Source organism: Chiloscyllium plagiosum, unplaced genomic scaffold (assembly GCF_037043375.1).
Source record: "Chiloscyllium plagiosum isolate Xiang-an unplaced genomic scaffold, Cpla_swu_hap1 HiC_scaffold_7, whole genome shotgun sequence".
NCBI lineage: Eukaryota > Metazoa > Chordata > Chondrichthyes > Orectolobiformes > Hemiscylliidae > Chiloscyllium > Chiloscyllium plagiosum.
Window position 1 is genome coordinate 32,008,320 of NW_028270145.1, and position 288,358 is coordinate 32,296,677.

Consider the following 288,358-nt stretch of genomic DNA (forward strand, 5'->3'; position numbering starts at 1 on the left):
GGGTTTCGCTTCGGCGGGTCGGTGTGGACTTGTTGGGCCGAAGGGCCTGTTTCCACACTGTAATGTAATCTAATATCAGTGCAAGGACCTAAAGGTATGGGACAAAAAGACAAAAATATTATTATACACTTTATGGCAACCAGATTTAGCCTTTCTATAATTTTATACACAGTGAGGACAGAAGGGTGATTATGGACAAAGACATAGTAAATGGATAATGACTGAATTTGAGGCATTGGTTAAGTTCCTGACTGACAATGTTGAGATTAGAGACAATTGAAAATGAGAACATTGTAGAAACAGACACTGCAGGTGAAATGTTTCAGCAATAGAGTCTGTGAAAGGAATCATGTATTGATTGATGATTAGTTGCAGAGAATCTTAGCAGATCAACCAAACTGCAAATTGACAACTGCACTGGCATATACTGTTCAGTTGGAATGCATAGTTTATAATCCCTACCACTGGTTTATTTGAGAAATCAAGTTGTCTTCTGTGATGGATGATAGTCCTGTTGCTCTAGAATTGGTTCCATTTTAGCTGAATGTTTGCAGGTTTTACACGAGCAGGGAGAAGGGCCTTTATCAAAGTTGACATTTCGGAAAAGTTCAGAAAACTCTATGGCATTATACAAAGTCATCTGAAGTAGACTTCTTCTCAGGAGACTTGGTGCCTTACAAAAGGAATGGTCAGGGGAAATGAAAAGGCCATGGATTGTGATGGTAAGACACTGATACACAACTCAACATGGAATCAAACCATAAAGTTTCATTCTGCATGAATGATTGGGATCAATTACAAAATCTTAGAAGCTCAGCTGACGGGAAGATGATGGCCTAGTGATATTATCACCGTACTGTTAATATAAAGACCCAGATAATGTTCTGGGGACCTGGGTTCGAATTCTGCCATGGCAGATGATGAAATGTGAATTCAATAAAAATCTGGAATTAGGAGTCTAAGGATAACCACAAAACCATTGTCAATTGTTGGAAAAAACCATCTGGTTCACTAATGCCCTTTAAGGAAGGAAATCTGCCAACATTACCTGGTCTGGCCTACATGTGACTCCAGACCCACAGTAATGTGTTTGACTCTTAACTGCCTTCTGGACAATTAGAGATGGGCAAGAAATGTTGGCCTAGCCAGTAATGCCCTCAACCTGTGAAGAAATTTAAAAATATATTAGAAGGTGACAGGACATTTTGTACCTGAGACATTCACAGGTATTTTGTAATCGCAGTGCTAGTGAACAGAATACTGACCAGAAGGTGGATTGTGGTAGGAGACTAATCATGAAATGCAGGTCTAGCACATCCAAAGGCTAATTGCACAGAGTAAGAACTTTGGTGATATAACATTCTAGAGGGGTATAGTGAATGGTGGGATTTTCAAGGCCAGTACGGTAGCTCAGTGGTTAGCATTGCAGCCTCACAGCACCAGAGTCCAAAGTTCGATTCCCACCTCAGGCGACTCTCTGTGTGGAGTTTGCACATTCTCCCCATGTCTGCGTGGGTTTCCTCTGGGTGTCCAGTTGCCTCACACGGTCCAAAGATGTACAGGTCAGGTGAATTGGCCATGCTAAATTGTCCATAGTGTTAAGTGCGTTAGTCAGAGGGAAATGGGTCTGGGTGGATTGCGTTTCGGCGGGTCGGTGTGGACTTGTTGGGCTGAAAGGTCTGTTTCCACACTGTAGGGAATCTAATCTAAGAAAAGACCCTGTTAAGTTTAAATATGGGTTGAATGCTCAGGATGAAGACCAAGAAATTAGGCCAGTGGGCTAGCAGATTGGGTAAAAGGATGGAAAATAAGAAAGTGCAATTTGCATTCTAATATTCTGAGGCTGAGTTTTACATTAGTAAGCAAGAACATACTGGAGAAAGAGTCTCTCATCATGTGAGAGGGAGACAGAGATCTTACTATTGTGGTCCCAAAGACAACATAGTGCTTGCAAAGATTCTGGATTGAATTGAGAGCGACAGAACAGTCACAAGGCAAGGCTTCTGCTTCTCATCTTCATGACCATAGCATTTGGAGGCTGCCAAAAACAAACACTTGAGGGCAATGAAATGAGAGGTAACACAGAAAGCATGTGATAATTGGAAGGAATTTGGAGTTTGTTCTGAAGTACCAGTAAGAAATCATCCAGCCTTGTCACACAGATGGATTTGAGCTGAAAATCCCTTGTAGGTGGGATTTAAAAGGCTAAGGTGAGGCTAGTAGATCAGGGATTTTCAATAAGCAACTGTGCAGTATAAATATTAAAATGGAATCTCTCATTGCAGGAACAGTAGTTTTGATTTCCTTAAATCTTTGGACCACATTTCTTTTGGGACCGTGGATCAAATGACAAAATAGCTTTGTTTCTGCAAGGTGAAACTTTCAGAAAGAAGTACTTCTGAAAAAAGGGAAACAATTGAAACTAAACTAATTACTGGATGGACTGAACATTGCCCTGTGGGTCTGGTATTTTTGGTTTCTGATTTTGTGAAAATAGGCTGTGTTCATCTGAAAGCAGATCTTGCGATTTAAAAAAAAATCACTGAAAGGATATGGGCATCTCTGGTTGGACCAGTATTTATTGCCTGTCCCTGGTTGCTCTTTATAAGGTGGTGGTGAGCTGCCTTATTGAACCGCTGCAGCCCATGTGCTATAGGTGGACCCACAATGCCCTTAGGGAGAGAATTCCAGGATGCTGACCCAGCGACAGTGAAGGAACGGCAATATATTTCCAAGTCAGGATGGTGAGTGCGGGGAGGGGAGCTTGTGGATGGTGGTGTTCCAATCTATCTGCTGCTCTTGTCCTTCTGGATGCAAGTCTTCGTGGGTTTGGGATGTACAATCAAAAGATCTCTGACGAATTTCTGCTGTGCATCTTGCAGATGGTGCACACTGCTTCTACTGAGTGCTAGTAATGAAGGGAATGGATGCTTGTGGATATGGTGCCAATTGAATGGGCTGCTTTGTCCTGGACAGTGTGACACAAGTAGGGAGTATTCTGTCACATTCCCGTCTTGTGCGTTATGCAAGATGGACAGGATTTTGCGAGTAGGAGTTGAGTTGCACGCTGCGGTACTCCCTGCTTCTGACCTACTCTTGTAGCTATTGTATTTATATGATGAGTGCACTTGAGTTTCTGGTCAATGGTAATGCCCAGGATGTTGACAAGAGTTTATTCAGTGATGATAACTCTATTGAATGCCAAAGAGTGGTGGTTAGATTGTTCCTTATTGGATATGGTCATTGCCTAGCATTTGTGTAGCACAAATGTTATTTGCTACGTTTCAGGCCAAGTTTGGATATATGTCCTTATGCTTTGCCATGCCATTAAATTTCAGTACGAGTGAGTCCCCATGGTCAATCTTCAAACATTGTTAGTGAAAGGAACAAACATTCCTCAATTTCTGACATTACTGCCACAAACCATTGCATGACTGGTTTCTGGCGTAACTAAATATGCATTCTTAGTGATGAAAATTTGACTTTTTTAAAAAAAAGTAAAGCAGAGACATTAATCTGCGTTAATCGTGTTCTTACTCTTCATTTAGTGATACAATCTTAATTGAGAAGACACCATTTTCGTGGCTCATCTCTTCTAAATTAGGCCGTGTTAGCTGCCACCTCAACCACAGGGGGCACACTCACAACCCCGGCAGTCTCAGGCCTGTGACATCACGGCCTACAGCAAACAGTAGGACCATCTGTAACACTGAACAATATAAAAGCTATTTTAACAAGCACAGCATCAATAAAATATGTGCTTTACAAATGTTTCCATGATGTACGCAGTCTTAAGTGCGTGTAATTCTGGTCGGCCTTCTATAGAAAGGTACTATCAAACTGCAAAGAGTGCTGAAAAGATTTCCTAGTGTGCTACCTGGACTGGAAGGTTTGAGTTATAAGGAAAGATTGGATAGGATGGGACATTTTTTTCCTGGAGTGTAGGAAACTGAGGGGTGACCTTATAGAGGTATCTAAAATAATGAGAGGCATAGATAAGGTTAATAGCCAATAATCTTACCCCATGGCAAGGGAGTCTAAAACTAGACAGCATAGGTTTAAGGTGAGAGATACAAAGGGTCCAGAGGGTGGTGAGTGTCTAGATCTGGCTTCCAGAGGAAGTGGTGGAAGCGAGTACAATTTTATCATTTAAGCAACATTTAGACATGGATGGATTTGATATGGAGGGATATGGACCGAACGAGGGCAAATGGGGCTCGTTTATTGGTGAAAACTGGGTGGCATGGACAAGTTGGGCTGAAGGACATGTTTCCATGCTGTAGACTTCTATGACTTGATGTGCTGTGTGATCCTACTCGGCCAGTTTAGGGACTTAATATTCAGAGAATTTTAAATCCGACAACATCTATCAAAAGTCCTGATGTTGCAATTTGCTCACTGACCCAATTCCACCTCTTGCCTGCTCCACTTGGCATATTTTTTGCTACCCCATGCTGCCCCCACCACCACCTCACTGGCCATTCAGCACGTGGCCCCTCACTGATTCTCCGCCACTTACTGCCCTCCTCCATGATGGCCACATCTACAGCCGGACCCTGAGAGGTCCTCAGCCAGGCTTCATTCAGGGAGTCCCAGCCCAGTAAGCCAAGAGCAATGCCCACTGTCAGCGCAAGGGCTAGGACAAAGCCAGTTGGCTGCTCAGGGTAGTCAAGTGAGGGGATCCCATACCTCTACAGACCGGGGTGTGGGCCATGGTCAGTCCTATATGTCCAATGTAGCCAGTTATGGGAAGGCAGTCAGGTCTGTCAGTCCAAGTGAGTCAGGGGGACAGACCACAATCATTGGGGTATTAGCTGGTAGGGAGTGTGAGGAAGTTAGTTCTGGAAATTGGAACCAGCATAGCAGGATACAGAATCATAGAGTCATGCAGCACAGAAACAGACCCTTCAGTCGAACCAGTCTATAAACCAAAACTAAACTAGTCCCATCTCCCTTCGTCCATATCCCTCCAAGCATTTCTTATTAATGTACTTAGGTAAATGTCTTTTAAACGTTGTAACTGTATCTGCATCCAACACCTCCTCTGGATGTTTATTCCACACACGAGCCACTGTGTCAAAAAACTGTCCCTCATGTCTTTTTAAAATCTTTCTTCTTGAAATTCCACACCCTAGGGAAAAGACACGTGCCATTCACCTTATCTACGCCCCTCATGATTTTATAAACCTCAACCTTCTACGCTCCTATGAAAAAAAGTTCCAGCCAAACTGGCCTCTCCTTATAAGTCAGGCTCTCCACTCCTGGCAATATTCAGGTAAATCTCTTTTGAATCCTCTCCGGCTTACTAATATCCTTCCTATAACAGGATGACCAGAATTAGACGCCGTTTTCCAGACGAGGCCTCACAAAAATGTTGTACAACCTCAACATGACATCCCAACTCCTGCACTCAAAGCTCTGAGCAACGAAGTCAAGTGTGCTAAACAAGGGGATAATAATTATGAAGAAACAAAATTCAACACATAAATGATATTGGGGATGAGGATGCTCAATAGGCTGTTCGATGACATAGATTATTGAGGGAGTGATGTCACAACCACCCTGGGTTGAACAGCAGGGCGATGGGGTGGGGATGGGTGGATTGTGCATGCACAATACAGTGTGAGGGTTGAGATGACTGACCCGTAAGCTAGTTGAGAGTGTGTTGCTGGAAAAGCACAGCAGGTCAGGCAGTATCCGAGGAGCAGGAAAATTGATGTTTTGGGCCAGAGCACATCATCAGCTCTGGCCTGAAACGTCGATTTTCCTTCCCCCCGGATACTGCCTGACCTGCTGTGCTTTTCCAGCAACACACTCTCAACTCTGATCTTCAGCATCTGCAGGCCTCACTGTCTCCTAACCTGGGAACTGGGTCAAGAGTGGCACTCTGATAGACAGGGTGCTGGGATGGGATGATGCTCAGGATGTTTAGTCTGTCTCTTAAATTGCAATGCATTTCTGAATGTGCACTTGCATTTGGAATGAAGTGTAAGCAGTGCCACCTTCGTGTTCTGGGAAACATGTCTCTTTAGTTCCCTTCCTACATAGGTGCAAGGTGATTGTAACGAGCTATGTTTTGAAGAATAGTGTGAGAAAGCCTCTGCCAAAATTGACAATTTGCCGAGTTCTGGTAAAATTCAGTCCAGTGTTTAAAATTAAGACTAACATCTGTGTGAAGTTTGCACATTCTCCCCCTGTCTGTGAGGGTTTCCTCCAGGTACTCTGGTTTCCTCCCACAGTCAGGTGGATTGGCCATGATAAATGTGGGGTTCCAAAAAAACAGGGTTGGGCTGGTTCTGGATGGGATGCTTTTTGAATGGCCGTTGCAGACTTAGCAGGCTGAATGGCCTCTTTCCACACTGTAGGGATTCTATATTCCTTTAGCCCTGTCTCACAGGAACAGGAGGAGACCAATCAGCCCTACAAGATTGTTTGCCTCTATTCAATTAGATCTGTGACTGAAGTCCATCTACCCACCTTAGTTCAAAATCTCTTAGAGTCATAGAGTCATAAAGATGTACAGCGTGGAAACAGACCCTTCGGTCCAACCCGTCCATGCTAACTAGATATCCCAACCCAATCTAGTCCCACCTGCACCCGGCACATATCCCTCCAAACCCTTCCTATTCATGTACCCATCCAGATGCCTCTTAAATGTTGTGATTGTACCAGCCTCCACCACTTCCTCTGGCAGCTCATTCCATCTCTTTTACATCTTTCCCCTCTCACCCTAAACCTATGCCCTCTAGTTCTGGACTCCCCGACCTCAGGGAAAAGAATTTGCCTATTTACCCTATCCATGCCCCTCATAATTTGTAAACCTCAATAAGTCATCCCTCAGCCTCCGACGCTCCAGGGAAAACAGCCCCAGCCTGTTCAGCCTCTCCCTATTGCTCAAATTCTCCAACCCTGGCAACATCCTTGTAAATCTTTTCTGAACCCTTTCAAGTTTCACAACATCTTTCCAGTAGGAAGGAGACCAGAATTGCAAGCAATATTCCAACAGTGGCCTACCAATGTCCTGTACAGCCGCAACATGACCTTCCAAGTCCTGTACTCAATGCTCTGACCAATAAAGGAAAGCATACCAAACGCCTTTTTCACTATCCTATCTACCTGTGACTCTACTTTCGAAGAGCTATGAACCTGCACTCCAAGGTCCCTTTATTTGTTGAACAATCTCCTTTTGTTCTGTCTATGATTCTCTATTTAAACAACACAATGGATCATTCTTTAGGCTTCGATAGGCAACAGAATGCACCTGACGGTCAGAACGACATATGTTTCAAATAAGTTTTTTTTGTTAAATTATTTATTCCCATTTGGTATTGAGAAATGTTCAATACCCCCTCCAGAGTATTCTAATTTGTAGTATATATGATTCAGCAGTTGGACACAGGGTTCAGGCAGTACAGCACAATCAATGGAGGCCTTGAGCTGTTGCCATGGAGATGACAAAATTGCCTGAAGATTTTCCTTGATTTCAAGACTCTGAAAGGTGATACGCTTTTTTCCCAAATTTTCAAAGTTCAAATTCCTTGAGGAGGATTTCATTAATGCCTATTTGCATTAAGATAGATTTTCTTGGATTATAGATGATATAATCTCTACAGTGTGGAAACAGGCCATTTGACCCGACAAGTCCATGCCGACCCTCTGAAGAGTAACCCACCCAGACCCATTCCCCTACCCTATTAGAGACATTTCCCTGATTAATGCACCTAACCTTCACATCCCTGAACACTCTCAGCAATTTAGCATGGCCTAACCTGCACATCTTTGGACTGTGGGAGGAAACCGGAGCACTCGGAGGAAATCCATGCAGACACGGGGAGAATGTACAAACTCTACACAGACAATCATCTGAGGTTGGAATCAAATGGGGTCCCTGGTGCTGTGAGGTAGTATGCTAACCACTGAGCCACTATGCCACCCCAAAGGGGAGAAAGATAATCAGTTAAAATCTTTGCTTTTCTTTGGCCAAGGCACTTCTTGCGGGTCCCCTATCTTGTGATTAATGCTCTTTTGCTGGAGACCATTGGTCTCTCTGATGAATATCAGGTCTCAGTTTGATTTGAAGGTTTTTTGGTATTGTTGAAGAAAGCCTGCTGAAGGAAAGGAACTTCCAGGTTCAGCTGTCCCGTTTACTAAAAATCCTTGATGTGAGAAGAGTATGGAACTCGATTGTTCTCTTGAAGAGTGATTGAAAGACTTCCAACCACTGGGGTCCAAGCAAGACCCCAGAGACCTCTATGACATCTTTACATAATTAGTAACTAAATATATAGAACAGCAGATTGATAGCTGTCTGCTCACTCCATACCTTGTCCATTTTGCCTTCAAAAACTAACTACTATTAGTCACAAGGAGTTTTATCAAAGTGAATGTCTGCAGAGAAATCTCCAACCTTAGTCATAACAGTGTGAGAAGCAAGACCCCAAGATGCAGGCTGATGAGAAATATAACTTCTTTGCAAACCTCAAATGCTGGACAGGTCAAAAGGTAGGAGTTTGGTTAAAGGCTGTATTTCAGGTTAAAGTTTGGTTATCGACTGTATTCACATTGTATGATTTTCTCTTCACAATGGCAAGGAGCATAAAGTACAGTCTCAAACCCCTCACATTGTACCCCAGCGGGGAGTTAATAGTTTGTTGATGGATTGTATCAGCTATGGCTCAGTTGACAGCACCTCTGAAACACAGGTTATGCATTTCTTGTGTCCCACTTCTGGACCTGAGCATAAAAACTGAAGACTGACTGACTCCCCTGTGGAGTACTGAGGGAATGCTGCACTGTAGGAGCTGTCAGTCTTTCAGTTGAATGTTAAACCAAAGCACCAACTGAACTGGTGGGTGGACTTGAACGATTCTGTGGTACAACTTTGAAGACCAGCAGGGGAGTGATTCCTGGCCAATATTTTTTCCTCAATCAATATCATGTAACCAGAATATCACAGAGCTGTCGGTGGGGGGGGGGGGGGGGGGGTTTGTTGAGTTCAAAATGTGCTGCTGCATTTCCTGCATCAACTACACTGCAAAAATACTGAAAAGTGTCTTGGGATATCTCGTAGTCAAGAAAGGAGCTACATGAATGCAAGTTATTCTTTTTTCAGGTGTTGAGGATGGATGGATAGTGGAAACAAGGTGAAATAGAAGGTAAGGAAAAATAACAGAAGAGCTGGAAGAGTTATGTACACCTTTACTGTTTCAGACACTAATCCTTTTGCTCACAGAAAAGGAATTGCTGAACACTTTTCATAAATTTGGCACCTCTTTCATCAAAACATCTTCAGGGTTTACGGCGAAATTCAAATTAATTTCCCTGATATCGTAAATATAAAATAACAGCTATCCAGCTTTAAATTGTATTTGCTATATCCACCACATTTATTTTATACACACAACTGAGAGTGTCTCCTCTTGAAGATGATAAATCCCCTGCTATAACCTCTTGATGTGCTCCAGTAATTGCATTGCATAAAACTGGATTTCTTTAACGTGGTTTCAAAAAAAAATCATGTCGTAAAAACCACAACCCGTGAACTTGAACTTTAACGTATTCCCTGTTGTTGTGCAAAAGATAATGGTTAGCAAAATGTCAATGCTGAGCTAAAATTGATGAATGCCAGACCGGTATGTCAAGCGAGCTTCTCCAATGAAAATTTCTGGTAGAACTCTGGAATTCTAAAACTGTACATGTGCAGATCCTTTGACCATGAAATAAACAGACAATCTGCAACTCTTTGACAACTGTGTCAAGCTTGCACATAATTCTTTAGATTTAAAACAACCTTCTTCCTGTCCTGTATATTAAGATACAAAATCAGTAGTTTCTTTGTCCTCCTGCAAATAGTCATTTAAACATGAAATTATCAACTGTTAATAATTATTAGAATAATATACCAATAGTATATATTAATTATTACTAATTGTTAGTTAATTACGCTACAGTGATTAAAAAGCAAAAAAACAAACATTTTGATCAGACCTATCCAAACTTCAGGGGGACCCATAGCATTTTATAATTTAATGAGGTACTATTGGAAGTGTTGTCGCTATGGTAATGTAAAAAATGCTGCAGCTAATTTCTCCACAGCAAGGCTGCCCACAAACAGTGATGTGATAATGACTTGATAATTATCTGTGGTGTTGATTTAAGGATAAATATTGGCCAGCAGCACATCTTCCAGCCTTTCTTAGAAATTCTATCACAGGATCTTTGCACTCACCTGATAAAACAGAAGGGCCTTAGTGTAATATCTTATTTGAGAATAAAAAGGCATATCCACCTGTCCTCCCACTGCCTTGCACTGGAATGTCAGCCTAGATTTTACACACAGATTTCTAAAGCTTGGAAACTGAATACACAATTTACAGGCAACAGTGTTACCTGTTGAATCACAGCTGACACCTATTAGTCAATGAATAAGTACAAACTGATGCACTGTTTTATTATTTTGGATCAGTAAAAATTCAATAAACTTAGTAAGACATTGAATATTCTTTTAAATATATTGCACATCAGCAGTTCTTCAGTGCGGTAAATAAAGATTGTAATGTGCTAATTAAAGTTTGTGGTGTGATACCATGTGTTCTAAGCATGGATGTGGAGCAAGGCAATCAATCCTTATTCCTTTAACAGGTTAAATGGTCCCGAAAGATGAATACATTCACCTGGAGCAGCAACATCATATTGCCAAATAAACTTTGAGTTTGAGAAAAGGGAATACAGAAAGTATCGACTGACTTCCTGTATCATTTTCTCTAACTGAGAAATGTCTACAGAAGAAATATTTCATGAGGTTGTATATCCTTACAGTTTTCATTTTTTGAAGATAAATATCAAGGACAATCTGAGATTTAAAAAATTGGACAGTAATGGCTACGCTTGAGTGCATTATAGTCCTGTCTCTGAACCTGAGCACTTCTCTTCTACTGACAATTCTGTGGAGTATTGAGTCTTATTATTGCATATTCCCAACTGTCATCTTTCAGATAATCCTGTCAACTGAGAAACCTTTAGATTGGTTTTGAATAACGAATGAAGCACTTTGAAAGAGATCAGTGGAGCTCTCCCAGTGGCCTAACTAAAGTCTCATCTCAATAATCAATACCAGTAAGAACAGACCACTCAGTCAATTATCTCATTGCTGTTTGTGACAAGTTACTGGGCGCAAAACAGCTACAAGCACTTCCTACATTCCAAAAGTGACTTCATTCACATGTTGGTCACAGATTTCTGGGTTTTGAAGCCACGGAGAGCTCCAGCTACACTTGGGATAGCACGCTGCCTCAGTGACAGTGCTGCTGCCTCACACCATCAGGGAATCGGGTTCAATTCCGCCCTCGGGCCACCATCTGTGTTGCATTTGCACATTCTCCTTGTGTCCGCATGGGTTTCCTGCAGGTGTTCCAGCTTCCCTCCATGGTCCAAAGATATACAGGCTAGGTGGATTGACCATGCTAAATTGCCCATAGTGTCCAGGGATGTGCAAGCTAGGTGGGTTATCCATGGGAAATGCAAGGTTACGAGGTAGGGTAGCGGTGGGTCTGGCTGGGATACTCTTTGGTCGGTTGGTGTGAACTCGATGGGCTGAATGGCTTGCTTCCACACTGTAGGGATTCTATAATTCACCTGTATGGGACAGATTCAACAACTTGGACATGAGTCATTGTATCAGGTGCTGATGGAGGGGTGTGGGAAAGGGTGCGAAGTACCATTCTAGGTGAGTGCCCACTACCTAGTCCCCTTTCACTATCACGCTTCTCATGGCCCAGCTGCTATCACTATGCCGGAGAACAGTTTGGCACAGCCCATTGCACTCTGTCGGGGCAAGCATGTCTTTCTATCTGTGGGGACAGAAATATTAGGATCTAGTCATGGTCAGAGCCTTGGTGGTCTCATTAGATTGGTGGGCTTGATGGGTCCATGGAATAGGGTCTCAGTTGTCATGAGAAGATATTATATCATTGGCCTGCATTATCATCTCACAAATGCTTAGTGCGATTTGAGGGAGTGTTAGGGCGTTCACTGCTACTCTTCCACGTTTCTCCTATCCATTGACAGCATCCCGTGCCCAGCTGGTGGTACATGGTGAGTGCTGTGCCTTCTGCTGTAAATCCTATACTGCTGTGCTCAGCTCTTTTGCTTTTACTCACTTGTGAATTGGAAGCGACCAAGCTGAAAAGCATGTCTACAAGGTCCCACTTGGTGTCTGAGCGTCGAGGTTGGGGCACAGTGAACACGAGCCCTGCATTCATATCAGAAGCACTCAGCTCCTGCAAGGCTTTGACATTTATGAGGTACATTGACCTCTGCTGCATGCCAGAAGATAAAAGGCGAATTAATACCTGCAAGGTAAGTCAGTTGTAACCATTAAGCTTGGAAGTGGCCAGAGTCCCAGCACGGAAACAGACCCTTCGGTCCAACCTACCCATAATCCCAAACTAAACTAGTCCCACCTGCCTGCTCCTGGCCCATTTGCCTCCAAACATTTCTTATTCATGTACTAATCTCAGTGTCTTTTCAACATTGTAACTGTACCCACATCCATCACTTCCTCTGGACCTTCATCCTACATATGAACTACACTCGTTGTAAAAACGTTATCCCTCATGTCATTTTCAAATCTTTGTCCTCTCATTGTAAAAACATGTCCGATAGACTTGAAACTCCCATCCTAGGAACAAGATACCTGACATTCATCTCATATACATTCCTCACCATTTTATAAACCTCAATAAGGTCACCCCTCAATCTCAAGTGAAAGTGGTCCCAGCCTATCCAGCCTCTCCCTATAACTCACACCCTCCATTCCCAGCAACATCCTGGTAAACCTTTTCTGAAACCTTTCCAGTTTATTAATATCATTCCTGAAACAGAACTGGACACAGTATTCCAGAAGAGGCCTCACCAATGTCGTGTTCAACCTCAACATGACATCCCAGTTAAGAGACTCAATGGCCTTCCTAACTACCCTGGTTACATGTTAAGTCAACCTGCGTGTTGTGAAGAAAGTGCGTATGCATTACACATCATGTCTGTAATATGGTGGCTGCGCTGTCCTCACCTCTCCACCCGCAATGGGCAGGATCATCTCTAGAGTCTTCTCCTCCTCCTTTTCTGCAGTTGGCGATTGTGAAAGTTGTGAAGGACTGCCTGCAGTTCTCAGCCTCACCATGGTGTTCTGTCCTGTCGACTGCTGCAACAGGCAGAAATACAAGTCTGTGTTCGCCTGATGGAGTCAGTACATCTGCTGAAGGTGAGTTTCAGCTATGAGTTAAAAATTGCTTGAGAATGAGGGTGAGTGGGAGTAGAAGCTAGATTGATCAGGGTAGGGAGGGTGTGCAGGGTGGGAGGAGAACAGGGGTCCTCTTGCAACGCAGATCCTTGTGTGGATTGGAGTTGGGTTGACAAGTCACAGTGAGATGAAGCACACGTAGGATATAAATCAATCTGCAGTACACTCACACTTCCTGATCCATTTAGGTCATGAAAGCAGTTCCTAAATCCAGGAATGTGGCATAATGCTCCTGCTGCTCACCTCTTGGGCACTTCAAGTTATATCTCCATTGTGGTGGGAAATTCCTCTTCCTCCCATTTCTTGTGAAGAGTATCTCTCTCTGCCAGCTTAAGGGAGTGGGGCCCCAGCCTTTGGCTATCCTGAATGCACTGCCATGTAATGCCTTCCCTTGCTTCCACCCCCTTCACATTCCATCTTTGGCCCATCCCTTTAAATAGAGAAGGAGGAACTGAGGACTGCAGATGCTGGAGATCAGAGCTGAAAATGTGTTGCTGGAAAAGCGCAGCAGGTCAGGCAGCATCCAAGGAACAGGAGAATCGACGTTTCAGGCCCTTCCTGAAGAAGGGCTTATGCCCGAAACCTCGATTCTCCTGTTCCTTGGATGCTGCCTGACCTGCTGCGCTTTTCCAGCAACACATTTTCAGCTTTAAGTAGAGAAGTCAGGATCACATAATGAGGGTCTTGATGAAGCCTGGGACAGTGCACATGCCAAACCAAGCAGTAGGGTGATCGTGTGGTGGCTGTGTCAAATGCCACTGATGTTAAATTTATCTCAGGGTTTCTCATCCAACAGAAACTATACTTCCAACGTGTGACTCAATATGGGAGCCACCGAGTCTGCTCCCTCTTCAACAGGAAGAGGGCACAGTGCAGACTCATCAGAGGGTGAGGTTATATTGACTGGACTTGGTACCTTGAACAGAGAAGGCCACAGGGGTGAGCAGAGACATTAAATATGAAGAAATAAAAGTGAAAATTACATGTATAAATATAAGTGTGAAAGGCATCAGTATTCTAGTCATAGCTGGAATCATCTCCCTCTGTTTTTCAGCTCGGATCTCACAGGCATTGCAGATTATGATCCTTCCACCAAATTTATGTTCACTGCCTTGAAAAACATATTTGAAATATTTATTGCCACCTGTATGACAGAGGACGGTTTTTAAAACAACGTTGGAGTTTTATTTTGTTTCTGTCTGTCCTAAACATACCCCTGCTCTTTTGCTAAATGAAAAGTACAGCCACTGGAAATTGGCAAAACACTGACAAGGGGAAAGTGAGGACTGCAGATGCTGGAGATCAGAGCTGAAAATGTGTTGCTGGAAAAGCGCAGCAGGTCAGGCAGCATCCAAGGAGCAGCAGAATCGACATTTCGGGCATGAGCCATTCTTCAGGAATGAGGAAAGTGTGTCCAGCAGGCTAAGATAAAAGGTAGGGAGGAGGGACTTGGGGGGAGGGGCATTGGAAATGCGATAGGTGGAAGGAGGTTAAGGTGAGGGTGATAGGCCGGAGTGGGGGTGGGCGCGGAGAGTTCAAGAAGAAGATTGCAGGTTAGGAAGGCGGTGCTGAGTTCGAGGGATTTGACTGAGACAAGGTGGGGGGAGGGGAAATGAGGAAACTGGAGAAATCTGAGTTCATCCCTTGTGGTTGGAGGGTTCCTAGGCGGAAGATGAGGCGTTCTTCCTCCAGCCGTCGTGTTGCTATGGTCTGGCGATGGAGGAGTCCAAGGACCTGCATGTCCTTGGTGGAGTGGGAGGGGGAGTTGAAGTGTTGAGCCACGGGGTGGTTGGGTTGGTTGGTCCGGGTGTCCCAGAGGTGTTCTCTGAAACGTTCCACAAGTAGGCGGTCTGTCTCCCCAATATAGAGGAGGCCACATCGGGTGCAGCGGATGCAGTAAATGATGTGTGTGGAGGTGCAGGTGAATTTGTGGCGGATATGGAAGGATCCCTTGGGGCCTTGGAGGGAAATAAGGGGGAGGTGTGGGCGCAAGTTTTGCATTTCTTATGGTTGCAGGGGAAGGTGCCGGGAGTGGAGGTTGGGTTGGTGGGGGGTGTGGACCTGACGAGGGAGTCACAGAGGGAGTGGTCTTTTTGGAACGCTGATAGGGGAGGGGAGGGAAATATATCCCTGGTGGTGGGGTCCGTTTGGAGGTGGCGGAAATTACGGCGGATGTACGTGGAGGTTGGTGGGGTGGTAGGTGAGGACCAGTGGGGTTCTGTCTTGGTGGCGATTGGCGGGGTGGGGCTCAAGGGCGGAGGAGTGGGAAGTGGAGGAGATGCGGTGGAGGGCATCGTTGATCACGTCTGGGGGGAAATTGTGGTCTTTGGAGAAGGAGGCCATCTGGGTTGTACGGTATTGGAACTGGTCCTCCTGGGAGCAGATGCTGCGGAGACAAAGGAATTGGGAATATGGGATGGTGTTTTTACAGGGGGCAGGGTGGGAGGTGGTGTAGTCTAGGTAGCTGTGGGAGTCGGTCAGTTTATAGTAAACGTCCGTGTTGATTCGGTCGCCCGAGATAGAAATGGAAAGGTCTAGGAAGGGGAGGGAGGAGTCTGAGACGGTCCAGGTGAATTTGAGGTCGGGGTGGAAGGTGTTGGTAAAGTGGATGAACTGTTCAACCTCCTCGTGGAAGCACGAGGCAGCGCCGATACAGTCATCGATGTAGCGGAGGAAAAGGTGGTGCCAGTGTAGCTGCAGAAGATGGACTGTTCCACATATCCTACGAAGAGGCAGGCATAGCTGGGGCCCATGCGGGTGCCCATGGCTACTCCTTTGGTTTGGAAGAAGTGGGAGGATTGGAAAGAGAAGTTGTTCAGGGTGAGGACCAGTTAGTCAGTCGAAGGAGGGTGTCAGTGGAAGGGTACTGGTTGGTATGGCGGGAAAGGAAGAAGCGGAGGGCTTTGAGTCCTTCGTGATGGGGGATGGAGGCGTACAGGGACTAGATGTCCATGGTGAAGATAAGACGTTGGGGACCGGGGAAGTGAAAATCATGGAGGAGGTGAAGGGCGTGGGTGGTGTCCCAAACATAGGTGGGAGTTCTTGGACTAAGGGGGACAGGACCATGTCGAAGTATGCAGAGATGAGTTTGGTGGGGCAGGAGCAGGCTGAGACAATGGGTCGGCTGGGGCAGTCAGGTTTGTGGATTTTGGGCAGGAGGTAGAAACGGGCGGTGCGGGGTTGTGGGACTATGAGATTGGAGGCAGTAGATGGGAGATCCCCTGAGGTGATGAGGTTATGGATGGTCTGGGAGATGATGGTTTGGTGGTGGGAGGTGGGGTCATGGTCAAGGGGGCAGTAGGAGGAGGTGTCCGCGAGCTGGCATTTAACCTCAGCGGTGTAAAGGTCGGTGCGCCAAACTTCCACCGCGCCTCCCTTGTCTGCCGGTTTGATAGTGAGGTTGGGGTTGGAATGGAGGGAGTGGAGGGCTGCACGTTCCGAGGATGAGAGGTTGGAGTGGGTGAGAGGGGTGGAGAGGTTGAGGTGGTTAATGTCGCGGCAGCAGTTGGCTATGAAGTGATCGAGGGCAGGTAAGAGGCCAGCACAGGGTGTCCAGGTGGATGGGGTGTGTTGGAGGCGGGAGAAAGGGTCGTCAGAGAGTGGGCGAGAGTCCTGGTTGAAGAAGTAGGCGCGGAGGCGAAGGCGGCAGAAAAATTGTTCGATGTCATGCCGCGTGTTGAACTCGTTAATCCGAGAGCGTAGGGGAATGAAGGTGAGGCCTCTGCGGAGGACTGATCTTGCATCCTCAGAGAGGGATAGTTCTGGAAGGATGGTGAAAACACGGCAGGGCTGGGAGCTAGGACCTGGTGTGGTGCTGGAGCTGGGAGTAAGGGGGGGGTTAGGTGTGGGGGTGGGGACGGAGATCGGCATGGGGGCAGGGTTGGGCATGGGGGCGGGGACGAGATCGGCGTGGGGGCGGGGTTAGGCGTGGTGACGGAGATTGGCGTGGGGGCGGGGTTAGGCATGGTGACAGAGATTGGCGTGGGGGCGGAGTTGGACGTGGTGACAGAGATCGACGTGGGGGCGGAGACGCATGCGGCGTGGTGGTTGTGCAGGTTAGTGATGTCACTGGGGGCGGAAGTGGCTGCGGCGACGGCAACCCAGGGGGTGGAAGTGGCTGTGGTGACGACAGAAATGGTGTTATTCCCGATAGCCGCGGAGGCCGCGAATCTGTCGGCGATGGTCTTCCTGGCGATCGTGGAGGCGGTTGTCTGGGCGGCGATCGCGGAGGCTGCGAGGTCGGTGGGGGCGGAAGTGACGTCATGGTTCGCGGCGGCGGTTGCTGCCGCGGGAGCTGTAGCGGCTGCGTGGTTAATGGTGCCGGAGTAATTTCGGAGGCCGATGGAAGATTCTGGAACAGTTGACAAGGACTTGAATTTTCACCGTAAGAACTGAGTAACAGGAGTAGGTCATTTGTCCCCTTGAGCCTGTTCTGCCATTCCATGAGACCATGGATAACCTTACTCCATTTAACTCCATAACACTGTTGCTCCAAAGCCCATAACACCGGCGGAAAAAGACCCGTTTATCTCAATTTCAAATTTACCCCATTTCTCAACCAGCAATTGCCTTTCATAGAAGAGAGAGCAAAAGTACTGCCACTCATTACAAGAACAAGTGTGGAACTGGAATAAGGCTTCAAGTAGCTCATGTCCGCATTGTAACCCTGTCTGTGATATATCTTTTATGTACACCAAACTGATTTTGATTTTAGGGTCATAGAGATGTACAGCATGGAAACAGACCCTTCAGTCCAACTCGTTAATGCTGACCAGATATCCTAAACTGGCCTCATCCCTGGTTGCCTGAATTTGGCCCATACTTCTCTGAACTCTTTCTATTCATGTACCGATCCCTATGCCTTTTAAATATTGTAATTGTATGCAAATCCACCACTTTCTTTGATGGTTCATTCCATACACACATCACCCTTTGACTGAAAACATTGCCCTTTAGATCCCTTTTAAATCTTTCCCTCTCACCTTAAACCTATGCCCTCTAATAGTTTAATTTCAGGGAGACTGGAATTGAATGCAGTAGTCCAAAAGGCACCTAACCAATCTCCTGTATAGCGCAACATGACATCCCAATGCCTATACACAATGCACTGAATAATAAAGGCAAGTGTACCAAATGCTGCCTTCTCCACCCTGTCTACCTGCAAGTCCACCTTCAAGGAACTATGAACCTGCACCCCAGGTCTCTGTGTTTGATTACCTGCCTAGTAAAGGAAAATAAGATGTCTAACCTGCAGCCAATCTTTTCCCACAAAATAAAACCCAGAATGATATCATCGTGGAACAGTACAGTTAAAAAGTTGAACACATGCTGTCCATCCGGCCTGTTCTAGTTTTCTCGAAGGACATTCTAATTAGTCCCGCTCCCCTGCTCCTTCTTCATGGATAGCACTTATCTGATTGGTGAGGTGTGGGAGGGGATTCCTGTTCAGCTATCAAAATTGGAGGGGTACACTTCCCCTGCAATGTCAGCTATTTGAAGGTACTGTGTCCCTCACTCACTCCTGCCAAACGACTGGCTGACAGCACTGTGGTACCTTTGGTGCTGGCTGGAGCAGTTGCTGCTACACAGACTTTCACTCCCCCTACCTCCACCCCTCTCCAATCCTCATTGTCAGGAGCCAGCCCAGGGCCAGGACGTGCAGCCGATTCATGGCAGCATCTGCATCCTAGGATATGGAGGATATGGGCCAAATGCTGGCAAACAGGACTGGATTAATTTAGCTTATCTAGTTGCAATGGATGAGTTGGATGGAAGGGTCTGTTTCTGTGCTGTACAGCTCTATGACTCTATGGCTCAAGAAGAGTCAGATGCCTCTCATAGAAGTAGACTTGACATTGCGGTGTTTAATGCCTTTAACAGGCAACAAAGACTGGTGTCACTGAGTGACCACATCTTACCATCATAATATGGACTCATACCCATAGCCACATCTTACAACATGGGAAATTGCCACATTAACAGAGGCTGAGTGTGTGCTGTAGCCAATCATTTTTCATCATTGGCTGATTTTCCTGTCCACTGATTTAGTCTGGTTCTGCAAAAGGCTATTCATCAAATTATGCATTTACCCAGCCCTCTCCCAAACAGACAGTGAAGATGAGAATCTACCCTATATGACCCAACACCTTGGAATGTCTTTACAGGAACATTTCTTTATGTTGTCAGTGACATGTAATGGACAATGAATGCTTGAGAATTTTAAATGTTGATCATGGTTCATGGTCCTAGTCAGTGTTTCTGTAAGAGACATGATCATGATATTGTTACAAATAAGAGGAGAAGAATACACTAGTAATCAAGCCTACTTTACCACCAGTTACCATCATGAATATTAATAAGTGTGTTGATTCAATCATCAACATGGTCAATTGTTTCCCTTTTGCACTACTATTCATAATAAAATAAACTTCACCATGTTTCTTTAATGAGCTTAAAATAATCCATTAATTATAACATAAAACGTTTGCTTAAACAGGAGGCAGAATCTAATAAACATCTGAGGAATAATCCCAAATTTGAATTACAATTTCCATTTAATCCCTGGCAGACACATTCACACAACGCATTCACATAACAGACTCTGCAGAGATTATTTTCAAAAATGAGGGGCGAAAGGAAAGAAATAACACCGTTGTTGGTCAAGGGGTGAAAAGAAAGCAAAAAACTTGATTAATTTTCAGGGTTGGCCAGGTTTCTTGTTGACAGATTTGAATTGACCACAGGTATACGAATGATTTCAACTCAGATTGAGATCATGCTGCATCTGATTTTTCAGAAAGTAGTCATGGTTCAGCCTTTCAGGTTTTGTAAGGTGGTCAGAAGTACAAATATTTGCTAACTTTACCAGGTTTTCAAGAACCTTGGCCAGGAGAAGGAGAGAGGCAGTCAGACTTGCCACCTTTGGGTCTTCTTCCATACTGACAACAAAGGGTTGCTCAGCAGCCATCAGTACAGGGGTGCATTTAATATATTCCAAAGCTAGGTTTGCCAGCAATTAAAGGACACAGACCCTCACTATTCTCTCCCTAAAAGCTTTGCTGGTCTTTTTCTCCAAAGTCTTTTGACTTTCTTTAAACAGTAGATAAACCATTGCACACTGAACTGTTGACTTAATTTCCAAGGAACTGTATGGTTAAAAACCTTTTTCAACCCAGAAAGTGTCCAAACTGTTCTGTCTCTTCCAGTTTTCAGGTACTCCATAAACATCAAAAAGAATGAGTGACAGCAACCACAGTAAGACAAGCAAGTTGTCAAACAAGTGCAACAGAATACAATACATACCTCTCCAATTTGGGTGGCACAGTGGCACAGTGGTTAGCACTGCTGCCTCACAGCGCCAGAGACCCGGGTTCAATTTCCGCCTCAGGCGACTGACTGTGTGGAGTTTGCACGTTCTCCCTGTGTCTGCGTGGGTTTCCTCCGGGTGCTCCGGTTTCCTCCCACAGTCCAAAGATGTGCAGGGTCAGGTGAATTGGCCATACTAAATTGCCCGTAGTGTTAGGTAAGGGGTAAATGTAGGGGTATGGGTGGGTTTCGCTTCGGCGGGTCGGTGTGGACTTGTTGGGCCGAAGGGCCTGTTTCCACACTGTAATCTAACCTAAATCTAATCTAAATAGGTATATGGTCACCAGGTCATGATAAGTTGTCAAACCTCCAAACTATCACATTGCAGTTTGAAAGGTTAGACTCAGCAAACTCTGTTTACAATATACAACATCTATGTATTTACCACTAGAATCTCCTTTAAGGTTCACAAAGATGGACTGAGAAGGACAGAACAGAAGAGGTCATCATCATATCCAAGTGGCTTATATTGGTGATACTGGAAACTTGGACAAACACCAATATATTTTTGAATAAAGCGAAAATAAAATTCAACTTTTTGTCAAGGTATTCACTGACATCCATGGGGTAAAGCGATGAATCAAAGTGAGTGGTTGTAGCTAACTTGTAGTTGTACTGAAAAAGTTCAGGTCAGTCCTCCAAACATTATCTGTGACACAATTTTAATAGTGGGAGTAAACAAGGGAGAATTCATCCTAACATTTCTGGAATTGATTCTGTTTGGGCTGATTTAAATTCAAAAGTGGGCTTTTGACAACAAAATATCTGAGCTTGACAGTAAATAGATACCATTTCTATTCAGCGCAGACAAAGCTGTAACTGGACAGCAGAAAATGTTGAAGGGCTTATCTGGATCTGTGAAACTCATAATGAATGTAAACATACTCCAGTGCAATCTTTAAGTAGCTCTTTTGGTTTCTCATCCATGGCAGAGTCTGTGACCATGGGTGAGACATGACAGATGATTGACTGATCCATAATCTTGTGCTTTCAGTACAAGCTGCACTGTTATTAATATGATATCTTCTTCACAGAACTCAGTAGATACTCAAAGTGGGATCTTGGGAGCAACCTCCCCTCCCGCTTCTGGACTTAAAGGGGTGCCACCAGTCTGCCTGATGCCTTTTTACATTGTTGGCTGCAGCCTTCTGCCAGCAGTCCCTCTCCCTTCTCTAGGCCTCCATTTCTTTCGGCCTCACCTTGACCTTTTAGTGTCAAGAGATCCTAAGAATTTGACGGGTCTCTCTCAAGATCATGAATGAAGCACAGTTTACTCAAAGGTTTCACTTTTGCCTACCAGTTTTCCAGAGGTAGCAAGTGTGTTTCTCTGGGAAAACACTGAAACACGATGCTTACATAGTAATTCATTCACGTCTTCTGCCTTCAGCGATAGAGCTCTGTGTTGCAGGTACTGCACATCTGAGAACTGCCCGTACATTATCAGAAAAACTTGAGACAATGCAGCGCTCCATCAGTGCCTCACTGGGAGGGTCACCCTGGAATACGTGGTCAGAATCCGAAGGGGAGGAAGTTACCTACAATCTTTTGAGTTTGGTTTGAGAACTGACATAGCAAAGGAGACCATTCAGCCCACCATGTTCTCTCTAAGAGATTTATCCAGAGAGCATGGTGGGCTGAATGGCCTCCTTCGCTATGTCAGTTCTCAAACCAAACTCAAAAGATTGTAGGTAACTTCCTCCCCTTCGGATTCTGACCACGTATTCCAGGGTGACCCTCCCAGTGAGGCACTGATGGAGCGCTGCATTGTCTCAAGTTTTTCTGATAATGTACCGGCAGTTCTCAGAGGTGCAGTACCTGCAACACAGAGCTCTATCGCTGAAGGCAGAAGACTTCTACTGGCTCTGCTTCCTTTATAGCGTGCAAAATTTTCCCTTTCAAGTTTCTGTTGTTACTACTGGACTCTGTTCTGGTTCCAGCTGGACTGTCCGAAACAGTTAATCTCATTGCTGACAAGGAATGAGTTTTTCGTTCATTGTGTACTGTTCTTTACTCTTTATCCTACTTTATTCATTTACCTCTTCCCCCTACGCTGGGTTTGTTGCAACAAGGTTAAATTAAAAAGAATCCTTTCCCTCGCGAATACCTTTCCTCCAGAAGCAAATGAACTTACGATTTAAACAGACATTCTGGAATTAATAAAAAAGTGTGAGCATATTAATTACTAAAAGCAAGATGATATGCTAACATAGGACTTGTACAGATTGCAAATAAGAGATGAATCCAAAAAAATTTAAGGTTTTTTTTCAAAATCCATGTATAGATCATCTCTGGAATTGTTTACGAAGAACGGATAGTTGAACATTGTGGACATGGTGGAGCATTCCAGTAGAGTTGATGTTGGCAGTTGAACAGGTGACTTTTTAAGACTTGGTTTTGCATGCTGATTCTTTGTCCTGGTTCCTCATTTTAAACTGGTTTCTAGCTAAGCTAGCTGACTTCTAGCACTCAGAGTAGGAGAAGGTCTTTCCCTGCAACACGGGGTAACTAGGGATAGTTCTTCAACTGTGAAGTTCACAGCATGCTTACGCTCAACCCCAGGTGGGTACACATGCTTTAGTGGAGTTGAAAGTACTTTTTAGATCCCTTTCCTTGTGTATTCCCGGACAGTAATCAGACATGTCTGCAAAAAGTGGATTTCTGAGTGCTACTTCTGAAGAAGGGTCACTGGACCTGAAACATTAACTCTGATTTCTCTCCACGGATGCAGCCAGAGCTGCTGAGATTTTCCAGCAATTTCTGTTTTTGTTTCAGATTTCCAGCATCTGCAATTCTTTTGTTTTGTTAACTTAAACCTGTGATGTTTTGATCATACCCTAACAAAACCCCTCAGGCCTTTCTGCTTAAAGTTTTTTTAAAATGGCTTCTTTTGTAATGTATGATTTGATGATTTGGTAAAGACAGGTCTTGCCATGTGTGAAACTACAATGTCAGTTTTTTTGGGGTCACAGGACTGTTTGCCTGCAGATAGTGAATATGTCAACATATGTTTTAGCACACTGGAGATACACAAGCCTCAGGTTCCTCTTAGGAAGTCGATAGGTGATACCACAAGAAGTCCCTTTGTTTCTTGAGAGTTCACTATCCCCATTCCTTTAGCATCCAGCCATTAAAGTAGGTTAGCTACCTTACCATGATGAAAGCACATTTGTGATACATTAAACTTGCATTGCACATCAACTGAGAATTGGTAAGCTTGTACCAAGAGACTGACAGGGGACATGATTGAGATGTATAAAATTCTGAGGGGCGTGGATATAGCAGAAAGAAAGAAACTTTCTTGGTGGAGGGATCGATGACCAAGGACCAGATGTTTCAAGTAAAGACAGAGGTTTAAAGGAAATTTGAGCAAAAACATTTTCATCCAGAGGGTGATGGGAATCTGGAACTCACTGCCTGTAAGAGTGATAGGGTCAGAAATCCCCATAACATTTGAGATGTATTTAGATATACACTTGTGATACCAAGACATACAAAGCTATGGGCCAAGTGTTGGAAAATGGTATTGGAATAGTTAAATGTTTGTTTTTGACCAGCTTGAATACGATAGGCTGAAGGGCATTTTTCAGTGCTGTCGGCCTCAATGGCTCAAAGTCCTGATTATTCGATTGCCCTGCACTCACTCATCTACACTGCCTCCAAGTTTGATAAAAGTCTCGAGTTTAAAATTCTCAATCTTGTTTTCATATCCCTCCAGGCCTAACCTTTCTCTATCTTCATCAGCTCCTCTAGCCCTTAGCAATTATCATTTTAACTCTCCACTGTCCAATGCCCCAAACATTCCTGCCTGGTGAACCGTTTGTACTCTTAACAACTATATATATTGCATTCACTGCTCAAGACATGATTTCCTCTATGCTGGGAACACTCAAAGCAATCTTGGCAATTGCTGTTCAGCCACAAGCTCAATCCTGAGCTTCCAGTTCCATTAAAACCCTTTGCCCCATTGGACATCATTATGTCCAATGATGCTGAACATAAAGTATGAGTAATGGCACCTGACCTTCAATGAGGTGCTTTACAGCTTTCTAACCTCAATGTTGAGTTCAACAATTTCAGGTCAGAACCATTTGCCTGCTTTCCCATTTATCCATCTCTAGAGCTATTTTTGTTTTTGATTTAAAAGGCGCGTCATCATCCCTTTTTGTCCCCTACATTGGTCATTTAACCTCCTTTGCCCTCCATACCTCTCACACACATTGCCTCCGATTTGTCGCAATCCTTGTCTCGCTGCTTGTTTTAAGTCGGTTAATACCTGCTTGTTTTCAGTATTGATGACAGGTCATTGACCTGAGATGTTAACTCGGTTTCCCTCATGACAGATGCCTCAGGTCTGCTATTTGCTGCATTCCCTGTTTTAATTTCATATTTTCTGCATCTACAGTATTTTGCATCTATAACCCCCTGAGATCTCTGCACCACTCCTCCATTCACTGCTATGCCTCCAGCTGCCAAAGCATAAAGCTCTTAGATTCCCCCCCACCAAACCTCTGCACCTCCTCAAATCTCTCTTCTTTTACAAGATCCCTTCAACCATATGCTTTGGAGAGGGTGCAGAGAAGGTTTACCAGGATGTTGCCTGGTCTGGAATATTTTAGGTATGAGCAGAGGTCGGATAAACTCGATTATTTTCACTGGAAAGGGGGCGGGGGGGTGGAGTAACCTAATAGAGGTCTACAAAATTATGAGAGGTATAGGTAGAGTGGATAGTCAGAGACTTTTCTCCAGGGTGGAAAGGTCAACTACAAGATGGCACAGGTTCAAGATGAGAGGGGGAAAGTTTAGGGGAGATGTGTGGGGAAAACCTTTCACACAAAGGGTTGCAGGTGCCTGAAACGCACTGCTGTTGGAGGTGGTGGAAGCAGGCATGTTAGCAACGTCTAAGGCGTATCTTGATAAACACATGAACGAGGTGAACAGAGAGATAGAAACGGCCTGCGGGCAATAAGTAGTGGATCTAAATAAGGATTAGGAATCAGTTTGGTGTGTTGAAGGGTCTGTTCCTGTGCTGAATAGTTCCTTGTTCTTATGTTGCTGTTTACCTGTCCTAATATCACCTCACATGGAAAATTCCAACTTCAGATTTTGTTTGATAACTCACCTGTGAACTACTTGGGATATCTGACTGTTAAAAATATGACCAAGGGAAGAGAGTAGTCCACTTGGCTATTTGAGCCTGCCCTGCCATTCTATAAGATCTTGGATGATCTAATTTTAATTTCAACTCTATATTTCTACATACTTACCCCTTCATCTCCTTGGCCGTCAAGAATCTATTTACATCTGCCTTAAAAATATTTTTAAGATTCTGCATCCACTGCTTCCTGAGGAAGGGAATTCCAAAGACACTCAACCCTGTGAGAGAAAAACAAGGTTCCTTCTCTTACCTCCGTATTAAATAGGTGACTCTTTATTTTTAAATTATAAACCCCTAATTCTAGACTCTCCCATGAGCTGAAACATCCCTTCCACATCCACCTGGAAAGGACGTTTCCCCTTGAAAGTTGCGATATAAATGCAAGCATTTGTTTTACAGTGTGGGTTAGATGGAATCCTGCATTTGGATGTGAGTCTAATTAATTGCATTAATCACAAAAGAAAACTTAATTACTGGAAATGATTGAACATAATTCTTGTTAACGTTACTGCATGTTGCACTGTGTCTAAGCTGATACATAAAATCATCCAGGTGAGTAGATATGCAAGCATCAGGTTTTTATGCTGATTCGGCATCTGAGTGAAGGTGACAGACTAAACCCTCTGACATCCCTCATAGATAGCTGGAAGAGGGCACTTGCATGGAATCTCAATGCTGTGAGAACCTGCAGTTCAGCAAATTGTTCTTTTGTTTTATTGACGTGATGATGAGTGGCTTCAGGCATGAGGAGAAATAAAGGTCAGGATCAGAAACCCTGGGTGGAATCTTCCAAGTCTGACAGGTCTCTCCTGTGCTGAAACATCCATGCTATTCCTTAGAAGGGAAGGGATCAGATCATGACCAGACACAAAATTATTTTCCTCCGCGATCTTCCAATGGAATATCCTCCAGCACTGACTCAGCGTAGGTATCCTTGGAGGCAGCAGCACAAAACATTTGCACAGAAAAGCATACAATTAACAAATTTCAATTATTTATTGGAGAGGCCACTTTTGGAGTACTGTGTACAGTTCTGTTCTCCCTGCTAGAGGAAGGATATTATTAAATTGGAGAGGGGTTCGGAATAGATTTGCCAGGATGTTGCTGGCACTCAAGGACTCGCTAGAACTTTTTTCACTGGAGCTTGGGAGGTTAACAAGTGACCTTATATCCACCACTTCCTCTGACAGTTCATTCCATACACCAACCATTCTTTGTGTAAAAAAAGTTGCCCTTCATGTCCATTTTCAATCTTTCGCCTCTCACCTTAAAACGTATGAACCCTAGTTTTGAATTCCCCACCGTAGGGAAGAGACATTTGCTATTTACCCTGTCCATGTCCCTCATGATTCTAATAAACCTCTATAAAGGTCACCCCTCAGCCTTCCACGCTACAGTGAGAAAAGTCTCAATGCCACAAGGATCTGTTCTGGGTCCACTGCTTTTTGTCATTTATATAAATGATTTGGGTGTGAACAGTTAGTACGTTTGTAGATGACACTTAAATTGGGGGTGTAGTGAACAGCGAAGATTACCTTAGAGTACAACAAGATCTTGATCAAATGGACCAATGGGCTGAGGTGTAGCAGATGGGGTTTAATTTAGATAAATGAGAGGTGCTGCATTTTGGAAAGGTAAATCAGGTTAGAATTTATATACTTAACGGTAAGGTCCTGGGAAGTGTTGCTGAACAAAGAGACCTTGGAGTGCAGGTTCATAGTTCCTTGAAAGTGGAGCTGCAGGTAGATAGGACAGTGAAGGTGGCATTTGGTATGCTTTCCTTTATTGGTCAGAGTACTGAGTACAGGAGTTGGGAGGTCATGTTGCAGCTGTACAGGACATTGGTTAGGTCACTTTTGGAATATTGTGTGCAATTCTGGTCTCCTTCTTATTGGAGAGATGTTGTGAAATTTGAAAGTGTTCCCTTGTGACCTAACTTTGCTAATTAGTCTACCATGTGGAACTTTATCAAAGGCTTTACTAAAGTCCAAGTAAACAACGTCTACCAGGCTACCCTCAACCTCAAAAAACTCCATCACATTTGTGAGACATGATTTTCCCTCACAAGACCAGGTTGACTATCTCTAATCATCCCTTGCCTCTCCAGATGCATATAAATCCTATCTTTCAGAATCAGTGCAAATAACTTACCCATCGCCAATGTCTGATTCACAGGTCTATAGCACAGATTTCAACTCAGTGACAGTCTGGCAAAGTCCTGTGTAAAGCCCATGGAACGTTACACATGTAACACCTAAAGATGTCAAAGAAATATAAAACAGATAGAACTGTAGCCTCCTGTGACTACACAGATAACAAGGGTCTGATGGCCTCGTGCTAAAGAAAAGCTAGCCCCCTGCAGATTCGGTCCCAAAAATGTTTTGTGTTTTTCTCTGTGAATAATACACAAAAACAGGGGTTCAAAAACCAAGTTCAACCCATGTGGACTAGTGAGACTGAACACTCTCAAGTGTTCCTACCTGTGTTTGAGTATTAGTGTGATTTGAAGGTCAAAGAGAAGACTGCGTTGCAAGTAAAAGAAGACGCTCTCTCACTCAGTGCTGAAAACCAGTTAAAACAGGAATCTGGATAAAGAAACTTTAGCTAACCTATAAAATCAAGAATGTCAAAAATTAACTGTTCAACTAGCAATGCCAATATTAGAAATTTTCACAACAATGGCCACAATGTTTAATTGTTCACTCTGCCCAAAAAAAATCAGACTGATCTGTGTATAAATACACATCTTTTAAATTTTCACTCTTTGGATTCACCTCATAGTTCAGATATATTTGTATGTTTACTGTGTTGCTAATTCTTTTCAGGTCTTGTAATCAATAAACTCTCACCCTTTTTATTAATTCAAGAAAACCTGGTTAAAACACAAGTTAACTTGGGTCTGGGAGAAAGATATCCATTAGAGAAGGAATCTTTTTTCAAATTAACTTTGCTGCAACAAACTAAGGGGGTAGGTGAATGAAGAAGGGAAGCCAGTTCATCCCTCCTTACCTGGACAGAATGGTGACTCAGTGTTAGCACTGCCAGGGACCTGGGTTCGATTCCTTCCTTGGATGACTGTATGGAGTTTGCATGTTCTCTCCGTGTCTGTGTTGGTTTCCCCCATGTGTTCTAGTTTCTTCCCATAATCCAAATGTGCGCAGGTTAGGTGGATTGGCCATACTAAATTGTTCATGGTGTCCAGGGGTGTGTAGGTTAGGTGGATTGGTGCATGGTAGATGCAGGGTTACAGTGATAAGGTAGGAGGGTGGGTTTGGGTGGGGTGTTCTTTTGGAGGGTTGGTGTGCACTTGATGGACCAAATGGGATACACTGTAAAGATTCTATAATTCTACCCAGGAGCTAAACAGTTTGGGGTATTTCATCTGGAGCCATAACAGATTGGGGAAGCTCACCTGGGGTCTGGGTATAATAATATCACAAGGATAAATTCATAGAATCATAAAATCCCTACATTGCAGAAAGAGACCATTAGGCCCATTGAGTCAGCACCCATCCTCCGAACAGCATCTCATCTAGGCCTTGGGCTTCTGCTCTATACAAACTATAACAACTGCAAATCAATTTTTAAAAAATCAAATTCAATTTAATAACTGGTGGAAACTAATTTCCGTTACATTATTGATTAAAAAATGACATGCAAATGAAATAACAAGAATCTAACTTTGATTAGTTATGGTTAAAGTTGTTCCAGCATATTGAATTAATCAGTCATTAAGCTGGTAAAAATAACAAAATTGACACGGAATGAGGATAGGAAAAGGCAAAAAGGGGGAAAAATTAATCCCGCCATAAGGTGCATATCATCATTCATTCATCAGCTCCTGTTGAAAGTTTTTCAACACAGAGGCTTGAACAAGTTGAAGAGCCAGTTTGTCCTACATCTAAGGGATCTTTCTCCCTCAACACATTGAAAAGTTATCCTGAGACAATGGGTGAGTCTCACTAATCACAATAATGATTATTTTTGAAAAGATTCTTCAAGAACAGATTTCAGCGAGAGTCATCTGCTCATCAAAATCCCTTCTTTCAACAATGTCTGTACACTTACAAACTCTCCTTTTCAAGTACAATAGCACCAGGGAGATATCTCAAAGAGTAACCCATAAGGAAATATTTCATTGGCAAAAATGGAAATTGCTAGAAAAGCTCAGCAGGTCTGCAGCATCTGTGGAGGAGAAATCAGAGTTAATATTTCATAATTATAGATCTACTTGGAAAAAATTTTAATTTCCTGAGATAGTATAATATGAGTATGTCCCTTTGCCACCATACCTCTTCCTCCCAATTCAACTTGGTATCTACTTTGAAGGTTAGATACCTGTAGCTGGTGGCTACTTCGGTGTGTACATTGATATGTATACCTATCACAGTGACATCGCAAATTAATTTTTATCCTAAAGGTTTATAACCAGTTCCATGGTCTTGTTGTCATTGCACTATTGAATAAACATCTCCACGGAGTTCTTATAGCTTACTTTGTCATTCCTGAATGATGCCCACAGATACATCAACGTACTTTGTTATGTCACCATACTCTGATCAATAATTATTAATACAGAAGATGAAAAGCAAAGGCGAAACTACCCAGTCCTGAGGTGATGCAATATTTATCAACATGAGATCTGAGTGGATCTCAGAGTCTAACATCTATTGGATCCTATTGCGAGAGTAATCACTAATCCAAAATAAGAGAGTAAGATTAACATCAATGTTTTTTAATTTCTCAATAATCTTGAATGGCTGTCTGGTATTAAAAGCTAAAAAGAAATCAACCGAGGCAGTGTGAGCATAACTACCTAATCCTTTCATGTATTATAGGATCAAATGGACCAAGATCAGAAGATCATCATCCACTGACTTATGAGGTTAATTGGCAAACTGGAACTGATTCATATGTGGAAGAGGATCTAAAAGACCCTTTGACACAATGCATTTGAAACACTGCATGACTATGGGTTACAGTAACATCACAGAGATTATCAATAAACAGAGAGGGGTAATTTCTCTTTAGCAATATAACCAGGTCATTTAATACGCAGACCTCAATGCACTTGGAAGAAAGAAATGAGGAATGGAGTGAAACATGGCTGCTTCCTAGCTCTTACTCAGTTGGCATCTTCTACTCTGTTGGCATCTTCTTCTCCATGCTGCTGAAATTGCCTTCCCTGCGGTTATGGAAGGGCAATACCTGCAAACTAGATCAGACTCCATCCAAACTACAAGCAAAGAGAAGCGCAGCAAATCTCAATCAGCGCACTCCTCGGCAGTAGTGATGCTTTGTAAGCCGCTCACCTGGAAACTCAGCTACAAAGACTGACGGATGGTCTCCCACATGACTCGAACTTGTTCACTCCTACCATAGGCAAAGTTTGGTCATAGGACAGGATGTCACGTCTTCATCCTTAATCTTTCTAAATAAAACCCTACTGGATGCAGTCAGCAAATTCTGTTCCCTGGAGTCCACGGTGATGAACCGCTTATTGCGGAACCTGGTGAACAATAAAGCTGTACAACCATAGGTCAATTCCTGAGTTATGGAATAATATCAATCTGACAGTTCGGACCAAGCTGATGATTTGGAAGGCCTCAGTTCTCAGCAACTTGCTGAATGGCTGTGAAACTTGGATGAATTTTTCATCTCTTGATAGCATTCTTAATTTTCATCTTCATTGGTGGTGGTACATTCTGGGCATCTTGTGGAAGCTCAAGATTGTGGTAGTAGGTATCCAGAGACAAAACCCACAAGTATGTTGTGTGAGATATTATATTCTAGGTCCCTTCACCAACCCAATCAACTGCTTTATATTCCCCACTCAAGTGCTTTATGTTTCTTCATTCATTACTCATTTACTAACCCACTCACAAGCAAACATCATATTCCAGTTTCATTCATTCATAAAACCCTGGTTCTGTAGTATGTTTTACTATTAAAAGATAGACCAAATTAAAATAACCCTTTCAACCATTACTGCTTTTCCACACGTTCAATTCTTATCAGCCCTTGCTACAACCAGTGTTTAGGCCTATTGAACTCTGAATAGGTGTAGCATATTCGGAACAATGCCATCCCCACCATCATGTCTCCAAGAAAGACTATTATATTAATCAGCCCTTACCAACCATGTCTTGGACCTGAATAGGTTACAGAACATCAAACATTTTCCTCAGTTAGTATGAACTTGTTAAATACCTTTTAAGTGGTTGGCTACCCCTTTAAAAAACTGTCTGTCAAAACAGCAATTGTACGAATGAATGAAACTCACACCGGCAAATAGTAAACAAATCTCACAACCGACCTGCGGTAATCAGTTTAATATCCTGTATTCTTTTATTAAGTACAGGTATCGTTTCTAACTTATTTAGAGTATATAGGCTATATTTTTACTAACTTAAAAGACAAAAGCACTAATAACTCTTAATTATACAAGCAGACTGGACAGACACTCTTAATCCTATCAAGAGTAACAACCAGCGCTTAGCGTGTTTTACCCCTCTCCTGTCTCCCAAGACAGAAGCCCCTCAAACCTTTGTATCCTATAGATAAAACAATGTTACACCATGGTAATGGAATTTTAATATGTGTAAGAACTGTGTATAAAAGAGCTCTTGTAAGAACTGTATTTCAGGATTCTATTGCCGCCTCGAACTTGTGCTATTGCAGTTGCTGAATAAAGAAGCTATTTTCACCACTCACTCAGTCATTGTTTGACCACGATCCCACAATTGATACTCATGAAGCACAGCAATTTCCCTGGCTCAGGCATGTTTGCATTCCCAAGGATTTTCTGTACGGGGACTAATCCGAGTGAGAAGAGCAGCAGTATGCTTCTAAATGCAACACAAGGGCCTGAAATATTGATTATGGCTCCTGTCCTGGGAGACACTAACAATGACAGAGGAAGGTGGGCTGGCATGTGCCACTGAGATGACCAGTGGTTAGGCAACTGGTGCCAGCAGTGAAAATAACAACCTGCAACCACACACTTAATAACCGCTTCAGATGTGGCATTTGTGGCAGATCTTGCCTCCCATGGCTCTCACCAAACCCACACAACATAGTCAACATGCTGCATGTTGACCATCTCAGGCAGGATGCCAAAATCCAACTTCAAGTTGTAACATTTTGACATTGACTGTGAGAACGCCAAGCCCTGATTTATAAAGATAATTGTCTATTGAATATTTCATTTAAAAAGTTAAAATTCAAACCACAAAGTGCTTGACATTGATTTTTTTTTGTAATCACTGGTTCTCTGTTTTGTATAATTTGGTCCACTGAATGTTAAGAGAATATGTTTCTCAACAAATCCTCCACTGCTACCTCACTTACACCTTTAGAAATCTGTTCCCAGCAGATTGTAAGCCTTCTGGCTCAGAGACTGTCTGCCATTATAAATACATGAGATTATTGCTATTTTATTACTAACTATAACTAAGCAGAAAGCACTCTTCATTCTAGCTTCACATTTAGTGGCCTTGTGTAACTCGCTATTTGGGAAATTGAGATGGGAAACGCATCCAAATTACCAGCACTTACATTAGAGCATTAATGTTAAGATGTAATTATAATTGGATAATATTGTTGATGCCAAGAAGTGAAAATTTAAACTGGTTTGAAGACAAATTTTAATTTATAGACTTTTAATGACTGCTTATTGAAATAACTCCACAGAGACTGGCAACTCACCCTTTATTTGCACACGGAGAATTCTTGACACTGATCCAGCTCCCTCACATCCAGCTCTCAGAGTAAACAGAACTTCTGACACTCCAATTTATTTTTATTTCATTAAACAGTACAAAATAACAGTTAACAATCAACAGAAAGCAGCAATTCACAAAAAACGACTATACTCAGAGGACTAACCTTCCCCAGTCTGCGTTCCTCCGGGACGGATGTTAGCCACTGGCTCCCGGTCACCCCCGTGCTAACCAAATCACTCCTAACCTGCTTTCCTACATTCAGGTAGTTGGCCTACCAGCACCCAGCTGCTCCGTGTACTGACTCACCCTTTCCCATGGCCAGCACTCCAACGGGCCGGCCATCAGCTGTCCGGCTCCCCAGTCACCTCCCCGCATACTGACCAGTCCTTCCCCAATCGGCCTTCCTACGGGCCACCGTTGGGCACCTGGAACAGCCTCCCCGCGTACTTACCAGCCTGCCCTACACTGGCTTTCCTGAGAGGACGCTGTCAGTTGCCTGGCCCTGCCTGCTCCATGTACTGACAGGCTTCTCCTGGCCTGCTTTCCCCCAAGCCGATGATCGACCCTCCAATTCCCAGTTGCCTTATGTACTGACTAGCCTACACTGGCCCGCACTCAAAACACAATTATTATAAAAACACACGTACATTAACGGAATTCACAAAATCCTCACAATACAGTTTCCTGCCCGAAGGCAGAGTCCACGCACGAAGGCAGAAAATTCACAGCCCGCAGCACACACACACAGGTCTCTGCAGAGGCCTGGTCCATCCAAACGACCAGGCCCACTCACAGGAACACAGTACATGGTAAAGGCGCAGTTAACTCGCAGGGATTTGGTTCACTCCTGAAGGCAGAGTCCACAGCACACACACAGGTCTCTGCAGAGGCCTGGTCCATCCAAAGGACCAGGCCCACTCTCATGATCACAGTACGTTGTAAAGGCGCAGTTAACTCACAGGGGTTTGCTCACCTCCCAGCCCACACACAGGTGTTCTGTCTTTACAGAGGTCTCGTCATCCACAAAGGGCCAGGCCTACCCACGGGAACAGCTCATCTGGAAAGATGTATTTTCTCACAAGTGCTCAGTCCAAACACCAAAAAAATGAAAACACATTCAAAAAACAAAGGAAACCAGAGTGTAAGGGTGCCAGAGTGCCTCAAAATCAACAATGTCCTTTTCTCAAATGATAAAAAAAAGAGTAACACACAGGCTGTAATGAGCCAGTGAAACAACAATCCCCTAATGAGAACTGAAACACATTAACTGTGTAGATCAGGCAGTTTAGAAATCAGACCTCAATAAACAAAAAGGGAATACCACTTAACAAAACTGGCTTTTAAACCAGCTAGTTTAGGAATCAGGTTCTCCCAAAAAACAAGCAGAAACCAACAGCAGCAGTAACACACTGACTGTGGCCCAGCTAGCACAGAGTCAGTCCCCTCCCTGACACAAACGGAGAGTCCTTGACACTGATCCAGCTGCCTCACATCCAGCTCTCAATGAACAGAACCTCTGACACTCCAAATTATTTATTTTTATTTTAGTAAACAAAACAAACCAATTTTACAAAACAATTAACATTAACAGCTGTATACAGAGAAACAGCAATTTACAAGGGAGAGGAACAGCAAAGCCAGGCCCCAAATCCTATCGTTCAACCAGTTTTCAGGGAAATGAGGACAAACCTCAAATCCCATTTTCTGTCATCACAAAACAGTAACAGTAACAAATACATACAAGACAGTCCAATTAGATTTTAAAAAGTGCATAGAATAGAGACCTCCCCACCAACCTAGTAAGGCACCCTGCTCCTACATCCCTTCCGACACTCCAATTTATATCTGCCAGCCAAGGTCCCTGACTGGACCAGATTAACAACCCCAATCAGGGAACTCATATTCTGAGGTCCACCTGGCTGACCTTAATACAGTCCCTAACTTAGCATTTCAGACTACAAATCTAAATTGGTGAGTTTACAAGGTGGAAATTAAAAAGCTCTCACTCAACAACAACTTGCATTTATAAAGTACCTTTCATATTGTAAAATTTTCTTAGGCTCTTCACTGGAAAGTTATCAGAACAAGATTGATGTCAAATCACATGAGGAGACATTTATGACAGAACATGGAATTATCCCAGGCTCTGAATAATGTGGGCAACGATGCAAGGAAAGACCATCTTTCCTTCTAAGCTTTGATCTGTTGGATGAGAATCTCGTTAGTGAGTAGCGAGAGGTCCGATTTGCAAACATTTAGATCTCACTAATTACCTATTCTCGCATCATTCATATGCAGTTTGCTGTTCTCCCTATGCCAGAAAGAAAATGGACAGTTTCCAACTTGGAAGTTAGAGTTGGTACCTGGCAGATCCAGCTTGCCGTTTGCTCCTCTGGACCACCATCTTATTTTTTTATATTCACTTGTGGGACCTGGGCATCGCTGTCTGAGCCAGCATTTATTGCCCGTCCCTAGTTGCCCTTGGGAAGGTGGTGAGCTGCCTTCTTGAACCGCTGGAGTCCACGTGGTGTAGGTTGACCCATAATGCCGAAAGAGAGGGCAATCATGGACAACTATCCTAATAACTCAGAGCATGCTCCTTGGACATGACAACTTGCATCCTTCCAGTCAGTGGAGGTTGGCATTGGACATGCACCTGTCTCATCATGACACACCTCCGACTCACTTACAATATAGATGTCCACCTCAATACTGCACTTTGGAGTACAACAGCACCCTTTCATAATAATGCTGCTGCCAGGGCACTTTGCATGCAGGGGCAAGCACACACCTCATGCTTTGGAGTAAGCAGCATCTCAGCTTACTCACTTTGCACCTACTTGGATGCTCACAGCCATCTTTGCCAATGCATTGCCATCTCTTGTTTTGTGCTTTGACACCACATGCACAGCAGCTCTGTCATGCCTTGTCTTCCAGTATGGGCACAAATCCAGGCAGCTTGACATTGCTGTCAAAAACGATCAATCAAAAGGGGGTGGACACGTTGCTGTATGGCACTGTGCTACATCAATCTCATGCCCACGCCATGTGCGTCAAATGCAGGAGGCTGATTTCTCTTGCTCAATGTCCTCATTTTCCTCCTTGGAACACTGCTGGCCAGTCTCCCAGCCCTTCAGCACCCAATGCATCCTCTCTTTGCCTGACTGAGGTGGAGCATAGGGACAGCACAGCCCATTCTTCCACAAGCGATAATGTGGAGTGAAAAATAGACCTCCTGAAGATGTGGTTCAGCATGATAGGGCACTGTAAGGAATCTACAATTCTAACAATCGTTTTGATATGCCTGTGCCAGGCAGTAAGGGGAGTGCGATGACCAGTCAGCCAGAGCCAGCATCAAATGAAACTAGCTGGACAGAATTCGATCAACATCCACCTTCAATTGATGTGAGTTGAGTGAAGCAAATGCAGCTATTTGGGTTTTGATGCATACTTAACAAGTTTTTATTTTGTACTGGGCGTCAAGGAAAGCATAACTTTCTGTCAGAGTTTTAATCTGGTATGGCACAAAGGACAGGTAGCCTGTGTCACTTGATTCTTGTAGCTGCAGTTACAATGAGAGTTCATCAGAGTGCTGATGATGTGGAATAGCAATACATTTACAAGTGTGAGTTTGTGTTTCCATAGAAATGTCACCTGTACCACCCATGTCTCCTTGGAAGCTGTCCTTCTTCATTTCCCTCCCTCTGTCATGTGCTATGACGGGCTCGTCGTGGCTGTCAGTGGTTTACCTGCAATGCATAGGATCCCTACGGTGTGGAAACAGGCTGTTTGGCTCAACAAGTCCAAACCGACCCTCCAAAAAGTAACCCACTCAGACCCACTCCCCTCCCCTATTATCCTACATTTATCCTTGACCAATACACCTAACCTACAAATCCCTGAACAATTAACCTAACCTGCATATCTTTGGACTGTGGGAGGAAACCAGAGGAAACCCACCCAGACACGGGGAGAATGTGCAAACTCCACACAGACAGTTGCCCAAGGCTGAAGTCGAACCTGGATCCCTGACACTGTGAGGCAGCACTTAGCCATCATGCCGCCAGTGGGATTTAAACATGGTACCAGCAATAGAAATCCCAGTAGGTAATTCCTTCCTGCTGAAGGCATGGTGACACAAGAGACGACATATGAAACATAATGCATACATAGTACTGCATGAGATAACACCTGGAGCTCACAGGGAGAAACCCAGTATGAAATTAACACCTGGTCGATTTCCGATACAATTCCGATTCCTACAAGCCTGGACGACAAAGGTAGTTCTTGGAGAGTGTCTTAAAGAAACATTGAGTGATAGAGAGGCAGAGAAGTAGAGAGGATGATCAGAGTCCCAGATCATAAGGGTTTCACAGGTGAAGGCACAGCTATCAATGTTGAGGCAAAGGGTAATGTACAGGGGACCAGAATTGGTGGAATGCAGAGTTTTTGGAAGACTTTAGAGCAGAAGGGCAGATAGTGTTAAGAAGAGCAATGTCCATGTAGGGACTTGAAAACAAGAATGAGAATGCTAGATTTCAGGAGTTGCTGGAGTGAAAGCCCAACAGAGGTCAGTTGGCAAAAGGTTACGAGTGAATGGAACCTTCTTTCTCAATCTCTCTTACAATATTGAGGTTCAATACACAGAGAACCTCATTCTAAATGATGCTACAAGATAAGGAAACTTTTTTTGAAACTGCTAATGAAAGGTCATTGACATGAAACATTCCCTCTGTTATTCTCTCCATCTGTTTCCCGCACTGTTGAGTGGTTCTAACTTCTCATCACGTTACTTCAGATTTCCATCATCTGCATTGTGTGCCAGCAAGAAACTGTACATAAGAATCTTTTAATTGATGTGGGGGTGTGGAGTGTGTGTGGGGGGAGGCTATCTGCTACAGTTACCACATGGTTCTGGCTGACTGGGCAACACCCTGCTCTTACTGCCTAGCATAGACAAATTGAACAGATTCATAGAATTTCTACAGTGCAGTTAGAGGCCATTCAACCCATCGAGTCTGCACCCACCTTTTGAAGAGCATTCCACCCTAATACAGTATTAACCATGGCTAACCAACCTTGCCTGCACATCCTAGGACACAACAGGGCAATTTTAAGCACGGCCAATCCACCTAACCTGCACAACCTTGGACTGTGGATGGATACCGAGCATCCATCAGAAACCCACCCAGACATGGGGAGCATGTGCAAACTCCATACAGACAGACAGTCACCTGAGGCTGGAATCAGACCCGGGTCGCTGGCACTGTGAGGAAGCAGTGCTAACCAATGTGCCACAATGCTGCCCAGTACAGAGAAAGAGAGTCAATTTGTTTGGCCGTGTTGGCATACTTTCCTTAGCCTTCAGGTTCTGAGGAGGGACTTGAAGTGAGAACTTCTCACCTGGAGGTAAGGGCGCTACTGTTACACATGCTGCCATCCATCTCATCAAAGTGTGTAGGTTCTTTAGGGACATATGTATGAGGGTACTAATAAGAATGAAGGGCTTTTGCCTGAAACGTCGATTTTCCTGCTCGTCAGATGCTGCCTGACCTGCTGTGCTTTTCCAGCACCACTCTAATCTTGACTGCTAACAGATGTAGTGTTATTTACAAGTTATAAGAATAGACTCAACATTAGCACAAAGACTATTGGGAAGGTGGAGCCTTAAATTTGTCTCTCATAAAATCCTACTTCACTCTGTGCTGTTACAACTCACTGAGGTAATATACTGCAAAGCAAGCCCCACTATTTCAAAAGGTATCCTAAAAGTTAAAGATTTTAATAAGTATGCAAAATTCCCCAACTTTCCCGATTTTCAGATTGATATTGTTGATGGAAAGCATGGGCCAGGTTTCTGTACTGAACTAAAATAATTATTACAAAAGAATTACATGCAACAGGTAAACAGATCAGAACTATTGATATACAACTCGATAAGTTAAAACTCTAATCCTCTCATAAACTTCCCCTTACACACAGAGATAGATGGAAAGACAGGAAATAAACATGGGTTACAGATCGAGTGGTTGCAGTTCACAAGGCGTGCTGAGATGACTGTTATGATTCTTGCGCTGATCAGAATGCTGCTTCTCAGTCATCTTTCTCCAGATCCTTCCACCGGTTTGGAAGAGGTACAGGTTGGCTAATTTACTTAAAAATGTCCTTCTAAAAGCTGACAGAAACTGCTGAACAAAAGATAAACTTTTTTCAGATATAAGGTGGCCTGCACTGCAGAGAACAGAGAGTGGGGTGTGGAGAGAGCTCCTGGCCAACAGGTACTAATAAAATAGTAGATGCTGTCCTCAGCATCAGCAGTATTTGTTTTCCTTGAAGTCTTCTGGGTTGCCTCACTGGGTTTGGTGGTCCATAGAATCCCTACAGTGTGGAAACAGGCCCTTCGGCCCAACAAATCCACACCGACCCTCCGAAGAGTGACTCACCCAAACCCATTCCCCTACATTTACCTCTGACTAATGCAACCTAAATTACATACTAGTTGATGTTAAGTTAAACCTTCAGAACCCACACTGATCACCATGTTGCTAACATCTGCATCTGCTAAATGTATGGGTTATATTGGGATTTAAGTGGTGTAATGTGTGTGAAGAGAGCTACTTTCTGCTCTAACAAGCAGAAACTTGTAGGATAAAGAAGATGAAGTATATTGCTTCTGTGTAACTATTCACATGTTATAAGAATATGCTCATGTTGCTTTAAACCTAGAGTGACTAGCACCATAGAGTCACAAAGTCATTAAAAAGGAGGTTATTCAGCCCAAAAAGCCCATGCTGGTTCTGTTTAATCTCTAAAGTGTGGAAACAGGCCATTTGGCCCAGTGACTCCAGACTGACCCTCTGAAGAGCATTCCATCCAGACCCATGCCCCTACCCTATCTCTATAACCATGCACTTCCCATGACTAATGCACCTAACTTACACATCCTTGAAGACAATATGTAATTTAGCATGGCCAATCCCACCTAACATGCATATCTTTGGGCTGTGGAAGGAAACTGGAGCACCTGGCGGACACCCGTCCCAATCAACCCCACCGCCCTGTGGCCCAACATTTCAACTCCCCCTCCCACTCTGCTGAGGACATGCAGGTCCTTGGCCTCCTCCACCGCCGCTCCCTCACCACCTGACGCCTGGAGGAAGAATGCCTCATCTTCCGCCTCGGAACACTTCAACCCCAGGGCATCAATGTGGACTTCACCAGTTTCCTCATTTCCCCTCCCCCCAACCTTACCCCAGTTCCAACCTTCCAGCTCAGCACCATCCTCATGACCTGTTCTACTTGCCAATCTCCCTTTCCACCTATCTGCTTCACCCTCACCTCTGACCTATCACCTCCATCCCCGCCCCCATTCACCTATTGTACTCTTTGCTACCTTCTCCCACCCTCCTCTCTGACCTAACACCTCCATTCCCACCCCAATTCACCTATTGTTAGTCTTTGCTACCTTCTCCCCATTCCCCCCCGGCACCCCCCCCCCCCCCCCCTCCCACAATTTATCTCTCCACCCTGGAGGCTTCCTGCTTCTATTCCTGATGAAGGGATTTTCATACTCCTTGGATGCTGCCTGACCTGCTGTGCTTTTCTAGCACCACTCTGATTTAAACACTGGTTTCCAGCATCTGCAGTCCTCACTTTTGCCTAGTTCCTTTCTCACATCAAATTTTGCACCCACCCTTCGAACAAAAGCTTTATGACCCCTAATCCTTGTACCATCAGGGAATGGGAATAACTTTCTCTACCTTAAGCAAACCTTCCCCAATCCTGTACCCATCCATCAGATTTCCTCCCAATCTCTGCTGCTCCAAAATGAAGAAAGAACACTATTTCCTTACTGAGGAGGATGAGAGAGTTGCAAGTTGAGTATTCATATTTACAAGCGATGCATTGAGTGAGATGTCAGAACACCTTGAAGAAGGGAATGTCGTTCAAGCAGAGCTTTAACATTCCAACCATACTGTGAGACATTTAGGCTTGAATGACACTCCAGCCAGCAGATTTCAAAGAAGACTTTAATCTAAGCAACCAGGGTGCGTCCATCAATACATCTCAATTTTTGACATTTTATTCAGTACACATTTCTGGTTATTTCTGAAGTAGATATTTTCTTTCAATAAGTAAATATTTTATGATATTATCCTCGTTCACAAGGCATGGGCCAATGTTGGAGGAAACACAACTTGCAAAGCAGGGAGGCAAGAGGTATAATAATGGACGATGTATTCTGTAGAAATGTATTATTAACAATAATGTACTTAAAAATTCCATTTCTCACACCTGTTTCTTTTCTTTTTCACTTCTTTTGGTTTGCTGGGACATTCAGTGGAATGTACTTTTATTTGAGCACATGCTTTCCTCTCAGGGAAATCTTTTTTTCCAAGTTTTGCCAAAGGGCTTCAAGCCGTCTGTTTTTTGTGGATGCCAACATTCAAATCTGCCAATGATTTCTCCTTTTTAACTAGATGGAGGAACCTCAAATCCTTCCAGTACGACATAGACACAGTCCTCAATAAATATTTAAAATCATAGAATCACTACAATCTTGACAATATAGGATCAGGGAGTGTGACAAGTCAGAAAAAAATAACATAGAGAGAGAGAGAAAGAGAGAGAAGGCATGTACTATCTGATTTAGCATCCTTAAAAGTGGATACATTTGCGGGCCCAGATGAAATGCATCTATATGTAGAGATGTTGAGGGAAACAAAGGAGGAGATATCAGGTACTTGGAAGTAACGTTTGCCCACAAAGCATTAGAGAACTGCTAATGTTGTTCTATTATTAAAAATGGAAAGAAGGGATAAACCTGGAAATTGCATAGCAGTTAGTTTAACCTTAGTGATGGGGAGAATTTGAGTGACAAAATATACCTGCACTTGGAGCGACACAGATTAATTAGGGATAGTTGACATGGACTGTTAAGGGAAGGTTGGGTTTGACAAATTTGATCAAATTTGTTGAGTTTGTATCCAGACGTATTGATGACAGCATTTGATGATGTCTACGTGGACTTCAGCAAGGTCCCATTGGAAGACTGGTCAAGCAAGTAAGAGCCCATGGGATCTAAGGCAAAGTGGCACTTTTGATCCAAAACTGGCTGAGAGGCAGGAAGCAGAGGATGATGGTAGGGGGGTGTTTCTGTGATTGGAAATCTGTTTCTGATGGGGTTCCACTGGGCCCAGTGCTGGGGGCCTTGCTATTTGTGGTATGCATTCATGACCTGGACTTAACTGTAGGGGGTATGATCAAGAAGTTCGCAGCTGAAATGACAATTAGTCAACTGGTAATTAACGAGGACAGCTTTAAACTGCAGGAGATATTAACAGGCTAATCAGCTGGGCAGAGCAGTGGCAAACCTGGAATTCAACCTGGAAAATTGTGAGGGAATGCGCTTGGGAAGGCAAAGGATTACACTATGAATGGCAGGACCTCGGGAATGATTGAAGATCAGAGGGACCTTGGTGCACATATCCCCCACTATCAATAACCTTGGGGGATTACCATTGGCCAGAAACTGGACTGGAGCAGCCATATAAACTGTGACTTCAAGAACAAGTCAGATGCTGGGATATCTGTGATGACTAACTCACCTTCTGATTCCAAATAACAATTTACCATGCACATGCCACACATCAGGAGTGTGACGGAATATTTCTCACTTGCCTAGATGAATACAGCTACACCAACACTTAAGAAGCTCAACACTATCTGGGAAAAAGCAGTTCATTTGATTGGCACCACATGCACTACCTTCGTCATTTACTCTTTTCATCACTGAATTACAGTGGCAACTGCATGTACCATCTATAAAAAACACTGTAGCCACTCAATAAAGTTCTTTCGACAGCACCTGCCAACACTGTGACCTCTACGATCCAGAAAAGCAAGGTACATGGGAACAGCACCACCTCCACCTGCAAGCTCCCCTCCAAACCACACACCATCCTGAATTGGAAATACATCGCTGAGTGTGTCACTCTGTCAAATTCCTGCATGTAGCCCCTAATGTGGAGGTGCCGGTTTTGGACTGAGGTGGACAAAGTCAAGCTTTCAGAGCCCCTGTTTCTTCCTCAGCTGCCTGAGGAAGGAGTGGGGGCTTCATTCAAAAGCTTGGGGTTTCAAATGAACCTGTTGGATGATAACCTGGTGTCATGTGATTTTGACTTAGCCGCTAATAGCATGGTGGGAGTACTTGCAAAAGATGGACTACAGCAGTTGCATCACCACTATCTTCTCAAGGGAAATTAGGGACGAGAATCAAAAGGTAGCCTTGTTATCGCTCATGCAATATTTCATGAAAGAATAATAACAAAAGTGAAAACTTAAAAACTACAAGAGTTGATGGTCAACATCATTGCTCTTTGCTGCCTAATACAAGGACTGTAAGATCCCTTCACTCAATGTAACTCAAACCCATACCCTGTCTGTCAATCACATTCAGGCCCCGCCCCCTTACTGAGCAGTCAATCACACTCAGGCGTCCCCGCCCCCCGCCAGAGCTATGAATCACATCTAAACCCTGCCCATGCCCGTCAATCACATGCAGGCCCCACCCCCTCTTCGGGCAGTTAATCACTCTCAGGCCGCCCCGCGCTGTCAATCACACCCAAACCCCACCCCCATATGTCAATCACATACAGGCCCCGCCTCAGTGTCTGATCCCTCACCCAGGCCCCGCCTCCGGATTTGATGTTTTGGCGCGAGTCGAGTGGATCTCGAGCGGGTTGGCGGCGGTTGGTCGGAGCGGGATGTCGGGGCCACATCGCGGACAGAGCTGGGCTCACACAGCGGGGGCCCTGGCCGCACTCGAGGGGCTGCTACAGTGCTCGGCCTGGTAACAGTCCGAGCTTGGCCTGGCTCGGGGTCCTGTGTTTGGGTCAAGGGATGGGGCAGGCTCGGAGGGAGGTAGAGAAGGTGCGCCGGGGGGTGTGGGAGTAATGGTCTGAGGGTCAGGGGGTGGGGGTCACGGACAGGTTCAGAGGTCAGGTCAGGGTTGGGTTGGGGTCAAGGGGAGGATCAGGCTTGTGTTTGGTGTGTCTGGGGATGAAGGGGAAAGGTCGGGTCAGGGGTGTGTTCTGTGTGTCAGTGGTCAAGGGGGTAAGGTCGGGGGTCAGGAATGTGCTCTGTGTCGGGGTCAAGGGGGAAGGTCAGGGGTTGGAGGTGTGGTTGGTGTGTCAGTGGGGTCAAGTGAAGGATCAGGGGTCAGGAGTGTGTTCTCTGTATCGGGGATCAGTGGGGAAAGTTGGGGATCAGGAGTGTGTTCTGTGTGACGGAGTTCAAGGAGGAAGGTCAGGAGTGTGTTCTGTGTGTCGGGAAGGTTGGGAGTCAGGTATGTTCGGTGTGTCAATGGGCTCAAGTGAAGATTTGGGGTGAGGGGTGTGTTCTGTATGTTGGGGGTCAGGAGTGTGTCTGTCGGGGTCAAGTGAAGTATCGGGGGTCAAGGGTGTGTTCTCTGTATCAGGGATCAGTGGGGAAAGTTGGGGGGTCAGGGGTGTGTTTTGTGTCGGGGTGAAGGGGAAGGTCGGGGGTCAGGGGTGTGTTCTGTATGTCGGGGAGTCAAGGGGGAAGGTTGGGGATCAGGGGTGTGTTCTGTGTATTGGGAAGGTCAGGAGTCGGGTGTGTTCAGTGTGTCAGTGGGATCAAGTGAAGGATTGGGGATCAGGAATGTGTTCGGTGTGTCAGTGGGGTCTTGTGAAGGGTCAGGGTGTGTTCTGTGTGTTGGAAAGGTCAAGGGGAAGGTCAGGGATGTGTTGTGTATGTCAGGGAGGTCAAGGTGGAAGTTTGAGGATCAGGGGTGTGTTCTGTGTGTCTGAGGGTCAAGTGGGAAGGTCCGGGGTCAGAGGTGTGTGCTGTGTTTTGGGTCAAGGAGAAAGTCGGGTTTGTTCTGTATGTTGAGGGCGTCGTGGGGTCAAAGGTGAAATGGACTGACACCTTGGCAGTGGCTTGCAGAATTATGAGATCGGGGCTGGGTTCAGGATGTTGGATTCTGAGAGTCTGGTGGAATGTGGGGAATGTCTGAGGTGAGGTGAAGTTTGAGGGCATGGTGTTTGAGGAATTGTGATTTGTTTGGGGCTGGGGCTGGGGCTGGAAGGGTGTGGCTTCTAGTGTTGTGATGGTTGAGTTTGGGGTATTAAGGATGATGTGAGGAATTAGAAGAGGTGGTGGCTGATGAAGTGGGGATTTGGATGGAGTGGGAACATGAGATTGGAGGATGTGGGCTTGGGATGCGGTTGTTTGATCTTGACAGATGGGGCCATTCTTTGTCAGTACAGTACAGACCCATGTTGCTGCCACCTTCGAGCACCCCATCAGCAGTGGGCTGACTAGCTGGTGACAAGTGGGTGATGTTCAGTGACATTGGAGTATAGCTATTTGTGCTGGCTTTCGTGCTTGTCAAGCTATCCAAATTGTCTTGCCTTTGGTGTTGCTGGATCAAAATTTTGAAGCTCCCTCCCTAATGGCTTTGTGGGGGTACTTAGAGCAAAAGCAGTTCAAGAAGGCAGCTCATCACCACCTTAAGACCAATAAAGTGAACAATAAACACTGGCTCAGTCAGCGAAGCCCACATCCCATAAACAAATAAAACAAAATTAGGGGTTATTGATGTGGTTTGAGGATGATTTACAGGGCTGAAAGTAAAGAAATAATCAGGCCATTTTCAGGATGGCATGAGGAAATTGGTGGAATACTGCAAGAGCTCAGTGCATTATTTCCAAGTTTACTGATAATACAAAGCTAATTAGCAAAATAAACTGTGACAAGTATGTCAAGAAACTAGAAAGGGATGTCAAAGAGATACAGCACGGAGACAGACCCTTTGGTCCAACCTGTCTATGCCGACCAGGTAGCCCAACCCAATCTAGTCCCACCTGCCAGCACTTGGCCCATATCCCTCCAACCCTTCCTATTCATATACCCATCCAAATGCCTTTTAAGTGTTGCAATTGTACTAACCTCCACCACTTCCTCTGGCAGCTCTTTCCATATATGTACCACCCTCTGCGTGAAAATGTTGCCCCTTGGGTCTCTTTTATATCTTTCCCCTCTCACCCTAAACCTATGCCCTCTAGTTCTGGACTCCCCCACCCCAGGGAAAAGACTTTGTCTATTTATCCTATCTATGCTCCTCATGATTTTGTAAACCTCTATAAGGTCACCCCATAGCCTCCAACACTCCAGGGAAAACAGCCCTAGCCTATTCAGCCTCTCCCTATAGCTCAAATCCTCCAACCCTGGCAACATCCTTGTTAATCTTTTCTGAATCCTTTTAAGTTTCACAACATCTTTCCAATAGGAAGGAGACCAGAATTACATGCAATATTCCAACAGTGGCCTAACTAATGTCCTGTACAGCTGCAACATGTCCACCCACCTCCTGTACTCAATACTCTGACCGATAAAGGAAAGCATACCAAACACCTCCTTCACTATCCTATCTACCTGCAACTCCACTTTCAAGGAACTATGAACCTGCACTCCAAGGTCTCTTTGTTCAGCAACACTCCCTAGGACCTTACCATTAAGTGTATAATTCCTGCTAAGATTCGTTTTCCCAAAATGCAGCACCTCACATTTATCTAAATTAAACTCCATCTGCCACTTCTCAGCCCACTAGCCCTCTGATTAAGATCCCGTTGTATTGAAGTTAAATGGGTGGGCAAGAAAGTGGCAGGTGCAGTATAAAGCTATCCAATTTGGTAGGGTGTATGGAAAAGCAGAACAGTTGTTAAAAGATAGGCTTGTGAATAATGATTCAGAAGAATTGGGCATTCTTGTTTAAGCGTGAGTGAAAATTCAGGTGCAGCAAAAGATTAGGAAAGATAGATTATGTCAGGTTTTATCATAAGTGATGGTAACAGTATGTTGCTGCAACTTTACAGAGTTTTGGTAATGTGACACTTTGTGTATGGTGCATAATTCTGGTTTCCATACTCCGGCAGGAATCTATATTTTCTAACCAACCTGTTCAGAGATGTTATTACACATTGGGTCTCCTGGGGTCACTGGACCACAAGAGTCCTCCCAGGGAGGAATATACTTGCTTAAGTGGGGTAGAATGAAAGTTCATTTTATTGACACTAGGGGTGAGACAGCTGCTGTATGAGTAAAAGTGGCATAAAGTGAGTCTGAATTCTGAGATTAGAAGAAGGAGAAGTGATTTAATTGAAATGTTAATCATTCTTTGAGGGTTTGATTGGGCACATCTGACAGCCTAACCCCTGATTAGAGAGTCCTAAATTTAGGTCAGAGGTAAGGAATTGACCATTTTGAACTGAGATGATGAGGAGAAAGTTCTTTACTCCAAGGATTGTGAAATTTTAAAATAACCTATTCAAGAGGGTTATTGATGATTAGTGATTAAGTGAACTTCCTTTGATTTTTAGGCAACGAGAAAACTAAGAGATAAGGGAATGGGATATTAATATGAAACTATATAAAAGTTAAGACATGGTTAAGGAAGGCTGAGCAGACTCGAAGTCTGCATGGATTATTCCTGCACCTGTTCCTCATTTTGTTACCACTGAGAACAACAACACAGATGATCTGGTCATTACTTGCTATGTTTGGGAGCTTGCTGAGCATACTGTAGCTTCCCTACTTGGTTTAGTGTCTTTTCCCTGAGCAGATAACTAAATAGAAAAACATAATTCATTGTAGTTTTTTTTATATCGGCTTCCTGTGGTGTCTTCTGTTTTCAATAGCTGTTTGAGCTCTTGCACATGGAGTGCAACAGATATATTGTTTATTATACAGTACCTGTCTGGATCATTTAGGACTGTTTTTCTCTTTCAGTTGCAAACTGCTGCAGGAGCCTGTCTGTCTTGGAGGCTGTGAGCATGTATTTTGCCGGTAAGAGTGCAGTGTAGGGCGGGTTGTCAAAGTCTGACTGCTGGCAATTAAAATCACTGCCAAGAATGCTGTTCATGTCACTGTAACACTGTGTGTGGGAGTTGCCATTCAGGATAAATTTCCAGAGAGCTAAGCGATCCCACAACAGGACAATCCTCTGCAATCCAACAGAAGAAGAAAGTTCAATGACTGTCCCCCGTGCTGAGTGATGGCAGAGTCCAGCATGTGAGTGCAGAAGACAAGGGTGAAGCATTTGGAACTATCCTGAGCCAGAATTTCTGAGTAGATGATCCTTCTCTGCCCTGCAACAATGCTTGAAATAATGAGGAGTGATAGGCAAATGTGCCCCTGAATCCCCAAAATTCAATAATTGGTCCCCAGTCAGAGAAGTTCCCTCCTCCCTCTCATGAGTAGATTTGACATGACTGATGACCCTCTAATCATTTACTGCTGAAGGTTTCGCTCAAAGTGAGACTAATTGGCAGCAAACATAGATAGAAGTGGCCTATGATTTGGGTGAGCATCAAGCGGTTGGGTAAAAAAGTGAGTGAGTTGCTGGAGAATCTTCTGGGCTTGGCTGCAGGGGTGATGTTTTTTATTAGGACTTGGAGAAAGAGGCTGCAAAAGGCACAAAGTTGCATTTGGTTGGGGGAGTGTGCTTTTATCGGACTGTGAGGGTAGCATGTGTTTTTGAGAGTTAGATGGAAACTTCAAAGGTAATTTAATCTGTTTATAAAGGAATACTCTGATACCTTGGTGCCAGAAAAACCTGAGATCACTGAGGTTATTAAATTTAAATCTGAGATTGCTATGAGATATTGTGAAGAACCAAACTAAAATCTTATTGGTTTGTGCATGTGCAATTGGCTTGATCTCACCACTCTGTGGAAGGTGTGTTGAGGGTGAAAGCCTTTGTGTCTTAAAATGTGTCAGTTATTTTGGTGAAGAAATGTTTTTTAGAAGTTAGACTGAGACTGACATTAAACATAGAAAATAGGTGCAGGAGTGGGCCATTTGGCCCTTCCAGCCTGTGCCACCACTTAATATGATCATGGCTGATTATGCAATCCCAATATCCCATTCCTGCTTTCTCTCCATACCCCCTGAACCCTTTAGCCTCAAGGGCCATATCCAGCTCCCTTTTGAATGTATCTACTTCTCTGGCTCCGACAGCTTCCCCTGGGAGAGAATTCCAGTTTCCCAACTCTGAGTAAAGAAATTCTTCCTCATCTTAGTCCTGAATGGCTTACCCCTTATTTCTAGACTGTGAGCTCTAGTTCTGAACTTCCTGAACATCGGCAACATGCTTTCTGCATCCAGCCTGAACTGTCCCATCAGGATTTCATATGTTTCCAAGAGATGTCCCTATCATTCTTCTAAATTCCATCAAATACAAGCCTAGTCAATCTAGTCTTTCCTCATACATCAGTCCTGCCATCCTGGGAATCAGTCTGACGAATCTTCTCTAGACTCCCTCAATAGCTCCCTCAACTGCAGCAAGACATCCTTACTATGTTACTCAAATCCTCAAAGCATGCCATTAGCTTTCCTCGTGACCTGCCGCACCTGCATGCCAACCTTCAGTGACGTCCACCATGTCACCCAGGTCTTGTGCACTTCACTTTTTCCTAAGTTGCCAGCATTCAGATAAGATTCTGCCTTCCTGTTTTTGTGGCCAAAGTAGATGACCTCATATTTATCCACATTGTATTGCATTTGCCAAGTATTTGCCTACTTAGCCAGTCTGTCCGAATCACCCTGGGACCCTCTTAGCGTCCTCCTTACTGCCACCCAGCTTAGCATCATTGGAGAAATGTATTCAAGTCCTTCTTCCAGAACATTAATGTATATTATTAAAGCAAAGTTATTCCAAGTGTAGCACAAAGGAGTGCTGGTAAAAATTGAAATTGGTGGAGATAAGGTGGGAAATTCTCTAACAGCCTTCAGCTAATTCAGTTCATTTCCTGTTGTCAGGAAGTGACTGAAAGCACTGGATATGAAAAGGCTATTGGCCCTGACAACATTCTAGCCTATTATTGAACATTTGTGCACCAGAACTACCTACACCCTTAGCCAGGCTGTTCCACTACAACTACAATCCTGGGCATTTACCTGACTGTGGAAAATTGTCCAGGTATGTTCTGTGCACAAAAGCAGAATAAATCCAGTTGGATCAGTTAACACCCCATGATTATCAGCGAAAGTTTGCAAGATTTATCTTCTGCTTTATTCTTTCATGGGATATGGATGTTGATAAGGGCAACATCTGTTTGCCATTCCTAATTGGCTTTGAAGTCAGTAGTTTGTGAGGGCCATTTTAAAGGGTAGTTAAAATTCATATACATTGCTGTGGGTCTGACTGGATAAGGATGGCAGATTCCCTTCCCTTAAGGGCATTAACAAACCAGTTGAATTTTTATGACAAGTTATAGTTTCATGGTCAGAACAGAAATAGAAATTGCTGAAGAAACTCAGCAGGTCTGGTAGCAGCTGTGGAGAGAAAACAGTTAATATTTTGAGTCCAATGACCCTTCTTTAAAACTGATTGTAGACAGGAAAATGTTGGTATAAGTGCTGAAGATGGGGAGGGGCTAGGAATAACTAATAGGTGGAGTTGGAGCGCAAAGAAAGAGAGAACAGAAATTAGGGCAGCACAATGGTTAGTACTGCTGCCTGTCGGTGACAGGAACCCAGGTTCGATTACAGTCTTGGGTGGCTGCTTGCATTTTCACCAGGATGATCTCCCACAGTCCAAAGATGTGCAGGTCTGGTGGATTAGCCATACTATATTGTCCCATAGTGCTGAGGGATGTGCGGACTAGGTGAATTAGCCATGGTAGATTAGATTAGATTCCCTACAGTGTGGAAACAGGCCCTTCAGCCCCACAAGTCCACACCGACCCTCCGAAGAGTAACCCACCCAGACCCATTTCCCTCTGACTAATGCACCTAACACAATGGGCAATTTAGCATAGCCAATTCATCTGACCTGTACATCTTTGGACTGTGGGAGGAAACCGAAGTACCCGGAGGAAACCCACGCAGAAACTGGGAGAATGAGCAAACTCCATACAGTCACCTGAGGCTGGAGTCGAACCTGGGATCCTGGTGCTGTAAGGCAGTGGAGCTAACCACTGAGCCACCGTGCTGCCCTCAAGCCACCGTGCCACCCTCAGGATTATTGGTTTAGGATAGGGGTTTGGGTGGGTTGCTGTTCGGAAGGTTGGTACAGATCCAATGGACTGAGTGGCTTCTATGTGCACTATGGGGAATTTAATTTCATGAATTGTATGCAGCCAAAGGAATGGGTAAAGATCAGCCTGGGAGATATAATAGCTCCTATTGGGGACCATTATTAGCTGAAAATGGATTGGCTGTTGCAGCAACCTGGTTGACAATACCTGATGTGTGAGAATTGGGGTAAGTACGTGGGACAAGGCGCTCAGGCCCTAAAAATATTGATATTAAGTTGTGAAAGCTTCAGGATCCTCAACCAGAAAATGAGATACTTCTTCCAGCTTGCGCTGAGCTTCACTGGAGCACGGCACCAATCCTCAAACAGATATGTTGGCCTGGAAACATGGTGGTGTGTTGAAGTGGTAGGCAGCAGATGGAATATAGGTGTTCTGCGAACGATGGCCCAGTCTGCGTTTTGTATCCCCAGTGTAGAAGAGACCACATTATGAACTGTTATTACAATACACTAGATTGAGTTAAGTGCAGGTAAATTGCAGCTGCACCTGGAATATGTATCTGGGCCGTTGGATAGTGAGGATGGAGAAAAGAAATCGTGAGGCATTACACCTGTGATTGTATGGGAAGGTGATGTAAGGGTGTGGTTAACTCATGACTTATTGGTCCCTGCCTGGCATTTGTGGCTCGAATGTTCACACCGCATAAGTCTCACCTATTAACCATTTTTAATGAGAGAGAATCTAGCCACCTTCTCTTGACAGTCGATGGTAATACCGTGAAATCTCCACTATTAACACTCTGTTAATTACCATTGACAAAGAAATGAACTGGATCAGCCACTAAATACTATGGCTGCAATATTCAGAGCAGAAACTTGGAACTTTGAGTTGTCTAACTCACCTTTGATCCCGAAGCCTGTCCATAATGTGCAAGTCAGGGTGTGTGATGGAATAATCTCACAACACTGAAGACAAAGCAGCCTGCTGGTTTGGCACCCCATGCACCACCATCAATGTTCATCCCTGTACCGTGAATGCACAATATCAGCAGTGCATCATCTGCAAATACATTGCAGCAACACAGCACGAATCCTTAGACACCATCGTCTAAACCCATAACCTTTGCCACCCGGAGGGACAAGAGCGGCAGATGCATGGAAATAACATCCCTTAAAAATTCTTATTGAAGTCACACGCCATACTGACTGGAATTGTATCACCATCCTTTCCTGTTGCACGGTCAAGATCCTAGATCTGCCTTCCTATCAATGTGGTGGCTGTCCCTACATTACTTGAATTACGATAGTTCCAGAAAGCAATTCACCAATACCTGTTATGGCCAATTAGGATTACTAAGAAATACTGGCCTAGCTGGCAATACCCAAGTCCTGTGAATGAATAAATAAATTTAAAACAAAATCATCTGTCATGTGTCTGGTATACTTGTAGCCTGCATGCTGCTTTGAGACTGTAAGGGAAAAAATAGTTGTGTATTAACAAAATACAGCTTTGTACCAAATCAGTGGTCTTCAACCCTTTCTGTGGGAAAATCCAAACTATTTTGATTCACTTTTTGTGATCCTTTGTCAGCATTTGTGCATGTATAAGTGGCAAAGTAATTTTCATGGAAACAATCTTTCGTTGAGCAGGTGAGAGCTATGAATCTTGAGCAGTAATCTCTTTAGTCAAAGGGAGGATGTGGTTATTGACAGGTCATTTTTGCTTTCTGAATGCCTACATCATCTAACCATTGGAAAATAATAGAGGAGATTTATAATCCCAAACCCTACCCCCCCCCCAACAGAATAAATTTCTAACCATCATAGAAATTTATTGTCTAACTGGTGATGGGGACTCTTTTAGAGTTCAGCAAATCTCCATTAAAAATCTCAAAGAAGTGTGAGTGGTGCTCAAACTACGTAACAGGTCAATCAGCTTCTTCATAGGGCAGATACATTATGATGTTTTGACTTAACCCATAACCAGAGTAGATGAAGGAAAGTGGGATCAACAGCTGACAAGGTTATCTTGCACTCTTTCATCCCAAAACCTTTACAGTCAATTAAGTAGTTTTAATATGCAGTGATTGCAGAAATTACGCATTGATACTCATTGAAGATTTTAATGGACTTATCTGAGATGTAGCGATTTATTGATTTTGTTTCTGGAGAAGAACAGGAATGGACCTGAATGTAGGAATAGTGGAATTGACTAACAGCTCTGTCTTGAGACCTTTTGTGAAGGGAAATGTCATCGATTGGCTGGAATCTTCTCTGACGGTCACAGTATTTATAGCTGAATCTTAATGTAGCCATCCATTCTGATTCTAAAGCTCCCTCTATGGCAACAGCTAATTGATTCTTGATTTTATTTATTTGTTTTTGGGATATCAGAAACACTGACAAAATAGTGCTTATTTTCGAATTATGGGTCAGTCACAAAATGTGAGACTGGAATCAAGTTGCATGCTCTTGATGTTTTTAATCTCATGTTCCAGAGAGAATAAAATAATGTATATTTCACTAATACTTGCTCATCTGTCTTGTATAAATGAAAACAGTTGATTCCAATGCTGAATACATGGCAGGGATGATAATTTTGTCTGTTGTGGAAGAGAGGAGATTCTTGTAGCCTGTTGAGAATGTTATGCTTTTTGCATTTCTCTAATTCCTTAGACATTGAGGGGACAAAAGTGACCTTTGAGTTGCATGACCCTGAACTGAAGTTGACAATGATACTCAATCCAAGAGACATTTAGCTTATAAACTCAAAAATTCAACTCAAAATTCTAATGTGACAATCTGACTTTTGAAAACATTCTGTCCTTCACTCGGTTCACTGCTTTAGAAGTGAAATGTTGGTCAGATGTGCACAGTGATTTGCAACGTGACATAAACTACTTCAAGGCATTTTTCTCAATAAAAGAATGTGATGTTGTAATGAGTTCATTTTGGTGCTCTGTCCAACACTACTCTTTGCCTCAATCAAAAAATGAACTGATTACGAGTTTCATTGTGCTTGCACAAATCTTAGCATGCAGAAAATCTGTCAAAATTTATTGTAGCTCCCTGTTTTTTAGTGATTGCATGTGAAATCTTTTGAAGTGCTTCTGAGACGTGATAAGATACTTCACAAATGCAAGTCTGTCTTAATATCATTATAATTGAATGTAGTTCTTGTTATAAGTGAAATAGATTCCTGCCTCTACAGGCAAATACGCAGTTATGTACATCGTATGGGAAAGTAAAGATGGTTTATTATGACCTCAATCAGTTCTTCAGTAATAGTAGAACGGCAGTATAAAATTCTCATTAATTCATTTGAGGGTTTAATTTCTTCTCTGTCTCTTATCTATCTCTCTCTTGTTTATGTAAGTTGTATACATCTTCCTCTGTTTATTTCTATTTGCAATATTATACTTGTCCATTTCTTTTCAGTGTGAATCATATTTAATGTAAGGATAATTCTTCTGATCTCCCACTTCTGACATGCTGAGTATTTACAGTTTTTTTTGTTAGTTTTTAGAAGCTTTTTAATATCTTTATTTCACTACTTAATCTCCTTCTGCTGGTTTTCCATTGGCAGGATGGTTGTTGGGGAGAGCAGCAAAGAAGTGAGATTGCAGCCATCTGCAGCAGGAGGGAGATTATAAATGATACCTCAGCTAGGATGATACTGGGGTATCATTGAAAATGAGTTATTTGCCATTTCTTGTGTCTCATGATGGATCAAGGGAGAGAAAAGGGAGGGAGAACTATTAAATTTAGTGAAATTGTTTATGCATGTTATGAACTAATGCCTGCCGTTGTTTACAGAGTTTGTGTTGCTGATTCTCTTGGGACGAATTGTCCAGTGTGTCACACTCCAACCTGGGTAAAAGACCTGCAGCCAAACAGACAGCTGCACAATATTGCCGACCTGTGCAGCCAGCTTAGAGTTCTCCTGAATGTCAGAGACTCTCCAGGTAAGGCTGGAACTTGATAATGGTGTTTGCCAGTGATACTCTGATACTGATTTATGTCAGCTCAAAGGGAAATTATTGTGTCAATTTTAAACCATTCTCATAATGGTCTTATTTCCTCATAAGGGAACAAATGTATGAAATCTAACTTGGTCAATTACTGCTCTATCAGTCCACTCTTGGTCATCAGTAAAGTATTTGAAGGTGTCATCAATAATATTATCAAGCAGCACCTACTCAGCAATAACCCACTCAGTGACACCTAGTTTGGGTTCCAATAGGGCCACCCAGCTCCTGACCACATTACAGCCTTGGTTCAAACATGGACAAAACAACTGAATTTCAGAGCTGGGCTGAGAATGACAGCTCTTGACAACAAGGTCACATTTGGCCAAGCATGGCATGAAGGAGCCATAGCAAAACTGGGGAAATTGAGAATCGGGGGGGGGGGGGGGGGGGGGGGGGGGGGGGGGAGGTCCTCCCTAAGAATGGCAACGGTTCAAGGGTAACTAGGGATGGACAAAATGCTGGCGTTGCCAGCGATGCCCACATCCTGTTAGTGAATAAAATAAAATCTTACTACACAGTTGTTAAAATGGTAAGTTAAATAAACTGAACAAAGTTAAAATACTTCTGAAAGTAATCTGAATATGTTCAGGTTCTTCCCCAGTTTAGTTCAACGTATCTAGTATTTTCTAGTTTTATTTATACTTATGCTGAATTTACTGATCTCATCTTGGGTAGGAAGGGAAGAATTGGCCTGAGCTTGTGTGTCTATGCTGCAGTGTATGTTGTGCTAACTTGAGTAATCAGATGTGAGATCAACCAGTACTTTTCTAATGTCATTATTAACAGTTCAGGTTTTGCCCTTCTCAAGGACAATTAATGTTGAATAATAACTACTGACCTAGCCAGTATTACGTGCACCTTGTGAACAAGTGAATTTTCTTTAAACAGTTGGAAATAGACTTCTGTATAATCTCTAAACCATAAGTTCAAAACTCTGACTGATTGTCCTGGTCCATGAATGTGCAGAGATCAATCCTTAAACTATCATCTGCAATATAGCTAAATAATCTATTGACTTATTGCATTGTGTTCTTGTGGTCTGCCTGTAAACAGGCTTGTGTACTGTTTTTGAGCCTCTGTTGTTTCAATTTCTTCTCCATGGTTTTAGACACTGCCATTTCACATGATCTGCAATGTTTCTTAACCCGTCAACATCCATCCTGTCCACAAATTGCCTTGAACAGCTAGTTTAATAGTCTTCTGTCCTAACTCCCCTTTAACATATAATTATCCTAGCAAAAGTCCAAAGCTCCTTCAGTGTGCATGTTGTGCACACAACTGGTTCTGTAAGTAATAGGTTTAGGCGTCTCTGTAGTTCACAGGAATATTCCTTCTACAACATGTGCAAAGGGAGTTTTCCAGTCAAGAATAGAGTTTTGAAATGCATTTGCACAGATTTTCTGTTAATTCATGACCAAGATTGGATATACGTTGCTTCCTTATTACTTAAAGAAGTACTGAATGTGTTTGTGGTACTAATAGTGTAAACTGCTCAGTTGTTCAACCTGATATGTCTCTTTAAATCATTTTCCTTCTCTGTATGGGAATAGCATATGATTTCTGTTCCCTTTTCTGATAGCAGCAACTCCGTGGAATGTAAGATGTTAATTATCTGTTATGTAGAACTTTGTTACGATCTCTTTAGAAAACAATAGCTTTTAAAAAGAGAGGAATTTCCCAATAGGCGATATAAAGAACCAAAGATGGGGATTTCATGTACGAACTAATATCAACACAGATCAGACATTATTTAACAACCACCAATACACTAAATGAATGCACTGCGAAACGTGCACAAAATATTCTATTAATGTGTCACATATCTGGCAGACAAATAGCCTTAATAGTCACTACTTTCTGTCCAGCAGAGATTCGCTTCTCCCTGCACGCCAGGTTGAAACTTTTAATATTCCTTTAGTCATCAAGGATATGATTACCATCAGCAAGACACACCTCATTGACTCAGCATTTCTTAAATTCTTGAGCTCTTTCTGTTCTGTTTCCTATCTCTTCAATTGAGGCCGAACTCTGGTAAGCATCCTGCTTCGTCATAAATAAAAGGCCAATTACTGTACTTCCAGCATTATTATGTCTCAAACGGCAACTTTGGGGAAAAAAAAAGAAAGATGTTAAAACTGTCACCCCATCTCAGAGAGTTTCAGTTCGAGTTTTTTGTCTCCGTGACAACCAAATCACATGGACATTTTTCCAAACTACACTGTTAATGCAGACATTTCAATATTTCAGCATTCATGACAACATAGAAACAAAAATAAATATTCAGTACCTTGAGTTATATCATTGCCAATTTGTACCTAAACTTCAGTTATCTGCTTTGTTTAATTGACCATGGTTATTCATATCTAATAAAAACAATCAATTTCAGTCTTAAAAATTTCAATTAACCTGGCATTCATAGACTTTTGAGAACTATGTTTCTGATCTCGACTACCCTTTTATGATAAAATGTTTATTGATTTCATTCCTAATTGGACCAACACTAATTTTAAGGTTTTGCTGCCATTGTGGATTTTCCCAACTAGGGGAAAAGACTCCATTTTTTAAAATCATTTTTAAATATGTGCATTAGAGCATCTCTCAGCCTTAAAAGCTCTGAGATAAAAGCTGCAAGTGTGCAGTCGGTCCTTGTAATTTAACACTGCATTGCTGGGACCATACTAGTGATGCTCTGCTGTGCTCACTCCTATCTAGGCTGCTATATCTTTGCTGAGATTCAGTGCCCAAAGCTGAATGCAGTCCTACAGAGAGGATTGTGTAAGGATCTGTACAGCTGAAGCATTACTTGCTCACTCAGAAGTCAAATATGCTATTAGTCTTTTTGATTACCTGTTGCATTGGTGGGCCAGTTTCTACTGCTCTTGTGTGCATAGACAGCCCTTTTGTAACAAAATGGCTCATGGCCTCTCACCATTTTAAAAAGAAATTTGATTTCTCTATTTTGGATTCAAAGGAAATTATCTCCACTGTTGCCCTGCAATGAGCAGCATCTATGTCATCTCATGCACTCACTTAAACTTTCTGTTATTTACTGTGCTCCCCACTTCAGTATTATCTGCAAACATGGATATACAACACTCTCAAAAAGTGTAGTGCTGGAAAAGCACAGCTGGTCAGGCAGCATGTGAGGAGCAGAAGAGTCGATGTTTCGAGCTTAAGCTCTTCATCAGGAATGTGATGAGCCCTTGCTTTAAAATGGCATTCCTGATGAAGAGCTTATGCTCAAAACATTGACTCTCCTGCTCTTTGGATGCTGCCTGACCGGCTGTGCTTTACCAATACCACACTTTTTGACTCTGCTCTCCCACATCTGCAATCCTCACTTTCTCCTATACAATTCTCTGCTCCATCATCCAAGGAATTGCATTGCATTCTGTGCATTTCAATCGAATGTTTAGATTTGCTTGTAAAATGTTTTTGGTTAAACTGCATGCTTATGTTTTGGTTCCTTTCGAGCTTATTGCACTTGATTGTCTGGCACTTGTATCTTGGAGCACTCCCACTTCCCCTGTGGGTTCAACAGCCTTGATGCTTAGGCTTTTAGCAACAACTAGGGTAATAATTAGGACAGTGTATCTATTAATTTTTTTAATCCCCTGAAATTACACTATAATCTGCTGAAATTGTACCAAAGCATCAATGGCTCTCTTTTCACTTGTCATCCTTCAGTCTATCAATCAGTAGACCTTTTGGAATTTGTTTTATCCTAAGAATGGACAAGTGAATAACTAAAATACGTCAATTTATTTTAAAAAAGCCTTTCCAATTTCCTATGATTAAAATATTACAATCTAATGTTAGAATAATTTTACAAGTATACATTTTCAAAGAAAGTTTCTAAACTTTGCAGGAACTGCAACAGTTTTGAATTCTTTTCTGGAGAATTCCAAACTATTTCTGTTTCTCAATTTCATGCAGCGCAACTCCCTAAAAACACAAGCAGCCAGTAATATTCCCTGCAATTTTGAATGGCTATTCACATTTAAAAATAATTGGCTGGTGCACATATAACAAAACATATCATAGTCTCCAATTGTTTGGAAGTCGCTGACTCCTCTCTCAGTGATACATTAATAACTAAAATTATATTGAGCTTAGTATGGTGGATTTTAATTGTCAACAAATCGATTTCTCAGTCGAGAGGTGCCCAAATGTCACCATTTCACTGTGACCTGGAATAAGTGAGGATGGTACAGTGAGGTTACCAGCAGGTGAAGATTGCTGCATCCTTTCCAATCTGCTGGCTTCCACAATAATTTGGCTAGGCAGTTTCAGGAAGGTCTCATAAGGAATGGAACTAGGGCTCAGTTGAGTGAGGCGTGTGGAGTAGTGAAGGGAGAATGCCAGGGAATTCTTTCCTTGGATGCTGCCTGACCGGCTGTGCTTTTCCAGCACCACACTCTTCAAATTCTTTCCTTGGGTCAGGAGAAGTTTTGGATTTGATTGAAAAGCTGCAGATCAGCTGCAGTCTGGATTGAAAGCCCTTGCTCCCTGTATAGTTGCCAGTTGGATAGGCAATCTGCTGGTTTCTAGGATACAATTCTGAGGCTTTCTCACCTACCTCATCTATCTGGAAACTGCAGGTTGACATCAAAAATGATCAATACTTAAATGATGAGTAAACCTACTGGTTTTAAACTGCTCTACCTGCCTGGTTCTGACCTGATGGCTAGGCCTAAAAGAAAATCAATTATCCTCTGCATGAAGAAAAACATAAACTATTTCAGCTTTTCTTTTGGATGAGCAGAAGTTTTCTTCTTGAGAAAGCAGAAGTCAATTTTTACCCCCCATTTCAACCTCTGTTCCTTTCCTACAGCCTTCATTCCTCTTCTCTTTTAAACCAAGCCAGACTATTCACAACCCAGCTGTCATGTTTTACCCTGAGCTGAGGTTCCAAAAGCAGTCCAAGTCCGAGTTCACCTCTTGCTTAGTGTGTCTGCTGGTAAAATCCACATTCATGATTTTATTATGTTCAGATCTGACTGGTCCAATACACTTAGAGTCATAGAGATGTACAGAACGGAAACAGATCCTTCGGTCCAACTCGTCCATGCCGACCAGATATCCCAACCCAATCTAGTCCCACCTGCCAGCACCTGGCTCATATCCCTCAAACACTTCCTATTCATATACCCACCCAGATGCCTTTTAAATGTTGTAATTGTACCAGCCTCCACCATTCCTCTGGCAGCTCGTTCCACACATGTACCACCCTCTCCATGAAAAAGTTGCTCCTTGGATCTCTTTCATATCTTTCCCCTCTCGTCCTAAACCTATGCCGTCCAGTTCTGGACTCCCTCACCCCATGGAAAAGACTTTGTCTATTTATCCTATCCATGCCCCTCATGATTTTGTAAACCTCTATAAGATCACCTCTCAGCCTCCGATGCTCCAGGGAAAACAGCCCTAGCCTATTTAATCTCTCTCTATAGCTCAAATCCTCCAACCCTGGCAACATCCTTGTTAATCTTTTCTGAACCCTTTCAAGTTTCACAACATCTTTCCGATAGGAAGGAGACCAGAATTGCACGCAATATTCCAACAGTGGCCTAACCAACGTCCTGTACAGCCGCAACATGACTTCCCAGCTCCTGTACTCAATACTCTGACTAATAAAGGAAAGCATACCAAATGCCTTCTTCACTATCCTCTGCCTGGGCTTTCATATTCTGCTCTGTGTAAATTTGAACTAATCCAAAACTTCCTATATATTTGCTCACAACAGGTCTGTTCACCTTTCACTCCTGTGTTAACTGACCTTCATTGGCTCCCGGTCATATAACATCTTGATTTTAAAACTTCACAATCTTGTTTCTCTCATGGCATTATTCTAGCCTTGAACTTCCTCCAGACCCATAATTGTCAGAGATATCTGAGTTTATTTAATCCTGGCCTCTTGAGCATCCCTAATTATAATCATGTCCATGATTTGTGGGCATATGTTCAGGTGCCTAAACCCCAAGCTCTGGAAAGCCATTCTTAAAGTTCCCAGACTTTGTACTGCTGTAACCAAATCAGGAGGACTGAATGGACACCTCACTGCGTTCCGCTTCTCAGTTAGTTAAGAGTTCAAATTTAAAAGGGTGTGATATCGCTTGGTGTAAGAAAAGTAGGCAGCCTGGTTCCTTAAATTAACAAGTAGAGAATTGATTTTATTCTGAAGACTCATTCAAACAATGTTGCAGAACTTATTAGGAAAAGGTTTCAGATATGCAGGTATAAGCAACCACCCACTAATGTAAAATGCACAGTCACATATCCACTGGCACAAAAAAGAAAGAGTTAATTTCTGCAGTGATCAGATTTTAAAACTTGGCCAAGTAACAAGTAAAGTCAGAAAAAAAATCAATTGCTTCTTGTCTCGAGGCTTGTCTACCAGCTTTACCATAGCTGCTGGAGTTTTGTTTTTGTTTGAGCAGTCACTCTCATCTTGGCTAGGGTAACTTTCTAGAGGGCAGTAGAAGTGTTCCCTTAAGAACTCCCTGGTTGCGGTCATGAAAATATCTAGTGCATCTTCAAACCAACATCTCTACTTTGATGAGAGTTGATGTGAAGAAAGAGAGGGAGGGATAAAACTTTCACTTTAGTCCTGCGGCAATATTTCTCTCTGATTTGCTAGTTAAAAATCCAGCCTTTTTACACCCTGAGAGCCGAGTCACCTGATGTTTCTGAGCGGTTGCTGCCTGACCCACAGTGCTTTTCCAGCACCACACTCTTGACTCTAATCTCCAGCATCTGCAGTTCTCACTTTCACCTAGTTGATTTTAACCTTAATGCGAATCCTCTACCAAGGATGCCTACCTTGGAGAAATTCTCCTCCTCTCTCTACAAAGATCTCAGTGAGTTTCTCACTGCAACCCCCAGGTCATCTCACCAATTTCTCAATTCCCCTCCCCCCTCACCTTACCCCAATTCCAACCTTCCAGCTCAGCACCGTTCTCATGACCCATCCCAGCTGTCCATCTTCCTTCCCACCTATCCGCTCCACCATCCCCTCCGATCTATCACCTTTACCCCCACATTCCATCCACCTATTGCACTCTCAGCTACCTTCTCCCCAGTCCCACCAACTCTCCCCTTCCCCGAGGCTCCCAGCCTCATTCCTGATGAAGGGCTTTTACCTGAAATGTCAATTCTCCTGCTCCTCGGATGCTGCCTGACTTGCTGTGCTTTTCCAGCACCACACTCTTGACCTTTCTGAGAGCTTTGTAGACACTGCTTTCCAAGAACTATTTTGTGTTCTTCACAAATGCAACAGTTTACTAACTGTCAGTTAGTGTCCTTTGTTCTGAAAAGTGGTTTTGGGTTTTGTGGGTCCTTGTGGATCCTAGAACCACATATCCTATTTCCTGAAATTGAGATTGGTTTTTGCTATTAAGATCGATGGCATTTTTCTCCACTTTCTTTTCCATACATCCTCTTGCTGATGGGTGTTCTCAAAGAATTGTGTTCCTTCGTGCAGGAGCTTCCTCCAAGTCTGTTTCTTCTGAATGTGGGTTTCCCACACGTTGATATCTATGTTGCATTTCTTGAGAGAAGTGAGCTGGGCAAAGGTGACTTTCTTTGGAACTTGGAATTGGAGCTCAGGCATCCTAAGCATGTGACTGATTCAGCAGAGATGGTTTTAAATGATCATGGCCTCGATGTTGGTGCTGTTAGCTGCTTTAAAGATGCTGATGTTAGTCCACCTCTCCTCCTAGCTGACACAGAGGATCCAACTCAAAACAGCTGTGATGGTACCTCTCCAGGGCCTTAAGGTGGTGTCTGCACATAATCCAAATTTTGGAGCTATATAGAAAGGTCAGAACGATGACTACGTAATGCACAAGGAACTTGTTAGTAGCATGGATGTCATGGTCATTGAAGACTGTCATCCTTAGGTGTGACCTGGAGGTGCCGGTATTGGACTGAGGTGGACAAGGTTAAAAATCACAGAACACGAGATTATAGTCCAACAGGTTTATTTGGAAGCACTAGCTTTCGGAATGCTGCTCCTTCATCAGGTGGTTGTGGCGGTTAAGATCGTGCTTAAAGAATTTATAGCCAAAGGAGTCCAATGTCATCTCCATGATCTTAACCTTCACAACCACCTGATGGAGGAGTGGCGCTCCAAAAGCTAGTGCTTCCAAATCAACTTGTTTTGTGATTTTTAACTTTGTCCTTAGGTATCTAAAGACAGCACTCGCAGATTGAATGCAATATTGACTGTCCACATTGATGTCAGCATTAGATGAGAGTTGAGGAAATGTTCCACATTTGGAAGGATTTCTCCATTGGTTGTAATGGAAGGATGGACCAGAACTTGTTGGTAAAAGACTGAGTCCTTGAGATTGAGATTAAGACCAATTTTATGATATGCTTCCGCAAAGATATTTTCAGGATCCTCTCCGACAGTGTCCACACCAATGGGAAACTTCTTGACAAGAAGAGTAAAGCTGGCAATGAAGATGGAAAAAAGGATGGGGGCAATGACACATCCCTGTTTGATCTCAAAGTTCTGTCATTTTACCATCATTGTGGACTGTCTCTGACATCTTGTCATGGAGGAAACATAGGCTGTTGATGAATTTCACTGGGTAGCTGGCCTTTGACTGGATCTTCAATAGCGTTACTCAATTGACTGAATCAGAAACTTTGGTCAGGTTGATGAAGGTAATGTATAGTGGTTGGCATTGTTCCTATCATTTCTCTTAGCGTTGCTGAGCCCTGAAGATTACAATTATAATTCCAATTTATTTGGAAGCCACTCCTGCTTTCCAGAATGATTTATTTGGAGACTGAGAGAAGGCACATAATGAAGCTTTGGATAATAGTTTCAGCGATAGAGAACAGGGAGATTTCTCATTAGCTCCCTCAGTTTGTCTCCTTTCTTGAAGATGGTGGCAATGGCAGTATCCCTGAGTTCAGGGACTTGTTCTTTGTTCCAGATTTTCGAGAACAGTTGATTGAGATGATGGGTAAACTCTGTTCTTCCAAGTTTGAAAGTCTCTGCTAGAATCCTGTCTACATCTGTGAATTTTCCATTCTTCATGTGTTATATTGTAACTTTAATTTCTGCCACAATAGGCGGGAGTCCAAGGTCATCTTTCATGGAGGATTTCCTCAAGTATGTCCATGTCGGTTTCGGAGTTCTTCAAAACATTCTGTCCATTAGAAGCTGATGTTTTCTCCATCTGTCAAAAGGATTCCATCCTCATCTGTATTGGCTTGAAGCCAAGAGTGTTGGGTTCATTTATTGCCTTGTTGTAGTTAAGAAACCCTGGATGTTGCTCTTGTCAGTAAAGAGTTGCAGCTCCTTAGCATTTGCAACCCATCATTGGTTTTTGGTTCTGTTTGTTATTCTTTGTAACTCCGCCTTTCCTCTTTGCCTTGCTGCTGATGTTGTTTTACCAGCTTTCCTCATCTTATCTTGGATAATGTGGAAGTTCTCGGCAAACTGGTTTAGTGTTTCCTAGTCTTGGAACCAGTGGTTTCTTCACAGAATGAGGGGATTGTTGTCTTCAGTTCTTTCCTCCACTCCATTCAAATTAATTCTTTGGAGATTTTGGTGAAGCCACTGTTGGAAGTTTGCTAGTCCACTCAACTAAAAGCTTTCTTTGAACTGTATCTTCAGCTGCCTTAGTAATCATTTGAAGGACATTGAGGAGTGGATGAGCTGGCAGTCTGTCCAACAGTCATCTGCACCACTCATTCATATGTTAATGAGGACATTCTTTTGGTCTTGGGATTGAATAATAATGTAGTCGATCATATGCTGATACTTTGATCGTGGATGCCTCCAAGAAGCCTTGAACTTGTCTTTTTGGCAGACCAGTGTGTTCGTGATGACTAGCTGGTGTTCTGCACATTTGGTGATCAAGAGAATTCCCTTTGGAGTTGCAATTCATGACTCCTTCCTTTCTGATGCCCAACTCTGGGAAGGAACTGTCATTTCCAAACGTGACAATTTTATCTTCCTTGGGGATGGTGGTGAGTATGGTGTCCAAGGTGGAGTAGAAGCCTCCTTTGGACTCATCCATGGCATCAAGGGTTGGAGCATAAACACTTAGGACCGCTGTCTACTGGTTCTTGGCAAGTTATAGGTGGAGAGTTATGAGATGATTGTTGATCCAATTCCAATTGGAAAGGAAACCTCGACGATTGGGGTATCGCTCTACTGCAGCCTCACCCACTATCACAGCCATTGATATCACATATCTGGTTTGCCATTGAGGACTTGTATTGGACTGTGCTTTGTCTGGTTCCTTTTCTTTGACCTTGCTGTCCTGGGTGGCCCTATCAGGAGCTAAGAACTCGAACAGTGCTGCTCTCAGGATCATCGGAACATTGAAACTCCGTGGCAGCAAGATGGCAATCCACGGGAAGATATTTCAATTTACATCTTCATAACACTAAATTTAAGATGCTCTTAACTCTGGCCATCTACCATAGTTTCACCAGATGAGACGTGTTTTCTGCTTTGCTTTTTCAGATTCCTGTTACATGCCTTGGGACATTGTATTACATTAAAGGAACTATAGACTTGTGCTGTTTTGTCAATTGTGGCGCCGATCCCAACTGATTGTTAGGAGAGAATGACTATAATCAATGTGCAGGAATACAACTTTATGTATAAAGTTCCATGAAACTTCCAGGTTTAATTATATAGGGTACAAGTTCTAATCCATTTGTGGATTTATTGGATTTATTATCACTACTTTAAAGAGTGTTCAAATGAAATTTTGAAAGTAATCAACAATAAAAGGAGTAAAACTGAATAATTCATTTTGCGTGGTAATGATGTGAATACGTTTTTGTATTTTTTTTTAAAAAGGAAATGCCTATTGATAAAAGGGTATGATGCAGGAACCAATTAACCTGATGATTTTAATTAGTGAATATTTCAAGATGACATATGAGCAAATCAATTTTGTTCACTTCTTCACTATATTTTCAATCACTCCAAAATTCGGACAAAAGTCATTTACAGAGGAACCTCGATTATTCGGCATTTGATTAACTGAATTTCGGATTATGCGAACTAGATCTCAAGGTCCTCATGCTTGGCTAATTATGATATCCGGCATTCAATTAACTGAATGAAATCCTCCCCACCTATGTCCTTTGGATAATCGAGGTTCCTCTGTATTTCTGTAAGAGGCATGCCTTTTAATATATATAGAATGCAATTTCCAGTTCTACAACTATTGTGCTCCACAAGCTTACCTCTTTTTGGTCTGATCAAACATTATTTGCCAACATTTAAACTAACTCTTCAATCCCTTCTGTTATTAAAGACTAACCTATTTTGAGATAATTTACAAAGTTTGCTTCAGTAACATGCTTTGTATTGTGGTTGTTTAGTGCATTTAAAGGTGTGAATCAATCCAAATTTATTGCTGTTAAGTAATTGGCTTTGTTAACATTAAAGCAAAGTAGGCTGACAAATCCTTACAACCTTTATGAGAGTAGTCAAACTCTGATTTCATAATAAGCAGAGGGTAATGGTGGAAGGATCCTTGTCGGACTGGAGGCCTCTGACTAGTGGGGTCCCCCACGGGTTGATGCTGGGCCCATTATTGTTTGTTATGTATATCAATGATGTGGATGAGAATGATTAGTAAGTTTGCAGATGACACTAAAGTAGGCAGCGTTGTGGACAGTGAGGAAGGTTATCAGAAATTGCAACAGTCAAATCAAGATAAGAGATTTATGGTGAATGGTGGGGCCTTAAGGATTCTAGTGGAACAGAGAGACCTTACAGTTCAGGTGTATGGTTCCCTGAAAGTGGAGTCATAGGTAGACAGGGCAGTAAAGAAGGCTTTTGGCATACTGGCCTTCAACAGTCAGGGCATTGAGTATAAAAGTTGAGAAGTTATGTTGCGGTTGTATAGGATTTTGGTGAGACCACACGGAATATTGTGTTCAGTTTTGATCACTTGTTATAGGAAGGATGTTATTAAACTGGAAAGAGTGGAGAAGAAACTTACAAAGATGTTGCCAGCACTCAAGGGCCTGAGTTATAGGAAGAGGTTGAACAAGATAGGAGTTTTTTCTTTAGAGCATAGGAGACTGAGGGCGACCGTATACAGGTGTATACCAACTGGTGGCACCAAATAAGGGCATGCCCCTATTTCAGCCCTGATATTCAAATAGTCTTCAATATCCAAATGTGTTCTTATAGGTTGTGATGTCACACTTCTTGAGCTAGTTGGTTTTATTCCCATAAAGCTAGTTCGCAAAACAAACTTCGAGTACTTCCCTATTCTCTCTTCGTCTTTCTGGTTTCAAACAGGTTGATGGTACTGCATCTGTTTTGAGACAACTCATGGACTTCCGAGACCACACAGCTGTCTTTAACCTCTAGACAGTCTGCTGAATAAGACACTTTCAGTGTGACCAACCTTCCTAGCCTGCTTCGTTGAGTATTTTGTTCGACAATTTCTTTTATCAAATTTCTGTTTTGATCCAACCTCAGCAAATCTTCAGCCAATTCTTTTTAATTTATTTAAAATTGTCTTTTTTTGTGTGTTGAAAGATACCCAATCCTTTACTTAACTTTCCTCTGTTTATTATACTTGAAATGAAAATTCTACACTGCTTCATTATTTTATTCTAAAATCCAAATCTTTCTCTTCTATCTATTGCTATTTGCTTTGCCGAAGAATAGAATTTGCGGCAGTTTTGCTTTGACCTCCGCAATCTTCTAAACTTCAACTTCATAGTATTAAAATGTATTTCCTAAACCCAGAAACCAAACCCTTCCCATAAGACGGGTGACAGTGTGGTTCTTTATTTTAATGTGGCATGTTCAGATTGGGTTTCTGCACATCCAGCATTAAATATGATTCCCACTTTAGCTCGTCTGTTCCCATTTATTTTATAATTAGATATTTTCGATTATATGATGCAGTGAAGCTTGGAAATATTAAAAAGCTAAATTTAAATTCTTGAATTTAATTTTAATAGAAATGTTATTCATTTTGAAGACAGCAAGGCTATGTTGTGAAACTTGAAAGGGTTCAGAAAAGATTTACAAGGATGTTGCCAGGGTTGGAGGATCTGAGCTATAGGGAGAGGCTAAACAGGCTGGGACTGGGACTGTTTTCCCTGGTGCGTCGGACGCTGAGGGGTGACCCAATAAAGGTTTGCAAAATTGAGGGGTATGGATAGGGTAACTAGACAAAGTCTTTTCCCTGGGGTCGGGGAGTCCAGAACTATAGGTCACAGGTTTAGGGCGAGAGGGGAAAGATATAAAAGAGACCAAAGAGGCAATGTTTTCACACAGAGGGTGGTGCAGGTATGGAATGAGATGCCAGAGGAAGTGGTGGAGGCTGGTACAATTGCAACATTTAAGAGGCATTTGGATGGATATACGAATAAGAAGGGTTTGGAAGGATATGGGCTAGGTGCTGGCAGGTGGGACTAGATTGGGTTGGGATATCTGGTCAGCATGGACGGGTTGGACCGAAGGGTCTGTTTCCATGCTGTACATCTCTATGAATCTCTAATTGAGCTAAATATTGGTGGGAGGCAAAGTGGATGCTAAATTATATTTTGCTGTTTTCAATTTTGGCTCAATCTTTGCAAAGATTTTGTTTCTTGCTGCTGCCAATTAGATTAATTGTGTTTACTTCAAATGCTTTTCTTTAATAGTACCCAAATAAGCACTGTGTGAGTTGCAAATGCATCAGAGGACAATGACCTGATACTGCTAGAGGTTATAAGGGGGTTTTGGTTGAATTATTTGTTTATATGTAGGGGGCAATCATAAGGAATCTTTGTTATTGTGGCTGAGAGTCAGTGTAGCATCGAGACAATTATTACTTATTTCTGAGTACCACTGCACTGCTACATGGATTGTTCTTTCTAAAGACTGGCTTCTGATCTGTGGTTCATTTTGTAACAGTATGGTAAGCAGATGCATTTAGCCACACAACTACCAGTGTTCAGAGCAATTTTTCTTCGTGGTTATAGGCCTTTTAGCACCTGATTTGAATACTTTATTATTTTAATTGCTAAAGAGAAAGGGGTTGTTGTGGCCCATGAGGCTCAAGTTTACATCCCGCCCACTCCAGAAGAGTGTAATAACATGTCTGAACGGGTTAATTAGAAAATATCTAAGTATTAGAGAGGAGCTGGATTAGTAATATTGAACTCTGCACCCCAGCAAGCAATGGAGGCAGGGCCATTGAACATTTTCAAGTCAGAGGTTGGTAGATTCTTGACCATTATTGGATTTGCATTTATTGGGAGAAAGCAGAAAAGTGACGTTGAGGCCACAATCAGATCAGCCATGATCTTATTCAACAGCGGGGAAATTTCAATGAACCATGATGACACTTTGACTCAATGTTTTGAACTCAGGTGCCGAATGTTAGTATTTTGAGTAACGGATGGCTTAGGGCAAGATTTGGCCACAGTGCAGTGGGCCTGGTAAATTTAGATGGCAAATAATGAATTTCAGCCAACAAAGCACAGTAGAGCTCTCCTTAGGTGGCCATTCTCTTTGAGTATTTTTCTTTTTCACACTGAAGTTCACTGTGCGTTCACAGAAGTACTCATGACTGTTGATACAGACCATTGCACAGCACTGCAGCATGAATGGGATCAGCACCTCTCTTGGATTTTGGCAGTGTGATGTGATGCTGTAATTAAATTCCTTCCATCAAATATTCAGCAATCCTTGGGATAGCATTATAAAAGCAAAAAACCAATCTGGATTCAGGGTTCACGGTCTCAGGATAATCCAAAACACTTTTTAAAAAGTCTTTTGAAAGGTGTTGTTACATGCCTGTTTTGCAGATTAAGAAATAACAAGAACAAGGTTCCACCGCGAACAATGAGATAATGACCAGATAATCTATTCTATTGACATTGATTAAATGAAGGGATAAATATTGGATAGGTCACTAAATTCAGTGGAACCTGAGGTTAATTTGACTTCTCATCCAAAAGACTGGACTAAAAATTCAGTCTTGCTGGTTTCTGGGTTCAGGGGTCATGATGCTGTCTCCTCCTCAGCAAGAGTGTGATGTGTAGTTGGCTGACCACATGTTTGGCAGAGGAATCGTATGTGAGAGTGACGAGCACATATTTCAGCTAACCTGCACAATATAAAAGTAGTTTGCACCCCTTAAAGAGGAGGAGCTTTGAGGCTGCAGAAGTTGCTGGAATTATCTCCAAAAGTAATTGATTGTTGGGTTGGATAGGTTTTTTGATACGACTCTGGAAACCTTAATTTAAGAGGTGAAAAGGAGGGGAAAAAGGTCATGTTTCTGCAGGGATCCAGGTAACCCTTGAAACACAGACTGAAGGGAAAGGGAGCAAGTTGCTGTGGAGTTCAAAGAGTGTTGATCCTGCATTGCAGCAAAGGTTTAATGGCATCTCAGGAATCATTTAAGATTAGTTAGTGCAGTATCAATTGCCATTTCCTACTTATTACATCACAATCTTCTCACATTGTACAATGTGTCAGTTATGGATCACTGACGTCTAGCAATCGGGATTTGTGCCAAACATTCACATGTTCCACCGCTTCCTCGTGTGCCTACCAGTGATGCAAGCTCATACCCACTTCTCTCAGATTTCACACTAATCCAGTTAAAACACACACTCCACCCAGACACATGCATGCACCCAGCTATGCATCTTCTGAGTCCCTTTGAGGAGACAAAGCTGCACGTTATTGGGTGAGTAGTGACTGAAATGATTGGAAGCAATGGTGTTGAAATTATCCAGAGCGAAGATGTGTTCCTGCCTTATGCACGTTCTCAAATCTTACTTTGCCCTTCTGCAGCAATCTGTCTCAAAATGCAAGCTACAGATTCACTGCAACCCTCCACTTTTGCTTTAATGCTTTCAGGCACTCAAGAGCTTCTCTTGACCAGCTAGTGCCTCCTCTTCAAGAAGAGTAATGTCAAATGAAGAAATACTGTCATTTGCAGTGACCAACTCATGTGCCAGCACTGAGTATGCTTTAGAGGATGGCACAGTGGCAGAATCAGTACACAGTGAATCACTGGGTCATTGTAGCTAGACTGAGGGAAAGGTAATACAAGTGCCAACTTTCCCTCTCAAGGGTGAGATTCTGCTGTAGGACATTCGGATGAGGTAGCATTCAAAAGAAAGCTGATGTTCATGCGTACAAAGATGTTTTGGTACATTGGCAGGCAAGGTAGCATCTTAAAGGACTGTTGGATCAAAATCTTGGAGTTCCCTCCCTAACAGCAGTGTGGTGTGCTTATACCTAATGGTCTCCAGTATTTCAAAATGATAGTTCAGCAGTATCTTCTTGGTGCAGTGGGAATGGGCATCCCTTGTCATTGATGAACACATTGCATTGGAGGGAGGGTAATTACAAAATCTCTGCAAAGATTATTATAAAATGTCTGAAAAATGCTTTGTTCAAGTAAGAGTTATATTCAAGAATAATAACTTTGCATCTTGTCAAAATATTTTATTTATAGCCGAAGTCACTTTGCTGAGGTAGCTTCCTTGTTCAGTTATGGCTGTCTGAATTTGCTTTTCTGAAGATTAGTAGTTTCAATTATGAATTTTCCGTTAAGGATGTGTCCACTTGTGGTGATGAGCCCTACAGTAAGTTTTCAATACTGATTAAAGGAATTTCAGAGTAAAAAGAGACAGAACAAAGATTGTTGTTGCCGGCAAGTTATCTGTCTGACTGTTCAACTCCAACAAGTTTATTACATCCACAAACTGAGTCATGTAAGCTCTCTCTGAAAGTGTTGTAGACTCAGTGACTCTTTGCAGTGCAACAGTTTTCACAGCTGCAGTTACTATCCCTTCAGGCGATATTATCTTAAGTCTAAGCAAAAAACCAAAGGACTGGAGATACTCAAACCATGAAACAAAAATAGAAATTGCTAGAACAACTTGGCAAGTTTGGCAGCACCTGTGGAGAGAGAAACATAGTTAATTTTTCAGGTCCAGAGACCTTCTTCAGAACTTTGCAATCAAGCCTACCAACTAGGTGGTACTATTGTTGTCTGGCCCCTACATTGCGGAGGCTGACAGACAACACTCAAATGCCACCACCTATATCCCCTAGACCATGACTCCATCGTGGAACACCAGGCCACAATGTTCACTAGTCTCATTTCATCTGATGATCTTTCCACAACTGCCTTCAAGCTCATAGTCCGCCAACTCTGCAGAGCTTGCTTCTGCTTCCTTCCCAAAATTCACATACGGGGCTGCCCTAGTAGACCCATTGTTTCTGCCTCCTCCTACTTCACATAATTAATCTCTTAATATCTTGACTGATCTTTTTTCTCCCCTTGTCCAGTTTCTTCCCACTCATCATGATTCATCTGATGCTTTATATCAGTTTCAGAATTTCCAATTCACAGGCTCCAGCAGCGTCCCTTTTACCACAGACATGCAATCACTTCTATCCCCCCATCAGGATGGTCTCATGACTCTCCACTCCTTCCTAGAAAAAAGGCCTAAACTGTTCCCATCCACTACCACTGTCCTACAACTGGCCGAGCTCATCCTCACTTTGAACAATTTCTCCTTAACTCCTCTCACTTTCTTCAGGTCAAAAGGGTGGGCATGAGTACCCACATGGGCCCCAGTTATGCCTGTCTCTTCACCTACCATCTCACCAGCATCCACATCCAAAGCACCACCAGCTGCCAGTTCCACTACTTCCAATGAATGCCACCACCAGGCACATGTTTCCCTCCCTTCACTTATAGAGTCATAGAGATGTACAGCATGGAAGCAGACCCTTCGGTCCAACCTCTATACCAACCAGATATCCCAACCCAATCTAGTCCCACCTGCCAGCACCTGGCCCATATCCCTCCAAAGACGACTTATTCGTATATCCATCCAAATGCTTCTTAAATGTTGCAGTTGTACCAGCCTCCACCACTTCCTCTGGCAGCTCATTCCATACCTGTACCACCCTCTGTGTGAAAACATTGCCTCTTTGGTCTCTTTTATATCTTTCCCCTCTCGCCCTAAACCTGTGACCTATAGTTCTGGACTCCCCGACCCCAGGGAAAAGACTTTGCTTATTTGCCCTATCCATGCACCTCATAATTTTGTAAACCTCTATAAGTTCACCCCTCAGCCTACGACGCTCCAGAGAAAACAGCCCCAGCCTGTTCAGCCTCTCTCTATAGCTCAAATCTTCCAACCATGGCAACATCCTTGTAAATTCTTTCTGAACGCTTTCAAGATTCACAACATCTTTCCGATAGGAAGGAGACCAGAATTGCACGCAATATATTCCAACAGCGGCCTAACTAATGTCCTGTACAGCCACAACATGATTTCCCAACTCCTGTACGCAATACTCTGACCAATAAAGGAAAGCATACCAAATGCCTTCTTCATTATCCTATCTACCTGCATCTCCACTTTCAAGGAATTATGAACCTGCACTCCAAGGTCTCTTTGTTCAGCAACACTCCCTAGGACCTTACCACTAAGTGTATATGTCCTGCTATGATTTCCCAAAATGCAGCACCTCAAATTTATCTGAAATAGACTCCACCTGCCACTTCTCAGCCCATTGGCTCATCTGGTCAAAATCCTGTTGTAATCTGAGGTAACCCTCTTCGCTGTCCACTACACCTCCAATCTTGGTGTCATCTGCAAACTTACTAACTGTACCTCTTATGCTCGCATCCAAATGATTTATGTAAATGACAAAACGTAGAGGACCCAGCACCGATTCTTGTGGCACTCCACTGGTCACAGACCTCCAGTCTGAAAAACTACCCTCCACCACCACCACCCTCTGTCTTCTACCTTTGAGCCAGTTCTGTATCCAAATGGCTAGTTCTCCCTTTATTCCATGAGATCTAGCCTTGCTAATCACTCTCCTATGGAGAACCTTGTTGAACGCCTTACTGAAGTCCATATGGATCACATCTACCGCTCTGCCCTCATCAATCCTCTTTGTTACTTCTTTAAAAAACTCAATTAAGTTTGTGAGATATGATTTCCCACAAAGCCATGTTGACTATCCCTAATCAGTCCTTACCTTTCCAAATACATGTACATCCTGTCCCTCAGATTTCCCTCCAACAACTTGCCCACCACTGATGTCAGGCTCACTGGTCTGTCGTTCCCTGGGTTGTCCTTACCACCCTTCTTAAACAGTAACACCACGTTTGCCAACCTCCAATCTTCCGGCACCTCACCTGTGACTATCGATGATACAAATATCTGAGTAATCACTCCCCTAGCTTCCCACAGAGTTCTGAGGTACACTTGATCAGGTCCAGTGGATTTATCCACCTTTAGCCGTTTTAAGACATCCAGCACTTCCTCCTTTGTAATCTGGACGTTTTGCAAGATGTCACCATCTATTTCCCGACAGTCTATATCTTCCATATCCTTTTCCACAATAAATACTGATGCAAAATACTTAGTATTTCCCCCATTTTCTGCGACTCCACACAAAGGCCGCCTTGCTGATCTTTGAGGGACCCTATTCTCTCCCTAGTTACCCTTTTGTCCTTAACGTATTTATAAAAACCCTTTGGATTCTCCTGAATTCTATTTGCCAAAGCTATCTCATGTCCCCTTTTTGCCCTCTTGCCGGCCTTTAATTGGGACTGTTCTCTCCGGGGCGCCTTGGTCCACTCCTCCTCAGCTCCAAACATTTCCCCATGCAATTACAGGTGTAATCCTGCCATTTACTTCCTTCCTCCCTCACTATCCAAGGCCTCAGGTGCACCTTCTGGACCCGAAACATTAACTGTTTCTCTCTTCGCAGATGTTGCCAGACCTGCAGAGTTGTTCCAGCAATTTCTGTTTTTGTTATCATAAGCTTGCTCTTGTTATCTTGGTGATGATTTTGAATGTAGTTACTATCCCATGTATCCTTCATCAAGCGCTATACTCTGATCAGGTGTAAATTGTCAAGTTTACACAGAGAGAATCTGCAACTTTAATTTCAAAAAGACCTTGATCCATTTATGAGCAGTTATAAATGTATTTATGGGTGATAAGTCTGAAGATTAGTAACAGTTTATGAGCATTTTCCTTGTGTTTCTCCTGTGCTCTTGGATTTGATGCCCTCAAACATCTGGCTGTGTAATGTCAGGCACACTGGGCACCAATTTAATTTCCACAAGCAGATGGGCTTTGAATGAATTAAAATCTTGCTGACTGCTTCACCTGAAAAAATGTTTTTTTCCAACCATAGTGGTCTTTTTCATCTTGTTCTGTGATTCTTTTAAAACAAAAACACATTCAAAATACCAAAGCGATAGAGAAATCTTATAAGAAAAGGGAAACTAGCTTTGTTTTGCACAGCTGAACCATCCTGGTAGTTATCAGCTCTGGGAATATTGCAAGTCTTTCTGACGTTGCTGAGGGGTGGAGTGGCTGGGGTGCTGCTTTTTCAAGAAAACAAATTTGTGCTATAAAATGCATCCTTTCCACAAAATAAAATAAAGCTAGCCTTGCTTACATTACTCTTGGGAAGCTCTAGTGTAGCAATGTAAATCAGGATAATTCAGATTGTCACTTAGTCACTGAACAACTGAACGGAATTAATGGTACAGCCGCAAGACAGTTTATCATTTTATTTTTAACTAGTCTGCCGGAGAACTTGGCTTCTATCATTTTCATTTGAGTCGATTACTTTTGCTGCTTTCGAACCACCAAGAATTGCACACCATGAGATTGGATCATTTGCCAGAGCCTGATTGCAGGCAAGAATTTGATTTTTTTTTTTGCAGTGCGTTCAGTTTTCACACTGTGCTCACCTGTATTTCTGTAGAGATGAACATGCAGCAATTTTCTACGATTGATTGTATTGCAGCAGCCAAATGTATATGAGTACAATTCCACAGTTGTTCAGCACAGGCTTAACTGCCAAACTACACAGTAAATATTCACGCCCCTTTACAGAGCTGCACAAAAATCAGTGTACCATTATTGATAACCTGGTTATCAAAGTAATTGCTATTGTTATGCTCCTTTTCTCCTCTGATGTCCCTGCTGTTTCGATGTAGCTTTTGGTGAAGGAAGCAAATTAAGATGGTTTGAACAAACTAATTTAAAGTTTGAACAATTGATATACTTGGTAAACTCCAGTTTGACAGTCAATTACTTTTTGGTCCCCTGACATTTGTAGATTCTCGGGTGAAGATAAAAGCTATAATACTGATTTCTCTACAATGTACTTGATCTTAATTGGCGTTTTAAGCAGGCAGGTTTTGACTGCATAGCTTATCATGCCACGTGTCTTAGGTTTGTATCTGATACTGATGTTTTGAAGATATCACAAGCAAGTGGATAATGAGGATCCTTTGGATGTAATATATCAGGACTTCTGGAAGGCGTTTGATAAGGTACTGCACAAAAGGTTAATTCACAAGGTTGGATCATATAGGATTAGGGTCACTTACTAGTTTGAATAGGTGACTGGCTGATGGTCAGAGACAGAGAACCGGGTTAAATGTTTTTTTTCTGGATGGAAAGAAATAATTAGTGGGGTATCACAGGTTTCGGTCCTTGGGCTCCAGCTATTTACAATCTACATTGATAACATGGATACACCCAGAGATAGAAGGCTCTGGCCAAATATGCAAATAGGCAGAATGGTAAATTGCAATGAGGAAATAAGGACCTTACAAATGGGTATAGATAGGTTAGGAGAGTGGGCCAAAATGTGGCAAATAGAGTTTAACGTGGTTAAGTGTTACGTCGTGCATTTTGGTCGGGCAAATGGGAAGGTGACCTGTTATCTAAATGGGAAGTGACTTTGGGGTGCTACAGTACATAGGGTTCTGGGTGTCCTCGTTCATGAGTCACAGAAAACTAGCATGCAGGTACAGCAGATAATAAAGAAAGCCAATGGAATATTGGCATTTATAGCTAAAGGAATAAAATATAAAGGTAAGGCAGTATTGTTGCAAGTAGAGAAAGCATTGGTGAAACCACACCTGGGAAGTTGTGTGCAGTTTTGGTCCCCTTACTCGAGGAAAGATGTAGTACCATTGGAGGCAATTCAGAGGAAGTTCACTAGATTGATCCCAGAGATGAGGGGTTTATCGTATAAAGAGAGATTGAACGGTTTAGGTCTGTACTACCTGGAAATTAGAAGAATGAGGGGAGATCAAATTGAGGTATTCTACATGATAAAAGGTATGGATAAAATAGACTTGGAGCGGGTACTTCCTTTTGTGGGGCATTCTAGGATGAGGGGGTCATAGTCTTAGGATAAGGGATAGCAAATTTAAAACAGAGTGGAGGAGAAACTACTTCTCCCAAAGAATTGTAAATCTGTGGAATTCGCTACCTCAAAGTGTAGTGGATGCTGGGACATTGAGTAAATTTAGGGAGGAGTTAGACAGATTTTTAATTAGTAATGCATTGAATGTTTTTGGGGAGAATGCAGGAAAATGGGGGTGAGTAGCATATCAGCCATTACCGAATAGCAAGCAGACTCGATGGGCTGAATGGTCTAATTCTGCTCCTATATCTTATGAATCTTATCTTATGATTCCTGGGAGTTCAATCACAGAAGTTTGGGAATCAGTTTGTGGAATTATTGCAGTCACCCTTTTGCTGATAAGTTAAACCAAAGCCTTATCTGTTGTCTCATGTATTAATAGAATTCCATGATAATTCTAAAGACCAGAGAGCTCCCCTGACCTCCTGACCAATGTTTATCCCTCAAAAACAGTAATTATCTTTGAAAACATTTGTGCAGTTTGGCAGCAATGTTTCCCTACTTTATCACATTTGACTATACCTCAAAAGTTTATTTTAGGGGAGGGATAATGATATCCTGAGGTTGTGAAAAATGCTGCAGAACTGCAAGTTCTTTGTTAATTACTGTGCAATTATTGCATTTTTGATATTTGGATGGGGTTTCCTGTATTGTAACACTATCGTTGATAGCAGCCTAGTTAGACCGTTGGTCTAGAAATTGGATGTGATTGTTATGGACCCTGTCAAAATATATTCAGAAGACAGTCTAGACCCTCACTTTTTATTATTTTAAAGGTAAGTGTTAGGTATGGCATTCCAGGTGTAATTCAGTTGGTCCAACTACTCGACGTTAAGTACTATTTTTACACTACTGTTAAAATACAGACAAAATAAAAATGAAGGAATTGGCTTAATTGTAATTCTAATCAAAATGTTCAACAAAATAATAGATGTATTTGCTATTACTAATTGATTGTTCTGATATAGTAACATTGCATAATGCCTATGGCAAAAGGCAAAATTCAGTAAAATAGATTGTCTCACAGGCAATTACCCAGTCCAGGAGGAAAATCATCAAGAGAAAGCTCAGTGAGGGAGAGAGGGAGAGAAAGAAAGAGCGAAAGAGAAAGAAAGACAGTTCATCTCTTCTGTCTTAAAACCTCTCTTCAAAAAAAAAGACAAAATATACCTCTTAAAGCAATAGTATTGTTTTAGTGATTTATCCAGTATCTTAGGACATTTGACATTGTTAAACTTGCCAGATAAATTCAAGTTGCTCTTGTGTTATTTCTTATGTTTGAACATTTAATGTTGGTTCAGATATGATGATTCCAAACTTTTGCAAGGTCCATGAGAGCTTTGGGCATGAGTGCACAATACCCCCAGGCAAATGACTCTGCCTTCAGGAGAGAAAATTGGAAAGAATTGCATTGAACTGAAATTATGTTAACAGTAGCCTGACTTGAGTTTCTTTCACAGTGGATGGTTTAAAGAAGGCTAAGTTAGAAGCAATATTTACCATTTAGAAGGTTAAGGGCTTATTTGATTAACATTTTTTGATATCCTACCAATTTGATCCTCAATGTAAGTTGAAACTATTTCCATAAGTTGAGAAGTCTAGAACAAGTGACGACGGGAAATAATTAGAGTCTGACTTTGCAGGAGTGAAGTTAGGAAACGTTTATACTCGCAATGGATTGTAGAAGTTTGAAACTCTCTTCAACTAATGTCAGTTGATGTTAAATGTTTGACTAATTGTTCATTTTACATTTAAGGTTCATATTTTCTTGTGAACCATAGGTGTTGAGAGATATGGAGTAATAATAAATGTATCTAATTAAGCTACAGACTACCCATGATCTTGGATAGTGGGACCAGTTCAAATAGCAATGACCTACTGTTTTTCCCAGAATTATTGTAAATCACTGGTAAACATGCTGCAAAAAAAAACGCCTTTTTTTTGCTTTCAGTTGAACACTAACTACAGCTTGTTCATGGCTACTGATTTTTTGCCATCTCAAAATACAACAGTGAAGAATTTTGCACAAATCTGCCAATTCAGTTATCTTGTGTACAAATGCAGTGAGTTGGAATGATCTAGATCAAAATGACCAGAGTAGATATTTGAGCAGGAAAATGGAGAGTTGACATCTGTGTTTTTATTCCTGATGAAGGGCTTTTGCCCGAAACGTCGATTTCGAAGCTCCTTGGATGCTGCCTGAACTGCTGTGCTCTTCCAGCACCACTAATCCAGAATCTGGTTTCCAGCATCTGCAGTCATTGTTTTTACCCCATCTGTGTTTCCAAGCCAATTATAATTTTTTTTGCTAGAAAAGGTGGCTCAGTGGTGCCTCACAGCACCAGTGACCAGGTTCGATTCCAGCCTTGGGTAACTGTGTGGAGTTTGCATGTTCTCCCTGGGCGCTCTGGTTTCATCCCACAGTCTAATTATGTGCAGGTTAGGTGAATTGGCTGTGCTAAATTGCCCACATAGTGTTCAGGAATGTGGAGGTTAGGTGCATTAGGCAGGAGTAAATATAGAGTAGAGGGAAATGGGTCTGGGTAGGTGTGAACCTGTTGGGCCATAGGTCCTGTTTCCACACTGCAGGGATTTGAATTCTAAAAAATGAAGTGAAATGAAGGTCCTGCTTTAATCAGTTCACTTTTTTTTCTTGCAGCGGGTTCCTGATTGAATAGAAAAAGTAGCAGTTGGATACAGTTAATACAGAGAGACAGTTAATTGGACTGCTTTCCTTACAGATATAGCAGCACAAGCAACTGATCTCCTTTCAAAAGCCATTATGTGAAATGACTTGTATCTAGATTTAATTGTTAAAAAACAATTCACTTCAGACGTGTGATCTCACATCTTTATCGGTTTGGGAGGCTAAGCAGTTCAGATTTTTTGAAAAGATCTTTTTATTTGTGCTTTATTATTTAATGTGCACAATTACTATAATTATTGTAAGTAGTTAGAGGGACTTGTCTGTTGAATGCCAAGCATTTAGTGCCGAGGACAATGGCAATGACAAGTTGCTGATTTTAAGTCAACCTTTCAAGATTGGTTTTTAAATATATAGTTGAACTTTCTTCATTTGATGCAAGATGTCGTTTTTTGAAAGAAAATTGATTTCAGTAAGGCTTTCTGACAGTTTGCTTCATATTTTTGCCTCCTTATTTGTTAAATTGTACGATAAATGAGATTACTTCAATGTATTGATTGCTCATTTTCCTTTACTTTGATAACAGCAAGATTTTAGGGATGGCTATAATAGAAGCAATTCAATCCTCATTCTCCATCACAAAAAGCCTGAAAGTGGAGTAATTTTAGAAATTGTAGATACTTATCCGCTTTGGGAATGAAAGGTTGCTGGCTTTCCAATTTGAGTGTTTTACTTTTGCATGTGAGTCAACCTGTCACTGCTGTTTTTAGTTCTGGTACACATTTACAACATTTCTCCATGGTTCACTGGACCAAGGTATGCAAGACTTTTAGAATGTGAATTTTTAAGGCATAGCAGAGTAGTTTGCATCATTCTTCTCAGTCTTTCTTTTGTGATTGTTTCTATTTGCTTATGTGGCTACTCTTAACAAATTGTAAATTCCTTTGCTCCTTTACCCTGTTTTGGCTTATTTTCAAAAAGGATGTATCCACCTATTTGAAGGGGGTGGGAGATTAAAATTTTACAATGGAATGTGATGACAAGAGAATAGATCTGTTCATTTTAACTCAGATACACCAAATGTACCAAATGCCATTTATCGTGTTTGCTATCTTAAGAGGCAACTACATATAGCAGTGAAAGTTTCCTACTGGCAAAACAGTACTAAAGTACCACAAACAATAAAGAAAAAGATTGAACACATCAAATAGAAAGAAGAGGAAATCTTGACAGAATGAGATAAACTGTTAAAAAAAAAGTAAAGGCAGTACAGAGGGTTAATCACTTCACCTCATGAAAAATGTTCACACAGTACCCACTTAGTAAAAACGAAAAGACTTTGAGGAGTGGCGCTTCAACATAGTGTCTAATTCTGGGGAGCATTTATGTTATTAGTTTAAACTATTAGCAATAGCAAAGCTTATCAATGTTGCGGCAAATGCTACATTTTCTGGTTTAAATGGACACTCAAGAGTAATTATAATTGTCTCCAAATATATACCCGAATCACAGAATATTTCTTTCTTGATTCATGTGGCCTGTTGGAATGTGAAATAGTAGGGTTAGTGTTGACTGATAATTTTGTGGCATAATCACAACCTTAGTCATGCCCTTTTGGGTAAATGTAATTGAGAGAGAGAATTTTAATATTTTAGATAATGGAAGGCTCAGTTATTTTTGTTCAACTTGGAATGCAGTATATAGTCTTGAATTTTAATTTAAAATTCCTGTTTTAAATACAAAGGGCTAAATTTATGCATTAAGGACAACATAAAATGGAAAATACAGGGAGTCATTTAACTAAAAATGTGTTAACTATGCTGAACATGTTGGTGCATGTGTGGTGTACAACAGATCTTAATGGATTTGAAGAAGCAGCAAGATAGGTTCTTGCTGACTTATGGGACTCAGGGTTATTGGAACTTCAGTGGATAGGCTAAATAGATGGGCTAAAGAATTTCTTCTGGAACTAGTTTTGTGTTAAGATACTGTGAATATGTACTAATGCCTACATAGTGCATTTTTTGCCTTCTCTTTGACTTTAAGAACTTGCTTTTAATCCTTTTGTCCTCATCCTTCATCTGGTAAATTTAAAGTTTCAACACGGCTTAGACCAGAACTTAGAGCAGAAATTAGACAATTCAGCACATCGAGTCTACACCATTCTATCATGGCTGATGAAGTTGAGAAACCTATTCTCCTGCTTTCTCCCCGTAATCCTTGATACTCAAGAATTGATCTATCTCAGTCTTAAATATACTCCATGACCTGGCCTCAACAGCCTTCTGTGCCAGTGAATTCAATAGATTCACCACTCTCTGGCTGAAGAAATTTCTTCTTATCTCCATTCTAAAAGGTCTTCCCTTTACTCTAAGGCTGTGCCCTCAGGTCCTAGTTTCTCCTGCAAATGGAAGCATCTTCCCAACATCTACTCTGTCCAGGCCAATCAGTATTCTGTATGTTTCAATTCAATCCCCCTCATCCTTCGAAACTCCATTGCGTATTGACACAGAGTCCTCAAACGTTCCTCATATTTTAAGCTTTTCATTCCTGGGACCATTTTTGTGAATCTCCTCTGAACACATTCCAGAGCCAGTATATCCTTCCTGAGGTATGGGGCCCAAAGCTGTGCACAGTACTCCAAATGTGGTCTAATCAGAGCTTTATCGAGCCTCAGGAGTGTATTCAAATCCTCTCAAAATAAATGCCGTCATTGCATTTGACTCAACCTGCAAGTTTACCTTGAGAAAATCCTGGACTAGAACTCCCAAGTCTCTTTGCACTACAGACGTCTGAATTTTCTCTCCATTTAGAAAATAGTTCATAGCTCTATTCTTCCTACCAAAGTGCATGACTTCACACTTTCCCATGTTGTACTCCTTCTGCCACTTCTTTGCCCATTCTCCTAACCTATCAAGATTCTTTTGTAGACTCCTCACCTCCTCAATGCTACCTGTCCCTCTACCTATCTTTGTTTTATCTGCACACTTAGGCAGAATGCCCTCAATTCCTTCATCGAGATCGTTAATGTATAAAGTGAAAAGTTGTGGTCCCAACACTGAACTTTGTGGAACACCAATTGTCTGTAACTGCCATCCTGAGAAAAACCTTTTTATCCCCACTCTGTTTTCTGCCAGACAGCCAAATTCCTATCCATGTTAGCACCTTGCCTCTAACACTTAGTAGCCTCCTGTGCGGCACCTTGTCGAAGGCCTTCTTGAAGTCCAGGAAGATAATATTCATTGGCTGACCTTGGTCTAACCTGCTCGTTACTTCCTCAAAGAAGTCTACCAGATTTGTCAGGCATGACCTATCCTGGATGAAACCATGCTGACTTTGCCCTATTTTACCATATGCTTTCAAGTATTCAGAAATTTCATCCATCACAATGGATTCCAGGATCTTAGCCACGACCAAGTTTAGGCTAATCGGTCTGTAATTTTCTATCTTTTTGCCTTACTCCCTTTTTAAACGAGTGTCACACTGGTGATTTTCCAGTCCTCTGGCACCCTCCCTGATTCTAGCGATTCTTGAAAGATTGCCACTAATGGCTCCATTATCGCTTTCTCTCTTAGAACTCTGGGGTGTAATCCATCTGGTCCAGGTTATTTGTCCATCTTCAGGCCATTCGGCTTATGTTGCATCTTTGCTTTGGTGATGGCCACCATACTCCGCTCTGCCCCCCTCACTCTCTTGAATCTTTGGGATATTACTTGTGTTTTCCACCATGAAGACTGACGCAAAGTAATTATTCAGTTCCTTAGCCATTTTCTTGTTCCCCACTATTCTCTCCTCAGCGTCATTTTCTAACAGCCCAAAGTCTACTTTTGCCTCTCTTTTGCCCTTATATATCTAAAGAAACTCTTTAACAGTTTTCCTTTATATTACTGGCTAGCTGACCCTCATATTTAATCTTTTCAGTCCCTATTTCTTTTTTGTATTGCCCTCTGTTTATCTTTGTAAGCTTCCTAATCCTCTGGTTTCCCCCTGTCCTTCGCCACACTATATGCTTTCTCTTTTGCTTTTATGCTATCCCTGCCTTCCCTAGTCAGCCAGGGTTGCCTCAACCTCCCTGTACCATGCTTCTCTTTCCTCAGGATGAATGTCTGTTGTGTCTTCTGAATTACTCCCAGAAACTCACGCCATTGCTGTTTCACTGTCTTTCCTGCTAGGGTCCTCTCCTAGTCAATTCTACCCAGCTCCTCCCTCATGCCTCTATATTCAGCTGTAATACCGTTACCTCAGATTCTGTTATCTCCCTGTAAAATTACATAGTAAATTCAATCATATTATGATCACTGTCTCTTTAGAGTTCCTTCACCCTAAGCTCCCTTATCAAGTTTGCCTCATTGTCCAACACTAAATCCAGTATTCCCTATTGGGCTTCACCAACAAAGTCCATCATTGGCCCGCTAGAATGTCATAGACATTCCACAAATTCCTTCTCTTGCAATCCACTACCAACCCGATTTTTCCAGTCCACATGCATATTGAAATACCCCACGATGACTGTAACTTTGCCTTTCCTGCATATCTTTTCTATATCCTGGTGTATCTTGCGTTCCAGTTCCTGACTACTGTTTGGAGGCTTCTATATAACTCCAACTATGGTGTCATTTTAACCTTTCCGGTTCCTCAGTTCTACCCACACAGATTCTACACTATCTGACCCTACTTCGTTTCTTACTATTGATTTCATTTCATTTCTTACTAATAAGGCAACCCCAACCCCTCTGGCCATCTGCCTAGTTTTTCAATAGGATGTATATCCTTGAATATTCAGCTCCCAATATTCAGATCCCCTTGCAGCCACATCTCTGTGAAGCCCACCATGTCATACCTGCCAATTTTGATCTGCACCACAAGCTCACTTACCTTATTCCTTATCCCTGTGTGCATTCAGATGTAATACCTTCAGTCCTAAATTAACTGTCCCTCTTCTAACTGTCATTCGTTTGTCCAGTGTGTTTGAAGTTTGATGGCTAACCCTTTCCAAACACTCTGTTCTATTTGTGTCTGTGCTTCAGATTTTAATAACCTCTCCTGAATTCAGCACACTTAGCTATTCCTTTAATTTGCGTTTTCTAAGTCCCCCTATAACTGAGCCCCCCCCTCCAATATTTAGTTTAAAGCCCCGTCTACAGCCCTAGTTATGCGATTCACTGGGACTCTGGTCCCAGCATGGTTCAGATGAAGACAGTCCGATCAGAAAAAGGTCCTTCTTCCCTACTACTGGTCCTAATGCCCCATGATTTCAAACCCATTTCTCTCACATCAATCTTTGAGCCACACATTTATCTGCTTAATCTTATTGACCCTGTGCCAATTAGCTTGTGGCTCAGTTAGTAATCCAGAAACAAAGACATGCATGAGAATTCTTAGGGGCATGGCATTCTAACCAGAACTCCATTAATAAACACATTGATTTAAATCCTATCTACCTTAGACCTTTTTTTTAAAAAAAAAAGAAATGACATCACCCACCTTAAGAAACCAAGACCTATAAATAGAGAGGTAGGACATACCCCCAGTGTTTCACCGGAGGCTCTCTCTGATGACATTACCTAGTATGGTGACAAAACATCTGAAAACAAATCTTCCAGCTCAGCGAGCTAACTTGCATACTTCCATTTAGCCTCTGCATCCCTAGGCACTACAGACAATTTAGCATGGTCAATCCACCTAACATGCACACCTTTGGACTATGGGAGGAAAACAGAGCACCCGGCAGAAAACGCCCCGATAAATGGAGAATGTGCAAATTCCACAGAGATATTTGTAGCTGGAGCTACAAATCTTCTCAAAAATTGCTAAGATTATTACCTTTTTGGTACTGCCTTTTAATTTAGCTCCTAACTGTTCATATTCCCTTAGCAGAACCTCTGCCCTAGTTTTATCTACGTTGGGTATCTGAGGACATTAAGGATATCTGATTGTTCATATGCCTGGCTCAATACAGAAAAATAAAAATACTTGCTATTATTTTACAACGCAGATTATGATTTTCCAAAATTCCCGAGATCCATGAACAGTTCCAGCAGTTTGGAAGTTTATAAATGTAACACTGCTATTCAAGGAAAGAAGGAAGGAGAAAGAGAGTTGAGAGCTACAGACCAATTAACCTGACATCAGTTGTTGGGAAAATGTTAGTACTTATTGAGGATTTGCTGACAATGCACTTAGAAAGTCATCATATGACCAGACAAAATCAACTTGGTTTTACAAAAGTGAACTAGGAGAAAATGAGGACTGCAGATGCTGGAGATCAGAGCTGAAAAATGTGTTGCTGGAAAAGCGCAGCAGGTCAGGCAGCATCCAAGGAGCAGGAGAATCGACGTTTCGGGCATAAGCCCTTCTTCATATTCCTGAAGAAGGGCTTATGCCCGAAAAGTCGATTCTCCTGCTCTCCTGACCTGCTGCGCTTTTCCAGCAACACATTTTTCAGCTTTACAAAAGTGAAATAGTTTTGAAATTTGTTTTGAAGATTTTTGAGGTGACATAGTGGTGAAGTGTTGCCCCTCAGTGCCAGAGACCCAGATTCGATTCTAGCCTTGGGTGACTCTGAGGAGTTTGCACGTTCTCCTCATGTCTGTGTGGATTACCTCCGGGTGCTCCAGTTTCCTCCCACAGTCCAAAGATGTGCAGGTTAGATGAATTAGCCATGCTAAAAAATTGCCCATAATGTCCAGAGTTGTGCAGGCTAGGTGAGTTAGCCATGGTAAAAACCCATGCAAGGTTATGGGGTGGGGTGGGTGGTGTGGGTCTGGGTTGGAGGATTGGTGCAGTCACGACAGGCTGAGTATTCTCTTTCTACTTGATAGGGATTCTGTGATTCTAGGATATAACTAGTAATGGTAGATAAAGGTGAATCAGTAGATAATGTTTCTTTGTATTCCCAAAGGGTCACACAACAAGTGTCACACAAAATGTTAATAAACAAGATACATTTGACAGTAATTAATAAACATTGATAGTGGAGTAATTAACAGGATGCAAAGAACAGGCAAATGTGGGGCTTTTTCAGGTTGGAGAATGTAACTAGTGGAGTGCAGCAAGGATCAGTTCTGAGACTTCAGCCATTTATATTCTGTGTTAATTATTTTAACAAAAAGACCAAAATAATATCTCTAAGCTTGCTGATGATTTAAAGCTGAGTGGGAATATATGTGTGGAAGATGTAAAGATACTGAAAAAAGACAGGAAGGCTAAGTTGTTTTAAAAAATTCTCAAGGTCAGGTTCGTAGGAGAGTAGTCTGACACAGAACAAACGACCAAGAGGCGAGTCTGCTAGAATATGAGCATTTTATTCCCCGCAGCGTCGCCACAACCAGGTCTCATACTTACAACGGGTCTGGCTTATACTCACTCTACATGTTACCGGAACTGGGAGCCGTCAGTTCTCGTAGAGCGGTTGCCAACAACCCACGCTCGGCGGTTAAACGTAACCCCGGAGCAGACTCACCGAACTGGAGACTTTTCCAGCTGATATACTCTTTTCCAGATATAAACATTCATGTGAACAGCAGAGCAAGGCTAAAAAACACATTCCATTCTGGTTACATACAGATAAGAAGATTCACACGGGGAGGTGTGTAATAAGATTCACACGGGACTAAGCAACACCTCCATTCCGGTTAGATTCACACATGTATTGGGACATAATTTTTAACCGTTTCACCACATTCCACTGCTTGGCCCAATACATGTGTTACATTATGATTCACACATGTATTGGGACATAATTTTACACCACATAAGTGAGGGGGCAACAAGGTAGCAAATGGGGTATAATGTGTGAGGTTATTCACACTGGTTGTAAGAATTGAAAAACAGAATATTTTTCAAAAGTAGTGAAACACATGTAAATGTTGATGCTCAAGAATTAAGTCCACCCTTACAAGGGACACAAAGTTAGAAATCAATTAGGAAGGTAAATTAAATTTTGACCTTTTATTATAAGGTGACTGGAGTATAGTAACAAAGGAGTCTTGTTACAATAATATTGGTCTTTGGTGAAACCATACTTGGAGTATCATGTACAGTTTTGGTCTCCATATCTAATGAAGCATATACCAATCTTGGCAGTACAAAAATGGTTTGTATAGTTTATTTACTAGATTGATTCCTGGAATAGGAGGGTTGTTGTATGAAAAATAAGTTCATTTTGTTTTCTCGATTTTAGGGGAATCGGAGCTGATCAACTCATCAAAATGTATGAAATCTTGAAATGGGTGGATGGGGAAGACAGAAATTGTTTTCTCTGGTTTGGGAATTTGATTTATTGTCATGTGTAATGAAGTACAGTGAAAAGCTCTGTTTATGAACAGTACAGGCAGATCATAATAAGCAAGATGTACAGATCAAAGAGGCTTAAGCAGAGGCATACAGGTTACATTGCACAGACCTTGCACAAGGCGAGATTAGTGTGAGCAAGATCAGCATTATTTGAGGCTAGAGAGTCCGATCATCAGTCTACTAACAGCTGGGAAGAAACTGTTCCTGAACCTGCTGGTGCACATGTTCAGGCTTCTGTATCCTCTGCCTGATGGAAGAGATTGTAAGAGATCATTATCAAGGTGCAATGAGTCTCTGATGATGTTGGCAGCCTTTCTGCAGCAGCGAGCTGTGTAAATGGAGTCCATGGATAGAAGATTGACTTGTCTGAACTGTGCATACACCTTCTGTAATTTCTTACAGTCCTGGGCAGACCACTTGTATACCAGGCTCTAATGCATCCGGACAGTATGCTTTCTATGGTGCATCTGTAGAAATTGGTGAGGGTCCTTATGGACATTCCAAATTTTCTGAGAACAAGGACTGCACAGCCTCAGGATAAGGAGCTGATTGTTTCATACTGAGATTAGGAATTTCTTCAATCGGAGGGTTATGAATCTTTGGAATTGTCTATCCTAGTGAGTTATTAATGAAACATTATTGAGTATGCTCAAGGCTGTGAAAGTTTCCTAAGAAATCAAGAAATGTATGGAATGGGCGATGTTGCAGTAGGAGAATAGGCAAGATTTTATTAAATGGCGAAGCAGACTAGAGGGGCAGAAGAGACTCTATTCTTGTTCCCATTTCTTATGTTTCTATAGTAACTTTCCCATCCTCAGGTCATCCAAAAGTGCTTTACAGCCAAAGAACTGTTTTTGATATATGCTCACTGATGTAGGAATACAAATTGAAGGTGAAAAAATGATTCCATACTGCAGTGGTTTTCCCTGGCCTTGAAATTAGACCCAGGGTAAATGGACGAGATGATATTGCATATTTTCATGTAATATTTTAAAAAATTACATATTTCAGTCATTTAATTAAGAAGCCTAAAGCGATTCAGTACCTAGAATTTGAATAACTGGAAATTTTGACCCTGGGCACTGCAAAGCGGGAATGTGGGGTGGAGGCCTGGTAAAATGGTTTTGATTTTTTTTCCCAATTTTGCTCTTGATAAAGGGGATTCTGAAGGCAAAATCAGAAACTTGGAGTTTTGTAGGCAAACGTTAAGGAAGGTTGCTCATGGATCTTGCTTCTGATGTACTGCATATTTATTTAAAAATTCATGCAAAATATTTTTCTTGATTGTTGTGTAATATCTATTACTATGTTTGTATTAGGTGCCAAATGCAAACCAACTGGATCAGTAATCGGACCTGAAGATGTAACTGGTAAAAAATGGCAAATGAGAACATGGTTCAGTCCACGCAGTAAAAAAATGAGGTGTGTGCTCGATATGAATGCTTCCAGGAAGAATCAGAAAGTGGCTTCCAGTTCTGACTTTAATGGGTCATCATCATCTGTGTTTGAATTCATGTCATCACCATCTCCTCCACTCAACTCTCCAAAGAAGAAAGCTCCGATTAACTCAAAACAGAGAGTAAGGAAAAGATTAGCTGATGCCAATAAAGGTTGGGGTTTTGGAAAGAGAAGAAGCAAGAAAATGGAGAGAGGAAATGACAGCCCTGAAAATATAGATTATCATAGAGTTGTCTCATTTTGCAGCCAACCGGTGGTCCTCAGCAGTCAGGGACAAACAGTTGCAGATGAGACAGCTGAAGAGTCACTTGCTGTGCCACAGGATGACAATGTAATCGACTCCAGTGCAGAATTTTTGACCAAGAATTTGATTGAGAGTTCTTCTGAAGCATGCTGTACTCCAACAGTCTCCAGTTGCAAAGATATTTCCCTTGGACAAACTTTCAATCAGGAAGGAGACACATTTTCTCTTGTCCCCATCCCAGCCACACACACAAATGCTAAAAGATCAAGGAAATCATCAGATTCACGCAACCTGACTCTTGCCAAAAAGAGCAGAAAAGAAGTACAGAATTCTTGCTTTGAAAAGTCATCTGCAATTGTTTGTGAGCAAGCTAAGTTAGACACACAACAGGAACTTTCAGCTACTCCAGCACGTCAAACTGAGTTAAGCAGGAGCATTAATCAGACACAAGCCCCTTCAACAGAAAATAACTGTGGTACACCATCTAGCAGATACAATACTCAAGAAAAGCAATGTGCAACCCCAAAATCTCCTCAAACACCACAAGCTACATTTAGAAGCCAGTTACCTGGAAGTTGTGCAATGACTCCAATCTCACCTCTTACTCCCACAATGAAAAGGAATCACAAGGGTGAGACTCCACTTCACATCGCTTCCATAAAGGTACAGTACATCAATAAAAGATGACAGATAACGAAAGCCTTTTTTTCAAAATTGCTTTAGAGTTGTAGAGATCTGCCCTTTGGCCCATTGAATCTGTGCCTGTCAAAAATAGCCACCTGATTATTACTAACCCTATTTTTCACCACTTGACCCGAAGCCTGTATATTTTGGCATTAAAAGGGTACCTCTAAATGCTTCTTAAATGTTCTGACGGTTTCTGACTTTACCACCCTTACAGGCAGAGAGTTCTGGATTCCATCATCTTCTGAGGGGAAAAAAAATTCCTCTCATCCCCTGCTAAGCCTCCTGTCTTAAGTTTATGCACCCTGACCATTGATTCCTCCACCAAAGCAAAAAGCATCTTTTCATCTGATCTCTCTGTGCCCCTCATAATTTTATATAATTTCCAAAGAAAACAACCCCAGCCTATCCAATCTCTCTTCAAAAATAAAACTGTCCAGCCTGGCAACATCCTGATAAATCTCCTCTGCGCCCTCACTGCAGTGTTATCACCGTGTTCTGAAAATGTGGTTTGTCAAACTGCACGCAGTACTTTAGCTGTGGCCAAACCAAAGTTTTATGCAATTCCAGCAACATCTTCCTGTTCTTAACTTTATGCTTTCACGTAAGGTAAGTATCCCATACTCTTAACCACTTTCACTGCCTTTCCTGAACTTCTGTCCTTGTTCTCAATCTTGAATAACACCTCTGTGCAAGTCCTGTTGCCTCTTTGTGAACCCTGAATGCTGTCAAGGATCAGTTTGTTCAAGAAGCTTACTTCCGAGCTAAAGACAACAAAAATCACCAAAGGGCAATGGAGCATAGAAAACTGGGTAGACAGGAGAAGGCTCTTGTGGCCTAGGAATGTAAGAAGGAGGGTGGATTGACATGGTGTGAACTATGCTATGTAGCAGAAGAAAATCCCCTTTACTTGGTTAGTCTCTAATGCATCCAGTTCCAATGATAGACCATTGACTTGAAATATTATCTGTTTGTCTCCACAGATGCTTGCCCATCTTGTTGAGTATTTCCAGCATTTTCCATTTTTATTTCCAATTGCTATCATCTACAGTAGTGTACTTTTCCTGTTCAGTGTCTGCTTGGTCACCGGGCAGCACCTATCAGTGTTTTATCCAATTTCTGTGCCATAACCATTTAAATTTGTGATTTGTTTAAATTTAACAGCAGTAATCTACTTACAGATGGAGATATGGAGGATGAATGGAAGAAATTTGGTTAATTTGATATCCACTATTAGTGTGCAGCAGAGGTTTAACGTAGATAATTTGAAATGGAATATTACAGCTTTAGGTCACTGTGCTTTGTCACTGTCTTTGAGGCATGTGCTGAATCTGCTGCCACTTTGAAATTGTGACATTAGGAAAAAAGGTACTCCTATTTCAGCAGCATTTATGAAGAACCCCCCCCACTTTACAGCTGATTTAAATACCTTTCAAGTAAATGCATTGTTGTAACACAGGAAACAAGACAACCATAAGCACAGCAACATCCCACAATCAATAAAGAAACAGAATTTCAGATGTTGCTTAAGGAATAGACATTGGCCAGGATATTACTGAGGATTTCTTGCTTTGCAAAATAGTGTCTTGGAATATTTTACTTCCATATGAGTGGCAAACAGGGTCTCACTTTTAACATTACATCTGAAAGTTAGCACCTAGTTTAATGTCAGGGTGAAGTACAGTCACTTCACTTTCTGTTTTGAGGTTTATAACAAGTGTGCCAACTGGGATTAGCTCAGATAGCTTCCCCGCTATCTCCCAGTCATATGATCTCATCTTGCGTTCAATGACAGACAAACAGAAACTGTAACTGCTATTTTATTAAAATGTCAGAAGATTCCTGAACAACCTATTTGGAGGAATGACATTTTATTGTTGGAGAAATGGGGGGACGAAAAATGGTCCCAGAAGTACTTTGGGAAACTGATGTGCCAGTTTTCTATAAAACTTACCACAAGTTCCCTGAGACACTTCCAAATTTGAGGAGTAATGTTAGTCATTTAACTTCTTGTCCAAAAAAAGCACTTTTAAAAATATATATGATTAGTTATTTGAGGGATGTGGTTGTCAATGGCAAGACCAGCATTTATTGCCCATCTCTAATCCCCTGCAGTGTTGATGAGCTGTTATCTTGAATAGCTGCAGTCTATGTGGTCAAGGTGGACCCACACTGATGTTAGATATTGTTTTTCAGAATTTACATGTGGCGATGATGAAGAAATGGTAATATATTTCCAAGTTGGAATGATTTGTGACCTTGAGATGGGTTACTCCCAAGTGCTGCTACACTTGTGATGGAGATTGTGGGTTTGAAAGTTGCTGTCAAAAAGGCTTGGCAAGTTGCTACAGTGCATGTTGCCCCAATGTCGCATATGTGATGGAGAGAGTTGCTGTTTATGGTTTTGGATGAAATGCCAATCAAGTGCATTGATATGTTCTGGATGGTGTTGAGCTTCTAAATATTGTTGAAATACAGTCATCCAGACAAGTACTCCATAACATTTTTGACTTGTGTCCTGTACATGGTGCAAAGGTTTTGAGAATTCGGGAGGTGAGTTATTCGTCACAGAATACCAGACTCTGACTTGTTTATTTGGCCACAATGTATACGCTACTGTTCTAATTATGTTTCTTGCCACTGACAAATTTCATGGATATTGGATGGTGGTTTTGTCAGTGAACATTAAGGAGAGGTGGTTAGAGACTCTTGTTAGAGATGTCATTGTCTTGTCCTTGTATGATAATGTTACTTGTCATTTTAAGTATGTGCTTCATTATCATCCAGGTGCTGCACGAGAGCACACTCTTGGCAAAAACTTGGCAGATAGAGGTTAATGTAGGAAAGTATGAGGTCATTCTTTTTGGTTGGCAGTATCAAAATGCGCACCATTATTTCAATGAAGAAAGACTCTTTAAAAAGTGCACCACAGAGGGATCTGTGTGTTTGTGTGCACATGACATAAAATATTAGCATGTGGTGCAGCATGTAATTAAGAAAGCAAATGGAATTTTGACTTATAAAATCAGAGTTTTAAAAAAAGGAGTCTTGTAACAACTTTTCAGGATCTTGGTGAGGCCACATCTGGAGTACTGTGTGTCATTTTGGTATTATTTTAAAAATTATATATTGGCATTGGAGGAAATTTAAAAGAGATTTACTTGGCTGATTCCTGGGACAAAAGGCTTGTCTTGTCAAGTATGGCTAACCAGGTTAGGGCAATAATCATTAAATTTAGAGGATTAATGATTAGAATGAGGGATAATGGCAGACTTGCTGAGTTTCTCCAGCATTTTGTGTTTGCTTCAAATTTTTATTTGATCCCTTACTCTCAGTTAACATTTTAGTGTTGGTAGGTCACTCACTGTACGTCACTGTATGGTAAAGTATGAGAAGTCTATTTGTCATAGAATCTGTGCAAAACCTGCACCATATGTTATTTCACCTCTAATACAGGTTGTAACTCCCTGTTTGACACCTGCAATACTTCTGGCTTTCTGTACAGTGGCTCTACATGGATCTTTTATTCATATTTTGTTGTTTTACTTTGTCTGTTTTGAATATTGTAAGTCTTGTTTTTGGTATGCAGTTGGAAAAATCATTCATCCCATAGACATGTGAATACTGTAAGTCAAGATGAGGCATGTAAGTTTTTCAAGTCAACATGTAAGTTTTTCTGCATTGAATACACTTGACTTCCTGTGGCCTAACAAAGGCCTAGTCCTAAGGCTGCCAAATTAGGGAGGTACAACCTGTGAATCCTTGCTGATCTGACTGTTGTCCTGTGTTACAGGGTGATATTGCAGCAGTGGAGCAGCTTTTGGAGAATGGAGCGAATCCAAACATCAAAGATAATGCTGGATGGACACCATTGGTACGTATCTATACATATACATCAACAATGTTTTTGCATTCTTGCATCTGATTTCAAATCATGAAGTGATTCAATATGCTAAATGCAAGGTACAGGTAGCCAATCAGATTTGATTAATATTGTTTCTCTTAAGGAGTCTTAACTTTAGGTGCCTTTGAATGACCAATCAACTATTCTAATAGACACTGTTGTACTTTACTTCAAGGCATGGTAATTATTGTACCCATCTCAGGAAGTTTCCCTGCATTAGCATTCCAGATACAGAGCTTCTAAGCCTTTTTTTTAATGTGTGAAACTGAAGATTTTGGTTTAGCTCAGTAAAAGTGCTTCCACTCCCAATTAGGAATTCAGTCCTGATCCTCCAATCTCCCACAAGCAGCATATCAGGTATCAAGTCCTAGACACTGAAGCTTTCGTGAAAGGTGGGCAATGCGCAGGAATGCAAGTGCTGAAACTCTGGGATGAATTCAGTGTCAAGTGGTTGTTATTTGATCAAAGAGTTGCGGAGGATGACTTACCATGATTGAGCTAACTGGCCTTGTAGCCACATTTGGCACTCTGATCATTGGTTAGGATTCCATGATTTTTTAGCAATAATTTTTGTGGTTCTAGATTTTACCAGCATTTGGAAAATGAATCTTGCATTGTATAAATTAACTTTGGTGGTTTTTACACAGGTTAAACAATAGCTATAGTATTTCACAATTTACTTTTTTTGGCATTTGAAAACCATTTGCAATCACAATTGATGGCTTCAAAGTGCAGCTGTTTACAGAACATTTCAAAGATTGGATTTCAATTGTACAAATAATTGCAGTTGAACCCATGCTGTCAAATGAAAAAATGCATTACTTTGCTAATTTCTTCAGCATTCCTGAAGCTATATTATCATGCCAATCAGATATTTGTCCCCATCTTATCTTTTGTTTTGATCTTTTACTATAAATTCTGTGTCCTATGAGCCTGTCCCACTAGCTACCTGACAAAGGTGCAGCGGTCCAAAAGCTTGTACAGATACTCCCAAATAAACCTCTTGGACTGGTGTTGTGTGATTTTTAACTTTGTCCGCCCAGTTCAACATTGGCACCTCCTAAACATATTTTATCTCTGTGCAGGGTTTCTTTCTCTAATGCAGCACACTTGGGTTTGGAGTCATATGTACAGCTGTGCCCGTGCAAGTTACTAGGGAGAATAGACAGCTTGTTCTTTGCACAGTGCAGTTTAATGGCCTTGTTGTGTTTGGAGATTTAAGTTCGAATTACCAGCAGACTGCAGGTTGGGTGAAATTAAGTGATAGGTCATGAAATTTTGTGTCCCATTAGTGCCAAGTCCAAGTTTTGGAATTTCATCACATTGTGCAATTTGATCGATCTTCCTCCAAAAGCCTGGATCAGTACTTCTGATGTGAAGTGCTAAAAGAAATGGAGACTTAATATATAAAGAAAATTACTGTATAGTTCCAAGAAAATGTATTTTTTGGTTTAATTTCTTCCATAAAATTGTTTGAATTCCTTCAAAAATTGGTCATGTAAGGATCATTGATATTGTTAATTAGAAATTTTCTGGATGTCATAAAAATAAACTTCTTATTTTGCTCAGTGATATTTAATAAAAGTCGAACTCCTTTAGATGCAGGTGATGGGAATTTAAAAAAAAAAGTAGTTTATCATCAAGGCTCAGCTTGGTTCTGCATTTAATGGCATTTCCAACAGCAAAAGCTGTATGGAAATTAGGTTTGTCTGTTGCAATTAGACATAGGAGCAGAAGTAGGCCATTTGGCCCACTGTGTCTGTTCCAACATTCAATGAAATCATGGCTGATCTGATGATCCTCAATTCCACTTTCCTGCCTTCTCCCCAAAAGCCTTGAAACCCTTACTCAATAAAAGTCTGTCTGTTTCAGCCTTGAGTATATTTAACGACCCAATCTCAACAGCTCTCCGTGGTAAAGAATGTCACAGGTCACTAAATTCTCAGAGGAAAAAGAAAAATCCTCCTTTTCTTTGCCCTAAGTGGGCGACCCCTTACTCTGAGATTGTCCTCTAGTCCTAGACTTTCCCACAAGGATTCCTCTCTGTGTCTACTCTGTCAAGCGATAAGAATCTTATGTTTCAGTAAAACCTCCTCTCATTCTTATAAACTCCACTAAGTACAAGCTCAACTTACTGAACCTCCCCTCATAAGAAAATCCTTCCATATCTGGGACCAACCCAGTGAACCTTCTGTGGACTACCTTCAAAGCCATTGTTTCTTTCCTTAGAGAAGGTGACCAAAACTGTTCAGTCATCCAGTTTTGGTTTCGATATCTAAGGAAAAATATAACTATTGAGATCACTCAAGGGAGCAAGCTACATGTCATAGAGTTCTAGAGATATACATCACAGAAATAGACCCTTGGATCCAACTCATCCGTGCCAAAATTAATCTAGTCCCATTTGCCAGCACTTGGTCCATATCCCTCCAAACCTTTCCTATTCATATACCCATCCAGATGCCTTTTAAGTGTTGCAATTGTACTAGCCTCCACCCCTGCCTCTGGCAGCTCATTCCATACATGCACCATCCTTTGTGTGAAAAAGTTGCCCCTTAAGTCCCTTTTAATTTTTTCCCCTCTCACTCTAAGCCGATGTTCTCTCGATCTGGACTCCCACACCCTGGGAAAAGACTGTCAATTTACCCTATCCATGTCCCTCATGATTTTATAAACCTCCACAAGGTTGCCCCTCAGCCTCCGCGCTCCAGGAAAGCAGCCCCAGCCTGTTCAGTCTCTCCCTATAGTTCAAACCCTCCAACCCTGGCAACATCCTTGTAAATCTTTTCTGAACCCTTTCAAGCTTCACAACATCCTTCTGATAGGAATTGCACCTTTAAATTCTTGAAAAAATTCCATTTGAAATGCAGCTACATGAGGTATATGCAGTGGTGGATCAATGCAAAGCTTTTAAAAACTTTAATTGAAATTTTTTTTTCCTCCTTTAGGAATCTGGAAGGTACCAAAGCATTGTTTTTACCAATTGTTCTTCCAGATGCAGAGAAAAAACTGAGCTCTGGTAGACCTGTGCCTTTGCCTGTGTACATTATTTAAAATGATACGGAATGTCATAGAAATGGACCATTCAGGACATCTAAACAGTTACACCACCTGAGCTTTGTCCTATCCATCTCTCACTAATCTTTCTTAGCATACCCTCCTATTTCTTTCTCTATCTCATAGCTATCTAGCTTTGCCTGGTATGTCTGTATGCTATTAACCTCAGTTCCTCCATGTGGATGAGAGTTCCACTGTTTAATCAGTGTTCTGCCAAATAAATTTATTTAACTGTTTGAGTGTACAGTTAAGTCCCTGTGATCTCCCACTTCTGTGGAAGTGTCATGTTTTGTCCTGGGATTTTTCTAATGAGATCAAGGGCAAGATAGACGGGCAATAAATGCTGGTCCAACCAGTGATTCCCACATCCTAGGAGTGAGTTTTTAAAAATGAAGAGCAGGACTTTAACATTCGGGCATTACAGGTATATCCCTCTGATCAAGTGGAGCTCTGTTGTGTTGCTGTTCTTTCTGCATTAAATGTCTCTTTGCTTTATGTCCCTGCACCTTGGGGCCTTTTTTCAGAATTTAAGTACTTTATGATTGCTGATCCATTCTGTTCCAGCTGGGCTTTCATGTTTCTCATTCCAAAATAAAACTTCCAGTCATGAATCTTAAATCCATCGGTTGCTTGCTAAACTTATTCATCTGACATTGATATCATCTGATTGGTGTCAGAGAAATAGGTTCGAATTCATGGAATATTGGCACCAGTACTGGGATATGAGGGACTGTTTCGATGGCATGGGCTCCATCTGAATCAAGCTGGGCCAGAATCCTGGCACATTACGTAACTGAGGCTGTAGATAGGGCTTTCAACTAAGTAGTTGAGGGGAGAGTTCAGTTGCATGGAAAATTAGAAAATCAAAGTTTAAGGAGAAGGTAGGAGTACAGCTTAGTGATGAGGTTGACCGTTTGCAGAAAATAAAGGGAAGATATAGAATGTTTGAACATCATATTGTACCAAGGGATAATAGAACAAACCTTTGTGTCTGAATGCATGTAGCATTTGAAATAAAATTAACAAGTAAACAGCACAAATAGAGATGAATGGGTATGATTTAGTGGCAGTTATTGAGACGTGACTACAGGGAGACCAGCTTTAGAGAATTGAATATCCAAGAGTACTCAGTGTTTCGTAAAGATAGGTGGAAGGAAAAGGAGGTTGTGTGACTTTTGTTAGTAATGGAAGGGATCGATGCTGAGATGGGGAAAAAAATAGATACTGGAGTAGCAATAAGAAGTAGTAAGGGAAAGAGTTCCCTGATGGGAGTAACCTATAGGCCCCTAAACAGTAGTTCTGCAGTGAGGTTTATTATAAACCAAGAAATACTGTGGGCTTACAAGAAAGGTATGACAATAATCATGGGTGATTTTAATATACATATAGACTAGTTTACTCAAATTTGTAAAGGGTAGCCTCAATGGAGAATTCATTGAATGTTTTTGAGACTGTGTTTCTTGGAGCAATAAGTCGGGGAACCACCAGGCAGCAACCTATTCTGGATTTGGAATTGCGTAACGAGGTGGGATTAATTAATGATTTTTTAGTAAAGGATCCTATAGGGAAGGGTGACCATAGCATGCTAGGTTTCAAAATCGGTTTGAGCACAAGAAACTGAAGCCCCATACTAGTATTCTGGAGTTAGAGGTAATTACATAGGCATGAGGATATGTTTTGTCTAGTAGAGTGGGCAGGAAGACTATAAAATAGGGCGGTTAATGGGCAGTGGCAGATGTTTAAGGAGATACTTCCAACTAAGTATAGGTATTGGGAGGTCATATTGCAGCTGTACAGAACGTAGGTTAGGTCACTTTTGGAATATTGCACGCAATTCTGGTCTCCTTCCTATAGGAAGGATGTTGTGAAACTTTAAAGAGTTCAGAAAAGATTTACAAGGATGTTACCAAAGTTGGAGGATTTGAGCAAGAGGGAGAGGGTGAAAAGGCTGTGGCTGTTTTTCCTGGAGCGTCGAAGACTGAGAGGTGACCTCATAGTAGTTTATAAAATCATGATGGACATGTATAGGATAAACCGAGAAAGTCTTTTCCCTGGGATCGGGGAGTCCAGAACTAGAGGCATAGGTTTACGGTGAGAGTGGAAAGATATAAAAGAGACCTAAGGGACAACTTTGTCATGCAGGGTGGTGTGTATGGAATGAGCTGCCAGAGGAAATGGTGGAGACTGGTACAATTGCAACATTTAAAAGGATGTGTATATGAATAGGAAGGGTTTAGATCGATGTGGGCCAAGTGCTGGCAAATGGGACTAGATTAAGTTGGGATAGCTGGTCGGCATGAACAAGTTGGACCGAAGGTTCTGTTTCCGTGCTGTACATCTCTCTGACTCTAATTATATTCCAAAGAGGAAAAAAGATTGTTAAGAGGGAGAAAATCATCCACAGCTAAGCAAGTAAAGATACTGTAAAGACAAAAATAAAGGCTTACAATAGTGCAAAGACAAGTGGCAGGCTGACAGTTTGGAAAACTTTTGAAGATCAACAAAGCATTACCAAAAGTTGAAAGAGCACTTCAGAGTTTTTGGGTACAGTGGGATCTGAGTATCCTTGTGCACAAATCATTGCAAATTAGTGTGCTGGTACAGTAGGTAATAAGAAGAGCAATGGAATTTTGGCATTAATTGCTAAAAGAAAAATTAATGAGATCACATCTGGAGTACTGCCTTTAACTTTAGTCCCCTTACTTGAAGGATGTAATTGCACTGGAGGCAGTTTAGAGAAGATTGACCAGACCAGACCATTGTCTCCTGATGAATGATTACCAATTTAGGCCTATATTCTCTCGAATTTAGAAGAATGAGAGGCGATGTGGTTGAGATATTTAAGCTGCCAAAGAGGATTGACAAAGTAGACATAGAGACAATGTTTCCTTTTGTGAGGCTATCTAGATCAAGAGGTCATTGTTTTAGAACAAAAGATAGCAGATGAGGAGAAATTATTTCTCTTGAAGGGTTGAGAATCTGTGAAAATTACTAATCCACAGTGTTGTGGATGCTTAGGATATTGTGTAATTTTACTAACGGGTTGAAGGGTTAGGGGGAGCCAGCAGGAAAGTGGAGTTGAGGCCGTGATAAGATCAGCCAGGATCGTATTGAATGGTAGCACATTGAATGGTAGGTTGGAGGAGCTGAATTGTCTCCTGTTGCTCCTAATTTTATTTTCTTATGACTGTGGTTTTCTATATGGCTTAATGTCTACATTGTAATATTTGTGCATATCTCTCTTCAAACTAAATAATGGCTATCTTTTTGTAGCATGAAGCATGCAACCATGGACACTTGGAAATTGTAGAGCGGCTGCTGAAATTTGGCGTACTACTGAATACACCAGGATACCAGAACGATTCTCCCTTGCACGATGCTGTTAGGAATGGACACGTGGAAGTTGTAAAGCTGCTGATCTTACACCGTGCCTCTCAAAATGTGATGTAAGTACTCATTACTTGGTCCAATTTGTCACCTATACCAAAGGAAATATTTCACACTGATTAAATAATGCAGTTGAAGGAAACTGTAGAACCTGTAATAAGGAGTATGCCTCATAATCAACTGAAAAAAGCTAGTTGCAAAGGAAATTGTCCTAAAGATTAAAACTCATTGCTCTGTGTCTGTGATTAATTAGTGACCAGATAATAATAATCTAAGTCCAGAATATTTATATTCTAAAAGATGCATCATTATGCAAATTGAATGAAGACCAAAGATAGTTGAGTTTGGGTGTTTTAAGATTCTATTTCCTTTGAGGAGCTTTGCTGATGTCCTGATAAATTTGCAGAGCAGCTTTCAACAGAGTTCTGAAGTGAAATTACAATGTCAAATTGTCTTTCTAATGTCTGTTGTGTAATACTTTCAGACATAACTTTCACTTTCCGGTCATTAAAAAAAAATAAATTATCGCATTACCCCTGCCCTGGCAAGAATTTGACTTCACTTATTCTAATTACATTATCACTGAGGGTTAGTTGTTGGTTGTTTCAACATCCGTGACATCGGCATATGTGATTAATTCAAGAATCTGATGGATTCTAGTTCATAAATTTATATTTTGTTCCACGAGTTTGCAGTTCAGTACAAAAAGTGTAACAAAAATATGCACATATGCCATGTGGTAGAAGTGACTATGCCTGGCTAAATATCAGGTTACTCCTTGTGGCTTTCTTTGAATCTTAATCCCATTGGAAGCACTAAATCATCTTTCACATCTCTTTACTACTTACTTTCAATCCATCATTCTCAAGCCAATACCAGTTTCTGCTTCCATCCTCTTCCAAAGATAAATAATGGATCTGTCTCAAGAAGGTCTACTGTGTCAACTTTCAATCCTGACAATATTCTTTTGCGTATTCCCCAACTAAATCTTGTAATGTCCTCTGCTACTTTAACAATTTAGGTTCTTTGACTCCAACTCTCTGCTTTTTAAGCAGTTACTTTAACTGCTCACCAAGATTTTGTCTACACAACTTCTACAAGAAGGCCAGCATCTTCCAGTAAAGAGGAAGGACAAGGGTGGCAAGGTAAGGGACCCTTGGATAACAGGGAGGTTGTAAATTTAATCAAAAGGGAAAAAGAAGCATATGTAAGGTTTTGGAAGCTGGAATTGTACAGGACCCATGAGGAAAATGTAGAAAGCAGGAAAGAACTCAGCGACGAATTCGAAAAACAAGAAGTGGCCATGAAATGACCTTGACAGATATAGTTAAAGAGAACCGCAAGGCATTCTATTTTTACATTAAAAACAAGAGGATAACTAGGGAGAAGGTAGGAGCACTTCAGGATAAAGGAGGGAACTTGTACTTGGAGGCAGAGGATATGGACAAGATTCTAAATGAATACCTTGCATTGGTATTCATCCAGGAGAAGAATATGGAGGGTAGTGAGATTTGTGTGGCGCATGCGAATATATTAAGGCATTTTGAGATCAAGAAGGAAATGGTGTTGGGTTTCTTGAAGAGCATTAAGGTAGAAATGTCCTCAGAACCCAAAGTGATCTACTTCAGGTTATTGAGAAGGGCAAGAGAGGAGATTACTGGGGTCTTGACCAAGATGTTTATATCCTTGCTAGCCACTGGAAAGGTCCTGAAAGACTGGTGAGTAACTAATGTTGTTCTTCCGTTCAAGAAGGGAAATAGGGATAACTCCAGGAAACTATAGACTGGTGAGTCTCAAATCAGTGGTTGGGAAGTTAATGGAGAAAATTCTTATGGTATAGGATTTAGATGCATTTGGAAAAGCATGACATACTTAGGGACAGTCAACATGGCTTTGTGCCGGGCATGTCATGTCTTAGTAACTTGATTGAATTTTTCAAGGAGGTGCTGAAGATGATTGATAAGGGGAGAGCAGTGGATGTTGTCAACATGGATTTAGGCATTTAACAAGGTCCCTCATGGTAGGCTTATTCTGAAGAATCAGATACATGGGATCCACGGTGACTTGGCCACATGGATTCAGAATCGGCTTGCTCATAGAAGGCAGAGGTTAATGGTAGAAAGGTGTTTTTCTGGCTGGAGGTCTGTGACTCATGGTGTTCTGCAGGGATCCATACTGGGGCCTCTGCTGTTTGTGATATGTATAAATGACTTGGATGAAAATGTAGATGGATGGGTTAGTAAATTTACAGATGATACAAAGATCAGTGGAGTTGTGGATAGTGTAGAAGGTTGTCAAAGGATACAGCAGGATACAGATCAGTTGCAGATATGGGTGGTGAAATGGCAGATGGAGTTTAATCTGGGTAAGTGTGAGATGCTGCACTTTGGGAGATCAAATGTTAGGGAAAAGTATAGAGTTAGTGGTAGGACCCTGAACAACATTGGTGTACAGAGGGATGTTGGGGTTCAAATCCATAGCTCCCTGAAAGTGGCCACACAAGTATGTAGGGTGGTAAAGAGAGCATATGGCTTGCTTCCCTTAATTGGTTGGGGAATTGAGTACAAGAGTCAGGATGTCATGTTGCAGCTTTGTAAGACTTCGGTCAGGCCACACTAGTATTGTGTTCGATTCTGATTGCCACGTTACAGGAAAGATGTGAAGGGTTTAGAGAGGGTGCAGAAGAGATTTACCAAGATGCTGCCTGGATTAGAGGGTATGAGCCTTAAAGAGAGACTAGAAAAACTCAGGTTGTTTTCTCTGGAGCAGTGGAGGGTGTGGGGAGACTTGATAGAAGTCTATAAAATTATGGGATGAATAGATAGGGTTGATGGCCAGAATCTTTTTCCCAGAGTTGAAATGCCTAATACTAGGAGTCATGCATTTAAGGCGAGAGGGGGAAAGTTCAAAGGAGATGTGAGGGCCAAGTTTATTTTACGCAGAGTGGTAGAAGTCTGCAATGTGCTGCTCGGGGTGAAGATGGAGGCAGATACAGTAGGGGCTTTTAAGGGACTTCTAAATAAGCACATAAATATGCAAGGAATGGAGGGATATGAACCAGTGGCAGGTTTAATTTGGTGTCATGTTCGGCACAACATCGTGGGCCGAAAGGCCCGTTTCTGTGCTGTACAGTTCTATGTTCTATGTTCTACGTCTCCCAACACTGAGTGACCTGGCCACATTTGAATATATTGCCACCTTTGGCTGAACATGTCATGCCAAATATCTTGTGAACCTTACTTAGCTTCAACTACAAAGTGTTGCTAGTGAAACCTCTGAACCTCATTTTTATTTTGTAGGCATTGTCCAACAGAGTTTCTTTCAATTGAACAGTTGTTCTTAATCTGGTCTCATCCCCAGTTAAGGTGATGACTGTTTATATCACTCACTGCTGTCGTTCTAATTCTGTGTTTCCAAATTTCTCATTACATTTAGGTGATGCTGACACCTCCCTTCATCTGTTCTGTTGAGTTCCATTTCTGGCAGCAGACTTGCCACAGACATTCATTACGAGCCGAACGATATTCCCAATAGCCGTGTGTCTACTCACTATGACTTTCTGTTTTAACCTTGTTTTATCTGCATTCTTGTATCCCAGTTTCTCTAACCTCTTGCATCTGTTCTGATATCATGATTTGGCATCTTAACTTTTTTAATGTCTCTTTTCATTCATCTGAGACTCCTCCTGGATTTTAGTTGACAGAGTGTTATGCGTAGATTCAGCTGTAGCCTTCAAAGGGGAATTGGTTAAATGGAGAAGGAAGTTACGTGAAATGGGTTGTGTGGAGGAAGCAGGGGAAGGTGGTTGATGAAATTCATTGGGTAAGACTGACTCTGGATGATGCTGAAAAGAGCAGGTATGGGCCAAGTTTATCAAATGTTGTGCTTTTGTGCTGTGCTATCTTGTCCTTTTGGATGAGCACCAAAATGCAACCAACATTTCTTGGTTGATTTATTTATTGTAATATGTACCAAAGTACAGTGAAAAGCTTTGTTTACGAGCAGTACAGGCGGGTCATAGTAAGCAGTGATGTAAAGAACAAAGGATTTTAAATGGAGGCATCGCACAGGGAGTATAAGAGAGATCAGCGTTAGTAAAATCAGCATTAATAGAGGATATAGTTTAGGGTGTAGGTTGCTCGCTGAGCTGTAGGTTTGATATCCAGACGTTTCATTACCTGGCTAGGTAACATCATCAGTGGCGACCTCCAAGTGAAGCAAAGCTGTTGTCTCCTGCTTTCTATTTATATCTTTCTCCTGGATGGGGTTCCTGGGGTTTGTGGTGATATCATTTCATGTTCGTTTTCTGAGGGGTTGATAGGTGGTATCTAGATAGATGTGTTGTCCCATCCGTGTGTCTTTTTGTGGCTAGCTCTCTCCCTCGTAGCCCTACACACGGATGAAAAAAACCCACCATTTCGACTGGGACAACACATCTATCCTGGTACAGACTAAGCAAAGACATGCCAGAGAATTCCTAGAGGCCTGGCACTCCAACCACAACGCCATAAACAAAAACATAGATCTAGATGCCATCTATCAACCCCTCAGAAAACAAACAGGAAATGACATCACCACAAACCCCAGGAACCCCATCCAAGAGAAAGATATAAATAGAAAGCAGGAGACAACAGCTTCGCTTCACTTGGAGGTCGCTACTGATGATGTTACCTAGCCAGGTAATGAAACGTCTGGATATCAAACCTACAGCTCAGCGAGCAAACCTACACCCTAAACCTCAACCTGAGCTACAAACCTTGCAGAGGATATAGTGTCAAGAAAGCCAGGAAGAAGCTGTCCCTGAACCTACTGGAAGAGATTGTAAGAAATCATTACCAGGGTAGCAAGGGACTTTGATGTTGGCAGCTTTTCTGCGGAAGCGAGCCATGTAAATGGAGTCCATGGGTGGAAGTTCGGCTCCTGTGATGGCCTGGGCTGTGCACACCACCCTCTGTAGTTGCCTGGGCAGAGCAATTTCCCTACCAGGCCATTATGTATCCAGGTGGTAGGCTTTCACTTGTGCATCTGTCGAAGTTGGTGAGGGTCCTTAAGGACATGCCAAATTTCCTGTGCCACCTGAGGAAGAAAGAGGCGTTGTCCCATCTTGACCATCGCAACTGCATGGGAAGACCAGGACTGGTCGTTTGTTATCGTCACTCCAAGGAACTTGACGCTCTCCACCCTCTCGACCTCAATTCTGTTGATGGGGGTATGTTTTACTCCTCTCTTGCTAAAGTCAATGATCAGTTCTTTGGTTTTGCTGATATTAACAGAAAGGTTGTTCTCATTGCACTATGTCACCAAACCTTCTATCTCCCTTCTGTAATTTGACTTGTCATTGTTAGATATCTGTCCTACTATGGTGGTGTTGACAGCGAACTTGCAGATTCATTTGGCATCACACTTGTGGGTGTACAGGGAGTACAGTAGAGGGTTGTGGATGCATCCTTGGTGGGCTCCAGTGTTGAGTGTTATTGTGGAGGAGTTTGGTTGTTTTTCCATCAGTGCAGCTTACACTTTTCCAGATAATCTTGGGTACATTTACCTTTTTCCACAACTTTGACAGGACTTCAATTCTTCCTTCTGTGTGTTAGGGAACAATTTATGTGTTGCTTCCTTCAATTTAGGATGAACTTGAATCCAAAGGTTTCAGCACTGACTCAAGGCTGGCACATGATGCATCAGTGCACCAATGATAGAGAGCATCACTGTCGCAAGTGCTGTCTTTGTGATGATAAACTAAGAACCCATCTGTGTTCTCAGGTGGACAAAATAAACCTCATGACTCTATTGAATTAAAAGTAGAAGTGGTAGATATTTTTCAGCTAATGTTGTTGAATTAGATCACTCAGTGATTGCTATTTACAGGCCCCAGCTCTGTGTAAATTGGGGGTTAGGTTTCCCAGAGTATAACTTAATTATAATATAATTTGCCTACACTTCAAAAATACTTATTTATTGGCTGTAAAACACGTTAAATTGTCCGGAAGCTGTTGAAAGATGCCATATTCATGCAATTTCTTTCTTGTTAGTGAGGTGTACCTACATTGTAGAAACTGAATGTATTCTTTACTTTAACTGCCCATTCCACTCTCTTTAATCTATCCTCAAACCATTACATTGTTCAAAACCGAATCTCACAACTATTTATGAATAGCCTTCTCTCTCCTGGGCAGTCTGAAGCTATTCATTTTTACATTCACTTGAGTAGCTTGATTATCACCATTTTCTTACGGACTAGCGGAGGTGTGGAGTTAGTCTGTTACTGTCTGAGGAAAGAGATTTATATTGGTGTTGCTACGTGAGCACGACATCAGAAAATAGTTCTGGCAAGCATCTGACCTCAAGGTTATAGCCTGTTGTCTTAGTAACATTTTTTTTTGTTTTTCTTTTTATTTGAAATTTTCAACATTTGCAACATAATTTCAACATAATCTTTTCATTAATTAGTTTGTTCCTTAAATATCCTTTTGTTGATGCAATGAAATGGAATTTGTGATGTCATATTTCATGTTTTAATTAATCTACTTTTAATCCCTTTTCAACTTCCACTTTTGTTTTGTTCAGTTATCCCCTTTAAAAATTATGAATGCTACGAACAGAAGCACAAAGTTTAATGTTTCTACTGTGTGAGGAAAGATGGTTAAAACAATTTATCTCTGTTTGCCTCATTGATATTCAACAGAGCACCATACCTCTGTATTGGTTCCTCATAGACATATTCTTGTCAAGGTAAAATTGATTTGATTCCTTTCTCAATGTATATGAGGTTTTTTTCCCTGTGCAGATTCCAGATTGTTTCACTAGATAATTAGATAAAAAGGTAGGTGTTCCACGTTTGCAAGACTCTAATGAAACAGGTTTGATTTGTTCTGAGGATGTAAGTATCTGCAGTAAATCAGTTTTCAGCACCAGCCTTTTGTCTTTGAAGCCTGGTTTGATTGACAGTTATGCCAAGAACTGTTAACAACTGCAGTAGTTCACATAATTCAATCACCTAGTTCTGTGTTGCTTAATTGGTTGTTTTCACTACCTAAAATATCATGCATGACAAATAATTTCAACTGAAGAACCGCAAGGAAATGAATTGTAAGGATTCTGATCTCAAGGGTTTTGACATATTGATAAAAGTGAATGACTGAATGAAGGACCCATAGATACATATTCTGCTTCAGTATAATTTTACTCATGATAAACACGCTATAATATTTAGCCTGAGCTACATTGTCTGTCAGGCTGATTTGTTTCAGTTAAATGGAGAAATCCAGAAGACATAGTGAGTGGGCTATACATATTTCTTGCACCAGTAACTCCAATAATATAACAATTTGTTGTTCAATCTGCAGCATATCATCTAATGCATCAAGATTATCTTTTGGCTTGAAGAAATCACAGGTTTATCTATGATAGTTTACAGTTTGCATTAAAAAAATGTACTGACTAAAAGTCTAAATTGTAGAAGCAGGTTTGCAATCTTTGACTTTACTTTCCCAAATACACTGCTGACTTGTCGCACTGAGTGGATATTATTGTGGTTCGGAGGGGATTCACAGCTCGATGATCTGAATGTAAATCTAGTTTGAGAACAGTTAATTTAAGGGGAAAAAAGCCCAAAACAAATAAAATGATTATTGTCGAGAAAAGAATTTTGATTTAAAAACAGGCAAAACTGAAGAGAAAACAGTACAGTATACTAAATTAAAAAAAAGAAAACATTGAAAAGTGAATGCAGATAGGTCCATCAGTCAACAATCACCATTGTAATCTATATATGATATTTCAATTGCATTCCTTTAACCTTCATCTCCTTTGTTATAATAGAAAATTGTGGATTTTTAAAAAAATATAGGCCTATTTTAAAATGGAATGGCACAAGTTGGAAATTAACTTAAACAATTTAATCCATATTTATAGGAAATAGATCATGTTTTAATGCAACTTTTTTTTAAACAAAATTTTACTAGATGGATTGTCTGTAATTACAGAGTTTGGCTGGGTGGCAGGTGAAAGAAATCAAAGTATTAATTCAGTTTTTTTAATGAAATTAGGAAAAGGACCTGGTTATACAGATTTTGGTTAGGCGAATTTGTAAGGTTCAGTTAAAGTCTCCAGCCTTATTGTGAAGGTCCCTTGTGATTGATAATCCAACAAAGGAGACTTGAGAAAGTCCTGATAGCAGGTAAAGGAGACTAAAGGAAAACAGTTAATTAATGAAATCTTAATCCACTCGTTAAAATCCATGTTTAGTATTTGAAATCTGTGAAGTTATTTTAGTCATTGCAAAATTATGTAGTATATCTGTAGGAGTGCAAATGACTTGGAATTTGGTCAGTGACCTGTGATACTAGAGAAACAAACAGATTTTTAAACATTGAGGAACCAGGGTAAAAGACCAAAGCTTAACAAGTTATTTAAGACAAATTTCAAGGTAAACACAGTGGCTCAGTGGTTAGCACTGCTGCCTCTCAGCATCAGGGTCCCAGGTTTAATTCCAGCCTCAGGCGACTGTCGGTGTGGAGTTTGCACATTCTCCCCGTGTCTCCATGGGTTTCCTCCGGGTACTCCAGTTTCCTCCCACAGTCCAAAAATGTGTAGGTTAGGTGAATTGACCATGCTAAATTGCCCATAGTGTTAGGTGTATTAGTCAGAGGGAAATGGGTCTGGATGGGTTACCCTTCGGAGGGTTGGTGTGGACTGGTTGGGCCTAAGGGCCTGTTTCCACACTGGAGTGAATCTAAATCAAGACGTAACACTTGGTTTGTACGTTTCAGGGCCACCCCTGCAGTCTGGTAAGACCACGGTGACTTTACCTTTTCTCGGAAGAGTGTTCTGACAGTCAGCGTGACAGTGAAGCAGTCTGGGAAGAAGGTCCTCACAGTGTCACAGTGAGACAGTCTGGGAAGGGTGTCCTCACAGTCACCGCCACAGTGAAACAGTCTGGGAGGAGGGTCCTCACAGTGTCACAGTGAGACAGTCTGGGAAGGGTGTCCTCACAGTCACCGTCACAGTGAAGCAGTCCAGGAGGAAGATTACTGTTTATTGGGAAGAAACAGAATAACATCACAGGAGAGCTGGAGTGGTCTTATCTTACTAAAGGTTCTAGGACGGTCAAGTAAATATTTGCAACTTCTGCCTCTAGTTTGTGTGGTCTCTTTGTGGTTTATAGTTTCTTTGGGCTGTATTCTGTAGTAACAAAGAACAGGAAAGGAGGCGCTAGACAGACTAATATTATTTGAAAATAAACATCTTCGAAAAGGTTTAACTTAAAATCTTGGGAGACCTCAAAGCTATGGTCTGCTCCTTTGATTCTACGAGGAGAAAGTGAGGTCTGCAGATGCTGGAGATCAGAGCTGAAAATGTGTTGCTGGAAAAACACAGCAGGTCAGGCAGCATCCAAGGAGCAGGAGAATCGACGTTTCGGGCATAAGCCCTTCTTCAGGAATGAGGAAAGTGTGTCCAGCAGGCTAAGATAAAAGGTAGGGAGGAGGGACTTGGGGGAAGGGTGCTGGAAATGCGATAGGTGGAAGGAGGTCAAGGTGAGGGTGATAGGCCGGAGTGGGGGTGGGGGCGGGGGCGGAGAGGTCAGGAAGAAGATTGCAGTTTTGGAAGGCGGTGCTGAGTTCGAGGGATTTGACTGAGACAAGGTCGGGGGAAGAGAAATGAGGAAACTGGAGAAATCTGTGTTCATCCCTTGTGGTTGGAGGGTTCATAGGCGGAAGATGAGGCGCTCTTCTTCCAACCGTCGTGTTGCTATGGTCTGGCGATGGAGGAGTCCAAGGACCTGCATGTCCTTGGTGGAGTGGGAGGGGGAGTTGAAGTGTTGAGCCACGGGGTGGTTGGGTTGGTTGGTCCGGGTGTCCCAGAGGTGTTCTCTGAAACGTTCCGCAAGTAGGTGGCCTGTCTCCCCAATATAGAGGAGGCCACATCGGGTGCAGCGAATGCAATAAATGATGTGTGTGGAGGTGCAGGTAAATTTGTGGCGGATATGAAAGGATCTCTTGGGGCCTTGGAGGGAAGTAAGGGGGCAGGTGTGGGCGCAAGTTTTGCATTTCTTGCGGTTGCAGGGGAAGGTGCCGGGAGTGGAGGTTGGGTTGGTGGGGGGGTGTGGACCTGACGAGGGAGTCACGGAGGGAGTGGTCTTTTCGGAATGCTGATAGGGGAGGGGAGGGAAATATATCCCTGGTGGTGAGGTCTGTTTGGAGGTGGCAGAAATGACAACGGATGATACAATGTATATGGAGGTTGGTGGGGTGGTAGGTGAGGATCAGTGGGGTTCTGTCCAGGTGGCGATTGGAGGGGCGGGGCTCAAGGGTGGAGGAGTGGGAAGTGGAGGAGATGCGGTGGAGGGCATCGTCGATCACGTCTGGGGGGAAATTGCGGTCTTTGAAGAAGGAGGCCATCTGGGTTGTACGGTATTGGAACTGGTCCTCCTGGGAGCAGATGCGGCGGAGACGAAGGAATTGGGAATATGGGATGGTGTTTTTCCAGGGGGCAGGGTGGGAGGAGGTGTAGTCTAGGTAGCTGTGGGAGTCGGTCGATTTATAGTAAATGTCCGTGTTGATTCGGTCGCCCGAGATAAAAATGGAAAGGTCTAGGAAGGGGAGGGAGGAGTCCGAGATGGTCCAGGTGAATTTGAGGTCGGGTGGAAGGTGTTGGTAAAGTGGATGAACGAGGAGGTTGAACAGTTCATCCACCAACCACCAACCCAACCTCCACTCCCGGCACCTTCCCCGCAACCACAAGAAATGCAAAACTTGTGCCCACACCTCCCCCCTTACTTCCCTCCAAGGCCCCACGGGATCCTTCCATATCCACCACAAATTCACCTGCACCTCCACACACATCATTTATTGCATCCGCTGCACCCGATGTGGCCTCCTCTATATTGGGGAGACAGGCCGCCTACTTGCGGAACGTTTCAAAGAAAACCTCTTGAACACCCGGACCAACCTACCCAACCACCCCGTGGCTCAACACTTCAACTCCCCCTCCCACTCCACCAAGGACATGCAGGTCCTTGAACTCCTCCATCGCCAGACCATAGCAACGCGACGGTTGGAAGAAGAGCGCCTCATCTTCCGCCTAGGAACCCTCCAACCAGAAGGGATGAACACAGATTTCTCCAGTTTCCTCATTTCCCTTCCCCCCACCTTGTCTCAGTCAAATCCCTCGAACTCAGCACCGCCTTCCTAACCTGCAATCTTCTTCCTGACCTCTCCGCCCCCGCCCCCACCCCCACTCCGGCCTATCACCCTCACCTTGACCTCCTTCCACCTATCGCATTTCCAACGCCCCTCCCCCAAGTCCCTCCTCCCTACCTTTTATCTTAGCCTGCTGGACACACTTTCCTCATTCCTGAAGAAGGGCTCATGCCCGAAACGTCGATTCTCCTGCTCCTTGGATGCTGCCTGACCTGCTGCGCTTTTCCAGCAACACATTTTCAGTAATGAGAATGGAGGTCAGTTATAGGTGAGGTCAGATCAGAATGCTGGGCACATTTCCCTGAAAGACATTTGTGAACCAGTTAATTTTTCAAGGATTTTGTCCTTTTTTTCCTGTTATAGTTCACAAATGATTAATATGTTTCCATCACAGCCAACCCTTTTTCACTTACTAATGATCTATATTGTCAGCTTTTCTTCCTCCCTTGCTCACTGTTATCCATCCATTTGTCTGCCCAACTGTTGTTCTCTCTCTCTGGACTCAATGCCCACCTATCCCATACTCCTTTCACCCCACCCTGTCCCCACTGACGCCCTGTCTTCAGCTGCCATCAGTTCTGAAGAAAGGTCACTGAACCTGAAACGTTAACTCTACTTTAACTCTCGATGTTACAAGACCTGCTGAGTTTCTCCAGCAGTTTATGCTTTTGTCCCCAGAACATTAGTCTGAGGCTCTGGATTACTAATCCAGTGACATTATACGATGACAGTGCTGCCTGATGTATAGCAAAGGATACTGAATTGGTTCTTGCATTTGGAATCCATGTTGACTGAAGTAAAATTAATTTTAACTGTAATGCATGTAGAGATGTGCTGATTAACTGCAATTTAGGTTAAGTGGTATGCAAAAGTAAATGACAATAGGAAATAAACAAAAATAAGATTGACAGAATATTCTTTGTAGATACATGTCTAAAGTAGTATATTGATAAAGATTCCTTTGTTCCATTCTTTTTCTACATCTTTTTCACACTATAGCACTGTTGGTTGTAGATGTATAATTTTGAATTTAACTAATCATTGTTTCTCAGAAAACCAACCAACCAGTTTTATTGTTTACAATTTCCCTTGGATTATTAATTGATTCTGTCATCTAGCAAGTTACTCATTAATGTTGGTTGGAATAATATCTGTGGACCTAGGGGCTAGATTCTGAAGTGTGCCTGGAATCACTCATCTCTGCTGTTGCTTATTTTGGTTGTAGGCCTTTTAAGTTATCTGCATTTTACTGGAGGAAATTTTTTTTTGTCCTGGCTTCATTATTGTTACCCAAAAGAAAATTCAAACTTAAGAAGTAGAAACTCATTATTGAAGTGAACAGTTGAGACTGTCAGCTCATATTTTACTTGTGGTTGGCATGCAACACAAGAACTTTGAAAGTGTGAATATTTTGTAGCCTGTGATTGTTACATTCATACCCAGCTATAAATATTTTTATTGTACTCTTCCTACAGTTTTTAACATTTCAAATGATTTTGAGAGTACTTCTCATTAAAGCCATTGTTTCAATCTGACATCTTACTGACGAATGAGTAATTTCACCCAACTGATAAACTAATATGCTTATCTCCCTTACACAATCTGGTGGACGAGTCGCATACATGCCAATGTGGTTTACAGTGAACTGTCCTCTGAAAGCTGAGCAAATACTGCAATGGTTCAAGAAAGAGACCCGTCACATCCTTCTCAATAACTCGAAGTGAGCTAAGATGCTTTGGCAGTGACACCCATTTATGCAAATTAATTAATAAAGGTGTGGAACAAAAGAGAGAGTTCTTCTCCATGTAAAGGCTGTGATTTCCATGTCTGTTTTATCCCTGTGATCAGAGTGAATTGTATGCATTTATTCACGTCATTTAATTAATTCCATAATTGCTTAAATGTATCAGTTATGTACATTTGGCATAAGGAAGATTATTTTGAAGGACTTGCTGTAATTCTCATCCCTAGTAATTTGATGGAACAATAGCTCCTCAGTAGCTTTGCTATGTTTGCACATTTTCTATATAAACGTTTGTTTAGAGTTCTGGTTCTAAATGTCAGTCTTGTCTGGTAGGGTCAAGGTGAAGCTAGTTAAACCTTTTTTTACAAACAGGTATAACTTAATACGGTTTTAAGAAGATATTTCCTGTTACACTTGTACATCAAGGTATCTTTACATAGCCTTGGGTTACCATGAAGGAGTAGTCTTCTCAACCTTTCCCCTTGGTGTGATGTAGTGCCCCTCAGGTTAAAGCCACCACTAGTTGTCTCTCTCTAATAAAAGAATTCCCAATTCTCTTGTAGAATTATTATGACTTTACTGTTTACCTTTAATAAATTTAATTTGAATTTGTAGATTGTGCAATGAAACTGAGTGACTAACATTGTTATGCAAATGGTTTTTATTTATAAGTAGAAATATCAAAGGGATTTCTTACAATACAGATCATTTTAATTTTCTCCTCCTTTTGCTGATTTATTATTGTTTTGTGCTTTGCCCTTTTGTAGGCTGTACTTCTCACACTGAAAGGTTTATAGCTACCTAGGTAAAGTCTGGGTCTCCTTCCCTTTCCTAATCCATTCCAAATGTTTGGAAAAACCAACTCTTCATTTTTATTTCAATTAACCTGTTCAGATGTGCGATGATACAGCTCTGGACCAAATGGGACTGGAACTTGAATCCTCCGGCCCAGAGATAGGGATGCTACTACTGCATCACAGCTCTTTTATTTTTAAATTTCCAATTCGTAGCTTTTTGTTGTGTAGATACACTGAGTTTATACAGTGCTGGAGGAAACTGTTGTTTCATGTCTCGCTTTAGGGTGGTCCCCTCACAAAATCCCTTCCTCCTTTTGGACTTTGCATTCCAGTGTCACTTCTACTTTTTATTTGTAGGGTAAATGGTAAGCACATTTGTCACAAGTTGATTTCTGCAGGTGAAATGCCTAAGCCCCTCCATGCTGGCAAAATGTTGGATCTTGTTCGCCTCTTACCAGTTGGCAAAGTTTCACTGCGTACTCGAGAGCAACACCCAAATGTGCTTTTACACACAACTGAACATTTTGTTTCCCCTATCATCAAATCACCCATGGTATTTTTTTCACTTCTTAACCAATCCCCATGTTTCCCAGTTGATTGGTTTATGCGCGAAGCCTGTTAAGGGCAATGCAGACCATCAAAGGTGCAGGAGAGGGGGGAAACATAGTCTTTTATTTGTATCCAGAAGTGCTTTTACACACCTTTTTTTTTCCTATCACCAAATGGCCATGGTTGTTTTTTTCATTTATTAAGTACCAGCAATAAATGGCCCATGTTTCCAATTGAATATTTACCTGCAAAGCCAGTTAAGAGTAATGCAAATCCATCAATGATTAGGAGGAGCAAGAAGGAGCTAAATAAAAATGGCGTTGGAGGAAACCAAGCCTTACTTTTTAAGGTATCACCCATTTAGAGATGTTACGACACACCTCTGGAGCAGGTGGAACTTGAAACCAGACCTCACTGGCTCAGAGGTAGGGCCTACCACTGCACACAAGGGCTGTAGAAAACTAGTCCTTCATATCTGTTACACCAACTTGTTCAGAGGTTGTTATGACACATCTTTAGAACAGAGGAGACTTGAATGCAGGCAGCCTGGCTCAGAGGTAGGGACACAACCACAGCATCATAGGAGCCAGGAAGCCAGTCCTTTTTTTCCTTTCTTTATTTGGAAGTGTTATCAAGCAAAACTGAATGGCTTTCTCATCACAAAATCCTTGTGATTTTTGTTTTTAACTCATATATTACTTCTCTGTGCTCATTCATGGCCACTCCATCCATTGCAGTTGTAATTAGATTACTTACAGTGTGGAAATAGGCCCTTCAGCCCAACAAGTCAACACCGACCTTCCGAAGAGCAACCCACCCAGACCAATTCCCCTACATTTACCCCTTCACCTAACACTACGGGCAATTTAGCATGGCCAATTCACCTAACCTGCTCATTTTTGTGACTGTGGGAGGAAACCAGAGCATCTGGAGGAAACCCACACAGACACAGGGAGAATGTGCAAACTCCACACAGACAGTTGCTTGAGGCGGGAATTGAACCCAGTTCTCTGGCGCTGTGAGGCAGCAGTGCTAACCACTGTGCCACCGTGCTGCCCACATTATATATGACTCAAAACATTAACTGTTCCTTTCTCCACTGATACTGCTAGACCTGCTGAGAATTTCCAATACTTTGTTTTTATTTTAATCCTGTATACAATCACTGTACCTATTTTGTGTTTCAGTAATTTGAAGGAAATTTTGCATTTTTAGATGAGTCATCAGTGACAATCACTTTATTCTGCAAATACAGAAAGGAATAGAATGCAGCAACTGGCAAAGGCTGAATTTCAGCTGTTTTGGACCCTACTGTTTATGGTGTTATTGACTTGTCTCAGTTGAGAGGTGATAGTTTTGATAAGAAAAATCAGGAGAGGCAACATAAGATAAAAATTACAATTCTAAAGTGGATGCGGAAGTAGAGATTTATAAATGGGGACATAGAATACAAAACAAGAACATTAGATAAACCTATATTTAAAAACCGGTTCCTCCTCATCCCAAACATTGTGTCCAGTTCTGGGCATTACTGTTTAGGAAGGATGTGACAGAGGGTGCTGAAAGGATTCATAGGATGACAAACTTCAGTTACATAGATTGGAGAAGCTGGACCTTTTTGTTTAGAGAGGAGAAAATTGAGAAACGTTTTGACAATCTTTCAAAATCTTGTGACATTTGGACAAAATGTATGGAGACAAACTGTTCTCATTTGTGGAATGAACCACAAGGGGAGGTGATTGATGTAATGCGACAGACGAGGCAATGTTGAGGCAAGGAAAAGCTTTTTTTTTTAAAACAACGAGTGGTTAGGACTTGGGATACACTCAGAGTGGCAGAGACATATTCAGTCTTGGCTTTCAAAAGAGATGTCAGTTATCTGAACAGAAAAACTTACAGAACTACAGGGTATGGTGGTGAATGGAACAAGGTTCTAATTCTTGCAGAAAGCCAGAATTGCCTTGATGAGCCAAATGACATTCTGTGCTGTAACCATTCTATGATTTTACGGTAGCATCCTTATCTGGGCAGGACTGGAACCTGTGTCCTCATGATGGGGGTGTGGGTGCTAGTGCTGTCAGGGTGGGTTTCTACAGGAATGGCAGAAAGATGAGATCCTAAGCAGAGAGAACAAGGAGAGAGAAACAGGGATAGAAGCAAAAAGTAGAAAGGTAAGAAGCAAAAGAGGAAGACAGAAAAACCAAGGGCAAAAGACCAATGGGGCCATAGTACAAAGTAAAGCTAAGACTAACAGTGTTAAAAGGACAAGTCTAAGGCAGTGCAAATAAATACAAATAGTTATGATATATTTACAATTAAAGAGCTGCAGGATTATCCAGGATGGAAACTGAACATCCAATGGTATTCATGAGGCCAAACAAAAGCAAAAGTGGTTGGGGAAGCACTGTATAAAGGAGGAAATCAGTGCCAGAGTGAAGGAGAAAATAGGATTGGAAAACTATGATGTGGATTCTGTACAGGTGGAGCTGAGAAGAAATAAAGGACAGAAAACATTATTGGAGGTTGTCTTTAGGTCCCCAAACAGTAGTGGAGACATAAGGGAAAGTATTAAACAAGAAATCAGAGATATATGCATTAAGGATGCAATCGTAATAATGGGTGATTTTAATTTGCATATCATTTGGACACTGAACAATCAATGGTGTTGTGAAGGAGGATTTCCTCGAGTATGTACATGATTTTGTTTTAGACCACTGTGTTGAGGAATCAGCCAAAGAACAGACTATTCTAAACTTGATTTTGTGTAATGAAGAAGACGCCTTGTACAACAATCTTGTCGAGTGATTTTTTTTTAATAAGATAGAAAATGATATAGTCGAATGTGACATTAGGATTCTTTATTTAAATATAGGGAACTGAGTGGGTATCAGGCATAAATTTGGATTGAGGTACTTTACTAAAGCAGTTGGTGGATAGGCAGTTGTTCATATTTAAACAATGTCCATTAATTGCAAAAATGATTTATTCTAGTCTGATGCAAAAATAAAAGAGGAAAGGTGGCTTGCAAAATGAATTAGGGGTAAGTATTAGACTCAAAGATGAGACATAAAAATTGTCAGAAAAAGCAGTAAGCCCAAGGGTTGGAAGCATTTTCAAATTAACCAAACAAGGGAGTAAAGTTTTATCAATAGTAATAGAAAACAGTAAAGTTACAGGGATGTGTAATTGAGTGTAAACGCCTATAAATGTGTAAAGAGGAAAAGATTAGTAAAGATAAATGTAAGTTTGAAAAAATTGTGAATTTATTTTCGTGTCTTTGAAAACTCTGGACTTAAAGGAGAAAGAGCTGTTTTTAAAAACAGGGATTTACTAGGATGGCAGCAAAATCTTACAGCAAGGAATTCAATACTTATTATGAACTCAATTTTTTGTGGCTATCGATTCCTGTAATGTGCAGAAGATCAGGAGTGGATGTATTGTTTACAAGTGAAGCAAATTGGCTCTGCGTTAACTGAGCAGGTTGGAGCCTAAAACAAGTTACAGATAGACACCAAGTGAGAGAGAGAGAGAGCGAGAGGGACACACAAGGGTGAGCTGTTATTCTCTCCAACAGAAGCTGCCTATTCTTATTTGTTTGACTGTGTGTAAAGACTCAGTTTTTATAACGGGATAAAAAATTTAAGTTAATAATGTTATATGTCATTGATTTGTATCTGCTTGCTGGTGGCTATAGCCAAATTAATTATGATAACTGATTCTTGTTTAGTTCAGAAATCTGCTCTGTGCTTTCTATTAACCTTGGTCTGAAAGTCAGGTGAATTGGGGTACTGTACATAGCCTTTTTAAAAAGACATTGAACATTTGGAACAGTAGGTTTTGATTTATGGTGCACTATCCAATGTGTTTTAATAGGTCCCTTACAGTTAGAAGCTGGGAAAATGATTATGGGGAACAAAAAAAATAGAAAAATTGAACACCTACTTTAATTCTGTCTTTACAAAAGAGGGCACAAATAACTGCAGAAATGTTAGGAAACCAAGGGTCTAGTGAGAGGATGGAGTTGAAGGAAATCAGTATTAGTGAGAAAATGGTGTTGGTGAAATTAAGCCTGACCAATCACCAGGGCCTGATAATGTACATCCTGGAGTATTAATGGAAGTGGCCTCAGAAATATTGGGTGCATTGGTTGCCATCTTCCAAATGTCTATAGACTGTGGTGCAAATTGGAGGGTGGCAAATGTTACCCCACTACTTAAAAAGGGAGCAAGCAAACAAACAGAATTGTATACCTGATAGCCTAAAATAGCACGAAAATGCTGGAGTGTGTTATAAAAGACATGATAAAAGAACATTTATAAAGCATTAATTGGATTCGACAAAGCCACCATCGGTTTATGAAAGGCAAATCATACTGAACAAATCCACCGAACGATTTTTGAGGATGTAACTAGCAGAATAGATAAGGGATGACCATAGATATGGTGTCTTTAGATATTCAGAACGCTTTTGATAAAGTTGTTCAAGACATTAATGGGACAAAGTTAAAGGGCATGGGATTCCGGTGTGATATATTGGCATGGAGCCAGAATTTGTTGACAGACAAGAAACAGAATGGGATTATCTGGATTTGTTTTGAGTGGCAAGCAGTGACCAGTGGTATACTGTAAGGATCAGTGCTTGGACTGCAGCTGTTCATGATATATGAATGACCTGGCTGAAGGTACTAAATGTAACATTTCTAAGTTTACTGGTGACACAAAACTGGATGCAGGAGGATTCAGGCTGATGTAGACAAATTGAGTGTGATGGGCAAACACGTGGCAGATGCTGTAGAACATAGCTAAAATGTGAAGTTATACTTTGGTGTGAAAAATAGAATGGAAGTGATATATTGGGAAGTGTGGATGTACAAAGGGATCTGGGTGTCCTTGTGAACAAGACAATTAAACAGCTAGGTGCAGGAAGCAATCAGGAGGGTAATTGGTATATTGGCCTTCATAACAAGAGCATCTGAATTCAAAAATAGGGATGTCTTACTGCAGTTATACAGGACCTTGGTAAGACCACACCTGAAGTATTGCATGCAGTTTTGGTTTTCGTACCTATGAAATAATATATTGGCTACTGAGGGAGAGGTTCACTAGGTTGATAGCAGGGATGGCAGGACTATCCAAAGAGGAGAGATTGTTTTGACTGGGTCTGTATTCACTGGAGTACAGAAGGATGACCGAAGATTTCATAGAAACTTATACATATTAATAGGGCTGGACAAATTAAATGGAAGGAAGATGTTTTCCCTGATTGAGATCTCTACCAACAGAGATCACAACCTCAGGATATGGGGTAGACCGTTTCTTCACTATGCATCATAAACCTGTGGAATTTGAGAGAGAGGGAGATTTTTGTTAGATCTTAAAGATTTTAAGGGATATGGGGAGCAAGTGGGATTTTGATATTCAGATAGAGGATCAGCCATGAACCTACTGTATGGCGGAGCACGCTTGAAGGTGAAGTGGTCTACTCCTTCTGGTTTCTTTGTTTCTGAGTCAGAATTTTGAGTTCAAGCCCCGTTTGAGACTTGAGCATTAAAATCTAAAACTTAGTCCCTCAGGATTGGCACTACATTGTTATCAAAGGTGCCATCTTTTTGATAGAGATGTTACACTGAGACTCCACACAGATGTTAAAGATCACATGACACAGTTTCGGGGAAGAGCAAAGAGTTATTTCCAGTGGTCTTGCCAAAATTTATCCCACAAACAGCTTAATTCAAATAGTTTAATTATTCATTCATTTAATTGCTGTTTAAAAGGGCTTTGTATGCATATAGCTGCCACATTTCTCCCTGGAGGGACTATGCTTAAATGTGTTTAATTGGCTGTGGCAAGCATTGAAAAGTGCTGAAATTGTGGAAGATAATTTGAGTGGAAGCTCATTCTTTCTTTTCTTCTGTTAACTCTTGTTTGCTGATGCTAAATTTTGGAAACCAAAAGGTGACCTCATTCAGCTGCTTATTGTTGATGATGTATGATTTGAAATTTGAACTCTGCATTATTTTGACTCCTATTTACCAGTGTAAAAACTTACAAAAATTGCAAGACTTTTTTGTACGATCTTCCAACAACTTTTGAATTCATTTCCAGAAGATTATTTCTGTGTTCTTTAAAATGTGCCAATTCAAGCATTTAACATAATAATGGTGCGCTCATTCCTAGCTCATGCAGCAAAGCTACCTTAGGGACTTTGCATTCTCATAGTTTGCAATATTGTATTCTCCACAAAATGATGAATTGTTGGTACAGGTTTTAAGTAGGAAAATACTGACATTGGAGCAGGGATTCTGTCCCTGCATGTAGTTTAGGTAAAGTAGGCACCAGTGAGTTATCCGAGCACTAGACATTTAATCAGCACCATCAGTCAAATTGATGTTAGCAATCTAAAGCTGGGTGCACTTCTGATAGAATCATGGTCTTTTAATTTTAGCATTATTTTAATTGAGGGTTTTTTTGAAAAAAAATTCCAATCTCCTCAATACATAATATACTCAGAAACAGCAATACTCTAAAAATTGAATTGTAAACCCTTGTTTGCAGGCATAAGGTCACTGAGCAAGGTCTAAAATGGTGTCCAAGATGAGCACGTGGCACTTGTAATAGAAAGTATGGAGCACTTTTCTTGTACAGGTCAGTGTGCTTGCGAGTGTCTTGTATGCTCGGAAGGTGTAAAGGAAGGATAAATTGGATGAGTCTTTGCCCAATTGGCAGAATGGGATGAATGGAGTCCTGCAGGGGCCTATGCTGGACCCTCAGCCTTTCACAATTTACATCAATAACTTAGTTGAAAGGAATGAAGGTGTGGTAACTTAAAATTGCTGAGGACATGTAGAATGGAAAGTATATTGTGAAGAAGACAACAAGTTTGCATTGGATATATAAAGGGTTAGTGAGTGGGCAAGAAAGTGGGAAAATGTGATGTTGCTGACTTTGGCAAGAAGAATAAAAAGCAGACTGTTACTTAAACCGAGAATGAATTCTGATGTATAGATGGATTTAGGGATTCTAAAATGTTACTATGCAGGTATAGCACATAAGAAAGTGAAGGGGATGCAAAGCTTTATTTTGAGGGGAAATTGAACATTAAGAATGTTTTGCTTCAGTTATTCAGGGCATATCTCAAAATTCTGAGTAGCTTTGGACACCTTATTTAAGGTGGTGAACACCCTCTGCACTCCCAAGTTAGGTCCTGAAATTGATTGCTTTCTGCATACTCAACCTATTTACAGTGATACATAGTCCCCATTATCACCTATCTAGCTTCTCATCTTCCTTGACTTAGTATCCACAATTCCTTTGCTTATCTTTCCTTTTTCCTGTCTCTCTAGGCTCTGATTCCACCTATCCATTCACTCCTTTCTCCCCCACCCTGTCATCAGCATAAATATAATCTTTCCTAGATGCTTCTTGTTCTGAAGAAGATTTGCTGGACTTGAAACTTTAATTCTGTTTTCTGTCCATTAGATACTGCCTGGCCTGCTGAGTTTCTCTGGCGATTTCTGTTTTTGTTTTCTAGCATTTGCAGTTCTCTGTTTTGTTTACCAGATTGATAACTGGAGTGAGCGAGTTGTCTTATGGAGAAAAGTTGAACAAGTTGGGCTTGTTTCCACTGGAATTGAGGAAAATGAGATGTGGTTTGATTAAGATAAGATCCCTGAATGGTGGTGACAAGATGGTTGTTGAAGGAATGTTTACTCTTTCGGGTGAAAAAGAAGTAGGGAACAACTGTTTAAAAATTAGGTATCGCCCTTTTAAGAAGGAGATGAGGAAATTATTTTTCTGAGGATTTTGCATTTGGTACTCTGTCACACAAAAGAAAGATAGATAGATCATTCTTAGGCAGGGGGTAGATGGGAATTTGAAGTTCAGTACACTAACGAGTCATCAATGGTTTATTGAATGGTGGAGCAGCCTGCCAGTCAGGGAGAAACAGGAACACTGATAGAGTGGCAAATGTGGAAGCAGTTGCGCTGTCTACCTGACTGACGAATCTCAGAACTGAGCCACTGCCACACTTCTGGAGTGGTGCCTCTGCTCACATAGTGATCTGTTGAAAAATAGTTTACGGAACAGCTATGGAATCCTAGGAACCTGTTGTAAATAATGGCTTTCTGACCCAAGCAGCCAGCTGAGCTTCCAGGCCAGCAGTCTGTGCTGTGATTGAAGTTTTCAGATTCATTGTGAGAGGTCTATCTTACTGGGTTTCATATGTGAACTGACAGAGCTGATCCCAATCTACAAAGGAAAGGACAGAGCTCCATACTCTGTGCAGAGCATCCTTCCAAGTCAAGATGGTTGTTAGTAAACCTAATTTGCCTTGAGTTAGCATTGAGTTTCATCCATTATTGTTTTGATTCCATGCAAGTATTTTGGATGTTAATGGGCAATTTTCTGCTTGCGTTTAATTTCTAAAATGAAATTCTCTGCCTTCTGCCTATGCTGGAATTCAGATTTTGCATTTTAGTTTGTGGCTTTTTTTTTGTTCTGAAGATATTGTGTCTCTCCTGTTCAGAGCTTCGCCCACCAACTCTTAATCTTCAAAGTTAGGTCTGCAGTTAAAATGTGGAGGGAAGAGGATGCTGCAGGCCAGAGTGATTTTTATATTTTCTCAATAAGTCATCGATCTGTTTTGAAGTACTAGCTCAGATAAGCTGCATGTTATCTCAAATGAGCAAAGGAAAAGCAGTGTGCAGCTACGTGAAATGTCAGATTTTTCTGACCTCTTTCCCATTAAACTCCATGTAGTCAAGGATGTTTGAGCAGTAAGTGATGCTGAAGAAGGTACTTTGATGTTTCTAGAGCACTGTGTTTTCTTCTTTCTACCTTAACTGACTGCATGCTTGCTAGCACTGGAACTTCTTTAGCTTGATAGTGCCACTGGCAGCTAAGGAAGTTACTTGCACTTGTCCACCAATAAATTTTGACATGTTCCAAAAGATGTTCAAAAGGGGGAACAACGTGCTGAGAAAGTATCTAAGAAACTGGATGCTTGGAGTTCCCATAACAGAATATAAGTAAGATTAGCACGAATTGTCTCTGAAACTGCCTGGATAACTGTAAGTGCTGGGTCCTTTGAGACATGAATTTCCATTTTTTTTTGTTTTACTCAAAATTAGCCACCAGGAGAATTTCACAGAATACTCCAATAAGTGACAAAGTGAAATCTTTAAAGGGTGTTGGGAGTGAGCTAAAAGGCTATGTTGGATGATCTGGAGAAAAACATCAGCATTGGCTTGGTGCAGATGGTTTTGTACTGAGATTGCCCCACACTCACCCACATAATGTCGTCTGCCAAATATTCACTGTACAGCTTCTCCATAACTATTGACATTTGGATAAGGTATTAAATCACAAGGTGAATTAATACTTTCTGGTGAAGAGGAGAGAAAGTGAATAAAATTGGGGGGAAACATTGCTGCATAGCTTTAATGCATTTAAAAATAATATAAACCCTCTAACTGATGTTGCTAATTCAGTTTTAAGATCCCAGGAAACACAGAACACAAGATTGAGATGAATCGTGATCCCAGTAAGAATTGTAGCTCTTATTAAACTTTATTCTCAAGCTGCTGTGCGCTGCATGATCCTGAGGTGCAGATGTGTCATATTTCAGTCACATTAAAAGTTTTTAACAGATACAATTTCTTCCAAAGCATTTTGTCACTAGTTAAGGAATATTTAATCGATTCATCTTCAGCCTTACAGGGAGTGATTTTTCTAAACTATCATCAGTGAGGTTGTCAACCCTTCATGGTGCACATTGAACCATTCCAATAATCACCATAAGTCCTGAAGAGGTTTGGGAAAATTACAATTAATGAAGAATTCAATCTAAGAAGTACAGTATATGCATACCAGAATTCTGATTTAAAAGCAGAAAATTTGTGTGTCTTGCAGCATCTGTGGAAAGAATAAATAAATTAACATTTTCAGTCACAGAACTTTCACTGGAGAGTAGAATTGACTGGTATGTAGGACTGGTATTGCACTTATCATCAACCATTAATTTCCAAATACTGTAGCTGGTTAAATTGACCTCCAAGACCTTTGGAGCCATGGCAGTTAGGTGGAATTAAGATATTGATCAACCATGGTCTCATTGAATGACAGAACAGACTAAGGCTGAATGCTAGATATTTTCTGAACAACCTGTTCAGAAATGTTGGTGGGATTTGAACCCAGGTCTCTTGGCTCAGAGGCAAAGACACTACTACTGTATCACAAGATCCCTCATGTCTGTTCCTAGATATTTCTAATCAACCTTTTCGGATGTGCTGTGACATATATCTAGAGCAGATGGGTACTGAGCCTGGTTTCTGTCCCAGGCCCGACCTTGTTTAGCTTCTGAGACCAGATTTATTTTTCCAGAATGGTATGGCAAAAGACAAAGGACATTAGTGAACTGGGTAGGTTTGTCCCAATGGTTTCAGGTCATCATTAGGCTCTTAATTCCAGCTTTTTATATTAGTTTAAAATTTCATCATCTGACATAGTGGTCCAAGGGTCCAAAACAGATCACCAAAACATTACCTAGGTCTCCAATTAATAGTCTAGCAGTTGTCATCAGCAATCACTCAGAGTATGATTATCCACCTAAGAAATTCCATATCACTGCTCATGAGTTCTGTGGATCCTTGCACAGCTGATGAGCCCAATCTCAGAGCCTCATCACCGATTGTACGCTTGGCAAGTGTTTCCGGGAAGTGGAATTGTTATCTTGAGATTGTTGGCTTTCCTTTCTCTGGTTACTTTTCCCCATTTTCTGATGGGTGTTCTCAAACAAGTGAGTCCCTTCATGCAGGAGTTTCCTCCAAGTCTGTTTCTTCTTTCTGCTATGCGTTGATGTCTGTGTTGCACTTCTTGAAGGAAGCCTTCAAGAAATCTATGAAATGCTTCATTCATCCTTCTCTTGTTCAAGTACCTTCCTTGAGCTAGGCAAAGTAATTTGCTTTGGCAGTCTGAACTTGGCCAGCCCAGCAGAGTTGGATTTTGATGATCATGGCTTCAATGCTGATGCTGTTCGCTGCTTCAAGGATGCTGATGTTAGTACACCTGTCCTCCCAACTGATCCAGAGAATCTGTCCCAAACAGCATTGCTGAGACTTCTTATGGGACCTGAGGTGTGTAGACATGCACATGCCACACTTCAAAGCCATAAAAAAGAGTTGAACAGATGATTGCCTTACACAAGAAGACATTGCAGTTGTCAAAGTCATACTAAGGTGGCACTCTCAGATTGGATGCGATGTTGAATTGCTACATCAATGTCAGGGAAATGTTCTATGTTTGCGAGGATGTCTCTGCTAATCTTAGTGGAGGGATAGACCAGAACCTGACTTAGGATGGGTTGGTAAAAGTTTGAGCCTTCTTAAGGCTGACACCAATTCTTCGGTATGCTTCCATGAAGGCATTAAGTCAGGCCTAAAGATTCTGTTTTGAAAGAGCAGAGATGACATTATCCACATATTGAAGTTCCACAAGTGAGTTTGATGTTTTCTTTTTTGGCAACAGGATGAGCATGAAATCAATGCCCACACCACTGGGAAACTTGTTCTTGACAAGATGAAGAATAGTGGCGATGAAAGTGGAGAAAAGGGTGGGTGATGACACATCTCTGTTTGACCCCAAAGAATTCTGTCATGTTTTTGTTGGTGAAGACCATCATTGACATTGTTGGAGGAGATGGCGAATGTTAATGAATTTCACTGGACAACCAGCCTCTGTCAGAATCTTCCATAGCACTTCCTGACTGACTGAGTCAAAACCTTGGTTACATCAATAATGGTTATGTTGAATGGCTTCTTGGTGGTTCCAAGCCCTGAAGATCATGTCCATAGTTCCATGGTTTGGTCAGAATCCACAATGGCTTTAAGGAAGGATTTCCTCAGAGACTGGGAGAAAAGGCTTCATGAGAATTCAGGTGGTGATCTTCCTGTTTCCTCCCACAGTCCAAAGATGTGCATGTTAGGCGGACTGGCCATGCAAAATTGCCCATAGTATTCAGGGATGTGTAGGATTGGTGGATTAGCCATGGGAAATGCAGAGTTACAGGGATAGGGCAAGGGGGAATGGGTCTGGGTGCGATGTTCTTTGGAGGGTTGGTGTGGACTTGTTGGGCTGAGTGGCCTGTTTCCATACTGTAGAGATTCTGTGGATTATATTCTATGGAAACAAACTATTTTCTAACCCCTTCCCCATGTGACATGACAGAATGGATCCTGAAAAGGCTTGCTGAATTCTAAAGAAAGCTGCCAAAACACTCTGATTCCTATTCCTATTCCAACAGCAAAACGACTGATTCAAAATCCACTGTCTACATTATAGTCTGAAGCTAGGCACTTTGAAATTTCAAAATCCTATCCCCATCACACTTACTGATCGCTGTAGGGGTTGTGTTGTGCGTGCGGCTTTGAATTCCTTTAGTTAGATGCCTTGTGTGGGACATCTTTTAACATGGGGATACTGTTCCACATCACCAGACACATGGTCCTTGACAAGGTAGATCAGATTTCAGTGGTGAGGGAACTTGGACGACTGGTTATCTCCCTACTTCTAAAGCCTTTGCCCACCATTGGAGCCATTGATATTACACAGCTATCTTCTACCTGGATCACCATTGAAGACTTTGTTTTGGATTGCATTTGGTCTGGTTCCTCCCCTCTGACTTACTGTCATGGATGGCACTGCCAGCATCAATGGAACACTTGAGCCTTTCCACAACACTGAAGTACTAACTTATGGAAAGGAGTCGAGAAATAATACCACTTGACCATCGCCTACCCACTCCTGTTCTTAGGGGTTTTTTTAATGTCTTTTTTTTTAATCACCCTGTCCAGGGATGTTATGACACTCCTCTGCATCAGGTGTGACCTGAACCTGGGCCTCCAAGCTCAGAGATAGAGACACTACCATGGCACCAAAAGAACCCTCCCACTCCTGTTCCTAAATTTTATTTATTCAACCTATTTTTCCAATTAAATTGTTCAGAGATGTTATAATACATCTCTGGAACAGGTGAGACTTGAACTCAGGTGTTTCACTCCGTTATGAGGCACTACTGTTCTTATTTCTCTTTGGGAATGTTGTAATACCTGCTGATGCTGAGTTAATAAACATACAGCTGAAACCTGCTGAATTAGTAGCAATTTGTATTAATGATTCAGATCCCTAATACTGTTCAAAACTACAATTCTCCTCTGCCATTGTTCCTAATTATGTTATTGGAACTTATTCAAACACAGGGTGGAGGGAGAGAATGTTAACTACTTCACTTTTCTCTTTCAACTACTTTTCTTTCAGGTATCAGTTAAAAGCTAATTGGTTGCCTGCTTTGATTCTCAGGATGTTAACATCTTCCTCTCCTCGTTAAAACATAGAGGACTCTGTAAAGGAGCAAGTTCCTTATAACTGTTGAATCTTTGGAAAAATTGCTGATGATGTAGCTTTGTTTTGTGAAATTGGCCCCCAGTTGATCCAACTGTAACAGATGCTCTGAGGGTTAAAAAATTTCATTGGTTTTCTTTAAATCTCACTCTCTTGAGAAAGAATTTAAAATCAAATGAAATGTTATAGACCACTGGACCTATTAATTGGCTGCATAATTTGGCAACACAAGACGTTAATCTCACAATAAATTCTCTTGTAATTTCAAAGTGCGCATTATCAACCAAATTTCATACTCTGCTTCACATGCACAAGTGGCTGGTTAGTTTGGAATTCACTTGCTCGCTCATGTTAGCATTGACCTAAATCCCAAGCAGCATTTCCTTTAGTTATTTTGTTCCCGCTTTTAAAAATTGAAAGTACTGCTACTTAAGATGAGTTTCCTCATTCAATCTAATTTAGCATCTCGCTATCTCTGGTCAGTATGTGTTCAAAATGAAATTGTATTAGCACCATGTTTGCAATGCTAAATGTTGTGTTCTGCGTTGACCTGCTTTGAGGATGTTGTATTTCACAAATAATTCAGGGTCACACATTATCAGCACAGCCAAAGGCTTTTATATTGCAACTTCACACATGAGAGATGCTCCAATGTGCCAGAAGAAGTAATTTTCTTTTAATTTTAAGTGGTTTGAGGTAATAGCTTGATAAAAAGTAATTAATATGTATATATTTTTAATCCTACTTGTGTTGGAATGTCAAGTTAACTGTGCAGTTGAGCCTAATGAAAATTCTGATGTAGCTGTAGGTAGATCAAGAAAAGCCAGTTTGTGCTTGGAATACTGGCAGTAAAATTCAAATGCGTAGAAATGAATCTTTCATTTTTGGGAGGGAGCTTGAACCTGATTTATATTGCTTTTATAGAATCTTGGTTTATGGGTAATACAGCGCTGAATAGAAAAATCGGTGCATCTGTATCATGTTGATATACAAGACATTATGGTCTCACAGCGCCAGGGACCCAGGTTTGATTCGACCCTCAGGCCACAGTCTGTCTGTAGTTTGCACATTCCTCCTGTGTCTACGTGGGTTTGCTGCAGGTGCTCTGCTTTCTTCTCACTGCCCAAAGCTGGTAGGTTAGATGGGCTAGCTGTGCTAAACTGACATAGTGTCCAGGAACGTGCAGGCTAGGTGGGTTAGGGGAAATGCAAGTTACAGGGATAGGGTAAGGGGTCTGGCTGGGATGCTTTGCAAAGGGCCGGTGTAGACTTGATGGATCAATGGCCTGCTTCCACACTGTAGTGATTCTATGATTACTTTTCAGTTGAAGTATTCTGTACAGTTCTGGGCACTCGTCAGAAAGAAATAAAGTGAAAATAACCTGAACTGGTATCCTCAAGAAATCTCAAAATGCTTCAAAATTAATGAATTACTGTTGAAATGCATTCAGTGCTGTACTTATGGGCATACTTAATTTCTACACAGCATATTGTAAAATAAAGCAGACAGATAAACAATCAAATAATTTGTTCTGATTATATTAGTTGAGGAATGTGTTGTCTGGATGGGGCAAATTACTGCTCTCTATGACTCATGCAGTACTCCCTCAGTTATCATAAAAGATCCTGTAATGAACTTCATTGATTTGTCTGAGTAGGTCGACAGTTTAAAGTCACCGTAATACCAAGAAAGAGCCATTTGTCCCGTTATGCCCATGCCAGCTGTTTGAAAATACAACCCAATTTGCTCAACTTTCTGTTCTCAAACGCCTGTAAAAGTTTCCCCTTCAAGTAGTTGTCCAAATCCCATTTTGAAAGTGACCAATGACTCTGCTTCTACCATCCTGTCTGGCAGACCAGGCACAGGAATTATAGGATTTTCCATTAGTTCATTTGCATCTTAATGTGTTAATTCACTCACCTGCTTTTCTTAAGTGACACGATATTCTTTGCTAATTGCTTTATCACAATCTGGAAAAATAAATTTACCTTTTTGTTTGTAACTGCATGCTTGCTTGTGTTAGCAGCATATGTAGTTTCTTCGGTCACTTAGTGTTGTGTTCTCTGCAAAGACCAATTTAACTTTAAATACAATAATTGAATTACTATTTACTGACAAAAGATTACACAATGACATTTCAACTTTTAAGACTTCTTGTGTATGTAAGAAACATACTAAAATCAATGTTAACTAAAAACTATTTTGTAAGAAATGTACACTAACCTACAGAAAAGAATCTCCTAATTTCAAGTACCTAAGATCTTCCCCTACATTTATACTTTATGCAGTCTTTTAAATAAATAGCTCATTCTTCCAGAACCAGTCCAAAGACATTCTGTGCTTGCAATGACCTGCTTCATTTTTCCTTTCCCAGTGAGAGAAACTCTAATCTAAAAGCTGACTTTTATTGTGAATGCTTCCCTGGAAATTCTTTCCTTTCAGCCTAATCTAAGAACAGTTCAAGGCTCATTTAGTTTCTTTTGATTTGGGCTCTTCAATCTGAACATGAGTTTCCACCCATACTGTGTAGGGTGGACAATAGGATCAGCATTTTGTCTGCTTCAGGTGCTTCTGCCTCTGTTATGGAAGCAGACTGACCTATCTCTCACTTTCAGGTATAACTGAGAAACCCTGCAACTTGATACTAAAATTGCTTGCTGTAGACCCTTCCCTGGTCCAAAGCATATTTTGGTAAACAGGTAACTGCAAGGTAACTATTCCCTTGTCTCCAATTCCATTCTATCATGGAACTACACAATTCAAAGTATAATTCTTTGTTAAAAGCTAACATTCTTAGTACGTCCCTCTGACACTTGGAGATTAACCATCTACTCGTAGCTGCTGTTATGCCTACAAGTGTCAACATCGAACAGCACCTTCCCACTAAGACAACCTGGTCACCTCCTGAACCTTTAATATCCATGCTGACCAGGCTTCTTGTTGGGCAGAATTGGGAGCAGTTCACGTGACCCATTTAATTAATCCATTTTACCTGAAGAGATATCCAAGACATAACAATCTTTATTCTGTTGTAATTATATTGAGTAAAAACCAAGAAAATCATATGGAGATAATAAAATGTGCTGCGGTATTATGATACAGGTCGTTCTGCTACAGTGTGTTTCATCAATGTGAATTTGCTGCAACACAATTGACAAATTGGGGACGCTATTTCTAAAGTGTGAACTTTTAAAATGTGTGTTGGATATAATGCAATTACAGCGCCAACACTTTAAGCACTGTTTCTAAAGCGACACTCTTCTATAACACTGGACAGCACAAGATCACAACCATCGCATTATAGAAGAACTGACTAGTGGCAAAACTGAATTATGAAATTCTGACTTTTCGTCATCTAATTTTAATATCTGGGACCCTTCATGGACTAAAATGGTTTTTTAAAAAAAGTCAAAACACTGACTTAAGATAGCCTTAGAGAGCACCTGTCCACAGATTGAGCCAAGTCTTGAAACCATTCTGAACTAGAATTAACATGTTATTAAAATGACTGAAACCAGATCTGTAACTCCATTCTAATTTACACTATTGTGGAAGTTTCACATGTTAGGATGAAAGCCTTGCCAATTATCCCGCTTGGGAATATTAAGCAGTGAAGCCACATGCAAGAATGCATAAACAAATTGTGTTTCAGACAACAGATTTGAGACAGAACAGAGAAAACAGTGGTGGATTCGTAACAGGACCATTGTGAGATTTGCTCTCTTTCTCAATTCTTTTTTCTCAGCCTGTCTGAACACATTGCCTAGTGAAAAACAAACAAGAGAAACATCCATTCATGAGAGCTCAAGGATTTCTGCAAATTTCATTGCTGCAGAGGTTACAAGTATCGGTGAAACAACAGTGGTCTCGGTTTAAACTCAACATCTCAAGACCTATAAAACAGTGTTTTGAATTCTTTTTTTTGTCCTCTATGCTCTCCCATTTTTAAACTCTGTATGTATGTGCATTGGAGCTGGTTTTCAATTTTATTTCTTTGCAATCAAGAAAAACATATTCCTTCTTTCACTCCAGAATATCTTGTAATTGACTCATAGAGTCATACAGCACAGAAACAGAACCTTCGGTCCAAATTGTCTGCGTTGACCAGATATGCTAAACTTAACTAGTCCCAGTTAGAGTTGTAGAATCATGGAGATGTACAGCACGGAAACTGCTGTCCAACCCGTCTATGCTGACCAGATATCCTAACCTAATGTAGTCTCATTTGCCAGCACTTGGCCCATATCCCTCTAACCTTTCCTATTCATGTACCCATCCAGATGCCTTTTAAATGTTGTAACTGTGCCAACCTCCACTGACAGTTCTACCCATGCACGCACCACCCTCTGCATGAAAAGGTTGCCCCTCAGATCACTTTTAAATCTTTCCCCTCTCATTTTGAACTTATGTCCTCTAGTTTTGGACTCCCCTACCCTGGGAAAACGACCTAGGCTATTCAACTTATCTATGCCCCGCATGATTTTATAAACCTCTATAATGTCACCTCTCAGCCTCCAACCTTCGGGGGGGGGGAAATGCCCCAGCCTAGTCAGCCTCTCCTAATTGTTCAAACCCTCCAACTCCTTCACTTTAGAACTGGCAAACTGCCTTTTAATTAGTATCTGATTATGATTGCGTGCTAAACTCTTTGTGGCTAATAGAGGGTGCTAAAAAATGGGGAGCCAATTCATCCCTCCTCACTTGGTCATAACAATATTAAAGCTTGCTGGTAGTGTTTTTAATCTGATAACTTCTATGTGACATTGTAGTTTTCTCCAACGAAGTCTACCCTCAGCAATAATACGTACTGAAAGGCTGTCATTGTATGAAACAGTACCAGATAAAATAACCAGACATGTTAGATTTGAGAGTGTTAAGTTGACAGAATGTAACAGTGGCTGAAATGCAGAAAGATTCCAGTGGGCATTCTTTTAAAAATTAAAAGACCTTGCTCCATGCATGATATCATGAAATGAACAGCACAGAACATGCCCCAGCTTTTTAACACCCTTCAGGGGTTTGGACGTCTTCACCAATGGCTGAGCTTTTCCTTGTAATTTTTATCTAAATCTAAATCTCTTATGTATAATTCTTTTGTTGTATTTCAAGCCACTGTGTACACATTGTTTGATATGATGTGTTCACTTGGCTTATACAAGCTCAGGTGTTAATCAGTGTGAGTTAAGTTACTTAAGAGAAATCTTGCTTATGAATGCATGCATTTATCGGTCACTTGTCTCTGATTCTGCAGGTTATTTTTGATATTTTAAATTCATTTGTATTTCTTTTGCTGGAGTCTGATGTCTTTTGCAACCATGAATGTGCAGATGGCTCTTCATGCCCATCTTGAATGATAACTTATGTTGGGGACTCTCACTGCGGTGATTAGCCCAAATTTACGCAACACACACTGTTCATTGTACAGGTTTTCTTTTCACAAGTAATTAGATGCTCCTTTCCTTTCTCTTGTTCTGATACGGCACATAAAGCAGACAGACAAGACCAAAAGGATGTCTCGCTAGTGAATTAAAATAAAATCTGCTTGGTGAGTTTAATGATTATTGAGAAAATCCTTAATGGAGGATAAACTTTTAATTTTTAAAATAATTTCTGCATATAAATATTCAGGACATTTGGGAATGCAAATAGCTAGCTGCATCGATGTAGATTGTAAATGAGATTAAAATAGACCATTTGATTAATCCCCACGGTCATGGATATATAAGCGTATTAATTAGGAGCAGAAGCAAGCCATTTGACCCTTTAAGCTTGTTCCCCCATTTAATAAGATTATATTTGGTCTGTTTGGATTCCCAATTCCATGTTCCTGTCTATTCCCTAGAACATTTGATCCCCTTCCCTAACTAGAATTTATTTACCTGCATTTAAAAAAAATACAGTAACCTCCACTGCCATCTCAGGCTGGAAATTTTAAAATTGAGAAAAAAGGGTCCCCTGCTTCTGGACATGCCCACAAGAGTAAACATCCTTCCCATCACCTTGTAGAAAGTGAGGACTGCAAATGCTGGAGATGAAAGTTGAGAGTGTGGTGCTGGAAAAGCACAGCAGGTCAGGCAGCATCCGAAGAGCAGGAGAGTCGACGTTTCAGGCATAATTGATTCCAGATAAAGAGCTTATGCACAAAACGTTGATTCTCCTTCTCGGATGCTGCTTGACCTGTGCTTTCCAGCATCACACTCTCGACACTCATCACCTTGTCAAGACCATTCAAGTTCTCTTGAACTTCTGCGACAACACCATAAGATATAGGAGCTGAACTAGGCCATTCGACAAATTGAGCCTGCACTACCATTTGATCATAGCTGATGTGTTTCTCAACCCATTATCCTGCTTTCTTCCCATAACCCTTGATCCCCTTACTAATCAAGAACCTATCTATTCTGTCTTAAAGACACTCAGTAACTTGACCTCCATAGTCTTCTGTGGCAGTGAGTTCCACAGATTCACCACCCTCTGGCTGAAGAAATTCCTCCTCATTTCTGTCTTAAATGGTCATCCCTTCATACTGAGGCTGTGCCCTCAGGTCCTCATCTTTCCGACTATTGGAAACATCTCCACATCTACTCCATCCAGGCCTCAGTATTTTGTAAGTTTCAATCAGATCCTCCCTCATCCTAAATTCCATTGAGTACAGACCCAGACTCTGTATTCAAGAGAAATTGAGAGCATAGTGAAAATGAAAAAGGAGGCATAAATAAGGTGGTTAGGAAACTGAAGACAGACTGAACCCTTGAAGAATATAAAAAAGGAAAGAACTTAATCAAGAAGTTAATGAGTTAAAAGGGACCATGAAATGTCTTTGGCAAACAGGACTAAGGAAAATCCCAAGGTGTTTTATGCATATATAAGGAGCAAGAGGGTAGCTCGAGGAAGGGTAGGTCCACCCTAGGACAAAGGAGTGAAGTTATGCATGCAGCTGGAGGAAGTGGGTGAGGTCCTTAATTAATACTTTGCACCAGTATTCATGCAAGGGAACAACATGCTGGATGGTAAGTCTCAAGAGTTATCTTGACATTTAGGGCATGTCAATATAAAAAAGATGTTGGGTGTTTTGAGGACCATTAATGTAGATAAGTCTCCAAGATCTGGTGGGATCTATCCCAGAATACTGAGGAGGTGTGTGAGGAAATTATTGAGTCATTTTATGAATCTTTGTATCCTCTTCAGTCACAAGAGAAGTCCCAAAGGACTGGAGAATAACCAATATTGCTTCTTTGTTTAAAAAGGGCAACTGAAATATTCCGGGGAAATTATAGACTGGTGAGCCTTATGTCAGTGGTGAATGGAAATTATTGAAGAAAATTCTTAGAATTAAGTTTTACTCACATTTAAAAAAACGTGGACTTATTAGTGATAGGCAGCATGGCTTTGTGCAGAGAAGGTCATGTCTGTCAAATTTGATGGAGTTTTTTCAGGAAGTGACACATGATTGTTGAGGGCAAGGTGGTAGATGTTGTCTATATGGACTTGCGGGACCTTGTCAAAGGCCTTCCTAATGGCAAGCTGATACACAAGGTGAAGTCACATGGGATCTGTGAGCTGGTAAGATGGATACAGAACTGGCTTAGTCAGAGAAGACAGAGTAGCAGTGAAAAGGTGTTTTTCAGATCGAACATCTGTGACCAGTAGTGTTCCTCAGTATTAATGGTGGAATCCCTGTTGTTTGTAATGTATATACAAATGATTTGGAGGAGAATGTAGGTGGCCTGTTTAGTAAGTTTTCAAATGACACAAAGATTGGGGGAAGCTGTGGGTAGTGAGGAGGCTTGGCAGACGACACAACAAGATATAGATAAGATGGAGACTTGGGCAGAGATAGAACAGATGGTGATTAATTTGGAGACGTGAGGTGATGCATTTTGGGAGATCTAACCCAAATGTGAGGTTTATAGTAAATGGCTGAACCATTAGAAGCATTAACATATAGGGGATCTAGGCGTACAGGTCCACAGTTTGCTGAAAGTGGTAATACAAGTGGATACGGTGCCAAGAGGCATATGGCATGCTTGCCTTCATCACTTGGGGCAGAGAGTAAAGAAAATGGTGAGTTATGTTGAAGCTGTAAAAACCTTTAGTTCGGCCACAATGGTAATATTGTTTACAGTTCTGATCGCAACACTACCAGAAGGATGTGGAGACTTTGGCGAGGTTAAAGAAACCAGGATCGTTTACCAATGTGTTACCTGGTTTGGAGGGTATTAGCTATGAGAAGAGATTGGATAAACTTGGTTTGTTTTCACTTGAACATCAAAGGATGAAGGGAGATCTGACAGAAGTTTACAAAATTAGGAAAGTATTAGATAGAATAGAATATCAAGAGTTTTTTTTCTCTCCGGGTAGAAATGTCAGTTACTCAGGGACATAGATTTAAGATAGAAGGAGGTGAGTTTAAAGGAGATGTGAGAGGCAGGTTATTTACACAGATCCCAGTAAGTGCTGGAAAGCACTGCCAGAGGATGTGGTGGAGGTAGATATAATAACATTAAGAGGCAGGGAATAGAGGGAAATGGACAGCAAAGGGGCAAAAGTTCTTGTTTGGAAAGGCAGCATGTGTTGGCAGTCTTGATGGGCCAAAGGGCCTGTTCTCTATGCTGTATTGTTCTTTGTTCTTATTGCAGACTACATCTGTATTGATCTGAGGCTTTTCTCGAGCGACTGCAGAAAAAATGGCAGCATTTCATTGGGATTAGTAGTGAATGGAAAAAAAAAATCTAGGCAGAGGAGGTGGTAAATAGGCAGGGGTCAGTGGGGAAAGGAATGCAAGACAATGGGAAAGCAGTGGCAAGAACAAAAGGCTCGGTTCAGCGACTGGAAGATAGGAGAAATATGCTCAAAGAAGCGGAATTGGAGAAAACAAGTTCAACGAGGAAACTGTTTGCAATGTGCTCAATAAGAGGTTGCCGGGGAAAGTCACTGAGGAACACAAAATGTGCAAAGTACATGCAAAATGGAAAGGTTAGTTGCAAATTTTATGTTGATAGGTCTTGGAATTTGGCAGCAAACATGCCTAATTAAAACTTCAGAATTATTTCAACCTGGACTTATAACCAAAGGAACAACATGCATCTACACAGGCTGACAAATACTAAGAGACGGACTTTATTACAGCAATTTGCTTCATAATAAGTGACCCTATATGATTAAGATTCTTTGTAGAGTCTTCCAGTGACAAGAGTTTCTGTTAAACGAAGTATTGAAACATTAAGTAGTAAATGGTGTTTTAGAATGTTGCATTCGTTTTTTAAATTGAAAACAGCTCATGCAAGGTCACATACAGGTGGAAAGAGATATTATATTGTATTATATTTGATGGCCCAATCAACAATTTTAATTTGTAATAGATGGGTAACATTTCAGCACACTGTGTTGTCTGGCTGCAGCACATAAATGACTAGAAAGATCGTATGTTTGGAAAGGGGTTTTTTCAAATTCTTAACCAGCTAGAAATATATGGAAGATATCATGACTCTGCATAGTTTGTCAGCCTTTTCCATTATAAATCCCTAAGTGCACATTTATAATGCAAATTGCCTGTATTGTACTTGTCAAACTCTAGTTGTGCAGTGTACTCAAATTTCCATTCTAATGCAGACATAGGAAATTATTATAGAAAATACAAAATAAAGACTTTAAAATGTGAACAGAATTAAATTTGTCTCCCTTGATTATGCCTCATCCACCTTACTTTTCCTTGTTGGAGATAGAGTATTTATTAAATTTCTTGACTTTATTTTGAGTCTATTTTCTTTTTTTTTGATGTGCAAACCACTTGATTAGACAATCTGCTTTGCGTCTCTTACCATATCACCTTCCCTACCTACATTTTAAAAAAAAATAAGTCCCTCGAAATGCAGCGACTGACCACAACCTTGATTGCCAATGTTTTTGGTTCATAAAACTGTGATTAACAGGAAAAGACTTGCTACCATTAGGTTTTAAGAGTCTGTAGAGAAGGACTGGAATTTATGATGGCTTGCACTTTCTACTTGTTGGTTTATCTCAGTGAAGCAGTCAACTGCATTTGATGGGGGTGAGTCCCTTGTGCAGCAAACAGCAAGAGTCTCATTATTGTCCTACTTTGCGATCAATGTTATGGAGACGCAAATCTTCCTGCATGTTAAATAAAATTAAGTAATTAAGAAAACAAGTGAGGGTTGGTTTAAATCTCCCTGAATTGTCTTTAATGGTTTTTACTATTTCCAGACACAAACTGAATCAACAAGGAGCTGATGAGGTTTGTGATGTCTACCTGCACTGCATTAACTGTACTCTGTGTAAACAGAGTCAAAATAAACAAAGCAAAGGAGATCAAAGTACTATATAAATCACAACCAGAATCTTCAAATTGAATGATGTTTGTAAGGTTCAAGGTATTCTTCCCTAAGACAGGTTTATGATGTATAAAAAAGTCGAGGGTTGCAAGATGCAGACAGGAAAGTGCAGTTAAGACCACAATAAGATTAGTCCTGATCTAGAATGGCTGCTGTTCTTTTTTTTCTTACCTTTCTAGGGAATATTAACTATTTTTAATGATGACAATATTATAAAACACTTCATAAATTCTTTGCTTTTAACCCTGAATACTGTTACTGGTTAAAATCTATCTTAACTTTGATTTTTGTTTAATGACCCAACCTCAGTAGCGCTCTAATGTAAAGAATTCCAGAGATTCACTGTTCTCAAAAGAAATTCCTTCATATCTCTGTCTTAAATGTGTGACCCCCCCTAGTATGAGATTTTACCCTTTGGGCCTAGACTCTCTCGTAAGGGAAAACGACTTTTCCACATCTATTCGGTCAAGTACCCGAATCTTGTGTTTAGAAAAGATCACCTCTGTTTATTTGCTGATGAGCCCAAGCCCAACCTATTCAATCGGCTCTTCATAAGTGTCACAAAGCTAATCCTTTTTTTCTAAAGGCTGTTCCTTGGCTCAAGGACACTCTGTCCTTGATTTTATTTCAGAGAGGTAATGAACCAGGCCGGGCTCTGATCAGACTGGTTTGGTACAGAGATGAAAAGGATTTTGAGAGGCCTTTTGTTTATATGTAAACAGATGAGACTTCAGGCCAAAATGGTCATGTTTTAGAAGTCACCTGTGTAATGAAAGGGGAGTGGTCAGCTCTCTAGCTGAGCAGTTTAGTTCAGTCCAGAACTGGTTGGGAGTTCAACAGTGAGCTGTGTGGAAACTCTCTCTTCTGCCCTGCTAACTTCAACTTCTAAGCATCTGACCCTTGTACTTTTTTTTAAAGGGGGGGGGGGTTTGTTTATTGGGACTGTTGTGTATATTTGGAACAACATACTGAAATCTAGTTTGGATATACAGAGTTTTGTAAGAGTTCTTTATTCTGTGCTTCATGTTTTATTGTGTAATTTTGTGAATATATTTTTTGTCTGTTTTAAACCTGATAGTGAACCTCGCTAACTTAATCCAGGTAATTTTCACTATACACTTGCCAAAACAAGTTGCAAAGTTATGGTCTGAGCTGCCTACTTCAGAATGTTTTGAGTGGTCTGGCCTAGTCCATAACATAAGACATTGTCTCCATACTGGTAATGGTCTACTCTGGACTGCCTTTAATGCAATTATATATCTCTCCTTAGAAAGGCACCCAAAGCAGTTCACCGTTTCCCAGCTGTGGTAATTTACTGCTTTGTATACTTCTAACAAAACCTCCCTATTTTTATACTCAATTCCCTTGGAAATAAATTCCCTTCATCTTCCCTATTGCCTGCTGAATTTGGATGCTAATGACTTGTGATTTATGGATGAGGACTCCCAAATCCCTCTGTTCCAGAGCTTTCTGCGGTATTTCTCCATTTCAATAGTATGAAGCTCCTCTATTCCTCTTGCCAAAGTGCATCATCTCTTATTTTCCCCAATATATTCCATCTCACATTTTCTGCCTGCTTATTTAACCTGTCTGACCTTTGCAGATTTTATCAGTCTCACCATTTGCCTTCTCACCTTTTTAGTGTCATCTGCACAATTGGCAGTAGGGCATTCACTTTCTACATTCACGTCATTAATGCATATTGTAAACAGTTGTGGCTTCAGGACTGATCCCTGTAGCAGACCACTAGTTACAGGTTGCCAGCCTAAAAATTCCCCCTTTTCCCACTCTCCATCTTTGATTACTTAGCCAATCCTCTATGCATGCATAGAGGAAGTAGAGTAACTAGAGCTTTATCCATTATGTCCATTAACTGCTTCTGAAGATCTGGGGCAAAGAAAAAGTCCCTTCAGGTCTCAGGCATGCTGCCAAGACTACCACCTTCAAGAAATAAGATGAAGTGACTGAGAAATCTCCCTGTTCTCCATCACTGGGAAGATCAACGCCCAAATCTTCGCTAGGCACCTTCTCGCAGTTTCTGAGGAAATCCTTCCTGAAAGCTCATATGGAATCCAACCAAACCATGGGACTATAGACATAATTTTCACTATTTGGTAACTCCAAGGCAAATGCTAGGAACAACACCAACCACTATATGTGGCCTTCATTGATCGGATCAAGGCTTTTGACTCAGTCAGTTGGAAGGTGCTTTAGGAGATCCTGTCAAAGGCTGGCTGTCCAGTGAAATTCATCAACATCCTCCGTTTCCTCTGTGACATGATGTTAACGACAGTCCTTGCTGATGGTAATATGATAGACGTCTTTGAGATCATGACAGAATTCTTTGAGGTCATGCAGGGGTGTTTCATCACTCAACCTTTTGCCCTTCTTCATCAGCACCATTATTATTCTTATGAAAATCAAGCTTCCCTGGGGTTGGGACAGTTCTGCTGGATGGATGGAAAACTTCTCAACATCAACCAATTGAAATCCAAGAAGAAAAATGACACCAATCTCACTCATGGAATTTCAGCATGTGGTTGATGACATCATCTCTGTTGTCTCTGGTGTCTTCGCAGAAGCGTAGTGAAGAATTGATCTCAGCCTTGACCTCAAGAAACTGAAGAAAGAAATGTCAGCAATCTTAAGGCCAAGGACTAATTCCAGTTCCCGGAACCACTTGTCAAATATGTGGTTGGACATGCGGCTCCAGGATCAGCCACACAAGGACCCACAGGACCCATGACCAGTGACACGGAATTTCCTAAGTGAATAATCATACCTGTTAGCAAGGGATTGCTATCGACGATGACTGCCTCCAGCGCCATGGACTTATCTTATTAAGTAGCTTAATATATGGTACCTCCTTCTGAAAATCCAACATGTTACATCCACTTCTTTCTCTTTATCTATCCTGCTTTTTAACTCTCCAAAGAATTCTAGTAAATTATTAGGCATATTTTCCCCTTCATGATGCCACACCGACTCTGCTTCATCATATTATGTAGTTGTAAATGTTCTGCCATTACATTCTGTATAATATTTTCCTTTATAATATTTATAATATATTCTAACATTTTCCCAATAGCAGATGTTAAGCTTAACTACCTCTTGTTACCTATTTGTGCCTCCTTCCCTTTTTAAGTAAAGGTGCTATGTTAGCAGTTTTCCAGTCCTCTGGGACTGCTGCTGAATCTAAGCATCCTTAGAAGATTAAGGTGCTGTTTTGACCATTTTTCAAAAGAGACAATTCGATACCAAACAAGAGATGGAGCAGGACAAAAGGAATAATTTATATTATATTATAACTATAACTGCACTTCACAAACGCTTCATGGACTATAATGTGCTTTAGCACTTCCTGAGATCATCAAAGGTGCTTAATAAAAGCAAATTCTATATTTAAAGAGAATGAGGAGTGAAGAGAATCGCCACAGTTAAGGAAAACTGTATGTTCGAGCATTAAATGGTCTAGATAAAGTAAATGTAGAAGATTACTTAAGTCAAGTCAGTAAAATGTGGACATGGTTTAAACTGCTGAAAACTAAATTTAACACAATAGAAACGTAGAAAGCTTATAGAAAGGGAGGAGGTCATTCAGCCTGGCTTATCTGTGCCAGATCTCTGCAAATGCCATTCACCTAGCGCCATCTCCTTGGTTTTTGCCCATAGCCTTGCAAATTTGTCCTGTTCAGATAATGATTCAACTGTCTTTTTACAGCTGCAGTTGAATCTGCCTTCACTACATTCTCGAGGAGTGCATTCCAGACCTGGCCTATTCATAAGAAAGTTTCTCCAATTGTTCTTAATAGGCAGAGTACTGACTACTCAGCTAGCCTCCACTTGCAAAACCCAAAATGAAATATTGTTTAGATGTGATTCTGCAATTGGGTTATACTTACTGAACAAGCTAATAATTGCATGAATGACCAATTTAAGATAATTGGTCAAGTTCATAATTCTACTAATACCTCTCAAATCTCTTCTCAATGACTTTTCTCCAAGGAGAATAGCTCCAACTTCTTCAGTTTATTTACAGTGAAGGTCCTCATCATTGGAACCGTTCTCATGAATTTTTTCTGCATTGCTCTGATATGTTTTAATCCTTCTTGTAGTATAGTGTCCAGGCTGGACATAACACACTATTTGAGACTGAACCAGTGTTTTATACAGGTTTATCACAACTTCCTTGCTTCTATGCTTGCTATGCAATTATTAGGAGACTCTTTATTTTTCACGTTTTCTGAACATGAAGCAAAAAAAGGTTGGAAAGAAACGAGAATCCATTATAGTGAATGTAAAAGGGTACATTTTATGAATTCATATGCAAACTATTGCCCTAGACTAAGCATATACATACTGCACTTGATATTATGGATTTTTGACATTTTAAGATGTTGAGTAATGTAAACAGGTTGTATGTTAATACCTGACCACACTTCCAAACAGTTCAGCATTAGATTGAACTCAATAGCTGCACTTGGATATTGTATCTAAAATGCTTTCTGCCATCCTTGAGCTCTGTAAGTTTTTTCACACTGGAACTTTGTTGAAATACAGCCTTTGCAGTCAGCATCTACTTTCTCCCAATTTTTTTCTTCAAATACTTCATTCGGGCAAACATAAAAACTACTTGAGATTTGATTCAGAATTGAGTCTCTCAGCCAGTAAATGAGATCTGGAAAGTATTAGGCAGGCTCACTTGGGATTGTATTGCTTGCAGAATATTAAGAGCCAGCAGAACGTTAGAATGCTGTTACTGAAATGGGCTCATAGATGAAATCCTCTAAATCCAGACAATATGAATGTTTCTTTTCTTTTTCAACTTAGTCTCTGTCTCTCACTCAGCACTGAGCCTTACTTTCCAGTAACCCCTCCAGTACTATGGCCAAGAGGTGGTCTTCAAACTTCAGACTTCTGAGCAAGATAGCCTTGGGGTACTGGGAGCAGAGATGGGCTCTAAATACTATAGAGACCCAGAAATTCCTCATCTCCAACTGTCGCAGCGCAATTACCCTGGAGATTCAGCAGAAATTGGGTTCATGCACTTAAATGCTGTTTCTGCCACATTTCCAGTAATGTAGTAACGCAGCCACATTTCGGGAATTTCTCAGTCAGTCAGAGAATTGTTTCAATATGATGGAGCTTTGTTACCAAATCCAGAAAGTATAAGAGGGCAGAATTAAGATGGCTAAAGTGATCCAGTTGTTGAAGTATGTTGTGTCATCAGCTAAATCGTGGGGCAAGTATCCCTGAAGGAAGGAGTTCAGCCAAAGAAGTTTTGAGAACTAATGCTGTGCTCCTTTGAAAACTTGGTGCCTTTCGCTTCACTCTATTCAACGCATTTTAAATTTAAAAAGCCACTCCTTTCCCTTGTACATTATGTATAATACAGTTTTGTTATTGGAATATTTAGCTCATCTGATGCTCTGTGGAGAAACTTTTGTTGATTGCATGCCGTTTTGTTTTAGCTGGTCAAGTCATATTTCAGTCTCATGGATTTAATCGTACAGTGCTGAGGTGAACTTTCTTTGAGTTGACAGTTGTTGGACCGACTTGTTTGGCACCAGATTGTGTTATGAGGGGAATGTTTTGCAATTGATCGTAAAGCCTTGCATTTATTTCTGCTTCATGGTAGTTTGTATTTAACTAATGTATGTATGTTGATGTTTATTCAAGAACTTTCATAATAGATGCTTTTTGTCATCGATGGGGTAGAGTGAAAAACGCAGATTGGGAGCCCAGATAGTAATCCTTATGGGGAACAAATTGTTACAGGAAAGAAGCCTCCACTGAGATTTTTCCTGTTGGGTTCAAATTTTTGTTCCAAAATGGCAACTATCACTGAATCCACAGCAAGGAGCTTGCAACCCTCTGAACTTCACAATTTATAGGATAGATTCTAGTACTTAACATACGTGACCCAGAATGAAACATTTGAGTGTTTCATTGCTTCAAAGGTGAAGGATAGCTGCATATACTCTTCTCTGAATTCATCTTGTTATAATTGAGCATATCAAAATCATAGAGATATACAGCATGAAAACAGACCCTTCAGTCCAACTCATCCATTCCGATCAGATATCCTAGATAGATCTAGTCCCATTTGCCAGCATTTGGCCCATATCCTTCTGAACTCTTCCTATTCATGTATCCATCTAGATGCGTTTTAAATGTTGTAATTGTACCAGCCTCCACCACTTCCTCTGGAAGCTTATTCCATTCACGCACTACCCTCTGCATGAAAATGTTGCCCCTTAGGTCCCTTTTAAATCTTGCCCCTCTCACTTAAACCTTTGCCCTCTAGTTTTGGACTCCCTCACCCCTTGTCTATTTATTGTATCCATGCCCCTCATGATTTTATAAACCTCTATAAAGTCACCTCTCAGTCTCTGAAGCTCCAGAGCAAATAGCCTCAGCCTGTTCAGGCTCTCCCTACAGCTCATACCCTCCAAACTTGGCAATATCCTTGTTAATCTTTCCTGAGCCCTTGCATGTTTCACAACATCATTCCTATAGCAAGGAGACCAGAATTGCACACAGTACTCGAAAAGTGGCCTAACCAGAGTCCTTTACAGCCACAACATGATCTCTCAACTCCTGTACTCAATGCATGACCGATAAAGGCAAGCATACCAGATGCCAAATATTGATGATTTGTTTTGCCAATAAAAATGTCAGACATGTGTGTAATGCAAGCCCATCAAGAATAGAATGTGAACTGTAATTAAAAAGTATACCTCCATCTTGCAATATAAAGGGTTGATATGTGTATGAAATTGAAGGTAGTTTGCATCATCATTGGGAAGTGATATAACATCACATGATGACTCTCTGGTAATCTCAAGTCAGTGATGAAGTCTTACCAGTACATAATAGATGACTATGTTTGCAAAAAGGTAATGGAAATATAGAAAGCAGATGCAGGAATAGGCCATTCGGTCCTTTGAGCCTGCATAATCATTCAGTATGATTGTGGCTGATCATTCAATTTCAGTATCCCACTCCCTGCTTTCTGTCCATACTCCTTGATCCTTGAATATATCTTAACAAACTGGTCCCAATAGCTTTCTGTGATAGAGAATTCCACAGGTTCACAACTCTGAGAAGATTCTTCCTCATCTCAATTCTGAATGGCTTATCCCTTCTGGTCCCCAGTTAATGTATACTAGCATCAAAATGTTCATGTTTTTGCCAACCCTTCTCTTCAATCCAACCAAAATAGAATAGCAGGTACCTTTGAAAATGTGTAAAAATGATTACTTTGAATTCCTTGACAACTTGAATTCCTTGGTTAAAAAGAATGTCTAAAATATTGGAACTTGAGAAATCAGTTGTTAATAGGATTACTGTTTGCATGATCTATTTAATTAATGTCTTTGATATTCCTTATTCTGTCATAACTGTATTTAGCTGTATTTCTTATAACAACATGTAAATTGGATATTTAAATTGGGTACGGATTTCCCAGAAGACGACTAAAGCTATATCTTGATTAACTTGCGGTCCTTATTAGAATGGCTCTTCCACTTGTGAGCACCGTGGTGGAGAATTGATTGGCTTTTAGGCTTTGTACTCCAAACATACAAAAGCTGATCAAAATACACATATGCAATGAGTGTAGTGTATCTGATCAAGCACCGATAATACTGCAGTAATTTTAGAACTGAAATTTCATCCCGAGCTTTACTTGGTAGTGAGTTTGCCTCTAATATTTGGTCTTTTGCATCCCACAAGTAATTCTAATAGTCTCTCCATTATATCTGCTATTATCTCTTAAATAACACTCATCCATACTTATTGTAGAATTTACTGAAATAGGATATTCTGTCTGTCATATCCATTTATGTTCCTCTAGAGTGTTTCCCAACACTAATTTAAATTTAAAAATCACACAACATCAGATTATAGTCCAGCAGTTTATTTGGAAGCACAAACTTCCAGAGCGCTGCTCCTTCGTCAGGTAGCTAGTACCTGACAAACCTACCTGATGAAGGAGCTGTGCTCCGAAAGCTTCTACTTCCAAATAACCTGTTGAATTATAACTTGGTATTGTGTGATTTTTTTTTTACTTTGTTCACACCAGTCCAACCCCGGAACCTCCACATCATGGCTAGAGTCATAGAGATGTACAGCATGGAAAACGGACCCTTCGGTGCAACCTGTCCATGCCAACCAGATATCCCAACCCAATCTAGTCCCACCTGCCAGCACCCGGCCCATATCCCTCCAAACCCTTCCTATTCATATACCCATCCAAATGCCTTTTAAATGTTGCAATTGTACCAGCCTTCACCACTTCCTCTGGCAGCTCATTTCATACACGTACCACCCTCTGTCTGAAAAGGTTGTCCCGTAGGTCTCTTTTATATTTTTCCCCTCTCACCCTGAACCTATGCCCTCTAGTTCTGGACTCCCCGGCCCCAGGGAGTCTATTTGTCTATTTATCCTATCCGTGTCCCTCATAATTTTATAAACCTTATAAGTCACCCCTCAGCCTCCGACACTCCAGGGAAAACAGCCCCAGCCTGTTCAGCCTCTCCCGATAGCTCAAATCCTCCAACCCTGGCAACATCCTTGTAAATCTTTTCTGAACCCTTTCAAGTTTCACAACATCTTTCCGATAGGAAGGAGACCAGAATTGCACGCAATATTCCAACAGTGGCCCAAACAATGTTCTGTACAGCTGCAACATGACTTCCCAACTCCTGTACTCAATACTCTGACAAATAAAGGAAAGCATACCAACCGCATTCTTCATGATCCTATCTATCTGTGACTCCACTTTCAAGGAGCTATGAACCTGACTCCAAGGTCTCTTTGTTCAGCAACACTCCCTTGGACCTTACCATTAAGTGTACAAGTCCTACTAAAATTTGCTTTCCCAAAATGCAGCACCTCGCATTTATCTGAATTAAACTCCATCTGCCACTTCTCAGCCTATTGGCCCATCTGGTCAAGATCCTGTTGTAATCAGAGGTAACTTTCTTCGCTGTCCACCATACCGCCAATTTTGGTGTCATCTGCAAACTTACTAACTGTACCTCTTATGCCTGCTTCCAAATCATTTATATAAATGACAAAATGTAGAGGGCCCAGCACCGATCCTTGTGGCATTCCACTGGTCATAGGCCTCCAGTCTGAAAAACAACCCTCCACCACCACCCTCTGTCTTCTACCCTTGAGCCAGTTCTATATCCAAATGGCTAGTTCTCCCCGTATTCCATGAGATCCAACCTTGCTAACCAGTCTCCCATGGGGAAGCTTGTCGAACGCTTTATTGAAATCCACATAGATCACATCTACCACTCTGCCCTCATCAGTCTTCTTTGTTACTTCTTCAAAAAACTCAATCAAGTTTGTGAGACATGATTTCCCATGCACAAAGCTAGGTTGACTATTCCTTATAAGTCCTTGCCTTTCCAAGTACATGTACATCCTGTCCCTCCGGATTCCCTCCAGCAACGTGCCCACCACTGATGTCAGGCTCACTGGTCTATAGTTCCTTGGCTTGACCTTATCACCCTTCTTAAACAGTGGCACCACATTAGCCAACCTCCAGTCTTCCGGCACCTCACCTGTGACTATTGATGATACAAATATCTCAGCAAGAGGCCCAGCAATCACTTCTCTAGCTTCCCACAGAGTTCTAGGGATCAGATCCTGGGGATTTATCCACCTTTATGCGTTTCAAGACATCCAGCACTTCCTCCTCTGTGATATGGACATTTTTCAAGGTGTCTCCATCTATTTCCCTACAGTCTATATCTTCCATATCCTTGTCCACAGTAAATTCTGTTTAGTATCTCCCCCATCTCCTGCAGCTCCACACAATGGCCGACTTGTTGATCTTTGAGGAGCCCTATTCTCTCCCTAGTTACCCTTTTGTCCTTAATATATTTGTAAAAACCCTTTGGATTCTCCTTAATTCTATTTGCCAAAGCTATTTCATGTCCCCTTTTTGCCCTCCTGATTTCCCTCTTAAGTATATTCCTACTGCCTTTATACTCTTCCAAGGATTCACTTGATCTATCCTGTCCATACCTGACATATGCTTCCTTCTTTTTCTCAACCAGACCCTCAATTTCTTTAGTCATCCAGCATTCCCGATACCTACCAGCCTTTCCTTTCACCCTAACAGGAATATACTCTCTGGATTCTCGTTATCTCATTTCTGAAGGCTTTCCATTGTCCAGCCGTCCCTTTACCTGCAAACATCTGCCCCCAGTCAGCTATTGAAAATTCTTGCCTAATACCGTCAAATTGGCCTTTCTCCAATTTAGCACTTCAACTTTTAGATCTGGTCTATCCTTTTCCATCATTATTTTAAATGTAATAGAATTATGTTACTGGCCCCAAAATGCTCCCCCACTGACACTTCAGTCACCTGCCCTGCCTTATTTCCCAAGAGTAGGTCAAGTTTTGCACCTTTCCTAGTAGGTACATCCACATACTGAATCAGAAAATTTTCTTGTACACACTTAACAAATTCCTCTCCATCTAAACCCTTAACACTATGGCAGTCCCAGTCTATGTTTGGAAAGTTAAAATCCCCTACCATAACCACCCTATTATTCGTACACATAGCTGAGATCTCCTTACAAGTTTGTTTCTCAATTTCCCTCTGGCTACTTTAATTAGCACACTTTCTATTATTTTCTCCATTATGTACATATATAACTTCCCCTTAACTGCATTTATGGAATCAACTTCAAATATTCCATATGATAGTGAATTACATATTTTCATCACTCATAGAACCTAGAACATAGAAGAATACAGCGCAGTACAGGCCCTTTGGCCCTCGATGTTGCGCCGATCCAAGCCCACCTAACCTATACTAACCCACTATCCTCCATATACCTATCCAATGCCCGCTTAAATGCCCATAAAGAGGGAGAGTCCACCACTGCTACTGGCAGGGCATTCCATGAACTTACGACTCGCTGAATGAAGAACCTACCCCTAACTTCAGTCCTATATCTACCCCCCCCTTAATTTAAAGCTATGCCCCCTTGTAATACCCGACTCCATACGCGGGAAAAGGTTCACACTGTCAACCCTATCTAACCCCCTAATCATCTTGTACACCTCAATCAAGTCACCCCTAAACCTTCTTTTCTCTAATGAAAACAGCCCCAAGTGTCTCAGTCTTTCCTCATACGATCTTCCTTCCATACCAGGCAACATCCTGGTAAACCTCCTCTGCACCTGTTCCTGTGCCTCCACATCCTTCCTATAGTATGGCGACCAAAACTGCACACAATATTCCAGATGCGGCCGCACCAGAGTCTTATACAACTGCATCATGACCTCAGGACTCCGGAACTCAATTCCTCTACCAATAAAAGCCAGTAGGCCATATGCCTTCCTCACCGCACTATTTACCTGGGTGGCAACTTTCAGAGATCTGTGTACATGGACATCTCTTGAGTAGAGATGTTTTTCCTGCATGTCTGACTAGATCTAGTATCTTATAATTATGGCTGTTAGTTTTACTCTCCCCTGAGTGTGCATGCAGCATCTGTGCCTGCACTGTCAAGTTCTTCATAAATTTAAGACCTCTTCTATCCAATGGAAAGAAACTCTGCCTGTTTACCTGTTGTTCTGATTATATTGGTTTCCCATCTGTAAAGATTTTTTTCAACAGTTTGCCACTTTTCTCGTGGGAGTAAGTTGGAGTGCATCTCCAGTCTGTATGTGAAAATGTTTTTCGAGTTAGGGAAAGTTAGTGCTGGATGAAAAGGCAACCTGTCAGAAATTTTCTTTGTGCCCAGAAGGTAATGCAGTTGCATTAAACAACCTGATAAAATGTATATATTAACCTGAATATACAATAGTGTAGAAAATGGCCATTAAAATGATTTAAACTCTGAAATGGTTCTGGTTTCTGAAAGTTGAAAATCGATTGCAAATTCTCTGGTAGATAGCCCTTTAAGTGCTTTTAACAGTTTACTTTTAAATGCACCTCCCATCATTTATATTTTAGAGGGTCCCCAAGAAGATTTGTGGGAGAAGTTGCAATCCCCAGATGGAAGGCATATCCACCTGTTATTGACTTGGTTTCAATCTGTCCTAGCAGGCAGTGCAGTCTTGCAGTGTTGAGCATAACATTTGCCAAAAATCTGGTTCAGAAATAGGTCAGTAAAGCTTTGGGCTGGAATTATAGTAAATCTATCATTTATTCCTCTATTTGTAGCTTTGGAATAGTCTCATCTCCAAACTTCATTTTTCACTGGAAAAAAGGGTCGGTCTTGTAACTTATCACAAATAATCTCTCAATATGCCATACTATATCATATTAAATTGAACAACAATAAATGCTTCCTATTGTCTTTAAAAACTTATGAGAATTGAATTTATTATTCAGCACTTCCACTTTTAGGGCGATGTATATGGTACTTGTTGGCTAATCAATATCATTGCTACAGAATGGTATAAACAACAATGAGGAGATCCCAGACGTATATCTCCTCCATAAAGTTTATTGATTTTCTTTAGCTTTCAGTGGTTGTATATCTTTAAGTGCATATTGTTTATCATTTTAGCCATTTTTGTCACTGCCTATTGCAACTAAACCAAGAGAGTTCATCTAATCATGTGAATTTATTTTTGATGATCAAATTGAGGAAACCAAATGTTGTAGCATGCAACAGCCCCAGGTTTTGAATCCAAACACCTCCGTTAAATTACTGTACAGTTTAGACATAATTCATACTCCTCACTTGGTTGTTCCAAACAGTGTCTGAACTAGTGTTAAATATTCACCATTGAGAACACTAGGGTTCTATGTATCAAACTTAAGTTCTGAGCCATTTCCCTTTACTGTTTATCCATTCCAGATAGTACAACTGCTCTTAGTGCAATTGCCCAACTTTGATCAGTTTAATTTTATATACTTGAACTCATTCAACCTATCCAACCTCATTTTACTCATCAGAATCTTATGGTGTAAAAACAGATCACTTATGGTCTTTGCCAATATTTTTCCTTCTCATGCTATCTAACCTCTCTCTCTTCTAATATATTTTACGTTCCCCTTTTCGAATGGTTATTTATTTTATCATTTCAAAGTACAGTATTTTTATTCTCTGATTTAATGCCAATTTGAGGAGTAAATTTCATGCCCACCCACTTCTGTGCAGCCAATATATTCAAAGTTCCCTTTTATTTTTGCAATCCCATTACTGTTTCACTGACCTTTGGACACAGTCTGTTGCTATATAACATACCTTTTTTAAAATTATTATGCTATATAACATACCTTTATTATTTTTAGCATCTGTCTAGGTCTTTTCTGTTCAATGTTAAAAGGAAACCCTCAACATTTTAATTTTCTGTTCATGGATGTAAGCTGTTATCACGGCTGATACCTCAATGAATCTAATTCGCACATTTTCAATTGTTTTTATTATTTTTCTGTTAAAGGCATGTTTAAAACTATATCTACCTGTAACCTGGTTAAGATGTTGGAAAGGTTTGGCACTCCCTGTTTGATTTTCTTTTCAGTACCTCTAGATGGATCTAGAGGTAGATGAACCAGAATTCTGATTGTGGCTGTTTTTGTTGACTGTTATTTGCATTCACAGATATTCCTCAGTCTACTCCATTTAAATTATTACTTTATAAGTTGCTTCTCAATTCCATTTTAATAAATAACCATTTCAATGCTAAACTGCATTTGCATTTGTCTGTCCCGCCTATTGTGAATGCATGTCTTTCTGCACCTTTTGACAAAATTACCACTTTGGTTGCAGTAATAATTTTCAATGGTTCTTCGATTCCCAAGTTTCAATCTTTTTCTCTCACATTCTCATGCTCTCACTCTCTTGCACACTTTCTCATATTATATATACATATAAATACAAATACCCTGCTTGAGTTCCAGTTTCCTGATATTCTGTTTTATTCAATGTCGTTTAATTTTGTATGCCATTATCTTTGTTATCAGGTTCTTATTACATATTTTTGAAAATCTATATACATCGAATATTCATATCATCTGTTATATTTCAAATAATTTATTTGTTTACATATGATCTGTCATAGAGATGTACAGCATTGAAACAGACCCTTCGGTCCAACTTGTTCATGCTGACCAGATATCCTAAATTAACCTAGTCCCATTTGCCAGCACTTGACCCATATCCCTCTAAACCCTTCATTTTCAAAAACCCATCAAGACGCCTTTTAAACGTTGTAATTGTACCAGCTCCACGACTTCTTCTGGCAACTCTTTCCATAAGTGCACCATCCACTGCATGAAAATGTTGCGCCATTTTAAATTTTTCCCCTCTCACTCTAAACCTATGCCCTCTGATTCTGGACTCCCCACCCCAGGGAAAAGACCTTGTCTATTTACCCTATCCATGTCCATCATGATTTTATAAACCTCTATAAGGTCACTACTCAGTCTCATAGAAATTCTGCTCTTGTGATAGGAAAGTGGAATTGAGGATTATCAGATTAGCCATGATTTTATTGAATAGTGGAACAAGTTCAAGGAAGTGCATATAAGAGAGCACTCTACCTATTTCTTATATTCTCTGAGTGCCTCATACTTTCATTATGTAAAATGAACTGTAACAGGACTGAATTTTACCAGCGATTAGCTGAGTGTCAAGTTTATTGTATGTATTGGAGGTTCCTCTCTGTAAGCCCTCGCAAGTCTTCTGATGCTATCTTTTTAAATTTACCTAATTTCTCTGTACGATGTCGCTATGGCATCCTGTTCATTGCATTTGCCCATTCATCATAGGCAGAAATATCAGCCATGTCCAGGATCTGTTGGGATATCCAGTCCCAACATTCACCTTTAAAGCCCAATCATGTACCAAATCAAATGCTCGCAGATTGCAGTTACCTTACACAGATCCTATCAATTGTCCCAGACATGACAGGCAAAGGCAAATTGGCACTGTGCTTTACGGACAGGAGCCTGGATGTCCTGTGGATGGTAAGTGTTGCTGCTCATGGAGCCTGCCCTTAGATATTTGTGACTATTGTCCAAAATGGAGGACCCAAGCATCAAGCGATGAGATGAGATTACCAGGTCTGATTTTCATATTGGGCATTGTTGTCTAATTTCAGTACAGAGGTGAGGGAATGGGAAACTAATGATTAATGAGCAGCAATGATTTAATAACTAGGATGTTAATACATACAAATTGGTCTATCGCCAATCACTGGCAAGAATCTTGTCTCACTTTTCAATACTTGGGTGAAAAATGGAGTCCTCAACATCAGGAATCTCCTTGCTGCTGATCTCTGCTGATACTCCCAACTTTTTTGCCATTGCCATGTTGTTTAGCAGCTAGGAAGATTCTGCCCATTGTTTAAAACTGTAAATGATTCATGCTTATAAAAGATCTTTTACAAACTCAGATTATCCCAATGACTTTCACAAAAAATGGAGGGGGCTTCTGCAATCGCACTAGGCTCATTTTCTGTGATTTTTAGATTTTACCTTGTCGTCCTTTAAGACAGGAGACATGTATAGTTACCCCCTAAACGTTTCTGATTTTACTATCCTCATGACTTTGGGAAATTATAGACGTAATTTCTTCAATTTCTCTCTAGAACTTTGAGTGTTAGGTGCTTTGTTTTAGAGAATGATTCAGGAAGTGTCTGAAGCGTGAAATTGTCACTTGAGTTATGATGGGTTGAGGATGCAAATGCTGAAGCTGCCTATTTCCAGTAGCTGTGAAGGATGCTTTACATTCACCTGATGGGACAGCTGGAGATTTGGGTTAATAATTTACCTGAAAAGACTATGAAGTGCTGATGGGGTATGGCAGATACAAAATAAACGTGCATTGGTTTCATTGCTTGACTATCAGAATTCTGTGATTTAACAAAACTGTAATTATTAAAACAAAAACTTTTAAGAGGAGGAGACAGCAAACAAGTTAGACAAAGGAGAGTAAATGGACGTGATCAGTTTGGATTTCCAGAAGGCCTTTGGCAAAATGCCACACAAAAGGTGGCTAAATAAGATAAGATTCCATGGTGTTAGAGGCAAGGTACTGGCATGGATAGAGGATTGGATGGCTGACAAGGCAGAGAGTAGGGATAAAGGGGTCTTTTTCAGGATGGCAGCTAATGACTAGTGGAGTTCCACTGGGGTCAGTGTTGGGACCACAACGATTCACTTATATATTAGTGATCTGGACAAAGGAACTGAGAGCATTGTTGCTGAGTTTGCAGATGACAAAGATTGTTGGAGGATCAGTGGTATTGAGAAAGTGGGGTTGCTGCAGAAGGACTTGGACAGACTAGGAGAGTGGGCAAAGAATTGACAGATGGAATACAATGTGGAGAAGTGAGAGCTTATGCACTTTGATGGGAAGAATATGTTTGAAATGTGAAAAGGCTTTGGAAATGTGAAACACAAAGGGACTTGGGAATCTGAGTTCAGGATTCTCTTAAGGTTGAACATGCTGTTCAGTTGGCAGTTCGGAAGGCAAACATAAATTCATTTCAAGAGGGCTAGAATGCAAGAGCAGGGATGTATTGCTGAGGCTGTATAAGGCTCTGGTCAGACCACATTTGAAATATTATAAGCAGTTTTGGGCTCCATATTTAAAGAAGGATGTGCTGGCATTGGAGGGGATCCAGAGGAGGTTTGCAAGAATGAATCCAGGATGAAGGGCTTATACGAGGAGCAGTTGAAGACTTTGGGTCTGTGCTTAATGGAGGTAAGAAGGATGAGGATACCTGATTGAAACTTACAGAATACTGAGAAGCCTGGATATAGTGGGTGTGGAACAGAAACTCCCACTAGTAGGAAAGACTAGCACCTGAGGGTACAGCCTCAGAATAAAGGGATGACCCTCTAGAACTAAGACAAGGAATTTCTTTAGCCAGAGGGTGGTGATTCTATGCAACTCACTGGCACAGAAGGTTATGGAGGCCAAGTCATTGAGTGTATTTAAGACAGAGATAGTAGGTCCTTGATTCGTGAAGGGATCAACGCTTACAGGAAAAGCCATACAAATGGGGTTTAATAACCATATTAGGCAGGATCAAATGGCAGAGGAGACCTGCTGGGACAAATGGCCTAATGCTGCTCCTTTATCTTATGGTCTTGTGATCCTATGGTCTTCGGTGAGTGATGCATGAAAGTGGAATCAGATGTCCATAGTTGTGAAAATATCATCTTTGCTGGTATTTTCTCTATTGGAATCATTTCATTCTTGTGCACAACATTGCTGTTCTACCGTTCTACTCTCATTTATGGATAGTTGCTTCAATCTTTTTAAGCTTCATGATGAAATCAATTACTTGCAGCTACCAGAGACAAGCCTGCGCAAACATAAAAACAATATTTCACTTTATGTTGGCCTTCAGGTCTAATTTGCCTCATTCTATAGGGCAGCAGATCATTCAATAGCATTGTATTCAGAAGCTATTCTGAATTATTGTAACTCGTGCAAATGATGTTGATTTGGTCTTTCCCTTCCTGAGGAAAAGTGTACACTTCATTTGAGTCCTTTCAAACTAATTGCCAATAACGTCTATTGTAAGTAGCCATTTATAAATATTCCCTGGTTTTCTGCCCTATTGTGCAGCTGAGCGCATTTATCAAATGGTAATCATTGCCTTCCAGGAGGCATTAGGAGCTAGGTACTCCCCAAACATAGAGGTGATTGAATTCTATTCAGGTCATTGGTTCCCAGGTAAATGGAATATTTAGCGCGTATTTTTTTTTAACTCTCTTTAGTTCAAAGATTGCTGTAGGAATAACGAATGCTCAGCCATCTGTCACCACACATAATAACATGGTTTTCTCTTTAAAAAGTGAATGTTAATTAAGTCTTCAGATTTATTATACTCCAGAGATGTTTGTTAAAAAATGTACTTTATTAGAGAACACAATCAACCCAATAACTCAAGACTTCCTACTTCTTCGCAGTTCAGAATACCATATGGAATTTTTCTCTGAAAACAAGGCAAATAGAAAATACACAGCTCAATGGTTCATTATCTAAGAATGTGAAATTTGGGATGGTAGTTAGTGTGAGGTATGTGTAACCTGGATCTTGCCCTTTTCAGAAGCATACAGGCCAGTATATGTGTATTCACATTTACAGCCATCAGAAATTTCCACTGCAGCAGCTTAGTAGTTTATGTGCTAGTTTGATAGAGTAAACAGACTCTGGGCAGCTGCCTACAAATGTTAATCACCATTGCTGGCCTGGAGGGAAAAAAGCAAGCAGCCACATCACAAGCAGAGAGCTGTTAATGTTTTTTCCATGTGCCTCGAGTGAGTGCATTGATGATGTGTACAGAGCTCTGAGTTGCTAGACAGTAGTAAATGAGCTGCAATTCCCATGATGCCTTGCTGCACTTTAAACAATTACATTTAATCTGAGTAGAAGGCATGAAGCACTTGGTAATGTGCCAAATCTCTGTTCATTAGCTGTTGAGGGGCTTTCAGCTACATGAAACAGTGTTAAATTAATTATTATAATCATAGCCAGCAAACCGCATGAGTCATTTAATAAGTTTTAACTGTTACAATAAATTTGAATGAAAAGCGTATGTCGGAATTTCAAGCCATGGCATATTAGTAATCTAATCGATGAAGCATGGCAGCTGTGTGAAACTCATTAAGAAACTTAACAGAACTTACAGTATATGTCAGAAAATGTTGGCATGAGTCCTACCTCCAATATATATTCAGGCAATACTGATATTTTTGAAGTGTTCATAATAGTTTTAGTTGAACCATTGGTGATTATTTGCAAGCAGATTTCTTTGTTTTTCACAGAACTCAATTTGGACAAAATCGGCCTTATACATACTAAGTTTTTGGTCATGATTTGGAGATGCCGGTGTTGGACTGGGGTGTACAAAGTTAAAAATCACACAACACCAGGTTATAGTCCAACAGGTTTAATTGGAAGCACACTAGCTTTCGGAGCGACGCTCCTTCATCAGGTGATAGTCACCTGATGAAGGAGCGTCGCTCCAAAAGCTAGTGTGCTTCCAATTAAACCTGTTGGACTATAACCTGGTGTTGTGTGATTTTTAACTAAGTTTTTGGTGATAGTTTGTGTGATTTCAAGTTTATTAAAATACTGAATTTTCAAACCAGACTTCAATGAATACTACTGCTGGCACATCTGACACTTTATCTCATAATAAAAATGTAGGTGGTGATTCCCACTTGTAACTCGCAACACGTTCATTGCTTCGAAATCATTGTCGGTTACCTAACTGGCCTTTGGCTATTCTTGCCATACCCTGAGGCAGTGTTTGCTTTCCTCTTATTTCCCCTGTGAATGGCAAGTGCCTTTCTGCAGTCTTCGTACTTGTTGTACTCCGTGCAAGTTCGTGCTTCAGTTATGAAAAGAGGTTATGTGAGAATTCATCGGGTGTCTGCATCTGAACTGTTAAGCATTTTATATCACAAATTTAGTTCATACATACACTCCTTTCTGTTTCATTTCCTTTTCCTCAGTCTGAATACCTATTTGCTTTCTTCTCAAATTGACATCCAAATCAGAAAAATGCCCTCGTAGTTTACTGCTGTCATCTGAAATTATCATTTTGAAAGTGTATAGCACAAATAGGTATCCAAGATTCTGATCCACTGTCTAGTCAACAAAGTTCTCTTGTTCTTGAGTCAGTCAGCAGTGGGTTCAAGTCCCACCCCATGGTGGCATTGAGAGGTTATATTCTAGATAGTGAGGATTTGAATCTGATGTAAAAGCAGGGTCAGGATCGGGGCTGGTGATAGCAGTGGGGACTAGGTTTGTGGTTGGGTTGGGTCAGATAGCTATGGTGGTGGGGTTTCAGGGGTGCTTCAATGGCAGGATGGTGGTTGGGTGTTAGGTCTGACAGAGGGGGTGTGTCAGGCCCCAGATCTCTTGAATGGGAGGTGTCAGGTCAGGTTTGTGAGGTGTAAGTGGTGTGGGTGATGGAGGATGAATGAGGTAAGTAAGGGGTTTCTTTAGAGTTAGAATATGTGTTTAATAGTCTAACTTTTCTGGAGTAACTACTTTACTTAATTTCATTGGAACCATCCAATGCCTGTAATTTTTATGGAGACTTTTGGAGTGTTCCAGACATAAAGGAATTGCCCAGAGGAAAATTCAATTTCCCAGGTAATTCCCTTTGATTCTGCTACAGTTGGAATTCTGTAAGGTCTCTAAGTGCAACTTCAATCTATGCTGACATGATGACTGATCATCGGTAAATCTATCCCAGTATCTTTTCATTACTGTGTCACACTGGAAGGTCATTACATGTCTCACTTCTGTCCAGTTATCTCTCAATTTCTTAATTTACCATTGCTTTGAGCAATGTGAGTTTTTCTTTAACATATCTGCACCCCTGATGTTCAGGCATATGGGGGAAGAAAATAAGAGATTGGTACTAGATAACAGAACCACTGCAGGCACGATAGACAGAATGACCTCATTTTGCCCTGTATAACAATTCTGTGATTAATGGCTACATACTAATCTTCTCAGCTTTGAGGTTTTAGTCGTCCAGTTGAATTTCATCTGGTCATATGTACCATTATTCCTTAGTCAGATACATTGTGGAGTGACAACAAGCTCTCTCTGTTTAAGTGCCATACTTTTTTTTAAGACAAATGCTAATTCCACTGTGAAAATGCCCAGTTCTAATGGCATATTTTCTTTTGAAAAGAGTGATTTTTGCATACATTAAATTCACATAAGTATATATCATGTTGTCAGATTGCGGGAAGGGGAATTTTGTAGAGTACCTATTTTTTTATTACACCATTCCCCTTTCTACACCTTGCATAATCTGTCAGTCCCCATTTATACTGGTTCTTCAAAATGCGTGAAGCATTTCTCTGCTATTCATGTATAGTCCCACATGTATTATAGCCAGCTTTCTTTTTGCTTTGAGCAATGTGCAGGCTCTGGTTTCTGAATCAAAAGCTTCACTTCATGCATATTGTACCCAGAATTTTCTGAGGCTTCAGAAGCTTGGAGGTTATAAAATTCAGAATGCAGTAATGATTATGGCCCAGGTCAGGGAAAGTGGAGCTGATCTTCGATTTGCTACATTCCATATCCATGAGGAAGATGTTCCATATTTATAATATAGTCTGTTTTCCTTCCCGCTGTAATTCGAATGCCACTGAGAAGCTCTAGTGATAGCTTACTACGCAGAGAGAGCAAAGCCATGAACAAATTGCTTTACGGCTATATTTGTTTTCTCCTGATCTAATTCCAGTTCCATGCTAGAACTATGATTTGCTTTCTTGAAAGGTTCTGATGGTTCAGTACTGCTAGGAGTAACCAGTCCCTGCCAAGAGAAAATTCAGCTCAGCAGACTATTCTGACTTCATCGAGATGAAACACCCATAGGGAATCATACTGCTGATCAGACCACTTGCAGTGTGTTCAGTTTACAAATGAAGAAATGTATTCAGAAGAAAGTAGAACCATCCTTTTCAATTTGTTTTAAAACTCAGAGTGTGAATTTCATGAATAGATTTGTAAAATACTGAGAACCCCAGTTAATCAGCATAGAATTCTGTTAGGGAGAAATATTGGGGGATGAGGTAACTTGTACGAAATAAAATGTGTTGTCCATGTGGATTAGCAATCGAATCACAAAAACTGGATATATAACACAAATGTACTTCAGATTATACAAGAAGCAAAGCTCCCCTCTTGAATTTGTTTTCTCAAAATTGTTTTCTTTGCCTTTCTTAAATAGACTTCATTAGGGATTAGGGATTATATAGTAAACAAAACAGTGCTTGGTATTTGTAGCAAATTTATAAGCATGTTCTTCCATTAGAAATAACAAGGAAAGATCTTCAGCTTGGCTTTGTAATAGAAATTCACAAAGCTCATGATTTTAAACGTCCACACTAGGGATGTATTGTGTTCTATATTGTCAGAAGTGCTGATCTAGGAAGACCATGTGAAAGGTTCTTATGGCATTATCTGAAGAAGAGTGCAAAGTTGTCAGAGTGACTTGTCACCACCTTCCCCACATTTCCCCCAATCCAAAGCAGTGTCATATCAATTCATCTCCTTTGAGTTTGCCACTTCCCTTAACACAGGTTTCATATTCACCTGCACAGCAAGTTGCTGTATGACAAAGAAATTTGTATATGAAATGTTTTGAGATGTTATGACAGAGACTGTACTTTATTATACAGAAGGCACTAGAAAAAAATCATCATCATATTCTCAATAGTTCTGTCTGAAACCAGCACAAATGATGACCTTTGGAATCTTAACTTTGTAGTCCAGAACATACCTAAATACCAAAATTCACTGAAACACAAGTACCCAGTTTGTAGTTCCATTATTGAAGCTTGTGAACTGTATGCAATTTTTCAGTTGCAAAACACCGTTTCTACTCTATATCTATAACACAACTGATTGAAGATTTTCAATGAAATGTTCATATCTTTAATATTTATTTGTAGTCATAATTAAGAAAAACCTTCTGTTTAACCTTGTTCACTGGACTGTAGTCAATTTATAGCCGTAGTGCAAGCATGCGACAGTGAGGGCTACTGTTAATTAGACCATTAGCGCTTTTCCATCTCAGATGAGTGGAGGTCAAATTCACAAGTCCCTAGTGAGCCCTTAGAAAGTCACACTGCGCATATAGTGAATAGCAATGATATTGTTTAATGTCGTCAAGGGTATTGGCTCTGACAGGAGTCTGGGATCAGGAACTCAGGACAATGTGGTTTGCGTATGGATTAATATAAAATGTGTAATCTTAATCAGTTTTAGCAGTGAAGTAATTGATGAGTGGATAGTTTTAAGAAAATTTGCAAGCCAGAGCAGGAGCAATATAGGAATGCTTCAGCAAATAACCTTGATCAAAGCTAACCCTCATTAAAACAAGTTCCATTATAAAATATCTTGGTTGCTTGCTAAGTTGCAGTCAGAAGCTTTTCATTTCCCAGCCCTGAAATAAACCGAACTGAGGGCAAACGTAACCTTCCTGCTCTGTCAGCAGAGCTCATCCAATTGAATTGATGTCAGAGTTTGGATGTAGCAGTAATTTGTACGTGGAGTCAAAAAACATAGGTGATGTTCTAAATACTTTTGTGAGAGGGATGATAGGGGTATAGAAATCAGGGAGAAGGTCTGTGATATAATTAAAGAAATTAGCATGGACAGAGGGGGTTCTGAGTGACCTAGCAGCCTTATAAGTAGATAAATCTCCAGATGAAATGTATCCCAAATTGTTGAGTGAGGCAAGGAAGAGAATAGCAGGGGCAAACTTTTCATTTCCTCACTGGCCATAGAAAAGGTCCTGGGTAATGGAGGACAACCAGTGTGGTACCATTATCCAAGAAAGGAGCAATGGATAAATCGAGAAACTACAGGCCAATCAGTCTAACCTCTGTTGGAGAAACTATTGGAAGTAATTCTGTGGGACATAATTTTATCTACATTTAGAGAGGCAGGGATTAATCAAGAATAGTCAGCATGGTTTTGTTAAAGGAAGAACATGTTTGACCAACTTGATGAAATTTTTCAAAGAGATGGTCAGGTGTAGGTGAGGGCACTGTTTTTCATGTTTTCTATTTGGACACTATAACACTTTTGATAAGGTCCTGCATGGGTGACTGATAGCAATGTGAGACCCCATGTGATTCAACCAAATTTCCTAAATTGGATCCACACTTCGCTGATTGATAGGAAGCCGAAAGTGATTTATAGAATTTTTTATAGAATCCCTACAAGTGTGGAAATAGGCCATTTGGCCCAACAAATCCATACCAACACTCTGAAGAGTAGTCCACCCAGACCCATTCTCCTACTCGATCATTCTATATTTGCCCTTGATTAATGCACCTAACCTACACAAACCTGAGCACTATGGGCAATTCAGCATGGACAATTCACCTAAACTGCACATCTTTGGATTGTGGGAGGAAACCAGAGCACTTAGAGGAAACCCACAGAGAGACAGGGAGAATGTGCAAACGCTATACAGACAGTCGCCCGAGGCTGGAATCGAACCTGAGACCCTGGCACTATGAGACAGCAGTGCTAACCACTGAGCATCCGATGATTGAGGGCTGTTTTTCTGACTAGAAGACTGTGTCCAGTGGGGTCCCATAAGGGTCATTCTTGGGGCCCTTTTTGTTTTTGATTTATATAAATGATTTAGATGAGAATATTAGAATTATTAGTAAGTTTGCAGATGATACAAAATCGCTGGGGTGGTAAGTAGTGAGGAGGATAGCCTTAAACTACAGGAAGATTTAGAAAGATTGATCTGATAGGCTGATCAGTGACAAATAGAAGTCAATCTGGTTAATTTTGAGTTGGTGCACTTGGGCAGGACAAACAAAACAAGAGAGTACATAATGAAGAGTAGGACCCTGGGAAGCACCAAGGATCAGAAAGAACACCAGTCCCTTAAGGATGCAATGGATCTTTGAGAATGCTGGCGGCCTTTCTTTGACAGCGGGCATGATAGATGGATTCTGTAGATGGGAGGTTGGCCTTTTTGATTGTCCGTGCCTTTGTGATTGTCCTCGCCATGTTCACCACTCTCTGTAACCACCTCCGATCTTGAATGGTCCAGTTGCCATTCTAGGTAGTGATACATCCAGACAGAATGCTCTCGATGGTGCACCTATAAAAGTTGGTAAGGCTATTCGCTGTCATGCCAAATTTCCTCAGCTGCCTGAGGAAGAAGAGACATTGTTGGGCCTTTGTAAGCAGTGTGTGTCACATGAAGAGTCCAAGACAAAAATGATGCAGGGCTTACACAAATGGAGGGGTCCCTCCAAATGGAGGAGTCAATAGTTTTAAGTTAAGTTAAGGGGCAGAAGTTTGAGAGGAGATGTGAGGGAAAACCTCGAGGATGGTTGGAATCTGGAACTCACTACTTGCAAGGATGGTAGAGTCGGAAACTTCCAAATTCTAAGAAGTATTTAGATGTACACTTGCAATTCCAGGGTATACAAGGCTATCGGCCAAGTGCTGGAAAATGGAATTACAATAGATGGTTGTTTTGACTGGCATGACCTTTTTCTGTGCTGTAGATTTTTATGACCCTGACAGGGTTGTTCTGTATGATACAATGTGATATTAAGCCATTAGGATGTGGTGACTTAGAGGTTATTATGACAGAGTTTGTGACTAAATTGTGAGATTGAGTTCAGTGAATGAGGTAATTCAAGAGAAAGCCTTAAAATTGTTTAAAGTTTGGGAGAAGATTTGTAGCTCGGGTGCTCGTTGTTGTGGTTCTGTTCGCCGAGCTGAGAATTTGTGTTGCAGACATTTCATCTCCTGTCTAGGTGACATCCTCAGTGCTTGGGAGCCTCCTGTGAAGCGCTTCTATGATGTTTCCTCCAGCATTTATAGTGATTTGTACCTGCCGCTTCCGGTTGTCAGTCCGTTTTTTTGTAGGTGCTTCACTGTGTGTTGTTTATCCTATTGGTGAGCTGTGGGGTGGGGTCAAACTCCCTCTTTTGGTAGGTGTTGGTATCTGCAAGTAGTTGTGCTTTTTGGATGTACTCTGCTTTGTCCAGGATAACCAGATGTGACCTACAGAGAATGAAACCTGAAAGCAGCACCACCCCCAGATTCTATGGGCTACCTAAAGTGCACAAACCAAACATCCCACTCAGACCCATAGTATCACTACCAGGAACGCTATCTCACAAACTGGCTAAAGAACTACAGCAGAAACTGAAACACCTAATCAGCAGATCCAGACTCTCTATACAGTCAACACAGGAATTCTTGGACATCATCAGAAATATACACATAGATAAGGAAGAAACTATGGTCTCATTCGATGTAACGGCACTGTTCACCTCTATCGACAAAACCCTAGCCAGAGAAACAATAGCTAACCTGCTGGACGTACAGAACAGACAACAAGACGGGGAACCTATCAACAAAGACTGCATACTCAAACTACTGGAACTGTGACTCACAACACACTTCACATTCAACAACCAAATATATGAACAAATCAACGGCACACCCATGGGTTCACCCATTTCTGGACTCCTAACAGAAGTGGTAATGCAAAGGTTAGAACAGTTTTATTGCAAGTTCAACCCAAACTCTGGGTCAGATATGTAGATGATACCTTTGTAAGCATTAAAAACACAGAAATAGAGAACACACACCGGATCATCAACGCCACACTCACAGGAATCCGATTCACTAGAGAGGAAGAAAAGGACAACCAACTCCCATTCCTAGATGTGATGGTACAGAGAACACCGAACGGAGAATTCACCACAAAGGTATACAGGAAAGCCACACACACAGACGAAGTCCTAAACTACGAAAGCTACCACCCCAACACACACAAAAGAAGTTGCATCAAGATACTGTTCAAAAGGGTCACAACACACTACAGTACACCAGAACTGCAAAAAGAGGAAGAAGAACACCTATACAATGCATTCACCAAAAACGGATACCCCCGCAATTTCATCAACAGATGCCTAAGGGAAAGACAACGGAATGAGGACATGCCACAACCAAAGTACTAGCCACACTACCATTCATCAAAAACATTTCTGAATTGACAGCCAGACTACTGCAATCACTAGGACTCATAACAGCACACAAACCAACAGCCACGCTCAGACAACAACTCACCAGGACGAAGGGCCCGATACCCAGCATGAGCAAAACCAATGTAGTGTACAAAATCCCATGCAAGGACTGCACAAAACACTACATAGGACAAACAGGAAGACAGCTAACGGTCCGCATCCATGAACACCAACTAGCCACGAAACGACATGACCAGCTATCCTTAGTAGCCACACACTCAGATGACAAGCAACATGAGTTCGACTGGGACAACACTACTATTATAGGACAAGCCAAACAGAGAACAGCCAGGGAATCCCTAGAGGCATGGCACTCATCCACAGATTCAATCAATAAGCACATCGACCTGGACCCAATATACCGGCCACTGCAGCGGACAGCTGGAACTGACAACCGGAAGCAGCAGGTACAAATCACTATAAATGCCGGAGGAAACATCACAGAAGCGCTTCACAGGAGGCTCCCAAGCGCTGAGGATGTCACCTAGACAGGGGATGAAATGTCTGCAACACAAATTCCCAGCTCGGCAAACAGAGCCACAATAACTTAAAATTGTTTGATTAGTATAAGAAACTACTTGTTTCATACAGGAATGGAAATAAATTCACTAGTTCAGGTTCAATAATAAATTTCCAAAGACAAATTTTAGTTCTGCTTGACAAAGGGAAAAAAGCTGAACTATGGGGAAAGTGGAGTGGAATTGGTTGAATCATTCTTTCTGTGAAATAGTACAGGAATGATCCGCTAAATTATGTTGCTACATGCTCTATGATTTGACAAAATCTGCTCAACATTTGTCCCAGCTTCCAGTGCAATTCTCTTTGAAAGAGGTAACAAACCATTTTTCTCATAATTTACTAGGGGAGCAATGCAAACTTTGAGTGTTGATTTATCTTATTCCCTTTGATTAAAAAAAAGAAAAGGAGCCTTTGATACATTTGATGCCCATAGCCTTATTGAATAATGCGACAGAGAAAGAAAATGTATGTAATTGCGTCATTTACATCTTGGATTTTAGATTTTCAAGACAACAGATTTCATTTCATGAAATTAGGAAAACAATTCATCCAATTAATTTTTAAAAGAAAAACTTCAAAACATCAACAGAGAAAAAGCTCCTTTCTTTGAAAAAAAAAGGCATGTTATTTATGTGCTGTTCGAGGTGGTATATGTTAGTGCTGGGCCACGGAATATTTCCGATTTAGATTGTTAGCTGGTGAGGGGTTAAAATTGGGAAGCTAGGTGGTCAATATTGGCATAATTTATTCAGGGGAAGTGAGCTTCACTGGCTAGACCAGCATTCATTGCCCATCCCTAATTGTCCATGAGAAAATGGTGATGACTAACCACCTTGAACCCATACAGTCCATTTGGTGTAGGTACACCCAAAATACTTTTGCAGAATGAGTTCCAGCTCACGGAATATTGGGAGAACTAGCCATTTGGATAAGAACTGGCTCAAAGTTAGAAGACAAAGGGTGCTGGTGGAGGGTTGTTTTTCAGACTGGAGGCCTGTGACCAGTGCAGTGCCACAAGGATCGGTGCTGGGTTCTCTATTTTTCTTCATTTATATAAATGATTTGAATGTGAGCATAAGAGGTATAGTTAGCAAGTTTGCAGATGACACCAAAATTGGAGGTATACTGGACAGCAAAGAAGGTTACCTCAGATTACAATGGGATTTTGATCAGATGGGCTAATGGGCTGAGAATTGGCAGATGGAGTTTAGTTCAGATAAATGTGAGATGCTGCATTTTGGGAAAGCAAATCTTAGCAGGACTTATACACTTAATGGTAAGGTCTTAGGGAGTGTTGCTGAACAAAGAGACCTTGGAGTGCAGGTTTATAGCTCCTTGAAAGTGGAGTCGCAGGTAGATAGGATAGTGAAGAAGGTGTTTGGTATGCTTTCCTTTATCGGTCAGAGTATTGAGTACAGGAGTTGGGAGGTCATGTTGCAGCTGTACAGGACATTGGTTAGGCCACTGTTGGAATATTGCGTGCAGTTCTGGTCTCCTTCCTATCGGAAAGACAATGTCAAACTTGAAAGGGTTCAGAAAGAATTTACAAGGATGTTGCCAGGGTTGGAGGATTTGAGCTATAGGGAGAGCGTGAATAGGCTGGGGCTGTTTTCCTGGAGTGTCGGAGGCTGAGGGGTGACGTTATAGAGGTTTACAAAATTATGAGGTGCGTGGATAGGATAAATACATAAAGTCTTTTCCCTGGGGTGGGTGAGTCCAGAACTAGAGGGCATAGGTTTAGGGTGAGAGAGGAAAGATAGAAAAGAGACCTAAGGGGCAACGTTTTCATGCAGGGGGTGGTACGTGTATGGAATGAGCTGCCAGAGGAAGTGGTGGAGGCTTGTACATTTGTAACATTTAAAAGGCATTTGGATGGATATATGAATAGGAAGGGTTTGGAGGGATATGGGCCAGGTGCTGGCAGGTGGGACTAGATTGGGTTGGGATATCTGGTCGGCATGGGTGGGTTGGAACAAAGGCTCTGTTTCCGTGCTGTACATCTCCATAACTATGACTCTAAACTGAAGGAATGGTAATATATTCCAAATACGGACCTGCAAGGTAAACTTGCAGATGGTGGTGTTCCCATCCGTTTGGAAGTGGTTGTGGGTTTGGAATGTGCCGTCGAAGGAACCATAGTGAATTTCTGCTCTGCATTTTGTCGATACGACACACGATTGCTATTGAGCATTGGTGGTGGAGGGAGTGAATATTTGTTGGTATGCAGTCAATTGAACAAGCTATTTTGCCTTGGATGGTGTCAAGCTTTTGAATTGTTTTGGAGCTGCTTTTAAGTAGAGGAGTTTTCCAACACACTTCTGACTTGTGCCTCAGAGATAGGCTTGAGGAGTCAGGAACTGGGTTACTTGCTGCAGGAGGATTCCTAGCCTCTAACATGTTATATTAGCCACCTTATTCATATGGCTAGTCCAATTAAGTTTCTGGTCAATATTAATCCTCAGCATATTGATAATGGGGGATTCAGCAATGGTAATTCCACTGGGTATCAAAGGACAATAATTAGATTCTCACTTGATAGGATGCTCATATTGTCTGGCATGTTTGTGACCCGAATTTTACTTTCCACTTGAATTTAGTATTTTGACAACATTAACACCAATGAAACGATCTGATGGTTTGGGGTATAAAACTGAAACAAAATTGAACAGCTGGGGAAGAACTGCCAAAAGACCAACAGATGTAGGTTGCTAATAAGAACTCTCTGAGAGGTACCTGCCTAGAGAAGGAGTTTGCACAGAGAAAAGCATCAACACTGACCTGGAGAGCAAATCTACAAAGGGAAGATTCGACAGCTGCCAGGTTTTGAAATTTGAATTTTTGGTAAATATTAATCAGGTGTTTTATCGGACTAGTATTATAGAAGAGAATATAAAAAAAGGTTAGAGGAAGGAGTTGTAAATAATTGTTAATTATTTTCTGTTATACTTTAAGAAATAAAGTTATTAATTTTTACTTTATAAATTTGTTTTGTTGTCTCCAGGCAACTCAGCTAATCTAGCTGGTCGACCAAATTTTACATTGTTACCTTATTCAGAACACTTGTGCTGTATCAGATAGCTCTGCAAGATTTTAATTCTCTTAAAGGTACAGTATCCCTTACACCTTTATAACATATGACATGATCTTGAGTAGACTTGCCTACCGTTCTGAGTTGTTTGTGGTATATAGTATACAGACCTGCAAGATGGGAAAAAATGCATTTTTCGGCTGTGATGGAGAGAATCTAAGCGCACTGCTTGGAAATGCAATCATAGCTGGATCTTTTGATAACCATACACAGTTGAAACAAGCACTGCATGGAACAAGACTTAGATTAAAAATAAGTCTCAGAGTGGAACCAGTCCAGAGTGACAAGTATGTTGGTGTGCTGACTCCCTGTGATATCTCCTTTGAGGTTCTTTATGTGCTGAGCTATCTAAACCCAGTTTTCTGGATGGACTTTGGAGATCGGATGGGTCATGTTTAAATCAAGTGTCAATGGGTGAAAGGTTTTTTGCTTTACGATCCCTTCAGCGACTGACAACGTTTAGAAAGATATTTGAACTTCCAGTGACTGTAATTTTTAAGACTTTCACTGTACCAAACTGAAAGGGCTATTGACTAAGCATTGTTTTATTAGGCAACTTGTGCTCTAAATTACAGAAAGGCTCACCCATTTACCATCCCAGACCAAAGCTATTCTCAGCCACCTTCTTGTTTTCATTGTTTTCCCTGACAATAATTTATAATCTCAGAATTGATTTTCATGGTGAGGGACCAATTAGACCAAACAAGGAGAATTTTGCTGTGTTGTTCAAATTCTCATGAACTTGGCCTTTTGAATTTGAGTACAAGCTCTTAGCATAATTTCTTTTGGTGACTAACTTATGCCAGTTGTATATACCTGACTACATGCCCTTAAAAAATATGCCTTTGATATTGCATAGAATTTGGCCATTGGGCCTAACTGGTCCATTGTGGATGTTTACATTCCATGTAACCTCAACCCACTCCTTTTCGTCCAACCCTATTAGCATATCCTTCTAATCCTTCCTCCCTTGTTTTTATCTGGCTTCCTTTTAAAGCGTCCAGGATATTTGCTTCAACTATGTAGCACATTCCAAAAAACAACCACTCTGACTAAACTTTCTCTTGATTTTCTGATTAGATTAATTCATCAAGACCCAATATTTTATGATCCCTAGTCCTGTTATACCCAGGATGGAAGGACCTTCTTCATATCTTTTACTGTTCTCCCAAAATATACTATATTCACAAAATTTGTAAAGGTACATTAACTAACAGCGCAAATTTAACATGATATAAAAGTGCAATAAAGATAGTTTCATTAAGTGCCTTACTGTACTTAACATGACAGGCAATGTACATTTTAATTTCACAGCAATTATTGTATAAGCATAAACTCCAAGAGGTTTTTACATGTTTACAGTCCCTTAGTATGCAGTGGTAGTGGGGCCTTAGAGTGTCACCTTGACCCGTTGACACTTTGCAGGTGCTGACCAAAGCTTTGGTATGTCTGTCAGCACATTATGCTGGATATTATTTTTTGTGTACCACATACTGTTATTTTAGCATGGAAATACCTAATTTTGGGCAGATCGAAGGACCGTCAAGTTATGGTCCTCAAGCAGCAATTAATGTTTACCCCTGTATGCATTCATTGGACAGCCTATGGAGCACTGAACCCAGCGTTATGGAGCTGTTCAACATGAGTATCAACAAAAAACAGTGTTGAGTTATCCCAGACGTACACAAAGGCATATTTACAAAAGGAGGTGGGCAGTGGTCCCTTCCGCACAACAGAATCCTTGAGGAAAACTACAGGGGTACTGAATCTCCAGGTAGGGCAGAACAAAACCGGCATGGGGCCATTTTCAGTAACAGTCTAGCTACATCTTGGAACTGTTTGAAAGTTCAGGTGATGCAACCTTTGTCATATGACTTCTACAGATTGTTCAGGAAACCATCTATGACAAATGACTACTGTTTCAAATGCTTTATAGAAAACTGCTGAACTTTACTAGGAATTTTGTTCATCCTGCTGTCACCTTTGTTTTGTAATTAATCAAATCAAAGTGGCTTAAGTTGATCCATTGACTAGCACTGAAGTCCTATCTCCAAAGGTTTAATTTCATTAGACTTCAAAAAGTTGATCAAGTTACTTGCGCACATTAAATAGTGAATGTGGTTTGGAGGAAAGCAAGGTACTTTGAAAGGTTTCCTCATGATATATGTATTATTAATTATTTTTATTAACAATATTAAAACCTGCATAATAGGAAATACTCATTCAAAATGGCATTGTTTTTTTCTTTGCCAAATTAGTTGTATTTGTATTAGATTTTGATATCCCTGGTGTTTTAACCCAATGTGACATTTGTTTGCTTATGCTGGACATACATTTTTCTGATTAACTTTTGAATGCTTGTGTCAATCTTCATTGGGATCAATGTTTCATAATGTGAATATACCCTGAGCAGACTGAGAAATGTTGAAATAACATTGCGATCTTGGATATGCATTTTAGTAAGTGAGATTTTGGCAGTCAGCCGACTATGTGTGGACAATTAATTATAGTTTCCTCTGAACAGGTGGAATCTGGTCATCACTTGTTTTAAGTAATGAAGTGACATTTGCAATTTACGAATCTAACACCAGCATGTCCAAATCAACAGAGCCCTTGGAAATTGTGACAATGCATGTGCAATTACCCTATCTGTTCATTTTATGAAAATCTGAAATATGAATTTATAATATTTGGACATCTAGATCTTGAAAGAAAACTTTGCGAATAAAAGGCTGCTGTAAAGGAAAATACTGCATTTGTAAATAACACCAGCTGCTTTGGTAGAGTCAGTAAAACTGCAATCATTTGAGAAAGGACTCAGGACTGAGTTTTTGGGTGTATTGGAGCCATTGGATTCAAGCATAGTGTGAGTTGAGAACTTAACTGGAGCAACAGTCTTTCTTTGAAACCCATCTTTTCAAAGTTTGAGATATAAACCCACTGCACTGCCTCACTTCCATAAATGGAGGGTTCCTACAGGAATAGTCTTCATTGCTGCAACCCAAGAGTTCTTGAATGGGAATCTGCAACCTCTGAGTCCAGATATAGTAATCTTTACCTGATCCAGGACGAATCCCTAATGCCAGCAGTTTGTGGGCAAAATGACTTCAACTACTACTTAACATTTGGACAATCGGTGAATAATTCTGTTTTTTTTTCAAAATTTAATTATTGACTTGGCCAGTGTATTTTTAAGATGACACTATGCAGAGATTTTATATTTTTGATTATATATACCTGTTATTTTTCAAGGACGGTAATTGTATATATTTGCATGATTTAAATCTTTTGTAAACATTCTTGTATCTTTGCTTGACTGACTGAATTGTTTCTGGCACTGAGCTATGTACAGGCTGTATATATAATTGCCAAAATCTCCTTGGTTTTAAACTCAGACTTTGTTGTGACCAGTGGGGGAGATAAGACAAGGATAGGGGTCAATGCTGTCCTCCTAATTATGTCATAACTCTTTTAGTACTCTAGATTAAAGCCTTTTGTTCCTGGGTGTTGCCTACCTTAAGCACCATTATTTCCTTTATTTCCTTTTTATATATGTTAAATTCAATATGTTGTTCCTTTTGACTAATTTTAATTATATGCTTTTATAGAGGTTCAAGTTTGTCAGCTATCAATTCTTCTCATGGAAGAATTTCCCGAGTATGCTTTGAAATTTTACGGTGCAAAGGAACAATCAAAAAGGCCACACACACATTTATATAGATACATCAAAGCAATATCACATTCTTTTAAACCATATTTTGCAATGAGAAATTTGGAACATAGCAACAGAAGTGGGACATTTAGTGAGATTGTTGGTGATCTGTCTGTAAAAATCTGTGGAAATCCAAGTGTTAGTTCGATATTCTGCAAAATGCTGAGCTGCCCATTTCTATGTTTTCTGTGCTCGGGTGTCTGAGATGATGTGTATCTTTTTAAATCTTCTTTCAGTATGTTTTTGGAATGAGTTTACTATCTAAATTTTTCAAATGTGGTTCTCCCAAAGCTATGAACATCTGAATCCTGATTGATCATATTTCATAATGTTTTATGGATATGTCTGTCATATGCCAATTTGCTGAAATATTTATCTTTAAATGATCTCCTCAGCAATATTTTTGGGCTGCGGCCTGTTGATTATGCAAATTCAGAAGAAATGATAGCAGCTTTACATCACTCCCCCAAAAATGAGGATCCAGTTGCTGAGCACTGCTTTGCAGTAAGTATTCAATGATAGAATGTAATCCTTTTGGTGTTTATGGATTTTAGTATCCAATAACTACCTATTCATTATTGTTAATTGTCTTTAACGACAAAAACTTAGTTTATTACCGCAATATTCTATAAAATAAATCTTTTAATGGATGCTTAAATGAAAGTCTTAGACAACACTAATATTGGAAGGAGCTAATTTAGTTTCTTCAGTTGACTGATGTGCAGTTCCATGTGGACTTTTATTGCATCATCCAAGGATGAATACGGATTATAGCTGCACATTATTCAAATATATCAGGTGCCACAGATTAACCCAGTCTTTAACTATCCACATGCTTTCAGTAGAGATCACTGGATAATAAATAGGAAAGGATGGCAGCAGCACTACCTCTATTTTCTTTTTAGGTTGTGTGGAATGATTTGTTGAAATGCTCAACATCGTGGTTTATTTATTGCCTGACAACATAAAGGGGCACATTACGGCACGTTGCTGGAGCTTTCAGAGCACATTGGGTGATGGGGGAGGCCTGGAACACTCTGCTTCAAAGCATGGCAGAGAGTTGCATTGTAAAGAATATTTGACATTCTGTGCTACACTCTGATAGCAGGAAAGTAGAATTAGGCATAAAAGCTTTCTGTCTGATGGTACAGACACAATAGGTTGTACACAAATTTTCTGTTTCTGTTTGTGATTTATTTCCCTTGCTTTTTTTTTCCCCTCCTCCCTCGTCCCTGGCCCAGATTTTACAGGCTAGCTAGAATCAGATAACATCATTAAGCAGGGGTTAAACCTGGGCTCAAATCAGCAAAACACTGTTGAATTTGTAGGTTCTGATGCAGGATCACGAGACTCAGAGTTAACTCTGCTTCTCTCACTGCAGATACTGTCAAATCTGAGTTTCTTCAGCAATTCCTATTTGTGTTTCAGTATCTTCAGTTTTCTATTTTTATTACATTGTGGAATTGCCAGCTATTGCAAGTAGCTATGTTTATATCCTATTCATCCAGTTTGTTTAAAGCATGATTAGCAATATTACTGACATGGCAGCCAAAGGAATAGTACTTTTGCAGTCAAGCTCTTAGTCAAGCATTTAGAATCTTAGAAGTACTTGTCACTCATTCACTGTTAAGGTTAAGTTAATTCAAGCATTCTATTATTCTTAAACTAGTATCAGAGGAGGTATAACTTGGTTGCAAGTCCATTGTGCTCAGTTCCAGGGTGTGTTCACGTGTTTAATATTGAAGGGTAGATTCTTAGTGGTCCAGCATCTATCTGTACAGATGTTTACCTTAATCAAGACTAACCCATTTCTATGATCTTGTATTGGATAGGTGACTTCAAACCAGAGAAGAGATGGACCGATTGTGTTACTTGGAAGTGATCTCCTTGGAGCCAAGAAGAAAAAACTTGACAAATTAGTAAAGCTGTTGAAAGCTGGGAACTGCACTGAATTTAATACCTCGGGTATGTTTCATTACATAGGCATGCCAAATGCAAACCCTAGTTGTTTAATTGTATAAGATCATACTTGGTTAGAAATGCTACTATTTTCTATAGTTTTATTTAGGGAGTTTAGAAATTGAAAATAAAATTGGATTGTTATTTGAGTGTTACATCATTAAATTATTTGAGGTCCACAAACATATAATATGGGAAACAAGATGAACATTGGAGCAGCAAAGACTGTAAACTATGCTGCAACATGAACTTTCATGGGGATATTTCATAAGTGAACCATAACTGTATAAAGTGCTGCTAAAGGAGTTAGTTTATACTAATTGCACCTTATGAATAGAAAAGCCATAAACAAATTGCAAATGGAAAAGAAAAATGAACAGAAAAGAATAAACTGGCTTGAAGAGAGGGAACAAAAGAATGATTAGATTCCCTACAGTTGAAACAGGCCATTTGGCCCAACAAATCCACACCGACCCTCTGAAGAGTAACCCACCCCCCTCTGACTAACACACCTAACACTGTGGACAATTTAGCATGGCCAATTCACCCGACCGGCACATCTTTGTATTGTGGGAGGAAACCGGAGCACCTGGAGGAAACCCAAACAGACACTGGGAGAATGTGCAGTTGCCCAAGACTGGAATCGAACCTGGGACCCTGGTGCTGTGAGGCAGCAGTGCTAACTACTGAGCCACCATGCCGCCCTAATGATGGGAGAGATACTTTCAACACCAAGGGATTTAGGACATGGACGATCTCAAACATTTAGTGCAAATAAGCCTTTAACTTTTGATAAATTCATACTGTCTTCACATCACCCAAAACCATGTGCTTGCTTGGTGAGAACAGCAATTAAAAATTCCAAACTGGAGTAAAATTCTGGCTAAATTCCTCTTATTCCACCCATGCAGCTAACAGTACTAGTCTAGGAGCTCTCTCTGATTCCCACGATCCTAAATCACCCCACCTTTTACAAGATATGATCTGCATTCCAACCAAAAAAAGCTCAGGCCATGTGTGACAGAAAGAAGAGGAAGGTGCTTTGCTTGGTTATAAATTAATATGTATTATAAGTCTCCTGGATTTATGGAATTGGTAGTTGATGCTACTTTTCAATGATAATGTTTGCTCAGGATAAATCAGACAGATCAAGATTGTGTGCCTTGGTTTTTATGAGAGGAACCAGGATGAGAAGCATGATTGAACACGGCTGTAGCATGATCAGTTAAGCTGATTGACAAATTGTTCTCAGTCATTCAGAATGGCAAAGGATTCTGCATTAGTGCTGGAGTGATTAATGGAGAAAGTGAACTGTAGTCATTGCTATGTTTGAATATTGAGTTGCCAGAAATAGTGACTGGCAGAAAAGAGGTCAGTTGAAAGATTTTGCATTTATTTTATTAGAAGTGAATCTTTTAAAAAGAGGCAGATATTTTTCACTTATGAAAGATCAAATTCAGATTCAAAATACAATGTATTAGGAAAGAGAGGAGAGTTAAGAATAACATAGGCCCATTAAAGATGAAGATAAGGAATGGCAGATGTTATATGATTACTTTTCATCAGTAGTTGAGGCAAAGCTATCATGCTGGATGTCCCAAGGAAACTAATATTGAATCATGTATTGGATGATATTTACTGAAATTAATGTGAGTTGGATAAGTGAATCCAGATTCCATTCTTGTATCTTGTTTACCTTTATTTCAATGTTGCAGTGTAATATGCATAATATCGTCGAACTCCTCACACGGTACCTGAAGCCTTAATTGAATCAAACGTGCCTATATATTCAAATCTCCTTACTTTCGTTTGCTCCGTGAATGTCTATAAGTTTGTACATGCCTAATATGCTGCATCATCTTTTTTTTTCCTGTTTGTCCTCCCCTCAGCAATTTTTCCCACTCCCACTTTTGGCCTGTACTAAATGCATTTCAAGCTGCTAATTTAATAATTTGCTGAGCAGATCACAGCCTTCAGTTTCTGCTAATTTAATCATGCACATGGTATCATCTGCTCCAACTGTCCTTTCTGCTCAATATCAATTTAACTCTTTACTTGCTGTTTCTCAACATTCTTGCAAATGTTTTCCTTGTTTCTTCTCGCAAAATATTCTCACCCTTCTTCAGCCAAGCCCCCTTTACTGTCCATGTTATTCGTTACCCTTTACACATTCTCTATATCTCCTTAACAATACATTGTTCTATCATTACTTATCCCAATGGAACTGCCTTGTCTAAGGTTATAATTCTTAAAAAGTGTCATTGTTCAGCTGTTCATGATTTCCAAACTCCTTAATTGTGACTTCGGGCTTGTGATACAAGCGTGATATGTTTCAGGGAGGTTTTAATTCTGTAGATGATGAAATTTCAGTGACAATGGGATGTGTAATACCTGATATATAGAATGGCTTGCATTGCATCTCCTTCCAGTAGCATCTTTTATTTACAATTTTATTACATTATTGTGGTGGACAGGAAGTTGGATTTGCATCCAGTGTTTATAATTGCTCTCACAAGCCGGATCAAGACATCATCTGAATGATGTGGTCACTGTCTCACCAACTGTTATTTTTACCTTCAAAAGAGAAAATGCTGGAAAATCTTAGCAGGTCTGGCAGCATCTGTAAGGAGAGAAAAGAGCTGACATTTAGAGTCTAACTGACCCTTTGTGAAAGCTAAAAAAAAAGGAGAAATAGGGAAGTATTTATACGAGGCTGAGAGAAGGTGAGTCATGGCTCCAGAAGCAAAGGTAGCAATAAAGAGGTGATAATGACAGTGCAGAGAGAGATTGTAGGGAGATTAGGGGCTGTGAATGACCAAGGCTGAAACCAGTGCTATGTGACAAAATATGTGGGGGGTGGGGGGGAAATGGGTGAAGCAAAGGCAAAATGGAAAACAGGGGAGAAAGGTAGCAAAGGGGGAAGAGGAGAGGAAAAAGGTGATGGGAGAGTAGGGAGCAAGAGAAAGAGAGACAATCAAAAAATAAGAAGTACAGAACAGTGAAAAAAAATTTTAAAAAATAAATGAAATAAAATTACGGAGCAGAATGGAAACAGAGGGGTTGAGATGGGATAATCATCTGAAGTTGTTGAATTCAATGTTGCGACCGGCAGACTGTAACGTCCCATGGCTTGCCACTTCAACACAATCCTGCTCCCATGCCCTCATGTCTGTCCTTGGCCTGCTGCAATGTTCCAGTGCAGCTCAATGCAAACTGGAGGAACAGCATCTCGTCTTCCAACTAGGCACGTTACAGCCTGCCGGCCTCAGCATTTAATTCAACAACTTCAGATGATTATCCCATCTCGACCCCTCTGTTTTCATTCTGCTCCGTTGTTTTATTTCATTTATTTTATTTATCTTTTTAATTTTTTTTTTCACTTTTATTTCTTGATTGTCTCTCTTTCTCTCGCTTCCCACTCTCTCATCACCTTTATCCTCTCCTCTTCCCCCTTTGCTATCCTTGTCCCCTGATTAGATTAGATTAGATTACTTACAGTGTGGAAACAGGCCCTTCGGCCCAACAAGTCCACACCACCCCGCCGAAGCGCAACCCACCCATACCCCTACCTTTACCCCTTACCTAACACTACGGGCAATTTAGCATGGCCAATTCACCTGACCTGCACATCTTTGGACTGTGGGAGGAAACCGGAGCACCCGGAGGAAACCCACGCAGACACGGGGAGAACGTGCAAACTCCACACAGTCAGTCGCCTGAGGCAGGAATTGAACCCGGGTCTCTGGCGCTGTGAGGCAGCAGTGCCGCCCTGTTTTCCTGTCACATAGCACTGGCTTCAGATTTGGTCATTCACCGCTCCTAATCTCCCTATAATCTCTCTATGCACTGTCATTATCACCTCTTTATTGCTACCTTTGCTTCTGGAGCCATGACTCACCTTCTCTCAGCCTCGTATAAATACCTCCCTATTTCTCCCTTTTTTTAGCTTTCACAAAGGGTCAGTTAGACTCTAAATGTCAGCTCTTTTCTCTCCTTACAGATGCTGCCAGACCTGCTGAGATTCCGGCATCCGCAGTAATTTGCTTTTATCCAGTGTTATTTTTACATAATGTTCCCCTTGATCTTCACAAAGGTATTACTAATATTAACAACACTTCTAATATTATATCGAAATCAAGCAAAAAAAAAGCGTAAGGTAAGAGTTGGAAATTGTGCTTCAGTCTAGGAAGGGTTTAGAGGGATATGGGCTGGCAAATGGGACTCTTATTAGTTTAGGATATCTGGTCGGCATGGATGAGTTGGACCAAATGGTCTGTTTCCGTGCTGTGCATCTCTATGACTCTATACGAAGGGAAAGCTAAAAAGAGATAAAGTAACTAAGCAAAATGATAAAAATGAATGTAAAACATTACAGATGGATAACAGGCCTGTAAAATTCATCTAAACATGTGGCTCACTGTCGTGGCCAGACTATCATTTTAAAAAATGAGCTAATTCATATTTCACCCTAGTATATGAGGACCAAATATTCAATTTGCTTTAATTTACTTTTCGAAGCCCATTTTTAGGACTTGTTTTGGCTACCATGATGCCATATATAGTTTTCTTCTCTTTTCATGTTTATAGAGGTTTACAGGGTAATGAGAGGTGTAGATAGCCAGAGACTTTTCCCAGGGCAGAAATGGCTATCACGAGGGGTTATAATTTTAAAGTGATCGGAAGAACGTATGGGTAATGTCAGAAGTAGGGTTTTTTACATGGAGAGTGGTGGGTGCATGGAATGCATTGCCAGTGGTGCTAGTACAGTCAGAGACATTAGGGATATTTAAGCGACTGCTGGACAAGCACATGGATGGCAGTAAGTTGAAGAATATGTAGGTTAGGTTGATCTTAGGTTAAGATAAATGCTCAGCACAACGTGTTGGGATAAACGGTCTGTACTGTGCTGTACTTTTCTATGAATTGCCAATTTCTGAATGGGTTTATTTTAATTCATATATAATTTCATTTGGACCTTCACAGTTACACTCCCATTACAGCCACCCCTGCATCCCCCTCCCCATCTCAATGTATGTCCAGTATTATTTGATCAACTATTGAATAGATGATTTATCAGGCAGGGTGGTTGTCTTTGGAGATATTCTGTGAACATCGCTCATGTTTTCTGTTGCTGTAGCTATGTGAACTCAAATGACTGATGTAAATTATGAAGGATGGTGATAGTTTCCTGAAGAAGGGCTTATGCCCGAAACGTCAATTCTCCTGCTCCATGGATGCTGCCTGACCTGCTGCACTTTTCCGGCAACACATTTTTCAGCTCTGATCTCCAGCATTGCAGTCCTCACTTTCTGGATAAAGTGAAGTCTGCAGATGCTGGAGATCAGAGCTGAAAATGTGTTGCTGGAACAGCGCAGCAGGTCAGGCAGCATCTAGGGGACAGGAGAATTGACATTTCGGGCATAAGCCCTTCTTCAAGAAACTGTCACCATCCTTCATAATTTACATCAGTCATTTGAGTTCACATAGCTACAGCAACAGAAAACATGAGCGATGTTAACAGAATATCTACAAAGACAACCACCCTGCCCGAAACGTCGATTCTCCTGTCCCCTGGATGCTGCCTGACCTGCTGCGCTGTTCCAGCAACACATTTTCAGTCCTCACTTTCTCCCTGGTGATAGTAATTGACAATCCTATTGGATAGAAATTCTACATCAGCCTCCCTCTGACTGGTATAGCTCTAAAAGCCATTACACTGCCTGGCAGGGTCTTGGCCCAGTCTGCAATGGTCTTGACCCAATCATCCATTCCTGTGTTTTGATTGATCTTAAATCCAACTCCCACTCCCTACAATAGAAACAAAACTTGCTCCAAGAGGAGGTCATGGTCTTCCATGGACTCTATAGTAATAGATCAGTTTGTATTGAGTTGCATTGTGTTGTAAGCTGGACCTCATCTGCCATGTACTGCTGGAACAGTGAGAACAGGGAAGACAGGAAGAGGAACGTGACTATCATTTTGCATCAGATGCTCATTAGCAAAGCTAAAGGGGAAGATCAAAACTGAGGTTAAAAACAAAATATTGATGACAGGCATCCTGAAGTGGATTCAAATTATGCCACAAAAAAAATTCCTGATATGTTAACTTGGAGTTATTGAAAGTCCACAACCAGTGACTCATTGGTGTGCTATGTGCAGTTCTTTGCCTCAGTAATGCTGTCATTTTGAATAACTAAATCTAATTGCTCCTGAAGTAGATTCATGCCCAACATGTTGATGCCCATTACTACCACGAACTCTCATATAATGCAAGAATGTTGACAATCAGATTACAAGAATAATGCATGATCAAAAATAATGTATGTTTTCATGTTAGTCCCTTCAGACCTGATCCTGAATAAACAAGTGACAAATAAAAATCATTGGCTCTCTGAAGAATTGAAAGATTAAGAGGATTACCTACAAGGTTGAGTACAATTTGTGACCTGTCTCTTCTAATTGAAACAGTTAATAGGAACTGCAAAAGGACTGATTGTTTTCTATTCATGTAGTGACATGACCAGGTTTTTATGTCATCATTGATGTTTGGAACAAGGAAGGAAATTCCATGTTGTCACTGCACATTGATTTTGAAGGTAGAAGTATACAGCTTCAACTCTCTTACTTTTGTTAGCTCTCTTTGATTTCGATGAAGAATTTGTCAGACATGAAATTCCTTGATGTCTGTAGTTACTAACACATTTAGCAAATGTCATATACGGAACATGTTTGTCTAAAAGAACGAGCTTTTCAGATTAAAGTTTAGTCAAAATGTAGAGGCTTAACATCTTTGTGACGAATATTTTGAAGCGGTAAAAATCCAGCCAATTCCATTGACTCGCTGTGGCAAAGTTGCCTGACAATGACAATAGCAAATGATAGCCCTGTTGACTGTCATGACTTTACTAACATCTGGGATTGTGCCAAAATTGAGAGCTGTCCTATAAACAAGTCAGCAACAATTGGACATTGCCTATAAAAAATGATTCAGAGTGTATGATTTTGTCCCAGACACCACAGTAATCATCCCAAAGGTTTGGATTAGACATCCAAAAAGTCTACACTACACAATCAACAGAGTCAGTCCTTGATCGCTGGTTAGTGGACTTTGGAAACTCCAGCACCGAGTAGTAAGGTGGCAGCATTGTAGGATGCTGCAGCCAGAGCTCTTCTGCTCTGTCCGATCTTTTTCTTCTTGTTTTCTCCCTCTGTCCTCCCTTCTCTAGGCTGCGGACAACTGGCCTCTGAAACAGATCTGTGGGGCTGCCTGCGACCAGCTGCCAAGTGTAGGACGTGGTGGCAGTGGCCAGTGGTCAGACAACATGGAGGCCCTTGCGCTGGTTCTCTATGGAGAGCCTTTGGAGAGAGACTGTGATGTTTGTCTCTTTAATTTTGCTTCTTGTTTTTCTGACTTATGGTTATACTATGTATAGCTGTAATGTAACTTTTTTTCTTCTTCTCTCTAGTCTGTAACTGAGAATTGTACCTAAGATCGCACTGTAAGTGGCAACTTATAAACTTTTCACTGTACTCACGTTAGTATGTGACAATAAAGCTATTTCATTTCAATTCAAGTGACCAATGTATTATACTGCCATCAACCAAATCCAGCAAGTTTCTCATAAACTAATTCAATGAGTCAAAAAGTTTGCTTTTGGAGAAGTACAGCCAGTCAGGCAGCATCCAAGGAGCAGGAGAGTCAACATTTCGAGCATTAACTCTTTATCAGGAATGTCACATTCCTGATGAAGGGCTTATGCTCGAAACATCAACACTCCTCCTCAGATGCTGCCTGACCAGCTATGCTTTTCCAACAGCACACTTTTTGACTCTGATCTCCAGCATCTGCAGTCGTCGTTTTCTCCGAAATCAATGAGAGCCCAACTCTTGAGCAAAGTTTCGTGAAGAGCAACCACGTGCGCAGAGTTGATGGAACTCTACCCGAGGCCTTGAAGCGTGATGGTCCAGCAATACATGCCAAGCTTCTTGAATATTTTTCATGGCTTGCTGGGAATAGGATGAGGTTTCACAGAATGCTTGTGATGCATTTATCATCACCTTGTGCAAAATCTAAGGAGAAAGGTTGGACTGCTGTAACTACTGTGGACTCACCTTCCTTTCTATTGCTGAGAAGATCCTGGCTTGACAGTTCTGAACAGGCATCTTTGAGAGAAAGTGAGGGCTGCAGATGCTGGAGGTCAGAGCTGAAAATGTGTTGCTGGAAAAGCGCAGCAGGTCAGGCAGCATCCAAGGAACAGGAGAATCGACGTTTCGGGCATAAGCCCTTCTTCTGCCTGCTATTGAGAGAGAAAACCTCACAGAAATCCAGTCCAATTTCAGAGCAAACAAAGGCACCACAGACATGGTGTTTGTACACAATCAAATTCAAGCACAGTGTTGTGAACCAAACAAAGGCCTGTACATTCCATTTACTGATCTTACAAAGATATACCAGATTGTGAGCAGTGATGGACTTTGGAAAATCCTTGAAAAACTTGGGTTACCACTCAGGTTCCTTGTCAGGCGAAGCAATTTCATGAAAATTAGAACAGGCAAGCGTAACAGTGGCCTCACAAGTCCCTTCTGAATCTCCACTGGTATGTCACAAAGATGTGTGCCTGCCCTGACCTGCCTCATCATTATGTTCAGCATAATGCTGCTGCAAGCAATGGCAGACTTTAAGGAGGAAGGTTATGTACAATTCTATTCTGGTGTAGTCTTTTACATCATGGGTTTCTTCAAAATCTTAAAAAAACAAATGAAAATTATTTATGAAGCTATGAAATTATTTTTACTAATAACTGCACTCTCCTGCCCAAAGCTGGTCAGACCTGCAAAGCATAACTGCATATTTTTTTGAGGTGGCATAATTCTTCAGACTGAAAGTTAGTTAAAATAAAACTGAAGTCTTGCATCGACCTGAACCCCAAGAAAAGGTATAGACCACAAGCATTGTAATTGAGGCAATTGAGCTGGAGTCATCAAAGCAGTTTACCTATTGAAGGAGTATCATCTTGTTTGATGTCACTGAAATGAAAGTGAACAGTAGGCTTTCAAAAGCAATCAACATGTTTGGCAGACTTCATCAACAATTGTGTAGTGATTAACTCCTCAGTACAACCTAATCTCAAATATCTACAATGTTATAGTGCTCAGCACATTTCTGTGTGGCACTGAATTATGGGTCCTGTGCCAATCACATGCACTCTTTCTAGAGTGCTTCTTCCAGTGCTGACTCTGCAGTATCTTCAAGGTATGTTGGTAGGACCCTATTGCAAAATTCAAGTCCTGGAAACAACCAGTGTCAACATTGAGATCATTCCCTTGCAAAGGGTTGGGTGAGTCATTTTGCCAAGATTGATGATAGGTGCCTGCCCGTTGATGGTAAACATTGAAGGATACAAGAAACTTAGAAATGTCAGTAAGTTAAAAATGGTGAATGGTCACTCTACTAATTAATGATGGATTCGTACAATAGAGAGGGATGTCTAAAGTCAAAGGTATCAGGACGTAGCAGCAAGTCAGGTAGAGATGAGAAATTAGGCAAAAGTGAGGACTGCAGATGCTGGAGATCAGAGTCTAGATTAGAGTGGTGCTGGAAAAGCACAGCAGGTCAAGCAGCATCCGGGCATCCTGCTCTGCCCCTGCCTGACCTGCTGTGCTTTTCCAGCACCACTCTAATCTAGAGATGAGAAATTATTGAGTCATGAAGCCACTTGTAGGAGTACTTTATAGGCTCCATGACATTAACTATGTGGTAAGTCAGAGTATAAAAGAAAATAAGAGCTTATCAGAAAGGTACGGTAATAATTTTGAAAGATGTTAAGCTACATGTAGACTGGAAAAACTAGGAAGGCAACTACAGACTGGATGAGTTCATAGAATGTTTACATGATAGTTTCCTCGAGCAGGACTTTCAGTAGGTAATGTTATGGACCAGACAAATCCTCCTCAAAATGTGTCAAAGAGAAAGCCTGGACTCTAACTTTTATCTTATTTAAATACAAGTGTAAGGTGTCTTCCACATATGATTCGATTGGTCAAACTACTAGGCTTTAAGCAAAATACTTTATTCTTACACCACAATTAAAATCCAAAAAATAAGGAAGTATTGATGTAACTTTAACTCTAATGAAGTACTTAACAAGAGAATATATTATTAAACTACTACTCATCAACTGTTCCAATTTAGGAACATTCCATAAACATACCCTTAGGTAAAGGCAACTTGAGCAGAACAGATTTTCCAGTCCAGGAGAAAGGGACACTGAAAACAAATCTAACAACAAAGAAAAATCTCAAACTTTTAGCTGCAGCACAGAGAGATGTATGTAGCAGCTTCAATAGCCAGTTCTAAAAAGCTCCCAACTTTAACAGAAAGCAAAACTGAACCCTGGGTATGTGTGAGCCTAACTCCATGCACTCATCCTTCTTTTGTCTAATTTTTTTTAAAGGCAGCCTGGGAGCTCAAAGTTGTTCATCCACTGCTTCTGAAGCAGACATTCCGTAACCACTGGCAACAAATCTCTGCAAACGAAACAGCACGGAATAAATCCCTCTTATAAGCACAGCACCATTACACTAACCAGAGAGCAAGCTATACTAAACCTTGGATTGTACAACGAGATGGGGTTAGTTAATGACTGCATTAAAGAAGGCATCCCTAGGTAGCAGCAATCATAATATATTGAATTTTACATACAGCTTTAGGGAGGTTCCCAAGACTAATTTATTAAACTTAAATGAAGGCATGAGAGCAGAGTCAGCTAAAGTGAATTAGCCAATTAGACTCAGGGATAGGTCATTTGAGATGCATTGGCAGAAATATTTAAGGAGATATTTCAGAATAGGTAAACTCCAAAGAAAAACAAAAATTCCAAATGGAGAACTCACCAGCTGTGGTAAACAAAAAATATTAAAGTGGTATTAAACTTAAAGAAAAAGCATACAGTTACACAAAGATAGGTGGCAGGCCAGAATATTGAACAAATTATTAACAGCAAACAATAACTAATTAAGAAGGAGGGACAAAAGGTAGTGTGAGAGAAAGATGGCTAGAAATATAAAAACAGGTAGGTTTCTGTAGGTTTTTTATAAAGAAAAATGTTATCCAAGCGAGCACTGATTCTACAGAAAGTGAGCTGTGGAACTAATAATGGACAATAAAGTGATGGCAGATTAATTAAAGAGATAATTTTGCATGAGTCTTTACTGTAGAGACGAAAGTGAGGACTGCAGATGCTGGAGATTAGAGTCGAGAGTCTGATGCTGGAAAACCACAGCAGGTCAGGCAGCATCTGAGGAGCAGGAGAATCAACGTTTCGGGCAGAAGCCCTTCATCAGGAATTTCCAAACATGTCAATTCTCCTGCTCCTCAGTTGCTGCCTAACCTGCTGTGCTTTTCCAGCACCACACACTCCACTCTTCACTGTAGAGAATTTGAGTAACAGAAATAGCTGTAAAACAGGAAATGGAGGGAAGGGAAAGCAAGGTAGGGTGGGTGAGAAGGAAAAGAATACAATCACCAGAGAGGTGATACTGAGCAAATTATTGGGGCTGCAGACTGACAAATCTCTAGATCCTGATGGACTTTGTCCTACAGTCTTAAATGAAGTGATTAATGAGATCGTTGATGCAATGATTTGAACTTTACAAAGTTCCTTCAATTTGGTGAATGTTCTATGAGATTGTAAAATTATAAATGTACTCCTTTATTCAAAAGTGGAGGGAGTCAGAAAGCTGGAAAGTGCAAACTAATTAATTTTTAATGCCTATCAAAGGGCAAATGTTAAAATCCATCATTAAAGACCTTATAGCTGGGCACTGAAATAAATTCAAGATAATTAAGCAGAATCAGCATAGTTTTGTGAAAGGGAAATCATGTTGACCTAATTTATTGAAGTTTATTGAATAAACAGCTTGTGCTATGTATAACCTGGAACTGATGGATGTATTATACTTTAATTTCAAGCTGGCATTTGATAAGGTCCCACAGAAGGGATTAATGCAGAAGTTAAAAGTTCTTGATGAGTTGGCATGGATAGAAGATTGACTAGTTAATAGGAAACAGTAGGCATAAATATTTTGTTAACTGTTTGGCATGGTGTGTAATGTGCTATAGGATTCAATGCTGGGTCGTTTTTACAATTTATAAATTACACATGGATGAAGAAACCAAAGATATGATTGTTAAGTTTGATAACACAAATATCAGTAGGAAAGAAAGTTGAGATGAGGACATAGGGAGGCTACAAAGAGAAATAGGTAGGTTAAGTGGGTGGGTAAAAAAATCTCCATCCACTAAACCGATTGTAGCGTGTACAATCTACAAGATGCCATGCAGCAACTTACCGAGGCTACTTCAACACACTTTCCAAATCTGTAACCTCAATCATCTATGGTAATAAGGGCTGCAGATTCAGAAGTGCACCAGGACCTGCAGTTGCCCTCCAAGTCACGCACCATTCTGGCTTGGAATTATATCACCATTCCTTCGCTGCTACTGTGTTAAAATCCTGAAATTTTCATCGTGAGAGTATTGTATGTTCATACACCACAAGGACTGCAGTTTTTCTCAGTGGTGTTTAGGGGTGGGCAATGATTGCAGGCCTTACCCAGTGATGTCCATATCCTGAAATATTGCACTCTTTCACAATCTTTGTGCAGAATGTTTATGTAATTGGCAAATTAATTTCAGTCTAGCTAGATTTGGCAGGAAAATTAAGGAATACCAGATATTCCTTGGAAAATGAGAATATAAATGTGAGGTCAATAGAGTCGTACATCAGGTAAACAGACCCTTCGTTCAAAATTGTCCATGCTAATCAAGATTCCCAAACTAAAATAGGCCCACTTGCCTCCATTTGGCCCATATCCCTGTAAACATTTCCTATTCATGTACATATTCAAATACCTTTTAAACATTGTAACTGAACCTATATCTACCACATCCTCTGGCAGTTCACTGCACCCGCTGTTTACCTTCTGTGTGAAAAAGTTGCCCTCAGTTCTCTTTTAAATCTTTCTCTTTTCACCTTAAATAATATGCCCCTTGTTTTGAACTTCCATGCCCTCGGGAAAAGACCTTTGCTAAACAGATCTTAAGATGCAGTTGCACAAATTGCAAAGTAGAGAGGTAAGTTAAGATGATCATTCTTTTTAAAAAAGCAAACACTGAAACAGTTTAATATTCAAAAGGAGAAATTATATCTTAAACTTGGATAGAATTTTGATTAGACCACACTTGGAAAACTGTGCTCACTTCTGAGGAGCCTAGTGGTATTATCACTGGACTGTTAATCTGGGCAGATAATGGAAGTTGAATTCAATAAAAATCTGGAATTAAGAGTCTAATGATGACCGTGAAACCATTGTCGATTGTCAGAAAAACCCATCTGGTTCACTAATGTCATTAGATTACGTACAGTGTGGAAACAGGCCTTCGGCCCAACAAGTCCACACCGCCCCACCGAAGCACAACCCACCCATACCCCTACATTTACCCCTTATCTAACACTATGGGCAATTTAGCATGGCCAATTCACCTGACCTGCACATCTTTGGACTGTGGGAGGAAACCGGAGCACCCGGAGGAAACCCACGCAGACACGGGGAGAACGTGCAAACTCCACACAGTCAGTCGCCTGAGGCAGGAATTGAACCCGGGTCTCTGGCGCTGTGAGGCAACAATGCTAACCACTGTGCCACCGTGCCGCCCCGTGTCCTTTAGGGAAGGAAACTTTCGTTCTTACCTGCTATGGCCTCCATGTAACTCGAGACCCATAGCAATGTGATTGACATTTAACTGCACTCTGGGTAGTTAGGAGTTCACAGTAAATGCTGGCCCAGCCAGCGATGCCCACATCCCTACCAGAATTAGATTACTTACAGTGTGGAAACAGGCCCTACGGCCCAACAAGTCCACACCGACCCGCCGAAGCGTAACCCACCCAGACCCATTCCCCTACATTTACTCCTTCACCTAACACTAGGGGCAGTTTAGCATAGCCAATTCACCTAACATGCACATTTTTGGACTGTGGGAAGAAACCGGAGCACCCGGAGAAAACCCACGCGTGAATGAATACATTTTTTTTAAATGCGCACCACAAGAATAAATATGCTGTGCATTGTGAAAGTGCGAAAGTGAGTTTGTGGGCTGAACTGAGATTATCTTTAAAGATTGAGCAGGCTGAAGCACTTTCTTTTATAAAGGAGAAGGCAGCAGGCAGAACTGTAGAGACCTTCATGACTATACTAAATGTATAGAGTTATGTGAGGTAGAGTTGTGGGCGCTGATATGGAACATCAAAACCAACATGGAGCAGTTGTGTTGGATAGTCTGTTTCTTCATTTTATATGCTCTGTGATATAGGAATTATTTATTGAGCAAAACTTAATTGAAGGAACCTGTTATTCCCATGATTCATCTTTAAAGTTAATGGTAAGTTATTTGTTAAGACTTGATGGAATCTGTCAAGAAATTTCCTTTCAGATTAATATTTTATGTTTGTTCAAGGTGAATGTGATAAAATGTGTATTATGCTGCACATTTGCTGCTAAGTTCTACTATAATAAAGTTAAGAAAGTGTGAATGAATCATGATATTAAATCACTATGCCGTTAAGCATGAAACATTTTTTTCAAGTATTGGGTGAGCAGATCCATTCCAAGTTTGCTTCCACTTCTGAAAGGACAGAATTGTCAGTCCTTTCCACCATGTCTCATTCAAACAAAATCTCCAAAACTTGATTATTGATATTCTTTGGATTAGTCACATGTTAGATTCAAAGTGCTCATAAAATACCCAACCGGCATTAAGGTAAATTATTTAATGGACGTTTTTTCCTCTTTCTTGGTAGACTGTATTTGCCATTGGTCATGGTCTGAAATTGTAAAACAAATCACCAAGATTTCAATGAATGGCATGTCACCCTTTAGCACTTGATCAATTTGTAAAACCATAATCTTGTATGTCAGACCAGATACTATTAGCATTCTTAGCACAGTTTCTTTAACTGGCTAATGTCCCCAAATGTCACGCTACTTTAGTGTTGTTCATTTAATTGCTGGTCAAAATATTGAGTCCGAATAAAGTTTAACAGTATATTTCCCCCACCCCCACCCCCACCCCAGCCCCCACTCAAGGGGCTATGGATGAGTTTAAGGTTTTGAGCAAAAGTTGTGGGTTGAACTGAAAAAAATCTTACTTTAAAGCAGTGAGTGATTATAACTTGGAGCCCAGATGTTGGAAGTGGAAACAATGAATGATTTCAAAAGGAAATTGGCTGAGCACTTAAGGGAAATAAATGAGCAGGGCCACCACGACCGATTGGGGCATGGGGCAGATTGGATTGCTGTGCAGAAAGTCGGCAGAGACCAAATAGATTCCTTCTGTTTGTTAAGATTCTGTGTCAACACAGACTTCACAGCTGTTGGCAATCTTGCCACTGAGTCAGAAGGTTGTTGGTTCAAGTCCCACTCCAGAAACTTGAGCATAAAGTCCACATTCCAGTGCATTACTGATGGAATGTTATACCATTGGAGCTATCATCTTTCACAAACAACGTTAAACTGGACATCTGACTTAACTCCCCGGACAATGTACAAATCAGCACAATCCTGAAGAGCATGGAAGTTTCTTTTGGTGGCCTGGCCAATATTTACCCTTCAACCAACCTAAATGAGCAGGTAAATAGTTGAGTTATCATGCTGTTGTTTGTAGGACTTGTTGAGCACAGCATTTACTAAATTACAACAGTGATTTCACTTCAAAAGTACTTTATTGTGTAATTTCAGGATGAGCTGAACTCATAAAAGAAGGTTTAGAACTACAAATTTTTGTCATTTGTTTAAATGTTGTGCTGATAGTCAGTTGGCATGTTAACAATTTGGATCAAGGAAAGGAAGTCCGAGTGTATGCAGATATTTTGAGAGATGAGTAAAAATGTTAATTGAACAAACATCTTTAAATAGTTGGTACTGAGCATGTTAAGTTACAGCAACAAAATAGTCCATTCTTAAAATAGTTGGGTATCACCCTTTGGAGACTGCTGAATTTAACACATTGTAATTCAAACTTTTTCTGTTAATTTTATTTGTAACAAATGACTTCCGCAAAGAAAAGTTGACAATTATCTATAGAATATATTGGATGCCAAATATTTGGAAGATTTAACATATAGATTTACACCAGTTATAAAAGGAATAAGCCATGCTATTAAATATTTTGTGGCTCCATCTCTTGATTTAATCCTGCGCTGGATAGAAATCTTGAGACTATGCCTGATATTCAGATTACTATTCGTGAAAAGTGATTCATCCAGATGCTTCACTAATCTATAGGACTAAAAATCAAACTATTCTTGAGATGCATTATTATGGGCAAATGTGCTACAATAGAGCTAATGGTCTCTGTCTTCTAGCTCAAGGATAAAACTATCAATGATGTGCAGCTGACACAGGTTGTACACAGCAGGAGGAAAAGTTGATATTTTTGTTGATGTGACTTCATTTTTATTCCCTTAAACCCAGAACTTTGACACTTGTTAGAATCTCAGCACAAACCAGTAACTATTTTTAAAATGGAAGTTTTGCAGCACATCACTGTTTAATTAGGTAATATAATGACAGATAGTGGTTTAAAAGTCTTTGTCCTTGATGTGATTTGGCTTGGTTGTCATGGCTGTTTCACTTTATCTTTTATGAATGGACAAATCCTATTATCTGAATTATCAGAGCCTGACCTGCAAACTGAAGTTCACAGGGAAAGAAAGATAATGATTTGTTATGTTCTAGTTTGTTTGAAGGTATTTTTAACCAAGTGTTTTGCTTTTGATTTTGCTTTTTAGTGACGCACATTATTGTTCCCAATGATCAGGCTCTCTCTACCATGAAGTGTTTGATGGGGATCGTCTCTGGCTGCTGGCTTATGAATTTTGAATGTAAGTAGAACATTATATTAAAATAATTGCAGCCTAATTTGCATCAGTGTTGAGCTGTTAGATGGAGTAGCAAGACCAGAGATTACACAGAAATGCCTGGATGTGGAGATGTTTTAATATTGGATGAAATTTGAAGAGTACCAGTGGTAAAAAACCTGCAGTTTAGAAATGTTACCTATTCCTGTCAGTCTGACTTTAACACCTACCTGCTATCCATTATTTACTATGAAATAACCCAATTCTGAGCTCATGACGTTTACTCAGCACTGCTTGCCTGGCTTCGTGAACCTGGCTAGTCTCTAATCTTTTAGTTTGATATTACCTGTATCTGCCTTGTTTGTGATAGTTCCTATAGCGAACAGAGAAAAAGTGATTTTTTTAAAAATGCAATCCAATTTGCTTATCATTTTCTTTTCTCTGACCTGACATGTGCAGGACGTAGTTATTTGCTTGCTAGCAGCCTTTAAATGCTTTGCTCAAATTGACCATCCTTCATTTGTAACCCAAGGCAGAATTTTTGGCTGTGAAAGGTAACGTGGCTCTAGTTCTTTCCAATATCAGTGGTAGAAAGGCCTTTTCCTGACTCGTTATTTTCATGGTGGTCAATGGAAAGCAATCAACCTGGGTAGTCCTGACTGATTTCCTTTTTTAAGCCCTTCAGTGCAGTTGCGGCATGCTATTATGCCCCAAATGCTGTATTTGCTGACGCACCAATTCAGCAGAAATCAGGAATTAGAGCTACATTTTGTTCTGTATGGTTTAAACATGTATCGACTTCTGTTCAAAAAATTCAAAACTGACCACACAAAGTTTTCAGTACTTTGCTGGCTTTGAGGCACACATTAATATTTAAGTTGCTTCTTGGGGACGACATGAAATAAATTATTGAGGTGAGAATGTCTAGTTCTTACGCTATCTACTCAATGGTTCTCAGGGAAGGTGGAAGTAGGAAAATTGTCATAAGCAGATGTTGTAATGCACAATTAATGTTAAGCTGGTTGATTCCGATGCAGGTAGCTGGTCATCTTTATGTTGTATGTTTATGTGAGTGATTTCGAGCATTTGGAGGGCTGTTATCAAAATGGAGGACAATGTTATTGAAATTATTGAACTCAATGTTAAGTCCTGAAGGCTACAAAGTGCTGCTTAGATTTTGATTATCCTCCATGCTATCTTTGCATGGTTTGATCTCAGCAAAGCTGACTCATTTTCTGCTATCATTAACACTTACTTTGCATCTCAATCTCTCTTTTGCTACCATCAGCACTTACTTTGTCTTTTGCTGTGGAGGACTCTCACCATCTGTTCCACTCAGTTCTCCACCTTCTTTATAAACAGCATAAAAAACATAATTTTACAGCCAGAAGGAGCATCCATTGCATTTGAAACATTAACTCTTTTCTCTCTCCACTGATGCTGCCAGCCCTGCTCCCAGACCACCAGCACAGGGCGATGGCAGGTGGGGGATCCAGAACTAGAGGCCATAGGTTTAGGGTGAGAGGGGAAAGATATAAAAGAGACCTCAGGGGCAACCTTTTCACGCAGAGGGTGGTATGTGCATGGAATGAGCTGCCAGAGGAAGTGGTGGAGGCTGGTACAATTGCAACATTTAAAAGACATCTGAATGGGTACATGAATAGGAAGGGTTTGGAAGGATATGACCCGGGTGCTGACAGCTGGGACTAGATTGCGTTGGGATATCTGGTTGGTGTGGACGAGTTGCACCGAAAGATCTGTTTCCGTGCTGTACATCTCTATGATTCTACGACCCACCTGACAGACTGTCAAAAGGCAGCGCCAGCACACTGCAATGGAGATTGCTGACAGGAGTTGAGCCCACTTGACCTGGGCACTGCCATAAGAAGTTCATTAACCTCAGAGGAATGTCAGAAAATGCAAATTTAAATGCTATATTGCCAGCCATCTCAGCCATTGCTCAAATCATTACATCCCTATTGATGTTTATCAACAAACTCTTATCAATTAGACCTTATATTTTGTGATCATGCGCTTCACAGTGATCTCTCTTCCATTAGCACATTCACATCTCTCATTTCCTATGCACTGCCAACTATTCAATAACAACTCCCTGTTTCTTAACAGTGCAAGTTGCATATAACCCAAGACTAGAAATGGTAGTGTAGTGGTAATGTCTATGAACTAACTAATATGCAAGCAAAGTCCTATCTAAGTTGCATCATGGCTTCTGGTGGAATATAAATCTGGAATTGAAAGCTGGTCTCAGTAATGAAGACTGTGAAGAACACCCATCTGATCCACTCATGTACTTTAGGGAATGAATGAACTTTGCTGTATTTGCCTGGTCTGGCTTACATGTGTCTGTATCCATAGTAATGTGGTTGACTCTTAATTTCCAGCAAGTCCTGTCCTTGCCAATGACACCCACATCCCATGAAAGAATCAATCAAATAGAAGAAAAATGTCCACTGCAACTAAAAGGAGGGAAGGTTCACGTTTAATCTCCTTGAAGGAGACTGCACTGATCTCCATTATTGCTGAAACCATGGCCAGCAGCAGGATTGAAACTGTTGCAGATAACTATGCTCACGGTATTCCCAGTCCTCCTCTTCGTATCCCACTTGGGGATATGATTCTCATATCACACACTCTTTTAATGTACAAGTTTCTTGTGCCTTTACCTTGTCGGGTACTTGAGAAGTGTAGCTTGGCCATGAATGAAAGAATACCAGGCAGAGAGAAATGAGAAGGCACAGTATTGTCAATTAGTTCTACATTTGCAGCCTTAGGCTCAGGCTAACTTAGATGCTATATTGTAGTGCGGTCTGCACGTAGTGAGCTAGTGGACATGAATGAACTACAATCAGGCTAGTAGGTGCCAGTTTGCAAGAGGTTGCACATGAGTTTAACCGTAGAGACTTTCGACAAAGATATTGATTGTTGGATATGAAATGAAAAGCTTGGTGCATGGGAAATCTGCCAATAGGCTAGTGGTCAGTGTTAAGGAATGTGTGAGAGTCCAGCACTACCTTGGCACAAGGTTTTACACAGAACTTGGGCCTCATCCTTTCAGACATGAAGGTACTGTCAAACTTTGCGCAATGGTGAACCCAACCATGATGCAGAGTCAGATGACTAATGTTGCAGCTTCAGCCACATAATATCTTAATGACCGCAATGGAAGCTGAGATTGCTGGCATCACGGCCACGGATTGCAGTGTGCAAAGGGGATCACAGAATCTTGAGAAGACCTCAGACAAATTGCGAGGATTGTTGAGACGCCTCTCCATGAGACTGAGTAGCTCTGTGAATCATGAGTCTTGTTGTGTTCTCTGAGAACAAAGTGAATAAGGTTGGGAAATAATTTTCCCAGGACACACAACATTTCATAAAGAACAGCAAAATGGGAAAGGAGGTTAAGTATCCCTTCTAGAAAAGAATAATATGAGGACATTTGTGAGAAATAATCTTAGCACAATTTAAAAAAAAGTCTTTATGGGTTGCAAGCAGGAATAGCAAAGATCAGAAAAGACCTGTGGCATATTTATAGGGCTCCAGACAGCAGTTATACCATTGGATAGAATTTGTGGTAATAAGTTGTTGGAGCTTGCAACAAAAGCAATGTGGTGATTTTGGGAAACTTCAGGCTTCGTTTTGACTAGACCAATCAAATGGGCAAGATAGCCTGGAAGATGAGTTTGTAAAATACTTTTATGACCGTTTCCTAGAGCACTCAGATTTCTTGATTACCAATCAACTTGGGCTAATGCTAGTTTAGATCTAATATTGTGCAATGAGCTAAGGTTAATTGGTAATGCCATAGCAAAAGATCCATTGGAAAATAGCAGTCTTAACAATGTTCTTAGAAAAGTATAGCATAATTTGAAAAAGTCAACATGGTTTAATAAAACGTAAATCCTGTTTCACAAATTTATTACAACTTTTTGAGGAACCAGTAATGCTTAGATTTCCAAAAGCCATTCAATAAGATGCCACACAAATATTTAATGCACACAATAAGGCCTTGTGTATTTGGAGGTATTAGGATGGGTAGTGACTTGGTTGACAGTCAGGAAGCAGATAGAGATAGCTGGGTCATTTTCAAATTGGCTGACTGTGACTGATGGAGAGAGCATGGATTACTGTTGAGGTCTCAGCAATGTACAATCTAGACGAATGACTTAGACGAAGAAACTGTGACGTATGAAAGCTAGCCAACAAGACAAAGCTAGGTAGGAATTAGTGTGTGTGTGGAGGGGGGGGGAGCATAAAGAAGCTGAAAAAAGATAGAGACATGGTAAGTGAGTGGGCAACAATTCAAAATTATATTTATGCAATGCTGTGGGCAAATGTGTGATTACTTACAATAGTCCTAAGAATAGAAAGTCAGAATAAATTTTTTTAAAGACTTCTAAATGTTGATTTTCACAGCGTGTTGAATGTACTTATAAAAGAAAGAAAAACATTTTAGCATGCAAATAATGGAAACAATTAGGATAACATGACATTGGCCTTTATTGCAAGGGAGTTGGAGTACAAGAATAAAAAAGTCTTGTTACAATTTTACAGGATTTTTGTGAGACTATGTATATGATATTCTGTGTAATTTTGGCCTCTACTTATAGAATACTTTTGTTGGAGGCGATGCAATGAACCTCCGGGAGACAATGGACTGGAACTAACCGAATTGGGTGAAAGCTGATTTTAATGAAATAAGACAAGATCTTGCCGAAATGAACTGGGAGCAGCTATTTGAAGGAAAATCCACGTGATAGCAGTTGGAGACATTCAAAAGGGTGATAGTGAGCGTGCAGGGCCAACATGTTCCCATAAGGGTGAAGGGTGAGGCCAACAAGTCTAGAGAACCGTGGTTGTCAAAGGATATACAAGATTGGACAAGAAGAGAAAGGAAGTTTATGCTAGGTCCAGAAGGCTCAAATGAGTGGAGCCCCAGAGGAGTATAAAGTGTGTTGCAGAAAATGCTGAAAAAAGAGATCAGGAGAGTAAAGGCAGAGTATGAAAACAACACCAGTAGATAACGTTAGGAAAATCTGTAAGTGTTTTATAAATATAATAAGGCAAGAGAATGACTAGGAAAAGAGTAGAGCCTATTAGGGAACAAAGTAGTAATCTGTGTGTAGCACTGGAAGATATAGCTGAGGATTCAAATGAGTACTTTGCATCAGCTTACTGTAGAGACGACAATGTGGGTATACATATTGGGGAGGGAGACTGTGTGATATACTTGAACGAGCGAATATTGAAAGAGAAGGAGTTATTAGTGGTTTTGGCAGTCTTGGAAATGGATAAATTGGAGTGAGATAGATTCTCGATGCATGGGGAAATTGAGGGTTATGGGAAAACACAGAAAAGTGGATATGAGAAATGCTGGATCATCCATGATCCTAATGAAATGCGGAGCGTTCTTGAGAGGCCAAACAGCCTATTCCTATTTCTTACAGAGTCATGTAATAGAGATGTATAGCATGGAAACAGACCCTTCGGTCCAACCCGTCCATGCCAACCAGATATCCCAACCCAATCTAGTCCCACCTGCCAGCACCCGGCCCATATCCCTCCAAACCCTTCCTATTCATATACCCATCCAGATGCCTTTTAAATGTTGTAATTGTACTAGCCTCCACCACTTCCTCTGGCAGCTCATTCCATACACGTACCACCTTCTGAGTGAAAGAGTTGCCCCTTAGGTCTCTTTTTATATCTTTCCCCTCTCACCCTAAACCTATGCCCTCTAGTTCTAGACTTCCCCCATCCCAGGGAAAAGACTTTGTCTATTTATCCTATCCATGCCCCTCATGATTTTACAAATCTCTATAACGTCACCCCTCAGCCTCCGACGCTCCAGGGAAAACAGCCCCAGCCTGTTTAATATCTCCCTATAGCTCAAATCCTCCAACCCTGGCAACATCCTTGTAAATCTTTTCTGAACCCTTTCAAGTTTCACAACATCTTTCCGATAGGAAGGAGACCAGAATTGCACGCAATATTCCAACAGTGGCCTAACCAATGTCCTGTACAGCCGCAACATGACCTCCCAACCCTTGTATTTAATACTCTGACCAATAAAGGAAAGCATACCAAACCCCTTCTTCATTACCCCATCTACCTGCGACTCCACTTTCAAGGAGCTATGAACCTGCACTCCCTAGGACCTTACCATTAAGTGTATAAGTCCTGCTAAGATTTGCTTTCCCAAAATACAGAACTCACATTTATCTAAATTATACTCCATCTGGCACTCCTCAGCCCATTGGCCCATCTGATCAAGATTCTGTTGTAATCTGAGATAACCTTCTTCGCTGCCCACAACACCTGCAATTTTGGTGTCATCTGCAAATTTACTAACTATACCTCTTATGCTCACATCCAAATCATTGATATAAATGTTGAAAAGTAGTGAACCCAGCACAGATCCTTGTGGCACTGCACTGGTCACAGGCCTCCAGTCTGAAAAACAACCCTCCATCACCACCCCCTGTCTTCTACCTTTGAGCCAGTTCTGTATCCAAATGGCTAGTTCTCCCTGTATTCCACAAAATCTAATCTTGTCAATCACTCTCCCATGGGGAACCTTGTTGAATGCCTTACTGAAGTCCATTTAGATCACATCTACCACTCTGCCCTCATCAATCCTCTTTTTGTTACTTCACAAAACTCAATCAAATTTGTGAGATATGATTTCCCACACACAAAGCCATGCTGAGTATCCCTAATCAGTCCTTACCTTTCCAAATATGTGTACACCCTATCCCTCGGGATTCCCTTCAACAACTTGCCCATCACCGAGGTCAGGCTCACTGGTCTATAGTTCCCTGGCTTGTTATGGTCTTATGATTGGAGCATTCAACATTATAAAGGGATTTGACAGACTAGAGAATGAGATATTGCTTCCTCTAGCTGTGAATATAAATCAAGGAAGCACAGTTTCAAGTTAAGTGGCCATAATCATTTAGAATTGAGATAAAGAGAAACAGCTTCAGTCAAGGGGTTGTGAACATTTGGAATTCTCTACTCCCAAGAGTTGTGGAGACACCATCATTGAATATACTGAATGTTAAGATGTACATATTTTTGGAATCTGAGGGAATCAATGACTATGGAGAGTTAGCGGGAATATGGATTTGAAGCACAAGGTTATCCATGATTGGATGGTCTCTTGCTGTTCCTATTTTTTGTGTTTTTACGGACAGTGGATAACAACCTGTGGAATGTTGTAAATATGTCTGGCTTCAGCTCAGAAGAAGCAAGGCACTAATAAATTTAGTACAACTATTGCCCACATAGCCATTGACAATGTGGCTAGATTTCAGTTTTTGATTTTAAACTCAATTTAAGTTCTATGTTTTGCCACGATGGGAATTGAACCATTGTCCAGATCATTAGCATGGATATCTGAATTACTATTCCAGTGAGCTTGCTGCTACACCATAGTTGTCACCTTGGGCTCTGTGCAATTTGCACTAGTGAGAAAGAAGCAAGTGCAAGAAAATCAGTGAGTTTTTTTATTCCTTTATGGAATGTGGGTATCACTAGCTAGGCCAGCATTTATTGACCATCCCAAATTGCCCTGGAGAAGATGGTGGTGAGCTGCTTTCTTGATCCACTATAGTCCTTGCTGTTGCAGGTGAAAGATGAGGGAATATTCTTTCTGAACATAAGAACTTAAGAACTAGGAGCAGACATGGATAAAAGCCCCTCATGCGTTCTCCACTGGTTGATGCGATTATGGCTGATCTCATCTCAGCCTTGACTCGACTTCTCTGCCTGCTTTCCTGCCTGCTCTTTAACCCGTTACAAAATAAAAATCTACCTCCTCCTTAAATTTACTCAATGTCTCAGCATCCACATATCCTCAACCTTCTGAATGGAATAATTTCTCCTCATCTTTGTTTTAAATTTTAAAACTGTGATTGCTCATTCTAAATTGTCCCGCATTAGGAAATATCCTTTCTACATCTACTTTGTCAATCCCCTTTAGCATCTTCTGTACTTTAATTAGATTTCTTCTCATTCTCCTAAACTCCACAGTGCATAGGCCAAGAAAAGGTCAATCTTTTTACAAGACAAATCCCTCATCTCTGGAATCAATCTCATGAACCTCCTTTGAATTGCCTCCAATATAATTACATTTCTCTTTAAGTAAAGAACTAAAGTTTGTATGCCATAGTGCAAGCGTGTTCTGACTAATGTTACCTACATCTCATCTGTGGTTCTTCACTGAGGCTCTGGTGGGAGAATTCGTTCCAGAATGTGTTGGGTGGAATGGTCTCCCACTGAGAGTCTTCTTTTTTTCCATCTTTTTCTCCCTCTTCTAGCAGCTTTTCTTACTCAACATGCCCTCCATCATCTTCCAAGCTATTCAACATTCTCAGGGAAATATGTTTGAATTCCCTCTTCTGAAAGCAACTGGTTTGGACAGAACCCTTGAAGTCAGCACAAAGTACTTCAGTGCCTATCACAGCATTCCTTGTAAACCTTCGCATTGCTAAAGAAAGCACCAATTACGTGTAGAAACTGCAAAGTATTTGATGATCCGTTTAAATAACACTGATGGCACGTCCTTTCTCAAGTTGAAGGTGTGTTCATATGAGTAAGGTTAAGTGAGATCATTGACTAGAGTATTGAGACTAAAAATGGACACTATAAATGTTAGATTGGTACTGTTGATTTTCTGATCTAATGTTCAGGATCCTTGCAGTGGATATTCATTGCATGAACAAACAGCTGCATGACATCGGGTGCAATTTGCCTCACAAGTACAAGTGCACATTTCCAGTGCATTTTTAAAGCTGTGGAGGCATTTGGTATCCCAAGCTTAATGTCCCACCCTCCCTGTTTGGTGGTCCAGGCTTACTGTTTCACTGCTGGGTCATCTGATTAAGAATTGGTGTCTGAAGTGACAGGGAAGGAAAGTGATGAATTGAAGTAATGAATTGTTAGGTGGTACTCCTGAAGTGTTTGTTATCCAACACGCTGTGTATGCACTTGTGCCTGACTATAACTGACTATGATACTTTTATACTTTGGACTGCTCTATTTTTATTGTTTCCTTTGAGATCTTTTTAATGCACAGATATACAATTGGCTATTGATAAACAAAATGTATATGTAGCAGATGAGGAAAAATATCAAGTTTAGAGCTGTAACATTTCTCTTTTCCCTTCCAATTGTCACATAAAATTGATTATAACCTGAAATCGGAATCTTTAGCCGGGTGAATGTCGATACATAATGCTTCTGGGTTGAGCTAGATCATGTGGAAATGAAAATTGCAATAAAGGGCACCAATGATTGCTGTGTCTTCCTATGTTCCTCAGCTTTTGTTGCCTCATTTTGCCTGCCTGTTTTCATTCTAAAAGTAACCAAGGTTTTTTTATGACCTTTCTTGATCATTGGTCCATGCTTGTGTTGTTTTAATCTGATTGTGGTTTGTCCAGCCTGTCCTCAGCACTATAATATAGTGTTTAGTCAGTTCCAAACTGTTAGCAGAATACCTTGCTAATTCTTCAGACTGTTGCCTTGATTGCTCCTAGTCCCTTTTCCTTTTGCCAGCTATGATGCAGTGACAGAACTCGGCTCCTAAATTAGAGGGTTTGAGTTCAGGTTCCTTGAGTGGACAGATAAACAAGGCTGATAGTACAGCTAGAGCATTGCATCGTTTCCTGGATAAGATGTTAAACTGAGTCTCCATTGGCCATCTGAGATGATGCAAAATATCCTACAAAACCATTTGTGGAAGAACAGAAAAGTTCAGCCCAGTACACTGGTCAGTAATTAACATTCAATTACCCAAATTACTTGGTCATTATTTTATTGCTGTTACTGGAATTTTGATATATGCCAATTGGCTGCAAAATTACATTTACATGATCATACTTGACAAGTGGCTATACAAAAGTACTGTGGATGCTAGCAATCAAAAAAAAAAGAAAATATTTTGGAAAAAACTTAACATGTCACGGAGCTTCTGTAGAGAGAAACACAGTTAATGTTTCAGGTCAAGTTGACTTAGAACTGAAGACAGTAAGAAATGTAATGGAAAAGGTGAGGTAGGGCCAGAAGAATAAAAGGGTCTGCCTGTGATAGCTTGGAAAGCAGGAGAGCTTATAGAGCAAAAATTTCATGGTACCACATTTCTTACTGTCTTCAATTCTAAGGAAAGGTCCTTTTGACCTGAAACATAACTGTCTCTCTCCACTGATGCTGGCTAACGAGAGTATTTCCAACATTTTATTTCAAACAATACTGTGTTGGTTATAAAACGTGTTGAGAATATCCTGGTGTTGTAGAAGACAAGTTTGCTCTTGTGTGCAATAGATTATATCACACTGTTAGTTTTCTAGATCTGGCCATGGCACTGATAGATTAGAAATTAATAATTAACCCTGTTGATGGCTGAGAAATTGACATGAACATCTCATTTTGGTGTGAAGTCATTGTACCTGAGAACATTTTCATGATGCACTGCCCTGCAGTGCCTTGAAAAAGAGAAAGTAGTGAGGATCAGTTTGAAAAGAATCTTAGGTAGTGCTCGTGCTATGACGGTGTAAGCTGTGTAATCAGTGCCTGAACATTGAAATAGCAGCCTTAATTATAGCAACCAGAGAGAAAAGTTGTGAAGAGCTTCAGATTTTCTAAGATACATTATTCTAGATTATATAATCAGCTGAAAGATATGTGGCCTTTAGGCAGGTCTTTATATCATGATCAAAGAGGTTTCAGTTCAAAGAGGATTTTTTTGTAATTTGTAAGTTATACTTGCTGACAATTGCAACACTAACCCCTGCTGATTCCATTCACCACCTGTTGATCTCCTTTATTTCTATCCAATGTAACTGTCATTTGGTGTTTCATTAAGCAGTGGCTTTATTATGGTAGCTCTGGGTATGTACCAGATTTATTTACTGGTCCTTTCTGCAGTTGTGTGATGTAATCTTGACCATGTACTTACCCAGGTAAGGAATATTTGAGATGATAAAGGGAGCAGTTTCTTGCCCTTGCTTACACCCAAAATTTCTTTCCCTCACTGCCTGAAGGAACGAATTTGCAGTTTTCAGAGCCTCTGGATTAGTGGTGCTGGAAAAGCACAGCAGTTCAGGCAGCATCCGAGGAGCAGTAAAATCGACGTTTTGGGCAAAAGCCCTTCATCAGTGAACTGCTGTGCTTATCCAACACCACTAATCCAGAATCTGGTTTCCAGCATCTGCAGTCATTGTTTTTACCTAGTTTTCAGAGCCTCATCTGGAGAAAGCCTGAATAGAAGCTATTGGCAAGTTATTGAATCATCAAGATCATCATAGCCTAACCAAATCTTGCTTTTATTTGACACCACTGTGCACTTGCTTTGTACCTTTATTGATCATCTTCATTTTAACCCAAGACTGTTGAAACAAAGTTTTGCACCTCTTAGACCTTTCAGCAAAAATACATCTCAGTATGGAGGAAAGATTCCAAGAGAGGGTTAAACCAACCATCCTTACCAAAGAAGTTGAGAGGAGTGTTATGTTGAAAGTAAAAGCATATAAGGAGGCCAAAGTCAGTGATAGCCTTGAAGACTGGGATAAATTCAGAATCCAGCAAAGGAGGCTGAAAAGATAATTAAGACTGAGAAAATAAATTGTGAGTCCAAACTAGTGAGGAATATACAAACTAGATATACAAAAAATGTATAAATATCCAAACAGTAAGGGAGAGGTCAAAGTGAACATAGGCCTCTTAGAAAATGAATCTAGGGAGATGGTTGTGGGAAACAAAGAAATGACAGAGGAGTTTAACAGAGCTTTTGCATCAGTCTTTATGGTGGAAGATACCCCAAACATCCCATTAATAGTAAAGGATATAGAGAATGAACTAAGTATCTTTACCTTCACTAATGAAGTAGGATTAGACATACTAATGGGGCTAAAGGCAGCTGTGTCCCCTGTCCCTGATGGCTTGCAGCCTGGGATCCTAAAAGAGGTATCTACAGAGATAGTGGATGCATTATAGATTTGTAGAATCCCTATAGTGTGGAAACAGGCCATTTGGCCCAACAAGTCCACACTGATCCTCCGAAGAGTAACCCACTCAGACCCATCCCCTTACTTTATTGCCATACATTTACCCCTAACTATTGCATCTAACCTACACAACCCTGAATACTATGGTCAATTTAGCATGGCCAATTCACCTAACGTGCACATCCCTAGATTATGGAAGGAAACCGGAGCATCATAGGGAAACCCATGCAAACACTGGCAGAATATGCAAACTCTACACAGATAGTCGCCCGAGGCTGGAATTGAACCAGGTGTCTGGTGCTGTGAGGCAGCAGTGCTAACCACTGAACCACCATGCCGCCATTAGTTGTAATTTCCGAAAATCCCTGGATTCTAATGAAGCACCAGAGGATTAGAATACAGATAAATTTGACATCACTATTCAAAAATGAGGGGAGGCAAAATGTGACAGAGGCCGATTATCCTAACATCTGTTGTTGGAAATGTATTGAGATTGATTATTAAGGAAGTAATAGTGGAATATTTGGACACTCATAATATAGTTAAGCAGACTTGGCGCGGCTTCTTGAAAGGGAAATCATGTTTAACTAATATATTAGTGTTTTTTTGAAAGTTTCAACCAGAATGGATAGAGGAGAACCAGTAGATGTGTTGTATTTGGACTTCCAGAAAGCATTTGACAAGGTACCTCTCAGAAGTTTAAGACATAAGAGAACAGCCCATGATTTTGGAGGTAGTGTTTGGCATGGGTGAAGAATTAGCTAGTTGGAAAACAGCATGTGGGTAGAAGGGGTGACCAGTGAAGTTCCGCAGGGATCAGTGCTGGGACTACAACTGTTTACAATATACGTTACTGACTTGGAGGAAGAAAGTGAATGTACTATAGTCCAACTTTCAGATAACACAAAAATAAGTGGAAAAGCAGGTTATGAGAGGGCTACAAACAGTTTACAGAGAGACATTGGTAGGCTCAATAAATGAACAAAAAGTTGACAACTGGACAATAATGTGGGAAAATGCGAAGTTTGTTCATTTTGGAAGAGAGAACAAATGAACAGAATATGAAACATGGAAAGCAAACACAAAGGTACAGCAGGTAATCAGGAAGGCCGACTCATTGGAGTTTAAAGGAATGGGAGTTGATCTCATTAAAATATATAGGATTCATAAATGGCTTGACAGGTTAAATGCTGAGAAGATGTTTTCCCTCATGGGAGAATCTAGGACCAGAGGGCTTAGTCTCAGTATAAAGGGGTGTCAAGTTAAGACTGAGAGGAGGAGAATTTTTTTTTCCTGAGGGTTGATGTCTTTGGAACTCCTTTCCACAAAGAGCTGTTGGGGCAGAGCCCTTCTGTATGCATTATTTAAGGCTGAGATAGACTCTTGATCAAAAGGGCAATCGAGGGTCATGAGGAAAGTCGGATCAGCCATGATCCTATTGGATGGCGGAGCTGGTCTGAGGGGTCGAACAGCCTATTTCTGTTCCTATTTCTAATGGTCTTGTACATCAGCAGTACTAGGATGAATTAACAGAACACAGACAAGGAATTAGACTTGTGAATCCTGCTAGTATCGCATAGTTACAGCCTTAAGCCATTGAAGAGCCACATTTATTAATTTCTCAACTGTGTATACCCCTTTTGCATAATATACCTAAATTGCAGTCTGTATCCAGCTGTTAACCTTTTTTGTCCCTCTTCTTGCGGAAATCTATTTTGTTGACTCTGAATATGGCTGGTAAAATAGAGGGCACCTCTATGCTGCATGTTCATAATTATGAGAAAATGGATCCAGGCTGCCTGAATCCCTTTCATTTAAAATGGTCACCAGCTTTCAGCTATCTTTATACATTCTATCTTAAGTTGGATTCAAATCTATATCCCATGGCTAAAAGGATAATATTCCAGCTAACAGCTTCGGATATCTGCAAATTTGTAAATTCTCAATTTTGTTTTATTATTTTCTCCCTTGAAAGTGCTTTACTCAAGCAAAAGTAAGGCTAATAAACTCAGCGATTCAAAGCACCTGGAACCTTTTGCATACATGTAGGCCATTTGTATCTCAACCCAAAAAGCAATTAAGAACTTTACAGCTAGATTTTGCATGCTTTAGTTGCTTCATCCTTCTAATTGAATGTGACTTCATCAAAATAAATATGACGGTTCAAACCTAATTTAGAAATGCTTTCATTGAAGAGTTACTACATATCGTTCTCTTGAACTGGGGTTTTAGTGCACACAGATTCATCATGAGTGGCTTAGTTTGGCTTATAGCTGTATGCTGTAGGTAAATTGCATGTCATTCAAATAGAGCTGTGGTAATATGAGTTTGATCTCATCAAATTAAAGAAGTGGTAGAGGGGACAATCCCTATTTTGTATAGCCTGTACATCATCTGACTGCATCTATCCTGTTATCCTTTGTTTGGCTATTCAAATTTACAAAAATGATCTGTTGTATAACACTAATCACAGACAAACTGAAAACTAGTCGAAAATCTAGCTTTGAATATCTGCAGAAACTTTGCGTTCCTGCTTGATCATTGAGTTTGGAGGTTGTTTAATGTATCATTTTTTACAAAACTAAAAGAGTGAGATTATCCTTTAATTTGACATTTGTGATAATAGTATCTGTCAATAATTTTGTGAGAAACCTTCAACTATATGCTAAATAAAATGTAATATTGATTACATGCAATTTCTCAACCAAAGGATGACTTGCCACATGAAAAGTAAGCACACTCTGAGAGTCACCAAATGGGGGAAGAGACTACAGGACTGTTCAAACTAGAAGAACGGTTCTTGAATGACAAAAAACATTTTGACACTTTAAAATGAATGATGACATGTAACAGTCAAATTACTTGATTTAATTCATTATTTTGCTTATAAGCAGCAGCCATTTCCTGTTTGAAATCCTAGTATAACTCTAGTAGCTAACTGTCAGTCGTCACTAACTACTGCATTCTCAGTGGCCAAGGAGTTACTCTGTTGCATGCCCTGTTTTGGTCACTGTCCTATTGTCAGCTGGCAATTTCATAAACATTGAGGGCAAAATTGATTCACCAGGTGAATTGTATTCCATGGTCCAGTAAAATTCTGACTCCATAGTTTCAAGATGATATTTTACCAAGTTGCCTTTTTTTCTTGAGAATGTAACTTAAAAAAATTTCTGCAATTTACATATGAAAGAACTGAAACCAACATGTTCATTCTAAAGATGAGAGACTTAACAAACAGTCCAGGTCTTTTTCAATATATAATTTCAGTTACATCACACAGCGGAGTGGACTCGATGGGCCGAATGGCCTTACTTCCACTCCTATGTCAATGTCTTATGGTAAACTTTTGCTATAAATTTTGTATCTTACAATCTTACACTCCACAACCATCTGATGAAGAAGCAGCACTTCGAAAGCTAATGCTTCCAAATAAACCTGTTGGACTATAAGCTAGTGTTGTGTGAATTTTAGCCTTTTTTCTGCTTATTACTCTTTTGCAAAGAGGAAACGTGATGTGGTAGGGTAAGCACGAATGACCACACCAAGTAAAAGCCATTACAGTCAATGTCAGTGGCATCTGCACAGAGAACATCTGAATTATTGTCATTGTATTATGCACTCAAGTAGTTTCCAGAAATGAGCACAATTTTTTAACTTAGCTTTTTCTCCTGAATGCTCCTTTGTCAAAGTCAGAAGCTTATGTCATTGAGATCTTTTGGACAGCTAAATGCTCTTGGCTGATAGAATGTAGGATCTCAGAGAAAGTGAGGACTGCAGATGCTGGAGAGTCAGAGTTGAAAAGTGTGGTGCTGGAAAGCACAGCAGGTCAGGCAGCATCCGAGGAGCAGGAGAGTTGATGTTTCAGGCGTAAGCCCTTTCATCAGGAATGGAGTAGGAGGAACGGGGAATGAGAAATAAATAGGAGAGTGGGGCTGGGGGAAGGTAGCTGAGAAGGTGATAGGTGGATGCAGGTGGGGGATGATAGTGATAGGTTAGTGGGGAGGGTGGTCCCAAACCAATGGAAATAGTTTATCATTATCTACTCTGTATTTTTCTGTCTGGAAGACCTCAATCACATCACCACTTAACCTTCTAAATTGGAGAGGAAACAGGTCCAATTTATGTGTAATGTCTCCTCATAAGCCCTGAATTCCAGGTATCATTTTGGCAAACCGACGTTGTACTCCTTCCAAGGTCAATATATCCTTCCTAAGGTGCGGTGCCCAAATCTGCTCACACTACAAATTAGATCTAACCCGGGGTTTATAACCTCACACTTGCTTACATTGAACTTGATTTGCTACAATTTTGCCTGGGCACTTAGTCTATCAATATCCCTTCGCAAATTTTATGCTGTTTTCTACATTGTTTACAATGCTGTCTAATTTTGTGTCATCAGCAAATTTGGATATATGACTTTCTATGCCATTATCCAAGTTGTTAATAAATCATGTAAATAATTGAGATCTTAGCACAGATCCTTGTGGGACAACGCTGATCACATCCTGTCAATCTGAGTACCTACCAACGTCCCTACTTTCTGTCACCTGCTACGCAACCAGTTTCCCAGCCAGGTCAGTAATTTGTTCTCACTTACTTGGGTCATTGCCTCAGTTAACAGTCTCTTATGTGGGACTTTATCAGTTGCCTTCTGAAAGTCATATTATCAACATCCATAGACATTCTCCAGTCCATTATTTTATTCACCTCTTCAAAAACTTCATTGCGGTTTGTCAGGCATGACCTATCTGTCATGAATCCATGCTGGCTCTCGCTGATTAACTGAAAATGTTCAAGGTGTTCACTTACCCCATCCTTAATCATAGACTCCAGCAATTTCCCCACCACAGATGTTAGGCCGAACTGATTTTCCTCTTTTGTCCTTTTTTTAAAAAAAAGATACAGCAGAGTGTTATATGCAATTTTCCAATTCAAAGAGATATCTCCTACATCTAGGGATTATAGTTATAACATCTATAGTGTGTTCCCCTCCTCCCTTTAACACCCTCAGAAGAAAATAGTCAGGTCTTGGGGCATGGTCACTTTAATCCATTAATTTCCTCATTACTATTGTTTTACTTACATTAATTTTATTCAGTTCCTGTGCCCAATCCACAATTAATTTTCTCAGGACCTCCGGCATTTTATTCTCCTTTACTAATGTAAATAGTAAGGCAAAGTAATTATTCAAACTAGAAGAATTGGTTTTATTAAAAATGTGATCATCTGACTCTCCCACACTAATGTCCATCTGGAAAATATCCATCAAGGAATAGATTTATTTAAAACTATTAGTCAACATAATAGTTTTATTTTAATTGATTTCTGAGTACATACCGCTGTTTTCTTTTGGTCTAGTTTCCTCTCTGTTAAAGTTTGGAGCAAGGGGACATTAAATTTGACCATTGCTTGTTTGAGAAGTGCACGAGACAAAGCCATAATTTTTTTAGTTTATTCCATGCAAGTTCACTTTACTCACTGGGAATTGAGTAAGCGCCACGTCATTCACAGGATTAGGAGATGTATTTGGTATTCAGTATTTGAGAAAAGGCAAGATGAAATCAATCCAAAATAGCTTTTAGAGACCTGAACAAATGTAATTGAGGAAATATTAAATATGGTGTTTATGGCCATTATTGAATGCTTACTAAATACCTTGAAATTATTATTTTCATCAGAAAATATTGAGAAAGGGTTTGGAGCTGCAAAGTGCCCTGTTATGTGCTGCCCTTTTGGCCTTCCTTTTGGAAATGGATCTTCTGTGTTGGTTGCCATTTCGATGTACCTATCCTGATCTTTAGGTCATCAACCTGAAATATGAACTCTGCTTCACTTGTTGCAGATGCTGGCTGACATGAATATTACCAGTGCATTCTGGTTTTAGTCCAGATTACCAGCACCTGTCATATTTTGAATTGCCACTTCTGAGATATAGATTCAAAACTGTCATCCTTTGCACTGTAACAAACAAAAACAAGAAATTGCTGGAGAAACTCAGTAGTTTGGTAGTATCTGTGGAGAGAAAACAGAGTTCACAATTTGAGCCCTGTGACCCTTGCCTGCTTTAAAAACTCTTCAAATTATTTCAGCTGGCATTAGCATTTGCTGTTGGAATGAAAAATAAACAAATAAAAATAGATTGGAAATAATGAAAAAGGAAGAGTTTGGGGCTTAATCCGTAGCAGTTGCTGACTTTGGGATATTTGGACTGCTTTGGATTTAAAGCAGCCGTTATAATTTATTGGCCCATTTATTAGCTAAATTTCAAAAGAAATTAGTCCAAACAGCAGTGGAATAGCGTGAATCACATTGACTAATTCAATTAGCTGTTACATCGTACACACCATGCATTCTATTCTCAAGCATCTTTTGTCATTATAGTGGTTTTTTTGCTCTCTAAATTTGAAAAATGATCTTATCTATTTCCAGGAGACTGGCCTTTATGAGACTTGATGCAGAAAAGCATGTATTATTTAATCAGAGCAGTTTGGTATTGTTGTTTTGTCTGATGGTCCAAATCTTGTAGCATATTACTTATTAAAATTCTACTCCACATCCACCTGATGAAGAAGCAGTGCTTCGAAAGCTAGTGCTTCTAAATAAACCTGTTGGACTTAACCTGATGTTGTGTGATTTTTAACTTTGTCCACCTCAGTCCAACATTGACACCTCCAATCATGACTTCTAGAATGCCAGTTTAGGTCTCAGCCGACTCAGGAGTTGATAGTTAGATTAACAGACCTAACAATCATCTTTGATTGGATACCTATCAATTTACCCTTTATCTTTAAATTATTGAGGCAAGTTGTTGATAGCTTTGAGCCATTTTTGTTCAACCCATGAATAACAGTGTTTTGTCTTTCTTTGAACCCTTTCTGCTTTGTATCACCAACCCTACCAAAATACCCTGATTCCACTCCTAGTCTCACTTCCTACTACCTCTATCCCAATCCTGTGCAAGTCCCATTCACCTATCAGTCCATTTTGATTTCTGGCTTCCTAATGCCACCAATTAAAAATCCCCTACCTCCTGTTTAAATTCGTTTGTAACCCTGTCTCTCCCTAATTCTGTAGGTATCTCTGCATTTAGAGCCCTCTCCTAGTTGCTGTTTCTGACTCGAGCTTTGTTTGTGCTCCCACCAATTATCTTCAGCCTGTACACATTACCTTTACCCTGCCATTGGCATCGTGCCTTCAGCTCCTTGGCTCCCAAGTTCTGAAATTCCTGTCTTAAAGCCCTCTTACTATCATTTTGAGTTGGCTGTCTATGTGAAAGACATTTGCAACTATGAATGCATGTGCTGGCAACACTAGCAAATTACTAAATGTGAATATATAATAAAAAGGTCCCATGTGTTGGGAGTTATCATTGACAACAGACCCATTTACGTGATTATGTGGAAGTGTCTGATCCCATATGTTCCTCCCCATGAGTCAGTAGACAACTTTTCAGTTATTATAAATAAATATGTAGAACAAATAAAAGGGGCTTTTCTAAGCGAATATTTGTATGTGAAGTATTTGATCCCTTTACCTGCAGAGATATTGGAAATAATACATGAGCAGATACGCAGTATTTTACCTAGCTCAGCTTAGTTGAGGGTTGCAGGGCTGGAATGCCAGGTGTGGGGATCAAAATGCATATTTTTTCCACATTAACTGTTACATCAGCAGGATGGAAATTGTTCTAAAGTGATGCTATTGACATAATTGTGAGGGACGAGATTTGTGGACTGAGAGGTCAATGACTAATGAGCACTTATTTAAAGTGATTAATGAGAATAATTAGAAGGGAGATGAGAAAACGATGAAGCAGAAACTCTAAACTCAAGTTGTCTGCCATAACCTCAGGGCTATTAACCAAATGTTTGAAAATGGAATTAGGTTGAGTGACTTGTTTTTCAATTGGCACTATTCTGATGGGATAGTGAGTGGATTCGAGGGGAATCTGCAGGTGGTGGTGCTGCCCTTGTGTTTCAAGGTGGTGGAGGTCAGATTTGGAAGGTTCTGTCAAAGAACTCTTGGCAGTGTATATTGTTGCTGGTACACAATGTTTCCACTAAGTCTCAGTGGAAGGAGTGAATATTCAAGATGTTCGATGGTATTCCTCTCAAAGCTGATGCTTGTCCTGAATGGTATTAAGCTTCTTGAGGGTTGTTGGAACTGCCCCCAATCAGACAAGTGGAGTGTATTCTACCACACTCCTGACATGTGCCTTATAGTTGGTGGATTAGGATTGGGTGAGTTAGGAGGTGAGTTACTCACCTCAGTTTTCCCAGACTTTGACTTGGTTTTGTTTTAGTATTTCTACTTGCAAAGTATTCATATGGCTGGCCCGGTCAAATTTGATGTACTCCCAGGATGCTGATAGTGAAGTGAGAAGTGAAACTGGTTAGTTCCAATCCAGTTCCAGTGAGCATAAAACTTCTAATTGCCATCATGTTCTCTCTGAGTGTACTAAGGTATCTGTGTTGAAACAAGGTGCAAAATATTACAATTGTGTTAATCTTAGAAATGCATAGTTTCAGTTTGAGGCTAAGCTGCCTCTAGAGTTTGTTCATATATCTAATTGCATAACTGCTGATTAGTATCTTAATTTAATTGATTTACATTAGTACCTTAACCTGAACAAAAATCTAATAATCTACTTGTTGAAACCTTCATTTGACCTACCCTCAAAAGGATTTGAGAAGATAGTTATAGATTTACACTATCTTTGTGTGAAGAATTGCTTTCTAACCTCAATCCTCAAAGACCTAGCTCTCATTTTATTTACTAACTTATTCTGGACTTTAGTCATTAGCTCTTTATCTATCCTATTAGTTCCTGTACTCACATTAAGCACTTCAAATATATCTTTTTTTAATCCTCTGTTTGCAAGGAAATATCAGCCGAATCATTGCTACCTACCCTTATAATTGCACTTTTTTTAGCCTTTGTATAATTTTTGTATATCTACAATCCATCCATACCAAAGCCAAATATCCTTCTTGAGGTGCAGAGCGCAAAATTGAATGTATTTCTCCAGATGGAGTCTAAACAAAGCTTTGTACAAACTGTATCTTCACCTTCACTTTGTAAACCAGCCCTCTTGAGACAAAGGCTAAACTCCATTATTTGTAAATAGTGTTTTGTACTGACAATTGACCTTTAGAGATTACTGTATTTGGGCCCCTAAATCTTAAATTTTAAACTCGTCATTTACAGTTCGTAGCTTTTCACCATTTACGTTGATTTGTCCATCTGGGCTGCAAAGTGGATAACCTCTCATTTTTATATCTCTGCTGTCTATGTGATACTTTCCATTAACTTGTGCTCTTCCATTGCAGTCATCATACCAACAGACACAAACCATTTTAATTCGAGACTTGATGGTGCCAACCTATTTCAGAGTATGGTGATTCATGGGAATCATCATCTGAAATATCTCCAGCAACCGTCTTTATAAGCTTGTTTCTCATCTTCTCAGCAAACGTGATTCAGCTGCTTTCAGTTTGAGGGCTACTTTCCCCATGCTGGTTATGCTTCCTTCTCTTGTGTGTATTGACCTTTGCAATATTTAGATCGAGCCCACTGTCCTTGATCTTTCAGCTGGTCCTTCTGTAAATACATCTTAATTTTCTCTATTGTCTTGTACTTGGATGCCTGAACTGTCTCTCAGTATACAAAAAGCCTCATCAGTTCTTCCATCAATATTCTCCAGCTAATGATTAACTTTTCCAACCACTGCTCTTCAGTGGTTTTCATGAGTAAGTCTCTCCTCTCAGCAGATGTACTGTTATTGGGGGAATCTCTTGTTCCTAAGACAATCCTACCTCCAATGAGATGATCTTTCAGTTTTGCAAATTCTCAAGATTCAACTCGATACCTCAGTACGGTCACACTCTGATGAACATTCTCCCCTTCTTCCTAAGCTCTGATGTTAAATCTTTAGCATTCATTGGTAGAGGGTTAAAAGTGAGTCTTCAGGTTTTGAAAATGTCATAATTTCCTGCTCCTCAGTAAGGTTTAGGGACCAGTGCAGCTTGTAGCATGGTTTCCACAGTTCTGATAACCAAGTTGGTACACTTCAGGTTTTGTTCAGGTTTCTTGTTTAACTCTGTGTCATTCCAATTCATTTTCAAATCTCCCTTCATCCTCCAAAGGTACAGAGAAAGAGTAAGAGAATAGCTAACCAGACTGCTCTTTAACAGAGGCAAAGCAAAGTTGATGGCTCAAAGAGTCTCCTTCAGGCTGTACTGTCCTAGGATTCTGTCATGATATGCTTGAAGAGACTTATCAGGTATTCCAAAGAGGTTGTTTTCATGTTTGGCCATATATCGTGCCCCCTTGGTAAATCGAGTACTGATCAGACATTGCAGTGCACAACAATGTCTCTTGCTCCACCTCCCCAAATCCAAATAACATAACAATTGTCTGACTTTGTACCCAAAAAGAGAACGTTCACTGCCACTCTTGGGAAAGCTATTGGATATATTTCTGATCTTAGTTTGGTTGAGTGAAGACTGAAATTGTCCATATGTTAATGTGACAAAAATGGCAATGATGGATTATTTTTTGCAGTTTTTCTTGCTGGTCACAGCATGTACAGAATTAAAATTGGTTTCTGCCTGTTTCTCAGGCTATAGAGAAGACACATCCCAACCTGACTCTGAGCATCAGGACAAGGTCTTAGTCGCAATAGTTTGATTGCTGTCATTGTCCTTTATTCCAAATAGACGGCTTGGAACTGATTGTAGTATTCCATTCAATTCATGTATCATATATGAATATTTTAAGTAACAGTATGACTGACTGCCATATCTCTGTTGAAGATATTCTTCAAATTTGAGGAATGAGTAGGGTTATGATTCTTTTTAGATGCCTTGGTGGACATCTCTGTGGTTAAAATTCTACAAGTTCTAAGTTTGTCCATGTTCAAATGCCAATGGGCATTTGAGACACAGGTACAAAATCTCAGCTGACACTCTGGAGTAGTACTGAGGAAGTGCTGCACAGTCAGGCTCCACATTTCAGATGAAACTTTAAACCAAAGTCCCTGATCTCTCTCAAGTCAAAGTATATTATATGGCAATACGTCAAAGAAGTGAAGGGGAGTTTCCCAGTCCCTTGGCCAATATTTATCATTTGACTTAATCCTTTAAAAAAAATTACCTGGTCATTGTCACATTGTGGTTTAATTATTAGGGGAGGTGGTAATGGTAATGTCACTGGACTACGAACTGAAGTATTGTGTGTAGTTCAGGTCACCACGTTACAGGAGGACATAATTGCTTTGGAGGGAGTGCAGAGGAGATTTACTAGAATCTTACAAGCTGTATGGAAATTAGCTGCTGCATTTCCGACATTGTAAGAGTACTTCATTGGTTATAGAGCTGTTTGGAATGTAAAATACTGTATAAATCTACACGAGGCATTTGCAGTGGAAAGTAAAAGAACATTTTGGGGGTCCATCTTGTGTTCATAGTTGATGGTTCTTGACATTTTTAGAAAAAATCATAGTTATTGTTAAGTATAGTACTTGTGCTAAACATTTTCATTTTATTTGCTTTATGTTCACTGCAATGATTATAAATCTTGAGCCAGTTTCAGATTGACTTGCTCTCTCAGGATTTGCTCTCTCTATCTAATTGGCAGTGTACCAGAGGTGCAATGAGGAGATTTTCTTTAAACCATTATGATGATCTGAATGGGTGATGAACATCGGTTTGATATTAACATTCAAAAAGCTGACATTGGCATGATGTATGAATAGCCAGTTCATTGGGGTATAGTTCCAATATAAAGCAACTGAATCACAAAGTCAGGATCATGTGATGCATTTAATAGAACTGGAGAACATGGATGAGGGTTTATTTTCAATGCAAGTCTAATAATCTTCACCTGAATAATGAGCAGATGTAGGCGTATATAACACTGATTTGTGAGGGGATGAGAAATCTGTTGAAAAGAGTGACGTGCAATCTCTGGTGTAAAAACTTGATAGTAAATAACAGCCAACATTTCACTGGTAAACATATTATTAATAATGTATCAGTACATTACATTTTCATCCAGTGCAAATGGGTAAAACTGAACTCTTTCCATGCACATTCGTGCAACAAATTATCCTCATCCAGGCTTTGATTAATTCCATTGTTGATGTGGCTATTTTTCAATAAAAGCTTTAGTGTGTAACAGCTGTGGAAAGGTCTAAAAATCTTGCTTAGCTCTCTGGGGAGATGGAAGCAATTCTAGGTTTTTTTTACTGGAGGAAATCAGGTTTTAACCTGAACTCATTATTTTAACAGACTTCAGGTAGACAGTGCTGTTTAATTTTGGGCCAGTTTGCTCAAATTACATCGAGACATATTCTAAATTAAAATCAGTTTGATCCCATTCTCTGATGTAGTTATAATTTCATGAAAACCCACATCTTCTGTTAACATTTGTTGAAATATACCATTTTCTCTGCTGCAGCTCACTAAGAATATTAGGCTTCTGGTAACTTGCAAGAGCCTAGTTTAACAGCTTATCTCCTATCTGTTGTCACTTTCCTTATAGTTTTCCCTAGAGTATGCTGTCAGTTATTATCCTTGTTTTGTCGATTTATTCAGGCCTCAGGACCTGAGTCTTTTTTTTAAAATAGTGGGATAAGGGTGTTGCTGGCTAGGCCAGTATTTATTGTTAATGGGCAATTAAGAGTCAATCAAATGTAGTCCAGACCAGGTAAGGATGGTAGTTTATTCCCTTAAGGATATCAGTGAACCAGATCAGTTTTTCCTGATAATTGAGAATAAATTTATGATTCATTAATCCAGATTTTTACTGAATTCAAATTCCATCATCTGTGATGTGGGTTTCAAATCCAGGTCTCCAGAGCATTACCTGGGTCTTTGGAGTGACAATCCATGAAAACACCACTAGGCCGTCACCACTCCTTTTTCAACATTGTAAGTTACTGTACTTAGGTAGGATAATATATGATCTATGGGATCCTAGGAAAAGGGGGGGGAAGATCAGAGTTGCCAATGGCCCCATTAATTAGTTAGCTCATGATGTTAACCATAGCGGTTAACTGTAGGAAGAGAACTTTCATTGTATGAAGATAAATAACATGTTGTTATTGTCAGTTCAGTGACCTCTATTTTGCAGTGCGTCTTGCTGTGAGGCTTGACCACAAACCAAGCTCTGCCAGCTTACATTCTGCTGATTGATGTCTTATCTAACTGTGATGTATTCAAGTATAAATATTTCAAAGCAAGCAATGGCAAAAAGAAACTGTTGCAGGTAGGACTTTAGAATAAATACTTGTCTGTTTTTGAGAATTACAGGGTTAGAAGCTCATTGTACATAGTGCTTATATAGTGGTTTAATCAGGGCATGGGCTTGCTTTGGTTTGTCACTTTCTTTGTAATTTTTAATAACAACCTGTTTTTGCACTTTATGATATCCCTCCATGGCATGTGGGACTTGAACCCGGACCTTCTAGCCCAGAGGTGGGAGCACTATCACTGAGCTGCAAGACCGAAAGTGCATCATTGTACTAAATATTAGGTAAATGTGTAGTAAATGCTTGTTAACAGCAATATTTTTCTCCTTAATTATCAAGGGGTGACAGCTTGCCTGGAGAAGAATGACAGAGTAGCTGAAGAAGACTATGAGATAAATATTGTAAATGGTCCCGAACGTGGGCGACAGAACCAGGAGCAACAGGTATCACAAATCTGTTTTGCTTTAATATGAATATTACAACATATCTAAGTGACCAATTATTAAGCTGTTTTTAAATCTCACATCTTGCTGTGTTTGAAACTTTGATTCTTCTTAAGTTGATACTTGAGAACTGTGCTTAAAAATTAATCTGAATTCTGCTCGCCATGAAAATGATTTTGGATGCCATGAGACCATGGTATGTTTATATATGTGCTCTAGCAAATCAATGCAAGCTTTTCTACTTCTGGCATTAGCAATTCAGATGAATATCTCTGTCATTGCCTGTTTCCATTTTGAAGTTACACTGTCAATATCATGATGCAGTAATTTGTGTTGTGCAATGACATCAAAATGGAGTTGGGCAACAGATTTACATTGAGCAGCCATGTCTGCTGATATAATGTGGTGTGATTCCACCTCCAGTTACAAACAGTATTATACTAGGCCGCTGCTGTGCTGTGCTTAACTGCTGCCCAGTTATCCATTGGGTATTCGAGGACCTTTTAGAAATATGTTTAGAATCATCAGGATATAAGATTGTTATGAATAAATTCAGGAGGGAATTGAAAACGTCTTCACACAGATTAGGATGAGAATCTAATAGTGGTATCCATGTGGTATAGCTGGAGGAAATAGTATGAATGCATTTGAAAAGAATTTAGCAAAGTATATGAAGGTAAAAGAGGAAGGGTCACAAGTCCCAGTACATTAACTCTGATTTCTCTTTGCAGATCTGCTGCCAGACCTGTGGGTTTTTCCAGCAATTTCTGTTTTTTTGTTTCTGATTTGCAGCATCCACTGTTCTTTTGGGGTTTTTTTTGCAATTTTCAGAAATCTGTTTATAGTGAGAAAGCCAGAAGACTGCTTCTTATCAGAGCAATTTGAACATTTTGCAATAATGATGCTCTGTCTGAATTGGTGCTGGGTTTATGTTTAATTATTTGGTTTGGTTTTGAAACCAAATAATTGCAACCGATGTTTTGTGTTACAGTGTTCAATGTACTCTATTTGTTGAGGCCTGTCATAAGCAACTTTATACTAAATTGAAAACCAATATAATGAACAACTTTCTTATTCCATCATCAATTGCTACGCAATACAAATTGAGCCAAGTTCAATAATTATAATCCTAATTAGACAAATATGACCAGTTCAGCCAATTGGTCTCAAATTGCCATTATTGATTCTAATCATTAAATATCCCAAATGATTTGATGAAAGTAATTTATAGATAGTTAAAATGCTCTGAAAAGAGGCATATAGTTCAGACATCTACAGAAACCTTATGTCTAAGGCAGTGGCTGGGTGTGTGGGTAGAATTTCATGATTGAAAATCCTATACAGTATCAATGCTAGAATGACATATCTTTACAGAGTGAAGTGTATGTAATGATTCAGTTTGCCATTTGAACTGAGGGTACAAACTTTGGTTCAGTAAATACATTTCAAAAGCTGTTGAGCAAATACTAATCCTTCAGAGCAAGATGAATGAAGGTGATCCGCGCACACATTAGGATTGAGATGGTTAAGATTCTGTAAGGATTTAACTCAGTAGATGCTGAGAAAATGTTCCACTTGTGAATGAGGTCAAAGTTAAAGCCCCTTAGTGTATTATCGTCCCTAATAAATCCAATAGGCAACTTCTTCACTCAGATATTGGCTACAAATTGGAACTTGTCGCAACAAAGCATAGCTGAAGTGAATAGCATACAGGTCGTTCTGCTATAATGTGCATTCCGTTTACAAGATTTCATTGTAACGTGATTGACGAACAAGGTCGTGAACTTCTGAAACAGGCACTATTGGTTATAACGCAGTTCCGGCCACATTAATTTAAATGACGCCCGCTATTGTGCAATTTTCTTATAACATGAGAACAGAATGTTGCATTATAGCAGAACTGACTGTAGATGCATTTGAGTGAATGGAAAGGATGGATTAAACTAAATAATCATTTTAGAGAGAAAAAAAATAAAGGATGCAATGAGGTTGGGTAAGAAGGCTTGTAGATGCATAAGCACCAGCACAGATCATTTACGCTGAATGGCCTGTTTCTGTGCTGTAAATTTTATTCATTTCAGTATAAGATCCTGAATATGGGGTCAACTAATTAGACTGTATAGTTGTCCTCCACATTCAGATTTGTTCAGTGTAATGGCATAACCTATTTTATTGTGTAGAGATTGCTTATAGCCTTCTGTATAGCACAGCATTTAATTTAATTTAAAATTATTACAGCGGAACCTGATTGTATTTGTTAAGTTATTTTCTATCAGTAGGTGTGTAAAATTTTGATGTTACTGAATTATAAGCATCTGACAATATTCTGTAACGTAATACGTTATTTTTGTGTCAGTAATAACTCTTGCTGCAGATCCTTACTACGTACTGTGTAGTACTTGCAGTATACATTGATATGCATTTAACAAATCATGGTCCAGACTATCACATATTTTTAATTGGATGTTTTTGTTTTCTTTTTATTTTGCTGGCTGCTAGCTACCAAAACTATTTGATGGCTGCCACTTCTATTTCATGGGTCCATTCAAAAGCTGTAAGAAAGAAGATCTTGTTAATTTGGTCAAGGTTGGTGGGGGGCAGGTCCTTGCCCGGCAGCCAAAACCAGACAGTGACGTGACTCAGAGCATCAACACTGTGGCTTACCATGCATCCCCTGGCTCGGATCAGTCGTTTTGTACACAGTATATCATCTCTGACAAAGACAGTAACTATAAGCCTGAAAGAGTGAGGTTAGGCAAAGTGTGGACTACCCATTCTACATGGCTGATTGACTGTGTGAAAGCATTTGAACTGCTGCCGATAACCGAACATTAATAAATTTATCCATATATGTAGTTGATGTATTTTATAAAATGAGGCTCTAAATGATGTACTATTGATACAAAATCATGAAAAAAAATGCTTGAAAATGTAAACGCAACTCAGAAAATGCAAATAATATTAAAATTATAGGTCAAAGTTTGTTTAAACTAATCACTGTAAAAATTGCTTTATAATGACCTTTCTCTGCTAACTTCACTTATACTGTGTCACATTAAGTATTCATTACGCTAAATTAAGCTCATTCAATAAAAAGATTTATTTTATATCTTGCTCTGCATGTTTTTCACACTCAATTTGTTTTAACATGCAAAGAATAATGAAAAACATCTGTTTAACTTGAATCCAGACGTGCTGTGTGCCAGCTTTTGTAGGTATGTGTTAATCCTTTGATCATTAACGTACTGGTTATCAAATCATGTATTTTTGAAATGAAGGTCCATCCCAGTGTTAAATCTGTCCACTGCTCTGGTTGCTGCCAAATCACTGAATTGAAAAGCATCGTTTAAATAAACCAATAAAATACACCAGTAAAATCTGTGAAACTGTTCTTGATTTACTTAGGACTATAATTTTAGGATAATTGGGATCACCATTGCAGCCCACTTACATCAACCTGGAGAGCTATGCAAGAAAGCCTCCATGATTTTTGTTTTGTTGTAGCACTTTACTCTATAATTACCAACAGCATTGTCAGCTAAGCTTAGTTGAGTCAGTCAGGGCCATGAAAAGCCAGCTGAGTCTTTAGAAATTTTGAATTCAGGCAATGCCATTGAATCAAAAACCGTAGAAGAAAGACATTTGACACTGTTGTATCAGCACCAATTCTTTGGAGAAGATGCTGTATTACTCCCACGATTTTGCTCTTTCCCCACAGACCTGCAAATTTATCCTTTTCAAGGATTTGCCTAATTCCCTTTTGAAAATTACCACTTAATCTGCTCCCATCACCCTTTTTGGCAGCACATTTCACATCATCATTATGTACTCTGTATAAATATAAAGTTCTGGTCCCGCCTTTTATTATTTTGCCAGTTATCCTAACTGTGTTCCCAGGCTCATCAATTTCCTACTCAGTGGAAATAATTTTTCTTCAGTCACTTCATTAATACCCTCCATAGTCTTGAACACTTCTATTCAATCTCCCTTTAATCTCCCCTCTTTTTAAGGAGAACAGCTTCTCTAGTCTCTGCAAATAATTGAAGTTTCTCATCTCTGGCACCATTCTAGTAAATCTTGCATGCTCTCCTGGGATCTCACCATTCCTTCTTACAATGCAGTGCTCAGAATTGAAAACAATCCCCTAGCTGGAGCCTAACTAATGATTTGTAAAGTTTTAAAATAACTTTATAAGTCCTGTGTTCCATCCCTCTGTAAAAACCAAGAATCATTATGCTTTCTTTGTTTAAAACGGCTTTCTTAACTTGGCTTGTTTCCCTTGGATTCCAGGTATCCCTATTCCTGCGTCTCCCTTTAAGCTTACCAGTTTGTTCATCTTACCCAAAGAATGCTAAACTTGCAAATGTTTGTTTCTGGAGCACTTAAATGTGCAAATAGCTGTGCACCTCTTCAGCACAGACTGGTTAAGCTGCCTGTCCAAAAAGCTGTGTTCAACCATGCAGATGTCATTTCATGCTTCCTCTCACATGTCATTAACTAAAGTAAGTGTTTAGTTATATTGCAGCAGCCAGGCCATTCCAGTGAGGCATTATCTACCTTAGCAAGTAGATTTCAACACTTCCTGCATTTCCCAAAGCTCAGTATTAGCAATCCATTGGTATATTTTGATTAATAGTTTTCACGCTTTTGCCACCTTTGCTCTGACTTCAACAAGTTGCATTCAGGTAGTGCCTTTTGTACAGTAAAATGCCCCATCGCACTTAACAGGAATGGACTCACCCGAATCAGTTTCGCACAGTGGAGGCATTGGGATAAATGATTAAAGATTGTTGGTTTCCAAATCTTCTCCAGTAGTGCACACGGCCTCTGCAAATGCTGGCAGAGTGATGTGCTTTTTCTTTTTTGTTGCCTCTCTAATCGGGGCCTTTTCATTGACCGTTAACAGCAGCTGCCCACCAGAGGATAACTTTGTGGATTGCAGTCTGATGGGAATTCTTCATTGCTAGCCCTCTCTTCAACACATGGGCCTGCTGACTTTGGTGTGCAGTTCACACAATTGTTAGTGCGTAGGCTGTTCATCATATTGCACGGTTACGTGATGAGCGTTGTGATCTAGTGTTGTTTTCCTGCCTTTTCCCTGTAACCCTGTGCGTTGTTTCCATTTAAATAATTGTCTAATATCCCCTTGGATGCCTCAATTGAACCTGCCTCCACCATATTTCCAGGTAGTACATTCCAGATCCTACCTACTCACTGTGTGCTACACATTCACTTATTATTCCTTTTAAATCTGTTCACTTCTTCATTTTATAAGTGATAGCAGTTTCCTATATTTTTTGTCTCAACTCCTTGTGATTTTGAAAAGTACTTTTAGCTCTCCTTTTCGCCTTCTCCACTCAAAGGAAACAGTTCCAACTGAAGTTTTTCATCCCTGCAACCATTCTTGTATGTCTTCTGCATTTTAAACAATGTATTCACATCCTCCTTACCACATGGCACCCAGAACTGTAAGCAGCATCCTAGCTAGTGGCTTCTACAGGTTCAACAGTACCTCTTTGCTTGTGCCACTCTCTACCCACTATTAACGAAACCCAAGATGCCATTATGAACTGTTCTGTGCTGCATCTAGTCTCTGCTCCTGCGTACACTTAGAGTTGTACCATTTCATTCTGCCTGTGTTCTTTATATAAAATTGTATCACCTCACGTTCTCTGAATTGAATTTCATCTGTCACTTATCTACCCACATCATCAGCATGTCAATGTCCTCTTGAAGTTTGATGTTCTCCTCACAATGCTTCCAAGTTGTGCAATGTGCATGAACTTTGAAATTGTTAACCAAAGTCGAGATCACAAATATGTCAGGAAAAGATCAATCGTTAGCATGTGTTGTGTCCCAGTACTGAGCCCTGGGGAATTCAGCCCCCCCAAAAAATTCATTAACCGTTATCCTTCCCTATCATGCAGCCATTTTTTGTATCGATTTTGCTACTGTTTGTTTTATTCCATGAGCTTTAACTTTGTTCTCAAGTCTGTTATGGGGCATGTAAGAAATGACTTTTGGAAGTTCATGTATATAAGATCGACAACATAATATAACAATATCGTAACTGTACTGAATCTCTCCAGTGTGGGGCCCAAAGTGTTCATACTGCCCCTCCAAAGAGCATTCCAATCCAGACCCAGACCCTGTCACTGTAACTCTGCATTTCCTGTGGCTAATCCACCTGGCCTGCACATCCCTGCATACTTTGATCAGGCAATCCACCTAACCTGTATATCTTTGGACAGAAACCGGAGCAGCTGCAGGAAACCCACGCAGAATGGGGAGCATGTGCAATTGCTTGAGGCTGGAAATCAGGCCAGAATCCTTGGTGTTATGAGGCAACAGTGCTAACCATTGAGCCACTGTACCGTTATGTAACACTAATATAAAAACCATATAGCATCAAGCCGCGTCAGCAAAATTCCAAGTTAGTTATATATGAATTTCCTTAAATCCATTCTGATTCACCTTAATAAAATTACATTTTTCCATTGACTGTTAATTCTATCCCAGATCATTTTTCTGAAGTTTCCATATCACTGAAGTTATATCAGATTTGTAATTGCTGGGCAATTCTGCCTTCTGCCTTTTTTTGAACAAGGTTGTAATACATCCAAGGCAGGCAGGTCAGCAGAGGAGGTAGGGTTGCTTTGTTAGTAAAAAATGAAATTAAATCAATAGCAAAAAAGAAAGTAGGGTCAGATGATGTAGAATCTGTGTGGGTAGAGTTGAGGAACCATAAAGGTGAAAAGTAAACCATAACAGGAGTTATCTACAGGCCTCCAAACAGTAGTCAGGATTTGGTGCGTAAGGTACACCAAGAGATAGAAAAGGTGTGTAAGAAAGGCATGGTTAAAGTGATCGTGGGGGATTTCAATATACAGTTGAACTGGGAAAACTAGGTAGGTAGTGGATCACAAGAAAAGGAATTTGTAGGATGTCTAGAAGATGGCTTTTTGGTGCAGCTTGTGGTGGATCCCAATGGGGAACAGGCAATACTGGATTTAGTGTTTTGCAATGAGGTTGACTTGGTCAGGGAGCTTAAGGTGAAGGAACCCTTAGGAGGCAGTGATCATAATATGATAGAACTTTGCAGTTTGAGAGGGAGAAGGTGGAATCAGATCATATTACACCTGAATAAAGGCAACTACAGAGGCATAACGTAAGAGCTGGGTAGAATTGACTGAGAGAGGAGCCTAAGCAGGAAAGACAGTGGAACAGCAATGGCAGGAGTTTCGGAATAATTCAGGAGACACAGCAAAGATTCATCCCGAGGAAAAAGAAGCAAAGTACAGGGAGGATGAGACAACCCTGGCTGACTGGGGAAGGCAGGGATAACATTAAAACAAAAGAGAAAGCAGATAATGTGGCAAAGGGCAGGGGGAAGCCAGAGGATTGGGAAGCTTAGAAAGATCAACAGAGGACAACGAAGAAAGAACTAATGAGGGAGAAGATTAAATATGAGGATAAGCTAGCCAGTTATATTAGGAAATACTGCAAGAGTTTCTTTAGATATATAAAGGTCCAAAGAACATTGGGTTGCTGAAAAATGTTTCTGGTGAAGTAATAATGGGAAACAAAGAAACGGCTGAGGAAATGGATAAATACTTTGCATCAGTCTTCAAAGTGGAAGACACGAGTAATAGCCCAAAACGTCAAGACAGTCAAGGGGGCAGAGATAAGTATGGTAGCCATCAACAGGGAGAAGGTGCTAGAAAAAATGGAAAGGTCTGAAAGTGGATAAATCGCCTGGACCAGATGGGCTACACCCCAGGGTTCTGAAAGAGATAGCTGAAGAGATAATGGAGGCTTTAGTAGTGATCGTTTAGGTATCACTGGAGTCAGGGTAGGTCCCAGAGGACTTGGAAAATCTTTCGTGCTTAGGCTCCCCTCTCAGTCAATTCTACCCAGCTCTTACGTTATGCCTTTGTATTTGCCTTTATTGAGGTGTAATATGATCTGATTCCACCTTCTCCCTCTCAAACTGCAAAGTTCTATCATATTATGATCACTGCCTCTTAAGGGTTCCTTCACCTTAAGCTCCCTGACCAAGTCAACCTCATTGCACAACACTAAATCCAGTATTGCCTGTTCCCCATTGGGATCCACCACAAGCTGCACCAAAAAGCCCTGCTGTTTAAAAAAGGGACAAGGCAAAAGATGGAAAATTACAGACCAATTAGCCGAACCTCAGTCGTGGGTAAGATCCTAGAATCCATTGCAATGGACGAGATTTCTGAGTATTTTGAAGTGCATGGTAAAATAGGGCAAAGTCAGCATGGATTCATCAAAGGGATGTCATGCCTGACAAATCTATTAGAATTATTGGAAGATGTAATGAGTAGGTTAGACCAAGAAGAGCTGATTGATGTTATCTATCTGGACTTCCAGAAGGCCTTTGGTATGGTGCCGCATATGAGGCCGCTGAGTAAAATAAGGGCCCATGGTGTCAGAGGCAAGCTGCTAGCATGGATAGAAGCTTGGCTGTCTGGCAGAAGGCAGAGAGTGGGGATAAAAGGGTCCTTCTCAGGCTGGAAGCCAGTGACTTGCAGATGACACCGAAATTGAAAGTGTAGTGGACAGCAAAGAAGGTTACCTCAGATTACAACGGGATCTTGATCAGATGGGCTAATGGGCTGAGAAGTGGCAGATGGAATTTAGTTCAGAAAAATGTGAGATGCTGCATTTTGGGAAAGCAAATCTTAACAGGACTTATACACTTAATGGTAAGGTCCTAGGGAGTGTTGCTGAACAAAGAGACCTTGGAGTGCAGGTTCATAGCTCCTTGAAAGTGGAGTTGTAGGTAGACATGGACTGGTAATTTTTAAATTTGGAATTACAAACCACTTTGACTCCTTTATAGAATTTCCAATTATAGAGGATAGAAACAGACCCTTTGGTCCAACTTGTCCATGCCGACCAAATTTCCCAAATTAAACTAGTCCCATGTGCCTATATTTGGCCTATGCTCTCTAGTTTTGAACTCCCCTACCCTGGAAAAAAGAAACGATTGCAATTCACCTTATCTATGCATCTTATGATTTTATAAACCTCTACCAGGTCACCCCTCGACCTTTTACACTTCAGGGATTAAAAGTCCAAGCTTTTCCAGTCTATTTTTACAACACAAACCCTCCAGTCCCAGCAACGTCCTTGTAAATATCAAAGATTCAAGCCACAAAGTCCAACAAGTTTGAAAAAACAGCAAATACATTTTTCTGCACAGTGTTGGAAGTCGAATATAGCTTATAGTACACATACAATTCGAGCACACAAATAATATGGTACATTTGGGATAATAGAGTGTGAACATGCCAGAACACCCATCAAATTGCAAATGAGTATTTCTCAGCAATTCTCCCAGATGTTAAGAATATGACAGGCCATTAAATCTCATTAAACTTCCCAGGGAAAACAATTCTTCACTTTCGTCAATCTGGCCTTGAACCCTCTCAAAAGCTGTGCAAACATTGACTGCCTCATGATTGCTCCCACCCTGTTTGATTACCTTCCTTTCCTGGATCTATGCTTGCTTGGACTATGAAACCACACTCCAGTACTTGTTCATAAGCATAACTCCAGCTTTTCATTAAAAGCCTCACAAAGCCAGCCATATTCCAATCTTATTAAGTTTCACCCAGCAAATGCTACTTGTGAACTTTTCACCCCTATTTTCTCAGTTGTATTTACATGTAAATGTTTGTAGGCTTCTTCTATGGATTCCCCTAACACAGAGTGTGCCAACTTCACACTTTCTCAGTTCCCAAGGACTAATCCTGAGTCCCGACTCCAACACCTAGTTGCCTATTATTTTCTACAACTTCTTCCTGTTCTTGACTCCTCACTGAATTACCTTGCTTACAATTTGTGTAGTTCAGCTAGCTTCTCAGCACAGGGCAGTGCATTGGCTCAGCGGTTAGCACTGTTGCCTCACAGCGCCAGGGACCCAGGTTTGATTCCCGCCTTGGGCAACTGTCTGTGTGGAGTTTGCACATTCTCCCTGTGTCTGCATGGGTTTCCTCTGGGTGCTCTGGCTTCCTCCCACAATCCAAAGCTGTGCAGGTCAGGTGAATTGGCCATGCTAAGTTGCCCATAGTGTTCAGGGATGCATAGTTTAGGTGCATTAGTCAAGGGGAATATAGAGCAGTAAGGGAATGGGTCTGGGTGGGTTACTCTTTGGAGGGTCAGTGTAGACTTGTTGGGCTGAAGGGCCTGTTTCCAGGAATTCTATATCATTCTATAACAGTTTACTGCAATGTTCATGAGATGCATATATCTCTCCTTCTTAACATGCTTACTGCTTGTAGCCTTTAAACTCCTCAGCTGTGACCCTAAACCAGTGAAAACCTTGCAACAAGCCTCTCCCTTAGTCCTAGGCAAACTTGAATGGTAATGAAATCAAAATTTAAAATCCTTAGAACTGAGAACTAAATTACATTCTCACAGAATGCTGAAAATGGATTTCATCACAGCCTACAGAAGCCTTTAGATCCCCTTTTATGTTAGCTGCCAGTCTCTTCTTATAATCCCTCTTTTCTTCTTTCATTTCCTTTTTACCTCCCTTCAGGACCTTTTTCCAGCCTTGTTTTTGATTGTCTGTCCCACCTGACACTTGTCAAAGGACACTTTTGTTTCTTTTCATCCAGGGAGGTGTGGATTTTCATCTCATACTCTTTTGAGGGTATATACCTTGACTGTCCCCAAACCACCTTTGAAGGTGGCTCATTGTTCAGCTACAGTTTTTCCCATCAGCCTTTAGTTGCAGTGTATCCAGCCAGCTAGTTCCTGCCCCACTGAGGTTCTGTACAACACACGCCTCTCCCCGTCAGTTAATTATTGTGGGCGGCATGGTGGCACAGTGGTTAGCACTGCTGCCTCACAGCGCCAGATACCCGGGTTCAATTCCCGCCTCAGGCGACTGACTGTGTGGAGTTTGCACGTTCTCCCAGTTTCTGCGTGGGTTTCCTCCAACTGCTCTGGTTTCCTCCCACAGTCCAAAAATGTGCAGGTCAGGTGAATTGGCCATGCTACATGCTAAATTGCCCGTAGTGTTAGGTAAGGGGTAAATGTAGGGGTATGGGTAGGTTGCGCTGCGGCGGGGCGGTGTGGACTTGTTGGGCCGAAGGGCCTGTTTCCACACTGTAAGTAATCTAATCTAATCTAATCTATTCATATTGTGGATTGTTCATTGTTCTTTTCCACTGCTGACCTAAACTTATAATATAATCATTACTTCCCCTAAATGTTTCTCACTGACACTTGATCCTCTCAACTAAGCTCTCTCCTGAGAACCAGGTCTAGCAGTGCCTCCTTTCTCATTATTTGGGAGACCTGGGACACATTCTACTGCAGAAGATTCTGAATAATCAAGAAAAATTGCCCCTCTCTGCTCTTTCCATTACCATTATTTCAGTCTACATTCCAATAATTCAAGTCCCACATTATCACCATTGTATCGTGTTTGCGGTAAGTTCATTGCAAATGCAATTCACTTAGTTGTGGCCTGTCAACTACAGCAATCAATACAATTGCACCTTTTTTGTTCCTTGGCTCTTGCCAAACCAGTTCTGTCCTTCAAACTTCTGGGACATTCTCTTTCTCCGGTACTGCAACACCTGCTTTTCTTCTTTTCCCATCGTTCCTGAATAACTTGTATCCAGGAATATTTAGCATCCACTTCTGCCCTATCTTGGCCTGGGTCTCTGTTATATCCACATTGTCAAAATTCCACAATGTCAAAATTCCACGTGGCAATCTATGTCTGTAACTCGCCAGTCGTATTTAATATTCTCCTTTCATTCACATATACACAGTGTAAACCCTGATTGAGAATGTTTTAATTATTCTGACTGACTCCAATTCCACTTATAAATTTACTATTCTCTATTCTTCCTCAGTATCGATCACAGTCTCTCCCAGTATTTTGTACACCCTAGTATTTCTATCTGACATTCTCTCCTAGATGCCATACCCCTGCTAATTTTCTTTCAAACTTCCCCAAAAACACTAGCAAAACTCCCTATAAGGAACCTAGTCCTGACTCTTTCAGTTATAGAGTCATACAGCAGAGAAACAGATCCTTTGGTCCAACCAGTCCACACCAACCATTTCCCAAACTAAACTATATGCTGTATCCCTCCAAATCTTTCCTTTTCATGACCTTATCTGAATTTCTTTTCAATGTTGTAACTGTACCTGCATCCGCCACTTTCTTCGGCTGCTTATTCCGCACACGATCCCTGAATTTTTCTATGAAAAAGTTGCCGCTCATGTCCTTTTTAAACCTTTCTCTTCTCATCTTAAAAGCATGTCCCTAGCTTTGAACTCCCCCACTCTAGGGAAAAGACCCTTCATGATCTTATAAACCTCAGCAAGTTCATGACATGACATTCTCTGCACATATGCTTGTCTGGGTTATGCAGCTGGTCCATGACTTCTCACAGGCCACAGGATGGTCTAAGTGTTTGGCCAAGCTGTCCGGACCATACCTTAAACTTACTTTGGAGCAATTTACTATAAACTGGAGATCGGAGTGCAGTACATGGATTTACTCACCTGCCATTTCCTCCTATCTCCAACCTATTAGTTACAAATATAAACGTTACAGTAAGAACCAATTCCAGTACAATGGCGATGTTAATAATAAGTAAAATAGCACTTACTTCTCTTCCTCACTTAACTCCCTCAATTCACCAAGCTCCCGGTATTCCATTCTAGCCACATTTGGTGCTAAGTCATACTCAGAAACTACATTTCTATGCTCTAAAACTTAGGAGTTATTTCAACCCCAGTTACAGTGAAGAAAAATGGTCAGAACTAACTACAGTAATCATCTGTTCCACACTGGGTAGCTTGTATACTGCAGGTAAGGTTCCTGGCCCCTGAATTTAGATAGTAACCTTCAATTGTATCTTAATGGTTAAATATTAAATGCAAAACAAATGTAGATTTTTAGAAAGAGATTAGAATTTCTTCCTGACTGAAGTGCCAACACTCCTTTCAAGAGGCATGCACCATTTGGTGAGCTGATTGCTTGCCTCAGCAGCGCCACCAAGGTGTGTGTTTCTGAGCTGCTGGAAGGTGCCATGTGAAGGTGCTGTCTCAGAATGCAGACCTTGCTCAAGGGCTTTCTTCTTCACTGGCATCCATTTCAAGAGCCTGTACAGAAGGAAAGACATGACTTTAAACTGACCAAAAGAAAATGGCTCAAAGTCATAATCATGCAGGCCATCAAATTTCAGTCGGGGTGAAATGAACATCGTGTGCCACTTGCCGAGGTGATAACTAGCTCTGTCACTGGAGACACCTCACTTCATCAACTCTAATGGTCACCCATTCCACTTGTCCGTCCACCTTCACAGCCGCATTGATCGGGGCGGCTCTGCATGGATATCCGCCGCCTTTCCCTGGTGTCCTGTATCCTGTCCTGCAGAGATAGAAGTGGAGTGTTTCATGTGGATAGAATGGCAAGATTAATGGAGGGTGATTGTGAGCGATGGATATGATGAAGAGCGACCGGGATTAGTGGCTGTTCGGATGGGGAAATACACCCCACCAAATTTGCAACCCTGCTTGCTTGGTGAAGCCCAGTATTAAAGATCAAATAGGGATGGTGTGTGGTCAGGAGGGCTATCAATGATGAAGAATGGTAATGTTATTAAAAGTCAGACCTGCTTTCTCATTACTGTGTCCCTCTGAGATGCTGTATTGATTTGCAATGTTGCAGTGTTAATTTATTTTATTGCATGGCACACAACGATTTGCAACAGTTAAACCTTACTGCTAATTAATGTGGCTGTGCCTGAATATTTTGCCTTTGCCCCCCAGACAAATGTACTCATGTGCATTTTCTCCTCACCATTCCTAAGGCACTATTAGATCTGAGCATTTATTGCCCTTCTCTACTGAATGATAGCTGTCATCATCAAGAGGTAAAACTAGATGATTACTTTTAATGAGTAGCTTCACACTGGTTATTTGGGTGATATCAGCTGTGTGATAGTGGTTAGAATCATCATAAAATCCATACAGTGTGGAAACAGGCCCTTTGACACTCCGAAGAGTAACCCACCCAGACCCATTCCCCTACCCTATTACTCTACATTTCCCCTGACTAATGCACCTAACCTACACATCCCTGAACGCTATGGGGCAATTTAGCATGGCCAATCCACCTAACCTGCACATCTTTGGACTGTGGGAGGAAACTGGAGCACCCGGAATAAATCCACGCAGGGACAGGGAGAATGTGCAAACTCCACAAAGTCAGTCACCCGTGGCTGGATTCGCACCCGGGTCCCTGGCACTGTGTGGCAGCAGTGCTATCCACTGAGCCACCATGACCACCCATAGCCACCCTGCCACCCAGAGGCTAGGTTCTTGCCTCTGAGTCAGTAATGAAGGGTACTGTGTTGTCATAGATGTTGTCCCTTTGACACAATGTTAAGCCATCACTCTGTTTGCTGTTGTGGATGTTCCAAATGTTGATCGTACTCTCTTGAAAATGAATTGAAGTTCTCGCTGGTGACTTGGTCATTGGCAATCACTTGTTAAAGAGTATGATTGTCCACCTGGAAATTCCATGTCACTGGTCATGGGTTCTGTTGGTCCTTGCATGACTGATGAGACCAATCTTAGAGCTGCGTTTCCGACCACACACTTAGCAAGAGTTTCTAGGAAGAGGAATTGGTCTTTAGCCTTGAGATCATTGGCATTCCTTTCTCCAGTTCCTTTTCTATACTTCCTCTTGCTCTGAGGTTGTTCTCAAAGAACTTTGTGCCTTTGCACAGGGAGTTGCCTTCAAGTCGGTTTCTTCTGAAGGAGGGTCTCCCTCCCTTGCAGTGACATCTATGCAGCATTTCATCAGAGAGTCTTTGAAATGCTTCCTTCTTACATTCAAGTTCCTTCCTTGCGCTAGGCAAAGCTGATTTGCTTTGACAGTCTCAACTCAGCCATCCTTTCCTGAAGAAGGGCTTATGCCCGAAACATCGATTCTCCTGTTCCCTGGATGCTGCCTGACCTGCTGCGCTTTTCCAGCAACACATTTCCATCCTTAACACGTGGCCAGCCCAGCGGAATTGGTTTTGAATGATCATGACCACAATGTTGATTCTATTAGCTGCTTCAAAGACATTGATGTTAGTAAACGTGTCCTCCTAACTGATATGGAGAATGTGTCTCAAACAGCATTTCTGGGACTTCTCAAGTACGTGTGCATTGTCCACATTTCAGAGCCAAATAGAAGAGAATTGGAGAAATGGCTGCCTTATACACAAGGAGTTTGGTATCAGCACAGATGCCTTGGTCATCTTAGGCAGCCGAAGACAGTGCTTATAGATTGGATGCGATGTTGAATTCAATGTCGCAGGGGTCGGTGTTGGGCCCACAACTGCTCATGATATATATAAATGATTTGGCAGAGGAGACCGAGCGTAATATATCCAAGTTTGCTAATGACACGAAATTGAGTGGAAAGGCAAATTGTGCAGAGGATGCGGAGGGTCTGCAGAGAGATTAGATAGGTTAAGTGAATGGGCAAGGGTCTGGCAGATGGAGTACAATGTTGGTAAATGTGAGGTTATCCACTTTGGAAGTAAAATAGTAGGTCAGAATATTATTTAGCTAGTGAAAGTTTGCAGCATGCAGTTGTGCAGAGCGACTTAGGAAGTGCTCGTACGTGAATTGCTGAAAGTTGATTTGAAGGTGCAACAGGTAATCAGGAAGGCAAACACAATATTGGCTTTCATTGCTAGAGGGATTGAATTTAAGAGCAGGGAGGTTCTGCTGCAGTTGTACAAGGTATTTATGAGGCCGCATCTGGAGTATTCTGGTCTCCTAACTTGAGGAAGGATATACTGGCTTTGGAGGCTGTGCAGAGGAGTTTCACCAGGTTGATTCCGGAGATGAGGGGGTCACCCTATGAGGAGAGGTTGAGCTGCCTGGGACTGTACTCAGTGGAATACAGAAGAATGAGAGGGGATCTTGTAGAAACATATCTAGTTATGAAAGGGATGGATAAGATAGAGGCAGGCAAGTTGTTCCCGCTAGTGGGTGAGACTTGGCCTCAAGGTTAGGGGGACTGGTTTTTGACAAAGATAAGGAGGAACTGCTTTTCCCAAAGAGTAGTGAATCTATGGAATTTTCTGCCCAAGGAAGCAGTAGAGGCAGCTTCATTAAATATATACACGACATAGTTGGATGAGTTTTTGCATGATAGGGGAATTAAGGGTTATAGGGATAATGCAGGTAGGAGGAGCTGAGATGATGGATAGATCACCAATGATCTTAATGAATGGTGGAGCAAGATCGACGGGCCAAATGGCCCCCATTCCTGCTTCTATTACTGTAACACAATTAAACTATGGATCTCCGCATTGATGTCAAATGAAAGACGGAGAAAACATCAGCCTCTGATGGAGAAAGAACACTTGTAAGACCTCTTAGACTGTAATAAAATCATTGATGAAGACCTGTTTGAGGAAATCCAACATCCCACGAAAGATAGTCTTGGTCTACGACCTAGTGTGGAAGAAGTTGAAGCAGCTATAAGACAAATGAAGAATGAAAAAGTCACAGATGTATTCCAGTGGAGATTTTCAAACTTGGAGGAGCACAGCTTACCCGTCATTTCCATCATCTGTTCCTGAAAATCTGGGGCAACAAAGAAATCCCTGCTGGTCTGAGGGATACAGCTGCCTTCAGGAGTGGAGAAAAAGTGGACTGTGGGAACTACTGAGAAATCTCTCTACTCTCTATCACTAGGAAGATCATCGCCTGAATTCTCACAAAGCGCCTTCTTCCAGTCTCTGAGGAAATTCTTCCTTAAAGCCAGAGTGAATTCTGACTAAACCATGGAATTATGGATATGAGCTTCAGGGCTTGGCAACTCTAAGAAGCCACTTGACATGACTTCCATTTATCTAACCAAGGTTTTTGACTCAGTCAGTCAGGAAGTGCTGTGGAAGATCCTGACAAAGGCTGGTTGTCAAGAGAAATTCATCAACAACCTTCATCTCCTCCAGGACAAGATTTCAACAACGATCCTCACTGATCGTAACATGACAGAATTCTTTGAGGTCAAGACAGAAGTCAAACAGAAATGTGTATCACCCATACCCTTTTCTCCATCTTCATTGCCTTGATCAATATTTATCCCACAACCAATATCACTAAAACAAATTGACTAATCATTGTTATCAGTTGTTAACAAATTACCAGTGGTATTTCCCACATTGCAGCAGTAACTCTCCCTCTCTTAAACCATAAAGGCTTCAAGATCCTTTAGTGAAGTCTCTGTATCTATCCACAAAATACATTGATCCAAGATGGCATCAAAGCATGGCAACTCTTTGCGAGCTCCCAATAGCAGATCTTATTCTTACATATCTTACAATTGTTCTGCTCTTTTAAAACTCAATTCTAAATCTGTTCAAATTTTAAAGTTAATGTTGATCTTGCTCTTTGTCCACCTTCTCTGCAGCCGTAACGTTGTATTCCTCACTCTGTTCTATCACCCGAATACACTTTGTATGGAATGATCTGCCTGTACTGCATTCAAAACAAAACTTTTCACTGCACCTAGGTACATGTGACATCATAAATCAAGTCAAATCAAATCAAAGTTCCAGTCAAGGCAAGAAAAATTAATCGTTTCTCATGACACCAACCTCCTTCCCAGAAATTCCAGGGCCGGTTGAAATGCTGGAAATGTTATTCCATTAGGGTGGTTTAACTAATGCAGGTAAATCAGGGAATCCAGCTTCAGACCAGCCGGTCTCTGTGACCTTCCACCTCAGATATGTCATTCTTCAGATTAACAATAATCATTGGCTGATTAACCTGCCTACAGGGACCTTCTGAACCAGGTTGGCTGCTCTGGGAACTGGCCATCTCCTTGACCTACCAGCCCGCCCTTTGTTTAGCACTTAACACCGCTCTCCTGGGCCCTGCCGCACTCCATGGCCGCACTTACACCTTTGGGCATTGACACCCCCAAATTCTGTCAGCTGACCCCACTTGGGATTGCGACCTGGGGTTTGGGAAGCTCTTGGTCTATTGCATGCTGTTTCTCCTTTATATAGCACAAACATTGTCTTGGGCCTCAGCACCACCAGGTTGGCAGTTCATGTTTAAGTTTGCCTGATATTACTCCATTGAACTGAGGTTGATCCCCTTGGCTTGTATGATAATGGCAGAGTTGGGGTTAAAGGACATGATGGTGGCATGGTGGCTTAATGCTTAGCACTGTCGCCTCACAGCGCCTGGAACCCAGGCTCAATTCTAACCTCAGACGACTTGTCAGTGTGGAGTTTGTAAGTTCTCCCGTGTCTGCGTGGGTTTCCACCCACAGTACAAAGATGTGCAGGTTAGGTGGATTGGCCATGCTAAATTGCCCCATAGCATTCAGGGATGTGTAGGTTAGGTGCATTAGCCACAGGAAATGCAGGATCACAGGAATAGAGTAGGGAGATGCATATGGATGAGATGCTCTTCGGTGAGTTGCACTGAATGGCCTGTTTCCACACTGTGATGATTATATGATCTCTTCTATGATTGTGGTTTAATACAAGCCTGCTGATGACCCACAATGCATCTGAGTTTTTAAGTTTGTTCTATGCCTATTTCATTTAGCATAACCTCAATGCCATACAACATCATGGTGAGATCCTCAGTCTCCACAAGGATATTGGGTAGTCACTCCTACCAATATATAATAGACAGTGTGTCTGCATTAACCGGGTTAGGAAAGTTAAGTAAGCTTTTCCCTCTTGAATATTTTCTTAACACTGCCCACAGTCCCAATCTGGCAGCCCCAACCAGCTCGATCAGTAATAGAACTGGACAATGAGGCCTCCCACCCAGGCAAATTATATTGTGTATCATTCCCACACTTGATACTTCTTCCAAGTGGTGTGCAACATAGAGGAGTACAGGTTTACCAGCTGAGCAAGGATATTAGGGTGGCAATCAGCAGCAAATTCCTTTACCCACGTTTGAGCTGATGCCATAGGATTTATGGGTTCCGGACTCAATCCCGAGAATTCCCAAAGGCTGCTCCCTCTCCACTGTATGTCACTGTTCCATGTCACCTCTGGTGGTTGTCTCCTGTCAGTGATTCAGGCTGTACCCTAGAAAAAGTGAGGACTGCAGATGCTGGAGATCGGAGTCAAGAGTGTGGTGTTGGAAAAGCACAGCCGGTCAGGTAGCATCCGAGGAGCAGGAGAATCGACATTTCGGGCATAAATCCATTTCCTGATGAAGAGCTTATCCACAGGCCATACCTAGGGATAGTGACGGAGAGTGAGTGGGACACTGTCTGTATCCGATCACCTTGGGAGTCAAACTGGGACTAAATAGTTAAATTCTGAATTGATTTATTATTTGAACTTTAAATTTTTACAGATATCATGGTAGGGTTTGAGTTCATCTCTCTGGAACATTCATCCAGAGTCTCTGAATTATTATTCTAGGAAAGCTGTAGTAACCACTATGCTTTTGTCCCTGTCCTCCATATGAATCCTCTCCAGTTTCCCCATCATTATAAGTATTTTCTCAGGTTTCCAGCTATTCTGATTTATAAAATGAGGAACTGAAGATGGCATGGTGGCTCAGTGGTTAGCCTTGCTCCCTCACAGCTCCAGGGACCCATGTTTAATTCCATCCTCGGGCTACTGTCCCTGTGGACATTCTCCCCATGTCTGTGGGGGCTTGCTCCGGTTTCCTCCCAGAATCCAAAGATTTTAGAATTAGATCCCCAACAGTGTGGAAACAGGCCCTTCGGCCCAACAAGTCCACACCGACCCTCCGAAGAGTAACCCACACAGACCCATTCCCCGACTCTACATTTATCCCTGACTAACGCACCTAACACTACGGGCAATTTATCATGGCCAATTCACCTAACCTGCACATCTTTGGATTGTGGGAGGAAACCCGAGCACCTGGAGGAAACCCACGCAGACATGGGGAGAATGTGCAAACTCCACACAGACAGTTGCCTGAGGCCAAAATCGAACCCAGGTCCCTGTTGCTGTGAGGCAGCGGTGCTAACCACTGGGCCTCCATGCTGCCCATGGTGTGCATGTTAGGTGGATTGACCATACTGAATTGCCTTGTAGTGGCCAGGGATGTGCAGGTTAGTTGGGTTAACCATGGGAAATGTGGGGTGGATCTGGGTGGGATGCTCTTTGGAGGTCTAGTGTGGACTTGGTGGCCTGCTTCCACACTGTAGGGATTCTATGAAACAGATTATAGGCCAACTTTTGAACCATCCCCATTGAAAGATCATCAGTCATAGAGTCATAGAGGCGTACAACATGGAAACAGACCCTTTGGTCCAACCTGTCCATGCCGACCAGATATCCCAACCCAATCTAGTCCCACCTGCCAGCACCCGGCCCATATCCATCCAAACCCTTCCTGTTTATAAACCCATCCAAATGCCTCTTAAATGTTGCAATTGTACCAGCCTCCACCACTTCCTCTGGCAGCTCATTCCATACATGTACCATCCTCTGCATGAAAAAGTTGCCCCTTAGGTCTCTTTAATATCTTTCCCCTCTCACCCTAAACCTATGCCCTCTAGTTCTAGACTCCCCAACCCAGGGAAAAGACTTTGTCTATTTATCCAATAATTTTGTAAACCTCTATAAGGGTTGGAGGATTCATGATCATATTGAATGAGGGCCAAATGGCCCACCCCTCAGCCTCCGACGCTCCAGGGAAAACAGCCCCAGCCTTTTAGCCTCTCCCTAGAGCTCAAATCCTCCAACCCTGGCAACATCCTTGTAAATCTTTTTTGAACCCTTTCAAGTTTCACAACATCTTTCTGATAGGAAGGAGACCAGAAATGCACGCAATATTTAAAAAGTGGCCTAACCAATCTCCTGTATAGCCGCAACATGACCTCTCAACTCCTGTACTCAATAATCTGACCAATAAAGGAAAGCATACCAAACGCCTTCTTCACTATCCTATCTACCTGCAACTCCACTTTCAAGGAGCTATGAACCTGCACTCCAAGGTCCCTCCCCATAAAGACACAGCCTGACCTGCTGACTATCTTCAGCTATTTTGGATTCAGTTTCACATCATTTGCCAAGCAAATAAGAGGTGGGGAGATGTTATTCTCTGTATGTACATAAAGTATTTATAGATCTTTGTTTGAAGTTTGCTTGGGGATATGGAATGTACAGTTTATGCTGCAAATGCGTGCTCCACAGTGGTCAGGATTTGCCAAGTAAATTCTGCATGAGATTTAACTTAATGTGTCATACTCCCATGTCACAACCAATTTTCTTCCTTAGCGACTCAGAATTTTATGAGCTCTGGATTGACATGCAAAACGTTACTTATCTGTCCCTCTCTGGAGTCCCTGTTACTGTTACATTGACCCACTTTTATTTTGGCTTCTTTAGAACTGCCAGAAATAGTTATCACCTCCATGTTTAAAATTTTCATCTTTGAATCCTGACAGTGTGGAATCAGGCCATTTGGCCCATTGAGGCAACACGCCTACCCACCCCTCTGAGGAGCATCCAACCCAGATCCACACCCATACCCTACCCCTGTAACCCTGCATCTCCCACAACCAAACAACCTCGCCTGCACATCCTTGCACACTATGGGTTTAGCATGGCCTATCCTACACATCTTGGATCCTGGGAGGAAACCAGAGCACCCAGCTGAAACCCACACAGACACAGAGAGAAAGTGTAAACCCACCCTGAGGCTGGAATCAAACCCGGGTCCCTGGCGCTGTGAGGCTAACCATTGAGCCACCGTGCTGAGCATAAGGTTGAGTTTTTTTTCTGTCTTTTCCAGTTAATATTCAAATTGAGCTAAAAGATTGAAATGATCCAGAGTGGTGTATGCATAAGCAGCAAATGCAGATTTAGTTCACAACAGAATCTTATATTTTAAGGTATGTCTGCCTTACATTGCAGCTGGGTATTGTTCATCACTGCACTGATATGGACCATTGGGTGTCAATGAAAATGATTTAAAGAGTATTTTCTTCTCATGTTTTCAAGAAGGAGTTTGATATAGTTCTGAGGGCTGAAGTGATCAGAGAGGGTGAGGAGAAAGCAGGAAGAGTTGGATGATAAGTCATGATCATATTGAATGAGGGTCAAATGGCCCACCCCGCGCCTATTTTTGATGTTTCTATGTTTGTAAAGAAACAGGCCAAATCAACTACAATTCAGGGTGGGCAGGTACTCACGCTGGATAGATGTAGCAAGGCACATATTATTTAACAGTCTCCATGTCCACATACCTGGGAAAGTAGCCCAAGAGATGCATGTGCTCAGTCTCCCTTCATTCACAATTAGCAGCCATGCCTTCAATTGTCTTGGTCAGAAACTCTGGAATTTCCTACCCTAAGCGGTAGAGTCTCAAGGAAATTATAATCACCAGGGAGGTGGCTCCAAGCAACTTATTGGAGCTGTGGATACACAGGGCTTCCTGTTCTGATGGACTTCATTTTAAAATTTTAAAGGAAGCAGCTAGTTAGATAATCAATATGTTGGCTCTAATTTTCCAGAGCTCCTCAGGTTCAGGGGCAGTCCATTAGATTGGGAAATAATGAATGTAACTCCTTTATCCAAAAAGGTAGGTGAAATGTTTCATTTCATTATAGACCATAGTGGTCTGCAGCAAGGAAAAAGGCATTTCTACACGTTGGGTCTGTGCCAGAAATACGTCAATGCAATTTGCAGACATAGAATTCCACACTCCCCACTTAAATGGAGAATTGTGCAAAATTAAAGGAAAGGTATTACTGCAGTGTTACCAGTAATAGTCAGCCATCTTATCAGCATGGTGCTCACATTAGATTTCCACCCTGGAGTCAAATTGGAACCTATCAATTTGAGAATTGCCTTGTAAGATTGTGTATGGAGATTAATGGGAAGAATCCAGTTAAAGAACAATCTTCTCCAGTTCTGTTGGTGAGTCAGTCAGTTTTTAGTGGTTACCTGAAGTCATCTAGATCAGCCTTGTTCGAGTATCGGATGATCACATCTATCCCACAGGACAGGCTCCGTGCCAAAGTCCCTTAACTCATCCCATGGCATCCTGGAGCCATCTTGACCTTAAATGAATGGTATTTCTTTCCACCCTTTGCCAAATGTTCAGAGAGAGTAACCAACTCCATTCATCTCCCTGGTAACAAGTTGAGATGAAGCCAACCTGGTTGCATATTTGATGTCACAATGGGATCTTGAGATGAGCTTTTGGCTTCGTATTCATATCATCGTGAAGACAGCCTTGTTCCACCTCTGTAACATCATCGGACATCAACCTGACCTCAGCTCATCTGCTGCTGAAACCATCATTCAGGAGTCAGGAAGCGTGAGAACCCATTGTGAAGGATGTGCTAAATAGACACTTGCATAATGATGATCTGATTGAGCAGAGTCAGCATGGGATTGTGAAAGGAAAATCATGTTTGACAAACCTGTTGGAGTTTTTTGAAGATGATCCTAAGAGAATTGGGGAGGCAATGGTCTGGTGGTATTATCACTGGACCGTTAATCCAGACATCCAGCAAATGTTCTGCGGACCTGGGTTCAAATGCCACCATGCCAGTTGGTGGAATTTGAATTCAAAGAATAAAAATAATCTGGAATTAAGAGTAGAATAATGACCATGAGCCCTTTTTCAATTGTCAAAAGAACCTATCTAATGTACTTTAATGAGGGAAACTGCCCTCCTTACCTGGCCTGGCCTACATGTGATCCCAGACCCACAGCAATGTGTCATAGAGTCCTACAGCATGGAAACAGGCCCTTTGGCCCAAACTGGTCCATGCTGACCAAAATGTCCATCCACGCTAACCCCGTTTCCCTGCACTTGGCCCATATCCTTTTAAGGAGAAAGTGAGGACTACAGATGCTGGAGATCAGAGCTGAAAATGTGTTGCTGGAAAAGCGCAGCAGGTCAGGCAGCATCCAAGGAGCAGGAGAATCAACGTTTCGGGCATGAGCCCTTCTTCAGGATCCTGAAAAAGGGCTCATGCCCGAAACGTCGATTCTCCTGCTCCTTGGATGCTGCCTGACCTGCTGCACTTTTCCAGCAACACATTTTCAGCCCATATCCTTTTAAACCTTTCCAATCCATGTATTTGTCCAAAGGCCTTTCAAATGTTGTTAATGTACCCACCTTAACCATTTCCACTGGCAGCTTATACCATTCTCTGTGTAAAAAAGTTGCCCCTCACGTTCCCTTTTATTCTTTCCCCTCTTTTAAACCCATGCCCTCTGGTGCTCAATTCCCCAGTTCCAAGATGTGGTTGACTCTTCACTGCCCTCTGGGCAATTAGGGATGAGAAATACTTTGGGATTACAGTAAATGCTAGCCTAGCCAGTGATGCTGTCATTGCCTGAATGAATGAAGAAAAATTGATAAAGGGGAGTTGGAGGACATGGGATAATATGATTTCAGACGGTATCAGGAAATTAGTTGGCCAAAATCAAAGCAGATAGGATAGGAGTAATGTACTGGCAAAGATTGATGATTGTCTAATGGACAGAAAAGGAATAAGTGGGTCATTCTGGCATTGGCAGACTGTCACTAGTGAGGCACCACAGGAATCAATACTTTGGGCCCAGTTGTTCACAATAGATGTTGGTTTGGATCTGGGGACGAAATGTAATACTTTGAAATTTGCAATGACACAAATATGCATATGGTGAGGAAGCTGCAAAATGATTCCGGAAGGATTTGGACAAGAACATAGCGGTTGGAATAATATGTGGAAAAAATGTGAGGTTATTCGTTTTGGTGGAAAAAACAGAGTATTTTTTAAATGGTAAGAGGCTGGAAAGCGCAGATGTACAGAGAGACATTGTCAGTAAGTCACTGCAGGTTAACATGAAAGTGCAGCAAGCTGTTAAGAACCACTAATGGAATGTTGGTCTTTAATGCAAGAGGATTTCTAAGTGCTGAGGATTTAACAGGATATGCAGATATTTTGAGGGAAAGGCATTAAGTCGATGATCAGTCATAATCATATTGAATAGAGGATCAGGCTCAATGGGCTGAATACTATCTCACTTCTAGATTTGACTTCCTATACCTGAATGGTTGCATGCATTCTATCTCTGTAAACTTGAGTGCATCCGAGGCACTGTTACCCATGGCTTTATTCTCACCAAGTTTTATTCTACTACACCCTATACTTTCTAAGGTCCATTAACTCCACAGTCAAGCAACGTCAGGATTTTAAAGTCTTCATCCATGTTTTCAAATTCCTGTGTGCCCTCACTCGTCCTATCTCTGTCATTTCCAGCACCACAACTCTCCAAGATAAGACCATAAGACATAGAAGCAGGAATAGGCCATTCAGCCCATTGGGTCAGCTCAGCCTTTCAATGTGATTGGATAATCTGATCTGATAATCGTCAATTCCACTTTGCTGCATTCTCCCCATAAAGTTTGATTCCTTCACTGATTAAAAATCCCATCTAGCTCAGCCTTGAATGTGCTTAATGATCCAGCCTCAACAGCCCTCTGTGGTAAAGAATTCTGAGGGAAGAAATTCCTCCTCATTTGTGACTTAAATGTGCAATCCTTTGCCTAGATCATACCCTCTGGTCTCCCACAAGAGGAAACAACCTTTCCATATGTACCCTGTTAAGTCCCCTAAGAAACCTGCCTGTAATTCTTCTACATACTAATGAACCTACTCAATTCTCCCCCTAAGACAGCCCTTCCACACTTGCTATCAGTCCAATGAATTTCCTCCAAACTACCTCCAATGTTGTCATATCTTTCCTTAGACAAGGGGCCCAAAACTGTTCTTACTATCCCAGCTGTGGTCTGACTAGTGCCTTGTATAGTTTTAGCAAAATCTCCTCCTACTGCCTTTGAAATAAAGACCAACAATTCATTTACTTTTCCCATTACCTGCTGAACTTGGATGCTAACTTTTTGTGATTCATGGATGAGGAGTGACTCCAAAACAATTGTTCTGTATATTCAAGATTGATTGTAATCCATCTGTCAAGTTTTTTCCCACTCTCTTAACCTGTCTGTATCCCTCTCCAGACTCTTTGTATCAGCCTCACCTCATTCCTTCCCATCTATTTGTTATGTCATTCACAAACTTGGCTATATGACATTCATCTTCCTCATCCAAATCATTAATATGTATTAGGAGAAAGTGAGGACTGCAGATGTTGGAGTACCAGAGTTGAAAAATGTGGCGATGGAAAAACACAGCAGGTCAGGCAGGAGAATCGACGTTTCGGGCATAAGCCCTTCTTCAGGAATGAGGCTGGTGTGCCAAGCGGGCTGAGATAAAAGGTAAGGGGGAGGGAATTTGGGGCAGGGGTGCTGGGAATACAATAGGTGGAAGGAGGTGAGGGTGAGGGTGATAGGCCGGAGAGGGGGTGGGGGCGGAGAGGTCGGGAAGAAGTTTGCGGGTCAAGAGGGCGGTGCTGAATCCGGGGGTTGGGACTGAGTTAAGGTGGGGGGAGGGGAAATGAGGAAGCTGGAGAAATCCACATTCAAATCTACATTAATATGTATTGTCAATAATTGTTGCCCCAGCACTGATCTCTATGGCATACCACTAATTACAGGTTGCCATTCTGAAAATGCCCCTGTTACCCCACCTCTCTGTCTTTTATTAGTTAGCCAATCCTCTATTCATCCTAATAATAGTCTACCTTCAACATAGTTGACTCTTATTGAGTAGCCTAATGTGTGATACCTTATGAAATGCTTTCTGAAAATCCAAATATATTACACCTACTGCTTCCCTTTTATTTATCCTGCTTAATACCACCTCAAAAAATTCTAGTTAATTTGTCAGGCATGATTTCCCATTCGTGAAGCCATTCCTCTTCTGCTTGATCATATTTTTGAATGCTCTGCTGTCACATCCTTTACCAGAATCTAAGGATTCAGTGTATCATTAGCTACTTGCTTTAATATTCCAGGATGCATTTGGATACGTTATCCGTGTTCCTCTAATTCTGGCCTCCCATTCATTTCATCACACATTCTGGAAACTTTCTGGAATGATGCAGCAAGTTAATGCATTCATCTGAAACAGAAACCTTTCTAATGGGCTGACTACGCTTGGGAGACTAGGAGCTATAGAAGATCCAATGTGAAGCAAATTGATTCCAAGCTGTAATGTCCTTTGGGGTGAAACTCAGGATATCTGTCTCATCTGAAATTGTTTAAAATGCAAAAAGAAAAGCTTCACATGCTGCAACATTCAATGAACCATTTGTACAAATCAATGCATTGTTTCTTTGGTAAAGTAAAAGGCGATTAGTGAGCTTTATTTAAGCATAAGTGGTGCGTTCAGTTTTCAAAAGAACATTGAGACACCTTATCTATTGAATCAATGAAACAAGCACTGATTTGAAGCTATGCTTTTTGTCTCTTGTGCAGACTGCTATAACGTTAAAAATAATGTCTACGTTTTACGTCTCATCAAAGTAAAAATGATTGTTTCCTGAATCCAACCATTTTCATGACTTCACTCATTAAATTTTGATTTATTTTCATATGGAGCAATATTGCTTGCAGTATTAAGTAATACTAAATAGTACAAAGCAATATTAATCAGTGTGAAGCAATAGGAATATTGGAACAGGAGCAGGCCATTCAGCCCCTCGAGCCTGTTCCACCATTCAGTAAGATCATGGCTGATCTTTGGTCTAACTCCATATACTTCAGCCATCAGCAAACATCCCCACTTCTGAATATATGATGGAGGGCAAGTCATTGATGAAACAGCTGAAGATGGTTGGGCCTAGGACACTACCCTGAGGAACTCCAGCAGCAGAAAGATGTTGTGAAACTTGAAAAGGTTCAGAGAAGATTTACAAGGATGTGGCCAGGGTTGGAGGATTTGAGCTAGAGGGAGAGACTGAACAGGCTGGGGCTGTTTTCCCTGAAGTGTTGAAGGCTGAGGGGTGACCTCATAGAGGTTTATAAAATTATGAGGGGCATGAATAGGATAAATATACAAAGTCTTTTCCCTGGGGTGGGTGAGTCCAGAACTAGAGGGCATAGGTTTAGGTTGAGAGGGGAAAGATATAAAAGAGACCTAAGGGGCAACGTTTTCACGCAGAGGGTGGTATGTGTATGGAATGAGCTGCCAGACGAAGTGATGGAGGCTGGTACAATTGCAACATTTAAAAGGCATTTGGATGGGTATATGAATAGGAAGGGTTTGGAGGGATATGGGCCGGGTGCTGGCAGCTGGGACTAGATTGGGTTGGGATATCTGGTCGGCATGGACAAATTGGACAGAAGGAGTTGATTCCATGCTGTACATCTCTATGATTCTATACCTGTCTTAATACCTTCGCTTAACAAAAACCTTATTTCAGATTTAAAATTAACAACTGATTCAGCATCCTCTGCCATTTGTGGAAGAGAGTCCCAAACTACTACTACCCTTTATGTGCAGAAGTGCTCTCTAACAGCTCTTCTGAATAGTCTGGCCCTAATTTTTAGATTTTGCCCCCTATGTCGAGAATCCCCAAACAGTGGGGATTTATCTGCCTGGTCTTTTCCTGTTAATGTCTTGAAGACTTCAATTAGATCACCCCCTAACCTTCCAAATTCTAGAGAAATACAGAATACTGAATGCGCTGGACAGAGTAGATATTAGGAAGCTGTGTCCATTGGTAGGAGAGACTAGGACCTAAGGGCACAGCCTTAGGGTAAAGGGAAGACCTTTTAGAAGAGAGATAAGGAGCAACTTCTTCAGCCAGAGAGTGGCCAATCTGTGGAATTCACTGCCGCAAAAGGCTGTGGAGACCAGGTCATTGAGTATATTTAAAACTGAGATAGAAAAGTTCTTGAGTATCAATGGGATTAAAGATCATGGGGAGAAAGCAGAGAATGGGATTGAGAAACTTATCAGCCATGATTGAATGGCAGAGCAGACTCAATGGGCTGCATGGACTAATTTCTGCTCCTATGTCTTATGGTCTTCTGGTCTTAAAACAGGCATAATTTGTATAACCTCTCCTCATAATTTGATCCTTAGAGTATAGGTATCACTCTAATAAACATACATTGTATCCCCTGCAAGGCCAATCTGCCCTTCCTAAGGTGTGGTGCCTAGATCTGCTCACTATACTCCAAAGTGGGACCTTATTAGGGTTTTGTATGGCTGCAGAGTCACTTCTGTAGCCTTGTTTCCAGTCCTGCAAATATAAAGGCCAGCATTCTATTAGCCTTTTTGATTATTTTCTGCACCTATTCATGACATTTTAAAGATCTGGAATGAGCTGCCAGAGGAAGTGCTGGAGGCTGGTACAATTTGCAACATTTAAAAGGCATCTGGATGGCATATGAGTAGGAAGGGTTTGGAGGGATATGGGCCGGGTGCTGGCAAATGGGACTAGATTAATTTAGGATATCTGGTTGGCATGGACGAGTTGGACTGAAGGATCTGTTTCTGTGCTGTACGTCTCGATGACCCTATCTATAAATCTGAGCTCCAAGATCTTTTTGGGTCACTTCATAACATCTGGAAAGTACCTTGATCTATCCTTTACTGGTCCAAAATGGATAACCTCACAATTCCTTACACTGAACATCGTTTGCCAGGGTTTTGTCCATTCACTTAGTTGATCAATATGCCTTTGTAATTTTATGTGCTGGACGGATTAGGTAAGCTAGATTGCCCACAGGGTCCAGGAATGTGCAGGCAAGGAGGGTTAGCCATGAGAAATGCAGGGTTACAGGGGTAGAGTGGAGGGGGATGGGTCTGGGTGGGTTTGTATGGACTCGATGGGACAAATGGCCTGCTTCTACACTGTAGGGATTCTATGATTCTATGATAGAATACCACCTAGCTTTGTGTCACCAGCAAATTTGGATATATAACTTTCCGTGCCCATCCCTAATTATTCTTGAACGTAGGGGTTTGCACAGCCATTTCAGAGGGCAGTTATGATTCAGCCACATCACAGTTCACCTGGAGTCACATGGAGTCCAGACCAGGTAAGGACAGCAGATGTCCCTTCCTAAAGAGCCGTAATGAATCGGGTGGATTTTGCGACAATCATAGAATCCCTACTGTGTGGTAGAGGCCGTTTGGTCCAACGGGTCCACACTGACTCCCCCAAACAACATCCTACTCAGACCCTATCCCTGCAACCCTGCATGTCCCATGGCTAACCTCCCTAGCCTGCACATCCCTGGACTCTACGGGATATTTTAGCATGGCCAATCCAGCTCACCTTCACATCTTTGGACTATGGGAGGGAACCGGAGCACCCAGAAGAAACTCACACAGACACGGGGAGAATGTGCAAACTCCACACAGACAGTCTCCCGACACGGGAATTGAACCCAGGTCTCTGGAGCTGTGAGGGAGTCATACTAACCATTGAGCCACCAACAACAGTTGTCTGCCTTTGAGATTATCTGTAGAGTCCAGATTAATTAATTGCATTTAAATTCTGCCAGCTGCCATGAAGGAATTTGAACTCATGCCCCTACAGCATCAGCATGGGGCATCTGGATTATTAGTCTGTTGAATTATTGTATTGATTTCTAAAAGATACCGCACCTTCAAAGCAGGGTGACAGCATCGTGACATGAGGTCTCCACCTGACTTTCTAACTGTTTATTTCAATCGTACATTGAGTACATTAAGCAGTGAGATAATCTGCTAGTCAGTCTACTATTAGCCACCTGAATAATGTGTTCAACAAAAACAAAACTTTCTGGGGAAATTAGGTCTGACAGTATCTGTGGGAAGAAAGCAGACCCTCCTTCACTACTAAATCCTAGCCACTTGATGCCTGGAGGAAGAATACCTCATCATCCACCTTGGAACCTTCAACCACATGGCATCAACATCGACTTCACTAGTTTCCTCATCACCCGTCCCCCCATCACATCCCAGATCCAACCCTCCAACCCGGCACCGCCCTCTTGACCTGTCCATCTTCTTTCCCACTTATAGGCTCCACCCTCCCCTCTGACCTATCACCCTCGCCCCCTACCTGCATCTATCCAGCGCCTTCCCAGCTACCTCAACCCCACCCCGAGCCTCTTATTTATCTATCATCCTCCTTCCTCTTGCCCCATCCCTGACGAAGGGCTTTTGCCCGAAACGTCAACTCTCCTCGGATGCTGCCTGTGCTTTTCCAGCGCCACGTTTCTCAAGCATCTGCAGTCCTCATTTTCTCCCAGTTGTTTTCACCTTTTGAGCCTAGTGACTGTCCATCAGAACTGATAGTAGCTGGAAATAAGTGATATTTATGGTGAAGGCATAGCTGGAGTCCTTTATCGGGGTAGGGGGCTCGTGTAGGGGGAGAGATGAACGGATAGGTGGGAGACAGACCCAGAAACAAGGAGACTATGGATAACAGGCCAGCACAGAGGAAAAGCTGAATAAGTGATAGTGCAGAGCTAAGATTGAGAAATTGGCAGTTGTGCTGACTGAATGCAACCTGTTTAATATCAGAATGGGTTTAGAAGTGCATGGGAATGGGTGAGTGTGGTAAAAGCAACCCATGATATGACAGGACCGGGTGTGGGGGTGGGGGAGGGTAAAAAACATGGAAGGATGGAATCAGCCTGTAAAGTTATTGAACTCGATGTTGAGGCCTAGAGGCTGCAGGGTCTCCAGGTAGAAAATGAAATGATGTTCCTCGAGCTCATGCTGAGACGCGCTGGAACCCTGCAGCAGGCCTGTGACAGAAACGTTGGGAACACAGCGGTGTGTTGAGGGGGCAGGAAACTAGAAGCTCAGGGTCATTTTTACAGACAAATGTTCTGCAAAGTGGTCGCCCAGTTTGCGTTTTGTCTCAGTGTAGAGGAGACCACATTGTGAGCTGTATTTACAGTAGAATAGATGGAGTGAAATGCAGGCGCTGCTTCACCTGGTAGGTGTGTCTGGGGCCTTTGAGGGTGAGAAGGGAGAAGGTAAATGGAAAGGTTTTTACACCCTCTGTAATTACATAGGAAGCTGCTGTGGGATTGTGACGAGATGTTGGGAATGGAGGAGGAGTGTCCCGGAGAGAATGGTCCCTGCCAACGGAAGGGGAGGGGATAATGCATCTGGTGGTGAATCCCATTGGTGGTCACAAATACATTTGTAATGCAATAGAGATCTAAGTAAGCATATCATTCAGACTGTACCTCTAAGTCTGAGCTGTAATATTTATGAACATATAAACCTCTTAATATCTGTCTTGACACAAACCTAACTCTCTGTTGTATACATTACACAGGATTACATACAGAAAACCGCAAACATACCAGAGTGCCATTACTGTGAGGCTACCACAAAAGCTAAAGAACTAGGAGCAGGAGTAGGCTATCTGGCCCCTCTAGCCTGTTCCGCCATTCTATAAAATCATGGCTGATCTTTTATGTGGACTTAACTCCACTTACCTGCCCACTCACCATTGCCCTTAATTCCTTTACGGTTCAAAAAAAATCTAACTAACTTTGCCTTAAAAACAGTCAGCAATCTTCCCCTGCACAATTACGAGAGCACCCTCCTCTGTTTTTACCACCTCCCGCAGATTGAAAGAATGTTGGAAGGAAATTCAAGAGCAATGTTCAAAAGAAATAGGATACATAAATGAAGAGAAACATTTACACAGCTATAGGCAAAGAGCAGGAGAGTGAGATGAATTAGTTAGATCTGCAGAAGAGTTGACTCAATCACAATGAACTAAATAGACTCTTTCAATTTATGACTTTATTAATTTCATTTGAATTAGTGAGCCTGTCATCGCCCTGCTATTTGAGGATGTGAAAAATGCCCTTGGTAAATCAGAATTAGTCTTCACATACTTATTTATATGAGTATGAATCTTCTTCATGTCTACATTTAATGTCTATCAATACCGTGAATTTTAATGCTTCACTCAAGTGTATTTGGGAGGAATGCTTTGATCATTGAGTTTTAATGTGATTACAATGTGTCTGTTGGGAATCCAAAAACTGTAGGAAAGTCCTTCGTTGTTTGTTGGGAACATTCTGGGATCTGGGAATCTTCAGAAGTTTGCAAAGGGAATGGGTCCAGCACTATGCAGCAAGGCTGGTGAGTCCTTCCATCATAATGGTTGGGGTCAAGCCAGAGTTTAGCGTCATTGGTGATTTTTGTAACTCTTTGTGATTCCTTTTCCTTTTGCTTGGATACAGTCTCTGCTACAAAGCTCATCTGTCTTTGCAAATTGCCTCCATATCTCCAAGCTGCCTGTTCTCTTCCATGGCCTTGAATATGTTGTTCCTTTCCAAATTTATGCCCATCTTTCCTGCAACTCCTCATTTCAACCTCCAATCAGTTTTCTCCCCTACCACCTACCCAGTGCTAATTGTAGTATCAAATGTTATCGTCCATCAGTCCTTTTCTTCAACCACTTTAGCTCTTAAAATTCTCCTCCAAAACCCATCCTCTATTGTCCAACTTGGAAGAACTACACTGACTTGATTTTACTCATACTTAACCAATCATAGTCAGTGCTGCACTAGCAATAGATTCTATTCACAGATTTGGCTCGATTTCCTCAAAAATGTAACTTTTCCCCATATCCCCACTCTTCATCTATATGCTTCTACTTCTGAAGTGATATGTTGACATGGGATTGGCTTCAACTCACTAATGACAACTAGCTCCATGATTGCTCTCAGACCCCATTGCTTCTGCATTGTCACAAAACGTGCTTGGCATCCAGCCTCGAGCGAGTGGCCATTTCCGCCTGTTAGATATTGGGAAGAGTGAAGTCTTCAAATTCAGCCCAAACTCTATACATTCACCTGCCGTCAATTCCAACACTGTCTCGTGCAGGCTGAACCGAAACTGTCCGCAACCTTCAAATTCTACTTGCCTTAGTCAGAAAATTATTTGTTCCAGCCCCCGGTTTCCAAACGCTGAATACATAATCCAGATGACTCTCCAGGGCAATCTGAAGAGAATGTGAATGATCTGACTGCGTAAGTCATCATTCCTTCTATTATTCTCTGTCACCAAAATGTATGACTTCACACTTTAGTGTCTAAATTGAAACCGGCATGGACCTACCTATTCCAGTGATCTATCTTGATTTTGCAGCTTCCTCCTCATAGTTTGTAACATCAATAGCTTCATTATCATTCTCCTCATGCCTATGTTTAAATTATTTATAGCAGTACACAGTAAAGGTGATTGCAGCATGGATCCATGGCAGATTCTTACTTGTACCTTACTAATCCAAAGAAAAACTTGAATTTCCTCCTTGTCTGCTCTTCGAGACTATTTTACCTTTTGCCCACATTGTTTTTTTTTAATAATTGTGTATTCATTTTAAAGACAAAGTTGAACTCTTCTATTATACCTGCCATATGGAATTTCATATGTGCAGCATCTACCTAATTGCTGTGGCTGTCATTCAGCAACTCAGTAACCTGGCACTTTGCACATTTTTCATGCTAATAGTTTGCTTTTCTCCCAGTGATTTAACCTGTGGGTCACCCTCAGGTCAGGGGACAAGTTTGGATAAAGAGTTCTTCATGGGATTGAGCCCACATTCTTGGTGCTACTCTGCATTGCAATCCAGCCATCCAGCCAACCTAATTGTTCATTGATTTCAGGAAGCAAAGGGGAGGGCACGCTTTGCCTACATTAATGGTGCTGAGGTAGAGATGATCAAGAGCGTCAAGTTACCAGGAGTGATGATCACCAACAATCTGTCCTGGTCCACCCATGTTGAAGCAACAGTCAAAAAGGCACAACAGCACCTCCTCTTCCTCATCAGGCTAAGGAAGTTCGGCATGTCCAAAAGGAATTGTACCAATTTTTACAGATGCACCATAGAAAGCATTCTAACTGGATGCAAGATGGCTAGGTATATCAACTGCTCACTAAGGACTGGAAGAAACTACAGAGAGTTGTGAACACAACCCAACCCATCACGCAAGCCAGCCTTCCATTCATCGACTCCATCTACACTTCCCATTGCCTCAGGAAGGCAGCCAGCATCATCAAAGCCCCCTTGCAGCCCTGTTAAAATCTCTTCCAAACTCTTCTGTCAGACAAAGACACAAAAGCTTAAATACACGTACCAACAGATACAAGAACAGCTTCTTCCCCCTGTTAATTAGACTGCTGAACGAACCTCTCAAATTTTAAATTTAATGTTGATCTCACTCTTTGTGAACCTCCTCTGCAGCCGTCACACTGCATTCTTTGTTCTGTTCCCCTCATGCACTTTGTATGTTATGATCTGCCCGTACTGCATGCAAAACAACATTTTTCACTGTACTTCGGTACATGTAACAATAATAAATCAAATCAAAAAGTGAGCTAACTAGTCACCTCTGCATAGTAAAATGACTTATTTTGGACATAAAAAGTGAAATGATTTACATTTGTGAGACTACCTGCAAGCATTAAACCACCACAATTAAAGTTCTGATATGTTTGATTTGTAGGTGGGCCATCAAGAAATTTATAATATGGAGAACAAAATGTCCTGAATTTTAAAAATAAATTACAATAAAGTTTTTCACCACATCTTTCATGATCCCTGGCCAGTTTCGGCCTGATCAAAGGTGGCCATCTTGTGCTGAATTGAATAGAATAAAATTAGCTTATTTATCACATGTACTCAAATGAATAAGTGAAAAGTTTATAAGTCGCCACTTGCAATGTCATCTTAGGTACAAAGATATCTAGATACAGCTTCTTCAGCCACAGGTTAGTTACATTGTAACAGTCTCACCAACACAGGGTGCCATCTTAGGTACAGAATACAGGTACCTAGTTACAATCTTTAGTTACAGAATAGAGAAATGAAGAAAACAAAAGTTTCATTGTAGCTACACACGGTCTAACCATGGGTCAGAAAAAAAAGTTAAAAAGACAAACGTCGCAATCTCTCTCCTGGACTGAATGCAGCATCATGGAGAGACCAAGGTTCAAGAATCCAACTGCGCCTAAGTGGCTAGCTCTTTCCAAACGGCCAAAAGGGGGAAAGGGCAGATGAGGCATCTGTGCTGTAACTGACTGGAGATGCTGATGGTGTAAAGGAGTAATCACTGCAGTGCCAGTCGCTTTCACACTGGGTAAAAGCTGCACAAATGCGTGTGTATGATGATGGGGATTTCCAGCTATGTGGGTCTTATAGCGGTGCCTTCAGTCTGTCAGCATTCAGTGGACTGTTGTGACACTCTCCTTCAAAATGTGAAGCAAATTATACTCTCGGCCTGTCATATTACAAGCAGATGAGTCAATTATTGGAGAACATTGGTACCTAAAAAATAATTAATAAAATAGACAGATGATGGCCTGAGCTTGCATTCTTTAAAACTATGGATTTTAGCAAGAGACTTCATGTTGTGAGGACTTTCTGTCTGCTGTAAGTGAGTCTTTCAGTTCACAGACAACAGATTGCTGTTTAAACATCTTAATGTGCAACAGTTAATCAGTTTGCTGTCAGTGAAGCTATTACCTTTCTGACATAAAACCCGTTCAGATGCTCAGGCGCTTAGATTTTTTTGCTGCCTGCATGTGAGCTGAGCTCAGTGAGGTAACGTTTCTGTAGCAGCCGAGCTTGAGCTGTTCAAGGTTGTAGGCCGTCCTGTGGAATGGGCTCTGGTGATGCAGAATCTCTTGAGCTTCATGTCTTCACATACAGCAACATAGCACAGGTGGTGCCCATTTTCTCTATGTACTTGAGTCAGCTTTCCGACAGAGCTCTACAGCGAGTTACCACTACCACCTCACAGCTCCAGGGACCTGGGTCCGATTCCAGCCCCGGGCGACTGTCTGTGTGGAGCTTACACATTCTCCCCGTGTCTGCGTGGGTTTCCTCCAGGTGCTCCAGTTTCCTCTCACAGTCCAGAAATGTGCAAGCTGGGTGGACTAAGGTATGCATTCTGTTCAGGGATGTGCAGGTTCATGGGAAAGGCAAGGTTGAAGGGTAGGGGTGTGGGTCTGAGTAGGATACTCTTCGGGGGGACGATGTGGACTTGATGGGCCAATTAACTGCTTCCAGACTACAGATTCTATGAGTTGCACTCCCCTGCTCCATAAACCATCTCTTGTTTCTATCTAAATGTTTATTCTCCTGAAAATTGCTACTGGATTCGCTTCCACCATACCTTTATGGGTGCATCCAATGATAACAAGTACTCTCCACGTGTGAGAACAAATACTGTTGACCAGAAAACTGTTTGTGCAATGGAGGCATCATTGCTGAACCTTTACCCTCTCATTGGATGTGGGTGTCACTGGCAAGGCTAGTGCTTGTTGCCTATCCTGAATTGTTCTTGAACGGAGTGATTCACAGGGTCAGCCACATTTCTGAGGGTCCATAGTCGCAGGTGGGCCAGACCAGGTCAGAACATCAGATTTCCATTCGTGGACCAGATGGCTTTTTGCCAACAACCAATGATAGCTCCACAGTTTCATCATTCCCACTTTCTGAATTGAACATAGGTTTTATCAGCAGCTGTGGTGGGATTTGAACCCGTGTCCACACAGCCTCAGGCTGAGCTTTGGAGTTACTAGTCCAGTCACATTACTACTATGCCACCATCTTCACCTGCCTGGCTTGTGCTCTCCTGAGGTCCACGCACACAAACACGTGAGCAGGAGCAGGAGCCCACTCTGTCTCTTGTTACCTTTATTTTTAATGAGCGTGGGGCATGAGGGGTGGTGATATCTTGTTGGTGACATTTCCGATAGAATGCACAACATGGCTCTATTTTACTGCAAACAAAGGAACACACAGTCTAGTTAGAAAGAGTCTCTACAAACCACAGGGAGAAAGTGAGGACTGCAGATGCTGGAGATCAGAGTCAAAGAGTATGGTGCTGGAAAAGCACAGTCGGTCAGGCAGCATCTGAGGAGCAGGGGAATCAATGATTTGGGCAAGAGCCCTTCATCAGGAATGAGCCTCATTTTTGATGAAGGGCTTATGCCCGAAACGGCGTATCTCCTACTCCTCAGATGCTGCCTTTCCAGCACCACACTCTATGTCTCTACAAACCCTACTGAACACAAATCATGAGCAAGCCTAAAGAATCCTGGTCTGATAAAAACAAGGTCAGTTCTCCAGCAAAATTCACTGAGTGGAGGGTAGTTACACAATAGAAATTATGTGCGTTAAAGCAATCCAGTGATTTACAGCAGTGACATCTTGAGACTCAAATGACGGGGAATGGATCATTTCTATTCTGGTTGTAAACTGATGTAAATTGAATTAGCTTCATAGTCACATGTACTCACATGAGTACAGTGAAAAGTTGACAAGTCACCGTTGGTGGTGCCACCTTAGGTACAAATGCACAGATTCTTCCGTACAAATTCTTAGGAAAAGAAAAATGAGGGAAGTAAAGAAATAAAATGTCCAACATTGCAGACCTACAAAATCATAGTAATAAATTAGCAAAATAAAGAAATTAAAAGTCAGCATTCATAAGTTTTTCCTAAATGTAGGAAGGAGAAGAGAACACTCCATTTATTGTTAAGGAGTATGGTTAGGCCTAGGGTTAGACTACCCATTTAGTGCATAGAATTAAAGATAACCCAGCTTAGTAAAAAATCTTGCACTCCTATATACCACGTTTTTTAAAAACTCATTTGTGGGGCATCAGCATTGCTGACTTGGTTTGAGATTGCCCTTGAGAAGGTGGTGGTGAGCTGCCTTCTTGAACCGCTACGTCCAACTGCTGTGTGTTGACTCTCAATGCCATTAGGGAGGGAATTCCAGGATTTTGACCCAGCAACAGTGAAGGAATGGCAATATATTTCCAAGTCAGGATAGTGAGTGGTTTGGAGGTGAACTTGCAGATGGTGGTGTTCCCTGTGTATCTTGCTGCCTTTATTCTTCCAGATGGAAGTGGTTGTGAAAGGTGCTGTCTAAGGACTTTTGGTGAATTACAGCAAAGCATCTTGCATATATGCACACTGCTGCTGCTGAGCATTGGTGATGGAGGGAGTGGATGCTTGTGTACATGGTGCCAATCAAGCGAGCTGCTTTTCCCTGGATGGTGTTATGCTTCTTGAGTGTTGTTGGAGCTGCGTTCATCCAGGCAACTGGGGGTATTCCATCACCCTCCTGACTTGTACTTTGTAGATGGTAGACAGGCGTCGGGGAATCAGGAAGTGATATCAGGATGTTCCAATTCAGTTCAGAGCCAGTGAAGTACTTACAATGTGTAGTCACACAGGGAGAAATCCGACCAACATCAATGTGATAATAACTGGCAAACTGATTTTCTTTAGTGGTGTCACTTGAAGGAGAAATATAAACCAAAGTGCCAAGAAGAATATCCCTTCTTTTCTCTGAATGGTACCTTGAGATCTACTATGTGTACCCTGGAATGGTGTGCATTTAATATCTCAATCAAAAGGTAGCACCTCCGAGAATGCAGCACTTCCTCAGTATGGCATGACCACCCTAACTCGTGCATTCTCTAATTTACCAACCTGTACAGATGGTGTCTTTTCTTTTCATCCGTAATTCTTGCAAAACATCTTGATGGTCGCAAACCAAAAGCTTCAACTGAATGTGTCTTTTCTTTTGGCAACTCTCAAATTGCCTTTTCATTAAAATAGTTCTATCTCTTCACTTAAGTAGCAGACTGAGCTGCATGGTGTCAGCAGAAATCTGATCTCTGAGAATGTGATTTTATTAGCAGCAATGAAAAAAAAAACGGGAGTTAATCACAATGTATGCCTCTGCTCCACTGATTCTTTAACTGTTTTCAAACTAACAAGCCATTTAACCGCCATAATCTGCAAGGGGCTCATTGATCCAGCGAGTACTTGTTCATAACTATAACTGAACAGTGACTGAGAGCAGTTCATTTAATGAGGATGCTCGACAAAGAAGAGAGAACGAGCTTGTATTTATAGAACGGCTATTACAATCTCAAGCCACCACAAAGCATTTTACAGCTCGTGAAGTTCTTTTATTGGAGTTTATTCAGGGTTGTATTTCACTCTGAGTCACCTTGCACTCATTTTACTCTGCTTTTTTCTCTAGCCTTTGTTGCTTCACTCCATGTGGACATTTCTGTCCAAAGTTAATCTTATCTGCCATTTATCTGCCAGTTTTCGTAATGATTCGAATCCCTCTGCCAATTCATGCCAGCAGCTCTCTGTTCCCAAATGTCTGTGTCACGTTTGAACAGTCTCGTGTTCTGTTTGGGACTCCAGGCGATATGTGTAAGCAATAAGGGACAGAGATCCAAGAGCAGACTCCTGCCGTGACTAACGGCATTGAGCCCAGTCAGGCAGAGCAACCTCCCAGTCGTGTTCCATTCTGTGTCATTTTAGGTGACTTCACATCCACTCTACTCCCCACTTCCCAAAGCTTTCAACTTTATCAGGAGCCTTTCATCATGAGTGTTATCAAAATCCTTCTGATGTGCGACAAAACTACAAATAAATTGTCAGCTGCGGCTTTGGTGATTGGTCTCTCATCTCTGAAATAGAGATGCAGTCGAGTTGCAGCTACTGGATGATGGTATCGACTGTGATCAAATGGCAGAACAGACTCGATGGGCCGAACGATCTCATTCTGCCCCTATGTTTAATGGTCATATGGAAGTTGCCAGCACTTCAGGATTGCCCAGAGGTCGCCAGGAATAAAAGAGTAGTCTCCAAAGATACAGCCATGAGCAAACAAAAAGGATTGGGGCCATTAAAGTAAAGGGACATTAAAAATGCACTTTTGTTTAAAGCATTTCCTCTGAGCATTCATGTTGCTCAGTTGTTAAAAAAAAATCAAGCATGGGAACAAGGTCTGTCTGGCAGGCAGTCAGCCAATTGGCAAATGGAACTTGTTCACTTTCCAATTGGTGTAGGGAACATAGAAACATAGAAAACAGGAGCAGGAGTAGGCCATTCAGCCCTTTGAGCCTGCTGTCTCATTCAATATGTTCATGGCTGATCATCCAATTCCCTGTTCCCTGCTCAAACCCTTTGATTCCTCTGGCCCCAAGAACTGTACCCAATCCTTCTTGAAAAAAAATTCAATGTTTTGGCCTCAACCATCTTCTGTAGCAGAGAATTCCACATACTCACCAATCTCTGGGTGAAGAGATTTCTCCTCATCTCAGTCCTAAATGACCTACCCCTGTACCTTTAGACTGTGATCCCTGTTTCTGGACTCCTTCCTCACTGGGAACACCCTGTTGAGTCCTACTGGAATTTTATATGTTTCTATGAGATTTCCCCTCGTTCTGCTAAACTTTAGTGAATTATGGTACTCCCCAATCCAGTCTCTCTTCATGTGTCAGTGCTGCCATTCCAGAAATCAATCTGATAATCATTTGTTGTACTCCCTCCATTACCAGAAGGCTGACAACCTGTGACAATAGGTGGGTCAGGTGACAATGGCTGGCTCAGGTGACAATGGGTGGGTCAGGTGACCAAAGGCAGTAAGCCTGGAAGTACATGGCAGTGGCCTGTCATGTGATCAAACCATATGTCCAGCTAATATGTCCGCTAATTCAAAATGATGGGTTTGCTGTGTTGGATTACCAATTGCGACATGATCAGCCATTCTCTTCCCAAAGGGGGCACTTGTGCATCGACAAAAAGAGACTGACAAGAAGGAATTATCATGAAGACATTAGAAATTACAGGGCCCAGCAGTGTGAGAGAGGCAAATTACAATGGACAGTAAAAGTGACAGGATAGCGTGAAACATCCTGAGTTAATGACTGCGTCTGCTCATGTTAATTCAACTCCCTAATGCCGTTGGGCCTAGCACGTTCTCCCCGCTCATTCATTTCATCGTTTAGACAGAAATAATGAAACATCAAAACAACTAGACAGGCAAAAAGAGCCTGGAGGAAGTTTGTGATAATTCTCGTAATTAATTCATTGTTAACAGGGGCATGATTCTGAGTGAGTTCAAGCACAACACAGCACAGCCCTTTCAAAGAGATTCAAGATATTTTCACTCTCACAGATGGGGGATGCATTGACTGTAGGGAAAAGCTGCAGGATGTCTCAGGGTGTGTGTGTGTGATGGTTCTGCATCACTTCCCCGTAAGGATTTTAAAGAATCCGATACACATTTCCTTGGCAGAGCCAGTCCGCCCCTATACGTTTATTCTGAGGACCTCCAGAAATCTCTGTATTTGCAGGGGTGGGGTGGGCCTCGAAATATCTGGGAGGCTCCTAGGAATGTCTTGAATATTCGCAAAGGGTCCCTGAGAATGCCTTGATTGCTGACAGGAGCTCCACACACTGAATCCTCTGCTTGCTGTCTATTTAGATAGCTACCAGTTTTCTGGTGAGGCCTGGGAGTTAGATTGGGTTCACAGTTGGATTACTTTGTCTTATCCAGGCAGCTGCGTCCCAAGGCACGTATTGTGCTTTGTGTAATTCGTTGAACTATTGCCTGGAGGTTTCATGCCATCGGTGCAGTCAGAGAGAACCGCAGAGATGTCTTTTAACTCACACGCGATGCCTCTAAGTACAGAAATGCTACTCAACTGTTGTGGCATCTCTTTAAGCTTTGTGACATTGTGAAACACTTCTACTTACTTTCAATGTTCCAGTGACAATGAACAATGTTTCTAGTCACAGCCTTTCCATCTTTGAGGTGTGCATTATGAGGCAGATTAATAGAGCTTTTAATCCTGTCATTGTATTTGTATTAATCTCCTCAGATTGGTGAGGTTGCAGTTTTTTTACCCATCTCAAATTGTGCTGAGATGAGTAAAAATCGAGTATCGTGTCAGAGCAGGGGTCAGACAGGCAGATTTCATCCCCGAAGGACAGTAATGAACCAGTTGGGTTTTTACAGCATTCCATTAAATTTATTGAGCATAACTGCGCAACTTGTCACGGCAATTATCAAACAAAAATTTGACACCGTGCCACATGAGAAGATGTCAGGGTAGTTTGCTCGAGGCAATACGGTCTGATCGTTTGTCACAAAGAAGGAGAGAGCGCGAGAGGTTTATAAAAGGTACTCCAGAGCTTAGGGTTGAGGTGGCTGAGGGTATGGTCACTTAATGGCAATGGAGGGAGAATGGGGGGAACGCAGGAGAGGACAAAATCAGACAAACGCAGAAACCTCAGGGATGAGAATGTTAAAATGGAGCAATTGCTGGAGACAGTATTCAATAAGTATTCAGGATTTGAATATTTAGGAGATTTGGACATTACATAAACAGTGTGCCTGGAATGTACCGCCTGGAAATGTGGTGGGGCAGGTTCTATTCAAGAGGGCACCAGATGATTACTTAAAGAGGAACAATGTGCAGAGTTAGGGGGAAAGGGCATGCAATTGGCAATAGGTTCAAATGCACCGTGGGTCAGTGCAGGCATGATGGGTCAAATGGCCTCCTTTTGCATCATAATAATGCATACCTTCGTAGATGGAAGTGGAAATGGGGAGTGATGTTGGGCAGTTGACACCATCATTCCAAAGTCCAAATGAACCCAACAGACCTTGGTCAACAAAGAAAATCTAAAATATTGCTCCAACTTGCTGAGATCTAAAGAGCCAAAGCCCCATTTGAAATGACAAGCCACAGTTATGGCTGCTAGATATGAAAATGTGAAATAGGAGCTGGATTAGGCCACTTGACCCAACAAGTCTGTTATTGACATTCATGAGATCACTGCTCCCAATTTTTGCTTATCCCTGATCACCTTTCATCACCTCCCCCTTGTTTATCAAGAACCTGTTTGCCCCCACTCGTAAAAATACTCAATCTGCTTCCATCATTTTGTGACAAAGAAAAATCCAAAGACTTGTGATAATCTAAGAGGAAAATGTTCCACGGCAATAGTCCTAGTCACGAAAGCACTTGACAAGGCATTCTGGGCTGGATGGGGGGGGACATTGAGACTGAGTCCTGAAGCCAGGGTGGAGAGCTGTGTGGAGTAACTTGACAATCTGGGGCTCTTCTTCAAAAGGAACAATTGAGAGAGAAAGCCTTTGTTTAACACCCCATGAATTGAAAAGGAAGCCTCTCCAACTGACCAACATTGCACCTTTGGAGTTGTTGGCTAGGGTTTAATGTCATGTCTCTGGGGTGGAACCTAAACCCATGGTCTTCACTCTCAGAGATGACCATGCACTGAATGTAAGTCAATTATCTGGATTTGGCTCTTAACAGAGGCATAGAAACGTATGATCCCTACTGTCCAGATAGAGGCCATTCATCCCATCGAGTCTGCAATAACCCTCTGAAGAGCATTTCACCCAGACCCAGCCCTCTACCCTTTCCCTATAACCCCATATTTCCCATGGAAAATCCACCTAACCTGCGCACATTTGGACTGTGGGAGGAAACCAGAGCACCCAGAGGAAACCTACATAGACATGGCGAGAATGTGCAAACTAGAGGGTGAGATAAAGTTGGAGCAGACGCTGGAAGGAGAGGTTGCAGCTGGATTGTTGGCAGGTCGGCTCTGAAATGGTATACCGGTGTTCTGGAAAGATCTGGTCAAACTAGCCTCCATCCACGCCAAACCACATTGTGACTGCACCAGTCCACAGCATCAGAAGCAGCTCTCAGAGACAACATGCAGGTTAAGCAGCCCTATTGCAGAACAGCAGACAAGATTTCAACAGAAGTATGTCGGGATGAAATGCCAGCTTCTCCAGAAAAAGGTTTTTTTTAAATAAAAGGACAGATAGCTCACAATCATTACATGACTGAAAACACCTACTGACTGCAACAATGAGGGCCCATTTCCATTAATATGTCTAATTGCACAGCCTATGTATGCGATTAGCACTTAGCATAATATAAATGTGTTATAATGATGATCCCTTTTTGATCCTTGTGAATGTTAATCCACCAGCTGTTCTTTTCAAAAACTGTTTAATATGCTCTTACTGAATGAGCGGCCTGTTCACTAGAGGGCTGTTAGAAACCAGCCTATCATTGTGAAGTACATACACTCAATGGCATCTTGTCCTCCAGTCCTGAAGCTAGAGAGGCACATAGAACAATATCATAGGGTTAAGTTTGAGTGATAACCTAGACCCAGCCTATTTTACAGCTATTCCCCCCTCTTTCCAATTTCACATCAACACTAATGGGTTGCTTATTCGTTTTTCCTTCAACTCCTCAGTGCCAAAACTTGTTATTTACTCTCTTGGTCTTAAACCTCACCCCTCCCAACACCTCTTCTCTACCATTTCTCATCCCCAATAATATCCCACTGCATCGGCTGAGCAATATAGATGGCAATGAGGAGAAGGGAGACTCTAGCCTTGGAAAGGGTCACTACAAGCGGAGAGATGAGCTTTGGATTTTTCTCCGGGTTCAAGTTCATTTGCATATTTTCAAGAACTCCAAACTGGGACTTAATGGAGAATCCAAAATGATGTCCAGCCACAGTTTGGAGCTAAATCTGTTGATACCTATCGCAACATTCTCAACATAGAACGTTGTCAGGAATGGCTAACTGAAGAGGAAGGATGTGATTTGTTTCATCTGAATTAAGAAAGACATGCCGTTCTATGGAGTTTTCACAACTTCAGGATCTCTCAACCACAATAAAAGTATTTTGGAAGTGTAGCCAAACTAGAATGTAGAAACACAGCTACAAAAAGTAGCACACAGCAAACAGCAAGATGATCAATAATCAGATAAGCAGGTTTGGTGATCATTCTTGTAATTTTGAAGTTTTGCCTCTTTTGAGCAGTTGGACAGCAGGAGGTAAATCAGAATGTGTAGAATAATTGTGATTTGAGAATTTGCCTTTTTAATTTAGGGCAACATGGAGGCTTAAGGAAGTCCTGGCCTGTGGCACTGTGACTGGCTCTGTTGCAGGGTAAAAACAATGACTGTAGATGCTGGAAGCCAGATTCTGGATTAGTGGTGCTGGAAAAGCACAGCAGTTCAGGCAGCATCCGAGGAGCAGTAAAATCGACGTTTCGGGCAAAAGCCCTTCATCAGGAATACAGGCAGAGTGCCTGAAGGGTAGAGAGATAAATGAGAGGAGGGTGGGGGTGGGGAGAAAGTAGCATAGAGTACAATAGGTGAGTAGGGGTGGGGATGAAGGTGATAGGTCAGGGAGGAGGGTGGGGGAAGGTAGCAAAGAGTACAATGGGTGGATGGGGGTGGGATGAAGGTGATAGGTCAGAGAGGAGGGTGGAGTGGATAGGTGGAAAAGAAGATAGGCAGGTAGGACAGGTCATGGGGATAGGTCAAGCAAAGTCCAAAGGAGCATTAGTAACAGGGGACTCACTGGTCAGGGGCACAGAGATACACTTCCATGGCCGCGATCGATACTCCAGGATGGTGTGTTACCTCCTTAGTGCTGGGGTCAAGGATATCTCTGAGCCGTTGTATGAAATTTTTCAGGGAGGGAGATGAGCAGCCAGAGGTTGTTGTCCACAATGGTTCCAATGACACAGGTAGGAAAAGGATTGTTATCCTGAACAGTGATTATCGGGAACTAGGCAGCAGGTTAAAAGGCAAGACCTCCATGGTAGTAATTTCTGATCTTCTGGTGCCATGCATTAGCGAGAGTAGGAATGGGAGGATTTGGCAGATGAATGTGTGGCTTGAGATCTGGTGCAGGAGGTAGGGATTCAGATGCTTGGATCATTGGGATCTCTTCTAGGGTAGATGTTCCAGAGGGACAGATTGCACCTGAACTGGAAAGGGGCCAATATCGTGGCACGGAGAGTTGCTGGAGTGAATCAAGAGGGTTTAAACTGGTCTGGCAGCGGGTGGGGAAATCTGAAAACAGTTGAAAGAGAAGGTTGAGGACAGTGCAGACGTTAATGAGAGCAAGTTAACTAGTAAAGGCAGTGTTGGTAATCCCAGTACTAGACAGAGCAGGCAATAGCACAGCAGGAAGCAAGGGAAGTCTGGGTGAAGCTGCATTTATTTCAATGCAAGTGGCCTGACAGGTGAGGAGCTATTAGAAAGATCAGGCTTTGTAAGTGGTTACCTTTTGCACACTGCAAACTCTGCAGCACAGCAATGTGGTAAATGACCTGACAATCTGTTTGAGCGACACTTGATCAGGGAAAAGTATCGATCAGACATCCTCGTCCTTTTCCAAAATGGAGCTATGGGGTTTGTCACATCCAACTGCGGAAGAGACAGGGCCTCAATTCAGTGCTGCACCTGAAATCTGTGAAGTATCTCTAACAATGCCATCTTCCTTCAGGAACATACTGGAGAGGGACTGATTCTGAGAAATGACTGCAGTGAGCCATTCAGCCTTGGAGTTGTTCACTCACCTTTGTTGATGCAATGGCTATGCACACTCCGGCATCCATCCGGCACTCATAAAGCTCCTGGGTTTCTCCTTATGGAGACAGCTCACTCGTATGTTTCCCATTTAGTTCCCAAGCATTGTCTGTTAGGCTGTTAGATTTTGTCAGCTTGGCTTTTCCTGTGAGTAACTATAAGGGCCAACTGCACTGAAAAGAAAAAAGTGCTGGAAATTACAACGGGTCAGCAGCATCCATGGAGAGTTATCTAAACTCGAAACTCTAGCTTGCTCTCTCTCCAGGGATGCTGCCTGATACACTGTAATGTCTAGTGTTTTTGTCTCTGTACAATTCCAGAATCGTCAGTAATTTGCTCCTATAAGGGCCAACTCTGCTGCATGTGGCCACTTCAGGAGCATCATGGTGGTTGCAAACAGCTAAACAGAGTGGCAGAATTCTAACTCTCTCCCCTTTATTCCTTTTATCTGTTTTTTCACACTACCTGCTGACAGGGATAGTGAAGCCTTTCAGTGGAGTGGAGTTAAGGCTGGACTGATAGAGCTGTGCAGTTAAGGAGGTCCTGGATTCCTTTTTTCTCAAATTCTGGTACCATGGCTGGTCAGAAAGCTAAAAACAAAAAGCCATGGTACCAAGGCTCTGCCTCCAAAACCCCAGCTTGTTTTCATTTGATTTATTATTGTCATATCTACCTATGAACAGGTTGGCTTTGCATGCAGTACACGCAGATCATACCATATAAAGTGCATTAGGGTGATAGAATACAATGTGACAGCTGCAGAGAAGATGGACAAAGAGTGAGGTCGGTATTAAATTTAAAATTTGAGAGGTCCATTCATAAGTCTGATAACAGTGAGGAAGAAGCCATTTTTGAATCTGTTGGTACTGTGTTTCAGCTTTTGTATCTTCTGCCCGATGGAAGAGGTGGGAAGAGATTGTAACCAGGCTGGAAGGCTGCCCCAGATCTGCCCACCATCTCCAGGATGTCATTTGCGACTGGTGGGATCTTGCTGTGCACAAGTCAGCCTGTCCCGCATTCATCGACACAATAATGCCACCCCCATGCTGCAGAAGTGATCGATTCAGCTGAGCAGTGCTTTGGGATGCTGTGAGGACCCATGTGACCTAACCGCCATTTTCTCAGAACGTCAGCCTTGTTTGCAGTCCAGGAAATGAACTTTTACAATTCTGCACGGTATTGTGCTCTGAAGGCATCACAGTTTTAACATGCTTATCAAAGACAGGGTTGGATGGACAATGAAAGGTGAGATCTGAGACAGCGCTGCTCCAAATGGAGGTGTGCGTGCTGTTGCTTAGGTGCCTGTGTGTACCTCATCCCTGAACTCATATCAAAACACACGACAGAGAACAGCACAGATCATCAGAACCTCCCTTTGACTGTCTCTGCACTGATACTCAGACTGTTAAAAGACACCTTGAGTGCAATTAGCTGTGCTAATCTCTTACTGCACTGAAACATTTAAAAAAAAACCTAGATGTGTAGATAAGAACATTTGGAGTGGCAGAACATTGATGTCAATACTGAAACCTTCACGTGCAGATTAAATTGTTGTGAATATTTTGAGGTATATATTATAAATCTTAGGTTATCCTGGATCAGGGAGTGCCCTCTCTTCTCTGGCACATTCTGAGACGAGAAGGAAAGGGAGTCCTATTGGGACAACGGAAAGGCCAAATATGGGTCACGTCCAGAGGTCTGTCCATTTCATTTGAGGGGAAAACACAGCAGGTCTCTGCATGTATCTTAGCAACCTTGGCCATCACTAAGAGACACTATGCCATGTTGTGCTTCAACCGTGGGTGGCACGGTAGCACAGTGGTTAGCACTGCTGCCTCACAGCGCCAGAGACCCGGGTTCAATTCCTGCCTCAGGCGACTGACTGTGTGGAGTTTGCACATTCTCCCCGTGTTTGCGTGGGTTTCCTCCGGGTGCTCCTGTTTCCTCCCACAGTCCAAAGATGTGCAGGTCAGGTGAATTGGCCATGCTAAATTGCCCGTAGTGTTAGGTACAGGGGTAAATGTATGGGCATGGGTGGGTTGCGCTTCGGCGGGGCGGTGTGGACTTGTTGGGCCGAAGGGCCTGTTTCCACACTGTAAGTAATCTAATCTAAAACCTGAAAAAGTGTGAATTGATTCACTTTGGAAGGTTGAATTTGAATGCAGAATGAAGGGTTAAAGGCTGGATTCTTGGCAGTGTGGAGAAACAGAGAGATCTTGGGTTTCATATCTGTAGGTCCCTCAATGTTGCCACCCAAGTTGATAGGGTTGTTAAGAAGGCGTATGGTGTGTTGGCTTTCATTAGCAGGGGAATTGAGTTTAAGAGCCGTGAGGTTATGCTGCATCTCTATGGAGCCCTGGTTAGACCACAATTGGAATACTGCATTCAGTTCTGATCACCTCATTATAGGAAAGTTATGGAAGCTTCAGCATGGGTGCAGAGGAGATTTACAAGGATGCTGCTTGAACTGGAGGGCATGTCTTATGGAGAAAGGTTGAGGGAGCTCGGGCTTTCTTATCGTAGCAAAGAAGGATGAGAGGTGACTTGATAGAGGTGTACAAGCTGTTGAGAGGCATAGATAGAGTGGATAGCCAGAGACTTTTTCCCAGGATGGAAATGGCTGTCATGAGGGGGCATAATTTTAAGGTAATTGGAGGAAGGTTTGGGGGAGATGTCAAAGGTAGGTTCTTTACACTGAGAATGGTGGGTGTGTGGAAAGCACAGCCAGGAGTGATAGTAGAGTCAGATACATTAGGGACATTTAAGCCACTCTTGGATAGACACATGGAAGTCAGTATAATGAAGGGTATGTAGGTTAGTTTGCGCTTAGAGTAGGATAAAAGGTTGACACAACATTGAGGATCGAAGGGTCTGTACTCTGCTGTACTGTTCTATGTTCTATATTCTATGAATGAGAGGAAGACATTTGCTAAAGACTTGGAAAATCAATTTTTGAATGTGTACAAACATTTTTATTTACTGCAAATGACCACTCCAAAATCCAAGCTGCTATATTCTATCTCACATTAAGTCCCTTTCTGTCCAACATCCCATGTTCATTAACCTACAGAGGTTTCTTATCCATAGGGGTTGTAATTTTAAACATCCTGTGTGTGAATTGTCCATCTCTCCATATCTCTACAACCTCGTCCAACCCTACAGCTGTCCAAGATTACCTGAACTTCTCCAATTCTGACCTTCAGGGTTCAACCACTGGATGCTGCACCCCTCTGCTATTTCAGCCTAAGCTTGGGAATTTCAACCCTAAACATCTCTGCCTGCCTATCTTTCTCTCCTCCTTTCAGATCAGCCTTAAAATCTCGCACTTCTATTAACAGGGTGGCACGGTGGCTTCGTGGGACGCGGGTTCGATTCCAGCCTCGGGCGACTGTTTGTGTGGAGTTTGCACATTCTCCCAGTGTCTGTGTGGGTTTCCTCTGGGTGCTCCGGTTTCCTCCCACAATTCAAAGATGTCCATGGTGGATTGGCCATGCTAAATTGTCCATAGCATCCAGGGATGTGTAGGTTGGGTGGATTAGCCATAAGAAATACAGGGATGGGGTGTGTATGTGTGGGATGCTTTTTGGAGGGTTAGTGTAGACCTGATGAGCTGAATGGCCTGCTTCCACACTGTATAGGGGATTCTATTTCAGTTACCTGTTCTAAAACCTCTGTACAGGACTCTGTCAAACTTCATTTGCAAAATGTCCTTTAAGAACCTTGGGATATTTTACTATATTACATAAATGCAAATTGCTGATTTTGACAGGGCTACACAAGGACTACTGTTAAAATATACTTTATTTAAGGCTAAAGTAATCCCCAGAAACAGCTTGGACTGAATGACCTTTCTGTTATTCTTCAATTTTTAAATGCACCACTGACCTAAGGTATCATTTAAAAATTGAATCAAACAGAAAGGCACTTATACATTTTTGATTTATTGACACGGAGCCTTGGTAAAGGACCTGATAGGTTTGAATGTTCACAATAGTTTTATCTGCAGCCAAGTGTTGTAACTTGGCATTTCACAGATTCCTCTGCACTTCATGCACCCTGCAGCTCTCATAACGGGGGCACAAACCATTCTGTGACTTTTCAAGCTCACATAACATGGAATGTCCTGGAGGATATGCTGAAGTCTGTGTCTCATACTTCGCATCTCCAAGAATCTCCAGCTGCAGGCCTCCCATTCCCTTCAAATACCACCATCCTCCAATCTCGCTTCCCGGGAAATCTATTCTCATTAAGTTCAGATTTTCAGGGTAAGTCCCTTTTGCCTTTTAATTGCGACTTCTACAGATTTTATTTTAATTTTTTTTTCCCAGGGACACTTGCCCTATGTTTTCTGTTCCTTTTGATGCATTTTCACAGATAGATGTAGACCACATGAAAAATGTAATTGAGGTCAATTTTTGAAGAACTTTACTGGTGTCAGTTCATCATTTCTTGGACTCCAACTGTTTATGTGGGTTTATTCCCCATTTTGAAGTTGGGAGGATAATCTGCAAAATGGCACAGGACCCGGACACAGTTTTTGATGCCACTTCCTGGTCATTTTCATGGAGGAAGCTTCTTGCCTATATTCTGTTTTCCTGCAGGTAACTTGGAAGAGCAATAGTCCTGTGGTATCTCTGAGAGGGCAATATATTGTAAGACAAGACAAGGCAAGGCAGGGATACTGTCAGCACCCAGACATGCTTAGACAGTGAATGTGCTCTATGACTGTTTTAGCCCACTTGCTCCTGCACTCACCTGCTCCTGAGTTACCAGCTCTCCTATCTTCTCTTAGATCCCCAGGTATCTTCCTCTCTTTGGTTTGTCAGATGTACTGGGCTACGATTTTGCCTACGTTCAAGTCATGCCTTATCATGCGACATTCCCTGAGCAACTCACCAAACACCAGAGATTCCAGAACTGACCAGGATCCCTGGTGTAGACACCATCTCTATCAGTCCAGAGCTGCCCTGCATGCTTCCTGATATTTTCCAAGGATATTGCAGACAAGGAGGGATTAGTGCTGCACTTTGTCAATGGGACCGGGAGGTGCTGCTGGATGGGGTGGTAGCACATGGGACCGCCTCTGCCCCCAGGCCCAGCAGCAGCGACAATGATATCATACCATGCCCCATCTGGTCCGAGATTACCGTCTCAGTTAAAGCGGTCTTGGTGATCTCAGAAGTGCCCATGCACTGTAGGATGAAGATCAATAACCTTGTCCTCACCAGCGCTACCATTTTCTCTCTGATTCCTCACACTCACTCCATCTCTGATATTGCACCCATTTACATCCACTGAGTTTTGTGCCCTTCCCACTCTCACTAATCCTGCAGCATGTTCCCTTGCTCACTCTCACCTACCCTAACCCTTGACACCACTAACCTGCATGCCCTTTGCAAAGCTGACTCACTCGTGTGGGGCACAGGCACCACCAGCGTCAATGGCTGTGCTACTCACTTTCATCTTCCTCAATACAAGCGTCGCTTTCATTCTATGAGGGCAGAAAGAGTCAAGTATTCCCAACTTTCAGCCCCTCATCTCTTATGAGGAGAGGATCCTGACTCTGACCACCCAGAACAGGGGCTGGACTGGTATCAGAGGCTGCCCTTGCCTTTGGTTCCAGAATCCCCTGAGCACAGGCTATCTCCCATGACTGGACTGGGGCCTGTTAACAACTATGATGAGTTTCCTGGCTTTGTGAGTGTGCCCAACAGTGTGGCAAGGTAGCAGTACAGTCAGCATAGTATCTCTGAGGGGGCAATATATTGTAAGACAAAACAAGGCAAGGCAGGGATACTGCGAGCACCCGGATAGGCTCAGAGAGTGAGCGCGCTCTGACAGTGAGGGAGGAGCCTGGAGGTGCAGCCTGGTCCAGTCCCTGAGCTGGGAGTGTGTCCCTGAGCACACAGTGTCCTTTTTGCAGCATTACAGTGAGAGTCCCCAGTGTCCCAGAGTCCCCATTCCTGAGGAAGGGCCTGTGCCCGAAACGTCGAATCTCCTGTTCCCTGGATGCTGCCTGACCTGCTGTGCTGTTCCAGCAATAAAGTTTCAACTTTGATCTCCAGCATCTGCAGACCTCACTTTCTCCCCAGTGTAGCCCAAGGTGTGGCACTGAGGTGCAGAAACCTCCTGTAAGTGGATCAGGGATGTGCCATGAGAGGTCATAGAGACGGGCAGATGTCGAATGCCAATGTCTGTGGATGTGGGGTGCATGTGGCCAATTCCCATGGCATACATCCCGGACGTCCTTTGGAACAAGTGGCAATCTCAACCCCCTGGTTTCTACATCAAGTTTTCCCAACAGCCAGCTTGTTGGGTGAAACTGACAAGCTCACAGCCAGAGTGAGTCGAGTCAGGATGTCAAAAAGGAACAAATTAATAATTTGGCAACTTGCCATTATCGTGCAAGGATTTCACATGTGTCATTGTGGAAGTGTAAAATATGGGGCAAGATTCTCACGGCGTTTTGATGCACCACAATGGCGTCTTGCCTGATTCTGCCACACATTTCACCATAGCCCCTACCTGTCAGGTCCCTGTAAGATTCCACTCCCTTTGTTTCTTTATGACGCAGTGCCCAGTATACCCTTTATGTTGTGAGGCTGATGTTCATCTCTCAGCGAGAAGAGAATGGGCTCGAATTCCATTCCAGACACTTGGCTGATGCTTCAGTGCAGTGCCCAGGAAGTGTCACGCTGTCTTTCTGATGAAGTGTGAAGCTAGGGCTTTTCAGGTGGATGGAATAAATTACGAAGAACTGCTTTGAAGAAGAGCTGGAGAATTCTCCCATTCCTCAAAAAGCACTTAAAAACATTTTACCTGATTACTATTGCGGTGCTGTTTGTGGGGCTGTGCTGTCCATATTTTGTCTGTTGCATTTTCTGCATTTGTAACAATTACACTTGAGAATTATTTAATTGACAGTATAGAGCTTTGGGTTATCGTGAGATTGTGAAAGATGCGACAGGCATATAAATGAATGCATCCATACATTGCACTGCTCATGATTCATGCCTCGGTTTGCCCATTGCCTTTTATAAATTTCACCCACACCCTAGCCCACGTCTACAGTGTTTTCCTTTTCATGTACATATAATAGCCTTTGGCTTTTAATGGATCAACTTTTTGGAGCTGTGAGACAGATTGCGATGGAGCTGGGAATTGAATCCTCATGCGCGATAATCTTACTGATGTTGATTCTGGAATTGATGGGAATTCATCTGCAAAGGATGCAAGAAAAGGTCAATTGCAGATGTCTGTGACAGAATCTATCAGCTCCGGTCTCTATGCTATGAAACAGGATATATGGGAGGTGCAAAGGAAAGTTACCATTAATCAGAAAGGATTGAACAGCCGCGAGCTGTAGGGTGATCAGATCAAGCTGTCTAAAAATATGATTGGGCTAATGTCACAAATGTAGGCAGTGGGAGGTTTCATACTTCTTCCAAAATGCATTCTCTTCAGACTTGGCCAATTGGTAGGTTTTTGATTGGAGGACTTTTAACCTTAATTAATCTTGAGTAGACTCTAAATACTTTCTCTGCTGGACTTCTTTATAACCTTCGGGGGAGGTGGGGTGGTGCTGTCATTCATACTGAACCTAATAATTAATCTATTACTTTATTTGGAAGAACCCTTCTCTTCTGAAAGTCTTTCACGGTGGAACTCTTCCATGCTGAATCAGGTAGTTGCTCCATAACAACATTTGGAAGACCTTTAGCTTTACGCATGTCCATCATGGATGAAGGCGGTTCTGTGGAAATGAATATTTGTTGGCAGCGTATCTTGGATTTCTCAACCAGGGTGATTCCTCTTAATTGTTATTCAGAATCTGTGGATGTTCATCTGGCTACCATGGAGTTGTACAAAGTTCATTTTCATTTTGTGCTGGCAAATCTTCCTTCTCGAATTGCAGACATATCTCTGTTGAACCTTCTTTGGGTGTTTTATTTTGATTTGTTGAGTAGTTTGGATTTGCCCTCTGTGGCTGCCTTTGTGGTGAACAGTGTAATTTCACAACCTCAGCCGTGTTACTGGAGGAATCCGATTAACTTAGCATTAGCTCTATCATTGATAGTGACGATTCTTCCTCCTAAGGTGAAAAATTAAAATGTTCCTCATGAACTTGCATCATCTCATTATTTGACATTAAATTTGAATCTGTTGCCTTAACTTATTCATCATACTGTTTTGTTGTCTGAACAACTTCAGGTTCCTCAAGTGGGATGTACTGCTCATTCTTTGTGCTCAGCAAACCTCAGTTGGAAAGTGTTGCAGATTTTTGCCTGCTGATCTCTTCAGCGGTGATTCACTGTTTTGCAGTTTTGATAATCCTGTGTGATTGCAAACATCACAATGACTTATGAAATGTTCAGTCTCTCTTCGAATCTCTGGCCACCCCAATACTGACTAAACCCTGTTAGAGTGTAAGTGCCTCTGGTGCATCTTTTCCAAGACACCTTATAACCTAGTTATTGGAACATACACACACACACACACACACACACAAAGCCAGCTCACAGGAACTTTGCCCTGGCCATCCTTAAAAGCAATTTTGGCGCATCTAATACATTCCTCAACAATTTTGCTTGAGGTTCTTTCGCTGTGCTAGGTATTCATTCTTCTGAGCTGTGTGAAACATTTATTTTGTCCCATTGTAGGTCATCTCAATACATCCCTTCTTCTTTTGGATATTGCCATGAGTTCAGGAAACCAAATTAAATCATTTACCAGTTGTCCGGTGAATGGTTGGCTGGCAACAATGTGTCCCTGGATAAGTTACTCCCTTGGAATCAATTGAATTCCTACTATCTCAAGAGTGTTGGTGTGAAGAAATGTGCAGGCTCAAAAATGAGAAGTGTTGATCGTGAATTGCTTGTACATTTTCTGCTCACGCAGTCTTGCGGTGTTACTTGATGCACAGATATTTTCTTGATCAATCTGCTCAGAGATGTTATTGTGTCCACCTCTGAAGGAAGTGGAATTTCAACCCAGGTCTCCTAGTTCTCAGATAGTGTCACTACCACTGCACTAAAACTGCCACTGATTGCAGCATACCTTTAATGTTAAGAGTTATTCCACCAGGACCCTTTAGTTTCAAATCTGTAACATCTGCTTTGTCGACCATGCTATGTGATTGTTAGAATACTGACACTCAATCTTGCATCAAGCTTAAAATTAATGCGATGTCTACTGATAGAAACAGGTACTGTCAAACGCAGCTTCTCTGAATCATTAGTTTTCCATAGGACTACCTCAGGAATCCTCTCTAATTATGGTGGCTTTATCATATTGACATCACTGCACAAGTGAGTATTTAACACTTTTGCTGCCTTGAAACTGCATCCTACTTCTGCATAACATCTGGACGTAGGAACACAGAAGGCCATTCAGCCTGCTCTGTCATTTAATATGACCATAGCTGATCAAGCACTTCAATGCCTTTTAGGGTTATAGAGGCATAGAGTCATAGAGATGTACAGCACGGAAACAGACCCTTCAGAGCAACCCGTCCATGCTGACCAGATATCCCAACCCAATCAATTCCCACCTGCCAGCACCCGGCCCATATCCTTCCAAACCCTTCCTATTCATATACCCATCCAAATGCCTTTTTAATGTTGTAATTGTACTAGCAGCTCATTCCATCCACTTTCAAGGCGCTATGAACCTGCACTCCAAGGTCTCTTTGTTCAGCACCACTCCCTAGGACCTTACCATTAAGTGTATAAGTCCTACTAAGATTTGCTTTCCCAAAATGCAACACCTCACATTGGCCCATCTGATCAAGATACCATTGTAATCTGAAGTAACAGTCTTCGCTGCCCACTACACCTCCAATTTTGGTGTCATCAGCAAACTTACTAACTATATCTCTTATGCTCACATTCAAATCATTTATATAAATGATGAAAAGTAGTGGACCCAGCACTGATCCTTGTGGCACTCCACTGGTCACAGGCCTCTTTGTTACTTCCTCAAAAAATTCAATCAAGTTTGTGAGACATGATTTCCCACGCATAAAGCCATGCTGACTATCCCTAATCAGTCCTTGCCTTTCCAAATACATGTACATCCTGTCCCTCAGGATTCCCTCTAACAACTTGCCCACCACTGACGTCAGGCTCACTGGTCTATAGTTCTCTGGCTCGTCCTTACCACCCTTCTTAAACAGTGGCACCACATTAGCCAACCTCCAGGCTTCCGGCACCTCACCTGTGACTATCGATGATACAAATACCTTAGTAAAATGTCCAGCAATCACTTCCCTAACTTTCCACAGAGTTCTAGGGTACACCTGATCGGGTCCTGGGGATTTATCCACTTTTATGCATTTCAAGACATCCAGCACTTCCTCCTCTGTAATATGGACATTTTTCAAGATGTCACCATCTAATTCCCTACATTCTATATCTTCCATGTCCTTTTCCACAGTAAATACTGATGCAAAATACTCGTTTAGTATCTGCCACATCTCCTGCTGCTCCACACAAAGGCCGCCTTATTAATCTTTGAGGGGCCCTATTCTCTTCCTAGTTACCCTTTTGTCCTTAATATATTTGTAAAAACCCTTTAGATTCTCCTTAATCTATTTGCCAAAGCTATCTCATGTCCCCTTTTTGCCCTCCTGATTTCCCTCTTAAGTATACTCCCACTTCCTTTATACTCTTCTAAGGATTCACTTGATCTATCCTGTCTATACCTGACGTATGCTTCATTCTTTTTCTTAACCAAACCCTTAATTTCTTTAATCATCCAGCATTCCCTATACCTACCAGCCTTCCTTTTCACCCTGACAGGAATATACTTTCCCTGGTTTCTCATTATCTCATTTCTGAAGGCTTCCCATTTGCCAGCCGTCCCTTTACCTGCAAACATCTGCCCCCAATCAGCTTTTGAAAGTTCTTGTCTAATACTGTCAAAATGGCCTTTCTCCAATTTAGAACTTTAATTTTTAGATCTGGTCTGTCCTTTTCCATCACTATTTTAAAACTAATAGAATTGTGGTCGCTGGCCCCAAAGTGCTCTCCCCACCTCAGTCACCTGCCCTGCCTTATTTCCCAAGAGTAGGTCAAGTTTTGCACCTTCTTTAGTGGGTACATCCACATACTGAATCAGAAAATTTTCTTGTACTCACTTAACAAATTTCTCTCCATCTAAACCCCTAACACTATGGCAGTCTCTGTCTATGCTTGGAAAGTTAAAATCCCCTACAATAACCACCCTATTATTCTTACAGATAACTGAGATCTCCTTACAAATTTGTTTCTCAATTTCCCTCTGACTATTAGGGAGTCTGTAATACAATCCCAAAAAGGTGATCATCCCTTTCTTATTTCTCAGTTCCACCCAAATAACTTCCCTGGATGTATTTCTGGGGATATCCTCCCTCAGCACAGCTGTAATGCTATCCCTTATCAAAAATGACACCTCCCTCCTCTCTTGCCTCCCTTTTTATCCTTCCTGTAGCATTTGTATCCTGGAACATTAAGCTGCCAGTCCTATCCATCCCTGAGCCACGTTTCTGTAATTGCTATGATATCCCAGTCCCATGTTCCTAACTGTGCCCTGAGTTCATCTGCCTTCCCTGTTAAGTCTCTTGCATTGAAATAAATGCAGTTTAATTTATCAGTCCTACCTTGCTCTCTGCTTTGTCCCTGCCTGCCCTGACTATTTGACTTGCTTTTATTCTCAACTGTACTAGTATCAGACTGAAATCTTTCCTCACTATCTCCCTGGGTCCCACCCCTCAACCTTACTAGTTTAAATCCTCCTGAGCAGCTCTAGCAATCTTCCTGCCAATATATTAGTCCCCTTCCAATTTAGGTGCAATCCATCCTTCTTGTACAGGTCACTTCTATCCGAAAGCAGCTTCCAATGATCCAAAAATGTGAATCCTTCTCCCGTACATCAGTTCCTCAGCCATGCATTCATCTGCTCTATCTTCCTATTCCTGCCCTCACTAGCTCGTAACACCTGGAATAATCCAGATATTACTACTCTCAAGGACCTCCTTTTTAAATTACTGCGTAACTCTCTGTAATCTCCCTTCAGAATCTTAACCTTTTCCCTTCCTATGTTGTTGGTTCCAATGTGGACAATGACCTCCTGCTGGACCCTCTCCCCCTTGAGAACATTCTGCACCCTCTCTGAGACATCCTTGATCCTGGCACCAGGGAAACAACACACCATTCTGATTTTTCGCTGCTGGCCACAGAAACATCTGTCTGTATCTCGGACTAGAGAGTCCCCAAACACAATCGACCGCTTGGAACCTGACGTACCTCTCATTACATTAGAGCCAGTCTCAATACCAGAAACCTGGCTGTTTGTGCTACATTCCCCTGAGAATCCATTACCCCCTACATTTTCCAAAACAGCATCCCTGTTTGAAATGGGGATAGCCACAGAAGACTCCTGCACTACCTGCCTACCTCTCTTACCTTTCCTGGAGTTAGCTCATCTATGTGATTGTATCTGAGACTTTCCCCCCTATCTATAACTGCCATCTATCACATTCCCTTGCTCTTGTAAATTCTTCATTGCCTCTAACTGCCTCTCCAACCGATCCATTTGATCTGATAGGATTCGCAACCAACGGCATTTATTGCAGATATAATCCTCAGTAACATGGAAACTCTCCCTAAACTACCACATCCGACAAGAAGAGCATATTGCTCTACTAAAGGCCATTTTTGCTTCTTTCAATCTACAGACCCAGAAAATAGCACTGTCTTATTCTTCTATGAAACATTGCTCCAGGTTAATGCTTATGGCTTATATTTTAAGTTTAATCAAAAGATATAGCTCAATAAAACATATAATCAAGAAAGAACCCACTCTACTCACTACTGCAGACTTATTTTAAGGCCGCGCTTAAAATCCACTTATCTGCTTCTGTGCTGTGACAGGTTCCTCCAAGATCAGTTGTGAAGTTCACTGTTTTTTAAATTTCCCAGACTCACTCCAATGTCCAGCGATCCATGAATTCAACAGCAAAGGCAGTAATGGCTAACTCTGTCAGTCAGCAATATGTGTTTCTTTCTTTCTTTCTCTCTCTCTCTCTCTCTCTCTCTGTCTCTGTCTCCTGCACTGACCTCACCACGTGCTTCCTTTGTCTGTTCCTCTTCTTTGCTGTTGTTTTGACTTATTTTTCTCCAAAGTTCCAAAACAATGCAATAGCATATAAAACAGTAATTTCAGTTCCTGAAATTCGAGGAAGTCACCTCCAGCACCTAAAATGCCTCAAAAAAGGAGCAGCTGTTACAGCCAGAATTTTTTCCCGTCCTCCATCTTGGATTACCCAGAATCCTTTTATGCACACTAACCTCCCATACCACTTTACACTATTTATAATCAGAGGTCTATCAATCTCTACCTTAAATGTGGTTGAAAGCTGAGCTTTCACAGCCCTTTGTGGTCAGGAACTCCAAAGACTTACAACCCTCTGAGTGAACAAAGAGATTTGTCCTATAAAGGTGTCTGACTTCTTTTTACATCATTTTCTTTGATTCTAGACTCGCCAACCAGGAAAACATGTCACCGGCATTGATCCTGTCTATCCCTTAAAGTGTTTTGGATGTTTCGATGAGATCACCCCTTAATCTTTCAAACTCTAGACAGAAAAGGCCTGATTTTCTCAATCTGTCTTAACAGGACAATCTCAGCATCCTGGAGACAAGTCTGGTAAATCTTCAAGATGATCTATAGTTTTACATTGTTTTGTATAAATAGGCACTGCATGTACTTGTGAAACTTTTTTATTCCACAGTTTAAGCACTGACACCTAGTATCTGCTGTTTTCCCTCCTCTTTGTGTTAGCTTGACATTTGTCAACACAATCTGAAAATATTTCTCCAAAGTCAAATCTTCTTTTGGACTATAATAAATCTGACAAAGACTCATCAATAACTTCAACAGCAATTCTATTTCTTATAAATTAAAATGTCAGTATGATTAACATTTCAAATCATCATAGTTGTGGATTTCCACTAATTTGTAGAGATAATCAACTATCTACAGAATTCCTTGAATTCAGAACTCTAATGCTAAATCTTACCGTCTTAAGAATTTTGGTTGCTGTCAGATTAAAATGGTTTGCAAAAACTTGAAGAATGTGTGTGCCTTTGTTTACATTTTTAGTCTTACTAGCTGGAGCTCTTATTGAAAACTGTGTATTTACTTGTTCAGCTTGAAATTTAGTATTTGATATTGAAATAATTCTATGTCTTAATAATTGTTTTCAAAGGACCATAACTTGTGTTCTATTTCACCCATTTTAGAAATTAAATCTTTGTTGCAATATTGTTGCTCTTGCCATATATTCTTAATACAATTTTTTTTCAACTTTGAAGCTTTTTCAAATTCTGCATTTTCTGAAAGCAACTGCAGTCTCTCTATTGAGTTGATTTAAATTCTGAACCGCAGCATCACTTTCTTAATTTTGCAAGCTTTTAACGTGTTCAGTATAGCAATTCTCATAAAAGCTTCTAACTCTGTATTGTAGAAATACTACATTATCGTACTTATCTTAACATTTTAAATTTGTATTATGCTAATGCTGTATTTCTGTACTGCTTATTGGGAGAGGTCTTTCTGCCTCTTTGCAGACAAAATGCATAACCTCCTGCCTTTCATGACTTAAATACACAACATATTACAAAGTTAATATGTCTTCCTGCCAAAATCACAGTTTAACTTGTTCATCTTTCACTCTTTTCAGGTTTTTAAGTCTTTCACCTTCTTCGCTCAGGCTTTGTTTCCTTTATCTTATAAATCGTCCTTTTGTTGCATTAAATCTGTTCTACAATCTTCCTGAAGCTGAGATCTGGGTATAAATTGACCTATGGCTCTTGACTTTGCTACTGTATCTATGCCTTGCACAGTGACAATCTTTAGGCAAATGATGTGATAGTAGTGTTGAAAGCAGCAGAATGGGAAGAAGCCTGCTTGGAGTATAAACGTAAACTACCTCAGCTGAATGGTCTATTTCTGTGCTGCTTCTTTTCAATCAGAACTCTGAAGAGATATGTGATGGGCCAGGCCAGACCCCCTCAAAGCATTTAGCCCAGACCCTAATTTTGCTCGTTGTTTAAAGCAGGTGTTAGGTGGATATTCCAAGGAGAGATGCAGCTGGTCAAACCACTTAGTTTTAAACAAAACAGAATTTATTTGCAAGATTACTGAATGAAACGCAAACAAAAGAGATCAGAGTACTGAATAACCTAACCTGTCCGAAAACCCTGATGTGGAGGTGCCGGTGTTGGCCTGGGGTGGACAATATTAAAAATCACACAACACCAGGTTAGAGTCCAACAGATGCTTCATCAGGTAGCTGTGGAGCAGGATTGTAAGACACAGAATTTATAGCAAAAGATTACAGTGTCATGCAACTGAAATGATATATTGGACAAACCTCGATTGCTGTTAAGTCTTTCATCTTTTAGAATGCGTTACAGGTTTCAATTCATTAATATGGAAATCCCAGAACTTCTTTTAAGTCACATTCTCGAGATAACTTAAGGTTTTATATAAAAAAAAGGTGACATCTCAGCTCAGACAATGCATTAAAAGTGTGAGGTTAGAGTCTGTCTCTACCCCAATCTTGAGTCCGAAAACTCAACACATGAATGATGCTGTTCCAAATTCCTGCAACAATCCCCACAAACACCCCTTGGCACAAAAGGCAAAATCAAATTCAGGATCTTATGGGGGAGATGGCAGAGGGAATCAGGATGGAACAGCTTCTTCCATGTAGCTGTAGCTTTGACCAGCAGCCTCAAAACTGACTGACCGCTTGCTCTGAATAGCCAGACTGCTTAAACCTGAACCAAACTAAAAGCTGAGCTGGGAGGCCACTCCACTTTCATAGTACAGCTTTTTTAAAAAAAACTTAAATTCTTCCCCAAATAGATCGACCCCAGACATTTCAGTGCTTGTGCCTTTACGACCTCTGGAAAATAAAAACAAGGACAAGCTAACCTTGTTAAATGAATAGCATTATCACAGTTAATGGGTGACAATCTCACCACATGTAGCCAGATTTCGGTGAAGTGCAATCATCAAGTGGATTATGTCCAGCAGTTGCTGAGGAAAGAGGTAACAGGGTAGCTGATGTTTCATTATGAAAGAAAGAAGTCTCCAAAAAATAAATTCCTATCCATGTGGATCCATCCCAGCTTCTACAACTTGGGACTGTCCCTTTACATTATGGTGAAATGGGGGAATGAAGAGGGTCAATAGAACTACTCTGAATTCTGTTGACACCAAGTCCATGTGTTTTTCCTGGCAGTGGAATATGAATAAAGATGTATATGCACTTATTGTTCTTCACTGTGTTATACGCCTGCACACACACGACATGCTGGGGAAAAATAAGCACTATCACTGTTAGGTGGTAGTGTGGGGGAAAATATAATAAACAGGAGGGTCAGAGGTTCTGGTCACTCTGAGAGCAGATCAGTGGTAGATAAAAAAACAAAAGGGAAAAAATGCCCATGTGTCTTGGTTGTTACAGGTTAAGGGAAGGAAGAGAGCCCAGGCTGCATTTCTGGGATGAGAGTGTAGGACATTCACGCTTGTAAACAATGATCAGAGCAGGTCTGCTGACAGTGGATAGACTGTTAGTTACCAACTCAAGACTAAAAAACTGCCGATGCTGGAATCCAAAATAGACAGGCAGGAGGCTGGAAGAACACAGCAAGCCAGGCAGCATCAGGAGGTGGAGAAATTGATGTTTCGGGTGAAACCCTTCTTCAGGACTGGCGTGGGTGTGGGGGGTAGCTGCAGCTAAAAGGGGTGGTGGGGGCAGGGTGGTGAAGTGGAGATAGGTGAGGACAGGCAGAGGGTATGACCTGGTTGGTTAATGGAAGGAATGAATCTGGTTGGTGGCATGGAGCAGTGGAAGAGATGGGGAGGGGCTGGGAAGGGTGGTGGGGGATGGGAACAGAGGTTATTTGAAATTGGAGAACTCAATGTTGAGTCCTCTGGGCTGTAGGCTGACCAGGCAGAAGATGAGGTATTGCTCCTCCAATTTGCACTGTGGTATGTTGCGACAATGGAAGAGGCCAAGGATGGTCATGTTGGAGAGGGAGTGGGACAGGGAATTGAAATGGGCAGTGACTGGGAGGTCTGGTTGGCCTCTGCGCACGTGGCTGTGATACTCGTTGAGCCGTTCCCTGAGCTTATGTTGGGTCTCCCCTATGTGGACCTGAGGCTGGTGTGGACTTGTTGGGCCGAAGGGCCTGTTTCCACACTATCGGTATTCTATGATGTAGAGAAGACTGCATCGGGAGCACCTGATGCAGTAAACTAGGTTTGAAGAGAGGCAGGCAAATCTCTGTCTCACTTGGAAGGACTGTTTGGGGCCCTGGATGGAGGCAAGAGGGGTGGTGAACTGGTAGGTTTCACATCTTTTTTCCCTCCCTTTCCGACATGACCATCCTTGGCCTCCTCCATTGTCACAACGAACCAAATCACAAATTGGAGGGACAACATCTCATCTTCCGCCTGGGCAGCCTACAGCCCAGAGGACTCAACGTTGAGTTCTCCAATTTCAAACAGCCTTCCTTCCCATCCCCCAACTCCCTTCCCAGCCCCTCCCCCTCCCTGCCACTGCTTCCTGCCACCAACCGGATTCACTCCTCCCATTGACCAACCAGGTCGTACCCCCTGCCTGTCTTCATCTATCCCCATTTCACCACCCTGGTCCCGCCTTCCCTTTTATCTACACCCATCCCCCAGTCCTGAGGAAGGGTTACACCAGAAACATCGACATCTCCACCTCCTGATGCTGTCTCACCGGCTCCCAGCAAACTGTTAGGAAAGTCAAGTTTTGTAAAGGGTTATATTTTAAACTCTCCATTTAATTCTCAGTTACAATGAAGCGGGGCCTCTAGGAGACAGCTAATTATCAGTTATACCTAGATAAAAGGCCCACACATATATGAACAAGGAGCAGGAGTAGGCCATTCAGCCCATCAGTGGCATGGTGGCTCAGTGGATAGCACTGCTGCCTCATAGCACCAGGGACCCAGACTTGGGTAACTGTCTGTGTGGAGTTTGCAAATTTTCTCCTTGTCTATTTGGCTTTCTTCTGGGTGCTCTGGTTTCCTCCCACAGTCCAAAGATGTGCAGGCTTGGTGGATTAGCCACATAAAATGTAGGGTTCCAGGGATGGGGTGGGTCTGGATGAGATGCTCTTTGGAAGATTGATGTAGTCTTGATGGGAGGAATGGCCTGTTTCTCCACTCTGGGAACTTTATGAAGTCCACTGCACTATTTAACAAGATCATAGGTAATCTGGTTGTAATGTCACCTTCGTGGTGACCTTTCACCCTATGCTTTACAAGAATCTGCCCATCTCCGCCTTAAGAACATTCAAGTGCTTTACTTCCATCACCTTTTCATGAAGATAATTCTAAAATCTCATCATCCCCTAACAGAAAAACATTCTTTTTATCTCTGTGATTCACATTGCCATGGAGGTGGGCTCTGATAGGGTAAGGGTCTACTGGAAGCCATTGTAGGATCAGGTTGAAATGTCACTGTACTTTGAAGATACAATTTGCAAAACTTATGAGGAGTTAGTGGTGTTGTTTTAAGGTCACTAGACTAGCAATCGAGAATCTCAGGTCAATGTTCTAGGGACAGAGGTTTGAATCCCACCATGGCAGATGGCGAAATTTGAATTCCATAAATATCTCGATTAAAAAGCGAGCTTAAAGACAACCATGTTTATGACTATGACTCTACGTAACTTCTGTCGATTATCACAACAACCCATCTGGTTCACCGAAGGCAATCTTCCAATCTTTACTTGTTCTGGTCGACGTGTGAGTCTGGAGCCAGAATGATTGATTCTTAACTGCCCTCTGGGCAGTAAATGCTGAACTTATTTGTGATGCCCACATGCCATGAAGAAAGTAAACAAAAATGACAAGTCTGTAAGAGTTACAGAGAGACAGAGGTTGAATGTTCCTAAATGCAACCCACAGAATGTTGTTGGTGGGGGGAGTTGAAAGAGAACATTTTTAATGCCTTGATCTCTGAAAGGCCAAACAAGACTTAAGTTTCTTTGTTTAAGAAATCACTCATCTATGCATGGGAGATGTACCCAAAATGGCATCTGGCTGGGTATATGAATAGGAAGGGTTTGGAGGGCCAGGTGCTGGCAGGGGGAACTAGATTGGGTTGGGATATCTGGTTGGCATGGACGGGTTGGACCGAGGAGTCTGTTTCCGTGCTGTGCATCTCTATGACTCAATGGTATAAACTGCCCATTTTGCTACAAAACAATGATTTTATATTACTTTTACAGATAACAGTTTTCCAATTAAAAAGGTTACACTTATTTCAGTACTCATTATCTCAATAGTCTTCATTATGCTCTTGATTATGTTATCTAATCCTATTCAAATCTGTACACGATTACAATATCCAACCAAATCATTACATGCTCACGTCTACTATTGTGAGTGCAGTCTTTGTGATTATCAAAAACTCTTTACTGTCCTTTTTGAAATTGTTGAGGGTTTAAGCCAGGCTGAAAGATTTACTTAGCGTTATGGAAAGGATAGAATCTTTAATTTCACCCTCGCAGTGAAACCCGGCTCTTGGATTTGGAATTGCCTGGCCGGGGAAGATGGCAAAACCTTGGACCGCTCCTGAACAATGAAGTACCCACTTACGGGACAATGTAAGGTATAACTGTAGATTTGAATTTTTGGCTATTTTAAAATAGAAATGAGGGGTAATTTCTGTATCTATAGATTGGTTGCTGAATATTGTTTGGACAATGTTGCTTTGAGTTCATTTATTTAGGTAAAAGTGCTAAAACCTGACATTGCTGTGGGCAACAAAAACAGAAATTGCTGGAAAAGCTTGGTTCTGAGGATGGGTCACTCGACCTGAAATGTTAACTCTGATTTCTCTCCACAAATGCTGCCAGACCCGCTGAGCATTTCCTGCAATTTCTACTTTTGTTTCTGATTTACAGCGTCTGCAGTTCTTTCAGTTTTATTTATGTTGTCATGGGCTCTTTCCAAGGTAGACAAGCAGGAGGCTGGAAGAACACAGCAAGCCAAGCAGCATCAGGAGGTGGAGGAGCCGACGTTTCGGGTGTAACTCTTCTCCAGGACTGGAGGTGGGAGTAGGGGGAGTTGCAGATAAAAGAGGGGGGAGGGTTATGGGTGGGGAGAGGGACGGAGTGGTGAGGTAGTGACAGGTAAATACAGGTGGTGGGTATGGCCTGATTGGTTGATGGGAGGAATGAATCTGGTTGGTGGTAGGAGAGAAGGATCGGTTGGAGGGGTAGAAGGGAGGAGGTGGAGCTGGAAAGGGAGTCAGAGGAGGGGTGGGAAGGTAATTTGAAATTGGAGAACTCAATGTTGAGTCCTCCAGGCTGTTCCCAGTCAGCCATTGGAAATTCAAATTATAGAAGTTATTGTTCTCTACAGAGATCATAACACAATTCAAGACAAATACGCAAACACAGTACTGGCAGAGTCAGTGACAGGATATTTATACTTTGCAAGATTAACTGGAATAAAATTGCTACAGGCCTGGCTTTTTCAAGCCAAATCTTACTTTCCTACTGTTTTTAAATTATGGTGGAAAAGGCCCAAGGAGCTAAGTGGCCTATTCATGTCTCTAGCCTTCTGTCGAAGCAGAGAAACAAATATATTAACACACGGGGTTTTAGTTTGTCCTTATGCTTTAGTCTGGTTGACAATAAATGTGGCTGATGGGACATGTTAGTTGCTCATACGATCGAACCCTTAACCCCATTTTCAAAAAGCATGTTTGCCAAGCATTCTCCATTACTTCAGGTATCAACACTTTTACTTCCACAAAAATAGAATGCCACCAAAAACGTTTGTCAAACCATGGGTTGCATTTTCAATTGGGTGTGATGTGGGGCAGTATGCAGTACTTGGGGGCAGTGTATGGTACCTGGGGGCAGCATGGGGTACTTGGGGGCAGTGTGTGGTACCCGGGAGCAGCATGGGGCACTTGGGGGCAGTGTGGGGTATCTGGGAGCAGCATGGTGTACTTGGGGGCAGTGTGGGGTACCCGGGAGCAGCATGGGGTACTTGGGGACAGTGTGTGGTACCCGGGGGCAGTATGGGGTACTTGGGGGCAGTGGTACCCGGGAGCAGCATGGGGTATTTGGGGCCGAGTGGGGTATCTGGGAGCAGCATGGTGTACTTGGGGGCAGTGTGGGGTACCCAGGAGCAGCATGGGGTACTTGGGGGCAGTGTGGGGTGCCCTGGAGCAGCATGGGGTACTTGGGGGCAGTGTGGGGTACCCAGGAGCAGCATGGGGTACTTGGGGGCAGTGTGGGGTACCCAGGAGCAGCATTGGGTACTTGGGGACAGTGTGTGGTACCCAGGAGCAGCATGGGGTATTTGGGGGCAGTGTGGGGTACCCAGGAGCAGCATGGGGTATTTGGGGGCAGTGTGGAGTACCCAGGAGCAGCATGGGGTATTTGGGGGCAGTGTGGGGTACCCAGGAGCAGCATGGGGTATTTGGGGGCAGTGTGGGGTACCCAGGAGCAGCATGGGGTATTTGGGGGCAGTGTGTGGTACCCAGGAGCAGCATGGGGTACTTGGGGACAGTGTGTGGTACCCTGGAGCAGCCAGGGGTACTTGGGGGCAGTGTGGGGTACCCTGGAGCAGCCAGGGGTACTTGGGGACAGTGTGGGGTACCCAGGAGCAGCATGGAGTACTTGGGGGCAGTGTGTGGTACCCTGGAGCAGCATGGGGTACTTGGGGGCAGTGTGGGGTATCAGGGAGCAGCATGGGGTACTTGGGGACAGTGTGTGGTACCCAGGAGCAACATGGGGTACTTGGGGGCAGTGTGGGGTACCCGGGTGCAGCATGGTGTACTTGGGGGCAGTGTGGGGTATCAGGGAGCAGCATGGGGTACTTGGGGGCAGTGTGGGGTATCAGGGAGCAGCATGGGGTACTTGGGGGCAGTGTGTGGTACCCTGGAGCAGCATGGGGTACTTGGGGGCAGTGTGGGGTATCAGGGAGCAGCATGGGGTACTTGGGGGCAGTGTGGGGTACCCAGGAGCAGCATGGGGTACTTGGGGGCAGTGTGGGGTATCAGGAAGCAGCATGGGGTACTTGGGGGCAGTGTGGGGTATCAGGGAGCAGCATGGGGTACTTGGGGGCAGTGTGGGGTACCCAGGAGCAGCATGGGGTACTTGGGGGCAGTGTGGGGTATCAGGGAGCAGCATGGGGTACTTGGGGGCAGTGTGGGGTACCCAGGAGCAGCATGGGGTACTTGGGGGCAGTGTGGGGTACCCAGGAGCAGCATGAGGTACTTGGGGGCAGTGTGGGGTACCCAGGAGCAGCATGAGGTACTTGGGGGCAGTGTGGAGTGAAGCAGGACTCAGCTCAAAATTTCCAGATGCAATTTGACCTTTGTTATTCAGGGTGATTGAGGGTGACAGAACCGAGGTTTCTACATAGCATCAAGATACAGGTCAGCCATGATTGGATTGAGTAATGGAACAGGGCCCCAGTGGCTGAATGGGAATTCTCTTTGATCAATGGGATCTGTTGTAAGACTGGCTGATTTCTGGCCCTCAGACCACGTGGAATGAGTTCAGAATTGGCTGGCTCTGGGCTGTCGGAAATGTCAATCGTGTCGAAATTTTGAACATGTTCAAACTGCCCGTTGCAGCGGAAATGTAAAAGTAGTTTTCATCCTGAGAGTGAGAAAAAATAGCATTGCTGGTGTGGTGATAGGGCAGTAATGTTGGAACATGAGGACTACAGAAAGCTGTTCAGCCCCTCAAACCAGTTCCACCGTTCAATTAGAATGTGGCTCCCCTGCATCAGATCTCCATTTACCAGCTTCAGTTCCGTGTACTTTGCGACCTTGAACTAGCAAGAGTCTACCCGTCTCAGTTTTGAAATTTTTAATTGCTCTTCCATCATGCCATGGATGTTCTTTCATTTTTGTAGCCCTTCTTCATGCAGTAAATGTCTCTAGGTCCTTCAGGGATGTGTTATTGGGGCACACTGACTTCAAATTTTCTCTTAAAAGGAATTTTCATTTAAAACATTGAACAAATCATTTTAGATTGTGAATACTTACACCTTATTCTCTCGTA

At 41.4% G+C, this 288,358-nt stretch overlaps 1 protein-coding gene across 2 annotated transcripts; it reads left to right on the forward strand.

Annotated features, from left to right (window-relative positions):
• The first annotated feature begins 44,301 nt into the window (after positions 1 to 44,301).
• bard1 (BRCA1 associated RING domain 1) lies at positions 44,302 to 221,163 on the forward strand. 2 transcript variants are annotated; one of them, XM_043693340.2, is made up of 11 exons: positions 44,302 to 44,396; positions 48,356 to 48,412; positions 55,422 to 55,570; positions 90,120 to 91,165; positions 94,980 to 95,060; positions 101,421 to 101,593; positions 173,849 to 173,957; positions 175,286 to 175,418; positions 192,263 to 192,355; positions 217,946 to 218,049; positions 220,549 to 221,163. In XM_043693340.2, the coding sequence occupies exons 1-11, from the start codon at positions 44,311 to 44,313 to the stop codon at positions 220,882 to 220,884; spliced, it is 2,367 nt and encodes a 788-aa protein (XP_043549275.2). In that variant the 5' UTR covers positions 44,302 to 44,310; the 3' UTR covers positions 220,885 to 221,163. The 2 variants fall into 2 exon arrangements, with proteins under 2 accessions (XP_043549275.2, XP_043549278.2); XM_043693343.2 differs by lacking the exon at positions 48,356 to 48,412 and having other exon boundaries at positions 44,308 to 44,396.
• The last annotated feature ends 67,195 nt before the right edge of the window (positions 221,164 to 288,358 follow it).

What these genes read in the sequence shown, in the direction of transcription:
- bard1 (XM_043693340.2), top strand. Translation starts at nt 44,311, where the DNA reads ATGTCGGGGCCACATCGCGGACAGAGCTGGGCTCACACAGCGGGGGCC. An exon ending in CTGCTACAGTGCTCGGCCTG is followed by an intron (nt 44,397 to 48,355) that starts GTAACAGTCCGA and finishes TTTCTCTTTCAG; the next exon opens with TTGCAAACTGCTGCAGGAGC. An exon ending in TGTGAGCATGTATTTTGCCG is followed by an intron (nt 48,413 to 55,421) that starts GTAAGAGTGCAG and finishes CGTTGTTTACAG; the next exon opens with AGTTTGTGTTGCTGATTCTC.